Source organism: Alosa pseudoharengus, unplaced genomic scaffold (assembly GCF_046254945.1).
Source record: "Alosa pseudoharengus isolate Yale_2024_CS ecotype anadromous, Long Island Sound unplaced genomic scaffold, YU_APseudo_1.1 YU_APseudo_1.1_scf_1, whole genome shotgun sequence".
NCBI lineage: Eukaryota > Metazoa > Chordata > Actinopteri > Clupeiformes > Clupeidae > Alosa > Alosa pseudoharengus.
The window spans coordinates 7,141,214-7,429,571 of NW_027468564.1; the positions used below are offsets into that span (position 1 = coordinate 7,141,214).

Consider the following 288,358-nt stretch of genomic DNA (forward strand, 5'->3'; position numbering starts at 1 on the left):
TGTTCTTCTACTGCCTTCGTTTAACATACAATTAAGTTAGGTAACGTGACTAACGTTAAGATGTTTTAACTTACCATTTGTATGTGACGTGAACCTAATCAACGACAATTCCCATCAAGTTTTCACGGTAGGCCCTACACTTCTGAAGAAAGTATATTCCTCCATTGTGAACTGGAATCAGCCGTGGAGGATGTCTGTGTCATTCATTCCTCCCAGCTGCATGGCTGAGACTTATAGCTTCACAGCTTACACAGGAATACTTTCTAATTTGAATAAAACTTGCGCGATAGCAATGCTCATCTCTGTGGATGCCGTCATGTTGTTCGTTGCGTCACACCTCAACCCGCCTCAAAGCCAACGCTGATTGGACGTTCGTTTGGTGAACTGCTCCAAATTCTCTTTAACGGAAAGTATCCAGACTGATCTACGAGTGAAACCCTGAAGCTCGCGAGATCAGGATGGTCTCACAAGGCTAGCAAAGGCTGGCAATGTGGAATATTCCGCTGGTTGGTGCACAAGTGTTCAGATTGGCTGTCTATCCGTCTTTTACGAGGATTTTCTTGGAGCAGATCTTCAACACAACTTCGATAGCCTAGTCAGTAGGTCTCTTAGCTGTCCATATATCAGGCCATATATCCTAGGCTATATTTTATATTGTTTATGTAGAAAATTATTAGTGCTGTCAAACGATTAACATTTTTAATCACGATTAATCGCTGAATTCCTATAGTTAATCACGATTAATCACATATTTTATCGCATGATTAAAATTCTATTATTTTGCATTTCTGAACTTTCCAGGAGTCCATGTTAACAATATAAAGCAATTATTGTATATCTTGATTAGGATTCAAATGAAAGCAAAGCAAGTTACTTCATTAACTTAACTTTAAGACGTAGGTCTATTTGATTATTTCAAATCAAATTTCAAAAGATGTGCAGCAGACCTGAGACAACACAATATATTCTTCAGAAATATAGCTAATAAAGGGCATAACAAACATAAAATACTATATTCATTATCTTTGAGTTCAGTTGAAAATAAGGAACTTTTTGACATGAGTGCACTGCCATTTTATAGGCCTACAGTCTATGGTGCACTGTCACTTGCCACACACATCAGCGCCGCACACATCAAGTTTTTAACACGCAAACACTGGATGAACAATGGATTTTATGGAGCGGCGTCGACCAAATATAACTGAATCGTGATTAACACGGCGGCAAAGGGCGATGCTGGTGTGCAGAGTTGTATTGAAAAGAATGGAATCTAATGTACAGTAAATGAATGTCGAAAGCAGAGCGCTCATGTCGGCATCGGTGTCCACAGCCATTTAAAACACCATTCAGCTGACCGGGAGTTCAGAACTGCGTTGGTGTTTATTGTACGAATCTACTCTTTGGCCGGCTCGCCCAAAACAAGTGTGTGCAGCATGCCTTTACGTAGCCTACTAAAGGCGCATCATCAGATAGGCTACATTTAATCTGCATCACGCCCCATTGATTCTAATGGGAAAGACAGATAGCCTAATCACACCTTGACGTTACATCTAGTTATTAATTTACAGGCCATTCAATAATTTTACTAACACAGCAGTTATAAAGAATTATGTGTAGCCTATGTAACTTACTCATGTTGAAACGATGTAGGCTACATTACAACCCATTCAGCACGTACCACACTTACCATATCCCATGTAAAACGGTTAGCTTGCTAGCTAGCTAACTGTGGAACTTAAGTATAACAGGCATAGCCAATTATCTCACCTAGTTGTAGGAAAAAGGCTATGTTCATAGTACAAGTGATAGAATGAATGTGTGACTTATGTTTAGTTGATGACATGTAAAGTTAAGCTTGCCGAACTTAGTTTAAGTCAGCCACGGACAGTTTGACTGTGCCTACATTCGTGACACTCCTGTTAGTAGGCTAAACTGGAAAGAGCAAAAAATAGGAACATAATGGTCACATTAATCCCATAAACACACAGATAACTCTTACACCAACCTTATTTTGTGCCTTTTATTCACGTTTGTTTCAAGATTTAGTAAGTATAACCCCTTTTTGCTCCCCACTTCTATGCAGCATAGGTTTCCATTATCCAAACAGCTCCCTTTCCCCTAAAAGGGGGCGTGTAGGCTACATGCAGCACGGTCTAGCTAGATCCAGTATGGTGTTATACTGTATGGTCCAGTTGTTCTAACGTTACTAGTTGTTGCAACAGCTTGTGAAAAAACTACAAAGTTTGTTACACCAAAAAGAACGTTAATCTCGCGTTAAAAAAATTGACGCCGTTAAAATAGGTTTACGTTAACACCGTTAATAACGCGTTTAACTGACAGCACTAAAAATTATACATTTATTTTTGTAATTATACATTTACCCCCCCCCCCTCCAACCCTACAGTCTATGCTAGCAGCAAGTAGAATGGAGAAAAACATTAAATATTTAAATATCCCAAGTTATATCGGTATCACAGTACTCAATAATGTTATTGCATATCGCATGTTTTCCTAATATCGTGCAGCCCTAATAAGAATGATATTAAAAAATCATGTACCTTACCAGTAATACAGGAAGTAAGTATATTGTATATTTATTGAAGATCATTTCGGAATAGAGACATAAAATACATTTGATTCAACAGATAAAACGTCCTTATATAAATCAGTATAATATGAAAATGATATACATAAAATGTATTATTATTTATGAAAAGCTAGGAATACAATTAACTTCAACATCACTCAAAAATCAATGTGTTCTAAACATTAAACACAGACCCCTTGGGATGCGTTTTTTCTCTCCAGTAGTCCCACAAGGTGTGCCAATGGAGTCGAATGTCCTTCTCTGAAAGTCTTTTTAAATCAGAGTATAGACCATTTCAATTATGTAAACAATAACAAAGCTTCTAAGGTCCCAGTATACTTCCGTTGGTACAGGAAAAGTAACAGTAATAACGTAGCTTCTAATAAACAACATTACAAGCTCATATTTTAGGTCTTCCAAGAGACAAGCAGTTAAGATATGAACAGAAGTTAGCAGTAAATGGTTTGTATTTACCGGATTCTCTTAACAAAACGCTTTGTGATGACACCTTTTCGAGCGATTTTAAGCTTTTGCCCGAGGTTAAATATCCCGATCTGTACCACTATCTTGTTGACACTGCCTGTGTGTATACGAGGGAAGCCATGAAGGCTTACCGTAGCCTGGAAGCTTACAACTATTTCTTAAGCGGTAAAGTCTGAAAGCTGTTTTCATATGGTTTAAATGGATATACCGGTAGTATCATTTACAGCGAAGTTGGAGCTGGCCAGACACTTTCCAAAACATACGCAGTCTAACAACCCACTACTTGCCCTATGACAACTCATAATCCCCTTGGACAATTAATTTCCTTTATTGGACTATTTGAACTTTGACACTAAATAAGATTAATGCATTATCATACTGGATATGTAACCATCCCACACGGGGCGCGCCGTCGTGGGTTGTTGAAGTTGAGTCAACAGAGTCAAGAGTGATGCTGGCACGAACGCTAATAGCCTGGGTATTTAGCTCAATTGTCAGCACGATCGACTCCCGTTCCGAGGTGCGTCTGTTTCGCGGGTTCAAGTCCGGGTGTGTGCAGGACTGAATCGTGCAGTTTCAACACAACGCAGGTTACAGTTGGTCTAGGCTACGTAGCCAACTCAATATAATCACAGAAATGTGTGTGCAATGTGCATGCCCATTCTTCATTCATCTCCCTCCTAAACTGATGTATTTGTTTACAAACACAAGAAATGTTCACAGCCAAAATACTACCTTTATTGTTTTTGTAGAGGAGGCAATTACATTTGTATATGCAGGGTAACAAATAGGTGTAGTTAGGCCTATTTATGTCATTATTTATTTATCCATTAATTCATGCTCAACATTTATTCATCTTCGACTCAAAGGGCCCTATCATGACATTCTAAAGTGCATCGTCACTCGTCAAAAGTCTATTCAAATTTAGTAGGATGTCCAGTTCACATTGGGAGGGGTTTCGTTCTCAAAAGTGGAGCGCATGGCGTAACAAGGTGTTCCTAGGTCTTTTAATCAGTCATATGGGTGTGTTTGGGGCGTAACATCATTTTAAACCAATGAGAATGACATCTGTCATTCCCTTTAACGGCGCAACGCGCGATATGTCAAATAAATGCATCGGTATTTTGGCATTCAACGGCGCATTTGAAGGAGGCTGCTTGCAAGACCGTATGGAATAGTCATTCTTAAACCATGCTTTACTAAAACCTAGCATAGCCTTCACGCATTTGCACTCGTCTATTATTTGAACTCATTGGCAAAGTGAAACTAACTTCACCAAGGAGTCAGTCAACGACAAGACAGTTATATGCAGTTACTTTCACTATTGACTGACAATGGGTTACCATAGAAAACATAGGCTGGAAAAAGCAACACTTACCCTAATGTTGCTCAAATGACTAAATAAAACAACATTTATCCTGCAGAGGAGTTGCTTATATCTCGTGACAGTGCGTCTTCAGCTGTGCTCCATACTTGTCTCTCGCCTCTCCCCTAATCACTTTTAACCGTCATTACCAATTTGCAAATGATGGTGAATAACTACTCATCATGAGATGTACAGTATTTCGTAATATCTTTATTCTAATTATTTTTACCATTGTAATCGTGCAATTTGTAATGCTTTGCATGGACGTGCGCTGGTGTGCGTTCATGAATGATAGAAGGATGGTGCGTGCACCTGCCAATATGACTGTTGACATGCGCTCTTAAAATAGCATATGAACAACTCGCCATTGACTTCTGACCAGGTTTAGGTGGTGTATGATAGCGATTTTTAGACAATGCGCCAGGTCCCTCCCTAGGTTGTTAATTGCCACACCCCTGGGCGCAATGCTTAAAAAATAAAGGTGCAAAATAACGAATTCAACTTCGCGCCGGTGAATAACGAACTTTACGCCATGCGCTGGTGACCGAAAATACAGCCCAAAGACATTCATGGCTAATGTCTGTGAAACATTTTGTGATACAATGCTATCCTTAACTTTCACCAGCAGAGGTCCTCATAGAGTTCTGAAGCTTTGAGTACTGAACCTTTTTTCGATACAATTGGATTGAAAGCTTTACTGGTTCAGAAAGCTTCAGTTCGCCATCATTAGTTATCCCTATTACTTACACTTTTTTCTACCATGTCTTTTCCTTCCCTTCGCCTCTCTATTAATGTGCTTGGACACAGAGCTCTGTGAACAGCCAGCCTCTTTAGCAATGACATTTTGTGTCTTGCCCTCCTTGTGCAAGTCAGCAGTCTTCCCCATGATTGTGTAGCCTACATAACTAGACTGAGCGACCATTTAAAGGCCTTTGCAGGTTTTTTGAGTTAATTAGCTGATTAGAGTGTGGCACCAGGTGTTTTCAATATTGAACCTTTTCACAATATTCTAAGTTTCTAAGATACTGAATTTGGGGTTTTCATTAGTTGTCAGTTATAATCATCAAAATTAAAGGAAATAAACACTTGATATATCAGTCTGTGTGAAATGAATGTATGCATTAAGTTTCAGGTTTTGAATGGAACTACTGAAATAAATCAACTTTTTCATGATATTCTAATTATGTGACCAGCACCATATAAAAGATTGCTAATGGCCCACAAACTGATCTGTGTGAAGCTGCTCTTGGCCTGTCTCTGCTGGCTACGGTCATAAATAAGCTGGGGGAGGGGAGTGGATGTGTTTAGCACATCTTCTGAAGCGCAGAAGTCAGCCTCATATGAGGGGGGATGGTAGGCTCCAGCACTGGGGTTGGTGGCTCCCATCTGAAACAGTTAGGTACAACCGCAATACAAGGTGTGGCGTGTAAGCGTCAGAAAAATACAATCTTGTGAGCGTATGAACGAATTGAAATGCATGTGTCTCACCCACTGTAAATCATCATTGGATTATTTATCGGATGATATTAGGAAGTAGTGGAATTATTTGTGGTTGACCTGGACATTTTGAGTTATGGATTTGATGTTGGCCGCGAATTCAGAGCACGGACGTTGTCAGTCTAATGTTAGCTAGCCTAGTCTAACCGTAATCAAATATTTGGCTATAACATTACTGCCATAGAAAGCTAAACCACAGTAATGGGCTTTGAGACATCTGTTCTGTCTTGTCTTGTGACAAGGGTGTTAAATTTGCAGTAACTACAAAAATTTGCAGTAACTACAAAATCCAACCTAGCTTCTATTAACGTTACCAGGCATCGCATTGATGTTTCTCCATTTCTTGTTCTCTTCACGCATCAGGCAGCTAATCCAAATGTAGTGAAAAAGGATAGGCCTACTACTCATTCTAAAGCTACAGCTACAGTAAAGTTGTTTTGTATATTAAATAGGATCACTATGACTGTGATGTATATGGCAAGAAAGTAGGCTAGGCTATATAATTTGCCTTATTCACCCGGCGGCCAATACGAGGCTGAGGGGTACACTTGAGTCAGTCCAGCACCTCAGTCCAGCAGATGATGGTGGTAAAGCACTCCGTTTGCAAACTGCCAAAAAAAAGCTCACTGAAAAAAAAGGGTTTACTGGCCTGTTCTTCTTCTTCAGTGAGTTTTTTTTAGCAGTTTGCAAAGGGAGTGCATTACCACCACGATCTTTTGGACTGAGGTGTAGTGGCAAGTGTACCCTTTAGCCTTGTAATGGCTGCCAGGTGAATAAGGCAAATAGCAGTCAGTTTCTTGTTTTTATAACTTCTGTTATTATCAGGTAATTTTACTTGCTCATGATTTGCCATAATGGTAATAAAAAATAAATTATTATTCAAATATTCAAATATTTAGTGTTAACCTTACTCAGCACTGAAACCTGTCAAACTTCTTTCAAAGTCCTTCATCACATGAATTAAGATTAAAATAATTTAATTACAGAGCACCACAAAGTCAGACCTAAGCTCCATTAACTTACAAAATAGATAATTTAGCTTAGTCCTCAGATAGAGAAGGGTTGCTACTTGCTCTGTTAAGGTTGACTGTCCCAAACTGCATTGAAATGGTATGTTAAGCAGCCAGAATTTCAAAATTTCTCTAACATGACACACACCACCCGTCAGAAAACAATGTCCGTGATTGTGCCGCCCCAGAATTTTGGCTTGCATGATGCCTCTGTGTGTGTGTGTCTGTCTGTATGTCTGTCTGTCTGTCTGTACGTGTGTCTTTGTGGGTCTGTATGTGTGTATGCGTGTGTGTTTGTTTGTGTGTTTGTGTTGTGATGTGTGGTTCTCTGTGTGTGTGTGTGTGTGTGTGTGTGTGTTGATAGGGTGAGTAGGTGTGTGTGTGTGTGTGTGTGTGTGTGTGTGTGAAATGAAAATAGCACAATGCATTCTGTGTTTGATCAGACCTGCCTAAGTGTGTAACTTACTTCCTTTAATGTTTGGATCTGTGAATCTTCCCCTGTGTTAAGGTCCAAATAAAAGCAATACAATGTGTTTGTTTGTGTTGACATGGTGACTATGTGTCTGTGTGTGTGTTTGTGTTGTGGTGTGTGGTTCTGTGTGTTTGTGTGTGTTGGTAGGGTGAGTAGAAGTATGTGTGTGTTTGTGTTGACGTGGTGTGCGGGTGCGTGCGTGCGTGTGAGTGTGTGTGCCTATGCGTTTGTGTGCCTGTGCCTCTGTGTTTGTGTGTGTGTTTGTTTGTTTGTTTGTTTGTGCTGTCATGGTGTGTGTGTGTATGTCACTCCCCATATTCTGATGAGGATGTTCTCATGTTCTCTCTCCTCTTGTCTGCAGATGCCTGTGAGCTCACACTGGACCCAAACACAGCACACAGAAAACTCGTTCTCTCTGAGGGGAACAGAAAGGTAACATGTGTGAGTGAGAAGCAGCCGTATCCTGAACACCCAGAGAGATTTGACTTCTGGCGTCAGGTGTTGTGTAGAGAGGGTCTGACTGGACGCTGCTACTGGGAGGCTGAGTGGAGTGAATATAGATATGAAGCTGAGATATCTGTGGCCTATAGAAGCATCAAGAGGAAAGGGGATGGTGATGACGTCCTAATGGGAAGGAATGCCAAGTCCTGGAGTCTGGAACGCACTCATGACCGTTACTATGCCTGGCACAATAATAAACGCACTGTCATACCTGCCCCCTCCTCCGACTCCAGTAAAGTAGGAGTGTACCTGGACTGGCCGGCCGGCACTCTGTCCTTCTACATTGTTTCCCCTCATGCACTCACTCACCTGCACACGTTCCACTCCACATTCGTTGAACCCCTCTGTCCAGGGTTTTGGATTGGATATGACTCCTCACTGTCCCTGTGCCAGGTCACATGAGCTCGTCCTCCAACAGTTATGTCCACATGTCACCCTTTCTCTCTACTCTCAGTCTACTCCCCACTCCCTTCTCTTCCTCTCTTTCCCTCTCTTTCTCTGTATCTCATTCCCCTCCCTTTCTTTCTACAGCATCTGATCTGGCTCTGCTCTGGTCTGGGGCTGATCTATTTTCAGATTTGTGTGTGTGTGTGTGCCTGCGTGTGGTTTGTATGAAACTATTTGCACCCCTATTACCCCTCTTTCTACACTTCTGTCTCTCTCCCCTCTTCTCCTACTTCTCTCTTTCTGTCCCTCAGGGTGCGAGTTAGGGGGGAGCAGGGGGAGCCATGGCTCCCCTAGTGGCCACCTGAGCTCCCCTGGAAACATGGTAGCCTATGTGAAATTGTGGGGGAGCTCTAAAATATTGATATGATTGCCAAATAAATTATATTTTGGCCATGGTTTTCCCCAAAATGTGTAAAATAAGAGAAATAAAATTGTATTTTGAGTTCATGATTCATGAAAAAAGTGCCTGCTTGCACATTAGAGGCGCGAAACGTGGAAGCGCTGCCCGCAGCTTCACCCACAACCCAGGCCGCTGTGGTCGCTTCTGTGTTAGGTAACTGCTTTTACTTAAAGGAATACGCCACCCCTAGGTGAAATTGGGTCACTCCCCGCAGTCCCTAGAGTTGGATGAGTGAGCCAAAGCGTTTTATAGCCGACCCAGCCATTGTCCTAATCTAGAAACGGCCCGGTTAGCTTTAGTTTAGCGTAGTCGCTGTAATCCGGAGTTGCCAGCTAGCATGTCGTTGCAAAAGTGAATCAAATAACTCAAGATTTTTTATAATTATTTCTCGTAACCTGTACATTCACATCGAGTACAAATATCAATGCAAATTAACACGAAGGGATTTACTAGACCAATTTAGATTTGGAACTATTTTCGAGCATAGCACCGGCAAAGCACCGCTGCCAGGCGCAAAGACATCTTAGAAATGTGCATTCATGTGGATGCCTACGGAACAATGACAACAACCAGAACGCTGAGTTGGTGCAACCAGCCCCAGGGCGAGTGTTCCTTCTGGGTTTTCACTTATCATGGGCCATTTTACCAACTGCTAAAATTCAAACATAAATTCATCAAGACAAGACACTGTGCAACATTCCGCAGTAACCATGTAACCATAATAACATCCATTGTGATGCTTGATCTGTGGCCCTGGCAGTTGAGCAGGGCTTGTTACTATGGCATTAGTTCCAGATTTGGCCCATTGACTATTCGGTTGTTAAGTCCGACGTCATGGGCCCAACAGCTTTTTGGTCAAAAAACGTTTACTAGCGCAGCCAGACAGTTTTTGCAACTTATAAACCTTGTCACCATCACCTCGGTTTCATTGTGAGTAAAACAAAACCGGTGAACTTTAACAGAGCAATTACTATAGCTGTGCAGCCAGATGATGCAATCAAGGGTTACGTGCAGGCTTCCAGGAAAAATAGGATTTTATTAGGTTGAGGCAACAAGTGAGTAGTAGAATGACAATTTTCTTAAAGGCTACACCAAATAGCGGGAATTTTTTTTTTTATTTGACTGTCTATGGAGAAAACCGAGTGATAAGCCGTTGGACCCAGAAAAAGATTTATTAGTCTATTATTGCATAATCACTTAATAACCAAATAAAAAACTGCAGGAACACATGTGTAATTCTGAGGTGCTGTTGAGATATTGATATGTATATCCAATTATAGACTGTTATGATGATGCTAAACAAATGCTGATATTGCTTTTTCTATATTTTCCTAAAATTAATGTGTGGATTATGAGAATGTTTCAGCCTAAAATTCTCCTTAAAGTGCTGATCTGAGGTGTCAGTGTTTCTATATTGACATAGAACTTTAAAACATGCTTGTTTTTTTTACTTAAAATATGTAAATAAAATATGTCTCTGACTTTTAAATGTCTAAATAAAGATTCCGAAAAGAAAATGTGATTGAACCTGTTGTCATTTTCTTTGTTTCATTGTTTTCTATGCCTTGACAAAATATAAGTATAAGTAAGAGTATAAGCAACATCAGGAACAGGCTGAATAGGTGTCCGGTATGTTAATGTCACATATTAATACCAGAGCCGGACAGTAACGGAGTACATTTACTTGAGTACAGTACTTGAGTACAATTTTGAGGGATCTGTACTTTACTCAAGTATCATTTTTGGGGAGTACTCATGACTTTACTCAAGTACATTTGAGAGGCAAATATTGTACTCTTTACTACACTACATTTCTATCCATAACCGTGAGTACCCGTTACTACTTCTAAAAAAAAAAGGAAAAAAGAAAAATCTTGGAAACCCTCAATTTGTTGTTTCCCTCTCAAACGTGATTGGATTGTGCAGGCGCCACTGATTGGAACAGCCTATCAGCAATCACCTTCAGCTTTCCAGTCAACTCCATCGTCAGATTTAGATAAGAGATGAAACAATGGATGAAACAATGGATGAAGACGCAGCAGGTCCATCCTGGGAATGTGCCAACCTGTGGCCCCATCTCACCAGACTATTTCAATTTTCTGAACAAGTTAATGATAGTTTTTGCTTCAAGTGTTTCAGTTACAAAATAGTATTTTGTATTTGAAATACGTATTTTAAATACATGTATTAGAAATACTGCCCATCCCTGGCAACATGGTAAAAAGATGAAAATTACTTGATTTTACTTCCAATTCATTTTACATTCTCCAAGGTATTACTGTAACATTAACATTTTTCATAATTTGCATGTACGTTTCTGTAAATAAATGTATGCACTGTGACTAATGCAATATTTAGAAAATGCAGGCTACTCTTGTACTCTTGATACTCAAGTACTTATAAAAACAAGTACTTCAGTACTTTTACTTAAATAGACATCTGACTGTTATACTTTTACTTGTACTTGAGTAAAATTTAGCAAAGGGTATCTGTACTTTTACTCAAGTAATGAAGCTGTGTACTCTGTCCGCCTCTGATTAATACAACATTTAGCTAGTGCAGAATTAATATGACATTACAAATAAATACAACACAATGACATTACAAATAAACCTTAGCCACATTGTATTGTCATAGTATTTACAGACAAGCTGATACCAGTCAACAAAGCCAATATATATATATTGTTAATTGCACCCCTACAATTTAGCTAAATCATACCTTGCACTACATCATAGTAAAATCTTTTAAGTGTGCATGCGTGCCTGCATGTATGTGTGGATGTGGGTGGGTGTGGCCATAATGTAGGCTACACGTGAATGATTTCCACACTGTTTGTTAAGGGCTCTTAATTTTTTATGTAGGCTATTCATCAGGGCACTGTGTAACAAAATATCTTCCATTTATTCATGTTATCTTTTGTTGTGTTTTTATGCAGGCTTGCTGACTGTAAGCTCACAGACAAATTGTCTGAGATTGTAGTTTCAGTTCTACAGTCACCAAACTCCCTGCTACAGCTGGACGTGAGTGACAATGACCTGGGGCCTCATTTATAAAGCGTTCTTACGCACAGATTTGATCTTAGACCGTGCGTACGCTCAAATCCATGCCAACGCTCAGATTTATAAAAACCGTCTTTGACGTGGAAAAGTACTTATCTCCACGTCAGGTTCATACTTGACGTACGACCATTTCCTTGTGGTAATGCTGGGGTACTGCAAGTAATCTGAGGTCTAAGTGCGATGCATTTTCAAAATTCCAAGACCAACGATCTCATGTCTTTCTTTGCCATATGCATGATCCATATCAGAAGATTGTTAAAGACGTTTTTGGACGTAGCTTAATGTTTCATGGTTTGGCATAAAACTGCTAATGAGAACAGTAGCCCACTTAAGAAAGTGAAAAAACGTATAGCTTAGCCTACTTATTTCATAATATCTAAAAACACCAAGACCTACGATATAATGATTGAAACATTCTTACAGGTGATCTAGTAGCCTATATTTGGTGTTCTCACCAATCTAATATTGACCATAACATGTCCAATTGTACAAATGTACCAAAAGTACATTTGTGCCAGGGATGTAGGCCTAGTGGTAAAATAAGAGGTGGGTGAACTATGAATTCTGCAATCTCGGTGAGGCGGACTGCGCCATGCGGTATCGGATTTTTTTAAAGGCATTCAGAACGTTTGTTTGATAATGGTGGAGGTTAATGTACAGTATTGGGAATATATAGGATTGGATAATACAGTTTTCAATGTTAAAAGTGAATAAACTATTTTGAGAGGTGGATAAACTAAGTGGTGGGTAGGCCTAAATTCTATTTCTGAAATTTCAGAGGTGGATAAACTGCGTTTACTCGCGTTTAGCCTCCACTACATCCTAATTTGCGCTCGTAGGCCTATTCCCAGTCCCGTAACAGAAAGGTAATATTTGAATGTAGCTATACGTAGGCTATAGATATTTTATATCATATATAGCCTACATAACGGAAGTTATCCTCTGAAAGCAGGGCATCTTCATATTTAGTGTTGCGTCGGAGTTGCGTAAAGAGGTGCAGAGCGCGCACCTGTTTGCTTTTTTTGACTGGCAGTGCCCAAGATCAGATGACAAGAGTTGGATAATGTAGGCTAAAATATAAAGGTAGGCTTAAAGCAAACAATAAAGGACAATGTTTAAGCCATTAGACATTATTGAAAGAAAACGATAGCAAAGATATGCAGAATGAATTAATAATGACCGGCGAACTAGGCTACCTTTTCAGCAAAAACATAGCCTATCCTAAAAGAAACGTTAAGCCTACATGACATATTATAATTTAGTCCTCTGTTTTGTAGGCTAAATCAGCATATTACCCTGGGTCATATTGGAAACGTACAGTAGCCTACTGTACCATAACGTATAGGATTATGCTGTAGGCCTAGAGGTCTTTCCTTCATAAGGTAGGCCTACCCAATTTTTTTTTCTACAAAGTATAGGCCTAAACATACTAATTGTTGATTATTCACATTACTGCAAGCAAAAGGAATGAAATCGAGCAGAGGACAATGGACATGGATGCATACGATCTTTTTCCAGAAAGCTTTGCTGAAAAAAAAACATAATTAGTTAAGCTATTCGAACTGACGCATATAGGCTAGTTAACATCAGATGGCATAGGCTAGGCCTATAGTAATGTTTTTAATATATAATTTTACATTAAAACATATGCTAATGATATTGATGAGGGGGTGTTTACAAGGCGGAGACCTAAAACCATCCGGCTGCGCACAAGTTGACGTTCATTTGTGATTTATAATGGGCACATCTGGAAGGGTGGCGTACGCACGTTTTTTTGTGCGTACGTTCGTTTTCTCTGAATCACACGTACGATCATTTCAGAAATTATCTAAGATCAAATGAAGGATGATTTCTACGCAACACTTTTATAAATGAGGCCCCTCTACACACATTCCAAACCTCATTTCCCAGCATGCTCTAGCCTACTCTACTGTGGTTACTAAGGTTACGTTTAAGCTACATGACATGACTCCATGCGTACTGTGGTGTTTCTCTGATCATTTCCCAGCATGCTCTAGCCTACTCTACTGTGGTTGCTAAGGTTACGTTTAAGCTACATGACATGACTCCATGCGTACTGTGGTGTCTCTCTGATCATTTCCCAGCATGCTCTAGCCTACTCTACTGTGGTTACTAAGGTTACGTTTAAGCTACATGACATGACTCCATGCATACTGTGGGGTCTCTCTGATCATTTGCTAATTTATCTGCCCATGGTCCCGGGGCCTCATTTATAAAAGGGTTGCGTAGAAACCATCCTTCATTTGATCTTAGATCATTTCTGAAATGATCGTACGTGTGATTCAGAGAAAACTAACGTACGCACAAAAAAACGTGCGTACGCCACCCTTCCAGATGTGCCCATTATAAATCACAAATGAACGTCAACTTGTGCGCAGCCAAATGGTTTTAGGTCTCCGCCTTGTAAACACCCCCTCATCAATATCATTAGCATATGTTCAAATGAAATCAATGGCCTAAAAGCTGTAGCATTATGTAAAATTAAAAATTAAAAACATTGTATAGGCCTAGCCTATGCCATCTGATGTTAACTAGCCTATATGCGTCAGTTCGAATAGCTTAACTAATTATGTTTTTTCCAGCAAAGCTTTCTGGAAAGAGATCGTATGCATCCATGTCCGTTGTCCTCTGCTCGCTTTCATTCCTTTTGCTTGCAGTAATGTGAATAAACAACATTTCGTATCTTTAGGCCTACTTTGTAGGAAAAAAAATGGGTAGGCCTAGCTTATGAAGGAAAGACCTCTAGGCCTATATACTCCTGTACGTTATGGTACATTAGGCTACTGTACGTTTCCAATATGACCCAGGGTAATATGCTGATTTAGCCTACAAACCATTGGACTAAATTATAAGCGTTTCTTTTAGGGTAGGCTATGTTTTTGCTGAAAAAGTAGCCTAGTTCGCCGGTCATTTTTCATTCATTCTGCATATCTTTGCTATAATTTTCTTTTAAATAATGTCCAATGCCTTAAACATTGTCCTTTATTGATTGCTTTAGGCTTACCTTTATATTTTATCCTACAATATTCAACTCACGTATTGTCATCTGATCTTGGGCACTGCCAGTCAAAACAGCAAACAGGTGCGCGCTCTGCACCTCTTTACGCAACTCCGACGCACTGAATATGAAGATGCTCTGCTTTCAGAGGATAACTTCCGTCCCTTGGTTGTGTAGGCTATATATGATATAAAATATCTATAGCCTACATTGTATAGCTTACAGTCAAATATTACCTTTCTGTTACGAAGCAGGGAATAGGCCTATGAGCGCAAATTAGGATGTAGTGGAGGCTAAACGCGAGAAAACAAAGTTTATCCACCTCTGAAATTTCAGAAATAGAGTTTAGGCCTACCCACCTCTTATTAGAGTTTATCCACCTCTCAAAAAAGTTTATTCACTTTTAACATTCAAAACTGTATGATCAAATACTATCCTATATTCCCAATACTGCACAATAACCTCCAACATTATCAAACTGTTCGAAGGCCTTTTTGAATGCCTTCCTCTCCTAAACGAGAGCAATTGGACATTTGATGGTCAATATTAGATTGGTGAGAACACTAAATATACTAGATCACCTGTAAGAATGTTTCAATTATTCTATCGTAGGTCTTGGTGTTTTTTTTTTTTTAGATATTGTGAAATAAGTAAACTATACGTCTTTTCACTTTCTTAAGTGGGCTATAGTTCTCATTAGCAGTTTTATGCCAAACTATGAAACATTAAACTGCGTCCAAAAACGTCTTTAAAAATCTTCTGATATTGATCATGCATATGGCAAAGAAAGACATGAGATTGTTGGTCTTGGAATTTTGAAAATACATCGCACTTGGACCTCAGATTACTTGCAGTACCTAGGCATTACCACAAGGAAATGGTCGTACGTCAAGTTTGAACCTGACGTGGAGATAAGCACTTTTTCACGTCAAAGACGTTTTTTATAAATCTGAGCGTTGGCATGGATTTGAGCGTACGCACGCTCTAAGATCAAATCTGTGCGTAAGAACGCGTTATAAATGAGGCCCCAGGATTCTGGAGTTCACAGGGTTTCTGCGGAGTCATAAAAAGTCATAAAACGTCTTAAATTTAATAATGAGAATTTTAGGCCATAAAAAGTCATAAAAACATCCGGATTTCCCGTACAAGGTCATAAATTACATTTAGCCACGTCTTAAATTGATATGTTCGTTCATTCATTGTTCTACCGTCGCGTTTTCCCCCCGAGAAAATACGCTGGTGGCGGGATTCATTCGTTTCGCCTATTGTAGTTCTGTCTGAGGAATCTGGGTGGTAACATCGTGTTCCAGAACTACAAAGTCCATGCGGCAGTGCAGGAAACAGACTTGTCGGGAAGGACTTTCACAGAAACCTGCGCAAACTATAAAGCTTCACTGCCGGTGTTCTGATGTAGCCAGGTATTGTCTCCTTACCGCATCTCATTTCTGTAGCTGATGTATTTGGGTCTGATTAATTGATTAGTGAACTTTTCCACAATGGGAAAGTGTACGTTTAACATGCTATGGCTAGATGATGGCGCGTTTAAGAGCTGGCTTAAGCCCGTCGCGAACAACAAATATCAAGCATGTACCCTGTGCACAGTAGCAGTAACAGCAAAAAATGTCCTGTCCTGTTAGTACTGTCCTGAGTAGTGTCCCGAGACAGTTAGACACTGTCCCGAGACACCCAGACACTGTCCCGGGACAGTTAGCCACTGTCCTGTGACACCCATGACTGTCCTGTGACACCCATGACTGTCCTGTAACACCCAGACACTGTCCCGGGACACCCAGACACTGTCCTGTGACACCCAGATACTGTCCCGAGACACCCAGACACTGTCCCGAGACACTCATGACTGTCCTGTGACACCTAGACACTGTCCCGAGACAGTTAGACACTGTCCTGTGACACCCATGACTGTCCTGTAACACCCAGACACTGTCCCGAGACAGTTAGACACTGTCCCGTGACACCCATGACTGTCCTGTAACACCCAGGCACTGTCCTGTGACACCTATGACTGTCCTGTGACACCTAGATACTGTCCCGTGACACCTATGACTGTCCTGTAACATCCAGACACTGTCCCGAGACAGTTAGACACTGTCCCGTGACACCCATGACTGTCCTGTAACACCCAGGCACTGTCCTGTGACACCTAGACACTGTCCCGTGACACCTATGACTGTCCTGTAACATCCAGACACTGTCCTGTAACACCCAGACACTGTCCCGTGACACCCATCACTGTCCTGTAACACCCAGACACTGTCCTGTAACACCCAGACACTGTCCCGTGACACCTATGACTGTCCTGTGACACCTATGACTGTCCTGTAACATCCAGACACTGTCCCGAGACAGTTAGACACTGTCCCGTGACACCCATGACTGTCCTGTAACACCCAGACACTGTCCTGTAACACCCAGACACTGTCCCGTGACACCTATGACTGTCTTGTGACACCCAGACACTGTCCCGAGACAGTTAGCCACTGTCCTGTAACACCCAGACACTGTCTCGAGACAGTTAGACACTGTCCCGTGACACCCATGACTGTCCTGTAACACCCAGACACTGTCCTGTGACACCTAGACACTGTCCGGTGACACTCATGACTGTCCTGTAACATCCAGACACTGTCCCGTGACACCCATGACTGTCCTGTAACACCCAGACACTGTCCTGTGACACCTAGACACTGTCCGGTGACACTCATGACTGTCCTGTAACACCCAGACACTGTCCCGTGACACCTTTGACTGTCCTGTGACACCCAGACACTGTCCTGGGACAGTTAGCCACTGTCCTGTAACACCCAGACACTGTCCCGAGACAGTTAGACACTGTCCCGTGACACCCATGACTGTCCTGTAACACCCAGACACTGTCTCGTGACACCTATGACTGTCCTGTGACACCTAGACACTGTCCCGTGACACCTATGACTGTCCTGTAACACCCAGACACTGTCCCGTGACACCTATGACTGTCCTGTAACACCCAGACACTGTCCCGTGACACCTATGACTGTCCTGTAACATCCAGACACTGTCCTGAGACAGTTAGCTACTGTCCTGTGACACCAAGCCACTGTCCTGTGACACCAATGACAAATGTTCCAAATGTGAACCACTTTGAGCTGCATTCTGTGAATGAAAGGTGCTATAATTAATTATATTTATAATTATTATAATAATTATTATAATTATTATTATGTAGAATCATTTATGTCTTTGAATCATTGTGTGTGTGTGTGTGTGTGTGTGTGTGTGTGTATGTATGTATGTATGTATGTATCTTTTTATTTGTTTTGTTTTAGATAAAATATAAAGCTTATTAATTGTTTTACATAAAATTGTACATGTAAAAATCCTTTTTTGCTTTATGACTTTTTAAGTTTTAAAGTTGTTTGTTAGAATTTTTAATAAAGATGACTTGTGCTTTAAAGTAGTAGCTCTGGATTTGTGTTTTGTTATCAAGTAATGTTCAAGCACAGCTGGCATTCAGCCAACACTCAGTCAGATCAGTTAGTGTGTGGGCCAGTGCATGCCCAGGGACCCAGGCAACCCTCAGCCAACACTTTGATAAACAATAACACCCACACCTGGGCCGACAGACAGACAGACAGACAGACAGATAGATGCTTTATTTGTATGAAGATAACAAAATATCAACTCAGGTCTCAGTGCAGACCAAGTACTATAGTGAATAATAAATAAATACAATATAACATAACATAAGTGCTTGTTTATGGAAGTCCACAACAACCATCTCCTTGGTCTTGGTGAGTTTGTTTTCCTTGCATAACAAAACAATAAGTCATTTTACGGCGTTTTGGCCACACTTGGGGCAGAGCAAATCTTTATGTCAGTTTCCACTGATTGGGCCATGGGCATGGGCAGGGATGGGCAGTATTTCTAATACATGTGTTTAAAATATGTATTTCAAATACAAAATACTATTTTGTCATTTGTATTTTATTGAGATAATGAAAATGCCTTCGTATTTTGTATCAAAATACTTCAGTGTTGCGTATTTTTGTATTTTCAAAATACTTTAAAATACTTTCTGTGAAACACTGTGATGACATCTATCTAACTATCTATACTGTAAAGCACGAAATGTCTGTCTCTGTCTGTTTGTGGCACCCTTGCATGGTCAAGCTGGAATGATTAACAGGCCCCATAACAACTATATAAAAAATATTTTATATATATAAAAAATAGTCTGAATGCAACACTGTCTGAGAAGTTAGTTGTGCTCAAAGGCATCAACTGAGGAAACACGACTAGCTAAGGTTACACACACTCCTTTGCTCACACAAGGACAGCAGAAGGACTTGAATTCACAAGTTTATATTGCAACACTTGAGTTTGATATTTTCCTTTCTTTTTTCTGTTTTACAGGTTTTTTTTCTAGACTTTAAATTTGTCTATGTTCTCTGACCTGTGAAATATTTCAGTGCTATGGTAACTTGACAAGATACCTCAAACAAGGACATTTCCAATTTTGCACATTTTAAATAACAAATGATTGATAATGTCATAATAATTGGCTTCTAATTGGCTCAACTGATTGGATGGTATTAATGTGACAACCTGATTTTTATTTTTACTTTTTTTTGTATTTACATTGATAGAAGTTGTGCACACACCATCAGGTGTATACAAAATTATTCAACTGTGATGAAACTCACCATAAGTGTGGTAATGATGTGGTTATATAACTTAAAAGGTTAAAATGCTACCTAGTTTAAATTTCTAAATCAGTCATCTATTTGGATTGTTTGTCTTTCAGTTATTGTCACTGATTCATAGTGGGCAATCTATTACACCAACTGGTTGGAAAGTGCAACAGTTGTGGAGTCGGCATTGCATGTCGCTGCAAAACAGTACATCTCCAAACTTATAAACAGTAACTGTCAAATAATGAATTTGAAGATGACATCCGAAAAGCATTAGATTGCATAGAAAACTGATTGATATGAATACACTGTACAGTTTATGTAGTAATAATGCACTGGTTATGAATAACAACTATTTTAAGTAAACATACAATTAGTAATGCAAAAAGTTTTTGTTCTAAGATTTATTTCTCTTTTGTGGCCCCAATTAGTCCAGGAAACTGGCAAAAATGATACAGACTGCCATAATCTGTGATGAAGATATCATAGATGTTGACCTTGTGCTCGACGTAATGATGCCTGAGGTAAGGAAATGTGAATATAAAAGCCATGTCATATTATGATCAGTGTGGTTTCTCCAGAATAAATAAACCAAACCATACCAAACATGCATATTGTCACTACATTCTCATGCTATTTCCAATTTGAAATCTGTTTGCATTTGAAGGTTTCCATTAACATTGTCACGAACCACGAGGGTTTCTGCAGGTTTCTGGAGAGGTTCATGTCCATGCATCCGGCATTGGAGTAACAAGCATTGCTGTTTTTTTCTGTATTTATACATTCTTTTTTAATGTATTAGTTGTTTATTTATTTATTTATGTCTTATTGGATTTCAATTTATTATCTTCATTTCATTATTTACAAGGATACAAGGATACAAGGAAGTTTATTGTCACATGCATATAGTTACTGGAAGTAAGAAATGCAGTGAAATTATGTCTGGTGTCAGCCTATTTGTGCATTTATGGGGGGGGGGGGGTAAAAAGTGCAGTAGAAGAGGGGTTTAGTAGATTAAGTGGCAAGGGCTGCATAAAAAAGGTGGGGGAGGATTGGGATTGGGTGGGGGGCACCAACAAGGAGCACCCAAGAGCAACAGGGGCAAGGAAAAACTCCCTTACCAAGGAAGAAACCTTGGGCAGATCCACGGCTCAAGGGGCTAACCCAACTGCCAGGGGTCTTGGTGTGTGTGTTGGGGGGATGACAGGGGAGATGGGATAGTGTGCTGTGTATGTGGGGAGAGGGCAGTGTGCAATATGTGTGTTGGAGAAGCTTCCTCATGAGACAATGTGCTGTGTATTGGGGGGGGGGGGGGGGCAGTGTGCTGTAAGTATGTTGGGGATGTGTGTTGGAGAAGCTTCCTGATGAAATAATGTGCTGTGTATGTAGGGGGGGGGGGGGGGCAGGGACTTACTATTGCAAGCAGAGTACTGTATGTATGATGTATGTGAGTGATGACAGTGAAGATGTGTGTGTGGGCGGGAGGGGAGTGGAGCAGTGACTGTGTGTGTGTGTGTGTGTGTGTGTAGTGTGTGTGTGGGCAGTGTGCTGTAAGTATGTTGGGGATGTGTATTGGAGAAGCTTCCTGATGAAATAATGTGCTGTGTATGTAGGGGGGGGGCAGGGACTTACTATTGCAAGCAGAGTACTGTATGTATGATGTATGTGAGTGATGACAGTGAAGATATGTGTGTGGGCGGGAGGGGAGTGGAGCAGTGACTGTGTGTGTGTGTGTGTGTGTAGTGTGTGTGTGGGTAGGTGGGGGAAGTGTGCTGTAAGTATGTAGAGGATGTGTGTTGGAGAAGATCCTGAAGACAGTGTGCTGTGTATGTAGGGGGGGGGGCAGTGTGCAGCAAGTATGTAGAGGAGGCTTACTGTAGCAAGCAGTGTGCTGTATGTATGTGAAGTGATGACAGTGATGATGTAAGTGTGTGTGTTGGGGATGGGGGTGGGGTGGGGGTGGGGGGGGCAGAAGGCTAAACCTTCTGGGGGGATGACAGGGGAGATGGGAGTTCAGGGGCAGAAGGCTAGGCAATCAAGGACATGGGTAGATGGAAGAGAAATCAAAAATAATAAATAAAAAGTTCAATGGAGATGTGCAAAAGTTGGAGAAAGTCAGATATGTGTGTGTGTGTGTGTGTGTGTGTTTTGACGTGTGATGAAATAAGAAAATAAATAAAAGGTCTGTAGCATAGGGAGAGGGATGTAAAAGTGCTAAAAGTCTTGTAGGTGTGTGTGTGTGTGGGGGGGGGGGGCAGTGTGCAGCAAGTATGTAGAGGAGGCTTACTGTAGCAAGCAGTGTGCTGTATGTATGTGAAGTGATGACAGTGATGATGTAAGTGTGTGTGTTGGGGATGGGGGTGGGGTGGGGGGTGGGGGGGCAGAAAGGCTAGGCAATCAAGGACATGGGTAGATGGAGGAGAAATCAAAAATAATAATAAAAAGTTCTATGGAGATATGCAAAAGTTGGAGAAAGTCAGATATGTGTGTGTGTGTGTGTGTGTGTGTGTGTGTTTGTAAAATAAATAAAATAAATAAAAGGTCTGTAGCTTAGGGAGAGGGATGTAAAAGTGCTAAAAGTCTTGTAGGTGTGTGTGGGGGGTGGGGGGGGTCATGAGTGCTGAGTAGTGAATGAGTGCAAAGTCAGTATAGTGTGAGTTCAGAGTTGGGAAATGTTTGAGAGTGCTGAGGAGTGAATGTGTGCAAAGTCAGTATAGTGTGAGTTCAGAGTTCGTAGTGTGTGTAGTGTGTGTGTGGGCAGTGTGCTGTAAGTATGTTGGGGATGTGTATTGGAGAAGCTTCCTGATGAAATAATGTGCTGTGTATGTAGGGGGGGGGCAGGGACTTACTATTGCAAGCAGAGTACTGTATGTATGATGTATGTGAGTGATGACAGTGAAGATATGTGTGTGGGCGGGAGGGGAGTGGAGCAGTGACTGTGTGTGTGTGTGTGTGTGTAGTGTGTGTGTGGGTAGGTGGGGGAAGTGTGCTGTAAGTATGTAGAGGATGTGTGTTGGAGAAGATCCTGAAGACAGTGTGCTGTGTATGTAGGGGGGGGGGCAGTGTGCAGCAAGTATGTAGAGGAGGCTTACTGTAGCAAGCAGTGTGCTGTATGTATGTGAAGTGATGACAGTGATGATGTAAGTGTGTGTGTTGGGGATGGGGGTGGGGTGGGGGTGGGGGGGGCAGAAGGCTAAACCTTCTGGGGGGATGACAGGGGAGATGGGAGTTCAGGGGCAGAAGGCTAGGCAATCAAGGACATGGGTAGATGGAAGAGAAATCAAAAATAATAAATAAAAAGTTCAATGGAGATGTGCAAAAGTTGGAGAAAGTCAGATATGTGTGTGTGTGTGTGTGTGTGTGTTTTGACGTGTGATGAAATAAGAAAATAAATAAAAGGTCTGTAGCATAGGGAGAGGGATGTAAAAGTGCTAAAAGTCTTGTAGGTGTGTGTGTGTGTGGGGGGGGGGGGCAGTGTGCAGCAAGTATGTAGAGGAGGCTTACTGTAGCAAGCAGTGTGCTGTATGTATGTGAAGTGATGACAGTGATGATGTAAGTGTGTGTGTTGGGGATGGGGGTGGGGTGGGGGGTGGGGGGGCAGAAAGGCTAGGCAATCAAGGACATGGGTAGATGGAGGAGAAATCAAAAATAATAATAAAAAGTTCTATGGAGATATGCAAAAGTTGGAGAAAGTCAGATATGTGTGTGTGTGTGTGTGTGTGTGTGTGTGTTTGTAAAATAAATAAAATAAATAAAAGGTCTGTAGCTTAGGGAGAGGGATGTAAAAGTGCTAAAAGTCTTGTAGGTGTGTGTGGGGGGTGGGGGGGGTCATGAGTGCTGAGTAGTGAATGAGTGCAAAGTCAGTATAGTGTGAGTTCAGAGTTGGGAAATGTTTGAGAGTGCTGAGGAGTGAATGTGTGCAAAGTCAGTATAGTGTGAGTTCAGAGTTCGGATGGCCTGGGGATAAAAACTTCTCCTAAGTCTCTCAGTTCTGGCTTTGTGACTACATAGGCGTCTTCTTGATTTCAGTGGTAGGAATAATCCATTGTTAGGATGAGAAGAGTCCTTCAGAATCTTTTGGGCTCTTAGGAGTACTCTTCTGGAATAGATATCTTGTAGAGCAGGGAGTTGAGTTCTTATTGTACGTTCAGCTGAGCGCACTACTCTCTGCAGAGTACTACAATCTCTAACTGTGGAGTTCCCATACCAGGTGATGATGCTACCAGTTAGAACACTCTCAACCGCTGAAGTGTAGAAGGCCTTCATGATGGATGTAGAAACTTTGAATTTCCTTAGCTGACGAAGGAAGTAGAGTCGTTGTCTGGACTTCTTCAGAACATATTGAGTGTTAACAGTCCATGTTAAGTCTTCAGTAATGTGGACACCAAGGTATTTAAAACTTGTTACTATATGTGTGTACTGGGGAAATTTGATTTTTTTTGGTGTTAAGTTTATGGTGTATTTTGTTCTGAGAGAAAACTGAACCATGCAAGGTTTTCCGTATTTAGATTTACAAAGCTTTTTTGTTTAAAAGGTTTTTTGTTCTTATGTTTAGAATTAAAATGTGTTCTCCAAAACTGTCCAGTTGTCTGTTTTTGTGATCATCTACCCATGGATGGCTACAACATTTGGTTAAGCAAGCCTATGACTTAACAGACCTGGGGGGTATTCCAAGTACATGGTTTAGTGATAAACCTGGGTAACTTAACTCAGAGTAAGTGGTAAACCTCCTACAACAAGAGCCCTATGGTATTGTTTTGTTAGGAGAATGAAGCCATACAGCTCTTCTATTAGGAGGTTTACCACCTACTCTGTGTTAACTAACCCAGGTTTGTCACTAAACCTCGTACTTGGAATACCCCCCTGGTAAGATGCCTAAATATTTACACATTTGCCTATAATAATTATCTAAACAATTATTATTTATTCTTAAAATATTTGCTGGCACAAGGAGTTTCATTAATTATATTTCCCTTTATGCGTGCATGACGATAAACTACTTGAACTTGAACTAATGCTGCTTGTGGAATATCAACAATATACATTAAGTGTTTAATATACGTAGGCTATTTGTTGTAAGTAAAAAGTGATTCATATATTTCTTGGTTACAAGTAGCCTAGGCTAGCCTACAAGTTAATAACAAATAGAACAGAAAGAGGTGGAAGGTAGCCTAATAGGCCTAGGTGGCATAACAAACATTTCAACAAAACAAAACATTTCCAAAGCAACTGAGGTCGACAACGGATACTTGTGTTTTTATTTGGCGTTTTACCTAACTTTCCACGAGACAACCATCATGACAGCGCTACACACCTAGCACACATACCTTTACACAAGACAGTTCTGCAAGGCACAACGTAACTTAAGCAAGACAATGCTGGATAAACAAAAACATGTTTTACAGCAGAATAATATTGGCCAGACGTCGCCCTACATTCAGCGTTGTAAGTTAATAACCCACTTTCTACAAGCCACGTGTCTTCCTAACATCCCGACATTGAAATTGTATTTTCCAACGAAACAAATAAAGACAAAAAATAGCTTTGTTCGTGATCTGTCTAGAATCTTTGATACCACTAGCCAACTTCCGCAATACAGTGCCACAAGATAGTACGCGACTTCCGCAAGACAGTGCCGCGAGACACTACGCAACATCCGCAAGACAGAGGACAGGACAAAAGTACGGTACAGTACAGTTTCGGCTCTAACCGCCTCTCCCTGTGCAAAAAGACCATTGAGCTCTCCAGTTTAGGCATACAAGCCTTAAATTCACATGCCAAGTCAGAGAGGCATAAGGTATCGTTGAAAGGTCTGCAGCGGGTGCAGGCGATCACTCAGTTTTGTTCTCCGGTCCAAGCTCCTCACGGGATTCCGGTGTTGTGTGCCTTCTGGTTTTTCCCACCTACTGGTTTCCTTGCGCGTGCTCGCGTTGCTCACCACAGCTGCAGGAGTTTTCAAACATTCACAAACAAGTTGTTTTAGACGGATTTGAAGTTGCATTTCATATCTATCCCATGATCATTACACTACAACCACTCGTACAAAATACATGTAAAATAAAGGCTATAATTTTTTTTAAATGGATTCGAACCTGCAATAAATACGCACACCTATGAACCAGACCGACCTATTCAGCGCATTATCTCTTTGAGCCACTCCAATTAGCTGAACACCGTCATCAAATCACCTATTAATTAACCACGCAAGCAACATTTTGTCTTGCATTAGGTGACACAAATGGTATTGCCTTTATCGTATAACTCCTTGTCTGAGTGATACCTGGCATATGGTTTTGAAAAGTCAAATGTTCCCTGACAAAGACATTCGAAAATTAAGAATGGATATTGACTTGAAAAATACGCTAATTTTTGCAAACTGCCTCCATTCAACCCTTGAAGACATCGCGGTCTGGTACGCTAAAATGTAGATCGTTTCTTCTGTCGTACCATTTCATTTCTAAGAATTTAGGTCTACTAGACCTACAATAACGTCATCACCAAATACATCTTTTATTTATATTTGATCAACCACAAAGAGTAGCATACTGTGCACAGTGCACTGACGGCCGTAGCAGCCTAAGGTAACCAGTTGTTTTAGATGAAAGGCAACCACTTGTTTCAGATAGCCTGGACAACATGTTACCTGGGTGTTGCCTACGTTATTAATGGATGGTAGCCTACAATAGTTAATTGTATCGCGTAATAGCCAGGTATTAGTTGGCGCTCACTGTCAACTGATTGTCGAACTCTGTCAGCGATATGTTGGTAGGTAGAACCCAATCACTTTTTAACGTGCTCCCACAAATGTCGAAGATAAGACGAATCAGAGAGTTCATCCCTGCGATAAATGCTGACATGAGCCAATAGGAATTCGAGCCCATTTTCCCAAGAATTCGAAAAAGTAACGCTAGTCTATTTTAGTCTATCTTCCTTCAGTTTCGCCAACGTCAGCCTACCTGGTAAAAAAGTAAGGCAGTATGTGATATAACGTTACCTGATAACTTGTTGTTCATTCCTTGCTTTAAATTAGACTACGTTTTTAATGTAATGATACATTTGATTGATTTATTGCTGGCAGGCTAGTCATTGTTAGTTAATTGTGCCTAGCAGGTTAACATCGATGTAGCAACATAATTAGAAAAAGATAAGATTGCATATCCACGACTATTTATGCTTATTGTGTGAATCCTTTCATGTATGTTCTAACAAATGACACAGTTGTTGAAAAAGTGGTTTAGTTTACCTTTACCTAACGCCAGATTCACACCACGTGGCGCGTACGCGGTTTGTGTCCGTTTTCGTTTAGAATGCATGGTACCACGTTAATCCATGCGCACTGTACGCGTGCTTCTATGCGGTTGTGCGGTAAACCGCGCAGATCCTTCCTTCGCTGCCCGCTTGATAGGAACGAGTTCTATTTTTCCGCGCGGTGTACGCGGTCTCAATAGATTTTTAATGGAGAGCTCGGGCAGCTTAGGTTAACGCGCAGCAGACCGCAGAGACAGTTTTGGGTGTGAATGCACACGCACACACCGCGAACGGACAGCACCGGTTAATCTGGCGAAATAAGACTATTTTTCTAAGCATTAATACTAATATTTAAGTATTTGTCCCTGGGTTTGTAGAAAACAACAACAACAATCCTTTATTGAAAAAAAAAAACCTTTGGACTTGAGAGGTCAGACAGAGCAAGCATATTCTGATATGTGTGTGTGTGTGTGTGTACATTACAGAATGGAGCCTAAATTCAGGAGGAGGGGGGATGGTCGTGTAAGCTTGTGTGACACAGTGGAGGCCAGAAAAATTAAGGATGAGAATAGACCATGGTCTCGGGCTCTGTCACCAGACAGGGTAAAAGAATCAGCAAGGGCTGCAGTTGTGCTTCGTGGTGGAGACCCAGATAATGAGTGGCATGTCCTGGGCCAACATCTAGTGCAGTTTGGAATTTTCAGGGACCAGACATTTCTGTGGATGGCAGAGAATGCACTGGGGTATGCTGGTTACTTGGTTGCCTCGATGTCAGCTGAGTCAGGGAACACGGATTCCATCAACAACCTGGCCAACAAGCAAGCTCTAAAGAGGTACATTTCCCACTACCCAGAGGGCAGATATGCTATTCAGTTTAAGTTGGAAGCTAGAACAAGCCAGGCCACCACGTCAGCGACAAACTCATCAAAAACTTCCACCATTTCACCGGCTGCCAGCTCCTCTCCATCTGCCACCTCTCCATCAGCTGCCAGTGCTACAGAACCCTCCACGTCTTCAGGAATGTCTTCAACAGTGTCCGTGTCCTCTCTGCGGTCATTGTTGGTGGGGAAGGCCAAGTCTCAGCAGGCCATAGACAAATCTGTGAGGAAGCTGTGCTCATCACAGAAGTTTCATCCTTGTAAGTATGACTTCAGTATGGATGTTGTGTAACCACTGAGTTGCTACTGATACATCACATTTAAATCATTACTGGATATTTTATTCAATATTTTGTAGCCATTCCTGCTTTGTCCACTGCTGACTCCCCCACTGTCCAGTCATCCACAATAGAAATGGGACCTTCTGACATAGGTGACAAGGAACTGTTGATGGCGGCTCAACAGCTGGAGTCAGGCATAGCAAGTGTGTATTATTATTATTAATTCATTATAAACTTTTAAGCACCGCAACACATAGAACATATGTTGTATGTAGAATTGTATTGTTTGGATAAAAACATTTGTAAAGGCAAGTCAAGTTTATTTATAGAGTAAAATAATCAAATGACACAAAAGTCATCGGTTGGAGCAGTGCAATCATCTCACAACTAGACATTGGCCACCGAATTCAATTTCCGTGTATAATGACATACAGACTCGGGTGTGACATGAAGGTTGTGCGCCTGATGCGTCAGCGAGGCTTGGGTAACAGCAGCAGCCAGCTGCAAAAGCAGCTAGAGGAGCAGCATGCAGAGACCTGGCTCTGCAAGCAAATTCAGTTCCTGACTGATTACAGAGGACTGGCACGTGCTGTCTCCTCTGGACTGATTTCACCCTTCCAACTGGGTGACTTGCCAGCCATGCCAGCAGTTCCAAAGCATCGCTGGTTAATGCAAATATACGCCCAGGATGTCCTCAGCCGGTTGGACGAAGTGAAGGCCTCCATTACATCGCTTTTTGGACAAGTCATTAAGATGGACTCCACTAAGAAAATTGTGAGGAAGTTGGCGGGTCAGGCCCAGTCAACAGCAGCTTGGGCCACAAATGTAGGCAATGAACATGGGCACGTGATAATGTCTGTGCTCACAGCTAGTGAGGGCTGGGGTCTGGCAAAGATGGCAGCGGGTCTTGTAAGGCGGTATAAGGATGCTGGCATGTCCCCACCAGAGATTTTATATGTGGACCGAGACTGCTGTGCGAACTCCCACCTGCACAAGATCTTTGCAGCTTGGCCAAACATGATCATCAAGTTGGACATCTGGCATTTTATGAGGCGGTTTTCCATTGGATGCACAACTGATTCCCATGCACTGTATGCAAGCTTCATGGCCCAACTCAGCTATTGTATCTTTGTGTGGGATGAGGAAGATCTGCAGTGTCTCAGAGCAGCAAAGCGGGCAGAGCTTGAAGCAAAGAACATGCGTCCCACGGAGGCAGATGTGACAAGACACATCGCCAAGGCAGAGATGATGCTTCATTGCAGGAGAACTGTCTGGGAAAGTAGTGAAATGGAGGTCATGTTGAAGGAGCTGATTGAGGCATATGATGGAGTGAAAGGCAGAAACAGTCTTGGTGTGCCTCTAATCAATTCTGCCAGAATGGCAGAAATCTGGAAGGCACAACGCAAGCATATTCCCTGCCTCCAGGACCCTCCTGGTTTCCAAATGTATACGCTGACTGGGACAACTAAGAAGGGTGGTCATGTGCTTCCTACATACAGATGTGCAAGAGGTTCAACATCGTTGGAGAACTTTCATTTGCATATGAATCGTTTCATCCCAGGTGAAAACTGTATCCTTTAATGTAAAACTGTGCTGTACTATTACTGTACTGTTCCATTAGAATAATATTTATTGCATGTATTAACATGTGAATGGCAATGCAAAATGGTATGTTTTTAGGAACCCTGGCATGTGACACTTTTTTTCAAGCCTATTTGGTTGATGGTGTCGCAAGATGGAATGAGGACCGAACTTTGAAAGCAGAGGGGAGAAAAGGGGCACACTCATACAGTGGTCTGCTACGACATGCTGCCAATCAGCTGGCCGAGGAGGTGATCGGGAAGAAACTGGTGGAGTACACAGTACCACGAAAATACACTGGTAGGGCATGAAGTCAATTTGTATATTTTCAACAGTACAATGACATTATTCTGCTCTGGCTCTCTCTGTATGCCCTCACATGTATACCCGCTGTATTGACACAGCATGCAATACTGTTCAGTAAATAGAGTTAAGTATTGCCCAATGAAAACAGTACATACAGTAAATATAGTTTAGTATTGCCCAATGAAAACAGTACAGTACACTAACACTATCATACATTTTTGGTTCTCTGGTTGGTTCAGGCGAGCTGATAGGTATCGAATACCTTTATAGCCAAAACAATGTTGTGATGGAGGACTACAAAGTGGCCTGTGCAACCCTGGAGGAAGAGGACATATCTGTTGCAGAGGAAGAGACTTATGTGGAGCCAGTAGATGTGGAGGATCCAACTGTTCCCTCTCTAGAGATAATCTGGCCCGCACATCCTACTGTATCTACACTTCATACTGTGTCCACAAGCCATACTCGTAAGTTTGTATTGAATTGTTAAAGGTGCAAATAATGATGTTGACACATAACACATCAGTTATTACATGTTCTGTCTTTGCTTTGATTTGTTTTAATTTAGCTCTCTGGCCAGGCACTCCCAGTTTGTCTGGTGATCAGACCTCAAATATCTCAGAATTGCCAGCTCCCCAGCCTCATCTTGCACCACAGCCTCTGCCCGCACAAGATGCTCACCTCGGACCACAGCCTCACCTCGTACAACAGCCTCACTTCGGACCACAGCCTCACGTCGCACCACAGGCTCAGGTCACACCACATCCTCAGGTCGCACAACAGCCTCACCTCGCGCCACAGCCTCACCTCGGACCACAGGCTCACCTCGCACCACAGGCTCAGGTCGGACCACAGCCTCACGTCGCACCACAGGCTCAGGTCACACCACATCCTCAGGTCGCACAACAGCCTCACCTCGCGCCACAGCCTCACCTCGGACCACAGGCTCAGGTCAAATCTACTGATCATGATGTAAGTTTGCATTTTTTTTAATTGTAGGCTTCTTGAAAGATACATGCATAATAACTTAAAATGCACATAACATCTTACAGGTGTGCAAAAATGTCTTTTGTTCAATGTAGGACTCTGTTGGACCAGATAATATTGAGGGGTTCAAAGCTGTCCAGGATTTGGCTAATTGTCTGTTCAACTTAAAGGACCACTCCCTTGCTCTATCAAGGGAGGAATCGGCCCACATAATCTCCCTTTGGGAGTGCTTGTGCAGATATGATAAAGGAAGGACGATATATCCACAACGGCACCAAAATACCATCAATAAAGGAAGATTCAGAGCTACCAAAACAATTGTTGTGCCTGGGGTGGAGAGTACAAAAAGGTTTTGTTTCAAAATTGACAATGCAGTATGTTTCTATATTGCCTGATACAAAAGTTTGGATTCAGAAAGAAGAAGAAAAACAACCACAAATTTTCCAACCACTCAGTAATATTGTTCTGTATGTTTTCAGATGCTTTGCAGGAGGTAGAAGTCCTGCGCAGTGGCCGGACTGCAATCGGGTGTGTGAGGCTGTTTTTGTTAAGCTCTGCGAGGAGTACCGTGGAGCCAGGCGCATCAATGGAGTTAGGTATACACGATGGACTCTTGTCTCAAAGGCATATTTCCACATCCGGCAAGTCATCTTGAATAATGCTGTAGTGATGGAGAGGACCACTATCCAGCTCCCAGTGATGAACAGTGCAACGATTGCTTCTTGGTGAGTTTAACCTATTTGGACTAATGATATAAAGTGTATTCGGCAATCAGTGCAAATTTAAACATATGCCATTGCTCTCTTATCTTGTGTGTTCAGGCACAACAGAAGGGAACGGGCACAGGAGAAGAGTGTTTTGGAGCAAGGCATTGCTGCACCGCAGCCTACCATTGTGAACCCAGAGAGTTTGCCCCCTGCTGTTCAGAGGAAAGGCCAACCCTGTATGCCTACTAGCCATGTGGAGAGTCCCCATACCTTTGTTTTACCACCAAATACTGCTGGGATGGCACGGGTGAAACGCAGACATAACCCTCCAGTCCATCATGACAGTACACCAGCCTTTTTGGCAGCCCTTGAGCCACCTCTTCAGGCAACGACTCCCCAGCCTCAAGTCGCACCAGTCCTGCTGACACCCCAGCCTCAGCTCGCACCCAGACCAGTCCTGCTGACACCCCAGCCTCAGCTCGCACCCAGACCAGTCCTGATTGCACCCCAGCCTCAAGTTGCCACCCAACCAATTCTGATTGCACCCCAGCCTCAAGTTGCCACCCAACCAGTTCTGATTGCACCCCAGCCTCAAGTTGCCCCCCAACCAGTTCTGATTGCACCCCAGCCTCAAGTTGCCCCCCAACCAGTTCTGATTGCACCCCAGCCTCAAGTTGCCCCCCAACCAGTTCTGATTGCACCCCAGCCTCAAGTTGCCCCCCAACCAGTTCTGATTGCACCGCAATTATCTGCATCCGGCCCTGTGGTTCCTCCCAGAACTGCAGGGAAATCCATGGTCCCCTACACAACTCAATATTATCACAAAAGGAAGAGAATAGAAGAGGAGCAGACTGGAAAAAAGAAGAGGACCTACACACGGAAAAGTGATGCCATCACCTGCAAGCAGTGCAATGCTGAACGAGACCCAGCCACTCATCAACAATATTTTGGTAATTGGTTTTGCCAAACTACATCAAAAGTGACTCTGGCTGAGTGGCGAGCTGATCTTGCCGCAAAGGGGTATGGGAAGAAAAAAGAGCAATGAGCTCCCATATCGGTATACATTTTATTTCATTGTATTGCTCTGTTTTGCTCTGTTCTGTATTCCTGTATATGTTTAAAAAGTGACTCTGGCTGAGTGGCGAGCTGATCTTGCCGCAAAGGGGTATGGGAAGAAAAAAGAGCAATGAGCTCCCATATCAGTATACATTTTATTTCATTGTATTGCTCTGTTCTGTATTCCTCTATATGTTTACCAACTGACTACAACAAAAAAAGCCACTCATCAACAGTATTTTGTTTATTTGTTTTTGCCAGTGGCATGCTGGTCTTGCAGCAAATAAATGACAATGAAAAAAATCTATTCTCTCTTGTTCCAGTTACATATAAACACAGAGGGTATGACAACACACTAATGCGAGGCAATCATATTATTGTAATTCAGTAGGGACTTGGGAGTAACTGAACACACAAGTCAGAGACAAGGCCTGATAAATAAATAATACATTTTCTACACTTATGTTTTGAAGATATCATTACTGCACAGTACAGTACAGTTCTGTGTTATAACATGCAAATATATTACTCTAAAATGACAAACAGTAGCCTAAATGCTGATTTTTATTATATACATTAGAAATGATATACAGTATATATAGTATTAATGCATAAAGTTGCCATTACATACAGTATGTGCAACTGAAATATGGCTACTTGTACAGCATAAGGTAGCCTAATCCAAAACTGGCTGTCTGCAAAAGAATAAAGAGCCACACTTTGCTTAACGTTTTACCTTTTTTTTATTAGGTACAGCATAGGCAATCAATGCACTCAGCTACAGAGATGTGCAAAGACATTTACATTATAACACATTCTTACCGTCCAGTACTATTGTCAAACGTTTAGTTTAGTAGTTTTTAAACGCATTTCTTTTGAACCTGCGATGAGAAAGCAACGATCTGGTAGTGTTACTATTAATAGCGTCTGAACCGCAATGCATACCCAGCTAACAATTTATGGTTTCCAAAACGTTCTGGGAACCATAGTTTTTGGTTTCGGAAACGTTAGTTTTTGGTTCCCAAACGTTACCCTAAGGTTAGTTTTTGAGCAAGTTTTGGTTCCCATGGAAAGTTTGCTGAACGTTCCGGAAACGTTAGTTCTTGGTTATATAAAACGTTCCTTGAACGTTCCCCTAACGTTATCTAAAGGTTGCAAACTTTAGAGAACCTTCCCCTAACGTTCCCTAACCGTTGCAAACTTTAGAAACCTTCCCCTAACGTTTCCTAACTGTTCCCATAACGTTCCCTAACATTTAGGGAACGTTCCCTTCCCTAAATATTGCAACCTTTAGGGAACCCTCCCCTAACATTGCAACCTTTGCATACCAATTACTTTAAACAGCACGAGCAGGAATGCATTATTATATATTAGCAGGAAAGAATGAACAGGCAAAATCGATGGAACTTATAACTTTAATATAAAATTATCAAAAGACAAAAAAAACAATATAAAAGGCCTCACTGTATGTATATATATATATACATATATATATATATATATATATATATAAATTAGACTTAGTGTTAGCTAAGTATATTAACATAAGGCATTTGACTTTGGTAGGTGCTACATTCAACAAATAGACACACTGTACAATAGACAACAATATACATTGTGGCAGATACCAACACAATATACAAAGACATAATACCAATACAAGTACACATGGAGTGGGCTGTTGAGTGCAAAGTAATAGTGCAAATGTAGAGTGCAAGACGTATATTGGAATGATAAAGTAAGTAATGTGCAGGTGTGGTCAAAGTGGGGATGACTCCACTTATCCACAGAGTGAAAGAAGCTGCTCCTGTGTGTGGTTGTTTTTGTGTGTAAAAAATACAATTGCTGTAATACAAAAAAATACTATAGCTTTGATAGACAATACTATAGCTTTAATTAAAGAAAAATACAAAAGGTTTAATACAACAAAAAAAAATACAAAAGCTTTAAAAATAATTTAAAAAAAATAGAGCTCCAGTCCTTCAAGTCCGAGTCGAGTCTCAACAAGATCAGTCCTCAGCTTGCCTAAAAAGAAAAAAAAAAGTTTGATGTCATACTAAGAATGAACATGTTGAAAAAAACAAGACAAAGTGCCTTACTAACAACCCTTTTTTGCTGATCACAAAAAAGTAGTTTTCCCATTCCTTTGATTGTTATGAACAAATTTCAATTTACCGTCTGTGTGGGGCAAACTTCAGTGCTAGCCCAATCAGGTCCTCCGCCTCTGCAGCATTTAGCGCAGGGAAGTTTTTCTGGGCCGCAGCTATAGTAGAAATCAACAAATGAGAAAAGTTAAGTCAAATTAAAACTTCTTATCAGCCAAGTTAAGCATAATACTGATGTGAACAATAAAATAACACCTGCCTGTTAAAACCCTGCAGAGGGTTAGGTCCTGAAAGGATTTCTTGGCCTTCCTGCCCCGCAGGCTGTACTCCTTTAGAACGTTGTTGGTTGCCACCCGCCGTAGCATACGACGGATGGCAGCACCTGGAGTCAACCCTCCAAGGGACGCCAAGAAAAGTAGCTGTAAAACATAGAAATACAAATTATATAGAACAACATATAGAAAGTGGAGAGCTTATACAATCTCATATTGTAAGTCAGTTCAGTTATAATGATTTGAATTTATGCAATTACATAGTGTTTATCTTAAGGGCAGGACTATGGCCATTTAATTACCATTTTGTTCCTCCTCTCCTGGTTACCAAGACTCTGGTCCAAGTCTTGCAGCTCGGTGACTGTCGAGCAGGGGGACAGCAAAAGGTCTTCAACCGGAGCAGAGGGAAGTGACTGTGAGCCCCTTAAGAGGCTGAGCACCTCCTCGATCTTGCCCTCAATCAAGTCGATTGTGCCATGCGGACCATGGATGTCCTCACAGCTATGGAAAAGTTGATAGTGTTAGTTGTTATACATTATAAAATTACATATGTAAACAAATTAAGCGAGTCTTCTTACCTCTCATTTCCATCTCGATGGCTGAGTCACCTCCCTCTGTGCGAGGAGTCACCTCCCTCTGTGCGACGTGTTCTGCTATTTACAACCAAAAAAGTTAAGTTACACTCAAATCCCTTGTCATGAAATTGCATTTAATTGGAAATGGAAAATTCAAAGCCGCTGTACCTTCAACTGGCACCCAAGGTGAAGAAGGGCGAGTCAAAGTTGACCCATCCAGCACTGGGCGACCGACTGGGCGAGGAGTCACCTCCCTCTGTGTGACGAGTTCTGCTATTTACAACCAAAAAAGTTAAGTTACACTCAAATCCCTTGTCATGAAATTGCATTTAATTGGAAATGGAAAATTCAAAGCCGCTGTACCTTCAACTGGCACCCAAGTCCTGGAGGGAGGGCATTTTGTTCCTCCTCTCCTGCAGCTCAGTGACTGTCGAGCAGGACGACAGCAATATGTCATCGACTGGAGCAGAGGGAGGTGACTGGGAGCTCCTTAAGAGCATGAGCAGCTCATCCATCTTCTCCTCAAATGCGTCCATTCGCTGTGCCATGCGGTAATGGTTGTCCTTATTGCTATGGAAAATGGATGGTGTTAGTTTTAGTTGTTAAATACATTATATACCTGCATATGTGAACAAATTAAGTGAGTGTTCTTACCTCTTATTTCCGTCTCCATGGCCAAGCCACCTCCCTCTGTGTGATGAGTCACTTGTGCTGTTTACAACAAAAAAAAAGTTACTTACTCTCAAGTTCCTTGTCATGAAATTGTATTAACTTGGAAATGGAAAATTCAAAGACACTGTACCTTCAACTGGGTCCCAAGATGAAGTGGCAGGCGTTATAATAGACCCATCCAGCTCTGGGCAATGAGCTGGTTGCCTGTGTGGTGTTGACTCATCTAAAAAGAAAGTAAATATGAATATTGGTCAGTTAATTTATGGTAGGTTTCTTGCACATGACATTTGCAAAAGATAAACCTATGCTGTTACATTAAACAATCGCTAAAAAGAAAAACTCACATGCAGGTGGTGGAGGCAGTGACATCTGCTGACCTAATAAAAGGCAGGAAGAGACAAATACATCAGAACAGTAACATGATATGCACTAGGTTAATAAACATGAATGTCAGTAGTTCCATGGTAGGAAATATGACTCAACTGGTTTTCTTAAATAATACATGTATAAATGTTAACTTACAGACAGGGCTTCCAGGCACACGCACCATCCTGGAATGCTTTCTTGCTTGCGGAACGGATTCATCTGAAATAAAAGACCATACAATCTGCACTGATTGCAAAAAGAATATTTGAATTGTGCAAATAATGTAGTCTGTGTTTAAGAGGTCTTACCATCACGTGACCATGCACTGCCTTTTGTGGACGCTCGCATCTTCTTCCGCCTCAATGCTAGAAGTGTCCATCAGCCGCTGACATTTTTCCATAGCTTTGGTGTATGAATCTACGTTAAGAGAACAACATTTTTGTGAGCCAGTAGTAGAGCAAAGCAGTATTTCCATATAGAGAAAACTATTATTGATAGTATTGCAGCAATCAGTCATCTGTACACAACCAGATTTTCTTGACTGGATATTTGGCCCAGCTTTTGACTTGATTTTTGTATTGTAGCCCGGAGAATTTCTAATGGGGAGACACAGCATCCATAGAAATGCATGGGCTTAGTTTGTAAAGCCAGTATGGCAGCTGTGTATAGCCTACTACACACATTCCGCCCCTTCCTGTATGCTTCCCAACAGACCTCTGAAGTTCGCCTACAAAAAGGAACCAAAACTGCCATCTTTGCCTATAAGGAGATCAGGGTGTTAATTTAACCTAACTACCTATGACAAGTTACATTGCAAGTTAGGTCTGGGGTAGCACAAATCTAAGTTGCTGTCTTAACGTAGGCCTGTTGAAGATCACAGTTAGCCTACCACTCGAAGGCAGAGGACAAACGTGTGTTGAGCAAAATGTCTGCATTTCAGACTTCTTCGTCCCCGGGAGAGTGCAATAATTCTCTCCCCATGTTATTTTCCCATAGCAAAAATTGCAAGATAGGCTACCGGATCTCAGCTTTTTGAAGGCAAAATTCAGAGGTCTATTCACTTGAATCGTCTACCCGATCAACTGTGTTACAAAATGGCCGCCGACAGAGCCCTTCTAAGGATTATTAGACATTCTCTGACATTATCTATAGCCATCTCTATGGCTCTAGTGTAGCCTACATATGCAGGACTGTTCAGTAGGTTATACCAACTTAAAAAGCATCACCATCTCAGTATACCCACTTAAAATAGACTAGGATACATTTGGGGTTGATCACAGTATAGCCTACCCACTACAGCTAACTAGCCTACATCACAGTAGCCTAGATCCAGCTACATACAGTAGGCCTATATCCACTAGCCTACACCACTGCTGCCGAGTGACTTGCCTAAAAGGACTGACTGTACACTAAAACTAATTAAAAGAAACGGTAGCCTAGTGCTATTATTTGTAACATCAACGTGAGCAGGTTAACACGATGACACAAAACATACAATGCTGCAAAACATAACACGTTGAGAACAGCTCAAACAAAGACGAACGAGCAATGTGCTCTGGTAAATTACAAACTTGGCAGAATCGGAATATAACAAAGCCCTACAAGTGAAAGGACTTAAGATTAAACCTCAAACTCTTGCATTACAACCACTAGGCCTACATCATGAAACTGTAACATATTTCACTTACTTTCGTGAGATCGAATTCAAGACGAGTGTAATCCATTCCAAGACTTCTTCCAGCGGCGTTCAAGAATCACGGAATTCAAACAGAGCCCGTTTACGGAAGTCAGGACAAGACTTCAATCGATCACCTGAAAGCAGAGGCGCTGTCTTCCCCCTACTGGCGTGGGGGTAGGCCTACGTGTAAGGGAGAGCCTGTCTGATTGAACTGAAGTGAATTGTGAAATGAAAGAAGTGAATTTTCTTAGTTGTGAAAAGTGTTCTATTGATAGATTTTTGTTTAAAGTTCACCTAATACGTAAAAAAAGCACAAAAGTATATATTTTTTATTTAGTAAAATTGAAATTAGCCTAAAATAAATATTATCTTGATATGATGTTTACCTTACTTAGATTTTATAAGACCAATCATTTGAGTGGATCTAAATCAAGTGACTGCAAACATTTTGTATGTTACTTCAAAAACTGAAATGGAGCTTGTGTTAGTATCGACTATAGCTGTTATTGTCTCCAGTTAGATAGAGGCGCAATCAATCACACAATGCCATATAACACATTTAACACGGCATGGAATTGGAATGAATAGAGACGCATTACCATTGACGTCATTGCCACCTAATCAGAAGCCTCGAATGCAAATAATGTAAAATGTGTGAATGTAAAATGGTAATGGTAGGCTACAGGAACAAATGAAACATGTTCTGAATGTATTCTAGTGATAGCAGAAAACTATTGTAAAAATATTTTATATTTTATTTACCGAAGTATTATTGTTTGTTTAATCCAACGTGAAACTGCAATCGGTTCTGAATGCAGACCAGGCGTCTTCCCCCTACTGGCGTGGGGGTGCACTCAGAACAACCAAAAACAACCAATAACAACTAAACGGGAACGTTGTGTGAAGGTACTGTGCAACCACAGGAGAACGTTTTGGTTGGTTGGTTCCCTTAACGTTTAGGAACGTTAAGAAACCCTTAGGTAACGTTCCCTAACCGTTAGTTTTTGGTTTGGTTCGAAATACCCTTTAGGGAACCATACACTAACGTTCCCGAACGTTCCCTTAACGTTTTGTGTTAGTGGGGTAGCCTACTAATGACTGCCAAACGTTAAGTTTAGTTGTTTTTAAACGCATTTCTTTTGAAGTCTTAAGAATACACATGTATTCCGATGCAGATTGCAATTATCACACTTAAAATAGTGTTGCATGACGCTGGATTCGAACCTGCGATGGGAAAGCCACGATCTGGTAGAGTGTTACTAGGCCTATTAATAGCGTCTGAACCTCGACGCATACGCTAATGCCTTGGCTCAAGGAGTAGGGAATCAGGCTGGAGAAATTCATACTGTTGCTTTTGCGGGATCGAATCCAGTTTAATGCTAGTTTTCAAAACATATATATTTTTTATGTCTTTTGTCCGAGTGGCTGTAATGTAGCCGAGCGCTCATGGCGTATATGAAAAGCGACTTCAAACCACCTATAACAACTTGTTTGTGAATGTCTGACAACTGCTGCAGCGCATGCACGCGCAAGGAAACCAGTAGGTGGAGAAACCAGAAGGCACACAACACCGGTTGTCCCGCTCCCGCCACATCCAATGCACACAGTGCTTTCGGATCAACCTCGACATTAAAAGCGGAGGTCCTGTGGGTGTTGAACACCGTGACGAAACACCAGTCGTACAGCGGGAACGAAGACATATCCGAACTTTTCCAAACAATGTTCCCAGACTCAACCATAGCCAAGACCTTTACGTCCCATACAAAAATGTGATATATGGCAATATATGAACATATATGTCAAATAACAGGGACTTATAATTTTACTTATATGGACATATATGCGATTTAAATATTTATGTCATACATATATTCAAAGCTATATGTCCATACATGCATACAACATATTTTTATTTCCCATATAAGATGCTATATATCTTCATATACTAGATCCAATTATTTGTTTTCCAAATATATGGAGAAGTTTATGTGTGAATATGTGACAGACTTATATGTAGTCTCCATATATGGTGGCATACATATCCATACACTAGATTCCACTACTTATTTTCTAAATATATGGAGAACTTTATCTGTGAATATGTGGCAGACATATTTGTAGTCTCCATATATGGCGGCATACATATCCATACACTAGATTCCATTAGCCTACTTATTTTCCAAATGGAGAACTTAGTGTGAATATATTTGTTTATGTCTTGGCGTCACAGGCATGGTGTCGACTATGCTGCTCGGCATCTTTTGCCTTATGTGTCAATGTTTTGTGTGGAGCGTTTGCGTTGCACCATGTGCATACAAAAATGTGTGAGGCCAAAGCTACTTTAAATATAACGTATGCGCATGCGCACACAGCAATACCCATCCCCCACCCTTGACTGACTTTTGAACACAAACTACAGTGACTTCAACCGTCACTTTTCTGTCCTGTCATGCATCTGACTTCGTAAGCTGTGCAAACTCTGCTGTCATCATATCCAAGGTAAGAAGGCCTTTAGTAAACGGGAATTAGTTAGAAAAATATTGTTTTTATAATGTGTGTAATGTTAACCAAATCCGTTTGTTAACAGTCTAACCATCATGTTAGAATTAGCTAACGTTAATGTTATCAATTAGCTATCGATAACGTTAGCGAGCTAATATTGCTAACGTTAGCGATGTTAGCTATTAATGTTAACTTTTCCATTAACTAACTTTACCATTATGTGGAATATCTAGAATGATAGTTAACATCATATCCAACAACAAGCCTGTCTGAGATGTCGTTATGAATATAAGTTTAAGTTTGAATGAAATATCAGGTGTAAGTAAGTTAGCTAACCTAGCTATAACTTAGGCTACATTTAAAGTGGCTGCTAATAACCATGCAGGCTAACGTGAACGTTAGTAGGCTTAAATGGATCTTTAGTGAATGGTAGTGTTAAGCCATCCTTACAACAGAATACTTCGACAAGATTTGGGGAAGATTCTTGAAAGTCTTTTGAGTAAAGCTTGAATGGGGGGCATTAGTTAAGAATCTTTCCCAAATCTTGTCAAAGTACTCTGATGTATGGATCATTAGGCTACATGTTCTTCATCTCATAGCCCTTATTTAAGCTTACTTGTGCCAAGGCGTGAGTTTATTAAAGATGCATGTGAAGGTAGTAGTGCTTCAGTGATGGTCCTTTCATGTTCTGTGTGTTTTACAGCATATTAATCTTCTCTGTTCCCTGTTTGCAGGTGGTGATTTGTGAGGACTGCTGCCCTGAGAACACTGAGGGCCAGATGTACTAACGCTTTTGCGCCCACTTCAGGCGTATTTGTTTCGCAACGTGCGTGTAAAATCATTGCGAGGTATGTACAAACAGGCCGCAAAGATGTCAAAGCGCAAACTGCTTGTCGCGGGAGCTGAAAGGGGCACATTGCGTTTTTCGTGTCATGCATATGCATTCATGGGAGGATCCAGAGGAAAGTGGGAGTTTAGCGTAAAGAGATGGGAGGGGAAGCGTAAATGGCGCCTAATTATATATTCCGCGGTATGTACAAAGACTGCTCCTGAAAGCGCACATCTATTCTGCGCCTAAATACTTGCGCCTTGTAAAAGCAGGTGTTAATCCAAATTGAAGTTCAATGCTTCAATAAGAGAACCTTTCAAAGACAACAGAATCGCTATTTAGAGCACCAGTTTTGCAAGTCTTTGTAGGCTACTATCAAAAGCAACATTAACTTTCGTTGGCATTTCGAATGTCTTACTTTCACTTTCACGTCATTCACTTAAACTTTCCTACTTGCTAGATTTGACCAATCTTCCATAGCCTACGTTCACAAGTAGTTTGAGTAGAACTGCTGATCTTCATTATCTCCCTGCTTGTTGACATCTTATCATCTATGGTATTATTTCATGATCGCTAAACGTTTGATTCTTTTTAATGTTGTCATCAGTTAACTTCATTCAACTGCGCTTGTAGGCTCTGCCATTCAGTTGTGGACGTTCGTAAATTGCGTTTATGGGCGGAGAGAGGCAGAGAAAGGCGCAGTTTACACCAAGGATTGAACGATTGATAAATACGACGGAAACTTGGGTCTGTCAGCGTTCGCAATCTGCGGTTTGTCCATGGCGCTGATAACTTTACGTTCGCAAATGTACGTACATCTGGCCCTGAGTGCATTCTGCCAAATCAATGTGTGCCACTTCCATACAGATAAAAAAAGTTTCTACCTGGAGAGTTTACTCACTGTTTGTGTGGAAAAAATAAACTTTAATAAAAGGTAAACAAATATTTTGTGTGCTTTCTTTGGAACATCAACAATGTTATATTTCTGAAATATACATATATTGTGACATATTTCTATAAATGTGACATAGCAGAACATTACATATATTTTGAAATATATTTACCTAATATGAGTGCAAATATATGTCCATAGACATATATTTGCAATATATTGGTATCCCTAGTATGCGTACAAATACATAACTTATCATATATTACCATATATGCAACTGACATATATTTGTAATATATTTGTATATCTGGGAAAATATATGTGACATATATAAAAACGGCCAATTTTGCTATATTTTGAAATATATGTGACATGTATGTGTATATATGTGACTTATATGTGTGAGGCATACATTGACATATACAAAATATATGTGATTTACATATATTGCCATATATTACATTTTTGTATGGGGTGTGGGTAAGATAAGACTTCATACATCGCACGGTTTGGCTTGGCAGAATACATTAAAAAAGACCTCGTCTCCAAAGTCACAGGGCCTTACGTTCTCATGTTTGATGAAAGCTTGAATCACACAAGCAAGAAGAAACAGCTGGACATACACGTTCGGTTCTGGGATGACAAGGTGAATTCTCGCTGCCTGGGCTCACACTTCATTGGCCATGCCACGGCCCAGGATTTGCTAAAGCACTTTAAAGTAAGTAGCCAAATTAAAGTTTAATCTTTATACAAATATGATTTATAATGCTGCATGTAATATTTGAAATAATTTCAATTTGTTTGGTTATGTTGCTAAATGTTGGGACTGATGGCTACTGAAATCCGGGGAGTATTTGATGGTTCACTATTAAGTTGCATATAGCCTAGTTGAAAGACTGTCAGGATTTCCGCACTGTTTGCGAGACAAGGCAGTGAGCTTTCATTCATTTATATACATACATACAATGTCTTAGTGCTCATGGACTGATAGCCCTACTGGTAGGCAATTATTACCCCGGCTTGTATTTGGGGGCCGGCCTTTATTTGTCCAATCGACCACCACCCAGCTATTATTTGAGGCCCTTCTTATAAATAGAACAGAAAAGAATTCCGGCCATAATTTGATTTTTTTTTTTTAATTTAGGTTTTTGAGGATGTCAGGACCTAGCCCAATGTAATTTAAATTGTTTAATTTGTTTCGTCAGCTGCGGGTGTATTATTGTCAGAAACAGTTCTCGTGGAGGCCATGCAGGCCTAGTCAAAACATACTGATCTTGAACTTGAACTGGAAAAGTGCTGTGTGTGTGTGTGCATGTGTGTATGTTATTAATTAAGTGGTATATTTATTTATCATCATCTTTTTATTGTCATCCCTCAAGGAGTGTGTGGATCAGCTGAATCTCAGCAGGCTGGTCTCTGTATCGATGGATGGGCCCAATGTAAATCACCGTTAAGGGGGACGAACTGAGATACATGCTGACTGACTGACCAACAGACAGAGTGACTTGTTATGCCATAGAATGCCATAGAATTGTTTATTTACAATACAATTTACAGTTGTTAAGTGTTCCTGTGTTGTTGAAAAGGGAGCCTTCAGTTTGTTACTCTTCAGAAAATGGAACCTTTAAAGAATACAATTTGTTGCTGTCAATGAAAGTCAATAAAAAAAGAAGATTTTTGAAAGGAATTTTAACAACTGAAGTTATTTTTCAGAATTTGTGTAGGTCATAAATTTATATCATAATGGTCATAAAAAGGTCTTAAAAAGTCTTAAATTTGACTGACTAAACCCTGCAGAAACCCTGGTTCAGCTCCTCCCTAAGGGACTGTCCAGTTCCAACTGCAAAATACACACATTAAGGTGGGTGCAGACATTCATTTCTTATACCATTGTTCAGGTGTCATTCTACTTTTGAAGTTATCTGTGAGTTTTAAAATGTGTGAACTGATTCAATCTCTGTCATTAGTTTATAATGAAGCTATATGGCACAAGTGAGAGTGGCGTTGGTAGCACATATCACCAAAGCTTTTATTCGGCCTTGTGCCACAGGTAATCACAGCCATGGCAATATGTGCTACCAACTCCACTCTGACTCATGCCATATTGCTTTCATACAACCTTTCTACTACCAACTAGTTGATCTTAAGGATGTCAAATTGCTTCTTATATAATTTATTTACATTTTTTCCCCATTCATCGTTCGCCTGAAAAATATTTCCAATCTTCCAATAGTTCAAACACAACACTTCACTGGAGAGCCAAGTTCAGGTGAAGAGAGGCTATATGTGCTTGTGCACACAGTAATTTTCAGAGCCTAATCGCTTGTCCATATGTCATATGCTGAATTGAACATTCACTCTACTCTATTTACTCCATTTTCACACTCAGTTGCTGTCAAATGTGGTGTTATGAAATCACTGCTCTCTTGCTGTGAATGAAAGAATGTTCACATTGGACAATTCAGAGCAAAAAGCAGAGTGTTTGAGTAGGGATGTCCTGAGATATCGCCACTCAAGGAATGTCTCTTGTCCAATCAGAAATTAATAAATAGTTTTACCAGCCCTATCTGTTGTAAAATAAACAAATTACTTTAGACTCGAACAGTGTCACCAGTTGTATGCAGGAAAGAGCAATGAAAAGGACAACCCCCCCCCCCCTCTCTCTCACAGGCTCTCTGATTGTCTCATCTCAGAGAAGGGTTGTGGTTTTCTGGCTTCAGCTTTGACTTCATACCCCACCTATCTAAAAGAGCTGTATTTGAGCTACAATCATCCTGGAGAATCAGGACTGAAGCTGTTATCTGCTAGACTGGAGGATCCTGTCTGTAAACTGGAGATACTTAGGTATGTTCAGAAAGAAACCCCATTGTTGCACATTTAGATTTAGGAGACAAGAAATACTATTTTCTGATTGTTTGACGGGGGCTATTAGTTCTGTATATCGGGTAAACTTATGAAGTAGATTACATTTTACCAAGTTAAATATCATTAGGTCTATTATCACTGTCAGTAACCAAAGAAAGTAATACAACAAGCAGTCATTAGTTCAGGGTTCACAACAAGTGGTCTATGGCAGTGTTTCCCAAACTTTTTGTCTGGGGGCCCACTTTTTAAAAATGACAGACCATCGCAACCCATTTCACGTCAGATCTAACATGCAACCTGCATGCAACCATATTGTTTTAGGCCACAGGTTCACAAACTTTTATTGGGGGTATTCTTGCATGCTACGCAGTCGTCACTCTTCAGCATAGTAAGCTGTTCCTGTAATAAAGAGAGATGTTGTAGGCTACGTTGCGTTGCAGACAAATGGATCCATAACACCGTCAATTCCTATGTAAACATAGAAAGTAACTCGAGTTGTTATATTATGGCCTATTTGTGGAGGTTTCTTTATTTGTAAATTTGAAACTGCATTTTCCTCTGGAGTTAAACGTTTGTTTGTAGGCCGTATACCAAGGCTGTGTATTGATGTTGTGACAAGCTATGTTGTAAGAATGTGAAATTACTGTAATAAATATCAGAACAAGAGGCTTTTGCGCAATAGCCAAAAGATAATGCACCTTTACTGTAGCCTAGTAGAGTTTGCGAGGTGGAAAACGAGAGGAAATAATAGCGTTTAAAATGTCCCTTTAAATAGTAGCCTAATATAATGCACTGTTGAGCGTTTTAAATCCGAAATAATAAGGAATGTGATGAGGTTGCTATTAACTTTAAAGAGTGCATCTACAATCGAAACTTTCTACAGCCTATGACGCAAATTGAATAGCCATGTCCGGTATGTGGATGTCTGCTTTAATTGACTAGACTTTAATTGGTCAAGAAGAGCTGGTGTCCGTTAATGTTCGTGCAAATAGGCTTATTCATGTCCTTTGCATTTTGCAAAAGTCCATGGCAGGCACCCCACAGAAATTTTTCATTTTGCGAGTGAGATGTCCACGCCGTCCCCTCTGCGATGCATTCGTCCCCTAGTTTCAGAGCTATTAATGCAATGAGGGCCATACTATATCCTAAAAGAAAACTGATAGCTTTCCTGGCTAAATGGTATAAGTTAGGCATATTAGACAGCATAAATTGTGCTGACGACCCAAATAAAATCTCCTGGGAAACACTGGTCTATGGTCCACCATACAAAAGGCCAATAATTACACTATTAGTATGTATTAGTGTTTATTAAATATATATTTTTAAAGAAATGCTGCCAATTTGATGTTTAACTTGATGAAGTATTGATAAATGGTGCATTGTCACTTTAAGAGAGTCTAAATGGTTCTCATAACGTCCTTTTGCCAGCTGATAAGACTGATCCAACTCTAGCCTTGTTTGTTTGCGCCACATTGACAACACGATAGTAAGTTATTACAAGGAGCCTTCATTGTTGGGATATGGAAACATGTAATGAATTGTTGCTAGCGTGACATTTTTGTTTGCCATTAAAAGTGCCGTATGAGCATGGTAGCCACCTTGCTATCTGAATGGAATAAGCTATGTTTCAATCGGCATATGCTTAGCAAACGCTAGTGAATATTTTGAACATGAATATTTTCAAGCCTCCAAGCACAGATGTTTCACTTTAAATCCTACGTGTTGCCTTTCACCATCCACTTATTTAACTGCTGTCGCATCCTTTGACATGCCATCTCCTTTTCCCTCTGTCTTTTTCTGTTTTTAGCCACCGACAGCTTTTTTGCTGTATCCATCTTTTTCCATAGACAGCAACTCACTACTCGTAGGCCTACCTGCTTGCTCAGTGCTCACGGCGCCACCACTCCCTCTTCTATGTCAAAATTCTATGATGGAATCTTGAGATAGGACGTCTATATAACATTGAGAAAATGTTAAAAATGGTTTAGAAACCCACAAATACCAAATAAATATATATATTATTATTATTTTTTTTACCATCGCTTTGGCGCCCCCATGGTGTTGCGCCCCTATGCACCGCATATAGCGCATACCCACTTTTTGCGCCACTGACTGGTGGAGTCCTATGTTGGCCTATACAGAGAGCACTGGACTGGTGGAGTCATATTTATAGAGCCAGTGCTGAGCACATTAAAATTGGAACATTGTGACGTTTTTAGACTTTATGCCTATATGATTGTCACTGACTACAGTCATTTGCTCTGACCACAATCCTATACACATTATGTTTGCAGTTTTGAATATAAAACTGTGGCATGTTCTAGGGGTGCCGATAATTGTGGGACATTTTTTTTCCTTCATTATAAATGTGCTTCCCTTCAATGTAGGTTTACCCCTTGTTTCCATTATGAGATGAGTTGCCAAAAGGGGATTTCTGATGCTCTTTTTGTACCAGATGTGCCAATACATGTGGAGGGTTCTGTATATTGTGATAATTTCTTATAATTGTCATATTTATGGTATAGATTATGTTTTGGGGCATACAGTATGGTAGGTTAGAGTTTGTGAGGGTGTCTGCAAAACCCTGTCTTTGTTCTTCAACTCCGAGAAAAACGGTGTGCTTGTCTGTGGTTTTCCTGTGGACCTGAAAGATGTAGCCTACGTGACAGATGTAGCCTACGTGACAAAATATCTTGCGGAAAGAGAATTGTTAACCCTTATAAGGTGTTTGGGTCTGTGGGACCCGTTTTCAATTTTTAGCTTAATAAAAATGATACAAATAATTTTTTTTTTAAACTAAGATTCATTGGCCTTGGCTCATTTTCTGTGAGGAACATAAATCAGAAAACATTTTCAATGAACCCCCCTGCATACCCCCCCTTCACATTCATATTACACACAGGATGTTCGGGTCCACTGGACCCGGTACTAGTTAAAGTGTGGAAATCATAGGTCCTGTGTGTGTGTGTGTGTGTCAGTGTGTCAGAGGGTTTTGATGGTGATGCAGAGCAAACAGTTTTAGAAAGTGAGGATAACATTTCTGAAAATTCAGACACTGAGTTTGAAGAGGAGGATAGGCATCAGCCAGCTCCGAAACGTAAAAGAGCCTCAGGACTAGCCCTTCAGCAGCCAGGACAAGCCTGCAAGCAGCCAGCCCGAGGACCATCCCGTGAGCAGCCAGGACCAGCCTGTGAGCAGCCGGGACCAGCCCGCAAGCAGCCAGCCTCAGGACCATCCCGTGAGCAGCCTGGACCATCCCGTGAGCAGCCAGCCCCAGCCCCCTAAAATGCAATGGGTCCACCAGACCCAGCAGCACCTCATGTGTAACAAAAAAACGAACACCCTATTTAAGAACCTTGTAGCTGATGATTTACCTAGCAACATGTGATGCAATTGAAATTATGAGCTGTGTCTGTTTGAAGAGTAACAGCTCCATGCTTATGTCTCTGTACTGTATATTAATTTACAATAGTTTCCTATTTCTGTTTCCTTATTCACAGTACCTAATTACTACTGTATCATCATTACAGTAGTACCCTATTACTGTATCCGATTTACAGTACCTATACTATTGCACCTTCATTTTCAATATGTATTACTAGTATATTATCACTCACAGTATTTCTACTACATTTACATCTACAATCAGTGATTTACACATTTACTTATTACTACTCTAGTCATTCACATCATTCACAGCATTTATACTACATTTACATCTACAATATTATTTTAGCTCTTGTGAAGTATGAGTTTCTACAAACTACAACAGCATAATGTGAATGAGGGCTTCCTGCATGACCCATTCATTCAGGGGGTAGTTAGGATGATTCTAAGGGCCCAGCACTGACATACAGTATATACACTATATTGTAGCGTGGCTCGGACATGCTGACAGGCAAATGTGTTACTGTTATACTTACCTTCATGCAGTGGCTTATGGGAGAAATGTACGGCTTAGATACTGGGTAAGCTTCCTAATGTTATGCGTTAATCACCGGTGAGTGACTTGTCATGTATGTGTGTAAACTAGCCGGCTGTTGTGTTGTCGGGATGAAAGGGTTTATGTTACGGGATGCCACCCAGGTTGTGTAGTATAGCCACTGGGTATAAGCTGACCCATTCCAAGTTGTGTGTATTGTTCTCAATAAATGCTGGTAATAAACTGTCAAGAAAGCAAGTATTCTTTGCCTCGTCACAATATATTATCGGGGGTGCCCAGAATTATTGTCTGTCATAGGGTCCAAATTGTAAAGCAGCCCCCCTGCTCCAATATAGTAAATACAACACACTGAACTTGGTAAGAAATTGGCAATACTACTTTCACACAAGTGATGGCACCCCTGGAGAAACTAACAACATGAACATAAAAAAGTTTTACATTCACTTGAGTCTCACACATAAAACCACAGAATAATACTGATAAATGAAAATGCTAGAAACTATTGCAATATTAATGTATTGAAACAAAAGCCAAGTAGTTAAACGGGACGTGGACGGTTCCACACATCTACTTCTAGCTGCTGGTTGCTAAGTTAGCTATTGCTAACTAACTTCTCAAAGGAGCAACTTTATCAGCTGTTACCAGTTGTTGAAACAATCCAATGCAATTACATACATTCAATTATGTCAATAAGTCAATATAAAAAATAAATCGCCTAAACGAAAGATAAATAAATTACTGTTTGTGTAGTGTTTAATGTTGATATCTTTCTTATTAGTCTTTAGAAATAGGGGAAAGACCAAACAGGATACAACAAGCTAATTGAGGATTTGAAAGGGCTTTATCCACAATATTGGTCACAGGAGGGTGACGCACTGTTCGGGGAGAGAGAGTTGAGACGCTCTGCCAGCAGCTTTGCATCGGTAGCCCGCGGAATGTCATCAGGGCTTACCATCTCCTCCCCATTTGCCTTGTCGGCCCGCCGCTTGCCCGGTTCAACTCCTTTCCTTACGTGAGGTCATGGATTTCTAAAGGACATAGGTGTAGAAAAAGAAGCAGGGTAGTGGAGGCCGGGGGTCTGAATGTTGTATGGGCCATTTTGGACAAGTAGGCCTAGGCTACGGTAGGAAGAAATCGCGCTTCCACACTGTATCATTGATTACTGGGTGTGGGTGGTCATCATTACAATATATAGCATACTTAAGCGCCAAGGCTATTAGCCCCTTGTTGGACTGTTTAGTTGGTTCCCCTGTATCTCCTGTTTTCCCGGTCTGTGTGCGCTATATCTAGTTGATTATTGATTACTGGGTGTTTATCATTGCAATATATAGCATACTATAGCCTATATGTTTTTATTTTGGCCTATGCATAGAGTGTTTGTCTAGTTTTTTTCGATAATTTGATAATGGATAATTGCTTTTTTTTACATTTTACACCCATGCAGTGCAGTGTGTTGCAAGTTCTGAAGTTAATAAACATTGCCCTGGTGTACACACCGCGTTGTTTAGTTTTTTTTTAGTCAGAGCTATGTACGCAGGTTTTTTTTGTTGTTGGTCCGTAACCTCAAATCCCCGTTTTGAGTCGCTGGATCCACCCCCGCCCCCCCCCCCCCCCCTTTGCGCTCCGGCACCTCCCACTTTACAAATTAACCACTGCACACGTTCACCTCCACATTCATTGAGCCCCTCTATGTAGGGTGTGAGCTTGGCTATTCAGACTCTGTGTCCCTGTGCAAGATCACTTAGTGACATGCACACACACATATACACACACACGCACACACATTAACACATAAACTACTGGTCTTAGAACTTTCACAATCTGGTCCTGACTAATCCCATCCGTTAGTGCTCTAAGAGGCTCCGAGTGGACCCCCATCTCTCCACTACCCTCAGTATCAGCAGCGGCCATACACCACCCGTCTGTTCATCTGATCTGATCTGAGATCAGTAGCAGTGTGTGCCTGTAGGAGTTAATCTGATCTGACTGGAGGTGAGAGACTGACTCCAGACCAGCCTGGGGTGACATTTCCCCTCTAATACCCTTTAGTACAGTGATCTGTTGTGCCTGTGTGGATTGCTGGGTTTGGTGTTTTTGTGAGAGGGAATATGATCTGTATACCCAAACAATCTCGAGGCTGACGGATGGACTTTAGCTCTCTTGTTATCTAAGCTGTAAAACCTTTTACAACGACTTGTTACAGGAACACAACGTTCACTCTGAAGCAGTACAGGTGAAAAATATTCAAGGAGGTTCAAGTGATCTCATTAGGTAAGTGTGTATACTTGTTTACTTTGTATGGGAATTTATATTTTTTGGAGTGTGTAAATACATTCTTTTGTTCTGTGGTTTTGTGATATCATAAATACACTGTAAGTACAAGAGTCTATAACCTGTAACACCAAAGAAAGGTCTTCTTAAAGATCGTAGGCTAACCAGGAAGAAGCTCTCAGCCAGGAATCGGCATATCAGAGTAAGATATTACTGTAAGGCTGACCAACAGTATCGTCTCTGACCCAAACATTCTCCTAAATGGTGAATGAAAATCGTTCAGAGTAATGTGGTTTCGGGATTGAACCGGATTAGACCGAAGAGCTATCTGTGCAACATCAATATCATCTCATTTAATGAAAAATATGTACCAATATGAGAATGAAGAAATATCATCAGATTATTAATACTGTCAGCCATATAAAGAAATACTATTCACAAAATGTGAGACTGTCAAGGTAGATTTATGAGGTGCAGCATATACAGCTGTGGTAATGAGTGCTGAAGAGTGCCCCTAGTGGTGAACAGGGAAACTGCAAAGGCAAGTTTGTAAAGAGAATAGCCAGGAGGTCACCTGGTGGCAAACTGTGAGACTGCAACTATGTAAAATGGTCAAGACATCCATACTGTAATTTAGTGCCCCATCAATATGTAACATGTATATTATATCTGTCCACTATAAGTGAGGATAAGGCTCATAAAGCTGTGGTGTATGAGAACACTGAGAGGAGAACAGGAGTGTTTCTGGACTGGCCAGCTGGCACTCTGTCCTGCAGCATCTCCTCAGACCCACTCACCCACCTGCACACGTTCACCTCCACATTCATTGAGCCCCTCTATGTAGGGTGTGAGCTTGGCTATTCAGACTCTGTGTCCCTGTGCCAGATCACTTAGTGACCACACGCTGCACAAGCACCAGAGTCCGCGGAAGAGACCAGCTCTCCTGCTGCTGGTCATTCACATAGACTTTATAAATCAGTTGTACATGTAGCATTCTACATTCTGATGCATGAACTAAAAACACATGTTGTTGTCATGGTGACGGTTCTTCATGAGTTGATATGTGTATTCATAAGTGCCATCTACGTCACTATCAAATAGAACGCCGCCATATTTATGACCGATCTCGCTCAGTATGGCCGCCCACACTGCACATTTGAATGTGTGAGAGAGAGAGATATGTGGAGAAATTTTGCATTTTAGGCTCCGATCCTTATTTGTTACCCCCAGATTTATTTTGTCCCTTATGATCTGCCCCAGGCTTGCCCAATTGGCTTTCCGCGATATATACAGTAGGCTAGGCCTACATATCTTGTTCATAACCCCTCCCCATAGGCTACAGTGGAAGGCATTCAAGAGTATAGGAGAGCTGGGACGATTGAAACACGGGACGAATGAAACATTCCTGTTTTCTCCGAGTGTAGGCTAATGATGATAGACAAACGTCCTTCGGTCAAGAGCATGTTAACATCCGTCTATCAGCCAAATATCTTCCTGCTATGTCATTGTATCACGGAGTTACAGGCGATAAACGAGTTTTGATGCGCAAAAGTAAACTTCATTAGAGGTTATTTATTGATTGTTAGACTAATGAGTATTTTTCATTTAAAGGTTCGACTTCATGCTTATTCAGTAGGGAGAGACCTAGACCTAGACCATTTAGTTCTCCACAATCCCAGACTTTCATATCGCATGCTTGTTTACATGGAAAGCAAAACAAGCTAGGGCTAGGCTATGTTCAATCTTCTATCGTCCCGACCTGTAACTCCATGTATTTTAATTAAATGCACAAATATCTGTGTTTAAACAATCATTTATGGAGGTGAGACATGGAAAAACAGTTTTAGGAAGATGAAAATGCATTTGGGCCCAGGTAGGGGGTCGAGTTTTCCCATGTTATCCATGGAGACTGACGGCCGGTGGGTCGTTAAAGGGGTGGTTCAGGATTTTGGACATAGGACCTCATTTCCAAGTAAGCAAGTGTGATATTTATCAGTGGAGACCGTTTTCAACACGTTTCATCCAGCCCTTCTAACTGCAGAGTTCGCAGGTGCTAGGCTAGCGCAAGTCAACGGTATGTGCTAGCCTGCCACTAAAAACAGTCTTACCCACTCCAAAGTACACCCGAGGCAAATAAATTATAACGCCAGACTATCGATGTGTCTGTATTGATAGCGTTATTTCTAACGTTATTCTATCCTTGCATTTCAACCATCGCATTACATTTTGAGGGACTAGTTTCTTAGCAGCGACGGAATTATACTTGCTCCGGTTAGTAGTACAGCGCTGAAAAGTAAACAGTAAAGCGCACTCCAATGGGGATACCTAGTAGTAGCCTTGGTAATATCAGTTCGCCGCTGAGTTGCAAAATGACTACTAACAACTTCAGGGACCAAAGTATAACTATTGCAACGCGATGCAAGGGTAGTTGTATTTCTTACACTATTCTATCAACACAGACATTTACATTGATTGTCTGGAATTTGCCTCAGGTGTACTTTGGAGTGGATAAGACTGTCTTTAGTGGCAGGCTAGCACATACCGTTGACTTGCGCTAGCCTAGCACCTGCGAACTCTGCAATTAGAAGGACTGGATGAAACGTGTTGAAAACGGTCTCCACTGATAAATATCACACTTGCTTACTTGGAAATGAGGTCTTATGTCCAAAATCCTGAACCACCCCTTTAAGCCTAGGCCTACTTATTTGGATGTGCCGTGGCAACCCACGTAAAAACCTAGTGAAACGACATTTCCAACAATATAAACATGATATAAATGGGAAAGCTTACCGTTCTAGCTATAAACATCGCAGAATCATCCACAGGGCATGATATTTCAAAAACTGCTTCATAGGCTACACGTAGCCTACGCTTCACGATGATGGCAATTGATTATCAGACATGCACGAAGAGGCTATAGCCCTGCAACAATCTATCTAAAATAACCCCTATTGGGAGTAGGCCTACCATTCATGATATGTAGTAAAATTTTGAAGTTGTGGGACGTTTTATATTATTGTAGTCTTGTAGGCCTATGTTCATTCGTCCCCTTATGTTAACTGTCCCGAGGAGGGAGAAATGAAACGCACGTCCCACTTTTGCTGTAATAATTCCTGAACGGGTTTGTTCAAAGCTGGAAATGCATTTGTATTTGACAGAGGACAGATGTAGGTTATAACCAAATATTAGCTTTCAGTGTGGTACGATCGGTTTGTAGGCTAAATTACGTTTAGACCTAATTAAAAAGTGTTTCAACTGCTCCCCTGCCTATCAATATGCTGTGGCTGGATGGGTCAAAAACGTGAAAGTGCGGCACCTGGCCACCAAGGATTTATATTTAATCATGGGAAATGTAAGTATTATGTAAAAACAATTCAAATGTATGATTTTGGTGGTAGTTTACTCTTACTACGTGTAGTGAGTTCTAAGCTAGCAAGCTAGCCTACCACTCATTTTAATGTCATTTAGCTCACAGCTAGCTGTCATTAATCTGGATATATGTCCTTTAATGTAAGATGTGTTTATACGTATTTTATACACTCCATGGTTTATACGCATTGAAAGAACATGAAGGGAATGGAAACGAGGCGATTGTGACTTTATGGTAACAGTTTGTGGTGGGTTATTATCAGCTATTAGCTGTCAGACGGTCAGCTGTTGTGTGACCACTGGGCGGCTGAGCCAAAGATAATGAATGCGTAGCAAGATGGGTCGTCCTAGTTCATGTCTATGAGGGCAAAGTGGAGTTCAGTCAGAGACTGGCTCTGATTCAGTTCCCGCCTGCACAGGGGCGTGTCACTGACGTATGACTGACGTTTGAACGCCTCGGTTCCACGGCCAGACAAGCCGGAGTAGAAAACAAACTTGGTGTACACCTTCATTAATGTTGATTTTCTCCCGACTGGAGGGTCATACTGTCACGACATTTTACTGAAATGGGGAGGAGGGTTTGGAGATCATGATTCCGTGTCCGAAATGTGCATCCATTGCTCAGAAAAATAAGCCTTTGACAAATTCTGGGAAATTCTTGGATTCTGCCATAGACCTCAATGTTAAAAAGGGAGCCCGATCACTGCATAAATGTGCGGGGGCGTGTACTGCTACCCTATTTGCATAAATTTCCAGGGACAGGAAATGGCCTCTCATGAAGTATCTTCGTAATCCACCATCTTTGGCTGAGCTGCCCGAATCGGTCGTAAAGATGGCGGCGTAAAGCTACAGTGACGTCATGAGACACAAACGAATTGTACTCCATTATGGGCATCATCATGCATTTATTTGAAATGGGTAGCATTTTAAACTTGAGCTCTGGTGTTAATCTCAGGCATGTTTTAGGAAGTCTTCACGTTCAAACATAACCAACTAGCTTAAATAATAATAAAACAGCATTTTATTATTTTCAGCTCCAGTTATTTTGTGACTAGGCTTGGTTACCTTACCATCTATGTTTCTAATCTGTTTTCATATGAGAGAATACCTGTGCATAAACTAAGATTGTCCCTGAGAGTTTGTCTGCAAATGCAATAATTTTACTGGAATCAATTTAGCCTACCATAACTTTCATTAAGGCTGCGATCTAAAATCGCTTTTGGCATGGGGAGGGACTTTTGAAGTAGGCCTATAGCGTGACGGCGGTCCTAGCCTTAAAGCGAAAGTAAATAGTCCGCGTCAGTAGGCTACGTTTGTCTTGTATCGAGAGCACACGGTTTGTAGCCTAAGGTAAGAAACCCACTATTTAATGTGTTCATATTGTCGTTCACTTTGTGTTTTCGGTATGTGGAATATTTGGAATAAACAAATTAGAATTTCGTTGCATAAACTTGTAGTTGTTTAAGAAAGGTGTTCGCCGGAGATTTCCGCCTTTAGGGTAGCAGGCCTTGCCTTGCCATAACAAACCAATGCGGGCTGGCTGGCTTGGGTTGCTAACATTAAATATAAGCTAGGCTACCGAATAGATAATATTTCTTAATTTAACTCCATAGTAGGCTTGCATAATATGTCGAGTTAGCCTACTCTTTTGCCAGGTCCAGATTATGGAATCAAGCACAACATTGTTGTGTGTAATTTGATAAGATAGCCTACAGGCGCTAGCCTGTGACCAGCAAGGTTTGCTTTGCATAGGGACATGTCATTTGTATTATTTGTTTTAATTTGAAGTCGTTCATTCCGATGCATCCTCATAACGTGTAGACTAGCCTACATCTCCATTACAACCGGTTTAGATATGCTGTCATTTGATTGGCTGAAACCTTAAAGTGTCAAAGCTTAGGCCTCTTGTGGCGTTAGTGGCAGACACATAGGATGCAAGCAGGTGGACAACATGATGATTTGCAAGCAGGTGTGTGGACAGTGATCTTCCAGTAGGATACCTCAAGAAAGGGTAAAACTTAAGATTAATATTTCCTTTGCCCTTTAGAATGCACATTTCTCCCTCATAATGGATCAGCTAGGTCTATACACCAACAAATAAAAGAGATGGTTGTAACAAAATAAATCTTAATGAGTATGTGTATTGTGTTGTATATGTTAGGGACCTTTAGGGTCTGTCAAGGGTCAACCCTGGAGCAGCCAGTGGGGCTTACATGATTTTAGGGTCCCTACCCTTGACCTCTGACCCCATGGGCCTGGCCTGGGATGAGCGTATCCAGACCCAACTGTCATGATAAAGCAAACTAGACTACAATGGCCAAAGACCTTAATCTGTACTGAGGAATTCACTTTAGCCTATAGGCCCACTACATCTTAACATTTCTATTCAAGACATTTGTTATTTCTTATTGTAAATATACTGAAATACTGATTCTTATTTACATGTTTGTTGATCTTCTTTCATCATTTTCTGTTTGTTCTGTTTCTTCATCTTGTCAGAGTACTGAAAACAAAGATGGCGGTTCATGTTTAGCTACAGCTATAATCAGCTATAATAATATAGTATGTGGTGACACATGAAATAAGACGTAAAGCTGCATATGTCTCATGTACATTCCCAGAGAGACTCTCTCACTGCTGCTAGGATGAGTGTCTCTCAGGAGAGAGAGGAGGCTGCAGGTCACAGTGAGACACTCAGACCAGAGTCTGCAGCACACAGCTGTGTGCAACAAAGCAGCAAACCAACACACTCTGATGGAGGGTAAGTGAATCCACAGATACAGTAAACATCATACCTGTCCCTAGGGCTGGGCGATATAAACAGTATAAGCGATATGCGATAAAAATTTGGCCAACGATAGAGATTTTTGTTATACCGGCATATTGCGATAGGTCATTATGTCATCAAATTGCAACACGCTTGGCCTGCCGGGACCGGCAGCAACCACGAGGAGGCCACAGGTATGGAAAAATGGCTGCGAGCGGTGAAGGTATTGTAACGATTTGATAGCGACACAGACAGTTGTCCAATCAAAAGGTTTATTAGCTTAGAACGAGAGCAGGGACACAGACCCAGAACACAATTGACCTCTCCAGAATAAGTCCCGCCTCCGAAACTTCCGTATCCATCCAACTTCCGGGCGTGGATTGTCTATGGGAAATAACATGGCGTTCCGAAATATCATACCGGTAAAACATCTGTAGGTAGCGAAGTTGAAAAAGCTACCTTTTCTGCCATATAGTTTCCACTGGATTTTTTGATTGTCGGTGCCGTTTAAGTAGTATACTATAGACTATACTACTTAAACGGCAACGAAAATCAAAAAATCCAGTGGAAACTAGATGGCAGAAGTGTGTAGGCCAATCTGCCCAGCAGCTTTTTCTACTTTGTCACCTACAGAGTTTGACAGGTACGATCTTTCAAAACGCCATGTTATTTCCCATAGACAATCCACGCCCGGAAGTTGGATGGATACGGAAGTTAGGAGGCGGGATATATTCTGGAGAGGTCTATACACACGGAGCAGGTCAAGTACACACTCACGCTACACATACAGGGGTGGACGCAGCCCCCCACACAAAAAGGATCACACACGAGGGAGAACTAAAAGGGAAACATGTCACGATAAAGACACTAACTTTAGACTTATAACTTAGGAGAAATACAGACATAAACCCCCAAACAGGGTAGGAATTTCATGGCGGCCACGTCGTTGCCTCTTGCGTTGGCCGTGAGGCCCCTTTGAAAATCAGAGGTTTACAGGCCACGGTGGCCTTGGTGCCCCCTTCTTTCAATATTCTGCTTTGCGTCCTACTAATAGCGATTTTTATTTAGCCTGTGTGGCCTGTCAAAATAATCTAAGCATTCAAAGCGCAAATTAATTGAGTATTTTACGCAGTGGAGAAAGTGACAGCGCAAGAAAGAAAGTGCGTCCAAATTCCATTCATCTCAGTTGAACTACTCGCGAAGTAGCCTATTCATCACACAGACATCACAAGTATCACATGAAAGAGCTTTTTCTCAGCTTTTAAACGATGTTTCCCGATAATTGCTTAGTTGAATGGTTCGCGAGAAAAGTAAATAATATAATTCAATTTAATCATACATTCTACTGAAGGTTTTGCGTCCCATGATCTCCCAACCCATTCATCTCGGTGGAATACTTCACAAACCCTTGTTTTAACACACGACAAACCTTATATCAAAATAAACAGCAGACCTTACCGAACACAACAGTGTAAAGCAGTCCCCTGTACAGTTAGCCGTTCCAGAGTAATCCAGTTTTGAATTTGCAGTAAATTTCGACATGCATGGATGTCTCCAAATTTGGGCTTTAAGTTTTACAATGTGTTTAAATTGTTCCACATGATTTCATAACGGGCCAAATACAAAATAAATGTTACAAATATCGCCTAGATATTGGTAAATCAGAGGACAGCTGACTGAGTTTGTGAAAGTAGCCTTAGCCTAATGATCACAAAATGCTAAGCATGCATCTAGGCTATTTGAGTTTCTTAAAGCTGAGCTGTGGTTAAATTGTTCAATACATGATTTTATAACAGGCCAAATATAATATAAATGTTATATATAGCCTAGATATCTGTAAATTTTAGATGATCAGATGATTTACAGTTCTATGTAATATGTCATGTTTCATGTTTTTGTAATGTTTCATACAGTGATGCCGGTCTACTGCAGTGAATAGGCTAAATAAAACTTTGATCATTTTTATAGCCAATACATTTTTAAATAAGTAACAATCTTGACTATTTTATGCAAAAACCTGCTAGACCTATATTGAAATTCACCAGTGTTGGGAGTAATGCGTTACAAAAGTAATGTAATTACTGTAATATATTGCTGTTTGTGGTAACGCGGTAATGTAAGGCATTGCAAAAAGAAAATTGGGTAATATTTACTCGGTACAAACTTCAGTAACGCGCGTTACAATGCAGTTTAACCCAAAATTAAGCGCTTGTTTTGTTTTGATACATATTCACAAACACCACGCGAGAACAACAGGAGAAAAAATCAGCGCAAAATAGTAGAACGTTATCTCCTGATACTGGTTGAATATGACTGTGGCTGCAGCAGACTCGCAGGCGGACTCTATTTGCGGGATGGACATAAGCCTACGCTCATTATTTTCAGCTTGTCAGAGACAAGGCTATGAAGAACATAATAGTTAGTGCATTTTGTGTGCAAAACCGAAAGATCTCTCAGCTCGCGAAATAGCACAAGTAAATTAATGAAACATCTAAAGTAGTGCCACGCTAATCTTTTTGATTCTTGATAAAACACAAACTATGCTGTTGTGCATGTCAGCTTTGTGTTGTGAACTTGAATTGAAGAGAATAAAGGGATAGAAATGCAGAAAAAGATTGTGTAGCCTGGCAGTGCCACCGCTCCCACCACGCGCATCACACACTTTGCGTTGGGCACCAAAGGACAGAGGGGGCACCCAAATGTAACCAATAAATAGTAGCTTTACTGCAAACTGCGTTTCACTCTTCATCAATAATGTTTACAATGTCAAAATGCACTAACACGATGTTACATGCAAGTTTGATACCTTTTGGGTTCTCTCAATCACCACGTAGTACTAGAATTAGTGGGTCTTCAATCATTCGTTTTCCAAGCATTTAGGCTACATGAAGCACATGATATGCTGAGTCGACTGAAACGCATTCCATTCAGATAGCTAGGTGGATGCCAGGCTTATAATTCACTTGTATTCGCAAAACGAAATGTGAAGCAACATGCCATTGCATACTTCCATTTCCAAAGCAATGAAGGTTGCTTAAAACAACTTAACATTGTGCATATTATTGTTAATATTGTGCTATCAATGTAACTCAAACAAATAAGGCTTGTAAACAAGAGCTGGCAAAAGGGCATTATGACAATGTAAAGATCAATGCTCTTAAAGTGACAGTGCACCATTTATAAGTAAAACAGCATTTCTTCAGAAATTAATGTTTAAAAATACACAGTAATGGTCTGTAAATAATAGGCCTTTTATTTTACTTTAGGTGTTTGAGTTATCATTTAAATGTCACTCACTCAAAGCCACTCACTTAGGGCACCGAAATGGCCAGCAGGCCACCATCTTGACATGTCTTTATTAAAGGAACCGTATGTAAAAAATGTATTTCAATTAATCATAAAATTGCCCTGATATGTCACTAGCCATTAAGAAATCATGTTCATTTCAAATACTTATATCACTCACAACAGTAGTCTGGCCAGGATATTGTCATTTAAAAAGTGAAGTTGCAGCCCTCAACTGATGTTGATGATGTCATGTTGTGTTTTGGCTTAATGCGCCACCCTCCACCTATCTACTAATCACAAAGTCAGTAGTGTTTCGTCATCCGGTTGCCAACTCTGCCAGTCAGAGGGGAGGGGAAGGGGATACACCGCTCTACAGTAATTTGAAAGTGATTGTAGTACCCGTTTTGGCCACAATCTTACATACGGTTCCTTTAAGCTTTGATTTACAATATAGTATAGCTCTCTATTGATTTTAATGAGTAGGCCTAGGCCTTAAAGTTACAGTATTTCTATCACAATTTACCAGACTTTGACCTTTTGTCGGGTTAGTCATTCTGACTATGATTGTTCCTTGTATTGCGTTATTAGCACTGCGCCTATTGCATTCTACTGTTGCCTTAAGCCTAGCTCAGTCATTATGCTATACCACATCTCCCTCCATTGGAAGAGCAAGCTGCATTGAGCGTAATAAACTGCATTTAGAATGGCAAATCCATATTTCTAGATATTTTGGTAAAAGTAACTTAAAAGTAATGCAATAGTAGTGTAATGCCTTACAATTCAGAGACAGTAATATTATAATGTAACAAATTACTTTGAAATGACAGTAATAAGTAATGCATAGTACATTACGATTTTGAAGTAACTTGCCCAACACTGAAATTCACACACCAAATTATACCACAATATATACCGTTTACCGTCTGTGTCCCAAATTATACCGCAATATGAATTTTAGGCCATATCACCCACCCCTACCTGTCCCCACACAGTCTGATGGAGGGTAAATTAATCCACAGGTACAGTACACATCATACCTGTCCCCACACACTCTGATGGAGGGTAAGTTAATCCACAGATACAGTACACATCATACCTGTCCCCACACACTCTGATGGAGGGTAAGTTAATCCACAGATACAGTACACATCATACCTGTCCCCTACACACTCTGATGGAGGGTAAGTGAATCCACAGATACAGTACATATCATACCTGTCCCCTACACACTCTGATGGAGGGTAAGTGAATCCACAGATACAGTACACATCATACCTGTCCCCTACACACTCTGATGGAGGGTAAGTTAGTACACAGATAGAGTACACATCATACCTGTCCCCTACACACTCTGATGGAGGGTAAATTAATCCACAGATACAGTACACATCATACCTGTCCCCACACACTCTGATGGAGGGTAAATTAATCCACAGATACAGTACACATCATACCTGTCCCAACACACTCTGATGGATGGCAAGTTAATCCACAGTTACAGTACGCATCATACCCCCTCTGTTCTTCTTGTCTGTATTTTGAAAAATCTGGTTCCTTGTCTGTTTGGGGTGTGCATCTTCATCACTGAGGCAAAATGATACACATCTCTGCCAACAATACAATACATTAAAGATTCATATACAAAGATTCATATGAAACAACCACCAATAAGATACAATACAATTCTCCCACCTACTGCTATACAGTGCGATTTGATTTATCAGAATGCAATAGTGCGATATGATTACCCATATTATCACTAATAAGGGATTTTTATCTGCACAAAACTGGTGCACAATTGTTTATTTTTTAATACTAATAGTAGTAGTAATAATAATAATAATAATAATAACTAGAAAACGCAATTCCAGGGAATTACTAGTGCATGAAAATGCAAAACATATGGTGTGAAATATATTGTTAAAACAGATGATGTGCTAATTGGCAACCAACATGATGAGGTTTAATATAGTTCAAATGACTGAACAAGGTAGATGAGGTTTAATATAGTTGGAATGACTGAACTAGGTAGATGAGGTTTAATATAGTTGGAATGACTGAACGGTTAAATAGGTGGATAGTGTAAAAGGTTAAATTATTTTCTAGGTAGATGAGGTTTAATATAGTTGGAATGACCGAACTAGGTAGATGAGGTTTAATATAGTTGGACTGACTGAACAGTCAAATAGGTGGATAGTGTAAAAGGTTAGCCTGAGAAACTGATAGGGTGCAGGTGGCCTGGCCACCTGGCCTAGGATTCTAATTGCTTAACGACAGTCTTAATAGAGCCATATTGTATGCTTAAAGCCTGATACAGAGTATATAGTTTAAAAGTTAAATGTAGATAGTGTAATGGATGTTGATAGACAGAAAGTTGAATGGATGTTGATAGCCAGATTGTTTAATGGATGTTGATGGATAGTTTAATGGGTGGATGAATGAATGGTTTGAAGAGGATGAATGGATAGAAAGTTGGATGAAATGTGCCTTATATCCTTGTAGAATGGAGAGACACATAGAGAGTTGGCCTAGTTCAACAGAAAGCAGTTGATACAGGTGCAATCAGTTGAACTGATTCTTTGATGGGGCCTAGATGAGCAGCTGGAAGATGATACAGGTGCAAATCAAGTTAATTAGTCCATTGTGATGTCATAATCTAATGTTAAGTCTATGGGGATTTTATAAAAGTTAATAATTAATAGTTTAAAAAGTATAAAAGTTACAAAGATGAAAAATACAAAGCCTACATGTCCTAAATAAGACCTACATAACATAGTTTGAATAAAGTTTATACGTTAAATGGTTGAAGCTGCATTAGCTGCGTTAGAAGAAGAATAATAAGAACTAGAAAAGCATTTCCTGAAGGAAATACAGTGCATGAAAATGCAAAAATATGATGAGTTCATATGGTTAAATTATTTGCTTGGTAGATAAGGTTTACTATAGTTGGAATGACTGAACAGTTAAATAGGTTGATAATTGAAATGGTTAAATTATTTAGGCAGATAGTTGACGATAACTAACAGTTGGAATGGCTCCAATGTTTGCTAGTAGTTATGCTAACTATGTTAAAGATAATAATGCTAACCAAGTAACTATGCTAACTAGCATGCTAACAATATTAAAATGTTAACTATGCTAACCATATGACTTAGCTAACCTAGCTAATACTTTTTATTAGTTATGATAACTATGTTAATTAGCATGCTAACATGCTAATTATGTTAACCATGTGACTTAGCTAACTTAGCTAATCATTTTTAGCAGTTTTGTTAAAAATGGTAACTAGCATGCTAACATGTTAGCATGCTAACTATGCTAACCATGTGACTTAGCTAACCATTTTTAGCAGTTTTGTAAAAAATGCTAACTAGTATGCTAACATGTTAGCATGCTAACTATGCTAACCATGTGACTTAGCTAAATTAGCTAATCATTTTTAGCAGTTTTGTAAAAAATGCTAACTAGCATGCTAACATGCTAGCATGCTAACTATGCTAACCATGTGACTTAGCTAACTTAGCTAACTAGCTACAGTGGGTAGGAGTCATAGTTGATGACAAGTAACAGTTACAATGGCTGAACAGTTAAAAAGTTCAGTAGTTTAAAGGGTTACATTGTTTAACAGTGAAATATTGTAGTGAGGACTTTTATTTTGAAACAGTTTTTGGCAGAGGAAGCAGTTGAACAGGATGTGTAGTCTTAATAGGGCCAGTTTGTATGCTTAAAGCCTGAGACTGGCAGTTGATGCTGGTGGCCTGGCCACCTGGCCTAGGATTCTAATTGCTTTAACGGCAGTTTTAATTGAGCCATATTTATTGTATGCTTAAAGCCTCAGACAGAGTATATAGTTTAAAAGTTAAATGTAGATAGTGTAATGGATGTTGATAGACAGAAAGTTGAATGGATGTTGATAGGCAGATTGTTTAATGGATGTTGATGAATAGTTTAATGGGTGGATGAGTGAATGGTTTGAAGAGGATGAATGGATAGAAAGTTGGAGGAAATGTGTCTTATATCCTTGTAGAATGGAGAGACAGAGAGAGTTGGTCTAGTTCAGTAGAAAGCAGTTGATACAGGTGCAATCAGTTGAACTGATTCTTTGATGGGGCCTAGATGAGCAGCTGGAAGATGATACCAGGTGCAAATCAAGTTAATTAGTCCATTGTGATGTCATCAGCCCATGTTAAGTCTATGGGGAAATTTTGAGTAGTTTTTAATTAATAGTTTAAAAAGTATAAAAGTTACAAAGATGAAAAATACAAAGCCCACATGTCATAAGTAAGACCTACGCAACGCAGTTTGAATGAAGTTTCTACGTTAAACGGTTGAAGCTGCATTAACTGCGTTAGAAGAAGAAGAATAATAACTAGAAAAGCATTTCCTGAAGGAAATACAGTGCATGAAAATGCAAAAAATATGATGTAAAATATCATACAGAGTAAAAACAAACTATATTGGTTGCTAGGTAGATGAGGTTTAATATAGTTGGAGTGACTGAACAGTTAAATAAGTGGATAGTTTATATGGTTAAATGATTTGCTTGGAAGATAAGGTTTAATAAAGTTGGAATGATTGAACGGTTAAATAGGTGGACAATACTTAACTTAGTTAACTTAGCTAATGCATTTTTAGTAGTTAGCAATGCTAACATGCTAACTATGTTAACCATGTGACTTAGCTAATCTAGCTAATCATTTTTAGCAGTTTTGCTAACTAGCATGCTAACATGTTAGCATGCTAACTATGCTAGCATGCTAACTATGCTAACCATGTGACTTAGCTAACTTAGCTAATCATTTTTAGCAGTTTTGTAAAAAATGCTAACTAGCATGCTAACATGTTAGCATGCTAACTATGCTAACCATGTGACTTAGCTAACTTAGCTAATCATTTTTAGCAGTTATGTTAAAAATGCTAACTAGCATGCTAACATGCTAGCATGCTAACTATGCTAACCATGTGACTTAGCTAACTTAGCTGATCATTTTTAGCAGTTTTGTAAAAAATGCTAACTAGCATGCTAACATGTTAGCATGCTAACTATGCTAACCACGTGACTTAGCTAACTTAGCTAATCATTTTTAGCAGTTTTGCAAAAAATGCTAACTAGCATGCTAACATGCTAGCATGCTAACTATGCTAACCATGTGACTTAGCTAACTTAGCTAATCATTTTTAGCAGTTTTGTAAAAAATGCTAACTAGCATGCTAACATGCTAGCATGCTAACTATGCTAACCATGTGACTTAGCTAACTTAGCTAATCATTTTTAGCAGTTTTGCAAAAAATGCTAACTAGCATGCTAACATGTTAGCATGCTAACTATGCTAACCATGTGACTTAGCTAACTTAGCTAATCATTTTTAGCAGTTTTGTAAAAAATGCTAACTAGCATGCTAACATGCTAGTATGCTAACATGCTAGCATGCTAACCATGCTAACTAGCTACAGTGGGTAGGAGTCATAGTTGATGACAAGTAACAGTTACAATGGCTGAACAGTTAAAAAGTTCAGTAGTTTAAAGGGTTAAATTGTTTAACAGTGAAATATTGTAGTGAGGACTTTTATTTTGAAACGGTTTTTGGCAGAGGAAGCAGTTGGACAGGATGTGTAGTCTTAATAGGGCCAGTTTGTATGCTTAAAGCCTGAGACTGGCAGTTGAAACAGGTGGCCCGAACACCTGCCATAGGATTCTAATTGCTGTGATGTCATAAAGGGCAATGTTAAGTCAATGGGGAAATTTTGATAGTTTTTAATTAATAGTTTAAAAAGTATAAAAGTTACAAAGATGAAAAATACATAGCACCCATGTCCTAAGTAAGACCTACGTAACATAGTTTGAATGAAGTTTCTACGTTAAACGGTTGAAGCTGCATTAAGTGCGTTAGAAGAAGAATAATAATAAAATGCCTTGGAATAACAGTACAGTGCATTTTCATGCACTGTAACTAGAAAAGCATTTCCTGAAGGAAATACAGTGCATGAAAATGCAAAAATATGATGAGTTCATATGGTTAAATTATTTGCTTGGTAGATAAGGTTTAATATAGTTGGAATGACTGAACAGTTAAATAGGTTGATAATTGAAATGGTTAAACTATTTAGGCAGATAGTTGACGATAACTAACAGTTGGAATGGCTCCAATTTTTGCTAGCAGTTATGCTAACTATGTTAACAAAGATAATAATGTTAACCAAGTTACTATGCTAACTAGCATGCTAACAATGTTAAAATGTTAACTATGCTAACCATATGACTTAGCTAACTTCACTAATCATTTTTAGCAGTTATGCTAACATGCTAGCATGCTAACTATGCTAACTATGTGACTTAGCTAACTTAGCTAATCATTTTTAGCAGTTATGTTAAAAATGCTAACTAGAATGCTAACATGTTAGCATGCTAACTATGCTAACCATGTGACTTAGCTAATCATTTTTAACAGTTTTGCTAAAAATGCTAACTAGCATGCTAACATGCTAGCATGCTAACTATGCTAACCATGTGACTTAGCTAACTTAGCTGATCGATCATTTTTAGCAGTTTTGTAAAAAATGCTAATTAGAATGTTAACATGTTAGCATGCTAACTATGCTAACCATGAGACTTAGCTAACTTAGCTAATCATTTTTAGCAGTTTTGCAAAAAATGCTAACTAGCATGCTAACATGTTAGCATGCTAACTATGCTAACCATGTGACTTAGCTAACTTAGCTAATCATTTTTAGCAGTTTTGTTAAAAATGCTAACTAGCATGCTAACATGCTAGCATGCTAACTATGCTAACCATGTGACTTAGCTAACTTAGCTAATCGTTTTTAGCAGTTTTGCTAAAAATGCTAACTAGCATGCTAACTAGCATGCTAACATGCTAGCATGCTAACTATGCTAAACAAGTTACTTAGCTAACTTAGCTAACTAGCTACAGTGAGTAGGAGTCATAGTTGATGAGAAGTAACAGTTACAATGGCTGAACAGTTAAAAAGTTCAGTAGTTTAAAGGGTTAAATTATTTAACAGTGAAATATTGTAGTGAGGACTTTTATTTTGAAACAGTTTTTGGCAGAGGAAGCAGTTGAACAGGATGTGTAGTCTTAATAGGGCCAGTTTGTATGCTTAAAGCCTGAGAATGGCAGTTGGTCCAGGTGGCCCGAACACCTGCCATAGGATTCTAATTGCTGTGATGTCATAAAGGGCAATGTTAAGTCAATGGGGAAATTTTGATAGTTTTTAATTAATAGTTTAAAAAGTATAAAAGTTACAAAAATGAAAAATACATAGCACCCATGTCATAAGTAAGACCTACGTAACATAGTTTGAATGAAGTTTCTACGTTAAACGGTTGAAGCTGCATTAAACGCGTTAGAAGAAGAATAAGAATAAGAAGAAGCCTAGGAAGAACAGTACAGTGCATTTTCATGCACTGTAATAAGAAATTTTGGAAGAACAGTATAGTGCATTTTCATGCACTATAATAAGAATAAGAAGAAGAAGAAGAAGAAGAAGAAGCCTAGGAAGAACAGTACAGTGCATTTTCATGCACTGTAATAAATCGGATAACAATAGAGTGCATTTTCATGCACTCTAATAAGAAGATGACTTGGAAGAACAGTACAGTGCATTTTCATGCACTGTAATAAGAAGCCTAGGAAGAACAGTATAGTGCATTTTCATGCACTATAATAAGAAGCCTAGGAAGAACAGTATAGTGCATTTTCATGCACTATAATAAGAAGCCTAGGAAGAACAGTATAGTGCATTTTCATGCACTATAATAAGAATAAGTTGCCTAGGAAGAACAGTACAGTGCATTTTCATGCACTGTAATAAGTTGCCTAGGAAGAACAGTACAGTGCATTTTCATGCACTGTAAAAAGAAGCCTAGGAAGAACAGTATAGTGCATTTTCATGCACTATAATAAGAAGAACAGTGATAATAGTCCATTGCATTTACATGCAATGCAATAAGAAGACTTGGAAGAACAGTATAGTGCATTTTCATGCACTATAATAATATTACATTTATATCTAAGTGTTATTTTGTTAGATTTTGTGCTAGAAGTCATTTTTTAAGTAATTTAGTTAGGGAAAGAATGTTAAAAATCAGGTCTCCCTTTAGTCTTTTCCACACGGTGGTTTATTAATTCAACTATGGTATCGGATCGATATCGGGTAGCGACCGATACACAAAGCCCAGGCATCGGTATCGGTATCGAGACTGTAAAAAAGTCGGATCGGTGCATTCCTAGATACTACAGTCATTACTTTTATAATCATGGGGCAACACTTTGGGTAATTTACAAACAAAACCGGCATGAGAAGGGAGATTTTCTGACATGCAACAGAGTTTACCATCGTTGCAAGAAGTTGCCAAATATCTGCGCTAGTCACTAGGTAAAATTTTCTGTCGCTAGGCACTAGCTCCTACTCCTAAATGAGTTGAAGTATACACGCGAGTCGGTTTGCATCAATACGATGACTTTACACACGATACATCTCATTCATTCTGATTTTTAACCGATGCACACTTTTTCCATCGATGACATCATGTTCATACCGCCATGATCTTACCACCCCTTTTGTCTGTGCCGACAGTAAACTCCTAAATTGTTCAAATGACTCCAAATGTTCATACAGTAGGAATGTGAAGATCTGATTAACATTTGAGCCAATGTTTTTCTGTTCATTTAGGGCCCAATAAAGAAAAAAATGGAGCCCAAAAAATTAGGTGGGGGAAGGCCCTGAAACGGCCACGCCCACTTTTTAGACCTGAAATTCTGTATCTCGGCTCCTGAAGGTTGCAGAGAGTTGGTTTTCGGCTTAAAAGATGCGGAAATGCCACATTTATAACAGTGTTATGAAGAAACATAAAAACATAAAACTGAGATATTCGTGAAAAACCTTTTTTTTATCACTGAATCAATCAGCGCCCAAGCCACCTTTTTCTGTAAATCTACTCATGAAAGCCATGCAGTTTGTTTGGGCAAAAGCTCAAAATCTACTCATGGGGCATTCCTAGTGCTTATGCTGATTAAGGCTCTTTGTTAGAAGATGAGGACATCTCAATGATCAATTTTAACATACTCCTCCTAGACGGTTTGTCAGATTCATGTGAAATTTGGCAAACATGAAGGGATTTTTGATATGTTGTAATATATTATGATTTTAATATCTCGGCACATAAACAGGAAATGTGTCATAAAGTCACAGTGCATTGAATGAATGGTCTGAAACTTCTCAGGTTAATAGATATTATAATTATGATGATATCCAGACACCCAATGAGCCTGCCCGGCATAGCGCCACCACCTGGCCAAGCAGGAACATGTGCCAGAAATTGGCAATGCCTTTATTGATTGATCTGAAACTTCACAAAATATTGGATATCATTATTGGGACGATATTCACGTGTGTAATTCACATGCCTAGCATAGCGCCACCATCTGGCCAATCAGGAAATGTGCCAAAAATGTTCAATGCTTTGACTGATCTGAAATTTTACACAAAATTAGATATCATGATGATGATATTCATATGTCTTATTAACATGCCTTGCATAGTGCCACCAATTGGCAAGAGAAGGAATGTGTTTTTTCCACTTCTGTTGGATATCACAATCAGATGCATCAGATTAATCAGATTATGTGTATATGACATCCAACACTCAAAATGCTAATAAATATTAATTAAATATCATTATTGTGATGATATTCACATGTGTAATTTCCATGCCTAACAAAGCGCCACCATCTGGCCAACCTCAGGCTCAACATTGTATATTTACATTTAAGTTTAATATTTGGTGAAGTTTACTTTGTTCTTTTGTTACTTTGTTACAGTACATGCTTATATGAGTTTTACCTTATATTCAATGTTAAGTGATATTGGTCACATCTACCATTATGGTTTACTGGCTAATAAATTGTAAATTCACCCACCATTTCTATATTTCCTTCTGCTATAGCTGATAAACTACTTGGAAATATTCAAAGTCAATTTCTTAATTGTATGTAGTCAGATTAATCATAATTTCTCGCTATATTTACCTCTGCTTCACCGTTTTGTCTTAATGTTCAACATACACACACACACACACACACACACACACACACACACACACAATAAAGGTGTAACATCTCCTAAATGATGGACACATGTAGAAATAGACATAAACTGGTAGCTGTGTGTCTGTCCACAGAGGAATGAGTTGATGTTGTATTTCTTGTGTCTCCTTATGTAACCAGACCACAGACACACAGACCTCCATCTCCAGTGCCCAGCTGTGTGTCCATGAAGAGTGATCAGTCCATGAATCCTCCCCTCAAATTGAGCAGTGAACCAGTTCCATCAGGTCTAAAGTGAGTAGTTATCAGTCTGTAATTTTTTATAAAAAAGGTTATTCAGTCAGTGTTCTCACATACAATTCTACACACACACATATACACACACATACACACACACACACACACACACACACACACACACACACACACACACACACACACACACACTCTAATGATGTGAGGTAATTAAGCAATAAGACATGAGCGGGAATGTGCAAGGATATTGCCACAATTGTAATTTGGCCGTAGGTACGAGGCCGAAGGCGACTACCGAAGGCAATTATTCATTCCGACCACAAGTGTCATATTGCTTTTATACAACTAATTTAGTTTAGTGTTCATTTTGATTGTTTTTCAGTGTCTCCGCCACAAAAAAACAATTCCAGCTAGAGTTGATAAAGTTGCATTGCCAGGCAATGAACATTCCACATTGTAGCGGAGTGTGGCTAGGCTGCTTATAGATGTTGATTTGCACATTCCCTTGGATGGTATGTCTGCTGATGATATAGTCAAAGTCAAAGTCAAAGTCAAAGTCAGCTTTATTGTCAATTTCTTCACATGTTCCAGACATACAAAGAGATCGAAATTACGTTTCTCACTATCCCACGGTGGAGACAAGACAAGACATATTTTACCAATTTTAAGTCCACAGACAAACATAACATTCAAGTAAACAAAAAAGTAGGTAAATAAGTAAATAAGAGGGCACATATAATGAAAAAATAAGAGCAGCAAAATTTGGTTGAAATTGTGCATAGACAGTCAATAAAATACTAGTGCAAAGTCAGGCCAATAAGAGGCTGAGGTAGTTCTGTTTGACCTAAGTAAGAAATAAAGTGGCATAGTGGTGCAAGTTATGTAAGAGCAGCAGAAGTGTTGTGTTTTCAGGACAACAGCGACAAGTTGCAAAGTGTACAAGTGTGCAAGTGGAGTGGTGCAGGTGGCCATTGTGGGTCCAATGTCCAGGATGTTATGTAGCTGAGGGTGGAGGGGGGAGAGGAGGGAGAGACTTCAGCATCCTAACAGCTTGGTGTATGAAGCTGTTGGTGAGTCTGGTAGTGCGGGAGCGCAGGCTTCTGTACCTCTTCCCAGAGGGCAGTAGATCAAACAGATTGTGAGCGGGGTGACTTGCATCACTCACAATTTTGGTCGCCTTGCGGGTGAGGTGGGTGGTGTAAATGTCCTTCAGGGAGGGGAGTGAAGCACCAATAATCCTTCCAGCTGTGTTCACTTTCCTGTTGTATTCAGTGCAGCTTCCGCCCCACACAGCGATACAGCTGGAGAGGATGCTCTCAATGGTGCCTCGGTAGAATGTGGTCATGATGGCTGGTGGAGCACTTGCTCGCCTGAGTTTCCGCAGGAAGTACAGGCGGCGCTGAGCTCTCTTCGCCAGTGATGCTGTGTTGGTGGTCCAGGAGAGGTCTTCACTGATGTGCACCCCCAGGAATTTGGTGCTGCTCACTCTCTCCACCACAGCACCGTCGATGGTCAGTGGCAGGTGTTGGGTGTGACCTCTCCGGAAGTCAACAACAATCTCTTTGGTCTTGCTGACGTTCAGCAGGAGGTTGTTGTCCCTGCACCACGTGGTCAGTCGCCCTTGGTGATGAGACCCACCAGAGTTGTGTCGTCAGCAAATTTCACTATGTGATTGTTGCTGTAGGTTGCAGTGCAGTCATGCGTCAGCAGGGTGAAGAGCAGCGGACTGAGCACGCAGCCTTGGGGGGCCCCTGTGCTCAGTGTGATGCTGCTTGAGGTATTGTTGCCAACACGTACTACTTGAGGCCTCTGACAGAGGAAGTCCAGTAGCCAGTTGCAGAGGTAGGTACTGAGTCCCAGTTTGTCAAGTTTGCAGATGAGTTGTTGTGGTATTATGGTGTTGAATGCAGAACTGAAGTCTATAAACAGCAATCTCACATATGAGTCTCTTTTTTCCAGGTGGGTGAGGGCTGGGTGGAGGGCAGAGCAGATTGCATCCTCTGTAGACCGGTTGGCTCGGTATGCAAACTGGAAGGGGTCCAGGGTGGGGGGGAGAATGGATTTGATATGTGACATGACAAGCCGCTCAAAGCACTTCATGATGATGGGTGTCAGTGCCACAGGGCGGTAGTCATTGAAGCAGGATGGAGCAGTTTTCTTCGGCACAGGTATGATGATGGCAGCTTTGAAACAAGATGGGACGATGGCTTGCTCAGGGAAGTGTTAAAGATGTCTGTGAAGACATCCTTAAGCTCCCCTGCGCAGTCCTTCAGCGCACGACCAGGGATGTTGTCTGGACCTGTTGCCTTACGGGTGTTGATAGCAGCAAGTGTCCTCTTCACGCTGTCGGCAGAGAGGCACAGGGGCTGCTCATGTAGAGGGGGATGGGTCTTCTGTGGGCAGGTGCTGTTTTGTGCTTCAAAGCGAGCAAAGAAGCGGTTCAGATTGTTGAGCAGAGGGATGTTGCTCTCGCAGCTCTGTGGCGCGGGCTTGTAGTCCGTGAGGGCCTGAATGCCCTGCCATAGGCTTTGTGCGTTCCTGCTGTCTTTGAAGTGGGTGGTTATCTTGTGAGTGTATTCCTTTTTTGCTTTCTTGATGCCACGGGACAGGTTGGCTCTCGCTGTTCTCATGCCAGCTTCATCCCCAGCTCTGTAGGCTTTGTCTCTGGCCCTCAGCAGCCTGAGGACATCCCCTGTCAGCCATGGCTTCCAGTTAGCCCGAGTGATGATGTCTTTTGTGTGGGTCACATCATCAATGCACTTGGTGATGTAAGAGGTTACAGTGTCTGTATACTCCTCTATTGTCTGTCTGGTTGTTGTAAGTGGCTGCCTGCTTAAACATTTCCCAGTCTGTTGTGTCAAAGCAGTCTTGAAGAGCATCAGAGGCTCCCTCAGGCCACACTTTTACCTGCTTACGAACCGGTTTGTTCACTTTTACCCTTTGTCTGTATGCGGGCATTAGCATAACAGTGATATGGTCTGAAAGTCCAATGTGGGGGAGGGGGGTGGCTTTGTATGCTCCTTTGTGTGTAGTGTAGACCAGGTCCAGGATGTTATCTCCTCTTGTTGGAAAATCAACATGCTGGTGTAGCTTTGGAAGTACAGTTTTAAGGTTAGCATGGTTAAAATCTCCAGTGAAGATGGTGAAACCGTCTGGGTGTGCCGTCTGTTGTTCACTGACAGCCTGGTACAGTTCACTAAGAGCCGCGTTCTTATCGTTGTTGTTGTTGGTAGGCGGGATGTATACTGCGACTAGCAGAATCGCAGTAATTTCCCTTGGCAGGTAAAAAGGACGGCACTTTATGATCATAAACTCTGCCAGTGGTGAGCAGTGTTTGCATACTACTACAGTGTCCCGGCACCATTCATCACGGATGTAAACACAGATTCCTCCTCCTCGTGATTTACCTCCCTTTACAATGGCCCGGTCTGCTCGATAGCATGCTAGCTGCTCCAGTTGTACAGCAGAGTCCGGAATGTTGTCATTTAACCAAGTCTCAGTGAAGACAAGCACACAGCAGTTACTTACTGTCCGGTTCGTTGATCTCAGCAGTCGTATGTGATCCATTTTGTTGTCCAGTGATCGTACATTTGCCAAGGAGAATGGATGGTATGGCTGGGCGAGTTGGGCTGGCCGCTAGCCTGGCCCGGACGCCTCCGCGCTTGCCCCTCTTCTGCTTCCTCGCACACCGCTTCCGACGCTTTCTTTCCGGGGGAGGAGTAGCAGGCGAGTCCGGTGTTGTTGCAGGCCGGAGTAGTCCGAGTTCCTTTAGCGTCTCTGTTGCAAAGTCCAGAACGCTGCAAAACTTGCTTTTGCAGATGTCAATTAAAAACTGTCTGCTGTACTTGTAGTACGACATAGTAAGACGAGACGAACACGTAAAACTTTCGGACAAACACTTTTTAAACGAACAAAACACCGTACGGTTGGGACAGAGAGAGGTCGCTGCGTGTGTACGCGCCGCCATTGTTGTTTATATATGTCTGCAGTTCACAGTCAGTGGAAGTTGCAGGATTAATGCACACTTGTTCAGTTGTTCTGGGTGTTTTTGGCTGTCTGATGTTCGTGGTCCCCTAAAATGTGACTTCACCGTTTTCTACTGTCCAGCGAGGATAGCTCGCAAGAGAGCTCTCCGATCATAAAAATAGTAAAAAAATAAAGAGTTAGGCTAATTGCCTAGATGACACAAGAACATTATGTTGGATTTGTGAGATGCGCTTACCTGTGCCCACTCACTGTCATTATTTCCCTTTCACTTCTGCACCGCCGTCGCTCTTAGGCTGTGGTTCTTGTATCACCTTTGTCCCATGGCACATTTTTGACAGCATTTGCCCAAGTTGGTTTACACCGAGACTTGACTTGAAAAAGTTTTGAATTTTGATATCTGGGTATTAAAATTTGTGCACTATGTAACTTCTCCGTATCGCATTATCCTCAAAGGTTTCATTTGTCAACCACTATTATTTTGATTAAATAAATAAAAATAACGTAGCCTAGCCCCGGCTGTGGTGCAACTGGCTGGGGCACCTGCACCGTACGCCGGCGACCCGATTCCCGTCCCGTGGTCCGACTCTCTCTCCTATTCACTTCCTGTCTAGGGGAAACACTGTAATGGTATATTTTTTTTTTCATTTAGGATGCGCGGGTGAGGGATAAGGCTTTCATGGTGGACCACGCACTTTTTCTTGTGTCAGGAACTCTGCACATAGGCTTAGTCCGTCGATAGCCCAGCTCCAGCGAAGACGGCTTTGGTCATCCCATACCCTCCCCCCACTTCCTGTAGCCTACCACATTATGAAGACCTGCAGGGAGTAAAACGACTTGTTGCCTTTTGGGACCAGTGTTTCCCCTAGAAATTTTTCCAGCAGCGGTGCTGTTAATCGTAGGAAGCCCCCCCCCCCAAAAAAAAAAGAAAAAGAAAAAGATAATTTTTTTAAAAAATTACTCCTTAAATGGTGACTTCTGGTTGATTTTGTGAAAGAAATGGACAGATTGAGTTACAGTTGCAGTACTTGAACAGGATTATTCATGTTTTTCTTTCACCTTTTTCATTTACATTATTAGTAATTAGCCACTGTACAACTGTACACTGTAGGCCACTGTACAAACTATTACTATTTTAGAATATACAGTGCTGTGCATAAGTTAAGACATTTATTTATATAATAACATTTGTCCTATTTTTTTAAATTAAGACAAAAGGCAAAATATGTTTTGTATTCCTCCCTTTAGTCAATTTCAGCATGGGTGTCTTACTGTACCACTGTATTGGTGCTGTGCAAGTCGAATTGAGTGCCTGTCACTTTAATGCCGTGACGGCTTGCTTGATTCTCACGGTTTTAAGCTAACTTAGTAGCGTTATTGTGCATGGTGCATTAGAATATGTGGATGAAATTAATTATGTTTCCCATGTCATTTGGTAAAATAAATGCTCAAAAACTCGAAGAAAATCTATCTTGGATTATAGCAGATAAGTGTCTTGTATCATATCTATAATTTTGGTGAGCTCTACAGGAATTACAAACTATCTCAGATGTAAATGGTTGCGTATCCTATTACTCAAATTCAATTAAACCCACCAATAGGCTAGCTAGACCTTAGTTTCACAGCCTAGGTAGCCTATGTTAGCAACACGGCTTGAAAGCATTACCTGTATCACAAACAAAAACAAAACAATGCATGGAATTTATCTGGGAATAGGCTAGGCTACTGAATGTAGGGGCGAGCTATCTTGCTGGCGTGTTTAATTTGGTTCCTTGGTTAACATAATGTAGGCTACGTTTTTTTGCACAAAATTGCGTCTGCTAATAAACTTAAACATAAACACAAACAAGCGTGATCTCCTGTGGAATCCTGACTGCGCCTTCAACGTTAGCCTACCATTATTTGTTGACATGAAACCTGAACGAACGGCAGCTGTTCCTGAGTGTTCACTTGCGTCTATTTTATTTTTTTTTTAATTAGGCAACATTTTTTGCAGTGGCGCTTGCTTTCCAGGAGCGGCGCTGCGCCGCTGATGAATACATTGTAGGGGAAACACTGGGGACATTAAGCTTTTTCACGTTAAGCCCCCCTCCCCCACCCCACTTCTTTCACAAGCAGTGGGGAAGCACGGGGCACAAAGTAACACTTTTTGGCTTTGGCTAAATATTTCTAAAATCCTTTGAGTTTCACTAGTGATATGTTTTAACAAGCAACACTTGTTATTGAACTAATAACAGACATGTGTCGAAAATTTATTTTATTTTCCATACGGAAACAAAACATATGCAGTATGTCTAACCAAGGTCAATCTTGCCAAGAAAAGCCCTAAAACCTGAAAACACATGAGGCAAAATTGCAAAACATCACAAAACTAACTAAACTAACACGCGCATATTTTTGTATTGCAATCATTGTAGCCTACAGTTGTAACAGCGCGTTACAACTAACCCCGCTGGGTCACGTTTCTTTTAAGGTAAGATAGCTCCTGCTATGTGTTGACTACATGTTTCAAAACGGTGTTCATTTTTAGCCTACAAGACAATTATTACTCAGTGAGCTGCACCCACAACTAAATCGAAAGACAAGTAGCCTAGGCCTAGCCTACCACCTATTTACTTTGATGCCTTCAAAAGACGTTTTGCTGTAGATCTATGTGAAAACACGTCCATACTGACTAAAAATTTGTGCCACATAATCTCCCACATTAAGGTATTCAGAAGTCTCCACATAATGTGCCACATTCCAGTCTTCTGTTGGATTGCAGCTACTGTACTTCAGCAGATGCTGGGAAAAAAAGAACATCAAAGACATTCCCAAAACACTGACTGAGATGTTCATCCACTTCTTGCTCATCCAAACCACCAGGAAGGATCAGAAATATCAGAGTGGAACTAAAGCAAATCAAGAGAAACTTCTGGAATCACAGAAAAAAACACTGCTGAAGCTGGCAGAACTGGCCTTCAAGAATCTAGAGAATAGCAACCTCATGTTTTATGAGGAAGACCTGAGAGAGTGTGGCATTGATGTCAGTGAAGCCTCAGTGTACTCTGGCATGTGCACAGAGATCTTTAAGGAAGAATCTGTATTTCACCAGAAAAAGGTCTACTGCTTTGTGCATCTTAGTGTGCACACTGCAAAAAAATGAAATCTAACCAAGTGTTAATAATCTTCTATTAAGATCAAAGAATCTATTTGGTATTGTTTTTAGTATGACAATACGTACCTAGTGCTCTCCCGTAAGATCATTTTGACTTAATTTAAGAAGACCTTGACTTATCTTAAGGAGTCTTATCAAGACAAATTTACTCAACGCACTGGCAGAAAAAATTGCTTGTTTTTAGGACAAATTTGCTTAACGCACTGGCAGACAAATTTGCTTGTTTTTAGGATGAGATGTCTTAAAATAAGTCAAACTTTTCTTAAATTAAATCAAATGATTTCATGAGAAAGTGCTAGGTAAGTCTCTTTATACTGAAAACAATACCAACTAGTTTTTTTTTTATCTTGACATAAGATTAATAACACTTGGTTAGTTGGTGTTAGATAAGCAGTTTTTGCAGTGCAGGAGTTTCTGGCAGCTGTGTTTTGTGTTTCACTCGTATTTGGCTAAGAACCTTGAAGCTCTGAAATCCCTTGTCAGTGATGAGCATAGAGATGAACTCAATCCATCAATTTTATCTTCTTTTCAATCAGTACTAGGATTAAAAGATAACTTACATGTTTTACTGAAAAGTGCAGTTGATAAGGCTTTGGAGAGCCAGAACGGACACCTGGATCTCTTCCTTCGCTTCCTTATGGGCATTTCTCTGGAGAGCAATCACAGACTTCTGCGAGGTCTACTAACTCACACTCTCAATAGCTCATATAGTATCAAGGAAACATGTCAGTACATAAAGAAGCTCAACAGAGAAGATCACTCTCCTGAACGATGCATCAATCTTTTCCACTGTTTGTTTGAAATGATCATTCCATGCACAAAGAAATTCACATGGAAAAAAAATTGTGGAACACCGTCTCATAGTAATGTGGTTAACTGACCAAGCATGCCCCGATCAACCATCTGCAACTAGGAAATAAGTCCATGTTACATTTAACCCCGCGTTACTTTGTGCCCCGCGCTGCTCCCCTGCAGCTTTCTGAAGCGGTGTTTCTGAAGCTAATGTAACAACAAATACCACCTTGACGTAATTTACTGGGCTATCTTTTAGCTGGGTTAAAAACAGACTCATTGCAGAACACTTCATCGAATGTCTGTAGTAGGCTACAACTTCGATTCAGTAAAAAAGATTTCTAAAGGAAAACCGTTGCATCATTACTCCTGCCTAGATTCAAACTCAGAACTGCCTGAAAGTTGCAGACCTGTTCTGGAAATACGTGCATTAACCCACTCGACCCTCAGACAACGCTATCTGCTTCGAGTAGGCCTATTGGGTTAGCCTGGCGAGCCAGACCCACATTATAATGTAGGGTCTGGGCACTTTCAAATTCCCTCTGCACGCAATAGGATATTTGTTTTCAAGTAGCAGGGAATTCAAGCCAAACCGTTGCAACTCTGCCATCAATCATTATGTTAAGCCCAACAAACGACTCTATACACGATTTCAATGCCAGATTTAGTTTCGATTTTTAGAGCTCACAAGTCAACGGAGAGTTGCTGGACTAGCCCTGGCAGCAAATGTAATTTGCCGCTAGGGGCACGTCTAGATTTCTAGGCTACTATTGGGTAGGACTGTAGCCTACACTGGTAGCTGTGGCACAGTCTTGAGTGACCGAATTCGTTTTCCTTTGTCATATGTATGCTGTCATTTTGTTAACATTACTTTTAAGGAGATGCTGTAGGCAAAGGCTATATTTCAACCTTGTTAGTGTAGTAAAAAAAATCAGAACTATTCAAGGTTTCTGGGCAGCATATTTGTGTTCTGTTAGCAAGCAAACTTTTCATGACTGCCGACAAAGTAGCCTGCTGCCAGCTGACGAAGCTCTCATTTTAGAACATTACTGAGAGACAGGCACTGTACAATCAAGAAATCTTGCCACTGAATCCAAAACTATGTTAACATTATGTACAAAGCTTATAGGCTACAGTGGACTAGCATGTTGCAGGGGCTGCTAAAAACACAGAGAAACACACTGAAAACACGGCCAATCACAGGCCTTGCTGACGGAACGCTCCGTCCGGTTCGACCGCGGAATGCCACAGCGGACTTATGCTGCCCTCAAGCGGCTGCAGTTGTACTTACATTTCACCCAGCTGCGTGAATCACCTTGATCGTGAATTAAGTGTTCATTTTTAACCGGGACCTACTGTAGTTACAAACAATAAAATATAGACCTAAATAAACATTTTTGAACACAGCTTTTTTCCATTGTAAGGATGATGTTTGCATGGAATTGCCCCCTTAACTTTTGTTTGCCTTTCTAATGTCATACTTTCACTTTCATGTCATCCACTTCTCAATCTGCTGGACTAGGGTATCTGTCATCGCTTACGTGCACAAATAGTTAGATATTTTTTTTATGTGGAGTAAATCTATTGCCCTGCATTAAGTTGCTGCTTGTTGACATCTTATTAGTGGGTTTGATCCAGCAAGCCCACTATTGTTCTTCTTAAGTTTTCTTATTATTATTATTAGTGGGTTTGATCCAGCAAGCCAACTATTGTTCTTCTTAAGTTTACTTCATTAGTGGGTTTGATCCAGCAAGCCCACAGCATGGCAAGCACAGCTTTGCCATGCTGTGGGCTTGCGGAGCAAGCCCACTATTGTTCTTCTTAAGTTTACTTATTATTATTAGTGGGTTTGATCCAGCAAGCCCACAGCATGGCAAAGCTGGCTTGCGGAGCAAGCCCACTATTGTTCTTCTTAAGTTTTCTTATTAGTGGGTTTGATCCAGCAAGCCCACTATTGTTCTTCTTAAGTTTACTTTATTAGTGGGTTTGATCCAGCAAGCCCACTATTGTTCTTCTTAAGTTTTCTTATTAGTGGGTTTGAGACAGTCATGATGAGACAGTCTCATCTTTTTTTTAAAGCCAAACCATGTTCATATAGGTCATTAAAAAAATAAAGTATTTTCCAAATCCATTCAACCCAGTATTATGCCCTGCTAGCTCCACTCAAACCTAGTCATGTGTACAGTTGTATAGATTTTAACATTGAGAAACACACAATTATACAGATATTGAGCACATCCACGCATCATTACTATTCATGTTAAGTTACTCAACATTGCCCGGCAAGAAGTCCACATTCAATTCAATTGTCTTGCCACGATCTGTGGAGCTTACAGACAACGTTAAACTACTAAAGGTTCTGTATGCTATTTAAAGCCGACCTAACGATGAGTCCCTTCATGACGGTGTGTTGCAATGCATTCTGGTTGCTGTGCTGTGATTCGACGGCTCGTCACCTGACCCACCAAACAACAACTCTCTGGGATGTGGCGTAAATATCGCGTAAAAACCTTGTTGCCGGAACAACAGGGAAGAGGCAACAGGATAGCAGCACGAAAGATACACAGGATACACACGGAATTTTGATGGACGTCCTTATCAGTCTATGGTCTAACTTATAAACGTGTCGGGTCAACGTCAACGATAAGTAAGTTAGGCTAACGTAAACGTTAGCTATTTGCTGTTGTCATATGCTAGTGCTATATGCTTTAGGCTACATGGCCATTTATCACACTCATTTTAGGTACTACTTTTACGAGGTCTGTAGTTCTGTCAAAATGTATCTTAACGTTGAACAGACTACAAGGTTATCTTCCTTAGACTTCGTAGATGTAGTTACTACAATTTGGAAGCGAATTTCGAAGTGTAAATATGGTTTTAGTGTGTAAACAGACCAACCGCGATTTTGCAATGAAGTGAATATGGAGCCTTTTATGTAGGGCTACAAGGCTACTTTCACGAAGTCTGTAGTTCTGTCAAAATTTATCTTATCTATGAACAGACTACATGATTATCTTCCTTAGACTTCGTAGATGTAGTTACTACAATTTGGAAGCGAATTTCGAAGTGTAAATCTGGTTTTAGTGTGTAAACAGACCAACCGCGATTTTGCAATGAAGTTAATGGAGCCTTTTATGTAGGGCTTCTAGGCTACTTTCACGAAGTCTGTAGTTCTGTCAAAATGTATCTTATCTATGAACAGACTACATGATTATCTTCCTTAGACTTCGTAGATGTAGTTACTACAATTTGGAAGCGAATTTCGAAGTGTAAATATGGTTTTAGTGTGTAAACAGACCAACCGCGATTTTGCAATTAAGTGAATGGAGCCTTTTATGTAGGGCTATAGGCTACTTTCACGAAGTCTGTAGTTCTGTCAAAATTGATCTTATCTATGAACAGACTACATAGTTATCTTCTTTAGACTTTGTAGATATAGTTATTACAGTTTGGAAGCGAAATTTGAAGTGCAAATATGGTTTAAATGTGTAAACAAGACGCCTGATGTTTAATATATGTTAATGAATGGGCACAGTATTATTGTGTACAGTAATGGGCTATCAGTAGTATGTAAACAGTTCATGTGTTATGTGATTTACATAAACTAACAACAGATATGTTAAAAGCTGGTATTGTGTTTCCTGAATTCTTACATTCAGGCATTCAAATGAAATGTAATTAAATAGCATATCAATCATGCAACAATGCAAAAACAATGAAACTAGTGTAGGCCTAATTATATTTTACATTAGTAAAGCAGTACTCTGATGTGCATGCTTTCACAAACTTTTGTGAACAATCTTAGCACTTTAAACATTGACTGTTTTGAAGTGCATGTATAGCAATATAGTATAAAAATAATAATAATTGTGGTGATATTACAATTTGATGGGGGGTGGGAGGAGGGGGTGGGTTCATGTAGGTGGGCCCTATGACCCCAAAGTATGCCTTGACTGGGCCTCAGGTCAAAGAAGTTTGAGAAAGGCTGATGTAGACGACAAAGCAGCAAGGAGGCGTCGTGTGATCATTTAAACAAGTTTTATGACAAGGTCGATGAGGGTGGGAAAAATCGTACATTTCTGTGCAAACTTTGCCCGCACTTCAGTCACATTGTCTTTTAAGAAAATGCAGTCCTTTTTTCGGTTCCAGCAGCCAACAACCTCAGAACTGACCCTTCAGGCCTCTCAGGAGGCGCTGGCCTTTAACCGCAGCCAGAAGAGAGTCAGCAGAAATTTGATTGCCTTTAAAAAATCTGACTTCTTAAAAAATCTTAAACTGGCTGCATTACGTGATTATTTCTGAGATTCTGATACGTTTTTAACCATGACCTATACACAGTTCTGGTTTGAAAATGTATCTCTTAAAATAATCACTTTATGCAGTCAGCTTAAGATGGCTTACTAGCAATTAACTAATTACCCTAGCAACAACCTAGAAACCACCCCTGTAATGTCAACCTAGCGACCACCATAGCAACCAGCATAGCAACCATGTTATTTATGCGTTTTAGCTTATTGGATGTTGCGTTAATGCAGACAACTTTTGATCCGTGTGCCCGATTTTCATAAATGAGGTACCGTTGGAATCCTTGGATGAGGCCGAGTTCCGTGCCACTGATCAAACCCACTCTTGCAGTTCCTCGGAACCGCAATTCTAGTTTATTTATTATTCCTGTTCACCCACTTTTTGGCCGAACTACTGCTCCTAGACCGTTTGAGCTATCGACGCGGTTCGAACTCCAAAAATTCAGGCCCGAACCGGTGTAACTTGCTTGTTAATTTCGTGTCGCTGGCCCTTGTCGTTTTCGCGGTATTCCCGTTTTTCTGCGTTTTTTGGGCCCATTGAAATGAATGGCGGAATGTTCAGAATTCAAATTTCGATTGTGACATCACAGCTCTAATTGCTTAAGCTTGCACCTGGAAGAGTTCTAAGCCACCTGGCAGAGCTCTGATGGGCTGGGCTGGGCTGTCTGTGTATATGAAGGTGTGTGCATGTAACTTTTGACCAGTATGTCCGATTTTCATGAATGAGGTACCGTTGGAATCCTTGAATGAAGCCCAGTTCAATGCCTTGCCAGCACTAAGTGTAAAGGTCATGTAAAAAAAGAGGAGACAGCGCTTCGCTCTTTTTTTTAAAGCCAAACCATGTTCATATAGGTCATTAAAAAAATAAATAAAGTATTTTACCAATCCATTCAGCCCAGTCCTATACCCAGCTAGCTCCATTTGAACTTAGTCATGTGTACAGTTGCATAGATTATTACATTGAGAAACACACTTTCATACAGATATCATGCATATCCACGCAGCATTACTAATCAAGTTACTCATCGTTGCCCAGCAAGAAGTCCTCAATTAATTCAATTGTCTTGCCACGATCTGTGGAGCTTACAGACAACGTTATCTTACTATAGGTTCTGTATGCTATTTAAAGCCGACCTAACGCTGAGTCCCTTCTAGACGGTGTGTTGCAATGCATTCTGGGTGCTGTGCTGTGATTCGACGGCTCGTCACCTGACCCACCAAACAACAACTCTCTGGGATGTGGCAAATATCGCGTAAAAACCTTGTTGCCGGAACAACAGGGAAAAGGCAACAGGATAGCAGCACGAAAGATACACAGGATACACACGGAATTTTGATGGACGTCCTTATCAGTCTATGGTCTAACTTATAAACGTGTCGGGTCAACGTCAACGATAAGTAAGTTAGGCTAACGTAAACGTTAGCTATTTGCTGTTGTCATATGCTAGTGCTATATGCTTTAGGCTACGTGATGGCCATTTATCACACTAATTTTAGGTACTACTTTTACGAGGTCTGTAGTTCTGTCAAAATGTATCTTATCGTTGAACAGACTACAGTTGTATCTTCCTTAGACTTCGTAGATGTAGTTACTACAATTTGGAAGCGAATTTCGAAGTGTAAATATGGTTTTAGTGTGTAAACAGACCAACCGCGATTTTGCAAAGAAGTTAATGGAGCCTTTTATGTAGGGCTACTAGGCTACTTTCACGAAGTCTGTAGTTCTGTCAAAATGTATCTTATCGTTGAACAGACTACAGTTTTATCTTCCTTAGACTTCGTAGATGTAGTTACTACAATTTGGAAGCGAATTTCGAAGTGTAAATATGGTTTTAGTGTGTAAACAGACCAACCGCGATTTTGCAATGAAGTTAATGGAGCCTTTTATGTAGGGCTACTAGGCTACTTTCACGAAGTCTGTAGTTCTGTCAAAATGTATCTTAACCATGTAGTATGTTTATAGATATCTTCCTTAGACTTCGTAGATGTAGTTACTACAATTTGGAAGCGAATTTCGAAGTGCAAATATGGTTTAAATGTGTAAACAAGACGCCTGATGTTTAATGTTAATGAATGGGCACAGTATTATTGTGTACAGTAATGGGCTATCAGTAGTATGTAAACAGTTCATGTGTTATGTGATTTACATAAACTAGTAAACAACATAAATGTTAAAAGCTGGTATTGTGTTTCCTGAATTCTTACATTCAGGCATTCAAATGAAATGTAATTAAATAGCATATCAATCATGCAACAATGCAAAAACAATGAAACTAGTGTAGGCCTAATTATATTTTACATTAGTAAAGCAGTACTCTGATGTGCATGCTTTCACAAACTTTTGTGAACAATCTTAGCACTTTAAACATTGACTGTTTTGAAGTGCATGTATAGCAATATAGTATAAAAATAATAATAATTGTGATGATATTACAATTTGATGGGGGGTGGGAGGAGGGGGTGGGTTCATGTAGGTGGGCCCTATGACCCCAAAGTATGCCTTGACTGGGCCTCAGGTCAAAGAAGTTTGAGAAATGCTGATGTAGACAACAAAGCAGCAAGGAGGCGTCGTGTGATCATTTAAACAAGTTTTATGACAAGGTCGATGAGGGTGGGAAAAATCGTACATTTCTGTGCAAACTTTGCCCGCACTTCAGTCACATTGTCTTTTAAGAAAATGCAGTCCATTTTTCGGTTTCAGCAGTCAACAACCTTGACTATTTGAAGATACTAATCTATTGTGTACAGTAATGGGCTATCAGTAGTATGTAAACAGTTCATGTGTTATGTGATTTACATAAACTAGTAAACAACATAAATGTTAAAAGCTGGTATTGTGTTTCCTGAATTCTTACATTCAGGCATTCAAATGAAATGTAATTAAATAGCATATCAATCATGCAACAATGCAAAAACAATGAAACTAGTGTAGGCCTAATTATATTTTACATTAGTAAAGCAGTACTCTGATGTGCATGCTTTCACAAACTTTTGTGAACAATCTTAGCACTTTAAACATTGACTGTTTTGAAGTGCATGTATAGCAATATAGTATAAAAATAATAATAATTGTGGTGATATTACAATTTGATGGGGGGTGGGAGGAGGGGGTGGGTTCATGTAGGTGGGCCCTATGACCCCAAAGTATGCCTTGACTGGGCCTCAGGTCAAAGAAGTTTGAGAAAGGCTGATGTAGACGACAAAGCAGCAAGGAGGCGTCGTGTGATCATTTAAACAAGTTTTATGACAAGGTCGATGAGGGTGGGAAAAATCGTACATTTCTGTGCAAACTTTGCCCGCACTTCAGTCACATTGTCTTTTAAGAAAATGCAGTCCTTTTTTCGGTTCCAGCAGCCAACAACCTCAGAACTGACCCTTCAGGCCTCTCAGGAGGCGCTGGCCTTTAACCGCAGCCAGAAGAGAGTCAGCAGAAATTTGATTGCCTTTAAAAAATCTGACTTCTTAAAAAATCTTAAACTGGCTGCATTACGTGATTATTTCTGAGATTCTGATACGTTTTTAACCATGACCTATACACAGTTCTGGTTTGAAAATGTATCTCTTAAAATAATCACTTTATGCAGTCAGCTTAAGATGGCTTACTAGCAATTAACTAATTACCCTAGCAACAACCTAGAAACCACCCCTGTAATGTCAACCTAGCGACCACCATAGCAACCAGCATAGCAACCATGTTATTTATGCGTTTTAGCTTATTGGATGTTGCGTTAATGCAGACAACTTTTGATCCGTGTGCCCGATTTTCATAAATGAGGTACCGTTGGAATCCTTGGATGAGGCCGAGTTCCGTGCCACTGATCAAACCCACTCTTGCAGTTCCTCGGAACCGCAATTCTAGTTTATTTATTATTCCTGTTCACCCACTTTTTGGCCGAACTACTGCTCCTAGACCGTTTGAGCTATCGACGCGGTTCGAACTCCAAAAATTCAGGCCCGAACCGGTGTAACTTGCTTGTTAATTTCGTGTCGCTGGCCCTTGTCGTTTTCGCGGTATTCCCGTTTTTCTGCGTTTTTTGGGCCCATTGAAATGAATGGCGGAATGTTCAGAATTCAAATTTCGATTGTGACATCACAGCTCTAATTGCTTAAGCTTGCACCTGGAAGAGTTCTAAGCCACCTGGCAGAGCTCTGATGGGCTGGGCTGGGCTGTCTGTGTATATGAAGGTGTGTGCATGTAACTTTTGACCAGTATGTCCGATTTTCATGAATGAGGTACCGTTGGAATCCTTGAATGAAGCCCAGTTCAATGCCTTGCCAGCACTAAGTGTAAAGGTAATGTAAAAAAAGATGAGACAGCGCGAAGCGCTGTCTCATCTTTTTTTTAAAGCCAAACCATGTTGATACAGGTCATTAAAAAAAAAATATATATATATTTTCCAAATCCATTCAGCCCAGTTCAATGCCTTGCCAGCACTAAGTGTAAAGGTCATGTAAAAAAAGAGGAGACAGCGCTTCGCTCTTTTTTTTAAAGCCAAACCATGTTCATATAGGTCATTAAAAAAATAAATAAAGTATTTTACCAATCCATTCAGCCCAGTCCTATACCCAGCTAGCTCCATTTGAACTTAGTCATGTGTACAGTTGTATAGATTATTACATTGAGAAACACACTTTCATACAGATATCATGCATATCCACGCAGCATTACTAATCAAGTTACTCATCGTTGCCCAGCAAGAAGTCCTCAATTAATTCAATTGTCTTGCCACGATCTGTGGAGCTTACAGACAACGTTATCTTACTATAGGTTCTGTATGCTATTTAAAGCCGACCTAACGCTGAGTCCCTTCTAGACGGTGTGTTGCAATGCATTCTGGGTGCTGTGCTGTGATTCGACGGCTCGTCACCTGACCCACCAAACAACAACTCTCTGGGATGTGGCAAATATCGCGTAAAAACCTTGTTGCCGGAACAACAGGGAAAAGGCAACAGGATAGCAGCACGAAAGATACACAGGATACACACGGAATTTTGATGGACGTCCTTATCAGTCTATGGTCTAACTTATAAACGTGTCGGGTCAACGTCAACGATAAGTAAGTTAGGCTAACGTAAACGTTAGCTATTTGCTGTTGTCATATGCTAGTGCTATATGCTTTAGGCTACGTGATGGCCATTTATCACACTAATTTTAGGTACTACTTTTACGAGGTCTGTAGTTCTGTCAAAATGTATCTTATCGTTGAACAGACTACAGTTGTATCTTCCTTAGACTTCGTAGATGTAGTTACTACAATTTGGAAGCGAATTTCGAAGTGTAAATATGGTTTTAGTGTGTAAACAGACCAACCGCGATTTTGCAAAGAAGTTAATGGAGCCTTTTATGTAGGGCTACTAGGCTACTTTCACGAAGTCTGTAGTTCTGTCAAAATGTATCTTATCGTTGAACAGACTACAGTTTTATCTTCCTTAGACTTCGTAGATGTAGTTACTACAATTTGGAAGCGAATTTCGAAGTGTAAATATGGTTTTAGTGTGTAAACAGACCAACCGCGATTTTGCAATGAAGTTAATGGAGCCTTTTATGTAGGGCTACTAGGCTACTTTCACGAAGTCTGTAGTTCTGTCAAAATGTATCTTAACCATGTAGTATGTTTATAGATATCTTCCTTAGACTTCGTAGATGTAGTTACTACAATTTGGAAGCGAATTTCGAAGTGCAAATATGGTTTAAATGTGTAAACAAGACGCCTGATGTTTAATGTTAATGAATGGGCACAGTATTATTGTGTACAGTAATGGGCTATCAGTAGTATGTAAACAGTTCATGTGTTATGTGATTTACATAAACTAGTAAACAACATAAATGTTAAAAGCTGGTATTGTGTTTCCTGAATTCTTACATTCAGGCATTCAAATGAAATGTAATTAAATAGCATATCAATCATGCAACAATGCAAAAACAATGAAACTAGTGTAGGCCTAATTATATTTTACATTAGTAAAGCAGTACTCTGATGTGCATGCTTTCACAAACTTTTGTGAACAATCTTAGCACTTTAAACATTGACTGTTTTGAAGTGCATGTATAGCAATATAGTATAAAAATAATAATAATTGTGATGATATTACAATTTGATGGGGGGTGGGAGGAGGGGGTGGGTTCATGTAGGTGGGCCCTATGACCCCAAAGTATGCCTTGACTGGGCCTCAGGTCAAAGAAGTTTGAGAAATGCTGATGTAGACAACAAAGCAGCAAGGAGGCGTCGTGTGATCATTTAAACAAGTTTTATGACAAGGTCGATGAGGGTGGGAAAAATCGTACATTTCTGTGCAAACTTTGCCCGCACTTCAGTCACATTGTCTTTTAAGAAAATGCAGTCCTTTTTTCGGTTCCAGCAGCCAACAACCTCAGAACTGACCCTTCAGGCCTCTCAGGAGGCGCTGGCCTTTAACCGCAGCCAGAAGAGAGTCAGCAGAAATTTGATTGCCTTTAAAAAATCTGACTTCTTAAAAAATCTTAAACTGGCTGCATTACGTGATTATTTCTGAGATTCTGATACGTTTTTAACCATGACCTATACACAGTTCTGGTTTGAAAATGTATCTCTTAAAATAATCACTTTATGCAGTCAGCTTAAGATGGCTTACTAGCAATTAACTAATTACCCTAGCAACAACCTAGAAACCACCCCTGTAATGTCAACCTAGCGACCACCATAGCAACCAGCATAGCAACCATGTTATTTATGCGTTTTAGCTTATTGGATGTTGCGTTAATGCAGACAACTTTTGATCCGTGTGCCCGATTTTCATAAATGAGGTACCGTTGGAATCCTTGGATGAGGCCGAGTTCCGTGCCACTGATCAAACCCACTCTTGCAGTTCCTCGGAACCGCAATTCTAGTTTATTTATTATTCCTGTTCACCCACTTTTTGGCCGAACTACTGCTCCTAGACCGTTTGAGCTATCGACGCGGTTCGAACTCCAAAAATTCAGGCCCGAACCGGTGTAACTTGCTTGTTAATTTCGTGTCGCTGGCCCTTGTCGTTTTCGCGGTATTCCCGTTTTTCTGCGTTTTTTGGGCCCATTGAAATGAATGGCGGAATGTTCAGAATTCAAATTTCGATTGTGACATCACAGCTCTAATTGCTTAAGCTTGCACCTGGAAGAGTTCTAAGCCACCTGGCAGAGCTCTGATGGGCTGGGCTGGGCTGTCTGTGTATATGAAGGTGTGTGCATGTAACTTTTGACCAGTATGTCCGATTTTCATGAATGAGGTACCGTTGGAATCCTTGAATGAAGCCCAGTTCAATGCCTTGCCAGCACTAAGTGTAAAGGTAATGTAAAAAAAGATGAGACAGCGCGAAGCGCTGTCTCATCTTTTTTTTAAAGCCAAACCATGTTGATACAGGTCATTAAAAAAAAAATATATATATATTTTCCAAATCCATTCAGCCCAGTTCAATGCCTTGCCAGCACTAAGTGTAAAGGTCATGTAAAAAAAGAGGAGACAGCGCTTCGCTCTTTTTTTTAAAGCCAAACCATGTTCATATAGGTCATTAAAAAAATAAATAAAGTATTTTACCAATCCATTCAGCCCAGTCCTATACCCAGCTAGCTCCATTTGAACTTAGTCATGTGTACAGTTGTATAGATTATTACATTGAGAAACACACTTTCATACAGATATCATGCATATCCACGCAGCATTACTAATCAAGTTACTCATCGTTGCCCAGCAAGAAGTCCTCAATTAATTCAATTGTCTTGCCACGATCTGTGGAGCTTACAGACAACGTTATCTTACTATAGGTTCTGTATGCTATTTAAAGCCGACCTAACGCTGAGTCCCTTCTAGACGGTGTGTTGCAATGCATTCTGGGTGCTGTGCTGTGATTCGACGGCTCGTCACCTGACCCACCAAACAACAACTCTCTGGGATGTGGCAAATATCGCGTAAAAACCTTGTTGCCGGAACAACAGGGAAAAGGCAACAGGATAGCAGCACGAAAGATACACAGGATACACACGGAATTTTGATGGACGTCCTTATCAGTCTATGGTCTAACTTATAAACGTGTCGGGTCAACGTCAACGATAAGTAAGTTAGGCTAACGTAAACGTTAGCTATTTGCTGTTGTCATATGCTAGTGCTATATGCTTTAGGCTACGTGATGGCCATTTATCACACTAATTTTAGGTACTACTTTTACGAGGTCTGTAGTTCTGTCAAAATGTATCTTATCGTTGAACAGACTACAGTTGTATCTTCCTTAGACTTCGTAGATGTAGTTACTACAATTTGGAAGCGAATTTCGAAGTGTAAATATGGTTTTAGTGTGTAAACAGACCAACCGCGATTTTGCAAAGAAGTTAATGGAGCCTTTTATGTAGGGCTACTAGGCTACTTTCACGAAGTCTGTAGTTCTGTCAAAATGTATCTTATCGTTGAACAGACTACAGTTTTATCTTCCTTAGACTTCGTAGATGTAGTTACTACAATTTGGAAGCGAATTTCGAAGTGTAAATATGGTTTTAGTGTGTAAACAGACCAACCGCGATTTTGCAATGAAGTTAATGGAGCCTTTTATGTAGGGCTACTAGGCTACTTTCACGAAGTCTGTAGTTCTGTCAAAATGTATCTTAACCATGTAGTATGTTTATAGATATCTTCCTTAGACTTCGTAGATGTAGTTACTACAATTTGGAAGCGAATTTCGAAGTGCAAATATGGTTTAAATGTGTAAACAAGACGCCTGATGTTTAATGTTAATGAATGGGCACAGTATTATTGTGTACAGTAATGGGCTATCAGTAGTATGTAAACAGTTCATGTGTTATGTGATTTACATAAACTAGTAAACAACATAAATGTTAAAAGCTGGTATTGTGTTTCCTGAATTCTTACATTCAGGCATTCAAATGAAATGTAATTAAATAGCATATCAATCATGCAACAATGCAAAAACAATGAAACTAGTGTAGGCCTAATTATATTTTACATTAGTAAAGCAGTACTCTGATGTGCATGCTTTCACAAACTTTTGTGAACAATCTTAGCACTTTAAACATTGACTGTTTTGAAGTGCATGTATAGCAATATAGTATAAAAATAATAATAATTGTGATGATATTACAATTTGATGGGGGGTGGGAGGAGGGGGTGGGTTCATGTAGGTGGGCCCTATGACCCCAAAGTATGCCTTGACTGGGCCTCAGGTCAAAGAAGTTTGAGAAATGCTGATGTAGACAACAAAGCAGCAAGGAGGCGTCGTGTGATCATTTAAACAAGTTTTATGACAAGGTCGATGAGGGTGGGAAAAATCGTACATTTCTGTGCAAACTTTGCCCGCACTTCAGTCACATTGTCTTTTAAGAAAATGCAGTCCATTTTTCGGTTTCAGCAGTCAACAACCTTGACTATTTGAAGATACTAATCTATTGTGTACAGTAATGGGCTATCAGTAGTATGTAAACAGTTCATGTGTTATGTGATTTACATAAACTAGTAAACAACATAAATGTTAAAAGCTGGTATTGTGTTTCCTGAATTCTTACATTCAGGCATTCAAATGAAATGTAATTAAATAGCATATCAATCATGCAACAATGCAAAAACAATGAAACTAGTGTAGGCCTAATTATATTTTACATTAGTAAAGCAGTACTCTGATGTGCATGCTTTCACAAACTTTTGTGAACAATCTTAGCACTTTAAACATTGACTGTTTTGAAGTGCATGTATAGCAATATAGTATAAAAATAATAATAATTGTGGTGATATTACAATTTGATGGGGGGTGGGAGGAGGGGGTGGGTTCATGTAGGTGGGCCCTATGACCCCAAAGTATGCCTTGACTGGGCCTCAGGTCAAAGAAGTTTGAGAAAGGCTGATGTAGACGACAAAGCAGCAAGGAGGCGTCGTGTGATCATTTAAACAAGTTTTATGACAAGGTCGATGAGGGTGGGAAAAATCGTACATTTCTGTGCAAACTTTGCCCGCACTTCAGTCACATTGTCTTTTAAGAAAATGCAGTCCTTTTTTCGGTTCCAGCAGCCAACAACCTCAGAACTGACCCTTCAGGCCTCTCAGGAGGCGCTGGCCTTTAACCGCAGCCAGAAGAGAGTCAGCAGAAATTTGATTGCCTTTAAAAAATCTGACTTCTTAAAAAATCTTAAACTGGCTGCATTACGTGATTATTTCTGAGATTCTGATACGTTTTTAACCATGACCTATACACAGTTCTGGTTTGAAAATGTATCTCTTAAAATAATCACTTTATGCAGTCAGCTTAAGATGGCTTACTAGCAATTAACTAATTACCCTAGCAACAACCTAGAAACCACCCCTGTAATGTCAACCTAGCGACCACCATAGCAACCAGCATAGCAACCATGTTATTTATGCGTTTTAGCTTATTGGATGTTGCGTTAATGCAGACAACTTTTGATCCGTGTGCCCGATTTTCATAAATGAGGTACCGTTGGAATCCTTGGATGAGGCCGAGTTCCGTGCCACTGATCAAACCCACTCTTGCAGTTCCTCGGAACCGCAATTCTAGTTTATTTATTATTCCTGTTCACCCACTTTTTGGCCGAACTACTGCTCCTAGACCGTTTGAGCTATCGACGCGGTTCGAACTCCAAAAATTCAGGCCCGAACCGGTGTAACTTGCTTGTTAATTTCGTGTCGCTGGCCCTTGTCGTTTTCGCGGTATTCCCGTTTTTCTGCGTTTTTTGGGCCCATTGAAATGAATGGCGGAATGTTCAGAATTCAAATTTCGATTGTGACATCACAGCTCTAATTGCTTAAGCTTGCACCTGGAAGAGTTCTAAGCCACCTGGCAGAGCTCTGATGGGCTGGGCTGGGCTGTCTGTGTATATGAAGGTGTGTGCATGTAACTTTTGACCAGTATGTCCGATTTTCATGAATGAGGTACCGTTGGAATCCTTGAATGAAGCCCAGTTCAATGCCTTGCCAGCACTAAGTGTAAAGGTAATGTAAAAAAAGATGAGACAGCGCGAAGCGCTGTCTCATCTTTTTTTTAAAGCCAAACCATGTTGATACAGGTCATTAAAAAAAAAATATATATATATTTTCCAAATCCATTCAGCCCAGTTCAATGCCTTGCCAGCACTAAGTGTAAAGGTCATGTAAAAAAAGAGGAGACAGCGCTTCGCTCTTTTTTTTAAAGCCAAACCATGTTCATATAGGTCATTAAAAAAATAAATAAAGTATTTTACCAATCCATTCAGCCCAGTCCTATACCCAGCTAGCTCCATTTGAACTTAGTCATGTGTACAGTTGTATAGATTATTACATTGAGAAACACACTTTCATACAGATATCATGCATATCCACGCAGCATTACTAATCAAGTTACTCATCGTTGCCCAGCAAGAAGTCCTCAATTAATTCAATTGTCTTGCCACGATCTGTGGAGCTTACAGACAACGTTATCTTACTATAGGTTCTGTATGCTATTTAAAGCCGACCTAACGCTGAGTCCCTTCTAGACGGTGTGTTGCAATGCATTCTGGGTGCTGTGCTGTGATTCGACGGCTCGTCACCTGACCCACCAAACAACAACTCTCTGGGATGTGGCAAATATCGCGTAAAAACCTTGTTGCCGGAACAACAGGGAAAAGGCAACAGGATAGCAGCACGAAAGATACACAGGATACACACGGAATTTTGATGGACGTCCTTATCAGTCTATGGTCTAACTTATAAACGTGTCGGGTCAACGTCAACGATAAGTAAGTTAGGCTAACGTAAACGTTAGCTATTTGCTGTTGTCATATGCTAGTGCTATATGCTTTAGGCTACGTGATGGCCATTTATCACACTAATTTTAGGTACTACTTTTACGAGGTCTGTAGTTCTGTCAAAATGTATCTTATCGTTGAACAGACTACAGTTGTATCTTCCTTAGACTTCGTAGATGTAGTTACTACAATTTGGAAGCGAATTTCGAAGTGTAAATATGGTTTTAGTGTGTAAACAGACCAACCGCGATTTTGCAAAGAAGTTAATGGAGCCTTTTATGTAGGGCTACTAGGCTACTTTCACGAAGTCTGTAGTTCTGTCAAAATGTATCTTATCGTTGAACAGACTACAGTTTTATCTTCCTTAGACTTCGTAGATGTAGTTACTACAATTTGGAAGCGAATTTCGAAGTGTAAATATGGTTTTAGTGTGTAAACAGACCAACCGCGATTTTGCAATGAAGTTAATGGAGCCTTTTATGTAGGGCTACTAGGCTACTTTCACGAAGTCTGTAGTTCTGTCAAAATGTATCTTAACCATGTAGTATGTTTATAGATATCTTCCTTAGACTTCGTAGATGTAGTTACTACAATTTGGAAGCGAATTTCGAAGTGCAAATATGGTTTAAATGTGTAAACAAGACGCCTGATGTTTAATGTTAATGAATGGGCACAGTATTATTGTGTACAGTAATGGGCTATCAGTAGTATGTAAACAGTTCATGTGTTATGTGATTTACATAAACTAGTAAACAACATAAATGTTAAAAGCTGGTATTGTGTTTCCTGAATTCTTACATTCAGGCATTCAAATGAAATGTAATTAAATAGCATATCAATCATGCAACAATGCAAAAACAATGAAACTAGTGTAGGCCTAATTATATTTTACATTAGTAAAGCAGTACTCTGATGTGCATGCTTTCACAAACTTTTGTGAACAATCTTAGCACTTTAAACATTGACTGTTTTGAAGTGCATGTATAGCAATATAGTATAAAAATAATAATAATTGTGATGATATTACAATTTGATGGGGGGTGGGAGGAGGGGGTGGGTTCATGTAGGTGGGCCCTATGACCCCAAAGTATGCCTTGACTGGGCCTCAGGTCAAAGAAGTTTGAGAAATGCTGATGTAGACAACAAAGCAGCAAGGAGGCGTCGTGTGATCATTTAAACAAGTTTTATGACAAGGTCGATGAGGGTGGGAAAAATCGTACATTTCTGTGCAAACTTTGCCCGCACTTCAGTCACATTGTCTTTTAAGAAAATGCAGTCCATTTTTCGGTTTCAGCAGTCAACAACCTTGACTATTTGAAGATACTAATCTATTGTGTACAGTAATGGGCTATCAGTAGTATGTAAACAGTTCATGTGTTATGTGATTTACATAAACTAGTAAACAACATAAATGTTAAAAGCTGGTATTGTGTTTCCTGAATTCTTACATTCAGGCATTCAAATGAAATGTAATTAAATAGCATATCAATCATGCAACAATGCAAAAACAATGAAACTAGTGTAGGCCTAATTATATTTTACATTAGTAAAGCAGTACTCTGATGTGCATGCTTTCACAAACTTTTGTGAACAATCTTAGCACTTTAAACATTGACTGTTTTGAAGTGCATGTATAGCAATATAGTATAAAAATAATAATAATTGTGGTGATATTACAATTTGATGGGGGGTGGGAGGAGGGGGTGGGTTCATGTAGGTGGGCCCTATGACCCCAAAGTATGCCTTGACTGGGCCTCAGGTCAAAGAAGTTTGAGAAAGGCTGATGTAGACGACAAAGCAGCAAGGAGGCGTCGTGTGATCATTTAAACAAGTTTTATGACAAGGTCGATGAGGGTGGGAAAAATCGTACATTTCTGTGCAAACTTTGCCCGCACTTCAGTCACATTGTCTTTTAAGAAAATGCAGTCCTTTTTTCGGTTCCAGCAGCCAACAACCTCAGAACTGACCCTTCAGGCCTCTCAGGAGGCGCTGGCCTTTAACCGCAGCCAGAAGAGAGTCAGCAGAAATTTGATTGCCTTTAAAAAATCTGACTTCTTAAAAAATCTTAAACTGGCTGCATTACGTGATTATTTCTGAGATTCTGATACGTTTTTAACCATGACCTATACACAGTTCTGGTTTGAAAATGTATCTCTTAAAATAATCACTTTATGCAGTCAGCTTAAGATGGCTTACTAGCAATTAACTAATTACCCTAGCAACAACCTAGAAACCACCCCTGTAATGTCAACCTAGCGACCACCATAGCAACCAGCATAGCAACCATGTTATTTATGCGTTTTAGCTTATTGGATGTTGCGTTAATGCAGACAACTTTTGATCCGTGTGCCCGATTTTCATAAATGAGGTACCGTTGGAATCCTTGGATGAGGCCGAGTTCCGTGCCACTGATCAAACCCACTCTTGCAGTTCCTCGGAACCGCAATTCTAGTTTATTTATTATTCCTGTTCACCCACTTTTTGGCCGAACTACTGCTCCTAGACCGTTTGAGCTATCGACGCGGTTCGAACTCCAAAAATTCAGGCCCGAACCGGTGTAACTTGCTTGTTAATTTCGTGTCGCTGGCCCTTGTCGTTTTCGCGGTATTCCCGTTTTTCTGCGTTTTTTGGGCCCATTGAAATGAATGGCGGAATGTTCAGAATTCAAATTTCGATTGTGACATCACAGCTCTAATTGCTTAAGCTTGCACCTGGAAGAGTTCTAAGCCACCTGGCAGAGCTCTGATGGGCTGGGCTGGGCTGTCTGTGTATATGAAGGTGTGTGCATGTAACTTTTGACCAGTATGTCCGATTTTCATGAATGAGGTACCGTTGGAATCCTTGAATGAAGCCCAGTTCAATGCCTTGCCAGCACTAAGTGTAAAGGTAATGTAAAAAAAGATGAGACAGCGCGAAGCGCTGTCTCATCTTTTTTTTAAAGCCAAACCATGTTGATACAGGTCATTAAAAAAAAAATATATATATATTTTCCAAATCCATTCAGCCCAGTTCAATGCCTTGCCAGCACTAAGTGTAAAGGTCATGTAAAAAAAGAGGAGACAGCGCTTCGCTCTTTTTTTTAAAGCCAAACCATGTTCATATAGGTCATTAAAAAAATAAATAAAGTATTTTACCAATCCATTCAGCCCAGTCCTATACCCAGCTAGCTCCATTTGAACTTAGTCATGTGTACAGTTGTATAGATTATTACATTGAGAAACACACTTTCATACAGATATCATGCATATCCACGCAGCATTACTAATCAAGTTACTCATCGTTGCCCAGCAAGAAGTCCTCAATTAATTCAATTGTCTTGCCACGATCTGTGGAGCTTACAGACAACGTTATCTTACTATAGGTTCTGTATGCTATTTAAAGCCGACCTAACGCTGAGTCCCTTCTAGACGGTGTGTTGCAATGCATTCTGGGTGCTGTGCTGTGATTCGACGGCTCGTCACCTGACCCACCAAACAACAACTCTCTGGGATGTGGCAAATATCGCGTAAAAACCTTGTTGCCGGAACAACAGGGAAAAGGCAACAGGATAGCAGCACGAAAGATACACAGGATACACACGGAATTTTGATGGACGTCCTTATCAGTCTATGGTCTAACTTATAAACGTGTCGGGTCAACGTCAACGATAAGTAAGTTAGGCTAACGTAAACGTTAGCTATTTGCTGTTGTCATATGCTAGTGCTATATGCTTTAGGCTACGTGATGGCCATTTATCACACTAATTTTAGGTACTACTTTTACGAGGTCTGTAGTTCTGTCAAAATGTATCTTATCGTTGAACAGACTACAGTTGTATCTTCCTTAGACTTCGTAGATGTAGTTACTACAATTTGGAAGCGAATTTCGAAGTGTAAATATGGTTTTAGTGTGTAAACAGACCAACCGCGATTTTGCAAAGAAGTTAATGGAGCCTTTTATGTAGGGCTACTAGGCTACTTTCACGAAGTCTGTAGTTCTGTCAAAATGTATCTTATCGTTGAACAGACTACAGTTTTATCTTCCTTAGACTTCGTAGATGTAGTTACTACAATTTGGAAGCGAATTTCGAAGTGTAAATATGGTTTTAGTGTGTAAACAGACCAACCGCGATTTTGCAATGAAGTTAATGGAGCCTTTTATGTAGGGCTACTAGGCTACTTTCACGAAGTCTGTAGTTCTGTCAAAATGTATCTTAACCATGTAGTATGTTTATAGATATCTTCCTTAGACTTCGTAGATGTAGTTACTACAATTTGGAAGCGAATTTCGAAGTGCAAATATGGTTTAAATGTGTAAACAAGACGCCTGATGTTTAATGTTAATGAATGGGCACAGTATTATTGTGTACAGTAATGGGCTATCAGTAGTATGTAAACAGTTCATGTGTTATGTGATTTACATAAACTAGTAAACAACATAAATGTTAAAAGCTGGTATTGTGTTTCCTGAATTCTTACATTCAGGCATTCAAATGAAATGTAATTAAATAGCATATCAATCATGCAACAATGCAAAAACAATGAAACTAGTGTAGGCCTAATTATATTTTACATTAGTAAAGCAGTACTCTGATGTGCATGCTTTCACAAACTTTTGTGAACAATCTTAGCACTTTAAACATTGACTGTTTTGAAGTGCATGTATAGCAATATAGTATAAAAATAATAATAATTGTGATGATATTACAATTTGATGGGGGGTGGGAGGAGGGGGTGGGTTCATGTAGGTGGGCCCTATGACCCCAAAGTATGCCTTGACTGGGCCTCAGGTCAAAGAAGTTTGAGAAATGCTGATGTAGACAACAAAGCAGCAAGGAGGCGTCGTGTGATCATTTAAACAAGTTTTATGACAAGGTCGATGAGGGTGGGAAAAATCGTACATTTCTGTGCAAACTTTGCCCGCACTTCAGTCACATTGTCTTTTAAGAAAATGCAGTCCATTTTTCGGTTTCAGCAGTCAACAACCTTGACTATTTGAAGATACTAATCTATTGTGTACAGTAATGGGCTATCAGTAGTATGTAAACAGTTCATGTGTTATGTGATTTACATAAACTAGTAAACAACATAAATGTTAAAAGCTGGTATTGTGTTTCCTGAATTCTTACATTCAGGCATTCAAATGAAATGTAATTAAATAGCATATCAATCATGCAACAATGCAAAAACAATGAAACTAGTGTAGGCCTAATTATATTTTACATTAGTAAAGCAGTACTCTGATGTGCATGCTTTCACAAACTTTTGTGAACAATCTTAGCACTTTAAACATTGACTGTTTTGAAGTGCATGTATAGCAATATAGTATAAAAATAATAATAATTGTGGTGATATTACAATTTGATGGGGGGTGGGAGGAGGGGGTGGGTTCATGTAGGTGGGCCCTATGACCCCAAAGTATGCCTTGACTGGGCCTCAGGTCAAAGAAGTTTGAGAAAGGCTGATGTAGACGACAAAGCAGCAAGGAGGCGTCGTGTGATCATTTAAACAAGTTTTATGACAAGGTCGATGAGGGTGGGAAAAATCGTACATTTCTGTGCAAACTTTGCCCGCACTTCAGTCACATTGTCTTTTAAGAAAATGCAGTCCTTTTTTCGGTTCCAGCAGCCAACAACCTCAGAACTGACCCTTCAGGCCTCTCAGGAGGCGCTGGCCTTTAACCGCAGCCAGAAGAGAGTCAGCAGAAATTTGATTGCCTTTAAAAAATCTGACTTCTTAAAAAATCTTAAACTGGCTGCATTACGTGATTATTTCTGAGATTCTGATACGTTTTTAACCATGACCTATACACAGTTCTGGTTTGAAAATGTATCTCTTAAAATAATCACTTTATGCAGTCAGCTTAAGATGGCTTACTAGCAATTAACTAATTACCCTAGCAACAACCTAGAAACCACCCCTGTAATGTCAACCTAGCGACCACCATAGCAACCAGCATAGCAACCATGTTATTTATGCGTTTTAGCTTATTGGATGTTGCGTTAATGCAGACAACTTTTGATCCGTGTGCCCGATTTTCATAAATGAGGTACCGTTGGAATCCTTGGATGAGGCCGAGTTCCGTGCCACTGATCAAACCCACTCTTGCAGTTCCTCGGAACCGCAATTCTAGTTTATTTATTATTCCTGTTCACCCACTTTTTGGCCGAACTACTGCTCCTAGACCGTTTGAGCTATCGACGCGGTTCGAACTCCAAAAATTCAGGCCCGAACCGGTGTAACTTGCTTGTTAATTTCGTGTCGCTGGCCCTTGTCGTTTTCGCGGTATTCCCGTTTTTCTGCGTTTTTTGGGCCCATTGAAATGAATGGCGGAATGTTCAGAATTCAAATTTCGATTGTGACATCACAGCTCTAATTGCTTAAGCTTGCACCTGGAAGAGTTCTAAGCCACCTGGCAGAGCTCTGATGGGCTGGGCTGGGCTGTCTGTGTATATGAAGGTGTGTGCATGTAACTTTTGACCAGTATGTCCGATTTTCATGAATGAGGTACCGTTGGAATCCTTGAATGAAGCCCAGTTCAATGCCTTGCCAGCACTAAGTGTAAAGGTAATGTAAAAAAAGATGAGACAGCGCGAAGCGCTGTCTCATCTTTTTTTTAAAGCCAAACCATGTTGATACAGGTCATTAAAAAAAAAATATATATATATTTTCCAAATCCATTCAGCCCAGTTCAATGCCTTGCCAGCACTAAGTGTAAAGGTCATGTAAAAAAAGAGGAGACAGCGCTTCGCTCTTTTTTTTAAAGCCAAACCATGTTCATATAGGTCATTAAAAAAATAAATAAAGTATTTTACCAATCCATTCAGCCCAGTCCTATACCCAGCTAGCTCCATTTGAACTTAGTCATGTGTACAGTTGTATAGATTATTACATTGAGAAACACACTTTCATACAGATATCATGCATATCCACGCAGCATTACTAATCAAGTTACTCATCGTTGCCCAGCAAGAAGTCCTCAATTAATTCAATTGTCTTGCCACGATCTGTGGAGCTTACAGACAACGTTATCTTACTATAGGTTCTGTATGCTATTTAAAGCCGACCTAACGCTGAGTCCCTTCTAGACGGTGTGTTGCAATGCATTCTGGGTGCTGTGCTGTGATTCGACGGCTCGTCACCTGACCCACCAAACAACAACTCTCTGGGATGTGGCAAATATCGCGTAAAAACCTTGTTGCCGGAACAACAGGGAAAAGGCAACAGGATAGCAGCACGAAAGATACACAGGATACACACGGAATTTTGATGGACGTCCTTATCAGTCTATGGTCTAACTTATAAACGTGTCGGGTCAACGTCAACGATAAGTAAGTTAGGCTAACGTAAACGTTAGCTATTTGCTGTTGTCATATGCTAGTGCTATATGCTTTAGGCTACGTGATGGCCATTTATCACACTAATTTTAGGTACTACTTTTACGAGGTCTGTAGTTCTGTCAAAATGTATCTTATCGTTGAACAGACTACAGTTGTATCTTCCTTAGACTTCGTAGATGTAGTTACTACAATTTGGAAGCGAATTTCGAAGTGTAAATATGGTTTTAGTGTGTAAACAGACCAACCGCGATTTTGCAAAGAAGTTAATGGAGCCTTTTATGTAGGGCTACTAGGCTACTTTCACGAAGTCTGTAGTTCTGTCAAAATGTATCTTATCGTTGAACAGACTACAGTTTTATCTTCCTTAGACTTCGTAGATGTAGTTACTACAATTTGGAAGCGAATTTCGAAGTGTAAATATGGTTTTAGTGTGTAAACAGACCAACCGCGATTTTGCAATGAAGTTAATGGAGCCTTTTATGTAGGGCTACTAGGCTACTTTCACGAAGTCTGTAGTTCTGTCAAAATGTATCTTAACCATGTAGTATGTTTATAGATATCTTCCTTAGACTTCGTAGATGTAGTTACTACAATTTGGAAGCGAATTTCGAAGTGCAAATATGGTTTAAATGTGTAAACAAGACGCCTGATGTTTAATGTTAATGAATGGGCACAGTATTATTGTGTACAGTAATGGGCTATCAGTAGTATGTAAACAGTTCATGTGTTATGTGATTTACATAAACTAGTAAACAACATAAATGTTAAAAGCTGGTATTGTGTTTCCTGAATTCTTACATTCAGGCATTCAAATGAAATGTAATTAAATAGCATATCAATCATGCAACAATGCAAAAACAATGAAACTAGTGTAGGCCTAATTATATTTTACATTAGTAAAGCAGTACTCTGATGTGCATGCTTTCACAAACTTTTGTGAACAATCTTAGCACTTTAAACATTGACTGTTTTGAAGTGCATGTATAGCAATATAGTATAAAAATAATAATAATTGTGATGATATTACAATTTGATGGGGGGTGGGAGGAGGGGGTGGGTTCATGTAGGTGGGCCCTATGACCCCAAAGTATGCCTTGACTGGGCCTCAGGTCAAAGAAGTTTGAGAAATGCTGATGTAGACAACAAAGCAGCAAGGAGGCGTCGTGTGATCATTTAAACAAGTTTTATGACAAGGTCGATGAGGGTGGGAAAAATCGTACATTTCTGTGCAAACTTTGCCCGCACTTCAGTCACATTGTCTTTTAAGAAAATGCAGTCCTTTTTTCGGTTCCAGCAGCCAACAACCTCAGAACTGACCCTTCAGGCCTCTCAGGAGGCGCTGGCCTTTAACCGCAGCCAGAAGAGAGTCAGCAGAAATTTGATTGCCTTTAAAAAATCTGACTTCTTAAAAAATCTTAAACTGGCTGCATTACGTGATTATTTCTGAGATTCTGATACGTTTTTAACCATGACCTATACACAGTTCTGGTTTGAAAATGTATCTCTTAAAATAATCACTTTATGCAGTCAGCTTAAGATGGCTTACTAGCAATTAACTAATTACCCTAGCAACAACCTAGAAACCACCCCTGTAATGTCAACCTAGCGACCACCATAGCAACCAGCATAGCAACCATGTTATTTATGCGTTTTAGCTTATTGGATGTTGCGTTAATGCAGACAACTTTTGATCCGTGTGCCCGATTTTCATAAATGAGGTACCGTTGGAATCCTTGGATGAGGCCGAGTTCCGTGCCACTGATCAAACCCACTCTTGCAGTTCCTCGGAACCGCAATTCTAGTTTATTTATTATTCCTGTTCACCCACTTTTTGGCCGAACTACTGCTCCTAGACCGTTTGAGCTATCGACGCGGTTCGAACTCCAAAAATTCAGGCCCGAACCGGTGTAACTTGCTTGTTAATTTCGTGTCGCTGGCCCTTGTCGTTTTCGCGGTATTCCCGTTTTTCTGCGTTTTTTGGGCCCATTGAAATGAATGGCGGAATGTTCAGAATTCAAATTTCGATTGTGACATCACAGCTCTAATTGCTTAAGCTTGCACCTGGAAGAGTTCTAAGCCACCTGGCAGAGCTCTGATGGGCTGGGCTGGGCTGTCTGTGTATATGAAGGTGTGTGCATGTAACTTTTGACCAGTATGTCCGATTTTCATGAATGAGGTACCGTTGGAATCCTTGAATGAAGCCCAGTTCAATGCCTTGCCAGCACTAAGTGTAAAGGTAATGTAAAAAAAGATGAGACAGCGCGAAGCGCTGTCTCATCTTTTTTTTAAAGCCAAACCATGTTGATACAGGTCATTAAAAAAAAAATATATATATATTTTCCAAATCCATTCAGCCCAGTTCAATGCCTTGCCAGCACTAAGTGTAAAGGTCATGTAAAAAAAGAGGAGACAGCGCTTCGCTCTTTTTTTTAAAGCCAAACCATGTTCATATAGGTCATTAAAAAAATAAATAAAGTATTTTACCAATCCATTCAGCCCAGTCCTATACCCAGCTAGCTCCATTAGAACTTAGTCATGTGTACAGTTGTATAGATTATTACATTGAGAAACACACTTTCATACAGATATCATGCATATCCACGCAGCATTACTAATCAAGTTACTCATCGTTGCCCAGCAAGAAGTCCTCAATTAATTCAATTGTCTTGCCACGATCTGTGGAGCTTACAGACAACGTTATCTTACTATAGGTTCTGTATGCTATTTAAAGCCGACCTAACGCTGAGTCCCTTCTAGACGGTGTGTTGCAATGCATTCTGGGTGCTGTGCTGTGATTCGACGGCTCGTCACCTGACCCACCAAACAACAACTCTCTGGGATGTGGCAAATATCGCGTAAAAACCTTGTTGCCGGAACAACAGGGAAAAGGCAACAGGATAGCAGCACGAAAGATACACAGGATACACACGGAATTTTGATGGACGTCCTTATCAGTCTATGGTCTAACTTATAAACGTGTCGGGTCAACGTCAACGATAAGTAAGTTAGGCTAACGTAAACGTTAGCTATTTGCTGTTGTCATATGCTAGTGCTATATGCTTTAGGCTACGTGATGGCCATTTATCACACTAATTTTAGGTACTACTTTTACGAGGTCTGTAGTTCTGTCAAAATGTATCTTATCGTTGAACAGACTACAGTTGTATCTTCCTTAGACTTCGTAGATGTAGTTACTACAATTTGGAAGCGAATTTCGAAGTGTAAATATGGTTTTAGTGTGTAAACAGACCAACCGCGATTTTGCAAAGAAGTTAATGGAGCCTTTTATGTAGGGCTACTAGGCTACTTTCACGAAGTCTGTAGTTCTGTCAAAATGTATCTTATCGTTGAACAGACTACAGTTTTATCTTCCTTAGACTTCGTAGATGTAGTTACTACAATTTGGAAGCGAATTTCGAAGTGTAAATATGGTTTTAGTGTGTAAACAGACCAACCGCGATTTTGCAATGAAGTTAATGGAGCCTTTTATGTAGGGCTACTAGGCTACTTTCACGAAGTCTGTAGTTCTGTCAAAATGTATCTTAACCATGTAGTATGTTTATAGATATCTTCCTTAGACTTCGTAGATGTAGTTACTACAATTTGGAAGCGAATTTCGAAGTGCAAATATGGTTTAAATGTGTAAACAAGACGCCTGATGTTTAATGTTAATGAATGGGCACAGTATTATTGTGTACAGTAATGGGCTATCAGTAGTATGTAAACAGTTCATGTGTTATGTGATTTACATAAACTAGTAAACAACATAAATGTTAAAAGCTGGTATTGTGTTTCCTGAATTCTTACATTCAGGCATTCAAATGAAATGTAATTAAATAGCATATCAATCATGCAACAATGCAAAAACAATGAAACTAGTGTAGGCCTAATTATATTTTACATTAGTAAAGCAGTACTCTGATGTGCATGCTTTCACAAACTTTTGTGAACAATCTTAGCACTTTAAACATTGACTGTTTTGAAGTGCATGTATAGCAATATAGTATAAAAATAATAATAATTGTGATGATATTACAATTTGATGGGGGGTGGGAGGAGGGGGTGGGTTCATGTAGGTGGGCCCTATGACCCCAAAGTATGCCTTGACTGGGCCTCAGGTCAAAGAAGTTTGAGAAATGCTGATGTAGACAACAAAGCAGCAAGGAGGCGTCGTGTGATCATTTAAACAAGTTTTATGACAAGGTCGATGAGGGTGGGAAAAATCGTACATTTCTGTGCAAACTTTGCCCGCACTTCAGTCACATTGTCTTTTAAGAAAATGCAGTCCATTTTTCGGTTTCAGCAGTCAACAACCTTGACTATTTGAAGATACTAATCTATTGTGTACAGTAATGGGCTATCAGTAGTATGTAAACAGTTCATGTGTTATGTGATTTACATAAACTAGTAAACAACATAAATGTTAAAAGCTGGTATTGTGTTTCCTGAATTCTTACATTCAGGCATTCAAATGAAATGTAATTAAATAGCATATCAATCATGCAACAATGCAAAAACAATGAAACTAGTGTAGGCCTAATTATATTTTACATTAGTAAAGCAGTACTCTGATGTGCATGCTTTCACAAACTTTTGTGAACAATCTTAGCACTTTAAACATTGACTGTTTTGAAGTGCATGTATAGCAATATAGTATAAAAATAATAATAATTGTGGTGATATTACAATTTGATGGGGGGTGGGAGGAGGGGGTGGGTTCATGTAGGTGGGCCCTATGACCCCAAAGTATGCCTTGACTGGGCCTCAGGTCAAAGAAGTTTGAGAAAGGCTGATGTAGACGACAAAGCAGCAAGGAGGCGTCGTGTGATCATTTAAACAAGTTTTATGACAAGGTCGATGAGGGTGGGAAAAATCGTACATTTCTGTGCAAACTTTGCCCGCACTTCAGTCACATTGTCTTTTAAGAAAATGCAGTCCTTTTTTCGGTTCCAGCAGCCAACAACCTCAGAACTGACCCTTCAGGCCTCTCAGGAGGCGCTGGCCTTTAACCGCAGCCAGAAGAGAGTCAGCAGAAATTTGATTGCCTTTAAAAAATCTGACTTCTTAAAAAATCTTAAACTGGCTGCATTACGTGATTATTTCTGAGATTCTGATACGTTTTTAACCATGACCTATACACAGTTCTGGTTTGAAAATGTATCTCTTAAAATAATCACTTTATGCAGTCAGCTTAAGATGGCTTACTAGCAATTAACTAATTACCCTAGCAACAACCTAGAAACCACCCCTGTAATGTCAACCTAGCGACCACCATAGCAACCAGCATAGCAACCATGTTATTTATGCGTTTTAGCTTATTGGATGTTGCGTTAATGCAGACAACTTTTGATCCGTGTGCCCGATTTTCATAAATGAGGTACCGTTGGAATCCTTGGATGAGGCCGAGTTCCGTGCCACTGATCAAACCCACTCTTGCAGTTCCTCGGAACCGCAATTCTAGTTTATTTATTATTCCTGTTCACCCACTTTTTGGCCGAACTACTGCTCCTAGACCGTTTGAGCTATCGACGCGGTTCGAACTCCAAAAATTCAGGCCCGAACCGGTGTAACTTGCTTGTTAATTTCGTGTCGCTGGCCCTTGTCGTTTTCGCGGTATTCCCGTTTTTCTGCGTTTTTTGGGCCCATTGAAATGAATGGCGGAATGTTCAGAATTCAAATTTCGATTGTGACATCACAGCTCTAATTGCTTAAGCTTGCACCTGGAAGAGTTCTAAGCCACCTGGCAGAGCTCTGATGGGCTGGGCTGGGCTGTCTGTGTATATGAAGGTGTGTGCATGTAACTTTTGACCAGTATGTCCGATTTTCATGAATGAGGTACCGTTGGAATCCTTGAATGAAGCCCAGTTCAATGCCTTGCCAGCACTAAGTGTAAAGGTAATGTAAAAAAAGATGAGACAGCGCGAAGCGCTGTCTCATCTTTTTTTTAAAGCCAAACCATGTTGATACAGGTCATTAAAAAAAAAATATATATATATTTTCCAAATCCATTCAGCCCAGTTCAATGCCTTGCCAGCACTAAGTGTAAAGGTCATGTAAAAAAAGAGGAGACAGCGCTTCGCTCTTTTTTTTAAAGCCAAACCATGTTCATATAGGTCATTAAAAAAATAAATAAAGTATTTTACCAATCCATTCAGCCCAGTCCTATACCCAGCTAGCTCCATTTGAACTTAGTCATGTGTACAGTTGTATAGATTATTACATTGAGAAACACACTTTCATACAGATATCATGCATATCCACGCAGCATTACTAATCAAGTTACTCATCGTTGCCCAGCAAGAAGTCCTCAATTAATTCAATTGTCTTGCCACGATCTGTGGAGCTTACAGACAACGTTATCTTACTATAGGTTCTGTATGCTATTTAAAGCCGACCTAACGCTGAGTCCCTTCTAGACGGTGTGTTGCAATGCATTCTGGGTGCTGTGCTGTGATTCGACGGCTCGTCACCTGACCCACCAAACAACAACTCTCTGGGATGTGGCAAATATCGCGTAAAAACCTTGTTGCCGGAACAACAGGGAAAAGGCAACAGGATAGCAGCACGAAAGATACACAGGATACACACGGAATTTTGATGGACGTCCTTATCAGTCTATGGTCTAACTTATAAACGTGTCGGGTCAACGTCAACGATAAGTAAGTTAGGCTAACGTAAACGTTAGCTATTTGCTGTTGTCATATGCTAGTGCTATATGCTTTAGGCTACGTGATGGCCATTTATCACACTAATTTTAGGTACTACTTTTACGAGGTCTGTAGTTCTGTCAAAATGTATCTTATCGTTGAACAGACTACAGTTGTATCTTCCTTAGACTTCGTAGATGTAGTTACTACAATTTGGAAGCGAATTTCGAAGTGTAAATATGGTTTTAGTGTGTAAACAGACCAACCGCGATTTTGCAAAGAAGTTAATGGAGCCTTTTATGTAGGGCTACTAGGCTACTTTCACGAAGTCTGTAGTTCTGTCAAAATGTATCTTATCGTTGAACAGACTACAGTTTTATCTTCCTTAGACTTCGTAGATGTAGTTACTACAATTTGGAAGCGAATTTCGAAGTGTAAATATGGTTTTAGTGTGTAAACAGACCAACCGCGATTTTGCAATGAAGTTAATGGAGCCTTTTATGTAGGGCTACTAGGCTACTTTCACGAAGTCTGTAGTTCTGTCAAAATGTATCTTAACCATGTAGTATGTTTATAGATATCTTCCTTAGACTTCGTAGATGTAGTTACTACAATTTGGAAGTGAATTTCGAAGTGCAAATATGGTTTAAATGTGTAAACAAGACGCCTGATGTTTAATGTTAATGAATGGGCACAGTATTATTGTGTACAGTAATGGGCTATCAGTAGTATGTAAACAGTTCATGTGTTATGTGATTTACATAAACTAGTAAACAACATAAATGTTAAAAGCTGGTATTGTGTTTCCTGAATTCTTACATTCAGGCATTCAAATGAAATGTAATTAAATAGCATATCAATCATGCAACAATGCAAAAACAATGAAACTAGTGTAGGCCTAATTATATTTTACATTAGTAAAGCAGTACTCTGATGTGCATGCTTTCACAAACTTTTGTGAACAATCTTAGCACTTTAAACATTGACTGTTTTGAAGTGCATGTATAGCAATATAGTATAAAAATAATAATAATTGTGATGATATTACAATTTGATGGGGGGTGGGAGGAGGGGGTGGGTTCATGTAGGTGGGCCCTATGACCCCAAAGTATGCCTTGACTGGGCCTCAGGTCAAAGAAGTTTGAGAAATGCTGATGTAGACAACAAAGCAGCAAGGAGGCGTCGTGTGATCATTTAAACAAGTTTTATGACAAGGTCGATGAGGGTGGGAAAAATCGTACATTTCTGTGCAAACTTTGCCCGCACTTCAGTCACATTGTCTTTTAAGAAAATGCAGTCCATTTTTCGGTTTCAGCAGTCAACAACCTTGACTATTTGAAGATACTAATCTATTGTGTACAGTAATGGGCTATCAGTAGTATGTAAACAGTTCATGTGTTATGTGATTTACATAAACTAGTAAACAACATAAATGTTAAAAGCTGGTATTGTGTTTCCTGAATTCTTACATTCAGGCATTCAAATGAAATGTAATTAAATAGCATATCAATCATGCAACAATGCAAAAACAATGAAACTAGTGTAGGCCTAATTATATTTTACATTAGTAAAGCAGTACTCTGATGTGCATGCTTTCACAAACTTTTGTGAACAATCTTAGCACTTTAAACATTGACTGTTTTGAAGTGCATGTATAGCAATATAGTATAAAAATAATAATAATTGTGGTGATATTACAATTTGATGGGGGGTGGGAGGAGGGGGTGGGTTCATGTAGGTGGGCCCTATGACCCCAAAGTATGCCTTGACTGGGCCTCAGGTCAAAGAAGTTTGAGAAAGGCTGATGTAGACGACAAAGCAGCAAGGAGGCGTCGTGTGATCATTTAAACAAGTTTTATGACAAGGTCGATGAGGGTGGGAAAAATCGTACATTTCTGTGCAAACTTTGCCCGCACTTCAGTCACATTGTCTTTTAAGAAAATGCAGTCCTTTTTTCGGTTCCAGCAGCCAACAACCTCAGAACTGACCCTTCAGGCCTCTCAGGAGGCGCTGGCCTTTAACCGCAGCCAGAAGAGAGTCGGCAGAAATTTGATTGCCTTTAAAAAATCTGACTTCTTAAAAAATCTTAAACTGGCTGCATTACGTGATTATTTCTGAGATTCTGATACGTTTTTAACCATGACCTATACACAGTTCTGGTTTGAAAATGTATCTCTTAAAATAATCACTTTATGCAGTCAGCTTAAGATGGCTTACTAGCAATTAACTAATTACCCTAGCAACAACCTAGAAACCACCCCTGTAATGTCAACCTAGCGACCACCATAGCAACCAGCATAGCAACCATGTTATTTATGCGTTTTAGCTTATTGGATGTTGCGTTAATGCAGACAACTTTTGATCCGTGTGCCCGATTTTCATAAATGAGGTACCGTTGGAATCCTTGGATGAGGCCGAGTTCCGTGCCACTGATCAAACCCACTCTTGCAGTTCCTCGGAACCGCAATTCTAGTTTATTTATTATTCCTGTTCACCCACTTTTTGGCCGAACTACTGCTCCTAGACCGTTTGAGCTATCGACGCGGTTCGAACTCCAAAAATTCAGGCCCGAACCGGTGTAACTTGCTTGTTAATTTCGTGTCGCTGGCCCTTGTCGTTTTCGCGGTATTCCCGTTTTTCTGCGTTTTTTGGGCCCATTGAAATGAATGGCGGAATGTTCAGAATTCAAATTTCGATTGTGACATCACAGCTCTAATTGCTTAAGCTTGCACCTGGAAGAGTTCTAAGCCACCTGGCAGAGCTCTGATGGGCTGGGCTGGGCTGTCTGTGTATATGAAGGTGTGTGCATGTAACTTTTGACCAGTATGTCCGATTTTCATGAATGAGGTACCGTTGGAATCCTTGAATGAAGCCCAGTTCAATGCCTTGCCAGCACTAAGTGTAAAGGTAATGTAAAAAAAGATGAGACAGCGCGAAGCGCTGTCTCATCTTTTTTTTAAAGCCAAACCATGTTGATACAGGTCATTAAAAAAAAAATATATATATATTTTCCAAATCCATTCAGCCCAGTTCAATGCCTTGCCAGCACTAAGTGTAAAGGTCATGTAAAAAAAGAGGAGACAGCGCTTCGCTCTTTTTTTTAAAGCCAAACCATGTTCATATAGGTCATTAAAAAAATAAATAAAGTATTTTACCAATCCATTCAGCCCAGTCCTATACCCAGCTAGCTCCATTTGAACTTAGTCATGTGTACAGTTGTATAGATTATTACATTGAGAAACACACTTTCATACAGATATCATGCATATCCACGCAGCATTACTAATCAAGTTACTCATCGTTGCCCAGCAAGAAGTCCTCAATTAATTCAATTGTCTTGCCACGATCTGTGGAGCTTACAGACAACGTTATCTTACTATAGGTTCTGTATGCTATTTAAAGCCGACCTAACGCTGAGTCCCTTCTAGACGGTGTGTTGCAATGCATTCTGGGTGCTGTGCTGTGATTCGACGGCTCGTCACCTGACCCACCAAACAACAACTCTCTGGGATGTGGCAAATATCGCGTAAAAACCTTGTTGCCGGAACAACAGGGAAAAGGCAACAGGATAGCAGCACGAAAGATACACAGGATACACACGGAATTTTGATGGACGTCCTTATCAGTCTATGGTCTAACTTATAAACGTGTCGGGTCAACGTCAACGATAAGTAAGTTAGGCTAACGTAAACGTTAGCTATTTGCTGTTGTCATATGCTAGTGCTATATGCTTTAGGCTACGTGATGGCCATTTATCACACTAATTTTAGGTACTACTTTCACGAAGTCTGTAGTTCTGTCAAAATGTATCTTATCGTTGAACAGACTACAGTTTTATCTTCCTTAGACTTCGTAGATGTAGTTACTACAATTTGGAAGCGAATTTCGAAGTGTAAATATGGTTTTAGTGTGTAAACAGACCAACCGCGATTTTGCAATGAAGTTAATGGAGCCTTTTATGTAGGGCTACTAGGCTACTTTCACGAAGTCTGTAGTTCTGTCAAAATGTATCTTAACCATGTAGTATGTTTATAGATATCTTCCTTAGACTTCGTAGATGTAGTTACTACAATTTGGAAGCGAATTTCGAAGTGCAAATATGGTTTAAATGTGTAAACAAGACGCCTGATGTTTAATGTTAATGAATGGGCACAGTATTATTGTGTACAGTAATGGGCTATCAGTAGTATGTAAACAGTTCATGTGTTATGTGATTTACATAAACTAGTAAACAACATAAATGTTAAAAGCTGGTATTGTGTTTCCTGAATTCTTACATTCAGGCATTCAAATGAAATGTAATTAAATAGCATATCAATCATGCAACAATGCAAAAACAATGAAACTAGTGTAGGCCTAATTATATTTTACATTAGTAAAGCAGTACTCTGATGTGCATGCTTTCACAAACTTTTGTGAACAATCTTAGCACTTTAAACATTGACTGTTTTGAAGTGCATGTATAGCAATATAGTATAAAAATAATAATAATTGTGATGATATTACAATTTGATGGGGGGTGGGAGGAGGGGGTGGGTTCATGTAGGTGGGCCCTATGACCCCAAAGTATGCCTTGACTGGGCCTCAGGTCAAAGAAGTTTGAGAAATGCTGATGTAGACAACAAAGCAGCAAGGAGGCGTCGTGTGATCATTTAAACAAGTTTTATGACAAGGTCGATGAGGGTGGGAAAAATCGTACATTTCTGTGCAAACTTTGCCCGCACTTCAGTCACATTGTCTTTTAAGAAAATGCAGTCCATTTTTCGGTTTCAGCAGTCAACAACCTTGACTATTTGAAGATACTAATCTATTGTGTACAGTAATGGGCTATCAGTAGTATGTAAACAGTTCATGTGTTATGTGATTTACATAAACTAGTAAACAACATAAATGTTAAAAGCTGGTATTGTGTTTCCTGAATTCTTACATTCAGGCATTCAAATGAAATGTAATTAAATAGCATATCAATCATGCAACAATGCAAAAACAATGAAACTAGTGTAGGCCTAATTATATTTTACATTAGTAAAGCAGTACTCTGATGTGCATGCTTTCACAAACTTTTGTGAACAATCTTAGCACTTTAAACATTGACTGTTTTGAAGTGCATGTATAGCAATATAGTATAAAAATAATAATAATTGTGGTGATATTACAATTTGATGGGGGGTGGGAGGAGGGGGTGGGTTCATGTAGGTGGGCCCTATGACCCCAAAGTATGCCTTGACTGGGCCTCAGGTCAAAGAAGTTTGAGAAAGGCTGATGTAGACGACAAAGCAGCAAGGAGGCGTCGTGTGATCGATCATTTAAACAAGTTTTATGACGAGGTCGATGAGGGTGGGAAAAATCGTACATTTCTGTGCAAACTTTGCCCGCACTTCAGTCACATTGTCTTTTAAGAAAATGCAGTCCTTTTTTCGGTTCCAGCAGCCAACAACCTCAGAACTGACCCTTCAGGCCTCTCAGGAGGCGCTGGCCTTTAACCGCAGCCAGAAGAGAGTCAGCAGAAATTTGATTGCCTTTAAAAAATCTGACTTCTTAAAAAATCTTAAACTGGCTGCATTACGTGATTATTTCTGAGATTCTGATACGTTTTTAACCATGACCTATACACAGTTCTGGTTTGAAAATGTATCTCTTAAAATAATCACTTTATGCAGTCAGCTTAAGATGGCTTACTAGCAACTAACTAATTACCCTAGCAACAACCTAGAAACCACCCCTGTAATGTCAACCTAGCGACCACCATAGCAACCAGCATAGCAACCATGTTATTTATGCGTTTTAGCTTATTGGATGTTGCGTTAATGCAGACAACTTTTGATCCGTGTGCCCGATTTTCATAAATGAGGTACCGTTGGAATCCTTGGATGAGGCCGAGTTCCGTGCCACTGATCAAACCCACTCTTGCAGTTCCTCGGAACCGCAATTCTAGTTTATTTATTATTCCTGTTCACCCACTTTTTGGCCGAACTACTGCTCCTAGACCGTTTGAGCTATCGACGCGGTTCGAACTCCAAAAATTCAGGCCCGAACCGGTGTAACTTGCTTGTTGATTTCGTGTCGCTGGCCCTTGTCGTTTTCGCAGTATTCCCGTTTTTCTGCGTTTTTTGGGCCCATTGAAATGAATGGCGGAATGTTCAGAATTCAAATTTCGATTGTGACATCACAGCTCTAATTGCTTAAGCTTGCACCTGGAAGAGTTCTAAGCCACCTGGCAGAGCTCTGATGGGCTGGGCTGGGCTGTCTGTGTATATGAAGGTGTGTGCATGTAACTTTTGACCAGTATGTCCGATTTTCATGAATGAGGTACCGTTGGAATCCTTGAATGAAGCCCAGTTCAATGCCTTGCCAGCACTAAGTGTAAAGGTAATGTAAAAAAAGATGAGACAGCGCGAAGCGCTGTCTCATCTTTTTTTTAAAGCCAAACCATGTTGATACAGGTCATTAAAAAAAAAATATATATATTTTTTCCAAATCCATTCAGCCCAGTTCAATGCCTTGCCAGCACTAAGTGTAAGCGCTGTCTCCTCTTTTTTTTAAAGCCAAACCATGTTCATATAGGTCATTAAAAAAATAAATAAATAAAGTATTTCACCAATCCATTCAGCCCAGTCCTATACCCAGCTAGCTCCATTTGAACTTAGTCATGTGTACAGTTGTATAGATTATTACATTGAGAAACACACTTTCATACAGATATCATGCATATCCACTCAGCATTACTAATCAAGTTACTCATCGTTGCCCAGCAAGAAGTCCACAATCAATTCAATTGTCTTGCCACGATCTGTGGAGCTTACAGACAACGTTATATTACTATAGGTTCTGTATGCTATTTAAAGCCGACCTAACGCTGAGTCCCTTCTAGACGGTGTGTTGCAATGCATTCTGGGTGCTGTGCTGTGATTCGACGGCTCGTCACCTGACCCACCAAACAACAACTCTCTGGGATGTGGCAAATATCCGTAAAAACCTTGTTGCCGGAACAACAGGGAAAAGGCAACAGGATAGCAGCACGAAAGATACACAGGATACACACGGAATTTTGATGGACGTCCTTATCAGTCTATGGTCTAACTTATAAACGTGTCGGGTCAACGTCAACGATAAGTAAGTTAGGCTAACGTAAACGTTAGCTATTTGCTGTTGTCATATGCTAGTGCTATATGCTTTAGGCTACGTGATGGCCATTTATCACACTAATTTTAGGTACTACTTTTACGAGGTCTGTAGTTCTGTCAAAATGTATCTTATCGTTGAACAGACTACAAGGTTATCTTCCTTAGACTTCGTAGATGTAGTTACTACAATTTGGAAGCGAATTTCGAAGTGTAAATATGGTTTTAGTGTGTAAACAGACCAACCGCGATTTTGCAATGAAGTTAATGGAGCCTTTTATGTAGGGCTTCTAGGCTACTTTCACGAAGTCTGTAGTTCTGTCAAAATGTATCTTATCTATGAACAGACTACATGATTATCTTCCTTAGACTTCGTAGATGTAGTTACTACAATTTGGAAGCGAATTTCGAAGTGTAAATATGGTTTTAGTGTGTAAACAGACCAACCGCGATTTTGCAATGAAGTGAATATGGAGCCTTTTATGTAGGACTACTAGGCTACTTTCACGAAGTCTGTAGTTCTGTCAAAATTGATCTTATCTATGAACAGACTACATGGTTATCTTCTTTAGACTTTGTAGATGTAGTTATTACAGTTTGGAAGCGAAATTCGAAGTGCAAATATGGTTTAAATGTGTAAACAAGACGCCTGATGTTTAATATATGTTAATGAATGGGCACAGTATTATTGTGTACAGTAATGGGCTATCAGTAGTATGTAAACAGTTCATGTGTTATGTGATTTACATAAACTAACAACAGAAATGTTAAAAGCTGGTATTGTGTTTCCTGAATTCTTACATTCAGGCATTCAAATGAAATGTAATTAAATAGCATATCAATCATGCAACAATGCAAAAACAATGAAACTAGTGTAGGCCTAATTATATTTAGATAGATAGATACTTTATTGATCCCCAGGGGAAATTCAAGGTCTCAGCAGCATACATACAACACAACACATTCTTTAACAGCAGAAAGAGTAATTAAAGTGTATAATTTAAAAACACAACTAAGCAGTAAGGACAGTAGAAGATAAGAATATGCTAAATATACTAAAATACAAATTATACTAACACTTAATACAATATATAAAAATATACTAAAATACAAATTACAAAAATACAAATTATACTAACACTTAATCTAAATCAATTCTAAAAACAGTATCCACATAGTGGTGATTAATAAATCAGAGGCGCTTGCAATGACTGAGGCAGGGACTAAGCCTGTGATTCTCTGTGCATAGTAAGGTAATATTTTACATTAGTAAAGCAGTACTCTGATGTGCATGCTTTCACAAACTTTTGTAAACAATCTTAGCACTTTAAACATTGACTGTTTTGAAGTGCATGTAGGCAATATAGTATAAAAATAATAATTGTGATATCATTACAATTTGATAGGGGTTGGGAGGAGGGGGTGGGTTCATGTAGGTGGGCCCTATGACCCCAAAGTATGCCTTGACTGGGCCTCAGGTCAAAGAAGTTTGAGAAATGCTGATGTAGACAACAAAGCAGCAAGGAGGCGTCGAGTGATCATTTAAACAAGTTTTATGACGAGGTCGATGAGGGTGGGAAAAATCGTACATTTCTGTGCAAACTTTGCCCGCACTTCAGTCACATTGTCTTTTAAGAAAATGCAGTCCTTTTTTCGGTTCCAGCAGCCAACAACCTCAGAACTGACCCTTCAGGCCTCTCAGGAGGCGCTGGCCTTTAACCGCAGCCAGAAGAGAGTCAGCAGAAATTTGATTGCCTTTAAAAAATCTGACTTCTTAAAAAATCTTAAACTGGCTGCATTACGTGATTATTTCTGAGATTCTGATACGTTTTTAACCATGACCTATACACAGTTCTGGTTTGAAAATGTATCTCTTAAAATAATCACTTTATGCAGTCAGCTTAAGATGGCTTACTAGCAACTAACTAATTACCCTAGCAACAACCTAGAAACCACCCCTGTAATGTCAACCTAGCGACCACCATAGCAACCAGCATAGCAACCATGTTATTTATGCGTTTTAGCTTATTGGATGTTGCGTTAATGCAGACAACTTTTGATCCGTGTGCCCGATTTTCATAAATGAGGTACCGTTGGAATCCTTGGATGAGGCCGAGTTCCGTGCCACTGATCAAACCCACTCTTGCAGTTCCTCGGAACCGCAATTCTAGTTATATCTTCCTATTCACCCACTTTTTGGCCGAACTACTGCTCCTAGACCGTTTGAGCTATCGACGCAGTTCGAACTCCAAAAATTCAGGCCCGAACCGGTGTAACTTGCTTGTTACTTTCATGTCGCTGGCCCTTGTCGTTTTCGCGGTATTCCTGTTTTTCTACGTTTTTCGGCCCCATTGAAATAAATGGCGGAATGTTCAAGGATTCTAATTCGATTGTGACATCACAGCTCTAATTGTTTAAGCTTGCACCTGGAAGAGTTCTGAGCCATCTGGCAATGTCTAATGGGCTGGGCTGGGCTGTCTGTGTATAATGAAGATGTGTGCATGTAACTTTTGACCCGTATGTTCGATTTTCATAAATGAGGTACCGTTGGAATCCTTGGATGAGGCCGAGTTCCAATCCCCTGATCAAACCCACTCTTGCAGTTCCTCGGAACCGCAATTCTAGTTATCATGTATGATTGTGTTGTTGTTTAATTATACTGTTCAGTTATGGGCACCACAAATTGCGTTAGAGAGCGGTGATGAGCGCTGTTTGCTTTCTGCAGACAGAAAAACGTGATATTTGCGCTTGGCTTTGTACATTATGGACTGATTCTTTAGCTGCGGACAATAAAACTTGATATTTTTGCACATGGCTTTGTACATCGGGGACTGATTCCTTAGCTGCGGACAGAAAAACCTGATATTTGCACATGGCTTTGTACATCGAGAACTATTTAGCTGTGGACAGTATAAGTCCGGAATCAGTCTACACTAGAGATGCACCGATATGGAATTTTAGGGCCGATAACGATAACCGATATTTATTGGTTTGTTGTGGCCGATACCGATACGATAACCGATAATATTACTCTTGAAAAAAAATTGTGAAAAGTGATTTGGGGAAAGCATTTAATAAGCATAATTTTATTGCAGTAATTTTACCTACCACCAAATGATGGACAGAACTCATAATAGTCCTCAATAGTGCGGCAGTCAACAACATAACAGTAGCCTAGTCCTACAGTATGTGTGGCTCCTTTAAGTGAACTGACGTCAGTGAATAGCGAGTGAGTGGCTAGACAGTATGAATCGTTTTAATTTAGGACTAAACGCTCATAAACGGCTCAGCTGGGAATAAGCTACAGTATAGTGACCAAATCAGAGTTTGTGAGGGAAACTTAGGTTTAGTTTCAACTGCGGGTAACTGAATAAAGCTGCAACTCCTCAGACTGTATCGTATGTCCGTCTACTCTGTTGCGCACAACCTGCTGCAGCAGAAATGAAAGGCGTTAGCCCCGAAGGTTTTAATAACTTATTATGATGACCTGTCTGGAACTGAAGCAGGAATGGTTAGCATATTTCTAGGTAGTAATACAAAACCCAAGCTAACGTAATGCAAATATAATACTAAAACCCAACTTAGAACTAGGCCTACTTATGTACTCGTCCCACTAACGAGTTTGCTTATTTGTTTCCCCGACCAGCGAGGTAAAGTGCAAACACACCAGCACAAGACGGCTCTAGATAGGGCTGAGCTCCGCTCTGGTAAGGTTAAATGGCGGATCATTCACGAGACGATTTTGAGATGCACAGATTCCCAAATGAACGCATATCCACAGATTTTGTTAGAGTTTGTAGAGTTCACACCGCTGACATTATATTGAGGAAAAAGTATAGCCAACCAAGCTCAAGTAGCTCAGTGTAGCCAGACGGAGTGGAGTGAGATTTTCAAATGCATGCTTGGTGCCGCCCCTTGAGTTGGGCCATTACATTTGTCATGGCCTGTGGCCGGTTGCACAAAGCACCTTAAGTTAGGTTTTTCCCTTAAAATCTGATTTAAGGGTCCCTTAAAATAAAAACGGTTGCACACACACCCTTAAGTTTTCTCCTTAAGATTTTCCCTTAAGTATTTCAGGGTTTGTCCTTATCTTGGTCTTATACTTAAGTAATCCCTTAACGTTTGTTAAAACCGTTGCACAAAAGCCCTTAACGAGAAAACTAAGGGAAATATTTAAGGTACTTTCAGTGCTCCCTTAAACGTTAGTTCATGATTGTAAACCATGATCAACATGTTCCGAGACGTGTTTTCCGCGACCGAGAAAACCCGCTGGATACATTAACTGATGCGAAGTTATTGCTGGATTACAAATTTGACCGGCGGTCAATCTGTGAGTTGTCTGACCGTCTGGAGTTGGATCACCCTACTTTCCGCAGCTGTGCGCTACCAGCGGGACTGCAATTAATGATCACTCTGCGATTTTATGCTACTGGGACTTTTCAGTCTGTGGTAGCGGACGTCTTTCATGTACACAGATCTACAGTCTGCCGCGTAATTCATCGCGTTTCAAATGCCTTTTCTAGGCTCATTAACTCATTGAATGCCAAGCTGTTTTCGGGAGCTTTGTCCTAGAGTGCCAGCAATCTAGACCATTGCTGATGATTTGTGTACAGCCACAGCATATTCTGTGTTATAGCTATGAACACGTACAATAGCTCGATTAAAAGATCAGACTTTAAGCTCTCAGTGCGTGCAAACCGTGTATTTCTACACGCCTCCGTTCCTGAGAAATCCCAAGCTAAACAGTGGCTAGTTTTCATCAAAATCGCTGTTTTTTTCTAGAAATGGAGATAAACGTCTTTCATGAAATATGAAGTGTTGCCTGTTACTTACTCGTGTAAACATTCCGGGAAGTGATCAGTGAGACCTAGCGAGACTGCCACCTCGTGATAGACCCACGAAAATGGCCTGGTTTTGACCTGACGTGCATGCGTCACTGATTCGACCCAAAGCGGCAACCGAGTTATGATAAAATGTCCAGATAAAATGTCCAGATTCTCCGTTTTCATGAGTTTCACGATAGTCATATAGTTCATTTCTATTCATCACAGAGTTCCCAAAATCACATATACGGTGTATTAAAGTGTCTAGTTTCGTAATTTAAAAAAAAGCTAAAAACGTAATATTACATTTTTGGCACTCAACGCATGGCACTCAATGAGTTAACACCGAGGTGAAATTTCCATCAAAACCGGAGGAGGACGAAATAGCAGCACATTTCTTCGATGTTGCCGGCTTCCCATGAATGTGTGGGGTGATAGATGGGACCCACATCAGGATCCAGGCGCCTGTACAGTATGAAGACCAATTTGTAAATAGAAAAAATTACCATTCAATAAATGTTAGTTTGTAATCATGAAAGCAAAATAATCAACATCGTGGCACAGTGGCCTGGAAACACGCATGATGCGCGCATTCTCAAAGAAAGCAACCTTGCACGGGAGTTTGAGGAGGGTAGACACAAGGGCATCCTTCTGGTTGACAGTGGCTACCCATGTCGTTCCTGGCTGATGACACCTTTTAGGAATCCGGGAAACAGACCTCAGGCAAGTTGTCTAAATTGTAGCCCTAGGCCTGATAGGCAGTTTGACCTAAATATGTATCCTAATTCAGGGTTTCCAGCAGGAAATGTGTTAGTCAAGGTGGTAGGTTGTCCGACGGGGGGAGGGGGGGGGGTTGTGGAACTTTGAGAGCTTTGAGAACCACCGATGGGCTGCTAAGAAAGGCTCTGTTGTAGTTTCTAGATGATAGCCTACACATACAAAAGTAATTTATGTCAATTAGACCTCTTATCAGTGTAGATTATTTATGGGTATCCTCATTTATTGTGATGTCCAAATTCCATGATAGTGTTTGTCTCACACAGGTTTGGACAGTGCCGGTTCAGACCTCCAAGGGGCCCTCCAACCTGAACTCTGAGGGCCAAATTGTAACCATTTTTTTGACAGTCGCATCTAACACCTCAGTGCTCCCAATACAATCATCCCACCCCATTTAGGATTTCTACGGAAAGTACCAAATATAGTGTTTTTCCCCTTAAAGGGACACCAGGCAACGTTTTCCTGTTAAGTACTCATCTTCGTAAGTCAGTATATGGTTAAATGACTCATTACAGGGCGAATGAAGACTCTCTCGCCCGCCCCTACTGCCTGTAGGAAGAATATCCCGCTTGCAAGTTCAGTGTATCGTACCCGGCGACCAAAGCAGTTTCAGTTTCCATCCTGCATCCACAGCACAGAGGGAGGCTAACGAAACGCTAGCGATTGTTGCAAACGTGTGTATAATGGCAGAGCCGGCGAAGAAGCAGCGAAAACCCTTGACAGAAGATGCAAAGAAAAGGAAAAGAGCTTCAGACCGAGCGAGGGGGAGTTTCATAGAGAAAAAGCATCAGGCTTGCCTGGTGTCCCTTTAAAGGATTAGGAGAAATAAAAATAATTGTGTGTGAATCACCTTCACAGCTATAAATGCCCAGTTTTAGGTTCTGGGCTGCTTGCTTTTGATGCTTGCTGTACATATCCCATTACAAAAAATAACTGCAGTTTTTTTCGAAGTACAGTTCAGTTATACTACCGTAGGCTATAGTGCAGTAGCCTAGTATTTTCATGTCCAAAATACTGCAGTTTTGATACTCAGAAATCTGCAGTTTGACACTTGAAGCAAGCTAATGTATTTTTTTTTTAAAGGGTCTGGTTGCTTGTAGCCTACTGGCTGAGGCTGACTGTTCTTCACCTGTGTCAGTAGGCTACTTGCCAAAAACATAGGATAGGCTACTGAGCTGGCTCCCCCTGATTCCCTTCAATATTTTTTCATACATAGACTATTTTAAATAATCATTTTAATACTTCATGTAGGCCTAATTTACGTTGTGCATCTATTGTTCAGTATGCACAGCAAATCAATACATTAGGCTAGGCCTACTTTCCATTTGGCATAGGCTGCGTTCAGTTGTAGGCTATCTAAACCAACTAAAGCTTGACTGAAATTATTGTAAAACCATTTACTTCTTTTAAAAATGTATTGGATGAGTGAAATCCCCGATTAGTTTCGACGGGTCGTGTTTCTGCTGAAAAACCGCTAGTTTCATCCCCAGCTGCACGTTATTATGAACGCATTTAAAGACGCGGTTATATATAAATGTAGCCAGTCGCCCGCATTTAAAAAACGGAATATGATAATGCGATTATATTTCACAACTTTGCGATGTACTGTGACATGGGAAAGGCTGGTAAGCAAGACACAGACAGATCAGGGGATTCACTACCCGTAGGCCTAATAGGACAGCAACACGCGCTGGAGAGATAGCTACTGTATGCTGACATCAAACCATGGAACGAACACAAGTTTACCCGACTGTAGTTCCCGCTGTTCATTCTCGTGAAGTTTCTTCTTCCGTTTCTCATGCCCTGAATGGTAATTCGGTTTCATGTTCACCTTCTTAATGTAGCCTATGAGACACTGTCGCTATAACTGTATACCTGTCTGTCACTAGCTTGACTAACTGAAGGGGAGACGAGGGAGGGGGCCTTCATTTACTTGCGGGGACCTACGCAACTTGCGTAGTGTGCGTATAGGGAGAACCGGCCCTTGCAAAGCCTTATCATAGGCATGTTACATTCATGCACATGGCATGGCATGCAAAATCATTCTTGCATGTGCAGTGTTATTTAACCTGTCAAAGGACTTCGCAGGAGTTGAGGAAGATCTACCTGAGGCCATTGAACAGGTCGAAGAGGATGGGGAGGGAGGAGTTGAACTTAGTGGGAACATTGTGAGGGAAACCATGTTCAACAATTTCTTTAGCTAAATTAGGCTACAACAATGAATAAATAACTATTATGAATCACAGTCAGTCTAACTCATTTGATTACATGGAATGAAATGGTGATACACATTTAATTATTAATATATGATTTTATTGATTGCGTAACTGGACCTATTCTTCAGTCAAGGTTAATGTTATTGATTCCCCAGCCAATTTGCTTAATTTATGCTGCAGCAAAACACTTTGCATTGTCAAATTATTTTTTTCAATTTCAAATTTTTCTATTTCTAATTGTAATTTCTTTTTCTGAAGAAGCAAAACTTCTTTTTGCAGGGCCAATACGTCGTCCGAGGTTTCTTCGTTGTTTCTGTAATGAAAAGAAAAGAACAAAAGTAGCCTAATTAGGTCTGGTGGTTACATAGGCTAAACGTCAGCTTTTTGCTGCAATAAGATAGGCCTAGCCTAAATTGCATAGGCAGTTATATAGAACATGTGTATTTTATAAGACTACCATGTTTAGGATTATAACACCATATGTAACATTTGAATATGGAAACATCAAAGTGTCATCAATAACTTACTTTTCCGCTCTCCGTCTCTTTTGCGCTTGGGCTGGCACAGGGCTCACCTCATGCAGGACAACGGGGACATCGCGTTCACCCCTCGTTTCTTTATCTGGCTCACTGCAGAAGGTTTTGATGGTTAACTATACAATCATGCCATTAAAGATAGGTTAATGTCATTAGGCTAATTAAGTTCAAACTAAAGAATATTATCTACCTTTCCAATTTGACACCGCTCTCCTGTTCACCAGCAATCCCCATTACTGTGGGTGAGTCCCTACCAATGATGTCGGCAACCATTGCAGCATCGCTTGAAATTGGTTTTGGAGCTGATCCACCACCTGAAAAAATATATTTGTATGGAAATAAACTTTGTTAGTAACATCAGGCAACGTGAATTACGTTATAGGCAGTCAAGGCCAATGTTAAATGGACGCATGCTAACGTTAGTTAGCTAACTAGCTACGTTAACAGTGGATGATGTACAGTCTAGTTTATAATTAATATTCATAACTTGTAGCATAATGAAAGCAATCACAGATTAATAGTTTGTTAGAGGGAAATATAATTGTTATTATGAACGACACCAGAACAGAAATATCACTGTCAATGACCATTAGTGACAAATTAATAACGGTTCTAACGTTAGACTAACTGGGCCAAGTTAACGAAAAGTTAGGCCTAGTCGTTGACTTGATTTATCTTGAGTCTGCAGTTAAAACATATCTTAAAAGTGATTCTTAACTTACCAGTTCCATTGGACTCCCCCCTAAAGCAGGACATCTCCTTCTTGGCCATCACAGTTAGATTCTCTAACTTTTTTTGTATTTCTGGTACACTCCTCTTCACCGTACTTCTCGCATTAATTTTAGCAGTGATTTCTTCCCAATTTCTTTGTTTTTTGTTTGCTGTTATTGTCGGGTCGAATTTACTTTTTAGTATAGTTTTTCGTTTACTGTATTCTTCAAGAAGAATAACTTTTTCGTCCTCTGTCCAATTTGGCTTCCTTGCCTTCTTTTCCTCCATTTTGAGTTGATAGTTGTAGTGTTTGTCTAACGTTATCACAGGTAACGTTACCGTTACAGGTAGCCTACACAGGTGCGAGTGAGGTCCCCATGGAAACTATAGAATTTTTGTGTCGGAAAATCTCTTTCAATGCAGTAAATCCCTTAACAATTTTCTTAACTAAGGAAACAATTTAAGGCATTCTGTGCAACACCCTTAAGTAAATCCCTTAGCTAAGGAGAATTTAAGCTTTAAGGGTCATACTTAAGGGAAAAAACTTAAGGTGCTTTGTGCAACCGGCCACAGTCCCTTAATCTTTCTAGATTTCCAGGGTTTGCATTTCCAGGCTACTGTTCAGTTATGGGCACCACAAATTGAGTTCGAGAGCAGTGATGAGCGCTGTTTACCTAATGAAGTGAAAACGTAGCATATTCCACACATATGGCAAGGCACAGCGTTTGCTTTCTGCGGACAGAAAAACTTGATATTTGTGCATGGCTTTGTACATTGAGGATTCTTGAGCTGCGTTTTGTATACTACTGCCTACAACACATTCAAATGAGCAGATACTGTTTCAGTTCTGTACAAATCTGTATAATGGAATTTCTACGCGAATTAGTCTTGTAAAATGTATTTATTTTCCAATCTAAGTAGTAGTAGTAGGTTTGGGCCTTCTGTCTTATAAGGAAATGATCCTTTAAATATGTTAATCTGGACTATGGCATCTGTTTTCAGAATAGAATAATGGAGCATATTTTAATCAGTAGTTTGTTTGAGGATCAATTACTGCATTAGTCCAAGTATCCTTTTTCCTGATGTCCCTGCAGATTAAGGGCTGATCTGACCCAGACTCAGTCCAGGTGTGGAGTGTGTGAGCAGGTACTGAGGGACCCAGTCATCACCACCTGTGGGCACAGTTTCTGCAGGCAGTGCATCAGCAGCTACTGGGAGCAGCCTGGACTACCAGGAGACCAAGTCTGTCCCCAGTGTGGGAAGACCTGCAGAACCCAACCTCCTCTACAGCCTCCTCTGGATGAACACACAGATATGAGCACACAGGGTGAACACACAGGCTTCATCAACAGCAGAAGACACCTGCACACTGAACATACACCAGGCAGAAAGAGGGAACTAGGTGAGTATACATTTTGGCTTTTTACATTTTGTATTGATTTTATCTGGTTTTCTGAGAAGTAAGGTAATGCTATCAAACTGAGCAATTACTCATATTGATATTTATTTATTTACTTTTATTAGTGCTTGTGTATATCGGCCTATTTGCAGTGAGTTCATGTGTATATAATTTCATTGTTTATGCGTATCTAAATAATTTCAGTATTTTTTATTATTGACTTTTATTATGACTTTTTAATTACTTGTTTTGTCATTTTACACAGACGAGGACCTGAGGAGAGTCATAAAGAATCACAAAGCCAGTCTAAAGAGGAGGTTTGAGAACATATCTGAAGGCATCATCAAACCAGGAGCTGAGATACTCCTCAATAAGATCTACACAGAGCTATACATCACAGAGGGAGATAGTGAAGGAGTGAATAAGGATCATGAGGTTTGGCAGGTAGAGTCAGCATCCAGATCTCAAACCACAGAAGACACACCAATCGACTGCAATGACATCTTCAAGCCCTTACCTGGACAGGAGAATCACATCAGAACTGTGATGACCAAAGGTGTTGCTGGCATTGGAAAAACAGTCTCGGTACAGAAATTCATTCTTGACTGGACAGATGGGGTAGCCAATCAGGATATAGATTTTATGTTTCCTCTTTCTTTTCGTGAGCTTAATTTAGTCAGGGGTGATCAGTCTCTTCATAGGCTCCTGCTGGACTTCCACCCTGAGCTGAAGGAGCTGAAAGATGATGATGGATACAAAGACTGTCAGGTTGTGTTCATTTTTGATGGTTTGGATGAGAGTCGGCTGACTCTGGATCTGGAACGGAACTGTATGTTGTTTGATGTGAAACAAACATCATCAGTGGGTGTTCTGATGACAAGCCTCATTCAGGGAACTCTGCTTCCCTCTGCACTCATCTGGATAACCTCACGACCAGCAGCAGCCAGTCAGATTCCTGCTCAGTACATCGACCAGGTAACAGAAGTACGAGGATTCAATGACCCACAGAAGGAAGAGTACTTCAGGAAGAGAATCAATGATGAGAGTCAGGCCAACAGAATCATCTCCCACATTAAGGTATCCAGAAGTCTCCACATAATGTGCCACATTCCAGTCTTCTGTTGGATTGCAGCTACTGTACTTCAGCAGATGCTGGAAAAAAAGAAGAACATCAAAGACATTCCCAAAACACTGACTGAGATGTTCATCCACTTCTTGCTCATCCAAACCACCAGGAAGGATCAGAAATATCAGAGTGGAACTAAAGCAAATCAAGAGAAACTTCTGAAATCACAGAAAAAAACACTGCTGAAGCTGGCAGAACTGGCCTTCAAGAATCTAGAGAATAGCAACCTCATGTTTTATGAGGAAGACCTGAGAGAGTGTGGCATTGATGTCAGTGAAGCCTCAGTGTACTCTGGCATGTGCACAGAGATCTTTAAGGAAGAATCTGTATTTCACCAGAAAAAGGTCTACTGCTTTGTGCATCTTAGTGTGCAGGAGTTTCTGGCAGCTGTGTTTGTGTTTCACTCATATTTGGCTAAGAACCATGAAGCTCTGAAATCCCTCCTCAGTGATGAGCATAGAGATGAACTCAATCCATCAATTTTATCTTCTTTTCAATCAGTACTAGGATTAAAAGACAACTTACATGTTTTACTGAAGAGTGCAGTTGATAAGGCTTTGGAGAGCCAGAACGGACACCTGGATCTCTTCCTTCGCTTCCTTATGGGCATTTCTCTGGAGAGCAATCACAGACTTCTGCGAGGTCTACTAACTCACACTCTCAATAGCTCATATAGTATCAAGGAAACATGTCAGTACATAAAGAAGCTCAACAGAGAAGATCACTCTCCTGAACGATGCATCAATCTTTTCCACTGTTTGTTTGAAATGAATGATCATTCCATGCACAAAGAAATTCAGACATACTTATCGTCACCAAAGGACATCCAACAGGAGCTGTCTCCTGCCCACTGTTCAGCACTGGCCCACATACTTCTGATGTCTGAGGAGGTGCTGGATGAGTTTGACCTGAAGAAATACAACACATCAGATGAGGGACGCAGGAGACTGCTCCCAGCTGTGAGGTGCTGCAGAATGGCACGGTGAGTTTCTGATGAAGAAACTAAATATATATATAGTAAAGCCCGACCGATTTATCGGCGGGCCGATATTATCAGCCGATATTAGGCATTTTCCAAACTATCGGTATCGACATTTATAATGGCCGATAAATGAATATTTTAAAAATAAAATAAAAACGGACGAAACACCCTTCAACCATGTCATGAGAGTTGGCGTTGTATAGTTTGTCCACTAGAGGACACTCTACACCGTCCCTGCTGGCAACACTGGTATAACCCTCACATCTTGTAACCTGCTGATCCAGCCAGAGTCGGGCAGAGAGAACCAATTATCCGCAAGTGAGATCATCAGTGAAGTGTGTTCATGGTGATTTGGTCACGAGACATACATTGCTTGAATAACAATTAAAAGAACATCCCCATCAGTTCTTTTAACTCAAATAAGCATGACAAAATTTGTGAAAACAATGTCCAGTTTTGCTGCTAGTAAATAAGCCGAGAGTGAAGCGGAATTAGCTAGTAATTACATTACGTTGTTACAGTGTAGTTGACTGTCTGTCCTTTTAACTTTTGACAATGTGACTGAAGATGTATTTCTTTAATAGCGTGACAGTTATAGCAGTGAGACGTATCATCTCTCCCCGGCCTGTTATTTTGAAAGCGTATGTTTTACAATTTGCAGTATGATGTTATCCATTGCTAAATTATGGCTCATCATACACTAGCTAACCACAAAGCTAGCTAATGCCTTGAATATCAGTGGAAGACCGCTAACGTTAACATTAATGAGCTTGGAAACCACAACAAACTTATTCTGCCTAAATAAAGTAATGATTACTGTATTTAGAACTAGTATATCTGTAGTTACAGTCCCTGCATTGTAAAATGTAAGTTAGACGTGCGAGGAGTGAACATTTAGATATAGAGAAAAAGTATCAAACATAGCTTGTGCAAAACGTAGCTTGTGCAAAACGTAGCTTGTGCATAAAAGTTAGCTTTTCTTTTACACGTGTGTGAAATCCAATGACGCCAAGTGTGCGTTTCATACTGTCGTTCAGCCGCAGCATTAACGAGTTACATAATGGATTTAGATCACTAAATAGTAGGTTTTAGAAGGCAGGCAGCAACTGATGATTGAAAATGGTTTGATGTAGCTTGATGGAAATAATTTTAGTGCAGGTAAAGGGATTAGCATGCTGACATTGTAATTATAAGGTAGCTTATAAGGCAATATTACACACACACACTCAAACAATTAGAAGTGACCTTTATCTTGTTTAATGATAATACAAATGATGATGATAGTAATAATATCATTATTATTTTTTGTAATTATTAAGTCTTAGTCCAAAGTTATATTTATGAAGCTTACCAAGTCTTTTAATACTGGTAACTTTGATTTGATTATTGTTGTTGTTGTGTTTTTGTTCAAAAGACTAAGTTTCATATCTTAAGTTTCTATTTTTATACATTTTATTTATCAGAACTTTAATATAGGCCTATTTCGATGTTCCTCTGTTCCACTGTGACAATATTATTTAAAAATAAACAAGTTTGTTTTTAAAATGCATTATCATATTATTTTAGTCAATACTCTAACTAACTACTTTAAATAACTACAAACAACTAATGTTAGGGAAAACTGTTAATGTTTTGTTGCGCGTTTCTGAAAAAAAAAAATATATATTGGCCGATATATCGGAATATCGGATTTTTAAATCAACAAATATTTGTATCAGTATCGGCCTTCAAAATCCTTTATCGGTCTGGCTCTAATACATAGTGACTAAATATAATGTTGAAGCTACAGTAGTGCTGTTTTTCTACTGATCTAGTGTAAAATGTTTAAAGATGCCTAAATGTGAAACAGTGTTGATTAGAAGAATTGGGAAAACATTCCATTTTCACTATAGGACTGTTGTTGACTAGTTCATCAAATTATACAGTTGTGCTCATAAGTTTACATACCCCGCACATACACATGGTAAAGTTGACTAAAAAGAGAAATAAAAAAGAATCCTCTGGGTATTGATCCTAATGCATTAATTAAAGAAAGTAGGAAATATCCAACCTTTAAGGACACCAATTTCCTTTGTGAATGAATAATGTATTGTGAATAAATAAATGTTCTTCCTTAAAACACAGGGGCCATAATTACCCTTATGTTAAATTCCCATAGGGAATAGAGGGAATTTTTATTTTTAATGGCCTGTTTCATGGATCCAGGATACTATGCATCCTGATAATGTTACCTTGGCCTTTGTAATTAAAATAGCCCCACATGATCACATACCCTTCACCTTACCTAGAGATTGACATGGTTTTATTTCAGTTAGGCTAATAGCTGGTTTGATTTACATTGAGAGATGATTTTATGGAAAGTATCCCATGCCAATCGTGAGATATGGTAAAGGCTATGAGATGGTGTGGGGCTATTTTAATTCCAAAGACCAAGGGAACTAATTTTATATAATTCTATCATCTTATATAAAATTATAGTCAAACATTTCTGGTGTGTGTGTTAGGGCATAGTGCCCATATCAATGATCTGTTAAAAATACCTCTTTGTTTTTTATTGGGTTCATGTAAACAGTATCCCTTCATCCATTTTCGGCAATCTTTTATCTTTCCTGGTGTTGTTATGCAGACTTGCTGAATGCAAACTCTCAGAGAAGTCCTGTGGAATTGTGGCTGCTGTTCTACAGTCACCAAACTCCCTGACAGAGCTGGACCTTAGTCACAATGACCTGGGGGATTCTGGAGTTCAGCTTCTCTCTAAGGGACTGTCTAGTCCCAACTGCAAACTGCAGACATTAAGGTTGGTGTTAGACATGATGGCTTTGTAAAGGATTATTATTAGGACTAGCTTGGCACATTATGGTTTGATTGATGTTTTATATGTGTCTTAAAGGAACATGCCACCCAATGTCAGTAGTAATATATGTTCTTACCTTAACTTTCACGAGTTGAGTACGTGCACTCAAACGCTCTGGTGCGTGGCTGGACTGTGTTAGCATGTTGCTATGCTAGCTGGCTTTGCCGTAACTAAGCATAGAAGTAATCAAAAACATCCACGTTTTCCCGACTTAAATACAGTTACACGAGTAGTTGCTAGAAATGCTACGGCCAAGCAACATTTTTTACTGCAGGTACGTTAATCTTATAATATCAATAAGGACCTAGGTACAATGTTACCGTTAGCGCTGGTTGAGTGATGGAGGCCAATTTGATTGCATTTGTAGAAAACTATAAATGCGGTTATACCAAGCACATTGATAGCAGCACTGTAATTGTATCTTTCGACTGTCATTTGTTGCACGTGCTACAAAAATCATTCTGTGCAATGGAAGATTTACCAATGTTACACCGGTCTGATACAGTTTTGCCTATACATGCGTGAGACTGAGACGCCTGTTTATTTGTTTGAAGTGCGTGCAGGGTGTGAGAGGGGAATCGATGTGCTTTGATTCCAGCTTGGTAGTTGTAGTCTGTGAGATTAAAAAGCACGTGTGTGTGAAGTATCCAAACAATGAAACCTTCATTTCATTATGGCTGCTTTAGCAACACACCTTAAGCTACTGTGTAGTGGGTCCCATTTAGAAGTGGCTACTTCATTCGCGCTTTCCTTGACTCATGGAGCTGCGTGAATTTTATTACAACTTTTCGCACGATATGGCAGTTTAAGTCCTCTTGATACTGTAAAGGCCCGGTTATACTCGCCGCACCGGACCGGTAGCGCGACAACGTGACGTGAAAATGACGTAGATCTCTCTGGCGCGCCAGGGTTTTGGCCGTGTAGCCCACGGTAGCGCACCACTCATTTTTTTTCAGACGAGCACGACAAGGCGGAAACAGGAAGATGGACTAGTTCGAGGGCAAGCGAGTTGCAGTGTTTTGTTACAGTCGTGAATTTTTAATAGTTTGCTGGATAAGTTAACAAAGTTACCAGTCAGAGTTGCAACACATGGAATTAAGAGGAAAGAATAGAAACGATTTATTTTCAATCAAAGGATATCTATTAAGGCCTGAACAAAATCTCTTTCCACTTCAGGAAATTACACAAACTCAGCCAGCTGCTAGCTAGCTAGCCAGCTAACTAAACTGTTTAAATGATTAAAATTTCCCTCGGGATGACTAAAGTATCTATCTATCTATCTATCTATCTACCTGTGCGCACACCTTGGAAACTAGATGATAATGATGGTGGTAGTTGTGAATAGTAGCAACCAAAGTCTGAAGTACCATCACAGAGGCTAGGTAATAGCAGAGCCCGTTTACATTCTCTGCTACTAGTGTTTCTTAATGCAGCTTCTTCTGCTGTGTAGCCTAACGTAGTTAGCGTTAATCTTTTCACAACAGCGACACCTCTGTTCAGGAGAATATTGCAACTAGTGTCGTGACCACGACGCGCGAGTATAAATGGTTACGGCGCTTCTGTGACGTCACATTGTCGCGCTACAGGTCGGGTGCGTCGAGTATAACCGGGCCTTAAGGCGTAAGCCATTAGTTTCCAAAGGAGATTTTATTTGTGTCGCCAGCATAGCCTATTGACAATTTATGTTGTAAATAGGCCTACCTTATAGGCCTACCTGTAGCTTAGGGAAGCTAACAGCTTTCTATTAGGATCTAGTTTGTTAGTTACAGTTTTGTCATAACTCCCTGATGCATTTTTGCATTTAGAATAGCCAGAGCGTGGATATCTCAATCGGAAAATTAAACAATATCGGGCGCCTATGGACTAGGCTGGGTGAACCCAGCCTGATCTGCCCGCTATTTATTTTTTGATTTCTTAAAAGATTGAGCTTGGTCTGGTGAAAGCCAGACAAGCCATGGACCTCAGTTACACAATGCAAGGGAACATGAATTAGCCTATATTTGCACGAACAACAACGGACAACAGCTCTTCAACTTTGGCCCGTTAAAATGTGTATGAACAGTCTAGCGACGCATTTCATCAAGGCTCATTTGGACATGTCAGTTATTTGCACCACTGGTTAGATGTAAAACAGCATTTCGTTTCATACTACTGTTACTTAATTTGTGCATTGACAATAAAGTATCACATGAACTAAAGATGACTAAAATCTTATGCAGAGGAAGAAACATTCACAAAAAATCCATCCATCCAAAAATGACATGCATGGAACTGACAGAGATGTTTTTGTTTATTAATTAATAAATAAATAAATAAATAACATTATGCTGATACCTTTTGCTTTTCCCAAATACAATGTAGCCTACAGGTGTAAGTGACCTTTCATCAATCCAGTTGCAATGGATGAACTGTGATGAACTGCCCTACTTGTGATTGTTTAGAGATTTTAAAGGTTTTATAACAATGCTACAACTTCTTTGGCTATTCTACAATCTATTCACCTTTTCAGCGCCAGTAGGCTACTTTCTGTGCAGCCGCACACACACACACACAGGCATGCCAAACAAGCATACACAAAAGTTTCAAGAGTGGGGGATGGAGTAAAAGATGGAGACAAATTGATTAGTGTGATTTATTTTTGCGGAACGGATGTACAGGACTGAGCGGCGGTCATATTTTGTACCGCTATGCGGTACATCTAGTTCAGTTACCCCTAGTTGAAACTACACATAAATTTCCCTCACAAACTCTGATTTGGTTGCTATAGCTTATTCCCAGCTGAGCCGTTTATGAGCGTTTACTCCTAAATGAAAACGATTCATGCACTGTCTCTGGCCACTCACTCGGAATTCACTTAAAGGAGCCACACATAGGGCTAGGCTACTGCTATTTTGTTGACTACTGTACTATTGAGGACTATTATGAGTTCTGTCCATCATTTGGTGGTAGGTCAAATTACTGCAATAAAATTATGCTCATTAAATGCTTTCCCCAAATGACTTTTCACCATTTCTTTCAAGAGTAATATCCGTTATCATATCGGTATCGGCCACAAGAAACCAATAAATATTAGTTATCATTATTGGCCCAAAAATTCCATATCGATGCATCTCTACGAAATAGAATGTGAAAAATTTAATGTAATTGCATTGGACTCAGTGTTGACATTCAGGGCCAGATGTACTAATGCTTTTGTGCCAACTTCAGACGTATTTGTTTCGCAAACGTGCATGTAAAATCATTGCATCGCACTGAGGTAAAAGCGCAGTCTGCCTCTCGCAGGAGCTGAAAATGGCAAACGGCCCTTTTCTGTGTCATGCATATGCATTCATGAGAGGATCCAGAGGAAAGTGGGAGTTTAGCGTAAAGAAGTGGGAGGGGAAGCGTAAAGAGCGCCTAAGTATGTATTCCGCGGTATGTACAAAAGCTGCATGTGAAAGCGCACGTCTATTCTACGGCTAAATACTTCTGCCTCGTAAAAGCAGGTGTTAATCCAAATTGCAGTTAAATGCATCAATAAGAGAACCTTTCAAAGACAACAGAATCGCTATTTAAAGCACCAGTTTTGTGTCTTTGTACTATATCAAAAGCAACCTTAAAGGTGCTCTAAGCCAGTGTTTTTCAAAGTGTGGTCCGGGGACCACTGGTGGTCCGCAAGCTATCCCAAGTGGTCCGCGAGCAGACGTGGTAAAATATAATATAGATGAGTTGTTTGCAATATTGAACACTGTCTATGTAAGATATGCCAATTCAAATCATATGAATCCTCTGACACAATAAGCAAAGTGCAAAGACAATAAGCAAGGTGGTTCAGTGAGTAGGCCTATTGTGTAGGCTAATATACTGTTGAAGAAGGTTTTTTTTTAAGCTGCGTGGTCCGTGCGTTTCTTTTTTATTGGTAAAGTGGTCCTTCGTCTGAAAAAGTTTGAGAAACTGCTCTAAGCGATGCTGGGTAACGTCACTTCTGTTGACTTTCAACAAAACAGAGAGCTAGCTCACTACTTCCTCCCCCTCCCTCCCGTGCTGCTCCTGTGTAATTGAAACTCTCCTAAACGTGCATCTCGTCTGTGATTTGCTGGAACAGTTTGTTGTTTTTATGGGCTAGGTTTGCCCAGGTTGGTTTTGTTGCCAATTTTGGAGCCTGGGCTGTCCACAGAGATTGCGTTTTTTTACAGTGTATTCAGGACACAGACAGCTAGTGGTTGGTTAGGTGATGTTTGCGGTGACATAAAATGTTTTAGCCGGAGTCACGGGACTGATTCATGGCAGCGCAGACGTGAATTTTGTTTGCTCCACTTACTACTCGTTACTTTCAGTTTATTAGAAAGCTAATTTTGTTGAATTACATCAAAACCTCTAAAATGTCAGTATCACATAATACTGGTGAGACTAAAGGAACCGAACTTTCCTCTGTCAAGAAGAAATTCAAGGAATCACCGAATAGCATCTCCAAAGCAGACCTGGACAGTGCCATCTTAGCAGGAGATAAGCAGGCCTTAGCGGAACAGAGGTCAGAGCTAAATGACATTGTCACTGCTGCGGTAAAAGCTGCTTTAGATTATGTGCTTCTCCCGCAAATATTGGACGTTAGACTTGAACTGAAGAATACCACTGACACTATAACGACAGCCACTGGCCAGAATGAACAACTGGAGAAATCCGTTCAATGACTTCAATATAGGTGCGATTCTACACAATCAGTAGCTAGACATGATAGAGACCAGGTCAATGCTATGAGGCTGAAAATTGACGAGCTGAGTTCCAAGGTGGTAGATATGGAAGACCGAAGTAGAAGATTCAATCTACGGTTAGTTGGCTTGAGTGAAGGAGTGGAGGCAACTGCATCGCCTTTTTAAAGGCGAATCTACCTTCGCGGATCCCATCTGTTGCTGACCGAGACATAAAAATAGAGCGAGCCCACCGCCTGTACTCTGATAGAACCACCGACATTAGCCGCCCTCGCACAATTATATTCAGGTTGCTAGACTATACTGATAGACAAGCAATCCTGAATGGTGCAAGAGCTGTTAATACCGTTAAACATGGCATGGACACTTTGCGCTTCTTCCCGGATTTCAGCGCAGACACCACTAAGAAACGAAAGGCCTTTGCTGAGGTGAGAATGCAGATAGAAGCATCTGGGATTCAAACGTTTCTCTTGTTCCCTGCCACACTGAAGATCACTTATCGTGGCAGGCAAACTCTATGTCGGACTCCATCTGAAGAGGAACACTTCATCCTCTCTAACAACCTGACCTGCAAAGGTGCCAACTCTTCACCTAGGCGAGAGGGCGCACCGGAGAGCCGAAGAATTGATTATATCCTGGGGGCGTATTACAGAAACTTCCTAACTCGAAAATCCTATCTTATCTGTTTGGTAACTACGGTAACAAGGGTTAGGATCGGATTTAGGAAAAAAGTCATTACAGAACGGCCGATCCTAAAGTCAGTTTCTTATCTTAACTCCAGATAGGAAATGTGTATTACAGAAATATCCTAAGTTACCAAAATCCTAAATAAACTGTCCTAACTTTAGGATGACCCATCAGCTCTCCTAACTGTCAAATTACTGTTAGTGCTACAAATAAGCGAGATGGCAGCTCTTTTGTTACATGTAGCGCAGGTACTGTCTGTATAAATTGTCTTGTAAATAAACTACCAGTGCTTTTTCAAAGTTCACAATGTCTCGTTTTAAATGTCAAGGCCCTCGGAAGTCTAACAATGAAGTATGGAGCTACTTTGAGACTCCTAAATGGTGTAAAACAGTGATTTATTTGCATGGCTAGGCGGATAACTAGCGCCCGATTTCTGAGTGCAGGGGACAAGCCGAGATGAGCTAGACATACGTTCACACTCGGTATCATGTTTCAACACACTTTAGGTCAATATCACACCGGAATTCTCCTTTAACAGAGGTGGCAAAAGCCATTGGTGGATTAGCGCGACGTTACATCAAGTTTCCAACGGGTAATGAACTCCACATTGAATTATTATTATGGTAGCTTTCTAGCTGCTAGGTGTCAGTTGTGAAGTGAGGTGATCCAACAACAAATTTCATCTGTTGCTAAGTAACAGACATAAAAGCTGAACGTTAGGATATCTTAACCTGAGATAAGATAGGATTCCTAAATTAAGATAGGATATGTTTCTGTAATACCAAATTGAGAAAAATCCTATCTTACACTTCTCCTATCTTAACTTAGGACTTAAGATAGGAAGTTTCTGTAATACGGCCCCTGGATTATATCCTGGATAGCATGGAACCTCCTTTTTTCGTTTTAATCTGTAGCCCCCCCGCTGGACTGGACCCCCTGAAAGGAGGGTAGGGCAGACACAGTTTTCTGTGAATATCTCAAGAACCGTAGGGTTTAGGAGGACCATTTTTCTTTTGTATGTTGATCTCAAAGGGCCATGTCAACGCATTCCATAACCACTCATTTCATGTATAGCGCCACCTAGTTAAACACAAAAAAGTAAAAATGAGGTGTTGTAATCGCAGGTATCTGTGACCTAACATAGTCAAAACTTCACGAAATTGGAAGTGTAGGATCATTATGACACCCTCTGAATGCACGCCAAGTTTCGTGGAATTCCGTTCATGGGGGGCCACAAAATAAATTAATTTATGTTACTATACACCAACTGGCCTGTAGGTGGCCGGAGACAGTTTTCTGTGAATATCTCGAGAACCGTAGGGCTTAGGAGGTCCACCTTTTTTTTTGTATGTTGGTCTTAAGGGGGCATGTCAACCTATCCCATTACCACTTATTTCATGTATAGCGCCACCTAATTAAAAATGAAAAAGCAAAACATTAGATGTTTTCATCACAATATCTCTGGCTGACATAGTCAAAACTGCACGAAATTGAAAGTGTAGGACCCTCCGAATGCATGCCAAGTTTCGTGGACTTTCGTTCATGGGGGGCCTTACAATAAAATAATGTATGTGTACATTTAGTGACCGTACACCAACAAGGATTCCCGGGACACTGAAAGACCGGGGTACACGAAACTTGGTGGGCATGTAACCCCACATGGATAGCATGGAACCATCGCTTTTCATTTTGATCTGTAGCCCCCCCTCTGGACTGGACCCCCTGAAAGGAGGGTAGGGCAGACACAGTTTTCTGTGAATTCTGTGAAAGTGAGTCCAAAGCAAATATTGATAAGTTATGAAACAGTGAAGGCAAAATAATTACAGATCCTAGGGCTATTAATAACAGCTTTAAAGCATTTTATTCCACACTATATTCTTCAGAGGTGGTTCTTGACAGACATACATGCAAAAAATTTTTAGAGAACTTGAACCTGCCTATCTGACCAGAAGAGGACAGAGACCTTCTAGAATAACCTCTAATGTTGGAAGAATTTGATAATGCGGCCAAATCTCTTAACCCTTTAGGCGCCAGAGGTTTTTTTTTTAAACATTCGATTTTGATATCTTCATTTCAAAAGGCTATATCTTAAAAGTGATAAGAAATAGAGACTTTCTGTAAATTAGAGAAATATTAAGGTTGACCCAAAGTTTATGTAGGGATTAAATGTTTATATCTAATTTGCATATTATGACGTCACATGGTGGCGACTATCTTGGATTATTGAATTTTCATGAAAAGTTGCATGTTTGAATGATAAAATGCACCACTTCTTTTCCCCCAAAATGTCCCTCACCTTCTGTATGCTATATTGCACAATACTGAATGCTCAGGTAAATAGTAAGTAGTAAACAAACTGTGTAAATCATTACTAATAAATAGCAGAAACAAACCAAATGCATGTAGCGGTAGGCTGGCCTTTTGCTGTAGAGATTTTCCATTTACTACATACAGCAGGCACTCTGATTCCATGTATGGGGCACATATATATTATTCAGATGACACACAAACACAAGTAGACAAGACCTGTTTAGTTCAAAAGCTCACTTGCCACGGCAAGGCACAGATCAGGAGTGAGATGACGAGACAAGACAAGAGACAATGTTAGTATAATTTTTTTTCTTTTTGTTTGCTTTGGTTGATGTTTTTTTTGTTGTTTTTTTCTTAGCTGACAAATATACACACATCATGAGGACATGAACACACAAAAATAACACATAGTGTATGTCCTAAATGGTCAGGGAAATAGATAGCAAATCAACAGTGTAAATCATTACTAATAAATGCTGACTCCCTATCCCTATCCATACAGGGCCGGCACATCATCTTGTGATAGACTATGCATGGCCTAATGGCTCCCCTGCCCCATGTCACCACCTCTGCTCCTGCTGCGAGCAGCATGGCCAGATCTGCCTCGCGTGCACGCCAAGTAGAGAAAATTTGCGCAGCTCAGACTAGGCCTACTGTCATTCTCATTGCGACTCCCCACACTGCTTCTACGTTCCCCCCAGCACTTCAACCTCGTCTAACATACCCAGTGGCATTAGACAAAGGCTCCACCACTTTACTGTCGCCTCGATTGCGGAGAGGCACACGGTCAGAAGACAGAAGCTAGCGCTACATGAACATTACCTCCAGCCTCGTTCGCCACACCACTAACACCCTGCTAACTTCCCGATGAACACCCCGTCCCTGTGAAACATTATTCCCACCACTGACATTGGGCAAACGATTCAACATTTGTGCTTGGTGTAAGCTAAACTCTCACTTTGTCCAGCTGCATCATTGCAAGGCAGGGACGCATCTGAAACCTCACTAAACGAATCACCGTCATTTTCTGAAGGCAGATATTCCCCTTCAGAATCAGGGTCCGCGAATAGAAGACCCAACACTTAATTTCGGGTAAACTTTTTTTATGCCATTAGACGATAATCTAATGCAAATACTCGCTGACGTTGACAATATCGCTCTGATAAAGTAAAGAACGAAATATGACACCCTATTTGACTAAATCGGCCGTTTTATTCAGTACCGCATCTTGCCGAGTAAACTCGACCGTGGCGCCTAGAGGGTTAAAAAAGGGAAATCCCGTCTCGATGGAATTCCCCCGAAGCTCTACCTGGCTGTTTGGGATGTTGTTGGGCCCCTAATCTTGAATTTTATGAATTATGCTATTAAACATGGTATGCTTCATAGGGACCAGAATATAGTATCATCTTGTTACAGAAGAAAAATAAAGATCTTGAGTTGTTCTAGTTACCGTACAATATCTTTAAATAATAGCGATGCCAAAATTCTGGCAAAAGCCTTGGTTTCCCGGATTGAGCCCTTCATGGATACTTTGATTCATTTTGATCAATTTCAATTAATTTTCAATTTATTGTGCTTATAGAGCGCCAAAACATTACACATGTATCATGGCGCTTTACAGAATGTAGGCAATCAGAGAAAAAGGAAAGAAAGGAAGAAAAGAAAAGAAAGAGAGAGGCCCATGGGTAACTGGGGCGAGGAACAACTCCCTAGAATTGGAGATACATATAGGAAGAAACCTTGAGCAGATCCACGACTCAAGGGCCTGACCCATCTGCCTAGGGTCAATACAGGACAGTAAGGTCTGAATACATGACAATTGCATATGATAGTCATGTGTAGAGAATAAGACACGGTGCTAAAAAGCACTTGAGCTGAAAGTTACAGGAGGTGGGGTGATTTCATATCTGGTTTGATAATTCATTAATCCTGATTTAGTGACAGAAAGTTCAAATAGTCCAGCGTTGGATTTGTCCAGGGGAAGGGAGTTGTCAAGGGGCTTGTGGTGGGTCGGCAGACGGGCCTGGAATCCGGGCAGAATTGTCATAGGCAGGTGATGGGTCGCTAGGCTGTACGGGCCAGGAATCCAGATAGGGGGACAGTAATAGGGCAGTCGAGGATGGGACTTAAGGTGAGATGGGTGAGAGGAGGGCCAACACATGGATGGTTGATGACTGGTGATGATATACCTCACAAGTGAGGTACAGTAAGGGGAAAGAAAGAGAGATGTAGAGTGGGTTAGTATTACTGAAAATCAAAATGGTTAATGTCAATATGTAATCAGTGGTACTGTTACAGTATATCATAGTGAGAATAGGCAAGAGAGGGAGAGTTGAGAGAGAGAGAAGGGGAGAGAGGAGAGGGGAGAGTTGTACGGTGTGACACATGAAAAGTCCAGCACTACGCTATAGCAGCATAACTAAGGCATGGTGAGGGGTAGTCGACACCAGCGCAGGTATGGTCAGTGACCACCATTGCATGCGCGACTGGGGTGCCAGTCACGCGAGGACTCAGCAGGGTGGTCCATTCCAAAAATCCCTGAGGTGGGTGAAGTTCCACACCGCACCATACCTAACTATGGGAGGCAGTAAAGAGGTATGTTTTAAGTCTAGACTTAAAAATAGGGAGGGTGTCTGCTAGTCGAATTGAGGAAGGAAGATTATTCCAGAGGAGGGGTGCGCGATAGCTGAAAGCTCTGCCTCCTACTGTAGTTTTTGAGATTCTTGGAATTACAAGAAGGCCAGTATTCTGTGATCGTAGCGGTCTAGGTGGGTTATATGGGACTAGGAGATCTTTAATATATTCTGGTGCTTGGCCATTAATGGCTTTGTATGTTAGAAGTAATATTTTGAAGTCAATGCGGCTTTTAACAGGCGGCCAGTGTAGAGATGCCAGGATAGGGGAAATATGTTCATATTTTTTAGTTCTAGTGAGTGTGCGAGCAGCTGCATTTTGTATAAGCTGTAAGCTCTTTAGACAGGTGTTATTGCAGCCAGCGTATAGAGCATTGCAATAATCAATCCTTGAGATGACAAAAGCATGGATTAATTTCTCAGCGTCTGGTAAGGATAAAGACTTCCTTATCTTTGAAATGTTCCTTAAATGATAAAATTAAGTTTTGGTAATCTGTTTTATGCGATTACTTAGTGATAGGTCTTGGTCAATTGTAACTCCTAGATTTTTAACACTTGTGGATGAGGATAGTCGAAGATCAGTAAATGTAGCCTGTGATGAGGATAGGATATCCCTTATCTTTTTAGGACCTAAAACCATGACTTCTGTTTTATCGGAGTTCAAAAGCAGGAAATTATTTGTCATCCATGTCTTTATGTCTCTTATACATGTGTCAAGTTTGGCTAACAGAGTTCATTTGTCAGGTTTTATGGAAAGGTATAGTTGTGTATCGTCTGCATAAGAATGAAATTTAATGCCATGTTTCCTAATTTCTGAGCCTAGAGGAAGCATATAGAGAGAAAATAACAGGGGCCCTAGTACTGAGCCTTGAGGCACCCCATATTTTACCATAGTCTGGGTAGACGGTTTATTGTGAACCTGTACAAATTGTCTGCAGTTAGAAAGATCAAACTAGATTTCTTAGAGGGCAGACTATATGTGATGTTTATTACACATCATTGAACATTCTCACACATATACTGACACTTGCACAGTTTTTTCCCTTGACACGCTCAAAGCTTTTGACAGACTTGAGTGGGACTTTCTATAGACAGTACAGGAACATTTTGGTTTCGGTCCTAAATTCATATATGCCATTCAAACTCTTTATAGTAACCCAACAGTTTCTATTTTAACAGAAACGTATCAGTCTCTACCCTTTCCATTACAGGAGGGTTGTCGTCAAAGCTTCTTTTTTCCACCCAGACTGGGAAACAGTGTGGTCAAACCTTTGCCTTACTTCTAAAAACCTTAGTCATGTAGTTATTAATTTTAAGACTATCCATTGTTTCTACTACACACCTTACAAGCGATATCGCATGAAACTCATACCCAATCCATACTGCAGTTTCTGTAACACTGACGCCACTGTTACATGTCTACATGTTTTGGGACTGTCCAATGATTAATCTATTCTGGAAGTATGTGATTGTTATGTTACATGATCTTACAGGTCTATATTTGGATTTGGACCCCTGTTTACTATTATTGAATGATGATTCAACGTACCAATTTTCTTTATGTGATAAAAAAAGTGTTGATGGCACGGTTCACAGCTGCAAAAAATGCTATTATACAGCAGTGGATAACCCCAGATACAAACTTGAAGCAATTTTGGATAGTCTCATTTCATCACATAGTTTGCCTTGAGTGTACAACTGCAAAGATTAATAAGGCAAAGACAACCACTGTAAACACCTGGATGAATATAGCCTCTGCCCTTAAAGAGCTTCTTTAAATATTTTAGTCAATATTAGTTTACTGCCAGTGTTTAAGTGTGTTGTGTTCTGTGTGTGTTTTTATTTTACTTTATTGTATTTAAATGTTATTCTTATTATCATCCATATGCTCTCTCTGTATGATGCGTGTTGTTTAAAATAAAATGTTTTAGCCTAAAAAACATGTGGCATCGCTTAGAGCACCTTTAACTTTTGTTGGCCTTTCAAATGTCTTTCACTTTCACATCATTCACTTAAACTTTCCTACTTGCTAGATTTGACCAATCTTCCATAGCCTACGTGCACAAGCAGTTTGAGTAGATCTTATCTCCCTGCTTGTTGACATCTTATCATGTATGGTATTATTTCATGATCGCTAAACGTTTGATTCTTTTTGATGTTGTCATCAGTTAACTTCATTCAACTGCGCTTGTATGTAGGCTCTGCCATTCAGTTGTGGACGTTCGTAAATTGCGTTAGGGCAGAGAAAGGCGCAGATTACACTATGAATTGAAAGTTTGATAAATACGACGTAATCTAGGGTATGACAGCATTCGCTATCTGTGGTTTGTCCATGGCGCTGATAACGCTACGTCCGCAAATGTACGTACATCTGGCCCTCTGTGTAAAATGTTGCATTTTCGCACCAGGTTTTCATGACGTATCTGGTGTGTACAGGCTTTTAATTATAAATTAATTCATCTCTCTCTCTTTCTCTCTCTCTCTCTCTCTATCTTGTTCTCTCAGGCTCAGCAAGTGTGGTATCTCAGATGAAGGTTATGTTTGCCTGGCTCTGGCTCTGATGTTAAATTCCTCCTATGTGAAAGAGCTGGATGTGAGCAACAATCATCCTGGAGAATCAGCACAAAATCTCTTATCTGCTACAATGGAGGATCCTCACCGCAAAGTTAAAGCAATTCAGTATGTACTCTAGAGAACCAGAATTCCAGAGATGGATCGATTGATTGATTTATACAAAGTTACATTCACACATTGCATTCATTACCCTAACCCCTACTACTCCACACAGAACATTTCAGTTTTGTTGAGCTCTACTTTTGAATAAAAAATAAATTTCCTACTCTATAGTTTCCATACAAAACAACAGCACATTTGATTTGCTGATACCATAAACAACAAAAAATGGAACCCCAGGAGTAAATGTGCTTCTAATTTAATTCTAGTGTCTAGTCTAGTCCTCACTACAGGCAAAACATTAATCAATCAGTATTCAGAAAATCTAAATGCAGCATCAACTACACTGTTTACACTGGGACCATTTTCTGTGCATTTCACTAGATTTAGTCAATTTGATAAGTAACCTTGCTTAGTAGTATAACTTAGAGTTATGTCATAATTCTGTTTATTGTTTATTTATTAGGACAATGCTCATTAATTAACAGACAAGTTGTAAATAAGCCGGAATTAGCTTGTGAGTGCTAATTTCCATCCGTTGTCCCTAGCCAGTTCTTAATAAGTCAGCCTAGAATAAAACAGAAAACAGAAACAAAACCACAAAACCAAAGCCACAATGAACAGATATTTTATATACATATATACGACCACAAGGTCATAACACCCCCACCACCAAAAATCAACATGTCGTGTTGATTACTAATAAAACGTTCATAAAACTCCAAATTCACCCCAGCCAATGGTGGAACGAGACAAAGTGTCTGCCAAGATGTTTTCACTACGTTCACTAAGTTTTGAAGTGCGAGGAGAAGGGCAAGTGCCTCCTTTTCAATGGTGCTGTAGTGCTGTTGATGTTTTAAAAACTTCTTTGAAAAGTAACAGATGGGATGATCAATTCCATCCACGGCTTCTTGGAGAAGAACTGCACCAGCACCTGTTGCACTTGCGTCCACTTCAAGCTTGAATGGCATCTCAAAGTTTGGAGCTGCAAGCACAGGAGCACTGCAAAGCAAGGTCTTGGCGTTCTGAAAAGCACATTCACAGTCAGCAGACTATATAAAATCACTGTTGTTTTTAAGCAACTTTGTTAGAGGCAGAACAACATCAGAAAAAGTCTTGCAGAAACTACGATAGTAGCCAGCCATCCCCAAAAACAGGCGTACTTTGCGTTTAGTCGTTGGAGCTGGAAAATCACAAATAGCTTGTACCTTAGCCTCCACAGGATGCACCTGACCCTGACCAACCTGCTTGCCAAGACGGGTCACTGTGGCTTTTCCAAATTTTCATTTGGCCAGATTCAAAGACGGTACAGATAACCTGGAGGTGGCTATCCCATGAAAAACTATGCAGAACAATGTCATGAAGGTACACTTCACAGTTCTGCACACCCGCTAAAACTTTGCACATCAGGCATTGAAAACTGGCGGGAGCGTTACGCAAACCGAAAGCCATCACAGCATACTGCATGAAGCAGTCAGGAGTGACAAATGCAGAAATTTAAGCAGCGTGTGGTGTTGAGGGCACCTGCCAGTAACCTTTCAACAGGTCTAATTTGGTAACAAAATGTGCTGAACCAACTCGGTCAATGCAGTCCTCCATGCATGGAAGTGGAAACGAGTCTGGTTTGGTCACTGCATTAACCTTTCTGTAGTCATTGCAAAAACAGAATGTGTGGTCAGGCTTTGGGACAAGAATGCATGGGGAACATCTGTAGATGAGGAGAGAATACAGGAACATGGCGAAATGTGAGGCCATCTTCCTCTGGGAAATAGGAAGATGCCACAGAAGCAACAGAGGCCACAGTACTCACTTGCCTCAACTCCAGTTTCTGTTGATGTGGCAAACACGAGTTTTACGCCTCGTCTCTGGTGTACGAATGACATAATCTGTCTCACTAAGCTTAGTGTCTACCTCATACGGGCCAGAAAACTTGGCCTGCAATGCTGACCCTACAACAAGCAACAACACTAAGACCTGGTCGCCAGCCTTAAACAATCGCTGTGCAGACTTGCGATCAAACCGAATCTTCATTTTGAGCTGAGTCGAAGATGGGGCTTTCTGAGCACACGCACAGACATGATGCAGGCGCTCATGAAATGAACTGACATAGTCCAGAATGTTTGTTTGCTTATGGAGAGGAGAGGCTTTGCTGTGGGCTCAATGTCGCCCGAGAGGGGGCGCTGCTCTTGTAGCGACCAGCAGCTGGTGTGTTTGTCTGTCTGCGTCTTGTTGTATAGTATCCTGTCTTATCCAAATCTTATCCAAATCTTTCAGACTAAATGTGATTGCTCATTCAAGCAGTCGTTATGGAGAAACTTTATACTGCCATTCTATGGATTTTATGGACGTATGGATCTACCATGTCCAAGGCGCACGGGATCAGCAAAAAGAGCCGGTAAGGAGATACTCTTGGGAATGTTTAATGCGTTGGGACAATCCGAGCAGAGGGGATTTATATTTGGACCCACTTGTGACCGAGGACATTCTGACGGAGATCTCTAGGCACAAGTCTTTTGGAAACTATGGTAAAAACTTTCGGAAAGCGAGGAAACAAGGAAGGAGGGGTGGCGTCCGACTCATGCTAAAACGCCAAACATTGCGGCGTATTCCGCTTCCATCCATAATACTTGCGATTGTTCAGTCGCTCAGAAACAAAATCGATGAGCTGCACGCTAACTCGAATTACTTACACGAATACAGGAACGCCTGTATTATGGCCTTCAGTGAGACATGGCTGTCATCTAGAGATACCGATGCAGACTTATCAATCAGCGGCTTTGGGGCGCCTTTCAGGTTGGACAGGGACGCTACATCTACGGGGGAAATCTCAGGGTGGTGGTGTGTGTGTGTGTATATAAACCAGTGGTGGTGTAACATCATCACTGTCAGGGAATTAATATGCACAGCTGACATGGAACTGTTGCCTGTCTCTGTTCGCCCATTCTATTTCCCAAGGGAGTTCCCCCAAATATTTGTGACTGTAGTATATATACACCCCAAAGCCATCATCCCATTGTTTGGCAGAATTATCACAAAACGTACGGAACATTGTCTTCAGGGTCTGATGGAACCTGGTTGAGGAGACAACATGTTTAACGGACAGCTGCTGTAATACCTGTTCAAACAGACGTGATAAAAAGTTTGATCCCTGATCTGTCTGGACCACTTTGGGCAAACCAAAAGTTGAAAAAAAAGCGAATGAGTGCTTTTACAATGGGCTTTGCCTTTAATGACCGAAGTGGAATTGCCTCTAGATACCAAGTGGCCACACACATTATTGTCAACAAATAGCGATGTCCAGATTTGGATATCTAAGATAATGGGCTCAATTGGCTCCCCGATAACAGGTATAGGGTGGAGTGGTGCAGGTGGAATGATCTGATTGGGTTTTCCTGCTAGTTGGCAATGATGACATGACCGGCAATGTTTTGCAACATCAACCTTGAGACCAGGCCAAAAGAAGTAACGTAGGATGTGATTATAGCTTTTTCGAACACCTAAGTGACCTGCAAAATCATGGTCGTGGCCAAGCGTTAGCACATGCAAACGCAATTTTGCAGGAACCACAAGCTGATAAGCTACATTCCAGCCTAAATCATCACGGTGTGATGGAATCCACTTTCTCACCAATAAGCCATTATCCCAAAAATAACTTACTGACCCGTTTAACAATTCTCCTTTTTCAGCAGCTGCACGGCACTTGGCTAAGGAAGGATCCACCCTCTGTTCCTGTTGCAACAACTTCCTATCAACAGGCAGAGAGAGACATGATTTTAAAACTTCAGCACTGCTGTGAATGGACAGCGAACGGACCATTTTTGAGGTCGAACTAGCCGATTTCAGCACCACCGTTAGTGGACAGCAACCGGCGTGCCGATTTCCCTGAAAGCTCCGGAGTTAGCAGAGGGTTGTCTAGAGCCATGAACGTGTTAGCCAAGTCCTTAGACCTCTCGAGTCACAGCACACATGGGAAACACCTCTGAGTGACCACTAAAGTTCATTAATGGTTGTGAAACCACTTCTGGAAATGAAATCACGAGCAAGGTCATTCCCTATAAGAAAATTAATGTTCTGAGAACAGACACCAACTTTAACACAACCAGAATTATTCTCAACACACACGTTCTGCAATTGAACTTTTAAAATGCCCATTTCAATACCTTGCACAACCACATCAGATCCGCTATAACTGTCATCAGAAAAAGGCAAAACAGTAGCGAGAATAAAACTTTGGGCGGCACTTGTATCTCTCAACACCTGAACCCTTGGCATCTTTTTTCCTTCCCACATTTTTCACTGCTTTCTTTTTTAACTGTGCATTGAGAAATGAGATGAGTTGCCTCATGACAATAAAAACAAGCATGCAAATCACTAGTTACCTGCTGTGTTGAGCTGACAGATTTAGACCATCTTACGCTCTGCTGCATGGTGGAAGAAGAAGCCATATCACGGCGAGGAATAGAAGAAAAAAAGACTTCTATGCGTAAGCACAAATGCATCGGCATAAACAGCAGCTTGCGCTAATGTGGTAACTTTATGGTTGTTCAAATACATTGCAACACTGTCAGGTATGCAATTCTTAAACTCTTCCAGCAACATCAATTCTCAGAGTTGCTCTTTGGAGTGTGCATTTTCCACATACGTGAGCCTGTCAGATTTTCACAGACCACGGAATTTTTGCCGATATGCCTCAGGCACCAACTCATTTCACTGCATTTAAAATAGCAGTTTTAACAAAACTATAGTCAGAGCTTTGTTCAATACTCAGAGAAGAATACACAGATTGTGCCTTTCCTGCCAAAACCGAGGCAAGGAGAAAACACCACACATCGTTACGCCATTTCAAAGTGACTGCCACCCTTTCAAAATGAACAAAATATTATGCAGTGTCTCTCTCATTAAAAGGAGGCACCATTCGAAAACTAACATCAAAGATGGAGGCAATGGCACGAATGGGGAGTGAGCATCAGGAGCGAGGTTAACAGCGTCGAGTGCACCAGTTGCGGGAGCAGATGGAACAGACGCATCTGTGCTACCTGACGGTACAGAGGGCAACTGCGAAGTAACGGAATCGGCTGAGGAGCTAGCATTAATACCAGAACTACCCACTATAGGACCAAACCAAGCAAGAGAACAAGCATAAGAACGAGCATGAGAAGTATCAGAGGACGGACCAGAAGAAACTGGCTCTAGGAGCTCCATTTCCAGCTTTTTAATAGCAAAGCTTCGCTCTTCACGCTTACACTCAAGTTGAAAATCTCTAGAGCGGTCTTCCTGCTCTAGCCTTTTAAGGTCAAGTTCATGCTGGAGCTCCAACTTCTTAATTTCTACTTCATTTTGCAGTTCCCTTTCTTTTACAGTGATTTTCTCTTTCTGAGCGAATTCACGCTGCTTCCAATTTCAACTTACGTTCTTCAAATGAATACTCTCTTATTTTCAACTCACACACTGACACACCTCTACAGGCGAACACAGGCGAAGTCGGCCCAATAAGAATCTCCTTTGCCACCGAAGCCAGTACAACAGCTTTAAAGAGATTATCCTTACGTTTTTTATCCTCTGCAGACAACGAAATTGAATAATGCTCTGCTATCGTAATTAGTTGCTCTTTTATGCAACGAGCCAATATATCCTCAGAAGGATTCTTAATGAACTCATCAACATTGGATGACACTTTTACTGCAGGCCTTACAATAATGAAAATCACCTTACACAACACTAGTTAAAGCGAACGAAATCAAAACTATAATGCACTTTTCCCCTCCACCACATAATTTGAATGTTCACAAGAGAGAGACACTCTTGGCAAAACAAAGAGAGCCAAGAACAGTTTGCCACTATTGCCACACAAAAAATAGTCCTTACACAAAGGCACCTTGACATTTGACCTTTGACCTCCAACATCAAATCACTTCATCTTTGAGTCCATACAAACACTCATACCAAATTTCAGGCATGCATGTCAAGGCATTCTTGAGATATCGCACTCAGAGTGTTCATTGACTTGACCTTTGACCTTTGACCTCCAACATCAACTCACTTCATCTTTGAGTCCATACAAACACTTGTACCAAATTTGAAGCATATGTGTCAAACCGTTCTGGAGATATAATGCTCAAAGCATGAGATATGGCTGTGACTTTTATTTTGACACACGGGAAACGCTTAAACAGGATGTGTAGTTTTAGGGAGCACCAGATTGTATGCATAGGTGACACCTTTGCCAGTGTTCTAATTTGCCCGGGAACTACTCTGGGAGCTTAACGAGCGCAGCTGGCTTTAGGCCATTATGACATCACAGCCATTCAAGTCTATGGGGGAAAAAATTGCTTTTTACCATTTTTAATCCCCTATTTCTCAAAAAGTATAAACTTTTCTGAAATCTGAAAAAGTTACTCTGTTGTCCAACTCCAGACCTACAAAACGGTTATTTCAACATGTCTGTACGTTAAGCGGTTAGAGTCTCATTAATTCTTGAAAAGGTAAAAAGAAAAAATGGTTATAATAATAATTATAAGAAGAAGAAGAAGCCAGGAGATTTCAAGATAGTGGATTCCATCCACTATTAGTAGGGGGGCCTATGTGTCTAATTTGGGGGCCTGTGGGATTCGCATGTTAATTTTTGGAGACTATTATATCTTTGTTCTAGGGGTTCTTAAGAGTAAAAAAAAACATGTCTCCATTTTTTTTGAAGGTTTTGAAGGACCCAAATCAAAGGTCAAATTCAGAAAAGGTCAAATATGGTGTTTTGTCCATAAACCTCACATTGCTGGTATTATAGCATAGGGTTTGGTGCCTACAAGGTGTGCAAAAGTGTGCCACATAAACAATACAACATTATAAAACATTTTTAGGCTGATGATCTCTTTAACAAGAAATTGTGCCTAAAATTCTCGAAATTGTCCGCTAAAAAATAATACTTCAATATCAATACAATCAATCCATGCCTATTAGTGTGCTTGAGTGTAGGCCTAGCCTGCTCTGTCAGTTCTTGTCTACACCCATTCAGAGCACAAAGTGCAGAGATCTCTGTTAAATCAAGTTTAATAGACTTAATAGACTTTTACATAGTACCAGCTGAAGTCTGTAAGGCCTTCCGTAGCTTATGTAAGTGTGATGAAAAGAAAGGGTAAAGGATCAGATAGACAAACAGACAGGTGTGTGTGTGTGTGTGTGTGTGTGTGTGTGTGTGTGTGTGTGTGTGTGTGTGTGTGTGTGTGTGTGTGTGTGTGTGTGTGTGTGTGTGTGTGTGTGTGTGTGTGTGTGTGTGTGTGTGTGTGTGTGTGTGTGTGTGTGTGTGTGTGTGTGTAAGAGAGAGAAAGAGAAAGTGAGACACTACCAGCATGGATGGATTATGAACTTTCAGGCCCCTGGGCCCAGATGTATTAAGGGCCACCCACTAATTGTTGCGGGGGACATTTTTAAAAATTTATATATATTATATATATATTTCCTATATTCTGGTGCATTTTGGGGATGGCCAATACTTTAATTCAATCAGATTCATATGTTGATATGATGTGTTGATATTGAGGCAATGATTCCATGCAATGGCTTGGGCCCCCTGACTCCTTTTATCCCCTGGGCTTGGGCCCGGTAGGCCCATGCAGTAATCCATCCCTGACTACCATTGACAGTTGGCTGATGATAGCTGGCAGTGATAGAATTTAGAATATCGAATAACCTGAAGCACATAGTGCTCTGTTCTTCATGGTTGGTGATATTAGTGACCTTCTAGCCTTCTACATTTGAGCAAGCACATTTTCATAGTCCATGGTGGCACAGTCTAGTTAGGTTATATTCTGAGGTGTGTCTTTCTGTTAGTCAGGTGATGGCACACATATTCTAAAAGAAACAGATTTTGGGCTATGTATCCAGTGGCAGATATGTGTGGACTGGTGAATGAACCATCACTAGAGACATATGCCAAATTTCTTGTTTTTGTCCATGAGAGAGTATAGAGATGGGGATCACAGATCAGCCAACGATTACATTGTTACAGTGCAGTTATCTTACAAGAGTTTGGCACAGGAACTGCTACAAATCCACCTGTAACAGTGAGCATCTGCAGCATGCTAAGATTCGCTACTAGAAATCATGTGAAGCAGGCAGGACTCAGTGTCTTTAGAAAAGACATGGTAGACCATCTTCTGAACCTGCAGCAACACCTGCAACTGCATCAAGTCCATCTAGAGGGACTTCGTACACTTGTTCAGCAGCAGCTGCTGCCAGCATAGATAAGTGCTTCTTCTGTCAGAAGCAGACAAAAGAGCTTCTTCATGAGGTGTCCTCTTTCAATGCAGGCAACCAACCAAGAACTATAAGTAATATTTTGAAGTCAATGACTTTTAACAGGTAGCCAGTGTAAAGATGCTAGGATGGGGAAAATATGTTCATATTTTTTGTGTGTGTGAGCAGCTGCATTTTGAATAAACGGTTAGCTCTTTAGACAGGTATTATTACAGCCAGCATAATAGCATTGCAATAGCATTGCAATAGTCTATCCTTGAGATGACAAAACATTAATTTCTTGGCATCTGGTAAGGAGAAGGACTTCCTTATCTTTGAAATGTTCCTTAAATGGTAAAATTAAGTTTTGGTGATCTGTTTTATGTGATTACTTAGTGCTAGGTCCTGGTCAATTATAACTCCCAGGTTTTTAACACGGTCAGTGGAAGATCACTATATGTAGCCTGTGATGTGGATAGGATATCCCTCATCTTTTTGAACCTAAAACCATGACTTCTGTTTTATCTGAGTTCACAAGCAGGAAATTATTTGTCATCCATGTCTTTATAGCTCTTATACACGTGTCAAGTTTGGCTAACGGGGTTAATTCATCAGGTTTTATGGAGAGGTATAGTTATGTATCATCTGCTAAACAACAGGGGCCCCAGTACTGAGCCTTGAGGCACTCCATATTTTACCATAATCTAGGTAGATGGTTTATTATGGACCTGTACAAATTGTTGACGGTTAGGAAGGTATGATCTAAACCAAGCGAGTGTTGAGTCTTTGATGCCTATCAAATTTTCAAGCCTAAGTAGTATGTCATGGTCTATGCTGTCAAAGGCAGCGCTGAGGTCCAGGAGGACCAGTATAGATACAAGGCTAGGTTTTTTGAGGGAGAGCTTAATAACAGATGTCTTAAACGACTGTGGTACATGCCCTGACAGAATTATTTATAATCTAGAGCAAAACATTATCCAGGAAGGGGAGACCAGTCTTAGGAAGGTGAGTACAAATAGGGTTTAGTAGACTAGTTGTAGATTTTGATGAGGACATTGTGGAGGTGAGATCTAATATGTTGTGTATATGTAAATGAATTAAATGTTGTTTGAGGTCTCATCTGTGATTCAGTGATTTTGCTATCTTTCAGCAATGGAGTATGTGTATTTGGTGAAACTGATTGGTTATTGATCTTATCTCTAATTGTTTGACATACAATCATAATACTGACATACAATCATACTGTTGAAAATAATAAAATAACTGTTTTGTGAGCTTTATTCAACATAGCCAGTGATTTAGGCAATATTTATGGTGTTAATTATAGTGAAATATACAATTTCACAAAAATAGGGTTAAAACAGGTAAAAAAAATGGAGACATAATTTTTCTCCATGTTCAATGACCTCTAAAGACAGTCCAACCACTCTCCAAAAATTAACATTTCAATCCCACAGAAACCACATAGGCCCCCTGACTATATAATAATAATAAGAAGAAGCCAGGAGATTTCAAGATAGTGGATTCCATCCACTATAATTATATTTATTAACTAGAAATGTAATGCCAGAGGAATTACAATAGTGGATGGAAAGCTGCTGGGTTAATGTTGGTGGGGAGATTCCTGAAAAAAAAACATTGAATCACTTAATCTTTGGGTTCATACAAACCCTTGTACCAAAAAACCTTGTGTGTCAGGCATTCTTGAGATATCACACTCAAGGTGGGTTTGACCTTGACATTTGACTTCATCATTGAGTCCATACAAATGTTCACACCAATGTTCAAGCCGTTCTGAAGTTGTGACACAAGCATGAAAGCTGGCCTTTGGAAAATGTAATTCAGAGTATGCAATGCAAGACTACTGTACCTGCAAAACGGGGCTTTCAGTTGGTGTTAATGACTGCTCATTCTGCAGCCAGCTAACAATTACTTTGTCAACGTTAAAATAATTGAATCAACGTCGCACTGCAACATTTATTCTACATCACTTTTGCACCCTTCATTAATATTAAAGCAACGTTGAAATTCTAACTACAGATCAATGGGATTTCAATGGTATTTCCACTAAAATGAATATTGAAACAATGTTGAAATTACAACCAAACTAAAGATCAACGTGATTTCAGTGGTATTTCAATTGATATTAAACCTCAGTAAACCACTATTAGCCTAATCTGGCAAAATATTGGGAAATTCATATCCTGCTTTATCTACAGCCAGGATAAATTTGGCTAGGCCTAGGTATGTCTTGTTTAGGCTACACAAGCTTGCATAAATAACCATTGACAACTTGTTATCAGTTAAGCAAGTGCATTTATTCACTCTTCATCTAGAAATTCACGTGTACTGTGTTTTCCTGCCATCCATAGCAGTTGCATAGCGGCACCTAACAGAAATAGAAGGGGGGGGGGACAGCTGTTAGATAAATATGTTCAACTGAGCAACAAACTAACAGCTAAGCCTACAATCAAGTTATTTTACGCCAGTTGTTCTCAAACTTTTTCTTTCATTCCCCACTTAGATCAAGGGGGCATTTTTAAACCCCACCTGTCCCTCATCGCTCTAAGAAAGTGGTAGGTCAAACTTAAAATTGTCAAATTTGTGGCCCCCGAATCAGACGTTTCACTCAGATTCTCAAAGGCATAATACTGTCGCGATCGAGGCGCCTGTCCCATAGGCCTACCTCAAGTTTTTTGGTGAATGCAGTAATCTTAGATATTCTAGGTGAGGTAGGTGCTTGCCTTAGCCTTGTAACTGGAGATTTAACTCATTGAGCCACTCATACAAACGTAGTTCAAAATGAAGGCTAAGTTTCAGCCAGTGATTGTTTGCCATTTCCCTCGTCAGGCCAGCTATCGCTACGAAAGGCGGCTGGCTGGCAAATTGAGTGCTTAGCTAGCTGCTACCGCCTCCACTGCTCACAACCGCGAACCTAGAAACATGAACTTACTATGTTGCTAAGCTACAAGTTTAAAGCTAACGCCAGCTTGCTTGCTTACTTGATTAACCGAGTCGTTTTAAACAGACTTCACACACTCCATTCAAATACAAAACACAAATAATAGTAACTTACATTGGGTGTGGTAGGAAAACTTCCGTTTCGTCGTCGTTTGTTGGACGAACCAGACAACAAGAACGTAAACTTTCTTCAAGAGGATGCTTGACAGCTGCAGTGCCTGTAGAATCGGTAGGAATAAATGAGGCAAGGAGAACGCTACTGCGCATGCGCACAAGTTAATTACGGGATGTGTAGTTTTAGGGAGCACCAGATTGTATGCATTAGAAGCTGAGACGGTTGATTTCACAGGTGTCACCTGTGTCAGTGTTCTAATTAGCCCGGGAATTTAACTCTCTGGGAGCTTAACAAGTCCATTATGACATCACAGCCTTTGAAGTTTAAGGGGGAAAAATGAGCTTTTTACCATTTGTAATCCCCTATTTCTCAAAAAGTATAAACTTTTTTAAAAATCTGAAATAATAACTCTCTTGCCCCACTCCAGACCTTCACAACGGTTATTTCAACATGTCTGTACATTAAGCGGTTAGAGTCACATTAATTCTTGAAAAGGTAAAAAGAAAAGGTTATAATAATAATAAGAAGAAGAAGCCAGGAGATTTCAAGATAGTGGATTCCATCCACTATAATAACAAAAATAGAATAACTTAGGAAACTAAGGCTCAATTTTAAGGTTAACGAAAAAAGTACGGCAAACACAGGAAAAATCACCAGGCCTCCTGAACAGGCCGTAGTTCACTTCCCGGCCTCTCACCCCGGGAGTGGCTGAAGCGGCAGAACGAAAAACAACTCTGGCCCGAGGCTGGGCCCGAAGGTGGCGCGGAGTGGCGTGGCAGGCGTCTCAAAAAAAGTCGGAAGAGTGCGCCCCTGCTGACATCATGGCTGAACTTTTAAAGGGCCAGCAGCCCGAAACATCCAATGTTTGCGATTGGTCAATTAAGCTGCACCGGCAAACAGCAAACTGACAAAGAGGCAATCTGCAAGACACAAATGAGATATATTTTAAATACAGATATTTTAAATACAGATAAATTCAGATATACGACCACAGGGTCATAACAAGTCTGTGGCAATTTATCTATAATTACAGAATGTGGGAAAGAGAAGAGATAAAAAGAGAAAAAATAAAAGGGGAGGGGGGGTTAAAAGTAAGCAGGTTTTAGTTACTCACGATCAGCCCATCAAACATGTGCATATGAAACTGAGGAGTTCTTTCATTCCTGTCAAATGTTGTTGCAGATGTGCTGACTGTAAACTTACAGATAAGTCCTGTGAGATTGTTACTTCAGTTCTACAATCACCAAACTCCCTGCTACAGCTGGACTTGAGTGACAATGATCTGGGGGATTCTGGAGTTCAGCTTCTCTCTAAAGGACTGTCCAGTTTTAACTGCAAAATACACACATTAAGGTGGGTAAACATTTTAATATCATTTTAGATTTCCTCATTAGGGAGAAAATCCATGACTATATAACATCAACTGCTCAGCACACTGAAAAAGTAGCAATGAACTTTACCTTATTGCTTATGTAATTGCATTTGTGTAGTCCAACTTTTGAGCCGAGTGTGAGTTTCAAAATCTGTTTCAGGATTGGTCTAATCTGTGTCACATTATTTTACAATTAAGCAATATGTCACAAGTGAGAGTGGCGTCAGTAGCAGATATCACCATGGCTGTTACTATCATATACTGTCATATAGGTTTAGTCAGATTTTTTTTTTTCTTCTTTTTTTTCTTTTTTTTTCTTTTTCTTTTTTGCATGCCCAAATTTCCGTCAAGGATTCCCGGGACACTGAAAGACCGGGGTACACGAAACTTGGTGGGCATGTAACCCCACATGGATAGCATGGAACCATCGTTTTGATCTGTAGCCCCCCCCCCCCCCCCCCCCCCCCCCCCCGCTGGACTGGCACAGGTATCTGTGACCTAACATAATCAAAACGGCATGAAATTGGCAGAGGTGGAAAAAGTATGAAAATATTGTACTCAAGTAAAAGTACCAATACCTTGATGAAATATTACTCAAATACAAGTTAAAATACCGATCTGAAAATGTACTCAAGTAAAAGTAAAAAGTAGTTCATTTAAAATGTATTTTAAGTAGTGCTGTCAGTTAAACTGCCCGTGGCTGACTATACGTTCGGCAAGCTTACATGTCATTTATGTTACATGTCATAACATCAACTAAACATCAACAACAAGTCACACATTCATTCTATCACTTGTAATATGAACATAGCCTTTTTCCTACAACTAGGTGAGATAATTGGCTATGCCTGTTATACTGAAGTTCCACAGTTGGCTACCTAGCAAGCTAACCGTTTTACATGGGATATGGTAAGTGTAGCTACGTTCTGAATGGGTTGTAATGTAGGCCTAACGTTTAGACATGTAAGTTACATACACATAATTCTTCATAACTCCCCTGTTAGTAAAATGATTGAATGGACTGTAAATTAACTAGATGTACCGCAGAGCGGTACAAAATATGACCGCCGCCCAGTCCAGCACATTTTTTCCACAAAAAGAAATCACGCTGAAAGGCCTATATGATTCTAACTGTCTCACTAAATTGCATTATCCACACTCAATTCTCACTGGTATCTGCTAGACAACAAGTACCAAAACATGATTAGTTCATAGATTTTCACATGTAAAATTCATTTTATACAACCCCACCTCCATCTTGCCTGTTCATAATTCTGAGAAATTCTTGATTGTTTGTGTTATGTTTATGTTATGTGTGTGGGTGTGTGTGTGTGTGAGTGTGTGTGTGTGCGTGCTTGTGTGTGTGCCTACGTATGTGTCTGTGCATGGAAGCGTACATATGTCTACTGTGTGAGTATGTGTCATACGTATGATTACTGTCTGTGTGTGTGTGTATCTGTTTGTGCACATGTGTGCAAATGAAATGGGTTAACATGACCCCTAGAGGCAAATATACGGAAAAAAATGGTCATCCTAGGCCCTACAGTTCTCAAGATATTCACAGAGAACTGTGTCTGGCCTACCCTCCTTTCGGGGGGTCCAGTCCAGCGGGGGGGCTACAGATCAAAACGAAAAATTACGGTTCCATGCTATCCATGTGGGGGTACATGCCCACCAAGTTTTGTGTACCCCGGTCTTTCAGTGTCCCGGGAATCCTTGTTGGTGTACGTCACTAAATGTACACATAAATTATTTTATTGTAAGGCCCCCCATGAACGAAAGTACACAAAACTTGGCATGCATTCGGAGGGTGTCATAATGATCCTACACTTTCAATTTCGTGCAGTTTTGACCATGTCAGCCAGAGATATTGTGATGAAAACACCTAATTTTTTGCTTTTTAATTTTTAACTAGGTGGCGCTATACATGAAATAAGTGGTAATGGGATGGGTTGACATGGCCCCTTGAGATCAATATACAAAAAAAAGGTGGACCTCCTAGGCCCTACGGTCCTCGAGATATTCACAGAAAACTGTCTCCGGCCACCTACAGGCCAGTTGGTGTATAGTAACATAAATTAATTTATTGTGTGGCCCCCCATGAACGGAATTCCACGAAACTTGGCGTGCATTCAGAGGGTGTCATAATGATCCTACACTTCCAATTTCGTGCAGTTTTGACTAAGTTAGGTCACAGATACCTGCGATTACAACACCTCATTTTTACTTTTTTGTGTTTAACTAGGTGGCGCTATACATGAAATGAGTGGTTATGGAATGGGTTGACATGGCCCCTTGAGATCAACATACAAAAAAAAAATGGTCCTCCTAAACCCTACGGTTTTCGAGATATTCCCAGAAAACTGTGTCTGCCCTACCCTCCTTTCGGGGGGTCCAGTCCAGCGGGGGGGCTACAGATCAAAACGAAAAACGATGGTTCCATGCTATCCATGTGGGGTTACATGCCCACCAAGTTTCGTGTACCCCGGTCTTTCAGTGTCCCGGGACTCATTGACGGAAATTTGGGCATGCGAAAAAGAAAAAAAAAAAAAAAAAAAAAAAAAATCTGACTAAACCTATATGACCGCCGCTTCGCTGCGCGGCGGTCATAATAACTAGATGTAACATCAAGGTGTGATTAGGCTAGCTGTCTTCAGTGAAAATCAATATGATGATATAATGTTAACTTGTTTTCCGCTAAAATGGGGCGTGATGCAGATTAAATGTAGCCTATCTTTATGATGCGCCTTTAGTAGGCCTAGGCTACGTAAAGGCATGCTGCACACACTTGTTTGGGCTTACGAGCCGGCCAAAGAGTAGATTCGTATAATAAACACCAACGCAGTTCTGAACTCCCGGTCAGCTGAATGGTGTTTTAAATTGCTGTGGACACCGATGCCGACATTAGTGCGATGCACTCTGCTTTCAACATTCATTTACTGTAGGCTACATTAGATTCCATTCTTTTCAATACAACTCTGCACACCAGCATCGCACTTTGCTGCCGTGTAAATCAGTTATTCGATTTAGCGATTCAGTTATATTTGGTCGACGCCGCTCCAATTCCATTGTTCATCCAGTGTTTGCATGTTAAAAACTTCAGCGTGTGTGGCAAGTGACAGTGCACCATAGACTGTAGGCCTATAAAATGGCAGTGCACTAATGTCGAAAAGTTCCTAATTTTCAACTGAACTCAAAGATAATGAATATAGTATTTTATGTTTGTTATGCCCTTTATTAGCTATATTTCTGAAGAATATATTGTGTTGCCTCAGGTCTGCTGCACATCTTTTGACATTTGATTTGAAATAATCAAATAGACCTACGTCTTAAAGTTAAGTTAATGAAGTAACTTGCTTTGTTTTCATTTGAATCCTAATCAAGATACACAATAATTGCTTTATATTGTTAATATGGACTCCTGGAAAGTTCAGCAATGCAAAATAATATAATTTTAATCATGCGATAAAATATGTGATTAATCGTGATTAACTATAGAAACTCAGCGATTAATCGTGATTAAAAATTTTAATCGTTTGACAGCACTAATTTTAAGTAAAAGTTACTTAGTTACTTTTTTTTTTTTGGGGGGGGGGGTTGGTACCAGAACAACCAGTTTTACCAGAGACTTTTCTAATGAGGAGATACAGCACTCAAAAAATCCTCCATAGTAATGCATGGGGTTAGTTTGTAACGCAGTTGTCTACACATATCACAACCCTTCCGCGGCAAAACGTAGACATGTGAATACATTGCGCTAATCATGTGGTATGTTGTGAATACATTGAGCCAATCATGTGGTGTGTTGTAAAATACATTGAGCCAATCATGTGGTGTGCTGTGAAGACATCGTGCCAATCATCTGTTGTGATCTCGCTGCTAGAGCAAGATTGGTGTCGTGAAGCCTTACGCACACGCATTTCTGCCGAAATAGATGCACGATAAGTGCCCAAAAAGTGTTGCAATATGGCCGCCGAGTGGAGGTACTTGCCTGATAAGGATGTTGACAAATGGAGATCTATGTGAAAACTCACCGGAGTTCTCCTTTAAGTTTGAGCAGTAGTTGATTTTCAAAGTTAGTTGCACTCATCCTTGGGTCACTTTGCAGTGAACAGTAATCCAGCACAACTGAAAAGCCCCTCACAGGCAGCTGAGGCAGGCAGGCCAATGTTGAGTTACAGAGAGTTTTTTTATATTTGGAAATGAGCAGAAGGTTCAGCAGATTAAAGGGCGTCGTACTGGGGGGGAAAGTGGGAAGTATAGGGCCCCAATGGAGGAGAGGGCCCTTGAAAAGTGGAATACAGGGGGCACAACATTTTCACCAGGCATTAGTAATAACTCAGGTAATCCACACATAAAAAATCCAAACAACTCCATAAGTAGAGTCATGTGTAATGAAGTGGAAGTGGAAGTATTGAACACGCTAAGAAAAAGCACTAAGGCAAGGAAAGGGAAGGAACAAGCTGGAATCTGTAAGTAGTTAGAGAGTAGTTATTCTTTCTATCTGCGCAAATTAGTATAAGCTTGGTTAGCATAGCTGTCAACCCTCCCGTTTTTTCCGGGTTTCTCACGTATTTTAACTTTTTTCCCGCTGTCTTCCCGTTTTAATATTTTCCCGTAAATATCCCGTATTTTAACAATCTCATAACATTAGCTCTACCATCTGACTTGTCAGTCTCTGTACTGTTGTCCTATTGCTACACCCTTGCCCTTCCAACGAAACAGATGTTTTCAAAGCATCGTTTTGCTTGCTTGAAGGCGACAGTGACTATTTAAGATGACGGCGTGGCACCTGCATAGTGTATGGCCGCACGCACTGTGTGTATCTGCCTACCTACGAGTAGAGAAAGAATTCCCCCTGTTTGTATATTCACTCCAAGTTGGCCTACCATAACTTCCCAACTCTGCACTGTAGCCCATAAACTGCATGACAGGCTATTTATATTTTCTCTCTAAAATCTCTAAAATAACCAAATGCATTTGTTCAACTTTTTTACGCACAGGCAATCGATTAGGCTACAGAACTTCCTTGCTAGGGCTGTATAAAGTTGACCAAATTAATATAGGCTGTTAGGCGTAAATAAAGTAGGCTACTTTGTTGTATTGTTTAGCTGACCAATGCACGAGCTTGCAATTATGAAACGGACTAATACTGCAACCCTTTCAACGTTGGGGGACGAATGTTGACATTTTCCCGTATTCTGCGTGAGAAACCCGGGAAATCTCCCTTATTTTCAAAGCTCAATGTTGACAGCTATGTTGGTTAGTAGCCTACATATTGATGGGCTATAAAAAGGTTTTTCATTACCAAGGTGTCACACAAGAAACATTTCATGATGGATAAAAGCAAAAAGCTCTCCCAAGACCTTTGCAACCTTATTGTTGCAAAACATATCAATGAAACTGGTTACAGATGCATTTCAAAACTTCAGAATCTTCCAATAAGCAGCATGGGAGCCATTATCTCCAAGGGGAAGAAACATCACTGCATCATCAACCGGCCTTGCACAGGATCTCCTCGCAATATTTCTGACCAGGGAGTCAGAAGGATAGTCAATTCCAAGAGCCAAGGACCACTCGGAGAAAGCTCCAGAAAGACTTGAAGGCAGCCAATACAATTACTGTAAATTCAATTAAACAGTTCTGGAAGTAACTAAAGATCAGGATTCACAAGAGGGACCCCTGGAATCTGTTTAGAACAATGGACCAAAATCACACCTGATACTGCGACTAATAAGTTTTGTCATACAGGAAATGTCTTGAAGCTGTCTTTACAAACAAAGGCTTTTCCACAAAGTATTGAAGAAATTTCAGTAGGCACGTTCAATATTTTTTTCCTGTGTCATTCCACTTTAATACACAAAAAAGATTTTTTATATGTGTGTTAATATAATGTGTGGTGAAAATTTCGAATAGACTCAGTTTAGGCTAATTACTGAAAAACAAATTAAGCATTCAATACTTATTTCCACCATATATTTATTTTACCTGAATATTTTAACTTCCAAATTAAATGTAAAAATGAATGTCAGACAAAATGTAAAGTTTGACTGACTGGATTTTGTATACAAAACATAGTGAAAACTGTCTAACTGTCTTTTGTTTATTTAGTTGAGCATCGCTAGTAGTGGACCGCTAATTGTTGTGCTGCTGGTGCAATGTCTTTCTTCAAGAAAGCCAAGTCAGGTTACTAAAAACAAAGGCCAAAACAGGAAAAAGAGAGACATCAAAATGAGGGGAAACAACTGCTAATAAACTTCTTTCCAAAGAAAGGTGAGCACAAACGTCAAAACACGAAATCCCATGGTGTTTGCTTGAATATATCCGCAATCATTGGTGCTAAAACGAACTGAGACAACCCATTGGAATAGCGGAAAATACACTTTCATAGGTTAGGCTAATCTGATGCATCTCGTGATCCAGCTCCATCTCCATCACTTTCAGAAAGACTGCATGGCGCCAGCTTGATTCATGTCCTGTTGTAGGCTACATGCTGATCATTATCACTAGGCTAGTGGTTTAGGGCGCAATTTTTTTTCTCTCCCTTTCTGTTTTCGTTAGTCTTAACTTTTTTTTTTTACTCAAGTAACGGATGGGATTTTTGATGTACAGTGGGTCCCAGTTAAAAATTGACACTTCATTCACGATCATGGTGAATGGTGAAATGTAAGTACAACTGCAGCCGCTTGGGGGCAGCATAGTCCGCTGTGGCGTTTCACGGTCGAACCAGACGGCGCTTCGACAGCAAGGGCTGTGATTGGCCGAGTTTTCAGTGCGTTTCTCTGTGTTTTTAGCAGCCCCTGCAACATGCTAGTCCACTGTAGCCTAAGCCTTGTACATAATGTTAAACATAGTTTTGGATTCAGTGGCAAGATTTCTTGATTGTACAGTGTCTGTCTCTCAGTAATGTTTTAAAATGAGAGCTTCGTCAGCTGGCAGTAGGCTACTTTGTCGGTAGTCATGAGAAGTTCGCTTGCTAACAGAACATAAATATGCTGCCCAGAAACCTTGTGAATAGTTCTGATTTTTTTTACTACACTAACGAGGTTGAAATATAGACTTTGCCTACAGCATCTCCTTAACAGTAATGTTAACAAAATGACAGCATTTATATGACAAAGAAAAACGAATTCGGTCACTCAAGACTGTGCCACAGCAACCAGTGTAGGCTACAGTCCTACCCAATAGGCCTACTCGAAGCAGATAGCGTTGTCTGACGGTCAAGTGGGTTAATGCACGTATTTCCAGAACAGGTCTGCAACTTTCAGGCAGTTTTGAGTTCGAATCTAGGCAGGAGCAGAGCCATATAAAGGCCTAGGCCTATTGTTATCATTTTTTGCAAGGTGTTGCTCCTGGCAATACTTGTTTATAAGACGTTTGGTGATTAATTGATAGCTGTTTTTGGGAGACGTTAAATTATAATGAGCGCATCCGGGGAGTAAAACGACTGTTACGCGCTGTTACAACTGTAGGCTACAATGATTGCAATACAAAAATATGCGCGTGTTAGTTTAGTTAGTTTTGCGATGTTTTGCACTTTTGCCTCATGTGTTTTCAGGTTTGAGGGCTTTTTTGGCAAGATTGACCTTGGTTAGACTCTGCATATGTTATTTCTCCGTACGGAAAATAAAGTCAATTTTCGACACACGTCTGTTATTAGTTCAATAACAAGTGTTGCTTGTTAAAACATGTGACTAGTGAAACTCAAATGATTTTAGAAATATTTAGCCAAAGCCAAAAAGTGTTAGGGAAGGAGAGACGCCGGTGCAGCTCAGATGTCTTCTTAATTTTCTTTATTCTTTAGTAAAAGGTGCAGAACATTATTAAACTTTGACTAATGTTTCGATGTTCGTTAGTCAAAAACATCGACACATCGAAATGTTAGTCAAAGTTTAATAATGTTCTGCACCTTTTACTAAAGAATAAAGAAAATTAAGAAGACATCTGAGCTGCACCGGCGTCTCTCCTTCTCTCTAAAATATCTGTCCTGGCCTGGTTGCAACGGATTGTGGCCAAACGACAGAAGCGCGGAGAACCCTCCTTTGTCTACCAAAAAGTGTTACTTTGTGCCCCGCGCTCCCCCACTGCTTGTGAAAGAAGGGGATGGGGGAGGGGGGCTTAACGTGAAAAAGCTTAATGTCACAAAACGGCAACGAGTCGTTTTAGGCTACAGGCCTTCATAATGGTAGGCTACAGGAAGTGGGGGGAGGGTATGGGATGACCAGAGCCGCCATCTATCGTCTTTCCAGGCACACAGCTCGTTATATAGCCTATCGACTGCCTTAACAGATAGGCTTTGCTCTTGGGTTTGGCCTTACAGCGAACTCAATGCTCTTGTTGCTTGCAGTTTGTTAAATAAAGCGATGCAGATTACATTTCTGATTAATTGCATCTTTTGATGTATTTTGCAACATTTGCTTGTTAGGCTGGGCTACTGTCAATGTCCTGTACAGGTCAATGTTCAACAATTGCTGGTGTAGGCCTAGGCTATTAATCAATTAGGGACTGTTCGTTATTTATTTAATTAAGGGGCTACCGGAGGAGTTTTGGGAGCGTTAGTCAAAAAAGACGTGACCCTCCCTCGCCAGCAACAATTTTTTCTATGACCCTCCAAAGTGATTGAGAAAAAACGCATGACCCTCCCCAGTCCCAACAATTTATTGATGCCTTAGGCTACTGGGTCAATTTGGGAGCTTGCATGCTACGACTCCTTCCTTGAAATGCCTTGAAAAGGCTGTCGTTTGCACAATTTCACAAATAATCACCGGGACCGAAACAAACCTGTCAACTTTTCCCGGGTTTATCGCGTATTTTAACGTTTTCCTCGCTGTCTTAGGGGGAGCTGCAGGGCCGTCGCAAGGGGATGCGAGGCCCTGTGCGAACTTGACAGATGCAAGGCCCTTTTCACTTACGTGCATGAAATCATGCGATAGCTTACTTTACACATAGCCAAGGCTACCGTCGGTGTATTTTAATAGTAGCCTAGTCTAATAAGCTACACCAGCTTGCCTTTAAGAGGGGAAATTCAATTGTATAGCCTATAACATTAGCTGAGTCACATATTTGGCCATATGGTGTTTATCATAGGCTACATCACGAAACCAAATAGTGTAACAAAGGCGAACACTTTAACAGGGTGAATTAATTGGGCATGAATCATTGTGCTGAACGGTATTTGTCAATGAGCAGAAACACACGACATTCAAACTATTGATAAGATGTACTGGTCTGTATCTATAGGCTAACATTGGACAAATTAATGACACTGACTCGCCATATCCTGACTCAGGAAAAAAAACATTTTCTTGCTTTGCCGCAAACTCAGCAATGAAATCATAGGCCAGTTTGCAGGTAGCCTAACGTCTTTTTCATAGAAGGGAGAGCCCAGTCTCTCCTGTGACATGGAGGTGCACAAATAGTTTTTAATAGCCTGTTCAACTTCGAAAAGCTTCGTTCACCCGATGCCAGTCACTGATCGCAATTTCAAAGTTCGGAAAGCTTCATCTTTTTAAGTTTTAAGTGCAGTGGCCCCTATCTGCCCCCTTTGGAATTATATCTCGAGCCTATTATAAGGTCCAGTGCGTTATGTCCTGGGATTCGGACGTGGTCAAAAAGAAAAGAAAAAACACTTTTTTATAGATGGTTATGAGGAGCAATATGAGAGAGAAATTTGATGATCATTGATCGTTGTTTTGGGACGTTAAGCCTTTTCCATAGGCGTCAGTGAAGGAGATTGAAGAATGACCATTTTTTTATACGAAAATATTTCTTAACTACAAAAACTCAGTGTCTAAAAACTGAGTCATTCAGACTCAACCCTCTTGTTGTTTTATTATCTTTTTCGTTGTCGTTTGAACGTTGGCAAGCAGTAGGGTTGGGTATCGCTTGGGTTTTATCCGATACCGGTGCTAAATCGATACTTTTAAAACGGTGCCGGTGCCGAAACGGTGCCTGAACCGGTACTTTGTTTTTAAAATGTTTTAAATTAAAATGGTCTAAAGCAGGGATTCCCAAACTGTGGTACGCGTACCTCCGGTGGTACGCGAGCTGCCACTAGGGGGTACGCGAGATGAAAAGGGCAATGGCGGAAAGGAGTTAAAAATTAATTAATTAATACTCTAAATCAGCGGTTCCCAAACTTTTTTCCCCGCGGACCACCTTCTACATCCTGACTCGGCTCGCGTACCCCCACCATCCAACACATAAAAAAGTAACTCATTCTTTGACGCATTCCAGGCATCGTTGTTTAATTAGCCGCCCTACATGATAACATAATCAAAATGTGCAACTGGTCTCTGATATTTTATTAAGGCGAGACACTACAGTATCACTATGAAACTTCCCCAGTTGATTACTTACATTAATATGAGAAAAAAATGTATTACAAGTTTGCTGTAATTTAATGTTTACATATGCAAATTATGCATTATCTAATTAAATATGCGCTAATTTGCATACATTTTAAGGCACGAAACCTGAGCACTTGATACATCCAGGTTCAAAATTATGTTTTCATTGTGTTCGATTTTTTCCATGTTTTTAGGCATAAAATGTCATGTAAGTCAGGCTAGGAATATCAACAAACCCTTCTGTAGAAATCTTCGACATATAGTTAGGCATAAGTCTAGAAAGTTTGGTGTATGTATGTGCTTCTGAAGTGGAGTTTTTGAGCTCAGAGTGTGAGAGGAAACTCATTTTGAGAAAACAGCCTTGAAAGACAGCCAATGAGATTCCATTCTCAGCCTAGACTCGCCTTTGAAATTTCCATGGGTGCTGATACAAAGGAAGTGTCCATATATGGATCACATAGCGTGATACAGGAAAAACAGAGCTTTCCAACGGTAGTACACATGATGTTTTGGACCACGGTCGCGGGAGTGCATGCAAGGTTAGAATGCTAACTTTTGCTGGATTTAGGAGAAATATACAGGCGCGAGTAGACACAATATAATGAAATAAACACCTAAATGTGTAAATCGGACTTTTTTGTTGTAGTAGTGTGATAGAATATATGCTAAGGCAGTGTTTTTCAACCACTGTGCCGGGGCACACTAGTGTGACGTGAGAGATCATCAGGTGTGCTGCAGAAAATTACCCAAATGTCACTCACTGGTCCAGAAAAGCAACTGTTACATCAAAGAATTTACCACATGCTCTCATTGATTGTATGATTGCACTATTTGTGGTATGCAGGCATTGTACAACAGGGCCACATATCCAGTATTCCCAGAATCATCACATATCCAGTTCATAACAACAATTAAATTAGATATAGTCACCTACAAATGAAACAGAGGGCACTTATTTTATTGAGCAGGTCTTGCATAGAAGCCATAATAAGGCCATATCTGTGTATTATTTGAAGTTTTAGGCTATGGTATGTTTATTTTTTTCATCACACAGGATGTTAGTGTGCCGTGGGACATTTTAAGTGTCAAAAGTGTGCCGTGGCAAAAAAAAGGTTGAAAAACACTGTGCTAAGGTAACAAAATCTCGAAATTGACCAGTGCATGAAAAAACAATGTTTTCACCTGACGTGTCTCGCCTTAAGCCATCCAATTAACCTCATATACATATTTGTGCATTTTGGGCATTTTACAACACTTTATTTTTGCAGTTTGATACTGTGACCTCTACGGAGGACGTGTTCATTTGCATGGGCTTTCATAGTACAGTGCCGTTATTTTATGAAATTACTATGAAATAATATAAATATAGCCAAAACTAAAAGTCTAAACATACACAAGTCTTTCATATCCAACTTTTAAAGCCTTTTTAAATGAAAGAATGTATTGTTTTTTAAGGAAAATTGTAACATTTTGATGGGGGACATGTTTTGTCCCTTATGTCAAGAATCAGTGATGTATGTATGTATGTATGTATGTATGTGTCCTTGAAGTCCACTGTCCAACAATGTAATTTAAGTACTGAAAAGGTATAGTGCTGATAGAAAGTTTTTTTTTGACAACGGTAAAAATATATATAGTGTGTGTACTATTTCAATAGATATCTCCTCCATACTTCACGTCATCATCATCATATTAAATGTACTATTCTCTCTCTCTCTCTTTCTCTCTCTCTCAGGCTCTCTGATTGTCTCATCTCAGAGAAGGGTTGTGTTTTTTTGGCTTCAGCTCTGACTTCAAACCCATCCCATCTGAAAGAGATGGATCTGAGCTACAATCACCCTGGAGAATCAGGACTGAAGCTGTTATCTGATAGACTGGAGGATCCTGTCTGTAAACTGGCGATACTTAAGTATGTTTACAAAGAAACCCCAGTGTTTTACATTTAGACATTGTTTCCATTGTGAAGACCATAGTTGTTTCTTCATACCGAGTGTAGTGACCTATTTTCAAATGTATATTGTAATAGCTGCTTTACACTGATGTATTTGTTATCTATTTGATGTAGCATCCAATAATGGAAATATTTAGAGATGCAATTCAAATTTGCAAACATAGCCGAATGTTAAGGAACCTTTGCAAATAATTTTCTGTTTGTTTGTAACTGTTCTGAGAAAGTATATTTGCTACAAACATTCATCACTTGCCGAATTTGAACGCCTGTCAGATTCCAGGCTGCGAGATTAGCAGGAAGACAGGGAGGTGAGCAGAAGGACATGGAGCTTAATCCCCAAGAGAAAAAAAATATATATTTTCTGATTGTCTGACAGGGGGGCTATTAATTCTGTATATCGGGATTCTTATGAAGTAGATTTAGATTTAGACAAATTTAACGAAGTTAAATATCCATTAGGCCTATGATAATTTTCAGTATTCAAAGAAAGTAGTACAACAAACATTAGTTCAGTATTCTCAAGTGGTCTATGGTCCATAGGTGGACCGTGAAGGTGTTGCTGGTAGTATGGGGACAGTGGCAGCAAGGGATAGGTAGGAAATCAGTCCCTCCAGGATTTTGTGAGGATTTTTTGAGATTGTTGCGACCTGAAATGCCTGATTTCGCAACAACTTTTCTAAAAAATTGCGATGAAGTTGCAGTGTTTTTAGCTGTTTTTGCGGAGAGATTGTGGGAGGAAGTGAAAATTGCAATTTTTTGAATTTTTTTAATTGAGGGCAATTAAGGTTGGTAAGACCAAAATCACACTGATCTTAATGCTTATTAAAAAGGATAAGTATAGGTAAATAGTAAGCATTACAGAAAATCAAAGTAGGCCTACTTTATTTGTGTAAATGTTTTGACTGGGGTAATTCACAAAGCAGTATAACCTTCCGTAGAACTGTCTAAAAAAGACAGTCCCCTAAAGAGATGGCATCATACCATATGTTTCAATACATTTGTATATTTTGTAATTCATAATAAGTTCATATTTTTTAATAATTCATAGCCTGTGGTCTGCATAATTATTAATACCCAAGTAAGTATCTAGTAATTTCATATTGATTTAAACCAGGGATTCCCAAACTGTGGTACGCGTACCCCCGGTGGTACGCGAGCTGCCACTAGGGGGTACGCGAGATGAAAAGGGCAATGGCGGAAAGGAGTTAAAAATGATTCATTAATTAATACTCTAATTAATTCATAAATAATACATAATTTCGAATCGGGTTATAATGATATGGAAACGTGAACTTAAAGGAAATCATGTTGTATGTTTTCATTCAAAAATAAGCTACACACAATAGGCTACACGTGATTTCCTGCAGGCAGCCAGAATATCTGGCGCGTTAGTTTCGTTGAAGTATAGGCTAGGTCAGGGGTTCCCAAACTTTTCAACCCGCGACCCCCAACATAACCGTGCCAGAGACTGGCGACCCCCACTATCCCTGGATGTGACTCAAAAAATAAAATAAAATGTGCGCACCGGCCATACGCACTAGGCTTATCCAAACACGGGCTTAACGACAACACAAAAGAACAGAGCAGCCTGTTATGATTTTACATATAGAACTTTACTATATGATAAAAGCAGAATACCTTAGTCAAAAAATAATATCCATGAGTGCACATTATTGCTGTCATGTGCAAACTTAACTTTGAAACATTACTTTAATTTCCATTTTAAAGCAACATCAAAGCACTTTTCCTGTCGGACGCACGCTTGTTTATCCAGCACTGGCTTTGGAAATAACGATGTCTACAGACAAGGTAGAGTACGTTGCATGATTTTATGAAAGTATAATGTATTGCGACATCAGAAGCTAGTCAAATTTGTAGTTTCTTATGTCTCATTCCATCGAACTACAGATCCGCTACCCGATCTGGCAAACTTGCATAGTGCGGTTATAGCCAATAGAGGGTCGCGAAGAGAATGCAGAAGTGCCGTTCACCCTGTTACGAGTTGATGATTTTGGAAACAATATTTTAATGCACAAAAAATTATTTGGTGTTGCTTTAACAGAAGAATATCTCAGTCAGGGTAATATCCACAAACTGTTGTAAACATATGTACATTGTTGCTGCGCAAATTTACATTTTGGCAACTATGTTTCAGCGTTAATCTCATCTGATGAGATAGATGCGCGCTATGCGCGGAACACAGCAAGTCCGTTCTTGGTTTAATTGTGGAGACGGCCACACGGAGATCATCCTCCACATTAGACGCGATCTGTATTTGTTTTTAATATATGTCAGTGCAAAGGCCTTGGATAGCTGTGGATATTCCCTCTCGACTGAAATCCAGAACTCAGCAATCGTGTTGGAATTAAAATCTGTCTTTAAAGTGCGGTCACATGACAGCTCAACCAGTGCGTCCTCCATGTCGGCTGACAGATGACTTGCGGTGGTTACAGTGAATGGTGATCTTATCCAGTCATAATTTTTCAGAATTTTATTTTTTCCAAATTTATTTGATTTATGGAAATCATTTTGCGACCCACCCCTCGCCGTCCCCCTGGGCTAGGTAGAAGGCTGCGTAAACATGGAAAACTGGCTAAAAACAGGGACACTGTCCAAAAGGCCTAATTAAAGCGATCGAAGAGGAGAAGCGAGAGAAACAGAGCAGGACACAGGTAACGATGGAATGGGATGGGGGGCAGACTAATGAAGGTGGAGATGGAGCGCAGGGGGATAAAAGAAAGAACGAGACAGAAAAGACTGCGCGAAGAAAACGAAAGTATGATGAGGCAAGCCCTAGGCTTCACGTGGATTGGGACAGACTGCCCAAAGCCACAGTGCGTGGTCTGCAGTGAGATGCTACCTAACCATTCTAATGTGGTTCTCCACTGTTTTTTGTAACGTGAGAGCTCATAGACCAGTTGCACATTTTGATTATGTTATCATGTAGGGCGGCTAATTAAACAACGATGCCTGGAATGCGTCAATAGAATGAGTTACTTTTTTATGTGTTGGATGGTGGGGGTACGCGAGCCGAGTCAGGATGTAGAAGGTGGTCCGCGGGGAAAAAAGTTTGGGAACCGCTGATTTAAACTATTTGACTACACTTCTCTTTAATGTCATTACATTGGTGGTGTACGTCTAATTGACTGCCTGCTCCTTTAAGGATGTGAGAGTAGCCCAATTACATTTCTGAGTGGATTGGAAGGTTTGCATCTCACTGTGTTTGGCTACGAGTGTAAATCACTTTTTGCATAGTGCATTATGATATGTGGATGCAATTAGGAATGTCTTCTATGTCATTAGTTAAAATAAATGTTAAAAAAACAACTCGAATGAAATCATTCTTGGATCAAAGAAGAGGTAAATGTCTTGCAATTTTATTAATTTCTATGATTTTGGTAGCACTACTCAAACAAAGCCCACAAGCTAGCAACTAACTAACAAACTAAAATGACATCTTAGGTAAACGTTTGCCAATGGATTGCATAGCCTACTCAAATGTCAGTAAACCAAGTATGCCTTAATTACCTTACTTTCATAGCCTAGGTAGGTTAGCAACACCAAGTTGAGCGATGCAAGTAAGCAGATCATTAACGTTAGTCTTCTATTTATTGTCATCAAAACTGCAGAGGAACAAACACGTTATAGGACAGTCTTTGGTGTCTGTAAGTAAGTGTGGCATCTGGCTCAATATTCTGCACGAGGGACTGTTGTGGTAGGTGAAATTTCAAGGGGAATACAAGGATTGGTCAAATTTGCGAGGTCGCCCAGAATTTGCGGGGATTTGCTGAATTTGCATTGCGATCGCAACATCGCGAAGTCCTGGAGGGACTGATTGTAACAGAAAGATGAATTGAAGATGATATTAATATCGTGGTGGGTGATTCCAACTGTTACTTCACATTCACATTAATTTGTCTACTGTGCATCAGAGCTGTGCATCAGCGATTACGTTTTGCGCCACCTACTGGCAGGTAGGCCTATTCAGAACATAACAAATAGCCTAGTAGTAATCGGTGCTTTGGTAAGTGACGAAAACAACCGTCTTTGTGAACAGCTGTGCACTAGGCTACTTTGTTTATTAGCTTTTTAAAAAGAGAGAATACGCTCATCCCTATAATGCAAGGGGTAATTGGGGGCCAAGCAGCGAAGCTGCGAAGGCACCCATTGAGTTACTAGCTTTTCCTATTATTACACTTCCGCCATTGGAGTCTATGGCAGCCCATAGAACGCCTGGCTAAAAAGTACAGATTTTTTGGCAGAAAGTTTAGGGACGCTCCACTGACCATTCATACTCATTTACGGACCTCTAAACCCAGCCATCTAGCGCCACCAACAGGTCCAAATCTGGCCGAAAATTGAACCGCTGGGTCTAAAGTTATGAAATTTGGCACACATATTCAGCACTGTCCCATGATCACTCTCATCAAATTCCAGAACTCTATGCCCAACACTCTAGCGCCACCAATGGGTTGAACCTGGATTGCATTCACGCATGTGACCATTGAACGGTGCGTCCGATTTTCACATATCAGGCACCGTTGGAATCCCTGGACCGTCCTAAGTTCATCGACCCCTATCCCGTCACTTTCCGCCATATTGGACCTACGCCATATTGGATTTAGTCCAAACTCTACGAAAAGTTTCAGCGCTTACAAATTTCATCCGATTTTCACGGAGATGATCTTCTGCCCGAGCCGCACAAACGATACTTGCCAGATTTTTCAATTTCATTTTTGTTTGCCCATGACAGCCAATCAAATACGGCGACGAAGCCGCCAAACAGGAAGTGGACTAACATCTCCGTGACGCTTTGATGTATGAAGTCCAAACTTGGTACAGGGACTTGGTATCTGATTGTGAGCACGCACTAGAAAATTGGCATCATTTGGCCTCTATAGGGGGCGCTGCAATACAGGAAGTGAGCTTGTATCCCAGCAACGCTTTGATGTATGAAGTCCAAACTTAATACAGACACAAAGTAGCTGATTGTGAGGACATGCAAGGAAAGTGGTCTCATTTGGCCTCTAGGGGTGCTGTAATAGACAAATTGAGCTCAGTTGCTGCTACTGGAAGAAACTGGAATCCATGCATTTCCACTGAATTATTTTTGGAATCTGATCCCTTATCATACCTGTTCATTCTTACTCGTCGCTCGACTTATCGTGACTAAATTCAAGATGGCTGCAAACGCTAAACTTTGTGAAGATACTGTCTGTATAAATCGTCTTGTAAGTAAACTACCAGTGCTTTTTCAAAGTTCTCAATGTCTCGTTTTAAATGTCAGGGCCTACGGTAGTCTACCAATGAAGTGTGGAGATACATTGAGCCCTGACTTGTGTCCAGGTAGCGCATTATGCCATGTGTCCCCCCTCCTTATCCAGAGCCACCATGAAGCCTTTTCAGCAGCTTCCAGGATGTTCTTGATGGCTCTTTGCCTGTGCAGTCCGCAAATCCCTAAAAGTCCCAGGACCTGGTGGAAAGACTGGCCTGCGAAGCCCCTGCAGCCCACTTCAACAGGCTCACAGCGGGCCTTCCACCTATTCTTCTGACACTCAGCTTCCAGGTTAGCGTACTTGGCCCTCTTCCTTTCCTGGGTTTCCTCCATCCGATCTTCCCAGGGGACAGTTAGTTCCAGTAACACCACCTGCTTGCTTTCCGCGGACATCAACACCATGTCTGGTCGGAGTGATGTGACTGCAATGGTGTCCGGGAATCTCAACTGTCTCCTAGATCAACCAGGAGGTGCTAGTCTCTTGCTGTAGTGAGCAGGCCCCCTTGGGTCTTTTTGGGGGCTGAGGCTTCTTGACTGCTTGGACAAAGGCAATTGCAAACTTCCTCCACCTCGGCTCGTACCTCCTCCTCCTGCTTCTGCTTCTCCTTCCCCCAGGCTTTGCTGTAGCACTGCTTAGGATTGCTACCAGTAGCCACCGTGCCCACTGCGTCCTGGGTGCACCACTTCCTTCCTGTTCTGACCTCCACCCCTGCTGAGGAGACTTTGGTGTCAGCTGAGTCTCGGTAGAGCAGGACTTCTCTGGCTCGGGTGACCTTGAACTCCTCTGCCAGACTGCTGAAGGGAAGCTGTAGCTTGGTGCCAAAGAAAGCAATGCTGCTTAAGAGTCCGTGGCAGGCCCAGCCACCTGTGTAGGAATCGGCTGATCTTCCGCTCAAAGACCTCCACGGTGGTAATCGGGAGTTCATAGATTAGCAATGGCCAGAGGAGGATGCCATCGAGAGCCATGTGTCGAGGTCATCACTGGTGCCCTGCTGTGCAGCAGTGTCCTTAAGGTTGTCAGTGAAGAGCTTGCCCAGGCTGGCTTTGTGACACTGATGGAATTCTGGTGTCTCCTAGCATAAAGCGGAACTGATAAGCTACTTTTACTTTCCTTAACACTAAGGACCTGGATTTCACAGGCTTGAAGCTCAATCTTGCCCAAGTGATGAGCTTTTCGAGGCCTTGAAGAAGCCACCTGCATCCGGGCACTGAGGTCGTGGTAACAGTGAGATCATCCATGAATGCTCTAATCAGTGGTTGTCGGGTGCCAGATCTGGACAGTGGACCTCTGCATTCACTTCCGCAGATTTCACGAGCATGTTCATGGCCAGTGCAAACAAGGACACAGAGACTGTGCAGCCGGTAATAATGCCCTTCTCCAGCCGATGTCACTCCGATGTTGAAGTCCCAGAGGACACCCTCAGACTAAAGTTGTTATAGTAGTCAAGGATGAGATTTTGAATCTTGTCTGGGACGTGGTATCTGTTCAGGGCCAATTCCAGTTTGTGTGGTATCGATCCATAAGCATTGGCGAGGTCCATTCACAGCACTGCCAAGTCCCCTTTGCTCTCTTGTGCCTCCCTAATCAGCTGTGTGTTCAATACACCCTGGAACTGGGGCCATAAGAGTTGGCATGTCCATGTTGAGGAGTCTATTGGCCTGCGGGAAATAGCTTTTCCTTAGTCTCACAGTTTTAGGCTTCAAACTGCAGAAGTGCTTGCCTGACTTCAACAAACAGACAGTTACTGGGATGGGTGGAGTCATTTACGATTTTAGTGGCTCTGTTCTTGCGACCGCTGATGTATATATCATGCAGGGAGGGGAGAGAAGTCTTAAAGATGCGCTTGGCTGAGCACACCACTCTGCAAGGCATTACGGTCTATCTCAGTGCTGTTGGCATACCACACTGTGTGTGAGAGTTGTCTTAGATGGTACATTAGTTGTCTGGTCTTTTTAACCTGAGCTTGGATGTGAGTACCCCAGGTTTAAAGGCTGTGTCATCACCATAGGGTATTTGCTACGATATTTACCTTTGTTTCAACAAGTTGTGACTTATGCCCATTCAACTTTTAACTTAGGCTATAGCCTACAACAGCCTAATTTCGCATGTCAATTCAAAGACCTGTTATTTCCATTTTTGGATTAGACTAGCCAGTCTCTATGCTGTTTTCATGGACAGCAAGACCCGCTTCATTCATTGTTTTAAATAACGTTGTTTGTTGCACACGCCATCTCCAGTGGTTCACTTTTACTTGCGCAGCAGACGCGCAGATTGGATGAGCGCTGACACCACTACCCCCTAATCGCATTTCTCTTTATTTGATAACACTAATGTCAGAAAACACCCAACACGTCAATGATCCCAGGAACTAGAAATGAACCGAGTATTCCTCTTTTAAAATATTACATTTATTTTACTATCACAGATAAAACTAACACTACAACAAACACACATGAATACAATAACGAACAATGCACATATTATTCAAGAATGCAGTACACAGTTAAGCTCAGCTAGTTTAATTCCCCCCTAATGTCCAAGTATCCCTTCAATGTTCAAATGTCCCTTTAACAGTCTGTAAGCCACGCTCCCGGTGCAACGGAGTAGGCCTAAGGGTTTCCCCAAGTGGGCATGGCCAATGACGCAGGCGGTAGGAATCCCCGAGTGCTCGCAGAACTCAGGCGGTGGGAATCCCCGAGTGGTCGCAGCACTCCCTCGATGCAAACACAAACACCGGAAGTCAGCAAAAGGATGCGTGCTTTTTAGTTCAAATAGTACAAGCCACAGATAAAGAAGAAATTGACTTTCCTGTCGGGAATATGTAGTGTGCTCCTAGTCACCACCCCTCGTGGAATGGTTCGGTGGACGGATGAATGGACTCCAGCAGGCCGCGAGCTCACGCTGTAAACGTAAATAAGAAGACTCAGCAATGTGACGATCATCAAGACAGTGAAGCCACCAGAAAGCAAGGCGGATTAGAAGAAGGATTACGTCCCTTAGGGGAATACGGAAGAGAGGGGTCGGCGTCCGGATCGGAGCAGCGCCCCATGGTAAGTATTCCGGTCTCTTAAATAAGTCCAGCAAAAGGCTGATTGGGCGGCGTGATGGCTGATAAGTTGATGGGGGACACCTGGAGCTGTCGCTAATGTCCGCAGTAGGCTTTTAGTGCAACTTGTAAACAAACACACGTGCTGAATTGCAATCAAGAAAACACTGCACATCACCACCACAATCTTTGCTGTGCTCACACTCCATTACATTTGTCATATAATCACACTGTGAACATGTCAACCAAGAAAAATAACACAAAGCCATACCGTCTAATCAGGCATAATAATCCCATCTGACACTAAATTAGGAAATATTTTCTAATCAGGAAAATGTTTAGTTTATTTTTCTTTCGGTCCGCGGTTCCATAGGCTACTATTCAATTGCCGCACATTATCCGCGGACTAGCAATCTCCTCTTCGAGGAGGCCCTATAAGCCTGCAGATCATAGACAGAGAAAGCATGCTCTGGGAACAGAGAACAGTTGCCTGCCTAGTGTAACCATGGGTATGTCTACAAGGAAAATGTCTTGGTGCGCTTCGGGGGTGGCCGCACACCCAACTTCCAACGTCACTGGCTGCCTGATAGGTGAAGAGAACAAGAAATGGAGAAACATCAACGCAATGCCTTGGTAGGCCTAATGTTATTAGGTTGGATTTTGTAGTTAGGCTACTGCAAATGTAACACCCTCGTTTCTATGAAACTGGAAACAATTGAACCAGGAGACTTTGTCACAAGACAAAACAGATGTCCCAAAGCCCATTAGATTGACATGAGCCTACTGTGGTTTAGATTTGTATGGCAGTAAGACAAATATTTGGTTAGACTAGGCTAGTGCTGCCACTAACGACTAATTTTCTAACGACTAATCTTTCGACTAATTTTTCGATTAGTCGACTAATCTAAACGACTATTTTTTTTTTAAATCAAGTGTTTGCTATTTTGTTGTGTACGTTTTATTTTGAACTCAACTAAAGGGAAAACGTAAAATATATATCACCCTACTTTTGTTAGAAGCTGTATTACTGTAAGTAAACTGTTCAAAAACATCATGTATTAAAAAAAAAAACATTTAAAATGCTACCTTCAGATCTACAGTAATGTCAGACCTTTGATAGACTTTATTTGTATGCCAGTGTTGCCATCGACATAGACAATTTCTTTGACCTGAGGCCCGGTCATGGCATACTTTGGGGTCATAGGGCCCACCTACATGAACCCACCCCCATCAAATTATCATTATATCACATCACAATTATTATTGTTGCGCTATATTGTTATACATGCACTTCAAAGCAGCCAGTGTTTAAAGTGCTAACATTGTTCACAAAAAGTTTGAAAACATGCACATCAGAGGACTGCTTTACTAATGTAAAATATAATTAGAATAGTTCCATTGCTTTTGCATGGTTGCATGATAAATAGTTCTCAAAACAACAGCAATTATATGGGTGTCATCGTTTTGGGATGTTTCCCTCATGCAAGCATCATATACTGGTAGGCAAATGGAAAGAATATTTACATATTTAATTATGCCACAAGCTTTTGGCCACGTTATTCAAATTTGACTATACAATACTCTAGATAGTGTATTATAGTCTGTGCTCTGTTTTTATGGAAGTTGCATAAATCCACATTGTTCTATTAAATGTAGTTTCATAATTAAATAGCTTTCCAATAGGTTGAATTGGAGATTTGCTACCAACGTTATCAAGTGGTTTCAGTTTCTCTCGCGCATTGAATGAACGCTCATACCACCATTTAATTGTATGCCTCTATGTTTGATGACACCAAATTAGCAAGTAATTCATACTGATTGCAGAAAAAATTTTCTTTTTCTGTCGGTCCGCGGTTCCTTGATCAATTGCGCAGCAAATTATCAGACGAAGCCCCGGGAATAATTTCCCTCCGCGGCTCCGGACCAGCAATGTCCACGTTACGGCCGGTGCTGGTCCGCGCGGCCCATAGTTTGAGAAACGCTGGACTTTGAAAAGTTGAGGACTTTGCAAATGATTCTAACATCAGCATGTTCAAAACAAGTAGGCTACAGGCACTTTGCGCGTCTTACCACATAGGTTACTTCACTTTATCAGTTGGCTTGAACGCTAAAAAAATATGCGTCGTGACTTATTGACCATGGGAAATGACGCGCACCTTGATTGTTGATATCACGGGCGGCGGCATGTTCGGTTTAACGTTTTTTTGTATGAATGAATTACAGTAATGACACGCCGTTGCGTTGTCAACGTGAGACACTTCACTTCATTTATTTCAATTTCCACAATAGGCTACTATATTAGTCAGAGTCTGGACTAGCGTAACCTACTAGCTTAGCTCCCCCCACTTAGCTCTGCCTAATAATTAATTGCGCTGAAAGCAGGCAGGCACACAGCTTTGCTGCTGGCAACACTTGCATAGTGGGGTTTAAAACATGCCAAAGTCTTAGTAGCCTGTTTAACATCCAAAGACTGTCATTGTGCTTTGCAAGAGTTAATAACATAGAGTTAATATAACATTACAGCCGTGTGAGACCAAAAATAAATAGGCAGTCAATAGTAAAACGACTCTTCGACTAAAAAAATTGCCGTCGACTAATGTTCATGGTCGATTAGGTCGACTAAGTCGACTAATCGCGGCAGCACTAGACTAGGCTAGCTAACTTTACACTGACACAACGTAACTTAATGCTCTGAAGTCGCGGTCAACGTTTTGATCACGAAGTTGAAATTTTCAGACCCCACTTCTCTCGCGTCAGTCACTGAAATGAACGCAACACAGAACCCGCTTTTCTCGCGTCAGTCACTGACAGTAGAATAAATGCATGGGGAAAAACACTTTGATGATAAGTGCAGCACAGCAGCAGTTTGTGACGTTGTTTATTAGTGTAACCTCATGTATGAAAACTAGTATTGCCAGGCAATACTAGCCTACTTTTGAAAAGTAGTGACTGTGGCCATGTCCTGAAGTAGCCTAAAGCATGTAGGCTAATGATTCCTAAAACATACCAAACAAAGTCCATTCTGTGGCCATTGAAACCCACCCTCTGAAGCCTTTTGTGACACATAGAAAATAAATCTTTGAGTCATTAAAACGAGCCATTTTAAATCGCTGAGCTGCAACGTTGCACGTTCATAGACTGTGCGCTCCTCCCCGTCTACTGACAGCCAGGGCGTATACATTTCTTTACTTTGGTTAACTCGCAGTTAACCAAATATTTCTTTATTAGGCCAGGGCAGGCATATTTCTGCTATTAAATTATTTCTAAACCAGTCTGCTAAAGTCTGTAGTGAATTCTGTGTAGGGTTTTCCAGGCTCCATTTCTTTTTACGAGACACCCTGCTCACAAGAGCCATCTGGTGGTTGTTTGGGTTATTGCAGCGTCGTTGCAGCGTCACTGGAGAAATACAATTATTATTATATTATGAAAGTGCTAGCCACATATCAATGGCCCATGTACGAGTGTTGTGTGTGTGTGTGTGTGTGTGTAAATAACAGCTGACACGTAGAGGACGAGTGCCAACAGGTCGTAGCTTGACCGTCACAACAAGACAGACAGTGTCGGGGCTTTTTTCTTATGATTGTCTCCTTCTCAGAACTAGAGGGCCCTTGGGACAAGTGGATGTATGTGATTAAGACAGCTGGAAAGAGATACTTGATTACTTTATATCAGGTGAAATATATACGGCAGCAGAATATTTTCTGTGGGATAATAATCACCTTACCCTTCACAGGTGGCACAAACAGAAAAACAGCAGTGTTGACTTCTGTCAAATTGACCGTCACAACAAGACAGACAGTGTCGGGGCTTTTTTCTTATGATTGTCTCCTCCTCAGAACTAGAGGGCCCTTGGGACAAGTGGATGTATGTGATTAAGACAGCTGGAAAGAGAGTTACTTGATTACTTTATATCAGGTGAAATATATACGGCAGCAGAATATTTTCTGTGGGATAATAATCACCTTACCTTTCACAGGTGGCACAAACAGAAAAACAGCAGTGTTGACTTCTGTCAAATGGTACATGTGTGTGACATTTTGTTTTTCTTACAGAACGGACCATGCTTCTGTAAGCAGAGCACGACCACGTTTGCTGAGATGTAAGTTAATTTTAATTGTTTATTCAGTATTTGTGATCATTCACATTCACATCTTTTATTATGCTTTTATTATGCTTGAATGTGTGTATGGGTGTCTAATAGCAAAGTATATTAGATGTATATATGTGTATATATTAGATGTATATAGGATGTATATGATGTATATATATTAGATGTATATATGATGTATATGATGTATATATATATTAGATGTATATATGTGTATTAGATATTAGTATATATGATGTATATGCTTGTGTGTGTATGTGTGGGTGTGCCTGTGTGTGTGTGTGTGTGTGTGTGTGTGTGTGTGTTGGTAGGGTGAGTAGGAGTGTTTGTGTGTGTGTGTGTGTGCCTGTGTGTGTGCGCACCTGTGTGTTTGTGTGTGTGTGTGTATGTGTGCTGGTAGGGTGAGTGTGTGTGTGTGTGTGTGTGTGTTCTCATGTTCTCTTCTCTGCTCTTGTCTGCAGATGCCTGTGATCTCACACTGGACCCAAACACAGCACACAGAAATCTTTCTCTCTCTGAGGGGAACGGAAAGGTGACATATGTGGATGAGCAGCAGCCGTATCCTGACCACCCAGAGAGATTTGACGACTGGGATCAGGTGTTGTGTAGAGAGGGTCTGTCTGGACGCTGCTACTTGGAGGCTGAGTGGAGTGATTATAGAGCTCGTATATCTGTGGCCTATAAAAGCATCAAGAGGAAAGGGGGTTATGATGTCATAATGGGACGGAATGCCAAGTCCTGGAGTCTGGACTGCTCTCCTCACATATACTCTGTCTGGCACAATAATGAACCCACTGACATACATGCCCCCTCCTCCCACTCCAGAACAGTAGGAGTGTACCTGGATTGGCCGGCCGGCACTCTGTCCTTCTACAGCGTCTCCACTGACACACTCACCCACCTGCACACGTTCCACTCCACATTCACTGAGCCCCTCTATCTAGGGTTTGGGGTTTGGGATTATGGCTCCTCAGTGTCCCTGTGCCAGATCATATGAGCTCCTCCTCCAACAGGCCCACTTGGCACCTTTTCTCTCTCCCCCGTCTCTACTCCCCCTCCCTTCTCTTCCACTCTCTCGCTCTCTCTAAACTGTAGACTTCATCACAACCTCTCTTTCTACACTTCACTCTTTCTCTCTTCCCCTCTTCTCCTTCTCGCTTTCTGTCCCTTATCTTTCTATATAAACGAGGCTACTGTGGGCTATTAGTCCAAGAACTTAAACCCAGGAACTTTGGCCACTTTGGCAACAAGCACCAGAGCAAGGGTTCCTGCTGGGTTGACACTTATCATTGGCCATTTTACCAACTGACAACATTCAAACATAAATTGAATAGACTACGCAACATTCCACAGTAACCATGTATCCGTAGCACCATCCATTGTGATGAGTAAGCACCTGGTGCCTGATCTGTGGCCCTGGCAGTTGAGCAGGGCTTGTTACTATGGCATTAGTTCCAGGTTGGCCCATAGACTGCATACAAAACTACAGGAACACCAGTCACACACATGTGTAATGCTGAGATGCTGTTGAGATATTGATATGTATCAATTGTAGACAAATGTGGATATTGCTTTCTTCATATTTTGAACTTTTCCTAAAATGTCTTTATTGTACAGTGTCTTTATTGTACAGTGGAGTTTAGTTATATGTTTATACTTATACTTATGTTTACCATTTCTGCTGTAAGTGCATGTTGTGTGTTATGTCTGTATGCTACTGAGACCCTTGAATTTCCCCTTGAGGATCAATAATGTATGTATCTATCTATCTATCTATCTATCTATCTATCTATCTATCTATCGATCTATATATCAATTATAAGAATGTTTCAGCAATAACAATATGATGATATATTCTGTTCAACCTAAAGTTTAGTTATTTGCTGAATTTCTTTAAAAAATATTTTCTGGTCTGAGGTGTCAGTGTTTCTGTATGTGTATACCAAACACAGCACAGACTTGTCACTATAATGCTTGTTTTTCTCACTTCTCACTTTTTCTTCAAACTTGATCTTTTTTCAGTAGTTGGTCAAGACATGCATTGACCACCGAGGTCATCTCTCCATTCAGTGCAACACTGTACCAGATGAGTGTAGTGTAGTAGTATAATAACTAAGATCGCATTTCCAAACTGTAGCCTGCAGTTACAGCAGATACACATAACAGGGCTGGACTGGGACCAAAAAAGGGGCCCTGGCATTTTTGGCCATGGCGGCCCACTAGGATTATTTATATGATATGCTGAGGCACACGACATACCAGAGGATATATGCGCACATTGTGTTTCAAAAAGTAAAGCGCAGTAGCCTACATGGAAGAGTTTAACATGTTAACCCTCTAACCGCCCATGTCGCAATATTGCGACAAGCGTCATTACTGAATAAAACAGACGATAGACGCGAGTACAGTGTAAAATCTCATTTGTACTCTTGACCACTAGTTGGCAGACACCCAGAGCTTCGATTCAAGCTCAACCTTTTTTTTCAAAGTTTTCAGGAAGCTCGCGAAAACACGCGAGAAACACACAAAGAAGATGTGCATTTCCTCCATAACGCGGAAGCGATGGGGGCCTTAGTTTTGCACAAATTGAAGCAGAAATACACCAAATGTTGAAAAAAAAATTCACGTGTGATGAAGTCTTGGATCTGTTATTCACCTATTCTGATTCTGAAGGAGAATATCTGCCTTTTGGAGAATATGATCAATCGTCTATTGACTGATAGTCACGGTGCGTCTGTGAATGGAGGTACGTCTTTGCGACAGTGTCCACTAAGCATACCATGCTTATTTCGACCCTTTGCCCAACATAGCTGGAGGTGCCAGTGGCAATAGTGATGATAGTGTCCGTAATGGACATGGTATAGACAGCAGGGGTTGTAAAAATAGGGCTCTGAAGAACTACAAAGTCACCCGCAATATGGAACTGATTTGACCAGGCTACTTTATTGTATAGTAGCATAGGGTTTGTGATTATAGTAGCCTAATAGTTTACTATTGTTGGTTTACATGTGACTGTATTCCTGTTCATTTGTTATGTCGGTGAAATGACAAAAAAAGAAAGTATAACCACTCAAATATGTTCAACATCTAGTATTTACTGAAATGTACATAATTCACGGTGGTTACCATCCAGTGACGTCATAATATGCAAATTAGATGAGTAAATTTACCCCCTTCATAAACTTCTGTTCATACTAAATGATTTTCACATTTACAGTAGGACTTTATCTCTGACCACTTGCAAGCCATGGCCTTTTGAAATTTTGATGTACAAATCCAAGTTATTCTTTTTAAACCCCTGGCGGCCAAAGGGTTAAAAAAATGTATACGCTCGTTCACTACTTAGAGACTTTCATCTTGGGAGAGATGGCTACAGTGCCACAATTCCCATCTTGAAGTGAAAGTGGTTGTCAAAGAAACACTGCTAGAAATGTCTTTTCAGTACTTAATGAAATATACTGTTTATACAAATACAAACTAGAAAAGCATTTCCTGAAGGAAATATAGTGCATGAAAATGCAAAAATATGATGAGTTCATATGGTTAAATTATTTGCTTGGTAGATAAGGTTTAATATAGTTGGAATGACTAAACAGTTAAATAGGTTGATAATTGAAATGGTTAAATTATTTAGGCAGATAGTTGACGATAACTAACAGTTGGAATGGCTCCAATGTTTGCTAGTAGTTATGCTAACTATGTTAACAAAGATAATAATGTTAACCAAGTTACTATGCTAACTAGCATGCTAACAATGTTAAAATGTTAACTATGCTAACCATATGACTTAGCTAACCTAGCTAATCATTTTTATTAGTTATGATAAATATGCTAATTAGCATGTTAACTATGCTAACCATGTGACTTAGCTAACTTAGCTAATCATTTTTAACAGTTTTGCTAAAAATGCTAACTAGCATTTTAACATGCTAACTATGCTAACCATGTGACTTAGCTAACTTAGCTAATCATTTTTAGCAGTTTTGCTAAAAATGTTAACTAGCATGCTAACATGCTAGCATGCTAACTATGCTAACCATGTGACTTAGCTAACTTAGCTAATCATTTTTAGCAGTTTTGCAAAAAATGCTAACTAGCATGCTAACATGTTAGCATGCTAACTATGCTAACCATGTGACTTAGCTAACTTAGCTAATCATCTTTAGCAGTTTTGCTAAAAATGCTAACTAACATGCTAACATACTAGTATGCTAACCATGTGACTTAGCTAACTTAGCTAATCATTTTTAGCAGTTTTGCTAAAAATGCTAACTAGCATGCTAACATGCGGTTGAAGCTGCATTAAATGCTTTAGAAGAAGAAGAAGAAGCAGAAGAAGAAGAAAAAGCCTTGGAAGAACAGTACAGCCAATCCAGGATGAGTAGGAGCGACTATGTCAAGCCAGGTGTAAGTAATTCAGGATGTGTGCGCGTTCTCGTTTCTGCTCCAAAATGCCCACGGTTGGAATAAAAAAGACGCGGAAAATAGCGTCATTCACACAAAGTGAACTACCGCTTTTGATATAGACTAACAATGAAGTAAAGTTGTCCTTTTTGCAATGGGGAATCATGGCTATTTCTGTAAAACAGCAGGAGTAGGCGTGGTAGACCAACTGAATGCAAATTTACGTATGCACCCACGTGTGAGTGCTTCCTTGTCTCGGCACGTAACGTCAAAATAGCGCTTGCCACTGCAAAGATGCACATAGTATGACATACCTTAATATTATAGTTGAAAATACCTTCGAGAACTTGCCCCTCCACTTCCAATCAACTACAGTAGGCTATTCATCAAACGTCTATCAATAAAATAAGCAAACAATGAGTAGGCCTACCTAAGCCTATTTTAATAATTATAAGGCTATCAATTAAAATAATAACCATATGGTAGTAGGCAGACAATCTCTTTTGTTTTGCGAGCAAATACATTTAGCAAATAGTTTATAAATGGAATAAAGCTCCTTAAAAATTAGCACAGAGGTCTGATGTGAATGACAGCTAGCTGAACCAATAAGACGACATAATTACCATTAGAATTAACTTAGCTTGGCTAGGTGCAGAGAATAAATCCCCATGGTAACTTGTGCCATCTCTTTTGTGAAACCAAGTCAAGGCTAAATTCATCCAGGATAACCTAAAAATCCCAGCTTAATCCCTTATCTAGGTTTTGTGAAATACCCCTCAGGTCCCTAAAAGACAAAAGCAAACAAGTTAGAGTTATACCAAAAACATGGAATGTACAATTGTTCAATACAACTTAGATATTTAAGTGAGGTTGTTGCACCATAAATCTGTAATGGTAGTTAAATATACTAGCCTATAGTATTTCACTGCAAACAAAGCAACATTGTGTTTTATTCATTTCTGTTTAAGGATAGTTGATAGCCAAACAGTTTAAAGTAAACAGCTTAGAACACTTTGTAGGCAAAGGATGTGTTGTTGCTGTTGATTATCATAAACTGAGTCTTAAGGATGGACCATTCTGATATTAAGCATCTTGATAAACAACTAGGCCTACACTATATCTTACAGCTTGGTCTGTCAACATTTTTTCTACAGATTACAATGTAGGCCTACTTTAGGATGTAGCCTACAACAACTGGGAAGCTTTAATTTATAGGCTAGGCCAGAATAATGCAGAAATGAGTAGCCTAGGCCAAGTAAACATACTCTGCAGCTATGTTGACAGCACAAACGTTATACCTCAACTTCTGTAGTGTTTTAACAATACTTTAGTCATATGGTCCGTTTCCAAACAGTAAGGTTTTCATCAGGTCCCTTACCACAGGTTATCAAGAGCCAGATAGTATAACGTTATTAAAATGCTACTGGTTAGTGAGCAAATGTAACGTTAACGTCAGTGCTTAGCTGGGAGCGACGTTAGGTTTGAATGTTGTTAGCTAACGTTATCGAAAACCTACAGCTTAACCGGTCAATTTAAAGTGACGACTTATTAACGTGGATTAGGTGGGTTTCATAACTTTCCTTACATAATAAATATCAACGGATAGGATAAGGGCTAACGTTAACTATTCCCCTAACGTTAGAACTAACGTAACCGAGTTTGGCTACTTGTGACCTATCATTTCATACATAGCCTATGCTACATAACATAATGTTTGACGACATAAATGAGTCAAACCAAAAATCGGACCACTTACCTTGTCTGTAGTTAGAGAAATGTGCCTCTGGAGGAGAGTTTTACGAGCAAGTAAAGTATCACGGCAGGCCAAAACGTTCAGAAGATTCACAGCTCCAGTGGTAGAAAGATTGATTGCAGCTGACCAGCTGTTGATTGCATAGACTAGTCTATGGTTGATTAATCAGCAATTGATGCTTTCAGGTGCCGGTCACGTCATAATGCTAAAAGTTGCCGCCAAGGCGGTCAATGTTAACTCAATGGGAACGTATTGCTCTTTTATCGTAAATATCTCAAAAAGTATAAAGTTCACAAATGTAAAAAATACATTGTACAATTGTCCGTTACAAGACCTTTGTAGGAGTGTTTGAATGACGTCAAACGGTTCAGTGGTTTTAGTGTTATTAAATGTCAAATTTGGTCGGAAGAAGAATAATAAAAGACGATAAGAACAGTGATAATAGTCTATTGCATTTACATGCAATGCAACTAGAAAAGCATTTCCTGAAGGAAATACAGTGCATGAAAATGCAAAAAATATGATGTAAAATATCATACAGAGTAAAAACAAACTATATTGGTTGCTAGGTAGATGAGGTTTAATATAGTTGGAGTGACTGAACAGTTAAATAGGTGGATAGTTTATATGGTTAAATGATTTGCTTGGTAGATAAGGTTTAATATAGTTGGAATGATTGAACGGTTAAATAGGTGGATAATACTTAACTTAGTTAACTTAGCTAATGTTTTCATTTTTAGTAGTTATGCTAACTAGCATGTTAGCAATGCTAACATGCTAACTATGTTAACCATGTGACTTAGCTAACCTAACTAATCATTTTCAGCAGTTTTACTAAAAATGCTAACTAGCATGCTAACATGGTAACTATGCTAACCATGTGACTTAGCTAACTTAGCTAATCATTTTTAGTAGTTATGCTAACTATGCTAACTAGCATGCTAACATGTTAGCATGCTAACTATGTTAACCATGTGACTTAGCTAACTTAGCTAATCATTTTTAGTAGTTATGCTAACTAGCATGCTAACATGTTAGCATGCTAACTATGTTAACCATGTGACTTAGCTAACTTAGCTAATAATTTTTAGCAGTTTTGTTAGCTATAGTGGGTAGGAGTCATAGTTGATGACAAGTAACAGTTACAATGGCTGAACAGTTAAAAAGTTCAGTAGTTTAAAGGGTTAAATTGTTTAACAGTGAAATATTGTAGTGAGGACTTTTATTTTGAAACAGTTTTTGGCAGAGGAAGCAGTTGAACAGGATGTGTAGTCTTAATAGGGCCAGTTTGTATGCTTAAAGCCTGAGAATGGCAGTTGAAACAGATGGCCGAACACCTGCCACAGGATTCTAATTGCTGTGATGTCATAAAGGGCAATGTTAAGTCAATGGGGAAATTTTGATAGTTTTTAATTAATAGTTTAAAAAGTATAAAAGTTACAAAGTTGAAAAATACAAAGCCCACATGTCCTAATTAAGACCTACGCGTCAATGTTTGAATGAAGTTTCTACGTTAAACGGTTGAAGCTGCATTAACTGCGTTAGAAGAAGAGGAATAACTAGAAAACGCAATTCCAGGGAATTACCAGTGCATGAAAATGCAAAACATATGGTGTGAAATATGTTGTTAAAACAGATGATGTGCTAATTGGCAACCAACATGATGAGGTTTAATATAGTTCAAATGACTGAACTAGGTAGATGAGGTATAGTTGGAATGACTGAACTAGGTAGATGAGGTTTAATATAGTTGGAATGACTGAACGGTTAAATAGGTGGATAGTGTAAAAGGTTAAATTATTTGCTAGGTAGATGAGGTTTAATATAGTTGGAATGACTGAACTAGGTAGATGAGGTTTAATATAGTTGGACTGACTGAACAGTCAAATAGGTGGATAGTGTAAAAGGTTAGCCTGAGAAACTGATAGGGTGCAGGTGGCCTGGCCACCTGGCCTAGGATTCTAATTGCTTAACGGCAGTCTTAATAGAGCCATATTGTATGCTTAAAGACTGATACAGAGTATATAGTTTAAAAGTTAAATGTAGATAGTGTAATGGATGTTGATAGACAGAAAGTTGAATGGATGTTGATAGCCAGATTGTTTAATGGATGTTGATGGATAGTTTAATGGGTGGATGAATGAATGGTTTGAAGAGGATGAATGGATAGAAAGTTGGATGAAATGTGCCTTATATCCTTGTAGAATGGAGAGACACATAGAGAGTTGGCCTAGTTCAACAGAAAGCAGTTGATACAGGTGCAATCAGTTGAACTGATTCTTTGATGGGGCCTAGATGAGCAGCTGGAAGATGATACAGGTGCAAATCAAGTTAATTAGTCCATTGTGATGTCATAATCTAATGTTAAGTCTATGGGGATTTTATAAAAGTTAATAATTAATAGTTTAAAAGGTATAAAAGTTACAAAGATGAAAAATACAAAGCCTACATGTCCTAAATAAGACCTACATAACATAATTTGAATAAAGTTTATACGTTAAATGGTTGAAGCTGCATTAGCTGCGTTAGAAGAAGAATAATAAGAACTAGAAAAGCATTTCCTGAAGGAAATACAGTGCATGAAAATGCAAAAATATGATGAGTTCATATGGTTAAATTATTTGCTAGGTAGATGAGGTTTAATGTAGTTGGGATGACTGAACTAGGTAGATGAGGTTTAATATAGTTGGAATGACTGAACAGTTAAATAGGTGGATAGTTTATATAGTTAAATGATTTGCTTGGTAGATAAGGTTTAATATAGTTGGAATGATTGAACGGTTAAATAGGTGGATAATTTAAATGGTTAAATTATTTAGGTAGATAATTGACGATAACTGACAGTTGGAATGGCTCTAATGTTTGCTAGCAGTTATGCTAACTATGTTATCAAAGATAATAATGTTAACCAAGTTACTTAACTTAGTTAACTTAGCTAATGTTTTCATATTTAGTAGTTATGCTAACTAGCATGTTAGCAATGCTAACATGCTAACTATGTTAACAATGTGACTTAGCTAACCTAGCTAATCATTTCTGGTAGGTATGCTAACTATGTTAACTACCATGGTAGCATGTAAACTATGCTAACCATGTTACTTAGCTAACTTAGCTAATCATTTTTAGCAGTTATGCTAACTATGCTAATTAGCATGTTAGCATGCTAACTATGCTAACCATGTGACTTAGGTAACTTAGCTAATCATTTTTAGCTGTTTTGCTAAAAATGCTAACTAGCATGCTAACAAGCTAGCATGCTAACTATGCTAACCATGTGACTTAGCTAACTTAACTAATCATTTTTAGCAGTTTTGCTAAAAATGCTAACTAGCATGCTAACATGCTAGCATGCTAACTATGCTAACCATGAGACTTAGCTAACTTAGCTAATAATTTTTAGCAGTTTTGCTAAAAATGCTAACTAGCATGCTAGCATGCTAACTATGCTAACCATGTGACTTAGCTAACTTAGCTAATCATTTTTAGCAGTTTTGCTAAAAATGCTAACTAGCATGCTAACATGCTAGTATGCTAACATGCTAGCATGCTAACCATGCTAACTAGCTACAGTGGGTAGGAGTCATAGTTGATGACAAGTAACAGTTACAATGGCTGAACAGTTAAAAAGTTCAGTAGTTTAAAGGGTTAAATTGTTTAACAGTGAAATATTGTAGTGAGGACTTTTGTTTTGAAACAGTTTTTGGCAGAGGAAGCAGTTGAACAGGATGTGTAGTCTTAATAGGGCCAGTTTGTATGCTTAAAGCCTGAGACTGGCAGTTGATGCTGGTGGCCTGGCCACCTGGCCTAGGATTCTAATTGCTTAACGGCAGTCTTAATAGAGCCATATTTATTGTATGCTTAAAGCCTCAGACAGAGTATATAGTTTAAAAGTTAAATGTAGATAGTGTAATGGATGTTGATAGACAGAAAGTTGAATGGATGTTGATAGGCAGATTGTTTAATGGATGTTGATGGATAGTTTAATGGGTGGATGAGTGAATGGTTTGAAGAGGATGAATGGATAGAAAGTTGGATGAAATGTGTCTTATATCCTTGTAGAATGGAGAGACAGAGAGAGTTGGTCTAGTTCAGTAGAAAGCAGTTGATACAGGTGCAATCAGTTGAACTGATTCTTTGATGGGGCCTAGATGAGCAGCTGGAAGATGATACCAGGTGCAAATCAAGTTAATTAGTCCATTGTGATGTCATCAGCCCATGTTAAGTCTATGGGGAAATTTTGAGTAGTTTTTAATTAATAGTTTAAAAAGTATAAAAGTTACAAAGATGAAAAATACAAAGCCCACATGTCATAAGTAAGACCTACGCAACGCAGTTTGAATGAAGTTTCTACGTTAAACGGTTGAAGCTGCATTAACTGCGTTAGAAGAAGAAGAATAATAAGAAGAAGAAGAAGAAGAAGAAGAAGAAGCCTAGGAAGAACAGTAGAGTGCATTTTCATGCACTCTAACTAGAAAAAGCAATTCCAGGGAATTACGAGTGCATGAAAATGCAAAACATATGCTGTGAAATATATTGTTAAAACAGATGATGTGCTAATTGGCAACCAACATGATGAGGTTTAATATAGTTGGAATGACTGAACTAGGTAGATGAGGTTTAATATAGTTGGGATGACTGAACAGTTAAATAGGTGGATAGTTTAAAAGGTTAAATTATTTGCTAGGTAGATGAGGTTTTAAAAGGTTAAATTATTTGCTAGATAGATGAGGTTTAATATAGTTGGAATGACTGAACAGTTAAATAGGTGGATAGTTTAAATGGTTAAATTATTTGCTAGGTAGATGAGTTTTAATATAGTTGGAATGACTGAACTAGGTAGACGAGGTTTAATATAGTTGGAATGACTGAACAGTTAAATAGGTGGATGGTTTAAAAGGTTAAATTATTTGCTAGGTAGATGAGGTTTAATATAGTTGGAATGACTGAACTAGGTAGATAAGGTTTAATATAGTTGGAATGACTGAACGGTTAAATAGGTTTAATAGGTTAAATTTTTCATGCACTCTAATAAGAAGAAGCCTTGGAATAACAGTATAGTGCATTTTCATGCACTATAATAATAATAAGAAGAAGCCTAGGAAGAACAGTACAGTGCATTTTCATGCACTGTAATAAGAAGAAGCCTAGGAAGAACAGTACAGTGCATTTTCATGCACTCTAATACTTCGGATAACAATAGAGTGCATTTTCATGCACTCTAATAATAATATAGTACAGCGGCTAAGGCCAGATTTTTACCTGAATCGTTCAGTTTTTGCAGAAAGCACGAAACTTGGTACAGTTATAGTACTACCCCTAGTGATCAAAAATTGAAATGGACCCCAACACATAGCTTTTAACACATAATATGACATCTATAGCCATCTTTCAGCATTATGAAATATATAATCCTTCTAATTTGCCCCCTAGAGGCTGGCATGCTAGCAAGGAGGCTAAAACCCATGGATGCTAGTGTCTCTTTAAGAAACATGCTTCCTTTTGGGAAATTAGCTATTTTGTCTTCTATCCTAGAGTTAGATAAATTAGTACATACACCCAGTCATAGTTAGATAAATGAGTATATAACCCAGTCCAACACATCCTACTGTTAGCCTAATTCAATTGAGGTGGGTGGGGCCAATTAGCATATGCTAATTTAAGGATTATAGTGATTGTTTGAAAAGGTCCATTTTGTTTTATTGTAGTTTAACATTTTGCATCCCATAAAATGATTATACTTGTCAATGAAGCTAATTTAAATATGTAATACCTTATGAGTTTAGCTCCCTCCTTAGGGCTCATGCTAGTCAGTGAACCAGCACTTTTAGGACACTGGCTAGTGCGTTCAGCGCCCAGTCCTTGGGTGTGCTTTGTGGTGGAAACACCAAAAGCTCAATACAGGTAAAGTTGAGGTTGTTCTGATATAGTTAAGTCCAAGACTTGCTTGAAGACCACTTTCTCCAAAAACTATGACAAGAAAGGAAGAAGGGAGATAGGTCTGTAAAAACAGGAATGGTGGCAAATGATACTTTTTCCATCTTTATCCTCTGTGACTGATTTTTCAGTAGTTTCACATTTGGCTAGGGTCAGTGTCACTACTGGTAGCATAAGCCAGTACCTGGAACCTACAAACGTTGCACAGGTAGTCCAACTCCTTAACCCAGCAGCAGGACCAGTATCTGCTCCTTTGTGCAACAACAAACAGTGGGAGCCCTGCCAGAGCCCTACAAAATGACCTCCTCCAGGCCGCTGGTGTGAATGTCTCTGACCACACTGTCAGACTTCATGAAGGTGGCCTGAGGGCCCGATGGCCTCTGGAAGGACCTATGCTCACTGCCCAGCACCGTGCAGCTCAATTGGCATTTGCCATAGAATACAAAATTGGCAGGTTCGCCACTGACGCCCTGTGCCTGCAACATCATTCAGCATGACTGGTTTGGTGGTTGGCCAGTGATGGTGTGAGGAGGGATATCCTTGGAAGGACGCATACACCTCTACAGGCAAGACAACTGCACCCTCACTGCTCTTAGGCATCAGGATGAAAACTTCTGGGTTCCTCCTGGTGCACAACAATGGCTGGACACATGTAGCGAGAATGTGGAGGCAGTTCCTGGAGGATGAAGGCATTGATACCATTGACTGTCCCCCCACACTCCCCTGACTTAAATCTGATTGAACACCTCTGGGACATTATATTTTGGTCCATCTAACACCGCCAGGTTGCAACACCGACTGTCAAGGAGCTCAGTGATGGCCATGTCCACATCTGGGATCAGATACCCCAGGACACCATCCGCTGTTTCATTAAGCGCATGCCCCGATGCCATCAAGCATGTCGGGGCCATACGAACTACTGAGTACCATCATGAGTTGCTGCGCTGAAATTCAAGCAAGTCAGCAAGTCATTTTTTCCACTTAGATTTTCGGGGGGTCTTTTAATTCAGTCCTCTGTGGATTGATCATTTTCATTTCCAAATAACGAAGTCCATCCTTTTGTTCCTAACATATTACCCAGTCCATATCAGTTTGAATCCTACCTCACAGGTAGCCTGGTCCTTACCGCCTGTGACTACGAATTCTCTTCGTCATACAGTCTGGAACAAAGTAATAATAATCTGTCTCCGTAATGGGCGGATGCTTATTTTGAGGTTTAAAATCATTGGAGTTCCCTTAACCAATCAGCAACGTTTGGTAATGACGTATGCTGTGCGCCGGAGTTCAGGCTTTTACGCTTACCACTTCCGCTTCAGGCTCTTCTGCTCTCAGTAGTAAACAGACCGCTGGCTAGTATGCAGGCTACCTGACCGCTAGGGCAGTCTCTTCGTAGTGGATATATCTCTAACTTGTGCCAGCCACAGACCGAGAGTTATATACCAAAAGCGTCACGTCGCCGAGATTATATCAGCTCTTGTCACACGCCAGTTTTCCCTCTTCTCGCCGCTTATCAGACGATTCTTGTTCTACGTAGCCCGGTGACTTCGTCGGAGCTTACTTCGTTCTCCACAGGCTGTTCAGACTACACTCTCGGATAAGTTGGATTGTACTGACGACCTACGTGTTATTTAACCTGGAGCTTGCCTCGGCATAAAACAACGCAGCCTACCTTGAGCCACGCTCGGTGACTGGCTAACGTTACTGTCCACAAGCACGGTAGCCTCGCCTGGAGCCCAGCTCGGCCACAGGCTAGCCTCTGTCAAACACAAACACGGAGCGGTTTACCTTGAGCCCAGTTCGGTAACCGCTAGTCCCAGTCAAGCACAATCACAGCAGCCTTGTCTTGAACTCCGTTCAGTAACCGGCTAGCTCACGTCAAGACACACCGCCTCGCCTTGAGCCCCGCTCGGTAGGCTAGCTAGTAGCTAACATTCCATTCCTTAAGTAGGCCTATGCCGCATTGATTTTGTTAAGGTAATTTGAGAGTAGGGGGGAGAATAACGAGCAGCAAACGTTTATTTGAAAACATGATAAGTAGTGATGCATGTAGTAGCCTACACTTGTGCGTTTAGGTTTAGCTATCACCATCTGATAAATCAAACTTTTCCCAAAGCCAGTTGGAAGGAGAGTTATAAGACGTCCTTGCTATTTATAAAATTGACAAGACAAGCCTCTTGTTCCTGCTTTAATTGCATGATGCCCTCGAGAGTTGAGACAACTTCGCGGATAGCTTCTAGCGTCTCGCCATTGTTGTTATACTGTTGAACTACAAGCTTCGCTGGACTACAAGCAACTCGGCAGGCAAGTTCCGCGTCATCACTCAACTGTTCGCTGATTGGCGCGGTCGTACGCGAACCGCATACTGTCGGTTGGGCCAGACTACGTGCGAGGCTGAAATCAAATTTTGGCCGGAAGTACGTAGGATGGTAACACCAGGCTACCTCACAGGATGCTCGTTTAACGTATCATGGCTTGGAGAGCTGTCCGCACCTCACCATCCCACCACAGGGGTCTCCCAGGGCTCACTACTGGGCCCCCTTCTCTTTGCTATCCACACCACTTCTTTGGGACAGATTATTTATTCGCACAGCTTCTCATACCACTGTTATGCAGATGACACATAGCTTTATTTGTTCCACCTGATGACCCCTTGGTCTCGGCACGGACCTCGGATTGCCTCTCAGACATATCTTCATGGATGAAGGCACACCACCTCCAGCTAAACCTCTCAAAAAACAAACTGCTGGTCCTCCCAGCTAAACCTACTGCTCCCACCTACTCGAATGCCCTCATACAGGCATATGTGACCAAGGGAGGGCGCTCAAGGCCCACTATGACAGTTCTGCACCAGGGAACACAACACACCCACACCGGGTCAAAGATAAAGTTAAAATCAACAAATCTTTATTGGGGGGGAAATTTAGACAAAAGGGAAGGGGGGGTTTCGGTCGTCGTGGCTCAGAAGAGTGTTGAGGCCGGGGGGATAGAAGCTGGAGGGCACTGGGACAGCGGTGGCACGCCTCGTCTAGCAGGGGTCTCGTTAGCGGCTGGACCGCATCGGGACAGCGGTAGGCACAAACCGCCTGGTGGAGGCCTCGTCAGTGGCTGGGTAGCGTTGGAGCAACGGCGGGTACGACTTCGTCTAGTGGGGACCTCGTCAGCGGCTGGATGGCGTTGGGGCAGCGGTAGATCTAACTCGTCTGGTGGGGGCTTCGTCAGTGGCTGGACAGCGTTGGGACAGCGGCGGATCTGGCTCGTCTGGTAGGGGCTTCGTCAGTGGCTGGACAGCGTTGGAGCAACGGCGGGCACGGCTCGTCTAGCAGGGGTCTCGTCAGTGGCTGGACAGCACTGGGGCAGCAGCGGGCACGGCGCGTCTAGCAGGGGTCTCGTCAGTGGCTGGACAGCGTTGGGGCAGCAGCGGGCACGGCTCGTCTAGCAGGGGTCTCGTCAGTGGCCGGGCAGCGTTGGGGCAGCGGCGGATACAGCTCGTCTGGTGGGGACGGGCAGACTAGTGATCAGTGGCCGGGGCACAGGGCTTAACGCCCAGGGGCTCGGCCCAAGCGTGGACAGCGGCTGGCGGGCCTGGGGCTGCAACAAGTTCAATAAAAATACCACAGCCAGTCACACTCGTGAGATTAACAGAGGTTGCTCTGACAAACACTTCAAGATACAGCACGTCACAGCAAGGTCAGAACAATAGTGTTCAAAAACAGATGCAGCCCAACTAACATGCAAACAGGTTTGCCAACACAGCTGAATGGTACACTGATACTACTACTCGATGAAAAGACCACTTAGCGTCACTGCCGTCGCTTCTCAATCCCATCTGCCGAACTCGAAGGCCAGTGTCTCGTCAGAGTGCTCAGCGGAGCCAGCTTCAGGGACAGGCTACTGGAGGCTATATTCAGTGCAAAATACACAACACTGCAATCCGTGAAACTCAAACTCAGCACTGCAATTCGTGAAATCTCAAACTTGCATGTACATTTCTTAGTGGGCACAGCAACATGAGTATACAGGGGAACGATGCACAAATACAAACAATCCCAGTAGCCTATGATCACCCGGGAAGCACCGAAGGCTAGCCGATAGCAACGATACACTAACAGCACGTTTCCATGGGTACTTAGCTGTAGCTGCCCTCTTGATTCTCCATCTTCCAGAGTTCCCGATTTCCTTCCTTGGATGCCCGTCTCGTTAATCGTCTTTTCCTCCGGTCTCCAGTCTCGTCTTCACCGTAGCTCAGCCCACGTCGTCTCCCGTCTCCCCCGTCGTTCCCTTTGTTGAATACCTGCAGCATATATAATGCTCCCCCTCTAAAAGCACACCAATCATCGAAACGAATTGTTCCCGCCATCCAGCTGAGCTGCATTGGAACAATAATTAAATTAACACAGCGCAAATTGCTAAACAACTATGTGTTGGGGTCCATTTCAATTTTTGATCACTAGGGGTAGTAGTATAACTGTGCCAAGTTTCATGCTTTCTGCGAAAACTGAACGATTCTGGTGCTTAGCCGCTGTACTAATAAGAAGAAGAAGCCTAGGAAGAACAGTACAGTGCATTTTCATGCACTGTAATAAAATGCCTAGGAAGAACAGTACAGTGCATTTTCATGCACTATAATAAATCGGATAACAATAGAGTGTATTTTCATGCACTCTAATAATAAGAATAATTCGGATAACAGTAGAGTGCATTTTCATGCACTCTAATAAGAAGCCTAGGAAGAACAGTACAGTCGCAAGAAGAAAGAGACAGTCGCAAGACAAATAACTTGATGTTTGTGATTTTTTCCACAAAAAGAAATCACGCTGAAAGGCCTATATGATTCTAACTGTCTCACTAAATTGCATTATCCACACTCAATTCTCACTGGTATCTGCTAGACAATAAGTACCAAAACATGATTAGTTCATAGATGTCACATGTAAAATTCATTTTATACAACCCCACCTCCATCTTGCCTGTTCATAATTCTGAGAAATTCTTGATTGTTTGTGTTATGTTTATGATATGTGTGTGTGTGTGTGTGTGTGTGTGCGTGCTTGTGTGTGTGCCTGCGCATGTGCCTGTGCATGCAAGCGTACATATGTCTACTGTGTGAGTATGTGTCATACGCAGTGTTGGGCAAGTTACTTCAAAATCGTAATGTACTATGCATTACTTATTACTGTCATTTCAAAGTAATTTGTTACATTATAATATTACTGTCTCTGAATTGTAAGGCATTACACTACTATTGCATTACTTTTAAGTTACTTTCACCAAAATATCTAGAAATATGGATTTGCCATTCTAAATGCAGTTTATTACGCTAAATGCAGCTTGCTCTTCCAATGGAGGGAGATGTGGTATAGCATGAGCTAGGCTTAAGGCAACAGTAGAATGCAATAGGCGCAGTGCTCATAATGCAATACAAGGAACAATCATAGTCAGAATTTTGTTAAAAAACGACAAAAGGTCAAAGTCTGGTAAATTGTGTTAGAAATACTGTAACTTTAAGGCCTAGGCCTACTCATTAAAATCAAGAGAGCCTACTATATTGTAAATCAAGGTTTAAAGGAACCGTATGTAAGATTGTGGCTAAAACAGGTACTACAATCACTTTCAAATTACTGTAGAGCGGTGTATCCCCTTCCCCTCCCCTCCTCTCTGACTGGCAGAGTTGGCAACCGGATGACGAAACACTACTGACTTTGTGATTAGTAGATAGGTGGAGGGTGGCGCATTAGGCCAAAACACAACATGACAACATCAACATCAGTTGAGGGCTGCAACTTCACTTTTTAAATGACAATATCCTGGCCAGACTACTGTTGTCAGTGATATAAGTATTTGAAATGAACATGATTTCTTAATGTCTAGTGACATATCATGGTAATGTATGATTAATTGAAATAAAATTTTTACATACGGTTCCTTTAATAAAGACATGTCAAGATGGTGACCTGCTGGCCATTTCGGTGCCCTAAGTGAGTGGCTTTGAGTGAGTGACATTTAAATGATAACTCAAACACCTAAAGTAAAATAAAAGGCCTATTATTTAGAGACCATTAATGTGTATTTTTAAACATTAATATCTGAAGAAATGCTGTTTTACTTATAAATGGTGCACTGTCACTTTAAGAGCATTGATCTTTACGTTGTCATAATGCCCTTTTGCCAGCTCTTGTTTACAAGCCTTATTTGTTTGAGTTACATTGATAGCACAATATTAACAATAATATGCACAATGTTAAGTTGTTTTAAGCAAGCTTCGTTGCTTTGGAAATGGAAGTATGCAATGACATGTTGCTTCACATTTCGTTTTGAGAATACAAGTGAATTATGAGCCTGGTATCCACCTAGCTATCTGAATGGAATGCGTTTCAGTCGACTCAGCATATCATGTGCTTCGTGTAGCCTAAATGCTTGGAAATTGAATGATTGAAGACCCACCAATTCTAGTACTACGTGGTGATTGAGAGAACCCAAAAGGTATCAAACTTGCATGTAACATCGTGTTAGTGCATTTTGACATTGTACACGTTATTGATGAAGAGTGAAACGCAGTTTGCAGTAAAGCTACTATTCATTGGTTACATTTGGGTGCCCCCTCTGTCCTTTGGTGCCCAACGCAAAGTGCGTGATGCGCGTGGTGGGAGCGGTGGCACTGCCAGGCTACACAATCTTTTTCTGCATTTCTATCCCTTTATTCTCTTCAATTCAAGTTCACAACACAAAGCTGACATGCACAACAGCATAGTTTGTGTTTTATCAAGAATCAAAAAGATTACCGTGGCACTACTTTAGATGTTTCATTAATTTACTTGTGCTATTTCGCGAGCTGAGAGATCTTTCGGTTTCGCACACAAAATGCACTAACTATTATGTTCTTCATAGCCTTGTCTCTGACAAGCTGAAAATAATGAGCGTAGGCTTATGTCCATTCCGCAAATAGAGTCCGCCTGCGAGTCTGCTGCAGCCACAGTCATATTCAACCAGTATCAGGAGATAACGTTCTACTATTTTGCGCGGATTTTTTCTCCTCTGTTGTTCTCGCATGGTGTTTGCGAATATGTATCAAAACAAAACAAGCGCTTAATTTTGGGTTAAACTGCATTGTAACGCGCGTTACTGAAGTTTGTACCGAGTAAATATTACCCAATTTTTTTTCGTAATGCCTTACATTACCGCGTTACCGCAAACTGCAATATATTACAGTAATTACATTACTTTTGTAACGCATTATTCCCAACACTGGTCATACGTATGATTACTGTGAATGTATGTGTGTGTGTGTGTATCTGTTTGTGCACATGTGTGCACATGAAATGGGTTAACATGACCCCCGGAGGCAAACATACGGAAAAAAATGGTCATCCTAGGCCCTACAGTTCTCAATATATTCACAGAGAACTGTCTCTGCCCTACCCTCCTTTCGGGGGGTCCAGTCCAGCGGGGGGGGCTACAGATCAAAACGAAAAATGACGGTTCCATGCTATCCATGTGGGGTCTTTCAGTGTCCCGGGAATCCTTGTTGGTGTACGTCACTAAATGTACACATAAATTATTTTATTGTAAGGCCCCCCATGAACGAAAGTACACAAAACTTGGCATGCATTCGGAGGGTGTCATAATGATCCTACACTTTTAATTTCGTGCAGTTTTGACCTTGTCAGCCAGAGATATTGTGATGAAAACACCCAATTTTTTTGCTTTTTAATTTTTAACTAGGTGGTGCTATATATGAAATAAGTGGTAATGGGATGGGTTGACATGCCCCCTTAAGACCAACATACATAAAAAAGGTGGACCTCCTAGGCCCTACGGTTCTCGAGATATTCACAGAAAACTGTGTCTGCCCTACCCTCCTTTCGGGGGGTCCAGTCCAGCGGGGGGGCTACAGATCAAAACGAAAAACGATGGTTCCATGCTATCCATGTGGGGTTACATGCCCACCAAGTTTCGTGTACCCCGGTCTTTCAGTCTCCCGGGAATCCTTGACGGAAATTTTGGCATGCGAAAAAGAAAAAAAAAAAAAACATCTGCCTAAACCTATATGACCGCCACTTCGCTGCGCGGCGGTCATAATAACTTTGGAAGCCTTTGAATGAACAGAAGAGTGACCTTTGTGTTTTCACACTTTAGTTGAAACATTGGATATACTATCTTCAGGCCTTATGTCAGAATTTGTTATAGACCCTTTCAACAATCTACTTCCTCTGCATTAAGATAACTTATTATACGGCTCTTCACAATGCTAGTAGAACGCTCCATTGACTTGAATGGGATTTACCAAAGTTCTAGCGGTAAGATATATTCATGTAGTTACCGCTGCAAACATATAATTACCGCTGTCAATGGCAACGTGTTTTGTGCTTCTGATACGTCTTTCATATTACTACGCAAGGACTGGAACTTCATTCAAACGTGAAAGCAGACGGTTGATCAGCTGTGTTCTAAAGAATGTTTGATTCAAGTTCAGCAGCATGTGTTGTTGCGAACTATTTGTTTCTCAGCAAATGCCACGATGAACGGTAACAAATAGGATAGGCTATGTAGGCTAAAGTCATATCGTGGGGAGTTTATTATTTCGTTTTGGCAAGTAGCCGTATAATAAGCGGGATAATGTATAGAACACCGGTCATTACTGTGAAAATAAGTCCCTTCAGGGCGGAACAAGACCCCTCCGCTGCGCGTCGGGGTCCGGTTCGCCCTGTCGGGACTTATTTTCCCAGTAATGACCGGCGTTCTATACATTATCCCTTACATATGGAATGTTAAAACGGAAGCCTTGTGGGGCCAACTATGATGCTGATAATGGAACTCTCTTGAAAGGGTTTATAGACAGCACATCCAGATTCCCATTGTGCTGTTTTGCAGCAGCAGCATCCAACCATTGCTTCACGTCATTCTCAAATGTATTAATTTCCTCAGTTTTCTGTGCAAGCCAATTGTGTTGGTTGTCGTGTTCAGGGTCTGGAATAGGCCTTTCCAGCAAAGTAGTTTGAGTTTCTAAAGCCTCTTTAGAAGAGTTTCTTCACATCAGAAACAGTTTGAGGTGTCTTCTTCTGACTATCATATCTTCATATTTTTATTTTTGTATTTTTCCTTCTTTCTCTCTTCCTTTCTATTCTACTTTCTTGTTATATCACTCTCTAAAAATGATTGCCTAGTTGTTTAAAATGGCTTGACAGAAATGTGTTAAAGTTCTTCTTCATCTTTTACTCCTCATGTGTGTGTCTTTGGTTGTGTCCTCATCTTACTTACTCCTCATACTATATGTGTGTGTTTGGTTGTTTACTTCTGCTTCAGCACCCACCTCTCCCCCCTTTTCCTCTAGACTCTCGTGTCTTTCTTTAACATTTTTTTAAATGTAAAAATCTTTTTGTTTATAATTCTGTTTCTTCCTTTTATATTTGTTTATCTTTCTGTTTGTTATTTTGTTTCTTGTTTCTGAAATGGCAAATGTTTCAGTGTAAACAGACACCCAATAGGCAGTCGTGTAGTCCTAATCCTATTGATCTTAGTGTGACTCAGGCTCCCATGCCCAAGGTCACAGGTTCAAGCCCAGTGAGGGACTGTTTTACACAAGTCAGGTCACACACACCATGAAGGGATTGTGCAGCCATCCCTATTGGTCGAGTCAGACGCCACTCTCTAAGTGCTTGTAATTGGACCAGTTGTGTTTAACTTCCTGTTTCTGCTGCAGTGTGTCAAATGTGTTTCTTACAGATGCAGTCAGAATAGAGCCCTCTGTCTCTCATGTAGTCTGGCTCACTGGGAGATGGTTGTCATGGACACTGAATGATGATCCTCTTCTCTCCTTTATCCTGCAGATGGCGTAATTTGATGCTCACTCACACACTGATACTATTAACATCTTATAGGCTGTGTGTGTGTGTGTGTGTGTGTGTGTGTGTGTGTGTGTCTGGGGGGGGGGGGGATGGCAGGAGAGTAAGTAGTGGTGTAGGAGCCAAATAATAGAGTTTTGAGTTGATTTCTTTCTTTAGTAGTATCAGTGTGTGAGTAAGTGAGCATATGATTTAATTAAGTGAACACATTCAAATTAATTTTCTTGTAAATTGTTGTGTTTTTGTAATATGAGTGGACATATTTTGGGTATCGTAGATTGTGACTGTGTATGTGTTGTTTGTGTATCTATATTTGTGTTTGTGTGCTGTGTTTGTGTTTGTGTGCTGTGTTTGTGTTTGTGTGCTGTGTTTGTGTTTGTGTGCTGTGTTTGTGTTTGTGTGCTGTGTGCTGTGTTTGTGTTTGTGTGCTGTGTTTGTGTTTGTGTTTGTGTTTGTGTGCTGTGTTTGTGTTTGTGTGCTGTGTTTATGTTTGTGTGCTGTGTTTGTGTTTGTGTGCTGTGTTTGTGTGCTGTGTTTGTGTGCTGTGTTTGTGTTTGTGTTTGTGTGCTGTGTTTGTGTTTGTGTGCTGTGTTTGTGTGCTGTGTTTGTGTGCTGTGTTTGTGTTTGTGTGCTGTGTGCTGTGTTTGTGTTTGTGTGCTGTGTTTGTGTTTGTGTGCTGTGTTTGTGTGCTGTGTTTGTGTTTGTGTGCTGTGTTTGTGTTTGTGTGCTGTGTTTGTGTTTGTGTGCTGTGTTTGTGTTTGTGTGCTGTGTTTGTGTTTGTGTGCTGTGTTTGTGTTTGTGTTTGTGTGCTGTGTTTGTGTTTGTGTGCTGTGTTTGTGTTTGTGTGCTGTGTTTGTGTGCTGTGTTTGTGAGTTTGCATGCTAAAGTAACATACATACTTTGCTGGCTTCCTCTTCCTATGTTAGAGTCTCACCATAGCATATCATCTCTACATTTGATTGGATGTTAGGCCACATGTGATCACATCAGCAACTGGTCCCATCTCACTTGTTTAAACAAGTGCGTCTGAGCCCACAGTACAGTGTGATGATGCCATCTAGTGGTTAATAGTAGAATATGTCCTGTGAGGAGACTAGCAGCAGTTACAGCAGTTTGTGTGTGTGTGTGTGTGTGTGTGTGTGTGTGTGTGTGTGTGTGTATTTGTGCAATCTACTGGATTATTCAGATTTGATTCCTAATGTAACTTGACTTGTAAAGTGGAATCGAATAAAGTATATAAAATGTGTGTGTGTGTGTGTGTGTGTGTGAGAGAGAGAGTTTGGTAGAGAGCCGATCAACATGGTCTTGCAATCCCTGCCAAGAGGACCTTTTCTGTCACATGGACAGCTCCGACACTGGTCATAGACCTCTGCCTACAAAAATGAGTTAGCGCAAGTTAAGATCACAGTATCCGTTTGAAGGCAGAGGACAAGAGTGTGTAGAGCAAAATGTCTGCATTTCTGATTTCTTCGTCCCCACGTGAGTTTAACAGATGGAAAATCCCCATGTTATTTTACAATAGGAAAAATCACAAGATACAATACTGGGTGTCTTAAAATGGGCAAAGACGGTAGCTTTTTTGTAGGTGAACTTCATACACAGCAAAAAATTAAATCTAACAAAGTGTTATTAATCTTATATTAAAATCAAAAAATGTATTTGGTATCGTTTTTAGTATGAGACTCATCAAGCATACTCTCAAAAGATCATTTTCAATGCATTTAAGACGACTTATCAAGACTAATTTGTTCAACGCACTGACAACCATATTTGCTTGATTTTAGGACAAATTTACTTAACACACTGGCATACATATGTGCATAATATCAGGATGAGACGTCAGTTAAAATAAGTCAAACTCCTCTTAAATTTAGTAAAAAATATTGTAAGGGCTAGGTATTTCTCTTTATACAGTTTTTGCAGTGTAGGTCTACTTGTGGCTTGATAAATATGCAAGTCTGAAACAGGTCCCAAGAAGAGAACTAGTTTGACTTAAACTTGAACTTGAGGCCCTGATCGCTCACATCGATACGCCTGAATTACAGCCACACCCACACAGCTATTGTAGTTCTACTGCAGTGTTCTACTTCCAGTTCTACTGCAGGTGTAATCTGATATCTTTATAAACTACAGCCACTACTACACACACAGCTATTCCACTTCTACTGCAGGTCTAATCTGATATCTTTATAAACTACAGCCACACACACACAGCTATTCTAGTTCTACTGCAGGTCTAATCTGATATCTTTATAAACTACAGCCACTACTACACACACAGCTATTCTAGTTCTACTGCAGTGTTCTATTTATAGTTCTACTGCAGGTCTAATCTGAGAATGTAGACATTCTGGAGAACCAGGACTGAAGCTGAAGACTCTGCACCACCTGCCATTTCTGTCTCTGTCCGTGTGTATCTGTTATGCAACATTAACTGCACATGAAATCAACAACAGAACTTGGCTATCTGAATATGGATTTAATAGCCTGGGACTGAAGCTGTCTAACCAGTAGCCCACAGAGAGCATTTGAGGTTCACGGAAATGGACAAACAGAAAAACAAATGAATGAAAACACTCCTAAAGCAGTGTGAGTTTCTGTCTATTTATGTTTTACATAGAAGGTGGTGTACTTGCAATAATGTGAGTTTCAGCTATTAATCATAGAGCTTAATCATAGAGCTTAAATCCTAGAGCTTAATCATAGAGCTTAAATCATAGAGCTTAATCATAGAGCTTAAATCATAGAGCTTAATCATTGAGAGGTTTTTTCATATCGTGGGTCATTTCTGTTTCTCTGTGTCATCTGCTTTTTCTGTCTTAATGTTGTGAATGGTGTGAACGGGGCTGTATATCTGAATTGTATTGCGATTGTCTATCTTAATGGTGTGAACGGGGCTGTAATCAGTCTTGTTAAAATCTGAATTGTATTGTGATTGTCTATCTTAATGGTGTGAACGGGGCTGTAATCAGTCTTGTTAATAATCTGAATTGTATTGTGATTGTCTATCTTAATGGTGTGAACGGGGCTGTAATCAGTCTTGTTAATAATCTGAATTGTATTGTGATTGTCTATCTTAATGGTGTGAACGGGGCTGTAATCAGTCTTGTTAATAATCTGAATTGTATTGTGATTGTCTATCTTAATGGTGTGAACGGGGCTGTAATCAGTCTTGTTATTAATCTGAATTGTATTGTGATTGTCTATCTTAATGGTGTGAACGGGGCTGTAATCAGTCTTGTTAATAATCTGAATTGTATTGTAAAAGCCAGCCAAAAGGCTCTTGGGGGAAAAGCTCTACAAGAGGCTTCTTTTAGGTGCACATAAGTAACATAGGAGAGCTTCAGCGTTCTTTTAGACGAGTGAAGCCCAAAGCAGTAAGAAGGTGCTCTTTGGTAGAGACATTGCTTACAGGCCCTGATGAGGTCTGTGTGTGGCCAAAACATGCTGGTGTGGTTTTATCAGTTCTACTAAGAACTATCCTGTTTAGTAAAGCTTTGTTATTGTAGGAATAGGTTTAGTGTCATTTGTCAGATGCCTTCATTTCATTTGAAATATACAGTTCTCTGATAAAACTCATATAGTAGTTTATGTTGTTGATTGACATATAGTGTTTTGTCTGTTGGATTGTGTTGTGTAGATATGTTGTGAGTGTATTTTGTCTGCAATTTCTGCAAACCTGAACCAGACTCATGCCACTGTGATGGTCATGTTGATAATCTCAAGTATGTGCTATGGAGTATTCTTGTTGATAATCTCAACTATGTGCTATGGAGTATTCATGTAAATTATGTTATTGAGTCATCATGAGGGAGAGGAAGCTGAGGGGGAATGACATGTTTTGTCATGTTTTTTTGCAAAAAAATGGTGGAAAGGCTCTTGAACTGACCAGGCTGACCAGGCCATGACCAGGTACACTTGGGTACATTCACAAAAACACCTTTGGATGCATTTTGGCGAGAGTTACTTTATTTTTATTTATTTTTATTTAACCTTTAATTAACCAGGAAAAGTCCCATTGAGTTACAGTAACTCTTCTCCCAGGGAGTCCTGGCCAAGACTGGCGGCAAAAAGTTACAAAAAAATATATATACATAAAAGACAGGACAAAGGTTACATACTACACCACAAATCTCTGTACATACACTATACAAACACAATCAAGACATTACACTAAACTTAAGCTAATACAGACATACAACATTAAAGGGCACCAGTTAAAAACAATTATACCGTTCTGTCAGAGTTACGCTTTAAGACTGGGGAAAAGCCTTGGGCCAGCCCCGGTCTGTAATGGAAAAGAGCCATCTGAGTGATTATCAGACATGAGTAGAGAGAGGAATCTTCTCCTGATGGAAGTTCTCCTCTTCTTCTCTAGGATGGGGGCCCAAAACTCTAACAGGAGGTCACTCTCCTATACAACCACCTCTGTGTCCATGAAGAGTGACAAGTCCATGGGTCGACCAATCGCCTTTAGAGGAGGAGACTCTTCCACTGAACAGTAAGATTATGACTCTGGTCTTCATGTTATATAATGTAGTGTTTTTGTGTGTGTGTGTGTGTGCATGTGTGCTCTCTGTGTGCTTGCGTGTGTGTGTATAGTACATGTGATTAGCAGAAATCAGACAAAAATGTTCTCCTGATGAAAGTTCTCTTCTTTTCTAGGACGAGGGACACAAGTTCTAACAGTAGATCACCCTCCCCTACAATTACATGTGTGCCCAAGAAGATTGATTGGTCCATGGCTCGAACAATGACCTTTAAAAGTGGAGACTCTTCTACTGGAAAGTAAGATAATGACTCTGTTCTTCATGTTACATAATGTCATGTGTGTTTGTCTACTGTATGTGTGTGTGTGTGTGTGTGTGTGTGTGTGTGTGTGTCTGTCTTTTACTGCGCAGTAGGGGTGAATGGGGTAAGTTGAGCATAGGGGTAAAATGAGTTACTCCTTGTTTCTAGGAAACTGTAAACAAATTTCATGATGTGACAGCATTTTAAAGAAGAGGGAATCATTCTTTAAAATCCGTGGAAAGGTACAGCACATGGCAAATGTGGTAAAAAATACAGGAAGTGCAGACCATATTAGGGAAAAGGGGTGGAGACAGTCACATGACAGAAGACACGTAAACAGAGCACATGGGGAACAAGCAAAAGCAAACACAGGACAATACCAGGGTGGCACAGTCACTCAATCCAGTCCAGATCCTGACAAATATGATGTGAGGGCAAAACAAAATCATACATTTTACTTTTAGCTTTAGCAAAATCATAAATGTTACTTTTCTTTTACATTACATTACATTACATTACATTACATTTGGCTGACGCATTTTTAACCAAAGCGACTAACAACATGGTAAACAGTTTAAGTTTTAGAGCGATTCTCAACAATATTAGGACAATTTAAAAAAAAACATAAGAATAAGTACAGTAAGAATAAGTGCATCAGTGAGTGCTGTTTTTAACAGTTACGTGTCCGTTTAAGACGGCTGGTGAGTGCTAGGATCAGCAAGACTTGTTGTAGTGTTGCTATGAGAGGAGATGTTCTCTAAAGAGCTGGGTCTTCAGGAGTTTTTTGAAAATGGAGAGGGATGTCCCTGCCCTTGTAGGAACTGGCAGTGTGTTCCACCAACGAGGAACAACAGATGAGAAAAGTTTGGATTGGCCTGAGCGTACCGGAGGTAGAGCTAGACGTCGTTCGTCTGAGGAGCGCAGCGGTCTGGAGGTAGCGTATGTCTGTATGAAGGCATTCAAGTAGGTGGGAGCAGAACCGGAGACTACTTTGTAGGCAAGCGTTAGAGCCTTGAATTTGATGCGGGCCGCCATAGGTAGCCAATGTAGCTGGATGAGTAGCGGGGTAACATGTGCTCTCTTGGGTTGGTTGTAGACCAGGCGCGCCGCCGCGTTCTGGATCATCTGAAGTGGTTTCACTGCGCAGGCTGGGAGACCTGTCAGGAGGGCGTTGCAGTAGTCAAGTCGTGAGATGACTATTGCCTGAACCAGAAGTTGGGTGGCATCTTGAGTTAAGTAAGTCCTGATTTTCCGTATATTGTAGAGTGCGAAACGGCATGACCGGGCGACTGAGGCAACATGATCTGAGAAGTTTAGTTGGTTGTCGAGAACAACTCCTAGATTTCTTGCAGTCCTGGTAGGTGAAACAGACAGAGAGTCAAATTTGATGTTGATGTCGTGGTGTATGGTAGGTTTAGCTGGGAGGACCAGCAGTTCAGTCTTTGAGAGGTTCAGCTGGAGGTGGTGTGCCTTCATCCATGTAGCTATGTCTGAGAGGCAATCCGAGATCGATCCGTGCTGAAACCAAGGGGTCATCAGGTGGAAAGGACAGATAGAGCTGTGTGTCGTCTGCATAGCAGTGGTATGAGAAGCCATGCGAACGGATAATCTGTCCCAAGGAGGTGGTGTAGATAGCAAAGAGAAGGGGGCCCAGTACTGAGCCCTGGGGGACCCCTGTGGTGAGAAAATTCTTTAGTGTTACTAAGAGCTAAAGACACTAGGCAGCAAATTAATCTTATTAAGATTTATTTAAGTTAATTAAATGGGAAAATTCAAAGGTAAACAGGTGACAAATGTATGCCTAAACCTGTCCTGGCAAATTTTCAGTTGAATCTATTTGGCAAATTTAAAGGTAAACAGGTGACAAATGTTGTATGCCTAAACCTGTCCTGGCAAATTTTCAGTTGAATCTATTTGGCAAATTCTCAGTTAAATGTTGGTGTTTGTTACTGTTTGTAGAAATTAAATTATTTGATGTGTTACCTGAAATCTTTGTTTTGGCCCAACTTACCCAACACCTAGCCTCATCTTTACCCCACATATGTATGCATTTTACGATAGTAAGCCTATCAGATATTAACTCCTAAGGTGATTTTTTTTGGCATCATCACAGAGTAGGCTATAGCCTATCCCATCCATTGGAGATTAAACGTTATTCAGTGCGACTCATAAGTGAAAATGTAATATCACATATGTTTTGTTCAAAATCGTATAGATTTTAATTAAATAACAGCCTGGTAGGATGCGATAGCCTACGGTTTTTAAAACGGGTCTGAAAAGCTACAACCTTGTTTTCGTGAATTGAATTGCTTGAAAAAGAACAGAAAAAATGCTTCATATCATTCTTTGAAAAAGTATTTGAATCAGATTTGCAACAATATTGACATTGTAAATGCTATTGTACTGTAATATCATGTGACACATTCCATTTAAATGTATTATTCAATATTGCTATTGGTCGGCATTAATCAATTAATTTATGAATTAACCTAGTCCTGATTCTGCCCATTCCATTTAAAGGTATTGCTCAACATTGTTGTTGGTCAGCTTTAACCAAATCTTTTATTAATTTACCTAGTCTTGATTCTGCCCATTCCATTTAAAGGTATTGCTCAACATTGCTATTGGTCGGCTTTAACCAAATCATTTATTAATTAACCTAGTCCTGATTCTGCCCACTTTGTGTGTCTGACTTGCTCTAGCCACAGTGTCCATGCACTAGCGGCAAAATACACCATGGTTCGAATTACGGGGGGGATTGGGGGGGTCCGACTCCCCTAGATGAGACTTAGACCCTCCCAAATGGGAAGAAAATAATAGTTTGGGGGGTACCGAAAAATGTTAATAAAATGTAATGTTATCCTATATTGCATGTAATTAAATGTATTACCATCACATACCAACAATTCAGGATATAATCTAATGAAATACGATTTTCAAATTCTCACCCCCATTGGGCTGTACCATTTCTCTAGTACGTTCAGACTGTGTTCTTTTGCTATGATATAATAGCCTACTGATGAATTAAAACAAATGCAGTGTAGGCTGCAAACGCCTGATATACGAATTAAAATGGATTGACAATCGGTGGCCAACTGGCCATACATTTGCCTAATATTTACTGCCTTTGTAACATATTGATAGCCAACCTTAGAAAAACATTGAGTAGCAAGATCGCTATGGTTTAACCGGAGGTCTCCCTTCCACTCAGCGGCCACGACCATCGCTGCTGCTAGCTTAAAAATCAGGCCTACAATCACACGCCATAGCAGGAGTTCCATAGATATACTGACACGGGGAGAGGTTTAATGAGGCGATTTATCATTTTGTGCAATTTCATTCTTAATGTCTTAACAAGAGGGAATCTGCACTAATATTCAGGGAATTTCGCATGTCGATTCTCAACCTTTTTTAAGTGCCCATATACCCATAATTGCAACGTTACCTGCAGTTTGTTTGAAACGCTAGGTGAATATATAATAATCAATTGGACCTGAAATGTCTTTCTTTGTTGCCATTATTAGAGATCAGCCTTTCTTAAAAAGCGTATTGCTGCACAAACGTTTTGTGATAGAAAACCAGGCGCACAATCCACTAGGCTACATTATATGAAATGCCTATAGGCTAAATAACGTGAAGATATTTGTTTTTCCAACCGTGAACAAGTCATTTTTTTATTTGCTTGACGTTTGGTAGGCTTAGCTAAGAAAAAAGAATCAAATGAAAAGGCAGGCCTTGTATTAGGCTAGGTGAACTTGGCTATTAAACGGGAGACTTCCTGCGGCCCATCTGTAAACAATTCTGGGTCTTAAATTTAATTAGTATGTTTGCCATTTCCGTGCTATTGGTATATTCATGTCCATGTTTGCATTGCACTGCTATATCAAAAAAATAATTTTTGACTGTGGCGCGCAATTTTACGCACGGGGCGCACCTTGAAACAGTGTTTACCCAAATTCAACCCTTCCCATAATGTGCAAGGTATATTGTGCTTGCTAGTAGGCTATGATTACAGTAGTTTCTTTTAACTTGTCGACCAGCCAGCCACGGTCATATGACCTATATTTCGAAGGAAATTTGACTGTGAACCACAAGTGTGAAATAAATAATGTGTAAGCCTATATAAAATGGAGAGTGACGTCACCAGTCGAAATAGCTGTACCCCCCGAAGCTCACGGTATAATTCGAACACTGAAATACACTACCAACCTGGCACCCTTATCATCTCTTCACGATCATTAGCTGCCCATTCTGTGAGTACACTGTAAACAAAACCTGGTCTCTGTAGGCAGCCCAGGCTCCAAAAACTGGAAACAAAAGGCAGGGGTGAGCTACTTCTCTGGGAATACTGAAGGCAGGGGTGAGCTACTTCTGGTGTGTTTTGTTTGTTCCTTTGGTAAAATATCATGTGCATTGTTTTGGACAAAAACGTCTGCTGATAAATTTAAATATAAACATAAACACAAACAAATGTGACTTCCTGCCACTACAAAACCCCTTAATTTCACCCCTTATAAATGCCTTATCTTTGACCTTCAAGTCCTTCTATAATTAAGTAGTTTTTAAGTAGAAATATGCATAGATTAAGGTCAATTAAGGAGAAAAGCCTACTGAATTTACCCTTTTTTGATTTCCCCTTAATTTCCCCCCTTAGTCAAGGAATCCCTGAATTGACCATTTAAATTAAGATATACTTAAATTGTCCTTAATTAGCCCCTTAATCCCAACAAATAAAGGGAACCCCTGACTTGACACCTTAAATGTAAGATTGAGGGGTTTCACACTCACACCTAGGGCCTGTTTGACTAATGAGTGGCCCCTTAATATAAATAAGTGTTTTTGGCATGTTTTCAGGGGTAATTTAAGGTAAATTTGAGTACATCAGGTTTCATAGTGTGCACAATCAATGACTGCACTTTAAAACCAAATGATTTCATGAGAAAGCGTTAGGTAAGGTCTTTATGCTAAAAACAATACCAACTTGATTTGTGTCTCTTATTATAAGATCAATAACACTTGGTTAGATATCAGTTTTGCAGCAAATACATATTTTATATGAAGAAGGTTGTCATGTTTTGATTCCCAAAAGTGCCAAGTTGTCAAATGATTTATACAGGTTGCGATTTGTGAAAAAAAAACCCCAGAGGGGAACCATTCCAGTGAACGTACCATTCAAAAGGTTATGTTATTAATATTCGCAATTTAAGGTTCATAGCCTAGTGTTTTCACACCTAACAATACCCATCTTTGTAACATTTACCTTTAGTTTAGTGTTAGTTTACCGTTGGCTATGACTTTAAAAAGCGAGTGTGCTTTAACATCAGTAAGTATTGTGCTTCATTTAATATGATAATCCAGCTCCTGTAATGCTGGTGTTTGACAAGCATATAAATTTACCTTGTTCTTGCCCATCTGAAATGACTTCTCTACCTTTGCTGCCTCCATCCTTTCTGATTTTGCTGTTTTAAAAAAATAAAAAAGTTATACAGTATATGATAGCATTGAGTTAGTGAATTGGCTAACATTGTTTGTTGTTAACCAAATATCAGCAGATATCAGCAGATCCACAAATCCCACCTGCAGAAGAAGTTCCCATTTGAGGGAACCATAAATCAGGGACACCCCACATCTCTCAGACTTACACAGAGCCCCGCATCACAGAAGGAGGAGGAGAGGTCAATGATGAACATGAGGTCAGACAGTTAGAGAGAGCATCCTGGAGAGAATCAGCACAAGGCTCACCAATCAAATGCAGTGTCATCTTTAAACCCTTATCTGGACAAGACAAACCCATCAGAACAGTGCTGACAAAGGGACTTGCTGGCATTGGAAAAACAGTCTCTGTGCAGAAGTTCATTCTGGACTGGGTTGAAGGAACAGCTAATCAGGACATCCACTTCATATTTCCTCTTCCTTTCCGGGAGCTGAACCTCATGACGGAGAAAAAATTCAGTCTAGTGGGTCTTATTCAGCACTTTTTTCCAGAAATCAAAGATCACAGAGTCTTCACTTGTTCAAAGAACCGATCAATGTTCATCTTTGATGGTCTGGATGAGTGTCGACTTCCTCTAGATTTCAACTCACACCCAGAGTGTTGTGATGTGACAAAGCCAGCCTCAGTGGATGTGCTGCTGACAAACCTCATCAGGGGGAATCTGCTTCCCTCTGCTCTCCTCTGGATCACTACCCGACCAGCAGCAGCCAATCGGATCCCTTGTAAGTGTGTGGACCAAGTGACAGAAATAAAGGGATTTAATGACCCACAGAAAGAGGAGTATTTCAGGAAGAGAATCAGTGATGAGAACCTGGCCAGCAAAACCATCACACACCTGAAGTCATCCAGGAGCCTCTACATCATGTGCCACATTCCAGTCTTCTGCTGGATTTCAGCCACTGTTGTAGAGAGAACATCAGAGGAATCAGAGAGTTTAGAAATGCCAAGGACTCTGACTCAATGGTACACACACTTCCTGATCATCCAGACAAACATGAAAAGGGACAAGTTCACAGACAGAAAAGAAAGAGATGAAGATGTGATTTTCAATCCGGGGAAACTGGCCTTCCAACAGCTGGAGAAGGGCAATCTGATTTTCTATGAGGACGACCTGAAAGAGTGTGGCATTGACGTCACAGAAGCATCAGTGTACTCAGGAGTGTGTACTCAGATCTTCAGAGAGGAGCCTGGGCTGTACCAGGGGAAGGTGTTTTGTTTTGTACATCTGAGCATCCAGGAGTTTCTTGCAGCTTTATATGTGTTTCTCAGCTTAAACAACAGGCAGATAAATATGCCTGACCAACCGCAAACCTCTCAGCTCTCTGCTCTGTTCAGAGCTGCAACACTTAATGACCTACACAAGACTGCAGTGGAGCTGGCCTTACAGAGTAAAAACGGACACCTGGACCTTTTTCTCCGCTTCCTTCTGGGCCTCTCACTGCAGTCCAATCAGAATCTCTTAAAGCACCTACTCCTAAAGAGCAGTAACCAATCAGATAGCTCAGAGCAAACAGTCCAGTATGTCAAACAAAAGATCAGAGATCAGAGTAGCTCAGAGAGAAGGATCAACCTGTTCTACTGTCTGAATGAACTGAATCACCATGCTGTAGTGGATGTCATTGACAAGAGTTCAGGAACACTATATGTAGACACACTGTTACCAGGAGAATGGAAAACTCAGAGATTTGAGTTTAAGATGCCAGAAGAGCAGCTAGATGAGTTTGACCTGCAGAAGTACATAAAGACACCAGAAAAAGATCAGACTGAACTCCTCAGTCCAGATGATATTCTTCAGAAGCTGGTGCCAGTGGTCACAACATCTACATCAGCTCAGTAAGTAACAGTGTTTATACAGTACATTATGTTTGTGAGTATGTGTGTGTGTGTGTGTGTGTGTGTGTGTGTGAGTGTGTGAGAGTGTGTGAGAGAGAGAGAGAGAGAGAGAGAGAGAGAGAGAGAGAGAGAGAGAGAAAGAGGATCTCTAAGGCACTTTGATAATTGAATGCTGTTGTGACAGCAGCATAAAAACAGCATCAGGGGAAAATAGGGCTCCAGACTCACTCTTTAAACTACGAGCACTGTAGCCCCAAACTGAACAATGTAGGGACGCAAGCAGAACATTTTAAACTACGAGCACTCTAGCCCCAAACTGAACATTGTAGGGGCGCAAGCAGAACATTTTAGGGGTGCACACCATAAATCAATCTGCAATGCAATTATTCACATTTCCCCCATTCCAACTATAGCTTTGGTAATAAATAGGCCTACAGAAATTACAATGTGCTATTTTACTGCTCTGAAGTTCTCGCTATATCTTAGCCAGATAACCAGGAAAGTTGAAAAGAAATGAAAACAGGCCTGTCCTCCATGGTACACAGTAGGCTATCTTGTAATAAAAGTAGTGTGGCTCCATTAAATTGTAGGCTAATACAACAAGGGAGAATACACAGTTGAAGAGCAAGATGGAAGCTGACGAATATAGTCGATACTTAGACTTGTGCTTTGTTGGTCATTGAATAAAAAGCTGCCGAGGACTGAAACTGTATCTTGAGTTTGCCTGTTGCTCACAACTTGCCGTTAAGTAACGTGGGTTAGCCAGTGAAGTTCCTGTTTGATTTTTTTGCAATTGTTGTTGTATGTTTCTGGTACACCCCAGTTTGCCATGCTCACTACAGATCCTCCCGTATGCACGAGAAAATGAGAAAAAATTGCACATGTGCCTTTAGGAACACTGTACAAAAACGACATCAAAGACAAATATTTTATAAGAGAACGAGACAAATGTGTACTGAATGTGTGCTCTGATCTATTGTTCTGTTTCAGGCTGAGGGACTGTAATCTGACAGAGAAGAGCTGTTCCTCTCTGGCCTCTGCTCTGACCGCACACTCCTCAAGTCTTAGACTGCTGGACCTGAGTGGCAATGAGCTGCTGGACTCAGGAATGGAACTTTTATGTTCTGCTCTTTGCTTTCAAAACTGCAAACTGGAGGAACTTCAGTAAGCATCATTTCATGTACTGGATTTGTGTATAAGGGAGATGTAAGGGTGTGTGTGTGTGAGAGTGTGTGTGTGTGTGTGTGTGTGTGTGAACATGTTTGTGTGTTTGTGTGACAGATGGAGAGAGATAAAGGAGGATGATTGGTGATTAATATTCAGATCCATCTTTCTGTTTAAGGCTGAATAGCTGTAATCTGACAGAGAAGAGCTGTTCCTATCTGACCTCTGCTCTGACCTCACACTCCTCAAGTCTCAGACTGCTGGACCTGAGTAGCAATGACCTGCTGGACTCAGGAGTGGAACTTCTATGTTCTGCACTTTGTCATCAAAACTGCAAACTGGAGGAACTTCAGTAAGCATAATTTCTTGAAGCGAGTTTGTAAGAGGTGGGGGGAAGTGTGTATGTATTTGTGTTTGTGAAACAGGTTGTGTGTGTGTGTGTGTGTGTTTACAGTAGAGAATTTGTGATCAATATTGAGTTGTATAATTCTGTTTCAGGCTGATTGTCTGTAATCTGGAAGAGAAGAGCTGTTCTTATCTGGCCTCTGCCCTGACCTCACACTCCTCAAGTCTCAGACTGCTGGACCTGAGTGGTAATGAGATGCTGGACTCAGGAGTGGAACTTTTATGTTCTGCTTTTTATCATCAAAACTGCAAACTGGAAAAGTTAAAGTAAGTATCATTTCATGTAGTGAGTTTGTGTGTGTGAGTTGTGTGTGTGTGTGAAGACTGTACATGAAAGTAAGGGAGAAAGTGTGTGAGAGAGAGAGAGAGAGAGAGAGAGAGAGATGGGTCACAGTGGTGTTTGTGGGGGAGTGTGTGTGTGTGTGTGTGTTTGTGTGTGTTTTGGTAGAGGGTGTGGCTGTGGTCAAGTGTGTTTGTGTATTTGTGTATGTGAGAGAGTAGAGGATTGGTGAATATTCAGATGTAATTATGTTTCAGGTTGAATGGCTGTAAGCTGACAGAGAAGAGCTGTTCCTATCTGACCTCTGCCCTGACCGCACACTCCTCAAGTCTCAGACTGCTGGACCTTAAGGGCAATGAGCTGCTAGACTCAGGAGTGGAACTTTTGTGTTCTGCACTTTGTCATCAAAACTGCAAACTGGAGGAACTTTGGTAAGAATCGACACAAGTGTGTGTGTGTGTGTGTGTGTGTGTGTGTTTTTTTGTTGTGTAGAGATACAGTAGATCTATTTTAGTTCATTTGTATTAGTTGTGTTGGTTGTTTGTTTGTTCACTGTGTGCTGAGTGTGTTTCACTAATTCACGGATTGGGTTAAATGCAGAGACCAAATTTCCCTCACGGGATCAAAAGAGTATATATACTTATACTTATACTTATACTTATACTTATCTATTGATTATTGGCACCTGCTTCAGCTACATATCTGGTCCCTTAGTGGGGGCGGCGGCACTATTGTTTTAGTTTTACATTTAGTTACAGTTTACACATGCTAGCAGCACACCAATGAGTCAATGTGGAAAACCGCCCGCAATGACACTTATCCCAATCCTTTTAATTTCAGATGGGGTTCAGTTTGTTTCTGCAATGGTTTCAAGGAATTACATTTACTTAACTGTCCAGTGTGTGTTTTCAACTTAATTATCCCTGGTGGCTAACATTTGAAAGTTAGCTTAAAATGCTTGCTAACTAGCTAACTTTATATTGTCAGTGTAACATAACTAATTAGTTCACATTACTTGTGGAAACTATTGATATGGACATTCTAGAGAATGTGCATTCATGTGACAGTGCATTAAGGTGCAACTTGCAGTAGTCAGATAACTCAGTTAAAGGCTGAGGAACTGGGCTAGCATTCTGTAGTCAGACAACTTGTGTCTGCCACTGTTGTGCCCTTGAGCAAGGCATTTGACCCCTATAGTTTCTCTGGGGAGACTGGTGCTTGTAATAAATTGCATCATTTTGGTAAACCGGATGGGAGTCACTCTTCCTTTGGGGACAGCCTAATTTCTGTTTGCTTTGGTTATCACCAGAGGTGAAAGTAGTTTTAACATAGAACAGTGCTATGGTAGCGTACTATGTAAGGATGCAAGCTAAAATGCTGCTACTATCCACCACTATCCCATGTTAGTCATTCTACTTCAAACAATCAATTCTTTTCTTTCTTTCTAACTGTGCTGGCACAATAGCAGAACTAGAACTCTATGGGAAGCACATTAGCACAACTCTATTGGAAGCACAATAGCAGAACTCTATGGGAATTACAATACCAGTTCTACTACCACAACCCTCATTGCTTAATGGGAGTTGAGTGTGTGGGGCAGGGAGAGTGAGTGTGTGTGTGTGTGTGTGGGGGGGGGTGAGGCTGGGAGAGAGTGTGTTTGTTTGGGGGGGTGTGTGTGTGTGGGCGGGGGTGGGGGGGTGGGCAGGGAGAGTGATTGTGTGTATGAGTGAGAAAGAGAAAGAGTGAGAATCTGTGATTAATATTCTGGCCATTCTGTTCCAGCCTGATTGGCTGTAATCTGACAGATAAGAGCTGTTCCTACCTGGCCTCTGCTCTGACCTCACACTCCTAAAGTGTCAGTCTGCTGGACCTGAGATACAATGACCTGAGTGAATCAGCTGTAGAGCAGCTCTCTGCTCTAGTGAAGGACACGCATTGTAAACTGGAGGACCTAGACTGAGTAAATACCTCACAACACAAGACCCAACATGTCTGTCTTTAGAACACAAGACCCAACATGTCTATCTTTCATTCTTCTCTCTCTCTCTCTCTCTTCTCTCTCTCTCTTTTTGCTGACCCTCTCTGCCTCTGCCTCTTCTCTATCTGACTGGCATATTTTCTCATTTCCTTTTGTTTTGTCCTTCTTTCTTTGTATTTAGCTTCTGTGTTCTATCTCTCTCTGAAATGATAGTCTTGTATGCTACACATACTGTGTGTGTTCATGTGATTGTGTTCTATCTCTCTCTGAAAATGATAGTCTTGTGTTCTACACATACTGTGTTTGTGTTCTACACATACTGTGTTTGTGTTCTACACATACTGTGTTTGTGTTCTATACTGTGTGTGTTTATGTGATTGTGTCCCTCTGCCTCAGCCCACACCTCTCCCCCTTTCCCTCTTGTCATTCATTTCTATCGTTTATATTTGTCCATCTGTCTGTCATTCTGTTTTTGTGAAATGAAAAATGTTTCATTTTATAAGAGTCCAACAGGCTGTAATGTCAGTGAGAGTCCTAATACTATTGATTGTAGTGAGGCAATTGCCCGCTAGTTTTGCCAGTTTTTAGTTTAAAATGTTTTTTTTCATTATAAACACAAATCCAATAGACTGTCATGCCAGTGGGCTTGTTGTCATGGACACTGATTGATGATCATCTTTTCTCCATCTTTTCTCCTTTATCCTCCAGATGGTATTAGTTAGTATCAGGCTATTTGTTATTGTTTTTTTATGTATGAAACCACATGTGGACTGGAAAATACATTGTATCTACCACTATCTGTTGTAAAATATATAGATATTTGTTTATAGATTTTTTTGTTCCCTGTTATGTAACCATGTTTGTATACTGTTGTCTAGTTGGCCAAGACCAAACATACCAACATGATTAATGGCAGCTACAGCTGCAGTTATGTAGTCATCAACACTAGGAGAAATGTTTTTTGTGCCTTTTACCACAAACAAAGCCAAGCTTGGGGGCAAAAACAGACAGTAACACACTGAACACTAGGGATGGGCAAAGTGAGGCTTTATGAAACACTGAAACGTTTGAAGCAATTGTGCCGAATTGTTCCGAAGCTCTCGAAACAATTCCGACACCTCAGAGCTGTTTAGGGTGAAACAAATCTGTCAAATGCATCGTATTGGAGACGTAGTCTTTGGAGTTCGTGGATCACTGTGTTACCTGTGTTCAGTCTTTGTCAAAAGCTAAGCAGTGATGCCCTTGGTCAAATACTGGATGGGCGACCACATGAAGTGACAATAAAGAGATTCTTATTGCTGCCGCTAGTGTTCTCTAAATAACTTTCTTCTTATAACTCTCGATTTTTGACCATTCTGGGAGTTTAGTTGAAACTGCGTGGTTAATGATGAAGTAAGAAAACAAACAGATACGATGTGAAACAATAGGATACTTTACTAATTAAAGGGGGCTCGAACCACATTTGAGCAGCCTGGGCTAGGCCTACCGTGCAAAAAACGCCCTCACTAACCACTACACCATCATGATCATTGCTTAAGGAAAGTCTACACTGTTAATTGAATGCGCGAGCACGCCTGCCGACATTGGTGAAATGCACCGAAGGTTCACTTAACTTTGGTCACATGACATGGGGATTTTGAACAATGTTTCGAAGCAGTGGTCACATGACATGGCTGTTTTGAACCACGTTTCGAAGCAGTGTTTCGAAACACTTGTGCTTCGAAGCCTCGACACTGATTCGAGACGTCAGTTTCGAAAGTCACACCCCTACTGAACACACTACATCAGAGGGAGTTGCACGTATTTCAGTCATACAATAATATTTTAAATGTTTCATTGCAGGATTGTCTTTATATTTTATCTGAGTCTCACGATTACATATCATCTCTAATCTTACTGGTTGTTAGGCTACATATGTGATAACATCAGCAACTGGTCCGATCTCACTGCCCCATACGAACTCTTCAGTCTGAGCCCACAGTGCAGTGGGATGGTGCCATCTAGTGGTCAACAGGAAATCATGCCCTGAGGGGAGACTAGCAGCAGCCACACCAGAGACTTTCTAAAGAGGAGCCACAGCACTCAAAGAATCCTCTGTAGAAATGCATGGGGTCGTTCTTAACACCAATATGGCAGTTGGGTTTGCATGTCCCACCCCTTCCTGTAATATAAATAAACCCTAACATATGGCTACCCATTCACTTTCCATATCCATGGCAACCTTGACAAGGACAACAAGGAGGCGGACGTCCCCAAGTGCTGGTGTTCTACGGTAACTGGCTATCGTGTTAACTGGCTGAGTTACGTCACTGGCTCAGTGGAGTAACGTAACCATGAAGCTGGTGTTCTACGGTAACTGGGTATCGTGTTAACTGGCTCAGTTACGTCACTGGCTCAGTGGAGTAACGTAACCATGACGTAGCCTGCCTCCTGTTGCAGATGTTAACAGCCACAGATCCCAGGGACCGCAGATTCACCAGTCCACTTGAGTTGAGGTGAATGCTTGTGGTGCTAAACTTTGTTGTTTAAAAGTTTGCAAATGTTTGAACTCTGATTGTCTGGAGATAAACACACTGGAGCAGGAATGAAACCACTAAAAAAACAACAAAAAAACCTTCACATGAGATTCCAACTCAAACACCTAATGCCAAAAGCACAATCAGCATGATATACAAAATAGTGTGATAATGTGTCAATCATAACACTGAAACTACATTTAAAATGCCTGGTCAGAGACCACCAGCAATGCCTTCACTGACCACCAGGGGGGCATTAAAAACCTCTGGTTTATGTGAAGCACATTGAAATACTCATGTGTATGACATTCACTATACATGTATTTTCCTTGCCTATTTGTCTTGATTATTTCATCTTCTGTTACTGCATCCTTGTATATTAAGAGTGCCTCTAGGGGAGAGCTGTATACTGCAAACGCATGCCAGTGTAGAGTGCTGAAGAGTGCCCCTAGTGGCAAACAGGGAAACTGCAAAGGCATGCCAGTGTAGAGTGCTGAAGAGTGCCCCTAGTGGCAAACACGGAAACTGCAAAGACATGTCAGTGTAGAGAGTGCTGAAGAGTGCCCTTAGTGGCAAACAGAGAAACAGCAAAAGAATGTCAGTGCATAGAGTGCTGAAGAGTGCCCCTAGTGGCAAACAATGAAACTGCAAATGCATGCCAGTGTAGAGAATGCTGAAGAGTGCCTCTAGTGGCAAACAGGGAAACAGCAAAAGAATGTCAGTGTAGAGAGTGCTGAAGAGTGCCCCTAGTGGCAAACAGGGAAACTGCAAAGGCAAGTTTGTGAAGAGAATAGTCAGGACGTCACCTGGTGGCCAACTGTGAGACTGTGTAGCTTTATGAAGACATCAGACTCCACTCCCTACATAAATTTACCTTCAATTCTCACCCTAAAACTATAGCCATTTCTATTCAATAACAAAATTATTCAACATACTTACCAAACAATCTTTTAACCACCAAAGACAAGCAACTTCAACTAGACTGGTTAATAAGTGTTGGAGTTCAGTCAGAACCACTTTGTCAAATAGCTTTTATTTATAGATAGATAGATTAGCAAACGACTTTAAGATAAACATGAGGCAGGCTTGCCATGGCAGAAATAATGATAGCCAGCCTTCAATGTCTTCTTTTGTCACTTCTCCAAGCATACACCTGAGAGCGAGGCAATCCCTCACAGAGAAATGCGTTGAGTTTTGCTGCAGGGACATAATTTTACGTTGTAAGTGGCTTACGTTTCTTCATTCGGATTCATTTGCGATCCATTCCATTCTGAATAAACATAGTTTACATTCGTCATCCTCCGTTGCATTATTCATTAATATAATTCTAAATGGATTTCTGTAGCTCAAACAACTCGGAATTGTAGTTAAGAACGTCAGTTATAATGGCCCACGTATTTAAAAAATGTTGGGTTTAAATCGGGCTCGGGCTCATAATTACAGTGAACATGTCGGGCCGGGTCGGGTTCGGGCTGGAGCTGTGAATCACAGCAGGCATTGTCCACTGTTTAAGTCCATCCAACTTAGCTAGCACCGGGCTCAGGATCTCCATTCCTGCGGTTATAGTAATATGCTTGCCTCTGCTTGGCTGCAGCGTCAGCCTGTCTGATCACATCTTCATCGGGCAAGTTTGGTTTCAGATTATCCTGTAAGGTGTTCCTGATTTTCCTACCCATCAGCACTTCTGCTGGACTGACTCCTGTCAAAGAGGCGGGTGTGGCTCTGTACGCCAACAGGGCTAGGAGGTCTGCCACCATCTATCTCAGATAATTCTTCTCTCACTTGGTAAAAGTCCTTGACTACCACAGGCACATTTCCTACACAATCAGGCCACCCCTTCCTGATGAAGCCTATGTCTGCAGCTGCATGTCATTTTCAGTGTGCTGTTTTAGCTCTGCCATCCGGTGTGGTGTGGCCAGGACCTGACTCATGACAGCCTCAATGTGTGTTGCCACCTCCTCATGTGTTGCCACCTCCTCATGACAGCCTCAATGTGTGTTGCCACCTCCTCATGTGTTGCCACCTCCTCATGACAGCCTCAATGTGTGTTGCCACCTCCTCATGACAGCCTCAATGTGTGCTGCCACCTCCTCATGACTGATTTTCATTATCTCCCTGCTTGTTGACATCTTATCATGTATTGTACTATTTTATGATCGCTAAACGTTTGATTCTTTTTAATGTTGTCATCAGTTAACTTCATTCAACTGCGCTTGTATGTAGGCTATATGCCGTTCAGTTGTGGACGTCCGTAAATTGCGGTAGGGGGCGGAGAAAGGTGCAGATTGCCTAAATACTGCGTTGAAAGCGTTTACTATCTGCGGTTTGTCCATGGCGCTGATAACGCTACACTTGCAAATGTATGTACATCTGGCCTCAGTATAGGCTGTCTAAGCAGACTAGGCTACTTCGCTTTTTTACAATTTATGAATGAATGACAGAACACACAAGCCATCAGTGATACTGACTGGTAATGTAGTGATCTGCTTTTCAGTTTAATGCTCCCTCCCAAAATTATTACAGACTTATCATCAGACATATTTGTAGTTTGGATCTGTGTGTGTGTTATTGTATAACCGTGATATTGATGTTATAGTCAATATTTTTGAGCATATGGCTGAGGTTGTTTGTACTTTTTTTACTTAGAGAAAAAACTTTGTTGCTTGTGCAGATGGCTGTGTTTTTCCTGTGGACCTGAAAGCCTGAAAATGACATGTGGCCTATGTGACAAATTAACCTTTACCAGGGGTACCAGTAGATGTGGAGGGTGCTGTATATCATGATAATTTATTTGCATTGTAAGAACTTCAACTATATTGTATAATCATGATGTTGATGGTATAGTTGATTATGTTTTTGAGCATTTGGTAGGCTAGAGTATGTGAGAGCATCTCCAACATCCTTGATTTGTTTTTTCGACTCAGAGAAATGCAACGTGGCTTTCCTGTGAACCTGAAAGACGTAGCCTACGTGATGAATAAGATGTAGCCTACGTGACAAAATAACTTTGCAGGAAGAGAATTGTTAAGAACCTTGTAGCTGATGATTTACCTAGCAACATGGGATTTAATTGAAATGATTAGCTGTGTCATTGGAGAGTAACAGCATGTTTATGCCTCCAGACCTTAGTGGTCCAACTCATACTGATCCACAATGAGTGGAAATTGCATCATTGATGAACCCAAATTATTGTCTCTGACACAAACCCTGTACCATCCGTTATCACTTAAAAACCATTGAATTGGCTACCTTAAATAAGAAGTATTTGAAGTCATCAAATAATCTGTAGGTCAGCCTAGCCAAGTTCTAAGTCTGACAATTGAACTGAGAATGAGTGACAACTGCCACAAATATTAATAACAATGATAATAAATAATAATAATAATAATAATAATAATAATAATAATAATAATAATAACCTTTATCTACACAGGTTCTTTTTATTGTATGTTAACCAGTGCTGCCATACAATACATCACAACACATCTTAATCACGGTACAATAAAGTATTACAGGTGTACATCTTAAAGTGTGGAGACAGTATTTTTTGTTGATCAACCACTACAGAGCTTGCTCCAGTATACGATATAGCCCCAAGTAGCAAGGGCCAAGGGCCGTGAGCGAAACACTTCCCAAATAGCATTTTTTAACCACTAATATTTGTAGCGTGACTTTACAATGTGAAGATGTGATCATAATTAATAATCAGAATCATGATTCACTATTAAAAGATTTTTAGTCATATAACTGTTTAAATCCAGCTTGCTCTAAAACAAATCAAAATGCGCAAATGCTGCAAGATAATGATAGACAACCAGTGTGAAACAAGTTAGACTTGACACGTTAGGACCCAACATCTTTAGCTTCTCTAGAGTTTCCAATTGCTTCTCATCACCAGCAAAAGGAACTGGCGCTGCCAAAGCACTAGGTTTAACATGTGCATTACCGGGATGTTCTGGCCTATATCTCAGTGCCGGACAGTCTCTCTTCCAATGACCCCTTTCTCTACAATAATTGCACACCAAATCAAAATCTGAGCTACCATTAAACGTAGGAGAACGAGAACGAATAGGTTGCCTGAAACGCGCATCAGAAGTATACCGTTCAGAAAAAAAAACAGTATGGGTTAATACAAAATTATCAGCCAACCTTGCAGCCTCCTCAACAGATGGAATAGTATGTTCATTAATGAATGTAACGACTCGATCAGGTACAGAATTTTTAAACTGTTCCAAAACAATGAGATTGGACAGCTCACGGAAAGTGCTTACTCCTTGGGCAGAACACCAACGAGTAAAGTGTTTATTCAGATCACGCATGAACTCCAAATGCGTCTGCTCAGTTTCCTTTTTACTCGAACGAAAACGTACACGGTAAGCCTCTGGCACAAGCTCGTAAGATTTTAATACAGCCTCTTTCACCTTTGCGTAGTATTTACAATCTTCATTATTTAAAGAAGAATACGCCTCTTGCGCCCGCCCAGTTAAAACACAAGAGAGCAAGAGTGTACGTTCAGTGTCAGACCAACGCCTGGCTTCCGCAACACGCTCAAACAGTGTGAAGAAAATGTCTGGATCTTTTTCTTTGAACTGTGGAACCAATCTCAAATTCTGTGTCGTATCAGACGAGCCTACAGAAAATTCGTTAACTGCTGAATCTGGCAGAGTACTACCCTCCTTAACCATACTTAATTTAAGATGCTGCATATCTAAACGGGCCTTCTCTAACTGCACTTTAGACATTTCGGCCTCATATTTCAGTTTATCTATTTCAGCTGAATCTGGAGCAACAACAAATCTTTCTGCTGATCGAAAGACAACGCGCTGCCCTGTGGCTTTTCGGGCGACAAACTCGGAGAAGCTTCGGCCAATATTCCTTTCTCAATTAAACTCAAGCGCAACCTACGTTTAATGGCATCCTTTTTCTTTTCACTAATCGTAAGTTCATAATGCCCTGCAATTTTCAACAATTCATCCTTTGTGCAACTATGAAACACCTCCCAAGATGGAGAACTCACAAACTCGTCGGCAGTCATAATCAAATCCAGCTAGTGCCAAAGGAAAATACTACCAAATAATGTGCGACTAATTTGGAGCGCACCCCAACTACCTAGGCTACCTACCAAAAAGTACTCTCACTACTATAAACCTAACTCTTCATGCGGCTACCGATGAGGGGTATTTGTGCACGGGTAAGAGCAACCGAAAAATAACCTTTATCTTCGGCGGCGGCGCTCACACTGAATCCAGCAGAGATTGGAACGCGACAGTAAAATCTGCAACGAACCTCACACCGCGGAAGTGCCCCCGAGCAAATGCTTCTACTCACCTTCACCGCAACACTATACCCCAGCCCCGATGTGCCTCAAAGGAAGCACACCGCTACACCTCACAGGGGAGTTAACTCCAAACAGACAACGTATTATTATTTCTTTGCACATAAATGAATAAATAAATGAGTACTTACCTTACAGCAATACTGGCACACGTCCTCAAAACGCCAGAACAAACAAACGACTTCCAAAAGTGGGCGGGTCCCTACCGCAACAAACTATCAAAACCAATTAGGCCTACCGCTCTTCAATTAACAAAACTTCCAATCGGTATCAACCAATAGGAAGCAAACAAAACCACTGCCTAAAGCAGATGAACCAACAAAGAACAAGTAGCCTACAAACAAAGATCAGATCAACGCACCGGGTTCTCTCAAGAAGTTTAAACTAACCGGACTCGAGCCCCCATTTGTAACGTCCTGGCTCGAGGACGAGACAAAAAAACAAGGGCACACGCCACACCGCAGAGAAGATTTAACAATAATTTATTGAGAGCGTTTAACATAACCAACCCAAAATAATTAGAAACCCTGAATATGTCAGTAGAGTCAGTGGTGTAGGCAATGTATGGATGCACTGAGTAATGTAGTGGTGCTAAATAAATTTAAAGAAAAGAAATACCAAAACCTACTAAAACCCAGACTTAGGTCTGCTGCTGCCACCAACAACCCTATCTCTAACCCACAATGCATCAGGGTGCCTTTTAAAGACACCCTGGACACCAGGTGTTCTAACAATTAATCAATTAAAGGTGCAGATGGGCAGGCCAAGCTGATGGACGCCATGTACTCGTCACAACTTATAATGTTTAAAAACTTAGAAGCTTAGAATTAAAGTGTGTTATGCTAAATGAGATGTGCTTTGAACAAAATGTAAAGACATATTGCGAGAACATAATGTACCAGCTGTAAGAAACTGTTTGTCAGCAAAACAAAAGCTGACCAGTAACTAAAAACAAAAAAAAAAGCAGAACCAATATTTCATGGCAAGACATAATACCAAACTAGGACATGTCCTGCCTGACCGAGAGGGGTATAAAAGGAGAATGGCCCCTTCATCACGGTTCTTCTTTTTCCTTTTCATTTTTCTTTGGATTGAGCATTTAGCCTTTAGACTTAGACAATTTCCTTTCTTTGTATTTTTTATTTGTATTTAATAAAAGTCAAAATCCTAACCTTTGATTAGGGGTTTGTAAAAAGACCGTCTAGCATTTTCTCGTATTTTTCTGCCTCTCCTGTTTTGCTGAGAACCCCAGACGCCTTGCAACAGGGGCTCTGCCCCAAAAACCTTCGCTCCGGGTGAGTAGGCGTCCGTTTGAGGGCTACTTTTTAAGACACTGTATATGGGCAACAAATATACTGCGCACGCACTGACACACACAGGAGTAGTGAACTCAGCCAGGCATTTAGGATGGAAAGTCCTATGCTCCAGGGCAGACAAAAAACAAATAGGCTTTGTTAGCAGATTTATTTGTTGTGAAAAATTGTTTGTGAAACTAAGGTCTAGGACCCGTTGTGGTCTAAATGCACATCACACACCCAAGCGAGGATATGGAAATCTGTCTGATAAATACAAGTGTATTTAGAGATAGGACCCAAATGGTTATAGATCCGTCAATTGAAGTTCTTATATGTTACAAGAACTGTCATAAAAAGGAGCTTTAATTTAATTTGGACAAGAATCCCCAAATAATAGGGTAGTTGATTTTCTCTGAAATCTGGACGGGCAGACGAACGTCTGTAGTGAGTTTCTGACCTCTCTCAGATCGTGATGACAAACTCACTCTTGCAAATTGGGCCACGGCTGCCCCAAATACATTTTACACAACCCCACCCCTATATTGCCTGTTCATAATTCATTTTTTAATTGTGTGCATGTGTGCGTGTACATGTTCATGTTTATGTATGTTTATGTGTGTGTGTGCATGTGTATGCATTCGTACATATTGTAACGTCGGCGCAAAAGACAGTGTTAGCGTTCTCCCGCGCAGGGCATCCTGGGATACGAGAGCGAACATTTGGGGGGTTTATGTCTGTATTGAGTGTAATGTTAGCGTCGTTATTGTGACATGTTTCCCTTTTAGTTCTCCCTCGTGTGTGATCCTTTTTGTGTGGGGGGCTGCGTCCTCCCCTGTATGTGTAGTGTGTGTGTGTGTGTACTTGACCTGCCCTGTGTGCATTGTGTTCTGTGTCTGTGTCCCTGCTCTCACAACTGTGTGTGTCGCTATCAAATCGTTACAATATGTACGTGTGTTGAATAATGGTACATAGTTTTTGTATAACCGTGATATTGATGATATAGTCAATGTTTTTACTAAGAGAAAAAACTTGTGCTTGTGCAGATGGCTGTGGTTTTCCTGTGGACCTGAAAGTTGTAGCCTACGTGACAAATGACATGTGGCCTATGTGACAAACTTTTACCAGGGGTACCAGTAGATGTGGAGGGTACTGTATATCATGATAATTTATTTGCATTGTAAGAACTTCAACTATATTGTATAATAGTGATGTTGATGGTATAGTTGATTATGTTTTTGAGCATTTGGTAGGCTAGAGTATGTGAGAGCATCTCCAACATCCTTGATTTCTTTTTTCGACTCAGAGAAAAGCCACATGCTAAAGCAAATGTCTGTGGCTTTTCTGTGAATCTGAAAGACGTAGCCTACATGATGAATAAGATGTAGCCTACGTGACAAAATAACTTTGCAGGAAGAGAATTGTTAAGAACCTTGTAGCTGATGATTTACCTAACAACATGGGATTTAATTGGAATGATTAGCTGTGTCATTGGAGAGTAACAGCATGTTTATGCCTCCAGACCTTACCACACCCTGTACCATCCGTTATCTCTTAAAAACCATTGAATTGGCTACAACCTTAAATAAGAAGTATTTGAAGTCATCAAATAATCTTTTGGTCAGGCTTTTTATGGTAAAAAGGCAGTTCACAAAAAAACTGGGTAACAATATGAATTATCATCATTTTCTGAGGGTTTATTTAGCTGGGGTCAAATTAACCCCAAGGATAAAGCATGTCGGTAAGATTTGAGGGTAACACAAGGGTTAAAAACCATTGAATTGGCTACAACCTTAAATAAGAAGTATTTGAAGTCATCAAATAATCTTTAGGTCAGCCTAGCCAAGTTCTAAGTCTGACAATTGAAGTGAGAATGAGTGACAACTGCCACAAATATTAATAACAATGATAATAAATAATAATAATAATAATAATAATAATAATAATAATAATAATAACCTTTATTTACACAGGTTCTTTTTATTGTATGTTAACCAGTGCTGCCATACAATACATCACAACACATCTTAATCACAGTACAATAAAGTATTACAGGTGTACATCTTAAAGTGTGGAGACAGTATTTTTTGTTGATCAACCACTACAGAGCTTGCTCCAGTATACGCTATAGCCCCAAGTAGCAAGGGCCAAGGGCCGTGAGCGAAACGCTTCCCAAATAGCATTTTTTAACCACTGATATTCTTCAAAACAGCATCAAACCTCGTCAGTAGCTTGCTCAGGATCCCTGCACATAAAACGAAGCACCAACATCGTAGATAGCGAACCCGGAGTTTATTACAGAAGACTAAAAGAACACTTTCCAACTGTCCCCCTACCAGCTCCTCTCGAAGGAAAGTCTGTATAACGGCTTCTACACACAGTTGCGTGCGTTGCAGTGCTGGAGACGCATCCCATTCCCTTTACATGGGCTCACGTCATCCGTTGCTGAACTGAATTGTGGGTCCGTTGCGTCGCGTTTCTCCCATCGGTCGCGTTGAGAAGTTCAGCTGTTGCTGCACCGGCCAATCAAGCCAATCGACGGACGGCACCAACCAATCAAATTACAGTTATACTTCAAGTCATTTGCATAGCTAGGAACACCCACTGGCATGCGTGTGGAGTACATTTTAGCACATTTTAGAATAACCATGAACTTGAGATTTGACAGAACATGTTAGGACTTACTTAGTTTTGACATGAAGAATACATCCAGATTTTAGAATTACTGTTGTAATCTTTACCGTGATTTGTGATTTATGGACTTTTTTATACATGTGTGGAGTAGACCTGCTCCAAGGTTTTAGAACTACTGTTGACATCTTGATCATGAACTGTAATGTATAACCTATTCATATTTACTGTCTTTTAATGCATGTACGGAATGCATTTAGAGTTTTTGGAATTGCTATCGTGATCTTGACTATGAATTGTGATACATGGTGTGTTCATATTTGTTCAATTTTGATGTGGAGTTCTTTGTTTGTGAAGAATAATCATTTGGAATGATGTCATTGTTAGTTTCTCAATTGGATTTTCCCAACTGCCCTGTTGCCTTTGATTATTGACCTGCTTGACAAAAATGACTGCCTCTAATGGCTGAAGAAATGTATAGCAAGTGCCTCATTGGCACACCTGAAACCCATGCTATAATTATGCTCAGACTCTCTGTTCCCAACACCCTGATGAAGGCTGGTGAGCCGACACGCGTTGGTGTTTTTTAATGGATTAGCTCTAAATAATAAATGTTAAAAAAAAAAAATTGCATCCTACTGAGTGCCTGGACCTGGAATAGGGCTGGGCGATAAAACGATAGCGATATGTATCGCAATAGACATGTAATCGATATCAATAAAAAATACGTTAGATAGAACATTTGATAAATAAAACACACACTTCCCTCCTTACGTTGTCCATAAATATAGGTTAAATATATATTGCATTGTTGCTAGTATGTGCAACTCTACCAGAGTAGGCGATAGAAGTAGGCCTACCTCAACACAGACTCTCAATGAGTCCTTGCCCCGTGCACTCTGTCTCTCTTTCTCCCTCTCAACAGGCGCATCCCTCCTCATGCACATCCAAACATTCACAATCGTGCAAGACGACTGGCTAAATTGCTATTAAATTTGGTTAGCATCATTAGCACGCTGCACGAATTTGTTCAAAACTGTTGCATTCAAATTGACTGCTAAGTTCTAATCATTTCAATCCCGATGCAAATGGAAAAGTATTTTCCAAGACTCAAACGGGCCTGTCCCAAGAAAAAGCATTTGAAACTTAAACACACGTGGGGAAACTGAACAGTCTAACCAGTGATAACCTAGCAAATTAATCTACTTTGTATACAATATTTCCAGGCTTCAAACAGTGCTGCTTTTCATTCAGACTTATGTGAACATTAATTTTGTTTTTCATGATTGTGTTGCTATTTCTTTTCCCTGTTTGCTTTGATTGATAACTGAGGTGATTAAAATCAGAGGAAGGTTAAGTTTAAAATAAAAGTGTTTAAATTTAACTTTTTTTTCCTTCTAGTCCTTATCTGAAATAGATTTTTTTTAAAAATCAATAATTATCAATATCGACCGATATGAAATACTTATATCGTGATACAGTTTTCAGCCATATCGCCCAGCCCTAACCTGGAATCTTTTTCCAAACTGATTCATGAACTTTTAACCCATCCAAGAGCACCAGAGGATACAAGGGATACCTGTAGCGCTCCAGCTCCCACTTTTGTCTTACCCACTGGCATGCGTTGACGGAACGCAACTGCAGGGCCGTGTTTGGGCATTGGGCAAAGGGGCTGCTGCCCCGGGCCCCGGCCACTAGGGGGCCCCGGCGCGGGACATTTAAAAAAGAAAACAAGTGTCTTATCGTCACCTGTCTTTGCCCGTATCAATGCATGCTATCACAGACAACAATGGCTTCACATGAGACAATTAGGAAATATGAAAGCGGATCTCGAAAAAAGCAAGAGCTTCAGCCAGACGTTCTCAGTAATGCGCGCCAAAACCATGGCCGTACGCACTGTGCGTACCAGGCTACTCAACAACGAGAGAGAATTTCCCCTGTGTGCGTGTATTCACACCAAATTGGCCTAGGCTACCATAACTTCTCAACTCTGAACAGTAGCCTATTCCATTAACTGCATGCCAGTAGGCTATTTACAATTTTCTGTAAAGTAAAGTTTGTTACGTTATCAAAATCAACTTAATGCAGAACTATGCACGCGCGCACCTTTTGTTTGAGCAGGAGAGATACACAGGCATGCTACAGAAGTTGTAGGCTAGCTTGTTGTTTTCTATTACTATCTATGCTGGTTATCAGCAAACAATGGTATAAGCTAATTCATTAACTCGAGACTCATCATGGATACAACACGTTTTTTTTTTAAACAACGAAAACAGAAAGGATGGAGACAGCAAAGCGAGAGGAGTTATTTCAAATGGGCAAGCCGCAAGCACAAGGTAGGCAAGATTATTGCTTGTCAAAATGTTAGGCTAGCATTACCACTGTTTAAAGCCATACGTAAACGTAGCCTTCGCTAGAACAAAACTAGCTTAACTTTAGGCGTTGTTATAAAGATATTGCATGTGGATGTTATTAGCCTACTACAGAGTATGTAGGCTACTTTTTAACTGACCAATGCAGGAACCTAACCGGGACAAATATTATCAAAGCGTTGAAAGTTAGGTGGGTGTGTGCGTACCATCGCATTCATTCCTGCAGGCGCCCTGTCCACTTTTTTCAAAACGAGGATCAAAATAGTGATAAGTCCACGTCTAGGCATACCCCTGTCCCTGACAACGTTACCGTTATCGGCTGCGACACCCCCCTTGTTTGTATTTGATGTGGTTGGGCTGTGTGTGCGCGCTAGACTGCGCGTTTCAATGTATTTGACGTCCTGGCTGGCTAGGGCTGCGTGTTACAGTGTATTACAGACAGCGTGTTACAATGCATCATGATGTGGCTATGTGCGTGCGCGCCAAAGTCTAGGCTACAATGTTTCATGAGTTCAGAGTTCGGGAGTTGCACATTTTAGTCTGACCTGCAGGGCCGGCGCTAGCCATTTGGGTGCCCTAAGCACAAATGCTTGGTGGTGCCCCCCAACCCCCAACCAACCACCACCAAAGGAATAACAACCATTCAGAATTTCTTAGGTTCTCTTTATTTCCAAAATCAGAGCTGACTTTAAAAGGCCCTCTCCGCACAATTTCCACACATCAGCATCTAAAATGTGAGCTGACCATAGAGCAGGATCAGTTGGAGGGGGCAGATATGTCTCTGCAGTGACACTTGCTGATGGCCCCTCAGTAACAGGACTCACTCTGCCTTCAGAAGAAGATGTGGTTGTGTGTCGACTTGTATCTGTACCTGGGCTATTTGATGATTGTTGGTCAGGGCTGAGTGCTGTTGCAGAGTCTGCAGAGCTGGTTGGTGGCTGGTGTTGTGGACTAGAACTGATGGTTGATCTAATTCTTCCTCCTGGCCTTGAGTTGCTCCTTGCATGTATCTTATCATTGACCCTGCATTCAGAAATACAAGACAAAACATTCAGGGATTCTACTGAAATGCATTTTTGATTAAACCATCATACAAAGATATTGCACACATTAGGCTAGTCTTTTAGGTTTATATAGGCCTATGTGTCACATGTGACACTATGTGAAAATGTAAAATTCAAAACTCTATTTTACCTTTAAAAGAGGTCTAGGCACAATATAATAATTCTGTACATGACAACTCTGTGAATATGGAAATCTACAAACACTGAGATTGTGGTTTTTTTTTCTAATTGCAGTTCCGCCAACACATGTCGCCCTCTATGAACCTCTTGAAAATAACCACATAGAACAACAACTAAACTTATCTAAAGCTGTCTAATTTGGCAAAATCACATCACGTTCAGTTACAGGGTTTTTCCAAAGTTCACCTTCGTTTGATCATAATAACAAACGCTGAAAAAGCGTCCTGAAATGCAAAGCAAACTAGGCTAATAGGCTATAACGTTATCTGACTATATCTGATGGCTAAAAGAAACAGCAAGCCCAGTTTAAGCATAATCAGAAATACCATTGCTAGCTAGCAACCTGAGAGGAAGGATTGCTAGTCATATGCACAGATTGCTAACGTTAACAGAAAACAGCCGAGAGTTGAATTGCATTCAATAACCCATAATCCATATCCACAACGTAAAATAACTAGCTAGCCAGCATCAATCAACGTAACACTTGAACATGAACATGGCTAGTAGGAGCTTACGTTACAAAGTTTAAAACATAGACATGCATACACGCAAGGGCTACAAAACTAACTTTTTGTATTTTATTTAAAACACTGTCTTACCTGCAAGCGCCGCGCGAGTATCATCCGGCTGTCTCTTCTTTTTCCTTTTTTCCGCCCCCGACTCTTGAGGCCATGTCAAAGGTGTCTAAAGATTGAGGCGTAATCGAACAGACCACTGGGAGGTGGGGGAGGAGGGCACCAGAGGGAGACTGGAGAGAGGGCTGCACAGGAGATTCACCTTTTTCTCGACTGATTTAGTCTAGGCCTATTACTTTTGTATTGCTTTTGCATATTAACATGCTTTAGACATATTGTATTTGTTATTTATACTAGTAGCCTATTGTGATGATTTTTCACGACCAAGATTTTTTTGGTGCCCCCCTAGGCACTTGGTGCCCTACGCACAGTGCGTGATGTGCGTGTGCGGAGCGCCGGCACTGCTGACCTGGGTACCACTGGCAGTTTTCAAGCCTTAGTTGAAGTAATTGATGGTAATAATGTAATATTTCATGGTTGATTTTTTTGTGTGCATTGCCCCATGTTTGTAGGCTACTTGTTTTTTGTATGTTGGTACAATTGTATGTTGGTTATATGGTTCCACAATATAAATGCAAATTTCATTTTTACATTATGTCTGTCATAATTGAATTGCCTCTCTCTCTCTGTGGGGGGGGGGGGGGGCCCAGATGACCTTAACCTGGCCCTGCGCAACTGTGTGTAGAAGCCGTAAGGCATTACCTTCCAGCAATAGTCGTCATGCTCCGTGTGAGATCTCAGTTTAGAGATTAACATAGCCATCTGTCAAAAAATGGTCATCCTAGGCCCTACGTTTCTCAAGATATTCACAGAAAACTCTGTTGGTGTACAGTCACTAAATGTACACATACATTAATTTATTGTATGCCCCCCCCCCCCCCCCCACCCCAAGAACGGGAGTCCACGAAACTTGGCATGTATTCAGAGGGTGTCATAATGATCCTACACTTTAAAGAAGCCCTATGCAACAATTTTAGCAAAAATTACCTTAATTATGCAGGTTGAGAGTCGTTCTGATGGTTCTACAACCGTTGCGTCGCGTTTCTCCCATCGGTCGCGTTGAGAAGTTCAGCTGTTGCTGCACCGGCCAATCAAGCCAATCGACGGACGGCACCAACCAATCAAATTACAGTTATACTTCAAGTCATTTGCATAGCTAGGAACACCCACTGGCATGCGTGTGGAGTACATTTTAGCACATTTTAGAATAACCATGAACTTGAGATTTGACAGAACATGTTAGGACTTACTTAGTTTTGACATGAAGAATACATCCAGATTTTAGAATTACTGTTGTAATCTTTACCGTGATTTGTGATTTATGGACTTTTTTATACATGTGTGGAGTAGACCTGCTCCAAGGTTTTAGAACTACTGTTGACATCTTGATCATGAACTGTAATGTATAACCTATTCATATTTACTGTCTTTTAATGCATGTACGGAATGCATTTAGAGTTTTTGGAATTGCTATCGTGATCTTGACTATGAATTGTGATACATGGTGTGTTCATATTTGTTCAATTTTGATGTGGAGTTCTTTGTTTGTGAAGAATAATCATTTGGAATGATGTCATTGTTAGTTTCTCAATTGGATTTTCCCAACTGCCCTGTTGCCTTTGATTATTGACCTGCTTGACAAAAATGACTGCCTCTAATGGCTGAAGAAATGTATAGCAAGTGCCTTTATTGGCACACCTGAAACCCATGCTATAATTATGCTCAGACTCTCTGTTCCCAACACCCTGATGAAGGCTGGTGAGCCGACACGCGTTGGTGTTTTTTAATGGATTAGCTCTAAATAATAAATGTTAAAAAAAAAAAATTGCATCCTACTGAGTGCCTGGACCTGGAATAGGGCTGGGCGATAAAACGATAGCGATATGTATCGCAATAGACATGTAATCGATATCAATAAAAAATACGTTAGATAGAACATTTGATAAATAAAACACACACTTCCCTCCTTACGTTGTCCATAAATATAGGCTAAATATATATTGCATTGTTGCTAGTATGTGCAACTCTACCAGAGTAGGCGATAGAAGTAGGCCTACCTCAACACAGACTCTCAATGAGTCCTTGCCCCGTGCACTCTGTCTCTCTTTCTCCCTCTCAACAGGCGCATCCCTCCTCATGCACATCCAAACATTCACAATCGTGCAAGACGACTGGCTAAATTGCTATTAAATTTGGTTAGCATCATTAGCACGCTGCACGAATTTGTTCAAAACTGTTGCATTCAAATTGACTGCTAAGTTCTAATCATTTCAATCCCGATGCAAATGGAAAAGTATTTTCCAAGACTCAAACGGGCCTGTCCCAAGAAAAAGCATTTGAAACTTAAACACACGTGGGGAAACTGAACAGTCTAACCAGTGATAACCTAGCAAATTAATCTACTTTGTATACAATATTTCCAGGCTTCAAACAGTGCTGCTTTTCATTCAGACTTATGTGAACATTAATTTTGTTTTTCATGATTGTGTTGCTATTTCTTTTCCCTGTTTGCTTTGATTGATAACTGAGGTGATTAAAATCAGAGGAAGGTTAAGTTTAAAATAAAAGTGTTTAAATTTAACTTTTTTTTCCTTCTAGTCCTTATCTGAAATAGATTTTTTTTAAAAATCAATAATTATCAATATCGACCGATATGAAATACTTATATCGTGATACAGTTTTCAGCCATATCGCCCAGCCCTAACCTGGAATCTTTTTCCAAACTGATTCATGAACTTTTAACCCATCCAAGAGCACCAGAGGATACAAGGGATACCTGTAGCGCTCCAGCTCCCACTTTTGTCTTACCCACTGGCATGCGTTGACGGAACGCAACTGCAGGGCCGTGTTTGGGCATTGGGCAAAGGGGCTGCTGCCCCGGGCCCCGGCCACTAGGGGGCCCCGGCGCGGGACATTTAAAAAAGAAAACAAGTGTCTTATCGTCACCTGTCTTTGCCCGTATCAATGCATGCTATCACAGACAACAATGGCTTCACATGAGACAATTAGGAAATATGAAAGCGGATCTCGAAAAAAGCAAGAGCTTCAGCCAGACGTTCTCAGTAATGCGCGCCAAAACCATGGCCGTACGCACTGTGCGTACCAGGCTACTCAACAACGAGAGAGAATTTCCCCTGTGTGCGTGTATTCACACCAAATTGGCCTAGGCTACCATAACTTCTCAACTCTGAACAGTAGCCTATTCCATTAACTGCATGCCAGTAGGCTATTTACAATTTTCTGTAAAGTAAAGTTTGTTACGTTATCAAAATCAACTTAATGCAGAACTATGCACGCGCGCACCTTTTGTTTGAGCAGGAGAGATACACAGGCATGCTACAGAAGTTGTAGGCTAGCTTGTTGTTTTCTATTACTATCTATGCTGGTTATCAGCAAACAATGGTATAAGCTAATTCATTAACTCGAGACTCATCATGGATACAACACGTTTTTTTTTTAAACAACGAAAACAGAAAGGATGGAGACAGCAAAGCGAGAGGAGTTATTTCAAATGGGCAAGCCGCAAGCACAAGGTAGGCAAGATTATTGCTTGTCAAAATGTTAGGCTAGCATTACCACTGTTTAAAGCCATACGTAAACGTAGCCTTCGCTAGAACAAAACTAGCTTAACTTTAGGCGTTGTTATAAAGATATTGCATGTGGATGTTATTAGCCTACTACAGAGTATGTAGGCTACTTTTTAACTGACCAATGCAGGAACCTAACCGGGACAAATATTATCAAAGCGTTGAAAGTTAGGTGGGTGTGTGCGTACCATCGCATTCATTCCTGCAGGCGCCCTGTCCACTTTTTTCAAAACGAGGATCAAAATAGTGATAAGTCCACGTCTAGGCATACCCCTGTCCCTGACAACGTTACCGTTATCGGCTGCGACACCCCCCTTGTTTGTATTTGATGTGGTTGGGCTGTGTGTGCGCGCTAGACTGCGCGTTTCAATGTATTTGACGTCCTGGCTGGCTAGGGCTGCGTGTTACAGTGTATTACAGACAGCGTGTTACAATGCATCATGATGTGGCTATGTGCGTGCGCGCCAAAGTCTAGGCTACAATGTTTCATGAGTTCAGAGTTCGGGAGTTGCACATTTTAGTCTGACCTGCAGGGCCGGCGCTAGCCATTTGGGTGCCCTAAGCACAAATGCTTGGTGGTGCCCCCCAACCCCCAACCAACCACCACCAAAGGAATAACAACCATTCAGAATTTCTTAGGTTCTCTTTATTTCCAAAATCAGAGCTGACTTTAAAAGGCCCTCTCCGCACAATTTCCACACATCAGCATCTAAAATGTGAGCTGACCATAGAGCAGGATCAGTTGGAGGGGGCAGATATGTCTCTGCAGTGACACTTGCTGATGGCCCCTCAGTAACAGGACTCACTCTGCCTTCAGAAGAAGATGTGGTTGTGTGTCGACTTGTATCTGTACCTGGGCTATTTGATGATTGTTGGTCAGGGCTGAGTGCTGTTGCAGAGTCTGCAGAGCTGGTTGGTGGCTGGTGTTGTGGACTAGAACTGATGGTTGATCTAATTCTTCCTCCTGGCCTTGAGTTGCTCCTTGCATGTATCTTATCATTGACCCTGCATTCAGAAATACAAGACAAAACATTCAGGGATTCTACTGAAATGCATTTTTGATTAAACCATCATACAAAGATATTGCACACATTAGGCTAGTCTTTTAGGTTTATATAGGCCTATGTGTCACATGTGACACTAAGGGCTGTATTTTGGGTCACCAGCGCATGGCGTAAAGTTCGTTATTCACTGGCGCGAAGTTGAATTCGTTATTTTGCACCTTTATTTTTTAAGCATTGCGCCCAGGGGTGTGGCAATTAACAACCTAGGGAGGGACCTGGCGCATTGTCTAAAAATCGCTATCATACACCACCTAAACCTGGTCAGAAGTCAATGGCGAGTTGTTCATATGCTATTTTAAGAGCGCATGTCAACAGTCATATTGGCAGGTGCACGCACCATCCTTCTATCATTCATGAATCCACACCAGCGCACGTCCATGCAAAGCATTACAAATTGCACGATTACAATGGTAAACATAATTAGAATAAAGATATTACGAAATACTGTACATCTCATGATGAGTAGTTATTCACCATCATTTGCAAAGTGATTAGGGGAGAGGCGAGAGACACGTATGGAGCACAGCTGAAGACGCACTGTCACGAGATATAAGCAACTCCTCTGCAGGATAAATGTTGTTTTATTCAGTCATTTGAGCAACATTAGGGTAAGTGTTGCATTTTCCAGCCTATGTTTTCGATGGTAACCCATTGTCAGTCAATAGTGAAAGTAACTGCATATAACTGTCTTGTCGTTGACTGACTCCTTGGTGAAGTTAGTTTCACTTTGCCAATGAGTTCAAATAATAGACGAGTGCAAATGCGTGAAGGCTATGCTAGGCTTTAGTAAAGCATGGTTTAAGAATGACTATTCCATACGGTCTCGCAAGCAGCCTCCTTCAAATGCGCCGTTGAATGCCAAAATACCGATGCATTTATTTGACATATCGCGCGTTGCGCCGTTAAAGGGAATGACAGATGTCATTCTCATTGGTTTAAAATGATGTTACGCCCCAAACACACCCATATGACTGATTAAAAGACCTAGGAACACCTTGTTACGCCATGCGCTCCACTTTTGAGAACGAAACCCCTCCCAATGTGAACTGAACATCCTACTAAATTTGAATAGACTTTTGACGAGTGACGATGCACTTTAGAATGTCATGATAGGGCCCTATGTGAAAATGTAAAATTCAAAACTCTATTTTACCTTTAAAAGAGGTCTAGGCACAATATAATAATTCTGTACATGACAACTCTGTGAATATGGAAATCTACAAACACTGAGATTGTGGTTTTTTTTTCTAATTGCAGTTCCGCCAACACATGTCGCCCTCTATGAACCTCTTGAAAATAACCACATAGAACAACAACTAAACTTATCTAAAGCTGTCTAATTTGGCAAAATCACATCACGTTCAGTTACAGGGTTTTTCCAAAGTTCACCTTCGTTTGATCATAATAACAAACGCTGAAAAAGCGTCCTGAAATGCAAAGCAAACTAGGCTAATAGGCTATAACGTTATCTGACTATATCTGATGGCTAAAAGAAACAGCAAGCCCAGTTTAAGCATAATCAGAAATACCATTGCTAGCTAGCAACCTGAGAGGAAGGATTGCTAGTCATATGCACAGATTGCTAACGTTAACAGAAAACAGCCGAGAGTTGAATTGCATTCAATAACCCATAATCCATATCCACAACGTAAAATAACTAGCTAGCCAGCATCAATCAACGTAACACTTGAACATGAACATGGCTAGTAGGAGCTTACGTTACAAAGTTTAAAACATAGACATGCATACACGCAAGGGCTACAAAACTAACTTTTTGTATTTTATTTAAAACACTGTCTTACCTGCAAGCGCCGCGCGAGTATCATCCGGCTGTCTCTTCTTTTTCCTTTTTTCCGCCCCCGACTCTTGAGGCCATGTCAAAGGTGTCTAAAGATTGAGGCGTAATCGAACAGACCACTGGGAGGTGGGGGAGGAGGGCACCAGAGGGAGACTGGAGAGAGGGCTGCACAGGAGATTCACCTTTTTCTCGACTGATTTAGTCTAGGCCTATTACTTTTGTATTGCTTTTGCATATTAACATGCTTTAGACATATTGTATTTGTTATTTATACTAGTAGCCTATTGTGATGATTTTTCACGACCAAGATTTTTTTGGTGCCCCCCTAGGCACTTGGTGCCCTACGCACAGTGCGTGATGTGCGTGTGCGGAGCGCCGGCACTGCTGACCTGGGTACCACTGGCAGTTTTCAAGCCTTAGTTGAAGTAATTGATGGTAATAATGTAATATTTCATGGTTGATTTTTTTGTGTGCATTGCCCCATGTTTGTAGGCTACTTGTTTTTTGTATGTTGGTACAATTGTATGTTGGTTATATGGTTCCACAATATAAATGCAAATTTCATTTTTACATTATGTCTGTCATAATTGAATTGCCTCTCTCTCTCTGTGGGGGGGGGGGGGGGCCCAGATGACCTTAACCTGGCCCTGCGCAACTGTGTGTAGAAGCCGTAAGGCATTACCTTCCAGCAATAGTCGTCATGCTCCGTGTGAGATCTCAGTTTAGAGATTAACATAGCCATCTGTCAAAAAATGGTCATCCTAGGCCCTACGTTTCTCAAGATATTCACAGAAAACTCTGTTGGTGTACAGTCACTAAATGTACACATACATTAATTTATTGTATGCCCCCCCCCCCCCCACCCCAAGAACGGGAGTCCACGAAACTTGGCATGTATTCAGAGGGTGTCATAATGATCCTACACTTTAAAGAAGCCCTATGCAACAATTTTAGCAAAAATTACCTTAATTATGCAGGTTGAGAGTCGTTCTGATGGTTCTACAACACTTTTTGGGTCGTTTGGTGGGTGCTTCGTCTTCCCCTAGTGCTTCTCCGCGGAAAAAACAAATATGCAACTTTCTGGTCCCGGACCGAAGAAATCCGGATGCGACTCGGCGGAAGGCCTCGAAAATGTAGTCAGATTGTAGTTTCTAAGACTGCAAAACGGACTCCGACTTGGCTTTGTTGCTGCTGAAATTGTAAGTAGCCTACCCTTGGGTGAACTTCGTTTTTGTAATGTGGTTTGATAGTCTCTTGAACAATGTGTTTGCTCGACCGTTTTATTGTGAGCCCTGTATGTGTTTAGCTTGGTTTTTGTTGATGGCTAGCTCGCTAGCTAGTGGGGGTTTAGTGTAGCAGTCACTTGCTACCGAAGCTGCAGGGGGAGCTATGTCGTGAAAAATGCGAGCCCAAATCAGGCGAAAACCCAGAAACAGCAAAGGAATAACCAGACTTGCATAGGGCTTCTTTAAATTTCGTACAGTTTTGACCATGTCAGAGATATTTTGGTTTTTCATTTTAACTAAGTGGCGCTATACATGCAAGGAATGGTTATGGGATGGGTTGACATGGCCCTTTAAGACCAACATACAAAAAAGGTGGTCCTCCTAGGCCCTACGGTTCTCAAGATATTCACTGAAAACTGTGTCCGGCCACCTACAGGCCACTTGGTGTACAGTAACATGAATTAATTGATTGTATGGCCCCCCATGAACGGAATTCCAAGAAACTTGGCGTGCATTCAGAGGGTGTCATAATGATCCTACACTTCCATTTCGTGCAATTTTGACCATTTTTAACTAGGTGGCACTATACATTAAAGGAACACGCCACCCAATGTTAGTATTAATATATGTTCTTACCTTAACTTTCACGAGTTGAATCATACCTCTCCCGTGTCGGTACGTGCACTCAAACACTCTGGCGAATTTGTTAGCATGTTGCTTTGCTAGTGGGCTGAGGGAGGAAGATAGCAGCAAACAAACACATCCACGTTTTCCATACTTAAATACAGTTGCATGACTAGTTGATAAAAATGTGTAAGGTCACACAACATGAAACGTGGCGATTTTCCAAGGGAATAAACAGGATAACTACAATGTGTGGCGCAATAGCACTTGGGAGTACTTCGACGTTAGCGTAGTAATATCTTAACACCTAAATGTAGATCCTATCCATGCTTGATCGACCCCTCCCCCTCCCCCCTGCCTCTCTCTCCTCACACACACACTCACTTCCATAAATAGAACCAACTTGACGTTGACTTCAACCTGTGCTAGGAAGCACCAAGAAATGATTTGCAATGGCTGACTTATCAAACACATTGTTCAAGAGACAATCAAACCGCATTGCAAAAACCCCAAGGGTAGGCTATTTACAATTTCAACAGCAAAAAAGCCAAGTCTTCTTCGAAACTACAATCTGACTATATTTTTGAGGCGCGGTTGGATACTTCCGCTAAGTCACATCCGAAGTTTTCTTCGGACCGGGAACAGAAAGTTGCATATTCGTTTTTTTCTGTGGAGAAGTGATAGGGGGAGACGAAGCACCCACCAAACGACCCAGAAAGTGTTGTAGAACTATCAGACTCTCAACCTGCATAATTAAGGTCATTTTTGCTACAATTGTTGCATAGTGCTTCTTTAACACTGTAAATCTTGCTGTGCCTTTTATGTCTATTATTAAAAGTTAAAACCTTGCAAGTGTATGTGTTACATGTTTGTGCATACTTAGCTGTTTCTCTGACTATGCACTATGGATATTTAATGTGGTGTGTTCTCTACAAAACATTTGCTGAGCTAGCACGCTCTGATAAATGAATAAAATGGTCAGCAGGTTATTATAAGGTCATTGCTAATTCTGTTTCCAGAATGTAACGTTTCCTGTCTGCCGTTCTGGTCTAATAAAACCAAAATTAATCAACAGGAGACTGCAAGGTCACTGTAGAACACTCACTGTAAAAGAGTCTGCACTACACAACTGTGTGACGATGGAGAAGAACAAGGATATGGATGATGGATTGGATCACCTTTTAAACAAGCTCAACATATCAACACAAACCAGTACGGGGTGAGCGTAGAAAGCATGAACTCACCCCACTCACCAAGTTTTTGCGTCTGTCGGTGACACATACATATACATTACACACCAACAGTCCTAGTCCTGTCAAGTTTATTTATATAGCACATTTCATACACATTTCAAACACACTTGTGTTTCTTTTGATGTGTGTAAATAAACACCAATACTTGAAGTTTGGATCCCTGTATGTTTACAGAACTATGACAAAACTCAAACTGACATAGTCTACCTTCTGCACAGAGAAAACAAAAGCCAGATGTGTTTTTTATTCATACCATCAGCGTGTAGTTGGCACATTATGTGCTTATGATTATGATTTTGTTAACAAACAACTGAAAAAGTTACACAGGGGACCTTTAATGCCTTGACCATATTTCATAATTTCAATTCTTCTGTAGGTTACCTGATAGCCCAGTTTTAGAGGCGCAAGACGCGTGACATTATTTATTTTTGCAGCCAATCACTGCTGTTGTTTTATTTTATTGATTTGATCTTAAGTCATAGAAGTTAAATTCGAAGGCAGGCCACAGATAAAATCAAGTCACTAAATGTACACATAAATTAATTTATTATATGGCCCCCCATCAACGGAAGTTCACAAAATTTGGCATGCATTCAGAACACTTTCAATTTCGTGCAGTTTTGACCATGTCAGCCAGAGATATTGTGATTACAACACTTAATTTTTGCTTTTTCATTATAAGCTTTGGCTATACATGAATGGTTATGGGATGAGTTGACATGGCCCCTTAAGACCAACATACAAAAAGGTGGTCCTCCTAGGCCTTACGGCTCTTGAGATATTCACAGAAAACTGTGTGACAGAACACACAAGCCATCAGTAATACTTAGGACTAGGGATGTAACGGTATAAAAATTTAACCTCACGGTTATAGTGACCAAAATGATCACGGTTTTCGGTATTATCACGGTATTTCCAAAAGTGTGTTCAATATGTTTAGAAAGCACTGATAGGCCTACACAAGCTGAAATAGTTTCAATAAGTGTCCCGTTCACTTTTTTCTTCATGTTTAATTGGCTATGTGCTTATAGCTTAACTTACCCTACCATAACTTGGAGTTTGCTATTTCTGTTATTTGGATGCAATGAGTGAGACCAAAGTAAGCATTCAAAATAAAACTTTAGGCTGTATTCTCCTGATAACGTGAGTGGAATGGATTTAATGTGGACGTGAACATAAAAAGAAGCAGAGTGGATACATGATACAGTGCACATTTTGCGGTGAAAAAGTTCCACCTTTTAAAATCAGGTGTAACCTAATCCGTAGTTAAAACCATCAATTAGACAACAGAATCAGTAGGGTACCAGTTTTGTTCCATTGTACCAGGCTTACTGTATGTCAAAAGCAGGCTCGGATGAAGCTGGGAAGGATTAAACACACGGTTTCCACACCGCGGTAATCAACAGTGATAATCATTATGTTTGAAATGAAAACGGTAATGATTATTTTAACTACGGATGAGGTTACACCTGATTTTAAAAGGTGGAACTTTTTCACCGCAAAATGATTATCGTCAACATTTTTATCGCGGTTTACCATTATACCGGTAATCGTTACATCCCTACTTAGGACTGGTAATGTAGTATCTGCTTTTCAGTTTAATGCTCCCTCCCAAAATTATTACAGACTTATCATCAGACAGATTTGTAATTTGGTGTGTGTGTGTGTTGAATAATGGTACATAGTTTTTGTATAACCGTGATATTGATGATATAGTCAATATTTTTGGGCATATCGTAGGCTGGTAGCCTGACGTAGCCATACTCAATTCTAGTCAGAATATGAGTCTGATACTGCTCCATTGGGACATAATTATGGGGCGTGTTTCAACCGATACAGGGGTGGAATGCCTCTGCACTCAATTGGATAGACCTAACCAATCAGAGCAACAAAATAGCTTACCGTGAGGTGTAGGAAGAAAACACACGAACCATCCTTCTTCTCCACAAATGCCTTAACATTGTTTTCTGGTCTTTTGTAAAAGTTAGTGGCGTCAATAACTCCTAGCCTACAACACTCATTAGCGAAATCTAAGAGATATGTAGTAGGGTAGGTTATTAGGAAAAAACTGATAGCCTACATACATGTATATCCCCTCCGTTTTTAAAAATAATTCTGTTGAACACTGATATGCTACAAACATGTTAAACAGCTGGGAAAGGCCTCAAACAGGTGGTCAATCAGAGATTTCAAACGAACGAGGGAACATGTCGCAATGCAACATCGCTGTTTTCCCTTGATGAAAGTGAAACCACGAGTTTTCCCACATCTCAACTTTGGCCAAAGTTTTCAGAAATAATCATTTTCAGTGATAAAACCTCATTAAATAATATGCATTTTCCATATGGGGTCTTAAAAGCCATGTATCCTTCTAGCCACAACGTTTTTGTTTCAAACATAAGCCTAATCTAAGCTGCTCAGATGACGTGATAGACCAGGTGCTGTTGCTCACCTATCCATCATCGTAAAGCCCGATTTGATTGGTCCGCCTGATCTAGGGCGAACATACTTGCTCCACAATGGAGCAATGCCAGACCGAACTTCCCGACCTCAAATGTTGTGGGCGGGACTAAGTTCGGAATGGCACCCAGGCTAGTAGGCTGGGGTTGGTTGTACTTTTTTTTACTAAGAGAAAAAACTTGTGCTTGTGCAGATGGCTGTGGTTTTCCTGTGGACCTGAAAGTTGTAGCCTACGTGACAAATGACATGCGGCCTTTGTGACAAATGAACCTTTTCCAGGGGTACCAGTAGATGTGGAGGGTGCTGTATATCATGATAATTTATTTGCATTGTAAGAACTTCATCTATATTGTATAATAATGATGTTGATGGTAAAGTTGATTATGTTTTTGAGCATTTGGTAGGCTAGAGTATGTGAGAGCATCTCCAACATCCTTTATTCGTTTTTTCGACTCAGAGAAATGCAACGTGCTAAAGCAAATGCATGTGGCTTTCCTGTGAATCTGAAAGACGTAGCCTACGTGATGAATAAGATGTAGCCTACGTGACAAAATAACTTTGCAGGAAGAGAATTGTTAAGAACCTTGTAGCTGATGATTTACCTAGCAACATGGGATTTAATTGAAATGATTAGCTGTGTCATTGGAGAGTAACAGCATGTTTATGCCTCCAGATCTTAGTAGTGGTCCAACTCATACTGATCCACAATGAGTGGAAATTGCATCATTGATGAACCCAAATTATTGTCTCTGACCCACACCCTGTACCATCCATTATCACTTAAAAACCATAAATAAGAAGTATTTGAAGTCATCAAATAATCTGTAGGTCAGCCTAGCCAAGTTCTAAGTCTGACAACTGAAGTGAGAATGAGTGACAACTGCCACAAATATATATATAACTGCCTATGAGGACAGACAATCTGTTCTATTTTTATTTTCGATTCAACCAACAACTTGAAATGCAATGGATTCTGCGCGCTGCAGTTCAACATTATGTTTAGATACAAATTCAAATGTAACATGTTTAGCTCTCGGCGACCAATGAGGATTGACCAAGCCTAGTAAACTGCTATGCACAACTAAAATGATGCGTTCTCTCCTTAATCTAATTTGATTTAATTTAAGTTACAGTTTGCACATTTAATATTAAAATAATGACTAAAAGGGATTTTTTTTGCCACGCCAGTTGGCCTGTTGTAGGAGGGGAAACCATGACCGCTGGGGGGGGGGGGCACGGCCTACGAAGGCCCCACCATAGCGCCGGCACTGACGATAGGACTGCTGTACAGTGCATATAATCACGCATCTGTCATTTTGACCACAGACGCCTAACTCCAAATATCACTCTGATATCGAAAATGAAAGGTTGTGAAGTTATCGCCATTTTAGACTGCGTTCAGACGTGTAGCAGACAGGCTTTGTTGGATCTTCGCTTGCTACTGAGAGCGCATGTCCGGTTGTGAGTGAACGCTGGCGCGTCTGGCTGCCGCTGCTCCCCGGTGTCGTTTGTGTTTGTTTTGCGTGTTTGTACGCCTAAGCCTAATTAAGTGATTTTATGTCAGTGCCATCGCTTGATGCCATGTGCACCGTGTAGTTTCATGGCTCCTATTTTCGTCCATTCTTGGGTTTTTGTTGGTTCGAGACTGATCTGAACAAACTTGGACTATCAACAGTTGCCTACCGTAACAAACTAGCTGCCTTGCCTACGGCTACGTGCACACAGGTGTTGTGTGCCTTCTGGTTTTTCCCACCTACTGGTTTCCTTGCGCGTGCTCGCGGTGCCAACCACAGCTGCAGGAGTTGTCAAACATTCACAAACAAGTTGTTTTAGACGGATTTGAAGTCGCATTTCATATCTACCCCATGATCACTACATTACAGCCACTCGAACAAAAGACATGTAAAATAAAGGCTATAATTTTGCACCTTTTATAGCATTAAACTGGATTCGAACTTGCAATAAATACGCACACTTAAGAACCAGAAAGATCTATCGCTTTATCTCTTTGATCTACTCCAATTCTCTAAACACCATCATCAAATAACCTATCCTATCAATTAACCACGTAAGCAACATCGTGGCAACATTTTGCATTATAACTCCTTGTCTGAGCGACTACCAGGCCTATGGCTTTGAAAAGTCAAATGTTCACATTGCGGTCTGGTGCGCTAAGATGTAGATCGTTTCTTCTCTGGTACCATTTCATTTCTCAGAATGTAGGTCTACTAGGCCTACATAACGTTATCACCTTATACATCTTTTATTTTTAGTTGATCAACCACAAAGAGTAGCCTACTGTGCACAGTGCACTGACGACCGTAGCAGCCCAAGGTAACCAGTTGTTTTAGATGAAGGGCAACCACTTGTTTCAGTCTCTGCCTCTCCACCGTCTCCAGGCTTGAGTACTGACTGCCCACTACTATTTTACTACTGTTTTACTACTGTCCACAGCCTAATGTCTTACTATTGTTTTACTGCTACAGTGTTTTCCATGCTATATTAGCACACATGACCAATGGCTTCTGCTACTATACTGAATGGCTGTAACCCTATTACCTTAACCTATTCTTGCACCGACAGTTTTTATATGACCTTGTCTACATTATACATTACTCTCTTATTTGTCCATTTTATTTATGCTGGTCTCTAGACCTTATTCTTGCACTGTTGCGTTGTTGGACTACTGTTGGGACTGCTTTTTGCACCTTAACCATGACACTCACTCTCTTAAGCACCTTACCATGCAAACAGAACTACAGGCCAGTCTCGGCCCTGTCACGGCAAGCGTCTCATGCTTGATCATCCTCAAGCACACTGTGGATTTTTTACATTTAATTTATATAGTATATTTAGTATTTAGTTTTGTTAGTTGTTTTTATATTCTACTGTCTCTATTGTACAGTGGAGTTTTGTTATATGTATATACTTATATTTAAGTAAGTGCATGTTGTGTGTGATGTCTGTATGCTACTGAGACCTTGAATTTCCCCTTGGGGATCAATAAAGTATCTATCTATCTATCTATCTATCTATCTATCTATCTATCTATCTATCTATCTATCTATCTATCTATCTACAGGTCGGGGCAGCCGTGGCCTACTGGTTAGCGCTTCGGACTTGTAACCGGAGGGTTGCCGGTTCGAACCCCGACCTGTAGGCACGGCTGAAGTGCTCTTGAGCAAGGCACCTAACCCCTCACTGCTCAAGCGCCGCTGTTGTAGCAGGCAGCTCACTGTGCCGGGATTAGTGTGTGCTTCACATCACTGTGTGTTCACTGTGTGCTGAGTGTGTTTCATTAATTCACGGATTGGGATAAAGGCAGAGACCAAATTTCCCTCACGGGATCAAACGAGTATATATACTTATACTTATCTGATTAGTGTGCAGTGTTTGGAATAACGCCGTTTAAAAGAACGCCGTCAGGTAACAACGTTATTTTTTCACTAACGGGGTAATCTAACTAATTACTTTTCCCGTTGTTACAACGCCGTTAACGTTACTGGACGTTAAATGCGGTGCGTTACTATGCATTGATTGAATAAACTGTGTAATCCGAACGCACCCTGGCTCACAGCTAGTGAGGAGGTGGGTTAATAATGACGTAAGCGATTATGATTGGCTAAGGCAGAGTCATTTTTCATGATAGCCAATCAGAGCCAGTGTTTTTACACACTTGCCAGCACACTTGCCACACACACACACGCAACCGCAAAAATAGAGATTTGACAAAACAGCAGAGGTCAGAAGCAATCCGAAAAGTTGGCTTTTTCAAGGTGGAGATATAAGCACTACTTCCAATTCATCAAGGCAAGAATGTGCATGTAATGTGTACACTATGTCCAGGAGCGAAGACGTTGTCGACATCCGTTGTAAGCAACTCTAATTTAATGAAGCATCTCACACGCATCTAAAGCTAGTGGCCAAAAACATCGATACCTCCACCACAGATGATAGCTCGCCATCCACTAGCAAAGAAGGACTTGGAGCAAAGTCCTCCAAGCAGCAAAAGCTAGATCTTTCTGCCTCACAACAAAAACCTATGACACAGGCTGAAGTCTATGTGCAATATCTCGAATTTCCCCTTGGGATCAATAAAGTATCTATCTATCTATCTATCTATCTATCTAATAAATATTGAAAGTTATGTAGCCTACAAACACCTGTCTGTTCTACTCATTTCAACTGGCTGCTCAAAACTGCTCAAAAAATCCAAAATCTTTGACATAATATAGCAACTTTTCTTTTGTAACAGTAACGCAAATAGTTACTTTCCCTGGTAACGAGTTACTCTTATCATAGAGTAATTCAGTTACTAACTCAGTTACTTTTTGGAACAAGTAGTGAGTAACTATAACTAATTACTTTTTTAAAGTAACGTTCCCAACACTGTTAGTGTGTAAGCTTTTGTTAAGCTGATGCTGGCGCTGCCATCTGACTGATCATAAAAGGAACAGCAGGCCTACAGTATATTCCAAATAGGCTCATTTCCTTTCACAGTGACAGAAAACTTCTACTGCAATATATATCAGCTTGAACCATGTTAAATTTGAAAGCATTTAGCTAGTGTCATGAGGTTTTTTTTGGGGGGGGGAGAAAAAACTCTGTGTAACCTACTTGATTCCACAGTCAATGTTCAGCATTTGGCCTTTAATTAAGCCTATACTATTTGCCATTTTAGAATCCATGAAAATTGACCAAAATCTACCATTTCCTATCAACAACAGACTAGAGCCCGACCGATAAAGGGTTTTGAAGGCCGATACCGATACAAATATTTGTTGATTTAAAAATCCGATATTCCGATATATCGGCCGATATAAAAAGAAATTCAGAAACGCGCAACAAAACATTAACAGATTTCCCTAACATTAGTTATTTGTAGTTATTTATGAGTATTGACTAAAATAATATGATAATGCATTTTAAAAACAAACTTGTTTATTTTTAAATAATATTGTCACAGTGGAACAGAGGAACATCGAAATTAAAGTTCTGATAAATAAAATGTATAAAAATAGAAACTTAAGATATGAAACTTAATCTTTTGAACAAAAACACAATAACAACAACAACCAAATCAAAGTTACCAGTATTAAAAGACTTGGTAAGCTTCATAAATATAACTTTGAACTAAGACTTAATAATTACAAAAAATAATAATGACATTATTACTATCATCATCATTTGTATTATCATTAAACAAGATAAAGGTCACTCATAAATGTTTGAGTGTGCGTGTGTAATAATTAGTCCCTATACCTTATAAGCTACCTTATAATTACAATGTCAGCTTGCTTATCCCTTTACCTGCACTTTTAAAATAATTTCCATCAAGCTACATCAAACCATTTTCAATCATCAGTTGCTGCCTGCCTTCTAAAACCTACTATTTATCTAATAATCTAAATCCATTATGTAACTCGTTTATGCTGCGGCTGAACGACAGTCTGCAATGCACACTTGGCATCATTGGATTTCACACACGTGTAAAAGAAAATCTAACTTTTATGCACAAGCTACGTTTTGCACAAGCTACATTTGATACTTTTTCTCTATGTCTAAATGTACATTCCTCGCACGTCTAACTTACATTTTACAATGCAGAGACTGTAACTACAGATATACTAGTTATAAATACAGTCATCATTACTTTATTTAGGCAGAATAAATTCGTTGTGGTTTCCAAGCTCATTAATGTTAACGTTAGCGGTCTTCCACTGATATTCATGGCATTAGCTAGATTCGTGGTTAGCTAGTCTATGATGAGCCATAATTTAGCAATGGATAAGGTCATACTGCAAATTGTAAAACATACGCTTTCAAAATAACAGGCCGGGGAGAGATGATACGTCTCACTGCTATAACTGTCACGCTATTAAAGAAATACATCTTTAGTCACATTGTCAAAAGTTAAAAGGACAGACAGTCAACTACACTGTAACAACGTAACGTAAACTAGCTAATTCCGCTTCACTCTCGGCTTATTTAACAGCAGCAAAACTGGACATTGTTTTCAAAAATTTTGTCATGCTTATTTGAGTTAAGAGAACTTAATGGGATGTTCTTTTAATTGTTATTCAAGCAATGTATGTCTCATGACCAAATCACCATGAACACACTTAACTGATGATCTCACTCGCGGATAACTGGTTCTCTCTGCCCGACTCTGGCTGGATCGATCAGCAGGTTGCAGGATGTGTGGCGCGTTATACACGAGTGTTGCCAGCAGGGACGGTGTAGAGTGCCCTCTGGTGGACAAACTATACAACGCCAACACTCATGACATGGTTGAAGGGTGTTTCGTCCGTTTTTATTTTATTTTAAAAATATTCATTTATCGGCCATTATAAATGCCGATACTGATAGTTTGGAAAATGCCTAATATCGGCCGATAATATCGGCTCGCCGATAATAAATAAATCGGTCGGGCTCTACAACAGACCCCAGTAACACATCATTTTGAATTTCAATATCAAATCGTTGGCTTAAAGAATCGATATTGTATTGAATCATGATGAAACTTGTGATTTACGCCCCTAAATGGCATCCTTACAATTACTGTTGTTTTGGGAAGTATTTCTCATCCAAGCATCGTGCAACCATGCTGAGAAATGCAATGAAATCATTGTAATAGTATGCAATTTTGCATTTGTTTGTGACATGTTGTTTTTTCTTACAGAATTGACCATGCTTCTGTAAGCAAAGCACGGCTACGTTTGCTGAGATGTAAGTTTTTATTGTTTATTCATTATTTGTGATCATTCACACTCACATGTTTCAGCATGGTAGACATGCATGTGTGTATGGTTGTCTACTAGGAATATGTGCATGTGTGGCTCTGCCTTTGTGTGTGTGTGTGTGTGTGTATTTGTGTTGTGGTGTCTGGTTCTTTGTGGTCCTGTGTATATGTGTGTGTGTGTGTGTGTGTGTTTGTTTGTGTTGAAATGGTGACTGTGTGCAGGGTGCGATTTGCCCCCCCCCCCTCTGGTCTTGATATCCTCCCCTCTGCTTAATTATTTTAATCACCGGGGGGGACAACATTTATCCCCCTCTGCCCCTCATATTGATTAATGATACTTCATATAAGTAAAGCGCTGCGCTGCAACGTGTGAACAGTCTAGTATATAATAATTTGACATCAGAAACGTTCATGCTACGGACACAGTGGCTGTGTGATGACTGGTTCATTTGGCCATGATCATGCAGCATATTGTCCGAAGCAACTTACACTAGGTGAGGAGATATTTGCTGAATGTCACAAAAAGTGTATACATGCTTGGCATCGCTTATTCGATGGCTCTCTACCGAAATACCTGTAGTTTGCGGAGGAAGAATGAGAAACCACTCGTTTCATAAATCAGCCAGTAGGCCTAGTGGACAAATAACTTTAAGAAATAATATGTAGTGCAAAAACAAATGTTGGTGGCTATTTAAACTATCTAGTGGGTGTTTGAACAGCTGCAAGAAATACAGGCTTCATGGTCATGGCCCATGTTCTGGTTCATAAATTATTTTCATTATGTCATTATGCCTCATATAAAGATATTGTCGTGGTTTTCCTATGGAATGTTTCCTTGCTTAAGATACACAATGCACAATACAATACCTGCACAACGCAGGTACTCTCATTGTTAATGTAATCAATGCAATCATTGGGGATTCAAACTACTCTATTTACTTTATTAATATTGTGTATCAGGGGTACTATTCTTCTTTCTCCTTTTCAGAAAGTTTCTCTCTTCATAATGCCACTTCTTTTCATGATATTTCTCTCTTCATATTCTTCTTTTTCTGTTGATCCGAGGGCTTGTTCGGGTCATACTTCCTCTTTTTGGATGATCTGTCTCGTTTATTAGTTTCGATAATAACATTCTTCCTCTTTTTCGATGATCTGTGTCGTTTATTAGTTTCGATAATAACATATTCTTTCTCTTTTTCGATGATCTGTCACGTTTATTAGTTTCGATAATAACATATTGTTCCTCTTTTTTGGTTGATCCGAGGGCCATGTTCAGGTCATGGTCTTCTTTCTGATGTTCTGTCTCGTTTATGAGTTTCGATACAGATTCTTCCTCTTTTCTTCTTCCTCTTTTGATGTTCTGTCTCGCGCATAAGTTTCAATACAAACATGTCCTTTCTCTTTTTCTGTTGAGGGCCATGTTCGGGTCATTTTCTTCCTCTTTTCATAGTCTTCCTCGTTCATGAGTTTCTTCCTCTTTTTCACACTGTTACTTTTTTTGCTCATCTCTCTCTCTCTCTCTCTCTCTCTCTCTCTCTCTTTCTCTCTCTTTATAGTCTGAGCGAATTAGGGTTGAAGGTGGAAGTAAATACAGCAAAAGGATATTTGGTATCAATCGAACTGTAATTTCATGTAGATTAAGAATTTCAGGTGCCTACAGTGCAGATTTGTACCAGAAAAAAGATATACAGCTTTGAATGGACCATGGTATAATGATTATTGGGCCAAAATCGTATATTATCACATATAGATATTAGCTGATATCTCCCATACTGGTAAAAGGATCTTTACCAAACTTGGTGTACTTACTCACCATAAGTTCTTGATGAAATTAGTAGGTGTTTAATGTCTTGGGGTCAAAGGTCAAGGTCACGTGAGGTCATAGTTGACATGCAATGTTTGTTTTATACCTCTCAAGCAGATTGAAGGATCCTCATTAAACCCAACACAGTTAATTAAGCCTAAATTAACTAATAAGGCATTAAAGATCATGGGGTCACAGGTAGAGGTTAAAGGTCATGAGGCTATAGCTGGCTGAGGCATAGAATCAACTATCTGAATTGACATTAAAAAGATTAAGACATTTATTAAAGCAAAACAAACTTTATTTTCTGTATAAAAACAGTTGTTTCAACCTCCACATCTTATTTTAGTATTGTAGTAGTAGCCTCTCTGAAACTAGGGGAAATCTAAATAATTTGCTGTTTCAAACATCTGTGTGAATACCTGTTTTAAAATAACTGTTTCAGTTCAGAGTTTTAGATTAAATCCAAACCATTTCTGTCAAACATCTGATAAACACTGTCATCTACAGCTATTTCCTTCAACTTAAATTATAACGCCAGACAATTGATGTAAATGTCTATGTTGATAGAATACTGTTAGAAATAAAAACTACCCTTGCATCGCATTGCAATAGTTATACTTTGTTCCCTGAAGTTGGTAGTAGGCATATAAGCAACGGCAGCAGCGGACCGATATTACCTAGGATTCTACTAGTTATTATGGTGGGTTTTCAGGATGTGAAGGGATGTAATCATGGGTTTCATAAAGTACTGGGGGTACCAGGATGAGAGGATCTCCTCCTTACATGGTTAAGGGAGAGGGGGTGTTATCAAGCTGGTGAGGACTGGACAGGACAGGGATGAGGAGGCCACTGTGCCTTACGAGTTAGGGCCTGTCTAGCTAGGAAGAGAATAAGATTATGGGCTGTATTTTGGGTCAACAGCGCATGGCGTAAAGTTCGTTATTCACCGGCGCAAAGTTGAATTCGTTATTTTGCACCTTTATTTTTTAAGCATTGCTCCCAGGGGTGTGGCAATTAACAACCTAGGGAGGGACCTGGCGCGTTGTCTAAAAATCGCTATCATACACCACCTAAACCTGGTCAGAAGTCAATGGCGAGTTGTTCATATGCTATTTTAAGAGCGCATGTCAACAGTCATATTGGCAGGTGCACGCACCATCCTTCTATCATTCATGAACGCACACCAGCGCACGTCCATGCAAAGCATTACAAATTGCACGATTACAATGGTAAACATAATTAGAATAAAGATATTACGAAATACTGTACATCTCATGATGAGTAGTTATTCACCATCATTTGCAAATTGGTAATGACGGTTAAAAGTGATTAGGGGAGAGGCGAGAGACACGTATGGAGCACAGCTGAAGACGCACTGTCACGAGATATAAGCAACTCCTCTGCAGGATAAATGTTGTTTTATTCAGTCATTTGAGCAACATTAGGGTAAGTGTTGCTTTTTCCAGCCTATGTTTTCGATGGTAACCCATTGTCAGTCAATAGTGAAAGTAACTGCATATAACTGTCTTGTCGTTGACTGACTCCTTGGTGAAGTTAGTTTCACTTTGCCAATGAGTTCAAATAATATACGAGTGCAAATGCGTGAAGGCTATGCTAGGTTTTAGTAAAGCATGGTTTAAGAATGACTATTCCATACGGTCTTGCAAGCAGCCTCCTTCAAATGCGCCGTTGAATGCCAAAATACCGATGCATTTATTTGACATATCGCGCGTTGCGCCGTTAAAGGGAATGACAGATGTCATTCTCATTGGTTTAAAATTATGTTACGCCCCAAACACACCCATATGACTGATTAAAAGACCTAGGAACACCTTGTTACACCATGCGCTCCACTTTTGAGAACGAAACCCCTCCCAATGTGAACTGGACATCCTACTAAATTTGAATAGACTTTTGACGAGTGACGATGCACTTTAGAATGTCATGATAGGGCCCAAGGCCTTATTTCACTAAACTGGAAGGAACCAGAAAAACTTAGGGTTACACTATTTTACATATGTTACCTATGCATTACATAGGTTTGCATAGTTTTATGCATGATGGGAAGATGGTTTCCACCAATGTAAGTGACCCTGCTTGGTACTGATTGGTGAAGGGTGTTGATGGAGATAGCGTGAGAGGGTGGCACTTCTCAAGGGCTGAGGAGTATAAAATATAGTGTACAGTATAGCCATCCGTAGGGGAGATCTTGTCGGGGGCCCCAGCTGATGACATCTCCTCCCTATTGCTTTGATGGTTGGTCTGGACTTTGGTTGGGCTGTACTATCATTGCAATTTGGTGAATAAAGATCAACAGTCTTCGGAAAATCTTCTATCTACATTGTCTCCTTCGGACGCCTTGTTCCAGAGTGCTAAATTACTAAATAGTCAAGTGGTAATCGTTAATTGGACAATTGGATTTGGAAGTGGACATTTTCTAGCCTGGAAAATCCAGACCCTGGTAATCTAGAAAGATTAAGGGTCTGGCCACGAACAATGTAATGGCCCAACTCGAGGGGCGGCACCAAGCATGCATTTGAAAATGTCACTGCACGCAATTGGATAACACTAGACCAATGTTTACTCCACTCACATCCATCTGGGATCGCTTCCGTTGAGAGTGATTTCAGCACCAGATTTTATGGTAGAGCCAATCAGGACGCAGGGCGGGAGTTTCATAGATGTGATGTAGCGTAGAAGCGACTGTGAGACTGTTCTCAGCGTCACGGGTTGGCTTCAATGTGAGTGGTTGAAGTAACATGTTAACTCATTGAGTGCCAAAAACGTAATATTACGTCTTTCCTTCCCATGCGTTGAGTGCCAAAAACGTAATATTACGTTTTTAGCTTTTTTTTTTAATTACGAAACTAGACACTCTAATACACCTTATATGTGATTTTGGGAACTCTGTGATGAATAGAAATGAAATATATGACAATCGTGAAACTCATGAAAACGCACAATCTGGACATTTTATCTGGACATTTTATCATAACTCGGTTGCCGCTTTGGGTTGAATCAGTGACGCATGCACGTCAGGTCAAAACCAGGCCATTTTCGTGGGTCTATCACGAGGTGGCAGTCTCGCCAGGTCTCACTGATCACTTCCCGGAATGTTTACACGAGTAAGTAACAGGCAACACTTCATATTTCATGAAAGACGTTATATCTCCATTTCTAGAAAAAAACAGCGATTTTGATGAAAACTAGCCACTGTTTAGCTTGGGATTTCTCAGGAACAGAGGTGTGTAGAAATACACGGTTTGCACCCACTGAGAGCTTAAAGTCTGACCTTTTAATCGCGCTATTGTACGTGTTCATAGCTATAACACAGAATATGCTGTGGCTGTACAAAAATCATCAACAATGGTCTAGATTGCTGGCACTCTAGGACAAAGCTCCCGAAAACAGCTTGGCATTCAATGAGTTAATAGAGGACGGACAAGTGGCTTATCCAATCATATGCAAGGATTTTTGATAAGGCCCAGCCTTCTGAAACACCACTCCAATGGATCGATCCCAGATGGACTAGTGGAGCTAGGCGGAACGAAATTCATCTGGCGAGAGTCAGGTTAGTCTCATCATCCATTGCAGTGAAATGGAAAATAATGAATCAAGACAGTACTGAGCACAACTAAATACTGATATTCATCCCAGGGGAAAATATTGCTTCTTACAACAGTCTCATCTTTCAGAAACAAAATTTAGAAGATGAACTGCTATCCTAATACTTTGTGTCCCTTAATGTGCTTTGTAAGAAATTATAAGGTGGCTTGTAACAAATTCGTATTTAATTATATTATTGATATCTACCGTCAAAATCTTCCAAAATATTTAGATATTATTTTTTGCCCACCCCTAACTTCAACTTAACAGATAACAACAGACATGCCACATTACTAACATCAAAACTGGAAGACAATGCTAGTCTTCAGCGTCACAGAAATTGCCAGGAGAAAGTGGACAACACCTTGTCCATGAAGGGAAAAATAGCAAGGGCCACAGTTAACAGTCATGCTAACTTATGGAAAGTCACAACAGCAGAGAAAGCTATAATTTACAGCTGGAAGTAGCACTGCTTGTACTGTGGAAAGGACTGCACGGGCAATATTGAAAGAGATATTGGTCAGGGGCCGTATTCACAAAGAATTTTAAGGCTAAAAGTAGCTCCTAAGTGGCGAATTTAGGAGCAACTCCTAAAAATAATGGGCGTGTCACTCCTAATTTTAGGACTCCTAATTTTTTTTCACTAAAAGTAATTCACGAAGCATTTTAGACCTAAAAGTAGCACCTAAGTCTGGGACAGCTTAAAAGAACTCAAGAGGACTCCTAACTCACTAAGACCTATTCACAAACAGCTTTTTGCGGCATTTCACGTCGCGATGTTTTGAAATGCGTATGCGGCAACAGGAGCTTCCAATCGCGAGGGAACAATTTTGCATTGTAGGCATAAAAGGGATGCAATAACGCCACCAACAACAACCAAAACTATTCATTGTCAACATGTAAATTAAATGTAACGTTTCATTGTGAATCAAATTCAAATGTTCTCCTCTTTGCAAACGTAGGCATATGGTGACAGATTAATTTAATAATGTTGCAAAGATACTGCATCAATCCGTAGGCTACTAGGCTATTTGTTTTGTCTTACTCTTTATTCATTTAGGCTAGGCCTTTTCATACAGTTATTCATCATCTTCCGTCCTTCGCACTACTTGTGTAGCGCACGCATTCTCAGACCTGTCACCTGTCACTTATCATCGTAAGGGAGGTGTTTGGAATTATTCCCGCGTTACAATCATCAGCCAATCAAGGTGGTCACTTCAGTCAAGCTCGTGCATGAGTAATGACGTCATCCATAGCAACGAAGACTCACTCTTAGTTTAGGAGTTGGCATTTTTCCTTACTAAAAGTAGGTCTGAAAGGCGTTGTGAATAACTTTTAAGAGAAAACTTCTAGCTAAAACCTTTTAGTGCAATTTAGGAGTACTCCTAGTGGTAAGATAAAAGGCTTTGTGAATACGGCCCCAGGTCATGACTATGCTAGTAGAAGTATTTCACTTATGTAACTGCTAAGCACATTTGCCTACAGTAATTGCAATCAGATACTTGATTCTTATAAGGAGGGGTATTAAAGTCATTGTGCTGTAGATAGGGACTCCCCATGTCAAAAACAACCAAGTCTATGTTGTGCAACATAAAAAAAGTTCACTATATTTACAGTAATTGAATTGAACATGGCATGTTGATTAGCATGTCTCCACCGTCTATAACCTTGTATGTCAGGGGATGAAACTGACCTTAACTCATTGAATGCCAAGCTGTTTTCGGGAGCTTTGTCCTAGAGTGCCAGCAATCTAGACCATTGCTGATGATTTGTGTACAGCCACAGCATATTCTGTGTTATAGCTATGAACACGTACAATAGCTCGTTTAAAAGGTGAGACTTTAAGCTTTCAGTGCGTGCAAACCGTGTATTTCTACACGCCTCCGTTCCTGAGAAATCCCAAGCTAAACAGTGGCTAGTTTTCATCAAAATCGCTGTTTTTTTTCTAGAAATGGAGATAAACGTCTTTCATGAAATATGAAGTGTTGCCTGTTACTTACTCGTGTAAACATTCCGGGAAGTGATCAGTGAGACCTGGCGAGACTGCCACCTCGTGATAGACCCACGAAAATGGCCTGGTTTTGACCTGACGTGCATGCGTCACTGATTCGACCCAAAGCGGCAACCGAGTTATGATAAAATGTCCAGATAAAATGTCCAGATTGTCCGTTTTCATGAGTTTCACGATCGTCATATAGTTCATTTCTATTCATCACAGAGTTCCCAAAATCACATATAAGGTGTATTAGAGTGTCTAGTTTCGTAATTTAAAAAAAAGCTAAAAACGTAATATTACGTTTTTGGCACTCAACGCATTACGTTTTTGGCACTCAATGAGTTAACCTTTGACCCCATGGCCCTGAGTCCCTAAGTTCATCTAACTTGTATAGACAATAAATGTACTAGAGTTAATGAAGATCCATCAGTCTGCTTTGGAGATATGAACCAAATACTGCATGTGAGTTATTTGTGTGACCCCTTGTAACCTTGACCTTTGACCTCAAGACCTAAATTGTCTTGCCAGCTCTTTGACAACTTGTAGTGGGTAAGTAGACCAAGTTTTATGAATATCTTTCAATTGGCTTAAGAGATATCAGCTAATATCAAGATGTACTAACATACATTTTTGGCCCAAAAATCATTGTGCCATGCTTCATTCAAAGCCCTATATATTTTTTTCGGTACAAATCTGTGCTGTAGGCACCACAAATTCTTAATCTACAGAAAATTACGATTCAAATGATACCAAATATGCTTTTGCTGTATTTACTTCCACCTTTGACCCTTTTCTAGGCTAATTCGCTCAGACTATTATAATGTGCATAAGTTCCTGTTTTCATGTTGGGTTTTGATGAGGGCATGATTGTACATGCTGTGAATTGGTAGGTTGGCTGTCAGCACAGGGTGAGGGTGAAGTGCCAGCTGGTCGAAACAAACAATAGAAGAGCGTTTAACACAATACCATAAAAGTACCTGAGAGCCCAGACAGTGGCAATGACACGTAAGCAGTTGCAATATGGCAGAGGCGTGAGCATATATTTTAATGTAGAAAGGGGACGAGGTTTCCACCATTGTAAAACGTCCCCTGAGCAATAATTGGCTGAGCAGCGTTCTGGTGACGTCCCAGGGAGGAGGCGCTCCGGGGACAGCCAAGGGTGTATATCAGGTAGAACTTAGCCAGCGGAGGGGCAGATCGATCTCAGTGAGGGTACCAGCTGGTAACATTGCCTTCACCCTATTGCATTGACTCAGACTCAGTTCAGCCATTGTTTGGATTGTGTTTTCATTGCAATACGGTAAATAAAGGAACAACAGTTTAGCCGAATTCTGTCTGTGTGGTCTCCTTCGGACGATTGATTCCAGAGTGCTAATTGGTGTTTTCAGAAGGTAGACTGATTCCAGAGTGCTATTTGCTACAAAGTCCAAGAGAGTGGAATTTTCCACGACAATATCTGAATAAATGCTCAATTGGCTTGCCATAGCTGCGGGGCATACAAATAAGTAGGCTGATCTTTAGGACTTAACAATTATATTGTTAGTCTACATCATTTTTCTTAAAGTGTATATGTCAGGTTAAAAAACATTTTTGACAAATGAAGGGACATGAAGCAAAATAGTAATGAGTAGTGATTTTTAAAAAAAGAAATCAACTTTAAATACAGTAGAACAATATTTACAGTTATTTTTATAACTGAATTTATGAACATTCCAGATACAGTGATGACCTCATAAGAGGGAGTCCAGCAAAGTTGAGCATAGGGGAGAATAGGTTTTAACTGCATTTTCTTTTACACTGATAAGGCCAAAAATGTCCTCTATGACATACCAGTGGTTCATAAGCATGAGCCTGACTGGTAGGGACGATGTAAAGACGAATAGGCTACAAAATTAGGTAAATCATGGCCATCAGTGAGAAATTGATTAGGGGTGTGAGTTAGCCTGGGTGTTCCCATGCTGCCCTGCGCGCGATTTGATTCACGCTGCTAAAGGCAGCCTGGAGACCATGGAGCAAATTTTCGCCTGAGATAAGGGACCAATCACAGAACAAGGGGGAAAGCAAGACGATGATGAGCTATGCACAGACGCATTTGATAGACATCCGTGGCACCCAATAAACGGATCTGGGCATTTTTTTCAAATACGAGAAAATTAACGTTTGGTTCCCAGACCACGTCTCATTGAGAAGTGGTGGCGCTAGCCAGGCTAGGTGTGAGTAGGATCTGATCACTATTAGTATGCATCATGGCTTCAAAATGGTAGTTGTGTCATTTGCCATCACATAGGCTTTCATATACAACAAGTTAAGTAGAATCAGTAAGCAAATTAATAGTCTAAAAGAGCAAATGTGTGGTAGCCCATATACACTGATGGTTTTATAGCCAGGTCTCTAAAGCAGGAGGCATATATGCCCATGGTTGGCTGAACACAGACTAATGAGTTGCTTACTGATTCTACTTGGTTTAGGCTATATATTGGCCTATATGTGATGGCAAGTGACACAACTGGCATTTTCAAGCATTGCTACTTACCCATATCCTCTTCATCACATTTGTGACCCTGCAAGGCGAAACCAGTCGTTTTGGTCAAATTTACAAAATTAAGTTAATGTGCTCACATGAACGGCCATTGACTAAGCTTTCCAACGATATGTATATTGAGGGTATTGCAAAAAGTATTGCTAAAATAACCGCATCCAAAGTTGGCATGGTTCTCCTGTCATGATACGCCAGAAGAGGAGAAAATCACCTTTTTAAGTAAATTGTCCCGTGCGATAGTGTGAGGACACAGCTATTACTAGCCTTACGGTAGCGTGACTTTGAAGCAGATGACTGACTGTCCAGTTTTATCAACCGAGTGAGTGTCTTTTTCTGCCTCCTAGTTAATACCTGGGACGATCATAAGGTGTCACTATAGAATATAATTAATGTATTTCGGGGGAAGTAAGGGGAAAAGAAGTTCTGTGTACACAGATTGTGTAGGCTATAGGCCCACTTTTAAAATGTGCTACTGCTACGTCAGTGGAAAACTTCTCCTGGTCCGTAAAATGACGCCAGGATATTTCTAAAAGTTCCTGCTTTTGACCGTTCGTGCCCTGAAAGGCAAGTCTTTCACATTCATATTCGGTTACATCTGCCAAGAACGATAGAGAGCTTACACATTGAGTAACGAGTAGCCTAATGAGTAGGCTACATTTTAGCTCTACCGTAAAACCTTATAGCGGTGTGGACAAATGGAATGACTGCTAATGTGTTTAATCTTTACCTAAATAAAGTCAGGGTTTAACAGTCAAAACGTATGTTTATCCGTGAAATTTGTTCACAATATGAAAGTGTAGACTGTATACTGTCGAATTATGCAAAAACGTGAAATTCGACATTTTAACCCGTACGTTTGTTTATTGAGAATTTTCTCAAAATAGCACTGTGCGCAAGACGACTGGTTTCGCCTTGCAGGGTCACATTTTAAGATCAATAATGGTTGCCAGTAAAGAAAAAATGTATCATGATAGACTCTATCATGACATACTGGAATGAAGTCATGTTTTTGGCATCATCTGTGTAAAAAAAACTACTGAATGATCCCTTATTCCATGTGTTTTTAATTGACCAACTTATGACCTTAAGACCAACTTATGACTTATTATTTTAATTGACCAACTCCCTCTTATGAGGTCATCAGGTGTCTGGAATGTTTCCCAGAATGTTCATAAATTCAGTTATAAAAATAACAGTAAATTTGTTCTATTGTATTTAAAGTTGACATTTTCAAGAGAAATCACTACTCACTACTTTCTTGCTTCACTTACCTTCATTTATCTGAAAAGTTGGTTAACCTGACACATACACTTTAAATCTTTATCCTGTCATCAAACACCTTGAATTCTTTATACAAATCCAGATGACGGTCTTTCAGGTGCTTTGCTAAATTGGATGTATTACCTCCCTTGGTCCGAAGACCACGGTAGCATCGTTTGCATAATGGCTTCTGCAAACTAATGATAACGCTACGGTCATCTACCTCAAACACAAACTACTTACATACACGCCTTTTTTATCAACAAGTTGAGGCGGGGCGATCGCTGCAGCTGCCATTTTCCACATGTGGTTTGCTCGTTATGCCATGTGTAGTTCCACTTGTTCCTGACTTCTGAATGTAAATTTTGACTGGAACACTCTGAAGCGTATACTGACCCCATCAGTTCAGGAAGAGGCGCAGCACTGATGCTAACACTGGCATCGGCGCTTATGGTGCTTTAAAAAACGGGCATAGTCGGTGCTTTTTCATTTGAAAAGTATCGCAAGTATCAGTTCTCGCGACATCCCTAGTATGTGTCTACTAGCAATGTGTGTGTGTGTGTCTGTGTGTGTGTTGGTAGGGTGAGTATTGTAGGAGTGTGTGTATGTGTGTTTTGCAGGGTGAGTAGATGTGTGTGTGTCTGTGTGTTTGTTTGTGTTGACATGGCGTGTGTGTGTGTGTCCATGTGTGTTTGTGAATGTGTGTGTGTATGTGTATGTGTGTGTGTTTGTGTCTGTGTCTGTGTCACTCCCCATATTCTGATGAGGATGTTTTCTCTGTATGTGTGTGTGTGTGTGTGTCTGTGTGTGTGTGTGTGTAGGAGTGGGTGTGTGTTGACATTGTGTGTGTACAGTATGCTTTTGTTTGTGTTGACATTTTTTGTGTGTGTGTTTGTTTGTATTGACATGGTGTGTGTGTTCTCATGTTCTCTCCTCTCCTCTTGTCTGCAGATGCCTGTGATCTCACACTGGACCCAAACACAGCACACAGACGTCTCTCTCTCTCTGAGGGGAACAGAAAGGTGACACGTGTGAGAGAGAAGCAGCCGTATCCTGAACACCCAGAGAGATTTGACTCCTGGTGGCAGGTGTTGTGTAGAGAGGGTCTGACTGGACGCTGCTACTGGGAGGCTGAGTGGATTGTTGGTGCTCTAATATCTGTGGCCTATAAAAGCATCAAGAGGAAAGGGGGTGATGACGTCATAATGGGACGGAATGACAAGTCCTGGAGTCTGCTCTGCTCTCCTCGCAAATACTCTGTCAGGCACAATAAGAAACACACTTACATACCTGCCCCCTCCTCCCGCTCCAGAAGAGTAGGAGTGTACCTGGACTGGCCGGCCGGCACTCTGTCCTTCTACAGTGTCTCCTCTGATACACTCACCCACCTGCACACGTTCCACTCCACATTCACTGAGCCCCTCTATCCAGGGTTTTGGGTTTGGGGTCAGGTGTCCCTCTGCCGGATCACATGAGCTCCTCCTCCAACAAGTATTGTACGTCCACCTGTCACCCTTTCTCTCTACCCTCAGTCTCTACTCTCCTCCTTTCTCTTCCTCCCTTCTCTCTACAGCATCGGATCTGGCTCGGCTCTGCTCTGGTCTGGGGCTGATCAATTTTCACATGGGCGTAGATTTGCGTGGGCTCCGAGGGACAATATCAATTAATGACTGAAATGTCCCCACCAATATTCAAGTTGAACCGGCGAAAAAGCGCCTCATGTGGTACACAAAGGGTAAAATAATTTCCCATTTCATTACCGCCACCCAAAATACGTCTTTGAGACAGGTCTGTTTTTTAATTGGCTTAGCTCCCTGTAGCCTATGCTGTCGATTAGAAATTTTTGTCACACTTGGCTGCAAGGATCGCGAGGATATCAGTAAAAACAACTGCATTTATGGGCTTGATGTGGTGGAGATAGAACATGAATGCTAAACATTGTTTTCAACCGTTTTCTCACTCATAATTGCCATCGATTTGATACTTTGTCAGATGACAGAAAAAGCAACCCAGCCGCTCCCATTATTAGACAGCGGTGGTGCGGCAGGGTCACTCACAGCAGCAGGTGAACTTGAATGGTGGTTAATTGTTTTCTAATTGATAACTAGCTAGTGTTAGCTAGTTATAGGCTAGTTATAGATCTAGTGAATACTACTGGTTGAGATTTGAGTCGTGCTATGTCACTGCTCATGACATCAATATTTTATTTATAAAGTGACAGAGGAACCCTGGCCAAGTTGTTGCTCAGATAGGGAAGATTCAGGGCTACAGGTAGATTTGACATGGTGTTTTGACTAAATGTTTTACCTGCAACATATTTGTTTTATGCAAAACATTATTTGTTTTATTTTATTTATTGATTTATTTATTTTATTGATTTATTTATTGATTTTTTTTTTTGGGGGGGGCGGGGGCTGGGTAGTGTCCCCACCAAAGGTCAGACCAAACCTACGCCCTTGTATTTTCAGATTTGTGAGTGTGTGTGTGTGTGTTGTATGTGTGTTTGTGTGTGTGTTTGTGTGGTTTGTATGACACTGTTTATTTGTATGACACTGTTGTCTATTTAACCAACTGCCAAATTCAGACTTAAATTCATCAAGTCAAGACACTGCGCAACATTCCACATTAACCGGGTTACCGTAGCAACATCCATTGTGATGTGTAAGCACATGTGCTTGATCTGTGGCCCTGACAGTTGACCAGTGTTTGATAATGGCATTAGTTCGGAACTATTACAATTACTCCCTTCAAAAATTACTTAAGTAAATATTACCATCTGAGAAATCTACTCAAGTAAAAGTAAACAAGTACTTTGTTAATAAATTACTCAGGTAACAAGTCCTTTTTTTACATTTTTATATTTTTGATGGCCCTTTAAAAGTAGGCCTATCCTTTACGCCTATTTGCTTTTATCCTTCTTTGTAGGCTAATCATATAGACATAATTTAACAGCCCATTTCAAATGTATTTTATTTAATATACTTTAATATTATCTGACACACTTGTGTAGGCTATCTTGTCATAGCTTTTTCTAACTTGTGTGCTCAATTTCCAATGCATTTACTTTGCTTGTCAATTAATTTGTAGGCATACTTTCCTTGTCCAATGTGATTGTTGAACGATGCTGGCCAGAAATGAATATAGGCGAAAGTTTCTGTGTCATGTCATACCTCATATCTCTTTGCTACTCTGTCTCACCAGAAGATGCAGCAGCTGGCAGGACGTCATTGCGTTAACCGAGCTGTTACTGTAGATATATAGAACATCTACTTCCGTGTAGTAGGCTACAACGTGATCTGATTGATTCTACATACCGGTGTTACATGGCAACTGGCTCCCATGTTAACCGGCTGCGTTGATGACGTTTCATGATTCTTTGACAGATGTGGCTGCTTGCAGATGTGTCACTTTCTGACATAAACTAGAGATGAACACAAATATGCATGGCATGTTTAAAAGTCAAAATTGTGTGTAGTACTACATGCACTGGACCATGAATATTCTTAACGAAAGGCAATTGAAAATGTAGCGGAGTAAAAAGTAGATTATTGGCTCAAAAATGTAATAGAGTAAAAGTAGAAGTACTGTTTTGAAAAAGGAATATAGAAAGTTGCCATTCCACTAAAAAATACTTTTTTACTCACGTGTGATTGTGCATTACTTGTAGCGCATTACTGTTAGTTCCAGGGTTGGTCCATAGACTGTATAAAAAACTGCAGGAACACCAGTCACACACTCCTGTTCATACACATGTGTAATGTATGTATGTATATTCAATTATATATTTACTGTTTTGATTAAACTAAACAAATGCTGATATTGCTTTCTTTATATTATGTTTTTCTCCTAAAATGAATGTTTGGATTATGAAAATGTTTCAGCAACAACAATATGATGTATTATGTTCTCCCTAAAGTTTAGTTATTTGCTGAATTTCTTTGAAAAATGATTTGCTGATCTAAGGTGTCAGTGTTTCTATATGTGTTGACATAGAAAAAAACATGCTTTTCAAATAAAATGTGTTTCTGACTTTTAAATGTCTAAATAAAGATTCTGAAAGGAGATGTCATGAACCTGTTGTCATTTGATTTGTTTCATTGTTTTATGTGCCATAACAAAACAGTAGGCCTATGTTTTTATTTTTATTTTGTGACATAAACACAAAGGTAATTTCTCTATTCAGTTCAACACTGTACCAGATTAGTGTATTGCAGTAGTATAATAACTAGGGCTGTCAAAATAACATTCATTTCAATGAATTAATTACAGAAATATTAAAGGAAAATTCCGGTATTTAGCACTTTGAGTCCCTTTTCTGGTTTGTTTTGGATGAACTAGAGTGGTTGACACTAACATTTTGATGATTGGTCCTGTCTCGACTTTTCTGACTCATTTTGAATCACCTTTGACTACTCAGAGTGGCTGCCTACAGGCATGCTCAAACATGTCCACAACCCTTAACGTTCGTTTTCAAAACTGTGCAACTCACCGACTCAAAGTGCTAAATACCGGAATTTTCCTTTAAGGCATTATAAAAAAAGTAACACTGATTAATCACATTTCGTGGTGACATCTGACACAGTGCAGTGTGGCTATAGTGACTGAAGGACGCAGATGTTGCTGCTTTGAATGAAACGTTTAGCCTGTTTTAAAAAAAACGCCCAGACTAATCCTGTTGATGGGAGCATCAATCTACTACTACTAGGTACCCAGGCTCTGGTATCACCTCAATGCAAGAGGTACGAGTTAGCACACCTCTTGATGATAATAATGCTAGCCGCCAGCCTTGTCAAAGTTACTTTGCTAACATAGCCTATTGTTTGCTTAGCCTACCCTACGAACTATAGTAACTAACTAACTTTCAACTGTTGCACACTTGAAACAAAATGTTTTCAAAAGTATTTTGAAGGTGGTTACATGTATTTCCATTCCAATAACTTCACACATTGCATTTCGATTCACACTTGTAGGCTATGTTGCTTTTTTTGTCTCGTTTTATTATCCTGGACTGCCACTACTGGATAGAAAAGGTAACAACCTAATAATTATGTGAATAAAAATCTACAACATGTTTGAATGGCCAAAGCAGGATACATAATGGTGTTAGGGAACTTACTCTGCACATGCCATTGACAGTGAATAGTAACTTCAGTCATTTGCATCATACTAAAAATCTGACACCAGGAACTACGCTGATGCCTGAGCCAAAGGGAAAATTGTAATAAAACAGAGAGACGTTGACCTTTAAAGTCTATAATGTTGGTTTGGCTCTTCATTGATTCACTCATCTGTTTCATTGTTTTTAAGATATGTTCATAGCAAAAATGGATGCATGTGATTAATTTAGATTCATTAATCTCAGAGTATGTAATCTATTAAATATTTTTTTTAATCGATTGACAGCCCTATATAACTTAGGTCAGGGGTTCTCAAACTTTTGTGGGCCGGGGACCCCTCATGGAGTGGAAAATTATCCAAGGACCCCTCATAATCGCAACACATAAAACTTAAGTTAATCATGTAGCTGTATAGCCTTTTTTTCTGTTAGATGCTTATGTTTTGTATTCTAAAAACATAGTGCTAATACCACAATAGTCATGTTAGCAAACTTTGACAATATGTAGGATTTTTTTTTAAATGATTGTTGTTTCTTTGTCAAATGTAGGCCTATTGTGTTGAACACATAGTGTTTGCTTCACATAACTTTAATTTTGTTGGCGGTTAATTAATAGTAAAGTGTTTTGACGTATTGATGTAACGTATCAGCAGATCAATTGGGCAAATACTGATACTGTAGCATTTTTCGCCATATAAGACAATTTCATATTTTGTAGCAAACTTTGTCAGGGATCCCCTGACTATGTGCTGTGGACCCCACTTTGAGAACCAATGACTTAGGTCCCATGCTCATACTGTAGCCTTTAGGTAGATGACTGTATTGCAGTAGTGTAATCACTAAGGTCCATACTGTAGCCTGCAGGTAGATGAGTGTATTGCAATAGTAAAATAACTAAGGTCACATGTCCATATGTAGCCTGCAGATAGATGAGTGAGGGCAGATGTGAGTTTGTCTCCAGAGAGGCTCTTAACGCATTCAGGTGTTTGAATGAGATGTAATTTAGATGTTAACCTGAATCCTTCAAATGGCTCCACACTTGTGCTGCAAGCCTCCTCCAACTTATGTGGTCTGAAAGCACACGGCCTCTTAAGCACACAGTCAACCAAGGACTGGCACCACTACAATAAGACAAGAGAACATAGACATTAAAGCAATATAAAAGCATCATACAGGGACAATACACTTAATGAAATGCTCTAGATATTCAGCAGGAGACAAACATTGGCAACAAAAATAGAATAAAAATAAAATAAAACAGTAATAGAGGAGCGAGTGGGATGGAGGAGGCGTGGTTATGAGTAGGAAGGAAAAGCAAGAGTGAAAAGGTGAGTTTTTAGTATTTAAAGGCGGAAGTGAAGTGCTTTGACATAGTGCAAGTGGAAGGGAGTTCCAGAGTTTGGGGCCAGCCACGCTAAAAGCCCTGTCACCCATGGAACGGAGATGTGCAGTGGGGGTGGACAGGAGGTGGGCATCACTGGAGTGTAAAGTGTGGGTTGGTTGGTAAGGGGTCAGGAGGCTTGAAAGATGAGAGTGTGCAAGATTATATTGGGCTTTGAGTGATGAATTTGATGTGAGAGTCAAAGGAAAGGGTAGAATCAATTATGACACCAAGGTTTTTGACTTCACAGGTAGAGGTGGTGAAGTAGCCAGGGATGGATAACTGATATTGTTTGAGCTTTTTCAGTACAGATGGCCTGGGTTCTCTTAACGCTACTTACCAAGTCCCTTTTACCGCCTTCCTCTGGGCCCAGAGCTGCAAACACACAGACAGTTCACAGAAGGAGATCAAACACAGTTCTGATGGGGAACAGTGCTACCTCATGCAGCAACCAGGGTAAGATACACCCAACAACTGTTCCGTATAACTATTGCCATTCCTTGTGTAAGAACACTACAATTCTACCACCAATGTTCATTACAATCTCTGCAAAACTGTGAAAGCTTTGAGGTTGTTTAGTGTTGACGATGCCTGGTGTGTTCTCTACCCCACCTCCACCCCATCTCCTCCTCACACATCTGCCTTATCAATGTCTAGTTGCTGCATTGATGCCTGCTCTGTTCTGTACCCCATCTCCTCCTCATCTGCCTTATCAATGTCTAGTTGCTGCATTGATGCCTGGTCTGTTCTGTACCCCATGGGGGTTTATCTGGCTGCTCCCTCTGCCTTAGGCTTTTCATGTTTACACGTGGAAGAGCAGGGGGCTCCCATTACAGAGCCATACCGCCAAATGAAACATTATGCATTGAAATAGTATTTAACTGTCTGGACTAATTGGGGGCCTAGCAGCGAAGCTGCGAAGGCACCCATTGAGTTACTAGCTTTTCCTATTATTATTCCTCTGCCATTGGAGTCTATGGCAGCCCATAGAACGCCTGGCTAAAAAGTGCTGAAATTTGGCAGAAAGTTTTGGGACACTCCACTGACCACTCGCGGTAATTTACCGATCTCTGAACCCAGCCATCTAGCGCCACCAACAGGTCAAAGTTTGGCCGAAAATTGAACCGCTGGGTCTAAAGTTATGAAATTCGGCGCACTGATTCAGGACCGTCCCATGATCACTCTCACCAATTTACAGAACTCTATGCCCAACACTCTAGTGCCACCAATCGGTCGAAACTGGATTGCATTCACGCATGTGACCATTGAAAGGTGCATTCGATTTTTACAAATCAAGCACTGTTGGAATCCCTGGGCCGACCTGAGTTCAATGACTCCTATTACGTCACTTTCCGCCATATTGGACCTCCGCCATATTGGATTTAGTCCAAACTCTACGAAAAGTCTCAGCAGTCACAAATTTCATCCGATTCTCACGAAACTTGGCGGAGATGATCTTCTGACCGAGCCGCACAAACGATACTTGCCAGATTTTTCAATTTCAACTTTGTTTGCCTGTGACAGCCAATCAAATATGGCGACGAAGCCGCCAAACAGGAAGTGGACTAACATCTTGGTGACGCTTTGAGTTAACATAGCAAAACTCGATACCATTAGTCAGGACACTTTCCCAATCACTCACAGCCATTTGTATGCATATACATTGAACGCTCTAGCGCCACCACCAGTTCAATGTTGGACATGCAATCATGCGTGTGATCCTTGACTCTTTTGTCTGATTTTCACAATTGAAGTAGCGTCTGAATCCTTGGACCATCCCGAGTTCATCGACCCCATCCCGCCACTTTCCGTCATATTGGACCTCCGTCATATTGGATTTAATACAAACTCTACGAAAAGTTTCAGCGGTTACAAATTTCATCCGATTTTCAAGGAACTTGGCGGAGATGATTGCCTGACTGAGCCGCACAAACGATACTTGCCAGATTTTTCAATTTCAACTTTATTTGCCTGTGACAGCCAATCAAATATGGCGATGAAGCCGCCAAACAGGAAGTGGACTAACATCTTGGTGACGCTTTGAGTTAACATAGCAAAACTCGATACCATTAGTCAGGACACTGTCCCAATCACTCACAGCATTTTTTATGCATACACATTGAACGCTCTAGCGCCACCACTAGTTCAATGTTGGACATGCGTTCATGCGCGTGATCCTTGACTCTTTTGTCTGATTTTCACAATTGAGGTAGCGTCTGAATCCTTGGACCATACCGAGTTCATCGACCCCTATTGCGTCACTTTTAAGCAATATAGCACGAGTGAGAGTGGGGTTGGTCATGGATATTCCCACGGGTGTTGTTCGGCCGTAGCCACGAGGCCGGAGGCCGAGTGGCGCAGGCAACAACAGCCGTGGGAATATCCATGACCAACCCCACGATCACGAGTGCTCTATTGCTTTTATACAACAATTCTACCACAAACTAAATAATCTGAAAACATCCCGTTATTGTTTAAAAATGTTAATTTCGACATTGTTCTTACGCATCAAAAAATAGTTCCCTTTTCAATAGACAGCGTCTTGGTTGCTAGGTAACCAACATTCCAGATCCCTCGTTAGTGTCTTCTTGAAAGAAATGTTTAAAGTCGGGCTGAAATCACATTCATATCTAGGTAGGTTTGCTGCATGCATGTTACAAGGACACTGGGCCATGTCATGTAAGGGACATGGTACTGCAAAAAACGGAAACATAGTCTACATTGCAGAACCACTCAACTTCATTAATTTATGGTGAAAAAATGTTACACTACTGTGCACAGCCTGACGTGACGATGCTAGCTCGTTAGCAGCGGTTAGCTAACTATGCTAACGTTAGTTATCTACAAGTCTCCTCCAAGTGACAATCATATTATACACAATGCTGAGAATAATTAGCATCCTCGTTTATCTTACTTACATTGAGTTGACTGTGTGGCTTAATCCACAGATGTGGTGAAGCACTGTTTCGTTATGGTTTGCTAAGGAGTAACCCATTGCTTGAAATAGTGGAGAGCTGGGATGAGAGCATTGTGTCAAATCTTCGCATTGTATAGCGGAGTGATTTATTATTAGCTGTGCAAAGTCTGAGTTGAAATGTCCAGGGATATTCCAACTCATGGAACGTCTCTCGGCCAATCAGAAACAAATAAATAGTTCCATAGAACCCAATTGTTGTATAATCTGCCATATTGGACCTCCGCCATATTGGATTTTGTCCAAACTCTATGGAAAGTTTCAGTGGTCACAAATGTCATCCGATTTTCACGGAACTTGGCTGAGATGATCTTCAGACCGACGTGCACAAACGATACTTGTCAGATTTTTCAAATTCCACTTTATTGGCCCATGACAGCCAATCAAAATATGACGATGAAGCCGCAAAACAGGAAGTTGGCTAACATCTCGGAGACGCTTTAATGTATGCATTGTGTCATGTATTGTGTTTGTGTGTGTGTGTGTGGGTGGGTGGGTGTGTTTGTGAGTGTGTGTGTGTGAGAGAGAGAGAGAGAGAGAGAGTGTGTGTGTGTGTGTGTGTGTGTGTGTGTGTGTGTGTGTTTATTAGTGTGCACACTTTCTTTGTGTATCTATATTTGTGTTTATGTGCTGGTATGTGTGTGAGATTGCATGCTACTGTAATATACAAACTTCCTCTGTTTTTTTGTGTTTACCTGCTTTAATCTGTGTGTGTGTGTTCTTCAGAGAGCACAGGCACTCGAAAAAACAGTGACTCAAAAAAACACTTACTCAAAAACAGAACATCTCTAAATAATTAGAAGGGAGTAGAACTCAGCAGGCAGAGTATATGTCTGTGTGAAGGAGAGAGAGAGAGAGAGATAATGAGTATGTGAGTTTGTGCAAAAGAGTGTGTGTGTCGGGTATAGAGGATTGGTGATTAATATTCAGACAATATTCAGATCATACGCATTGCATTTCATCTCTAAATTTGACTGGATGTTGTTAGGCCACACATGCGATCACATCAACAACTTCAAACTAGTGCGCCTGAGCCTACAGTACAGTGTGATAGTGCCATCTAGTGGTCAACAGTAGAACATGCCCTGAGAAGAGACTAGCAGCAGTTACACTGAGGCTTGGAGTGAAGCAAATAGTGAATATGAATTTAGTCTTCCTTCTAGTGTGTGTGTGTGTGTGTGTGTGTGTGTGTGTGTGTGTGTATGATCAAGTGTAATGAACATGGCCGACCTGTTGACAGCGTGCTCACTCACTCGTATATAGATAAATGTGTGTGTGTGTGTGTGTGTGTGTGTGTGTGTGTGTGTAATGTGTAATGAACATGGCCGACCAGTTGACAGCATGCTCACTCACTCGTATAAAGATAAATGTGTGTGTGTGTGTGGAACACACACAGCTATTCTAGTTCTACTGTAATCTCAGTGCAATACATTAAGAATAAGTAGAACACACACAGCTATTCTAGTTCTACTGTAATCTCAGTGCAATACATTTAGAATAAGTAGAGCACACACAGCTATGCTAGTTCTACTGTAATCTCAGTGCAATACATTTAGAATAAGTAGAACACACACAGCTATTCTAGTTCTACTGTAATCTCAGTGCAATACATTTAGAATAAGTAGAACACACACAGCTATTCTAGTTCTACTGTAATCTCAGTGCAATACATTTAGAATAAGTAGAACACACACAGCTATTCTAGTTCTACTGTAATCTCAGTGCAATACATTAAGAATAAGTAGAACACACACAGCTATTCTAGTTCTACTGTAATCTCAGTGCAATATATTTAGAACAAGTAGAACAAACACAGCTATTCTAGTTCTACTGTAATCTCAGTGCAATACATTAAGAATAAGTAGAACACACACAGCTATTCTAGTTCTACTGTAATCTCAGTGCAATATATTTAGAACAAGTAGAACAAACACAGCTATTGTAGTTCTAATGTAATCGCAGTGCAATACATTTAGAATAAGTAGAACACACACAGCTATTCTAGTTCTACTGTAATCTCAGTGCAATACATTTAGAACAAGTAGAACAAACACAGCTATTGTAGTTCTAATGTAATCGCAGTGCAATACATTTAGAACAAGTAGAACAAGAGGATTCAGGCGGCTGCAGACCTTCGCCTCTATAATTGGTCAGAAGTAAGAAAGTGAAAAATGAAATCCTGCATCTGACACTAGTAGAGACATCCTGGAGAATCAGGACTGAAGCTGAAGGCCCCGCACCATCTTTGCCTTTTCTGTCTCTGTGTGGGTGTGTCTGTCATGGAACATAAATCACATCGTATCATTTGTCTTTTTGTATATTCTCTATTTCCTTCCTTCCTTCCTCTTTTTTACAGTATGCTCGGTTTTGAACTACCTGCTTTGCTTGTGAATGAAGTTGTAGCTCCTCAGTTCAATGTGCTTGTTGAATGATGCTGGCAAGCATGTCCCTGTTAGTGGGCGTGCTCATGGGTAACTGTGGAACGCCGGAATCACACAGAGGTGTGTGCACTGGCTGAATTACAGTAGCACACCTTTTATGCATTTCTTTCACATCTACTGCAGTCATATCCACTGTGTTCACTCAGAAGGGATCCGTTAACGTGGCTAGGCACTTGTAATGACATCTGGAGCATGTTAAGAGGCTAAAAGCACGTGTAAAACCTGCCCCGTTTCAGCAGCCTGGGAGCTCAGTGTAGGCAACACCATTTCTTTCTTTTGTGTTTTTCTTGCTACTGATGCACTCCGTGATCACAAACAACAGAGCTATGTGTTGAAATCGGCTGGAGTTCTCCTTTAAACTGCCAATCCAGTTTTATCCTGGGTTTAAAATTACTGGTGCAACAGACTAACATTTAATCTAGGTTCATGTGGGAAATTAAACTGAGATTAGCTGGGGTTTACATTTTAATTCATACTAAATTTAAACTAGGTTTAGGGTTAGTGCAACATAGTTAGTCTAAACTGTGTTTTAATCCAGTTTAAAAGTGATACCACATTGGTGCAACCCAGCCTAAGTGTTCTGTGCATCCTGAACAAGGAACACAATTATTCAGTCTACCCCTGGTAAACACTGGTTAAATGCTGATTTTGTCATAGCCTACCCCTGGTAAACACTGGGTTAATGCTGATTTAGTCATAGCCTACCCCAGGTAAACTAAAAGTGACTAAAACTAATTTAGTCATAGCCTACCCCTGGTAAACTAGGTGAACTAAAAGTATTCTTGTGTTTATCATCTATGTTATATATTATTTAACATTTAATGTATACTAACTGAGAAAAAATAATGTGTTTGTCTTTCCTTTCTATTGTGTTTGATTGTGTTTGTCTCTCTCTGTCTCTGTCTCTCTCTCTCTCTCTCTCTCTCTCTCTCCTTAATCTTTTCTCAACCGCAAAACAAGATGAACTGGTTTTCCTGCTGTTCTGAATAAGGATTTAACGTCCAGGACAGCAGCCGTCTAACCAGTTGCCCACAGAGAGCACCTGAGCATCAAGGGAGCGGATATCGGAAAAACTCCTAAAAAACTCATAAAGCAGCGTGAGTTTCTTTAATTTTATTCATCATTTACAGAGAAGCTGTTGTGCTTACAATAATATGGGATTCTACTATTCTACTATATTCATAGAGGTTAAGGCTTTCATGGCATTAGCCTTTCCTGTTTCTGCCTGTTTTTATGATTCTGATGTGAGAGTGTCTTGTCAGAGTGTATCTGTCGAACTAGCTAGGCTCATGTGACTGTGACGGTTGGTTATGTTTAATCTTACATCACGGTTTGGGGTCGTCATGAGGAAGTGGCAGCTGAAGGGGAATACCATGTGAGTTATGATGCAGTGGTTTAGCTGGAGGGGAGTAACATGTTAGTTATGCTGCAGTGGTTTTGCTGCTTTGAAGAGTTGCCTGGAGTCTTGGCTACAGCAGGAAATGAAACCGATATGGTGTTGTTACAGTATAGACAGCGTAATATAAAACAGATTAAGAGTCTAGTCACAGTGTAGACAGCATAATATAAAACAGTTTAAGAGTCTAGTTAAATTCAGGGTTGGAGAGTTAAATATAAAGCATAGATGACATAATATAAACCAGATTAACAGGGAGGCTACACCGGGCATTAACTGAAACATTCTGTTCATGTAGTGTAAAGAAGATTGGTCTATTTTTTTTCCCAGATGTCACACTGTGTAAATGTAAGTGTATTGCATTTGAGTATTTGAAGAGTTTGGTTCCAAAACGCTATATCCACCATTTTAATGCATTTTCATAAATATTTTTTTTTACATTTTGTTTTGCAAGTAATTTCAGTAGAACTGTAACTGGTATTGTTATTTTGATTTATCTTACTCAATCAAAACAACAACAAAAACAAGTTGATTGATATAACCTGAAATACATGATTAAATAACATGACTTTCTAATGTTTTTAAAAATGGAGATATAGCGTTTTGGAACTAAACTCATTTCTCTTGAGCTGGACTCCTAATCTCCTGCATGTGGTATGGAGTCGTCATGAGGAAGTGGCAGCTGAAAAGGAATATTAAGTGAGTTATGCTGCAGTGGTTTGGCTGGTTTGAAGAGTTGCCTGAAGTTTTGGTAGTTCCTCATAAACTTCTTCTTTAAGTATAGATATCACAATATAAACCAGAAAGAAACAACAATCAAATCTGCAAAAATCAGGTAAAAGAGAGACATTTAGACATCTAGCTCCATAGACCGCCTTATATGCAACCAAATTCGGTTCAATGGGGCATAATAGGAAGTGAACAGGCTCTCCGTAGACGAGCTCTGGACGGGCCCAGATGAGTTCTCTTAGGATTTCTTCAGTTAGGATTCAGGGTTAAGTCATTTAGATACCGTCAGACCAGGAAGTGATGTCAAACGCGTCAAAATGTGTCATAATGGAAGTGATATTCCATAAGTAGGTACATAACATGCTTTACTGTTTATGGAGAATACTTGATTTCTTTTATAGTCTATGGAAAAAATAGTTGCATTAGGTAGAACCTTTTTATTATTATTGGTAATTCACCTTTATCTATTAAATAATCGATTGCACCTGACTGTCCACGTGATCTGCCAGAGTCAGCTGGGAGGAGCTCAAAAAGACGACCCTGGACACACTAGCTGACCAGTGACTCATGGCAGATATTGAGGAATTTTGTCTGCGTTGGCTTTGGTTTAAATTTACTTATTCATTAAAATGAACATGATGACTGATAAATCACTATGCTGTTTAATAAACCATTGTAGGCATACATTTAACAAAGTCAGCTGGGAGGAGCTCAAAAAGACGACCCTGGACACACTAGCCTCTGATGACTGATAAATCACTATGCTGTTTAATAAACCATTGTAGGCATACATTTAACAAAGTCAGCTGGGAGGAGCTCAAAAAGACGACCCTGGACACACTAGCCTCTGATGACTGATAAATCACTATGCTGTTTAATAAACCATTGTAGGCATACATTTAACAAAGTCAGCTGGGAGGAGCTCAAAAAGACGACCCTGGACACACTAGCCTCTGATGACTGATAAATCACTATGCTGTTTAATAAACCATTGTAGGCATACATTTAACAAGTCATCAAAAAAAGCTCACAGACATAGAAGAAGGGTTCGCTGGCCATGTAGAATAGGCGAATGGCCACATGACACTGTTGTATCTGTTGTACATTTTTATCTGAAACATTTTTGTCCCACTCCTTTGCATGACGGACACACTCTTTCTCTTTTACACACTTTTTCTGTCTCTGTATCCGTGTCTATCTTGATCTATTTATAGATTGAAGAGGATAGATTCCCATCCAGAGGGTGAGCAGGCTGTTGGTGGAAATCAGGCAGGCAGAGCAGCATCATTCAGTACAGGGTAAGTTTACCAAAGAGCACACACACTCTCTCTCTCTCTCTCTCTCTCTCTCTCCCTCTCTCTCTCTCTCTCTCCCTCTCTCTCTTTAGAGGCATTTTAGACATTTTAGAACCAAATATAAGCAGACAGGTCACTGCTGCATATTTGGGAATGATGTGGTTTTGTGTGCTTCCATAACCAGACCACAGACACACAGACCAGTGTCTCCAGTGCCCAGCGGTGTGTCCATGAAGAGTGACAAGTCCATGGGAGTGCCCCTCAAATTCAGCAGTGGAGCACCACAGTCTGGTCCAAAGTGAGTTGTTAGATATTACATTTTTATGGTTTACAAACGCACATCTGTACAAGAGTGAAGTGTGTGTGTGTGTGTGTGTGTGCGTGTGTGTGTGTGGTACATCTGATGCATTACATGAATGCAGATTGTCAGATCGACTGGCAAGAAAAGGACTGTGTAAGTGTTTGTGTGTGTATCTAAAACATGAAGGTAGGGAGAAATAGAAGGTGCTTAGAATTGCTGAAGTTATCAACCATCGAAAAGATGTGTAGCCTTAATCTATTGTTTTATCTCCACATATAACCAGAGCACAGACACACAGACCAGTGTCTCCAGTGCCCAGCGGTGTGTCCATGAAGAGTGACAAGTCCATGGGAGTGCCTCTCAAATTCAGGAGTGGAACACCACAGTCTGGTCCAAAGTGAGTTGTTAGATATTACATTTAAAGTTTTTATGGTTTACAAATGCACATCTGTACAAGAGTTTGGTCCAAAGTGAGTTTTTAGATTTCAGTGTCGGAAATCCATTTTGAGATATTGTGATTTGAATGCAGAGAGGATCGAAAAATGACTAAAATATTTTTTTTTAAATTACCACGAACACATTCCTTAACCTTATCTATCACTCATTGACATATCTTACTGTAAAATGACATAGAAATGTGTTTTTGAAAGCCAAATGTGTAGGCTGCACATTAAAGGCGCTCTAAGCGATGCTGGGTACGGTCACTTCTGTTGACGTTCAAACAAAACAGAAAGCTAGCTCGCTACTTCCTCCTCCTCCCTCCCATGCAATTGAAACTCTCCTAAATGCACATCTCGTCGCTGATTTGCTGGAACAGTTTGTTATTTTTTAACATGCAAGGTTTGCCCAAGTTGTTTTGTGGCTGTTTTTGGAGCCTGGATTGTCCACGGAGATCACATATTTTTACAGTGTATTCTTGATACAGGCAGCTAGCGGATGGCGAGGTGATGTTTGCTGTAAGTGACAAAAAATGTTTTAGCCTTGTAACAACGCATGATCTAATAACACCGCATTATGTAATAGCTCGACAAAATGTAATACATTTTCACATCATTATGTAATAACTGCCACATTACAATCTGCCGCATTATGTAATAAACTGCTTGAACGCGATATGTAAACACCTGCATTTTGTAATAACAAACGCAATATGTAATAACTTATTATAATAAAATTCATTACATATTGCGTTGAGGCAGTTTATTACATAATGGCGTGAAAATTTATTACATTTTGTCGAGTTATTACATAATGCGGTGTTATTAGCCTAAAAAAATGTATGACATTGTTTAGAGCACCTTTAAAGTTGTTCTTCCTCGTTGAGACGCTTGCTGTATGTGAGAACAGGAATGTTTCCGTTTTCTTTGGACTATTAACTTTGTGTTTTGGCTTTTGGCCTCTTCAAGAAATCATCTTAAATAGGCTATCCACTAGTAATTATTCGGAAGATATTTTCTATTTTAGCCAAGATTCCCAATTCATCCGATTCAATTTGTTTTGGAGTTGGCGGCCTATTTAAAAAACATTATGCATTAAGCCTTAGGCTGTTGTTATCCTTGACATCTTCAGAAGTTGATCGAACACTATAGGCTACCTCACAAGTTATCACAAGTTGCCCCGCCTGCGCGAATGAAGCATTTAGAAGCTGCGCTGTGTAATTCGGATAATTTCGAATTAAACAATAGAGATTCTGAATGTCGGCAGCCGGTTCAGTTGAAACGACAGGTAGGCCCACATCTTCATCAGCATCTGACCACGTCCCATCTGATTGCTCGTCTTGTTTGCTTTTTCCGGACTCATGGACTCTGGACTCATTTTGTTGTGGCACGTCCCATTTTACATTTTTATGGTTTACAAATCTGTACAAGAGTGAAGTGTGTTTGTGTGTGTGTTTGTGTACATCTGATGCAGATTGTCAGATAGACTGGCAAAAAAAGGATTGTGTGTGTGTGCGTGTGTGTGTATCTGAAAGATAAAGGTAGGGAGAAATAGAAGGTTCTCAGAATTGCTGAAGTTATCAACCATCGGAAAGATCTGTGTAGCCTTAATCTATTGTTTTATATCCCCATATAACCAGACCACAGACACACAGACCAGTGTCTCCAGTGCCCAGCGGTGTGTCCATGAAGAGTGACAAGTCCATGGGAGTGCCTCTCAAATTCAGGAGTGGAACACCACAGTCTGGTCCAAAGTGAGTTGTTAGATATTACATTTTACATTTTTATGGTTTACAAATGCACATCTGTACAAGAGTCTGGTCCAAAGTGAGTTTTTAGATTTCAGTGTCACAGAAATCCATTTTGAGATATAGCGATTTGAATGCAGAGAGGATCGAAAAATGACTAAAATATGTATTTTCTAATTTTACCACGAACACATTCTTTAACCTTATCTAGCACTCATTGACATATCTTACTGTAAAATGACCTAGAAATGTGTTTTTGAAAGCCAAATGTGTAGGCTGCACATTAAAGGCGCTCTAAGCAATGCTGGGTAAGGTCACTTCTGTTGACGTTCAAACAAAACAGAAAGCTAGCTCGCTACTTCCTCCTCCTCCCTCCCATGCAATTGAAACTCTCCTAAATGCACATCTCGTCTGTGATTTGCTGGAACAGGTTGTTATTTTTTAACATGCAAGGTTTGCCCAAGTTCTTTTGTGGCTGTTTTTGGAGCCTGGATTGTCCACGGAGATCACATATTTTTACGGTGTATTCTTGATACAGGCAGCTAGCGGATGGCGAGGTGATGTTTGCTGTAAGTGACAAAAAATGTTTTAGCCTTGTAATAACGCATGATCTAATAACACCGCATTATGTAATAGCTCGACAAAATATGTAATAGCTCGACGCAATATGTAAACACCTGCATTTTGTAATAACAAATGCAATATGTAATAACTTATTATAATAAAATTCATTACATATTGTGTTGAGGCAGTTTATTACATAATGGCGTGAAAATGTATTACATTTTGTCAAGTTATTACATAATGCGGTGTTATTAGCCTAAAAAAATGTATGACATCGTTTAGAGCACCTTTAAAGTTGTTCTTCCTCATTGAGACGCTTGCTGTATGTGAGAACAAGAATGTTTCCGTTTTCTTTGGACTAATAACTTTGTGTTTTGGCTTTTGGCCTCTTCAAGAAATCATCTTAAATAGGCTATCCACTAGTAATTATTCGGAAGATATTTTCTATTTTAGCCAAGATTCCCAATTCATCCGATTCAATTTGTTTTGGAGTTGGCAGCCTATTTAAACATTATGCATTAAGCCTTAGGCTGTTGTTATCCTTGACATCTTCAGAAGTTGATCGAACACTATAGGCTACCTCACAAGTTATCACAAGTTGCCCCGCCTGGGCGAATGAAGCATTTAGAAGCTGCGCTGTGTAATTCGGATAATTTCGAATTAAACAATAGAGATTCTGAATGTCGGCAGCCGGTTCAGTTGAAACGACAGGTAGGCCTACATCTTCATCAGCATCTGACCACGTCCCATCTGATTGCTCGTCTTGTTTGCTTTTTCCGGACTCATGGACTCTGGACTCATTTTGTTGTGGCACGCCCCATTTTACATTTTTATGGTTTACAAATGGACATCTGTACAAGAGTGAAGTGTGTTTGTGTGTGTGTTTGTGTACATCTGATGCAGATTGTCAGATAGACTGGCAAAAAAAGGATTGTGTGTGTGTGCGTGTGTGTGTATCTGAAAGATAAAGGTAGGGAGAAATAGAAGGTGCTCAGAATTGCTGAAGTTATCAACCATCGGAAAGATCTGTGTAGCCTTAATCTATTGTTTTATCTCCCCATATAACCAGACCACAGACACACAGACCAGTGTCTCCAGTGCCCAGCGGTGTGTCCATGAAGAGTGGCATGGGGGTGCCCCTCAAGATCAGCAGTGAAGCACCACATTCTGGCCCAAAGTGAGTTGTTGTTGTTGTTGTGTGTGTGGGGGGTGGGGGGGGGGGCACTGGTCACCCCGGTGTGTGTGTGTCAGGGTTTCCGTTGTCCAGTAACAGCCGGACATTAGCCGGGGAAAAAATGAAATGTCCGACAAAATTAAATCTCTCCGGTCAAATTGTCTGATTGAAATTGGATAATAATCCCGTCTCCCTTACACAATCTAAATTTGAGAATAAGCCTAAAATGTATGCATGTACTAAAGCAAGAATACTTTGGCTATGTTTTAAAGGAAAAGGCTCTACCGTTATAGTTATTAAACAACACGCATAAGCGCACGCTTAAAACGTCTGTTAAACAACCAACGAATGAGTGAGACGGTTCAAACATGGCCACACCCAGGCAGACTAGCCTTAAAAGCTTTTTTCAGAGGCCAGATGCGATGGATGATGGTAAATCAGTAATGCCTGAAGCCTCAGATGTCCGGTCAGCTCCACCACCATCAGAGAAAAAGCCGTAGTGGCAGGCGTATCTGTCAGAATCAGTGACGTTGGAAGTGGAGGTGCGGGGGGTGCGGCTGCACCAAGACACTTGTCAGTTTCCTTGTAGACAGACCCATGGCTGTCTCTGTCTATGATCTTCAGGGATAGGGCCTCCTCGACAAGGAGATTGCTTGTCCGTGGATAATTTGCGGCACAATCAAATGGTATCATTGAACCGCGGACCGAAAGAAAAATAAACGAAACATATTCCAGAATAGAAAATATTTCTTAGTTTAGTGTTATCAAATAAAGATGCATAGCATTAGGGGGTAGTGGTGTGAGTGCTCATTCAATGTGTGTGTGCATCTGTGCAAGTGAAACTGTTGAACCACTGGAGATAATGCAGCAACAAACAACGTAACCTATTTAAACAACAAACAAAATGGATTCTTGCTGTCCATGAAAACAGCATAGAGACTGGCTAGATCTTTAAATTGACACTAGTTAAGCATGTTTAAGTTAGACTAATGAACATGTTGCATTCTATACGGCCTGATTATGTCATTCTTTAAGCTACATAGCCTGTCTCCAGTTTTCCTCAATTTGACTAATTAATAAGTGATAATAGGATATTTGACCAACATATCATCAAAATGTCCGGAAAACGAAACCTCTGCTGGTCACTTTGACCGGCAACATTTTTCTCAAGCGGAAACTCTGGTGTGTGTGTGTGTATTTTTGCCTGTGTGTATATTTGAACAAATCAGTATAAAATCACACGTACATATGTGTATATTAAAGAAGAATGTAAACCCATTATTTTAGTCTTTAATTGTGTTTTTGTTTACACACACAGATATCAGCAGATCCACAAATCCTACGTGCAGAAGAAGTTTCAGTACCTGATTGAGGGAATCACACAGCAGGGAGATAGCAGACTGCTCAATGAGAGCTACACAGAGCTTTACATCACAAAGGGAAGAGGAGAGGTCAATGATGAACATGAGGTCAAACAGATAGAGAGAGCATCCTGGAGAGAAGCAGCACATGATACACCAATCAAATGCACAGAAATCTTTAAGCCCTTATCTGGACAAGACAAACCCATCAGAACAGTGCTGACAAAGGGAATGGCTGGCATTGGAAAAACAGTCTGTGTGCAGAAGTTAATTCTGGACTGGGCTGAAGGAAAAGCCTATAAGGATGTCCACCTCATATTTCCTCTTCCTTTCCGGGAGCTGAACCTGATGAAAGAGAAGAAACTCAGTTTGGTGGATCTTATTCAGCACCTTTTTCCAGAAATCAAAGATCCAAGAGTCTTCACCACTTCAGAGTACAGATCAATGTTCATCTTTGATGGTCTTGATGAGTGTCGACTTCCTCTAGATTTCCACTCCAACGCAATGTGTTATGATGTGACAGAGCCAGCCTCAGTGGACGTGCTGCTGACAAATCTCATCAAGGGGAATCTGCTTCCCTCTGCTCTCCTCTGGATTACCACCCGACCAGCAGCAGCCAATCAGATTCCTCATATGTGTGTGGAGCAGGTGACAGAAATAAGGGGATTCAATGACCCACAGAAGGAACAGTACTTCAGAAAGAGATTCAATGATGAGAATCTGGCCAGCAGAACCATCACACACCTGAAGTCTTCCAGGAGCCTCTACATCATGTGCCACATTCCAGTCTTCTGCTGGATTTCAGCCACTGTTGTAGAGAGAACATCAGAAGAATCAGAGACTGAAGACATGCCAAGGACTCTGACTCAAATGTACACACGCTTCCTGATCATCCAGACAAACATGAAAAACGTCAAGTACACAGAGAGAAAAGAGACAGATGAAGAGATGATTTTCAAACTGGGGAAATTGGCTTTCCAACAGCTGGAGAAGGACAATCTGATCTTCTATGAGGAAGACCTCAGAGAGTGTGGGATTGATGTCACAGAAGCATCAGTGTACTCAGGAGTGTGTACTCAAATCTTCAGAGAGGAGCCTGGGCTGTACCAGGGGAAGTTGTTCAGCTTTGTACATCTGAGCATCCAAGAGTTTCTTGCAGCTTTATATGTGTTTGTCTGCTTCAGCAACAGAGGGGAAAACATGCCTGACCAACAGCAAACCTCTCAGCTCTCTGCTCTGTTCAGAGCTGCATCACTTCATGACCTACACAAGACTGCAGTGGACCTGGCCTTATTGAGTAAGAATGGACACCTGGACCTTTTCCTCCGCTTCCTTCTGGGCCTCTCACTAGAGTCCAATCAGAAGCTCTTAAAGCACCTACTGCCACAAAGCAATAGCCAATCAGATAGCACAGATCAAACAGTCCAGTATGTCAAACAAATTATCAGAGATCAGAGTGGCTCGGACA

The 288,358-nt window shown here is 40.5% G+C and overlaps 4 protein-coding genes across 4 annotated transcripts in view; all 4 read left to right on the forward strand.

Moving 5' to 3' along the window:
- The first annotated feature begins 78,106 nt into the window (after window positions 1-78,106).
- LOC143116715 (NACHT, LRR and PYD domains-containing protein 3-like) lies at window positions 78,107-220,035 on the forward strand. The gene is made up of 12 exons (XM_076278015.1): window positions 78,107-78,398; window positions 79,015-79,162; window positions 126,507-126,724; window positions 127,068-127,640; window positions 127,749-128,919; window positions 131,546-131,716; window positions 169,526-169,699; window positions 217,210-217,383; window positions 217,562-217,735; window positions 217,882-218,055; window positions 218,326-218,499; window positions 219,851-220,035. Exons 1-12 carry the CDS (start codon window positions 78,107-78,109, stop codon window positions 219,918-219,920), a joined length of 3,513 nt encoding a protein of 1,170 aa, XP_076134130.1. The 3' UTR covers window positions 219,921-220,035.
- On the forward strand, window positions 175,952-183,168 carry LOC143123195 (stonustoxin subunit beta-like). The gene is made up of 5 exons (XM_076284810.1): window positions 175,952-176,062; window positions 176,288-176,378; window positions 181,900-181,927; window positions 182,116-182,162; window positions 182,633-183,168. The coding sequence occupies exons 1-5, from the start codon at window positions 175,952-175,954 to the stop codon at window positions 183,166-183,168; spliced, it is 813 nt and encodes a 270-aa protein (XP_076140925.1).
- Window positions 208,779-216,223, forward strand: LOC143124084 (protein NLRC3-like). The gene is made up of 2 exons (XM_076285778.1): window positions 208,779-208,889; window positions 214,442-216,223. Exon 2 carries the CDS (start codon window positions 214,826-214,828, stop codon window positions 216,221-216,223), a length of 1,398 nt encoding a protein of 465 aa, XP_076141893.1. The 5' UTR covers window positions 208,779-208,889; window positions 214,442-214,825.
- Window positions 220,036-279,948: 59,913 nt separating the features above from the next.
- The window catches only part of LOC143116724 (protein NLRC3-like), a 12,565-nt gene continuing 4,155 nt past the window's right edge, over window positions 279,949-288,358 (forward strand). Inside the window, exons 1-7 of the mRNA XM_076278024.1 lie at window positions 279,949-279,980; window positions 281,225-281,308; window positions 281,490-281,603; window positions 281,890-282,003; window positions 283,684-283,797; window positions 285,425-285,532; window positions 286,848-288,358. The exon at window positions 286,848-288,358 is cut by the window's right edge and continues 274 nt beyond it. Coding sequence (XP_076134139.1) covers window positions 279,949-279,980; window positions 281,225-281,308; window positions 281,490-281,603; window positions 281,890-282,003; window positions 283,684-283,797; window positions 285,425-285,532; window positions 286,848-288,358 — 2,077 coding nt within the window. The remainder of the gene's footprint in view (window positions 279,981-281,224; window positions 281,309-281,489; window positions 281,604-281,889; window positions 282,004-283,683; window positions 283,798-285,424; window positions 285,533-286,847) is intronic.

Coding starts and splice junctions, on each gene's coding strand:
- LOC143124084 (XM_076285778.1), top strand. CDS start 214,826: ATGACGGAGAAAAAATTCAGTCTAGTGGGTCTTATTCAGCACTTTTTT.
- LOC143116715 (XM_076278015.1), top strand. CDS start 78,107: ATGTTCATCCACTTCTTGCTCATCCAAACCACCAGGAAGGATCAGAAA. Junction 131,717..169,525: donor TGCAAACTGCAGACATTAAG/GTTGGTGTTAGA, acceptor TCTCTCTCTCAG/GCTCTCTGATTGTCTCATCT. Junction 217,384..217,561: donor TGCAAACTGGAGGAACTTCA/GTAAGCATCATT, acceptor TTTCTGTTTAAG/GCTGAATAGCTGTAATCTGA.
- LOC143123195 (XM_076284810.1), top strand. CDS start 175,952: ATGGCCAGAGGAGGATGCCATCGAGAGCCATGTGTCGAGGTCATCACT. Junction 176,379..181,899: donor ACACAGAGACTGTGCAGCCG/GTAATAATGCCC, acceptor TCTCCTCCTCAG/AACTAGAGGGCCCTTGGGAC. Junction 182,163..182,632: donor ACGACCACGTTTGCTGAGAT/GTAAGTTAATTT, acceptor TCTTGTCTGCAG/ATGCCTGTGATCTCACACTG.